At 42.7% G+C, this 288,358-nt stretch overlaps 2 long non-coding RNA genes across 8 annotated transcripts; both read right to left on the reverse strand.

The window, feature by feature from the left end:
• Positions 1-27,096: 27,096 nt before the first annotated feature.
• On the reverse strand, positions 27,097-221,945 carry LOC111557348. Of its 2 annotated transcripts, XR_006587642.1 has the most exons (11): positions 112,818-113,376; positions 112,095-112,149; positions 108,065-108,294; positions 95,918-96,001; positions 94,260-94,286; positions 90,569-90,599; positions 88,149-88,366; positions 59,108-59,304; positions 58,449-58,584; positions 36,323-36,477; positions 27,097-35,030 (listed from the first exon to the last, which is right to left on the reverse strand). It is a non-coding gene; the product is annotated as an uncharacterized LOC111557348 (long non-coding RNA). The 2 variants fall into 2 exon arrangements; XR_002737398.2 differs by lacking the exons at positions 90,569-90,599; positions 94,260-94,286; positions 95,918-96,001; ... (1 more) ...; positions 112,095-112,149; positions 112,818-113,376 and adding exons at positions 216,751-216,872; positions 221,187-221,945.
• Positions 128,462-172,394, reverse strand: LOC111557349. Of its 6 annotated transcripts, XR_006587646.1 has the most exons (5): positions 151,871-172,394; positions 139,741-141,025; positions 130,199-136,978; positions 129,646-129,752; positions 128,462-128,589 (listed from the first exon to the last, which is right to left on the reverse strand). It is a non-coding gene; the product is annotated as an uncharacterized LOC111557349 (long non-coding RNA). The 6 variants fall into 6 exon arrangements; XR_006587647.1 differs by having other exon boundaries at positions 128,462-136,978; positions 139,741-139,797; positions 140,845-141,025; XR_006587648.1 differs by having other exon boundaries at positions 128,462-129,752; positions 134,123-136,978.
• Positions 221,946-288,358: the final 66,413 nt, after the last annotated feature.

Here is a 288,358-nt window from a genome sequence, read left to right on the forward strand (position 1 = left end):
TCTACCTCATTGTCTACAAAAATCGTTTTGTGTCTTTGTGAATATCCCTCACTAATTTTACCTGGCTGATTTAAGGTAAAACTTAGTGAAGTATCAACTACGTCAGTTCTTATTGACATGAGCAATCTTACTGGCTCAAAAACAACCACGAAACCACACATGATGAGATGTCTCTGCTTCATTCGGCGCCGTCCTCCTGTAACACGGAGAGAGAAACCTGAATACTTTCCCCGTCGCTGGGCCTTCCGCAGAGAGCTCGTGTATCATCTCTTAGCAGCAACATTTGATCATTCATGCCTGTTAGGATCACTGCTAAGTTTTGAATAATTCTACATCTGGTCTCAATGAGGCATGTACTAGGGAAACGTTCGATAAAATCACATACATATTTGTGGAAGTCTTGCACCATGAATCAAATTCAAAGATGGAAAAAATACAACCAAAGCTTCCTATTTCCGATAATCACCTAGCATTTGTGACAGCCTTGTTCATTTTTCTCATGACTTATTTTCCCGTCTCTCGCCCCCACGGGCCAGATGTCAAGTTGCTGCGATCTCGGATAAGTCAGGTTTCCTTTGCTCCTTTGTGCTCGATGGAGTCTCCCTTTGCTCACATTGTGTTCATTTTACAGATGGAAGGACGTTAGTGCAGACAGGCTAGGAGAGGCCAGTGCCTCTCTGGCAGGGATTTAGTCAGTGCAAATGGACCTCAGAAAGCGTACATAAATCTGATAAATTAATAGTGTGACACTTGCGTGGGATACTCAAACACCAAGGAAACAAACCACATCACAGTAATACCGAAAGCAGTAGAGCTTTAACTCATTTCTCATAAATCACTAATTGTCAATACGACTCCGTGAATAAAAATGTCCAGTGTTAATGAAAAATGCCAATGGCGTTCACACTTCGGTCCAGCTTTACTCCTCCCAAATCCAGTCTCTAGAAATTAGTGGACTCTCCGTCACGGAACAGGTTCTCAGCGTCAACCTGACTCTACAAGCTGACTGGTGCGGGAAGCGTTGCACTCTCTCTTTTGCGAACGGATTCTTGTCTTACCCAGAGGACCCCATCACTGGCTGTGGGGTGGATTCAAATGTTAAGGTTATTCTAGTATCTTCCGGTTTCAATGTCTTGCACACATTACAGTCATTTCTGAAATGATAGTCAAGTTCAATGTTCAAGATTCACCACCAGGGCTGTTTCTCTTCTCAAATAAGCTCCCATCCTTCTCTGCCCGCCTGGCCCCAACAGCAGTACCTCCTTGCAAGGCCAAGTTTACATGCTCTTGGCGAAGTGGGGCAGAGGAAGTAGTCTGCGGGGGAGTCTTGTACTGCACTCTGGGTCTTTCCTCACCTGCACACCCACCTGTACACCCTGTCCCTCGCTCTGGTTATCTGTTTGTGTCGCAAACCACCTTAAACTTAGTGTTATAAAACAGCTATTATATTATGCCCCTGGTATCTGTGGGCCAGAAGCTTAGTGAAGTGTGTCTTTACCCCACAGTGTCTGAGCCTTCCCGAGGCTCATGATTTCAGGATTACTCAGGCAAAAGTCGACTGACTATTGTTTGGCCTCACCAGGGAAGGTTCTGTCTCCTGTTTCCCCAGCTGGGCAAGGCAAGGGCAGGACTCAGCTGGGACTCTCCAGCAGACGGCCTCCTGTGGCCTCCTGTGGCAGCTGGACCCTGAACCAGGGACTGCAGGGTCGTGTGTCCCAGAAGAACCCAGTGGAAAGTGCAGAGTCTTTCGCGACCCAGCTGGGGAGTTCACAGAGTGTCACCTCTGCTATGTCCCACTGGTACAAGCATTGCTTCCTCTGGCTGGGGCTCTCGGACAGAGGGATCAGACCCCACCTCTTGGTGTGGAGGAGGTGAAGTCACACTGTGTGAGAGCAGGACAGGCGCACACCTGCCTCTCGGGTCCCCTGTGGACGCGTATCCATCTCTGGAGTCCTCGGCTGACCACCGTCGTGGTCTGTTTCCTAGGTCTAATTAAAGCCACAGTTCTGCCTAATGGCAGCTACGTGATCCTTATTGGTTAGATCAGAAACTAGAAGTCAATATTGAGATTTTTAATGTTGATTTGAGACATGTAACTTTCTTGGTGATTTTTTATAAGTGTATATCCGATTCGTTATTCTTTACTTTTTGTTCTATGCATGCCTCCACCTGGGGTGATTTTACTCCAGAAGGCACTCACTTAGAAGGCAAGAACAGGAAAGTGTAGTGGGAGGACCATGAAGGAGACGCGTCTACTGGAACAAATGAGTGGGGTCAGACACGCCTTCTCTGGTTCCTGGCAGACACATCCGAGGGCAGCCTCTGCTGTGGGCCGGTTCAATCTCCAGCTGCCAAAGTGACCCTACTGTGGGCCCATGGACTCAGCCCAGCTGATGTTCACCGTCCCTCCTGGGAGCATGTGGAAACTTCTAGATCACTGCCTGCCCCTGATAGTTGCCTGGTAGCACCTGAGAGCTGGGGCTTCTGACTCCACCCTCTCTCAAATCACTCTTCTCAGACATTTCCGAAATACCAGCTTTATAAAAGCAAAGTCTTTTCAAGCACGTTTGACTGCTACATATGTTTTTTTTAATATTACACACGTATACAGAATATTATAATACAGAAATATTATACAGAAATCATTGTTATATACAGAATACGAATCATTTTTATAGGATAGATTCCAGAAGCCTCACTTTAGTCATCCTTGGGCACCCAGCAGCTAAGATGTTTGGCACGTACCCCTCAGACTCTCCATGGCTCCTTTGCTCCCCAAATGCATCCCTGTTTCTAGATGCAGCCCTCATCTTCTCAGGACATACCACAAATTGAGCTGGTTTTTGCCAATCGCCTAGGAATCTTCCCAGCTCCTGCTGGAATCCATGAGACAGGAAGGACACTTGGATCTGTTAAGGGAACTCAAAACAGATTTCACTGAATCTATCATGAATATGCAGGAACATCTGGAAAATTGAATGTTTTCCTCTACATCTTAATGACTTGTCATTACACACAAGCACAGTGCTTTTCGAAAGATTTAATAACAAACCCACTCGTTCTAGTTCAAGAGTGATAGTGCACAGGCTAGAAAAATCTAAGCTAACCTCCTTTCCCTCCTTGTAACTGTAGTTAATAGACTGCTGTGGGAGAAGAGGATTAGTTTTGCAGTACTTAATTAGGGTTCCCACTAAGTGCTTATATTGAGCCCTTGGAGTTTTGTGAACCAAGACGTCAGAATACTTTTTAGAAATCTCTCCATCTATTGAGGTAAAATGGAATTTCTCAAGGGTATTCGTTTAATAATAACAAATACACACAGGTAAGAGCAAGGTTGCAAGCGAATTTATGGAATCAGTGTCATGGAAAAATTAACAGGATGGGTTATTCCACAGGAACTTTTTGAACGTACCAATGATCCATCTGTTGTAGTTGAATCGCTTTTTAGCACTTGGCTTACGAACTGTGCGACACGAGGGAACATGCAGAAAAGATGTTGATTCTTTCATGGGGGAAAGTATTGCAGGTGAATAAGCCTGTGACTCACCTTGGAAATATTGCCAAAGAAGACTTCCTTTTTCCTCTTTTAAACATCTTCATTGACTTGCACTTCATTTTCTTTTAAGTTCATTTATTTATTTTGAGAAAGAGACAGTGCAAGTGGAGGAGGGGCAGGAGAAAGGAGACAGAGAATCCTAAACAGGGGATTTGGGGGCTCGAACCCACGAAACCACGAGATGGTGACCTGAGCCAAAACCAGAGCCGGATGCTTAACTGACTGAGTCACGCAGGCATCCCCAGCTTGCAGTTCATTTTTACAAAACGTGTAAAAACCTCTGAATTACGTGCTCCTATGAAGTAGAATTTGAAATACAGGCCAGTTAACTGCAAATGTCCACTGAAATTTGAAATTGCCAGGTTAGGAGGAAAAGGAGGTTAGAGAATGGTTTGTTGGAATTAGGATATTCTACAGAAATGTTCTCTCTCCTTTTTCCTAAAGAGAGAAGGGCATTGCTTTCATAAATACTTGTTACGATACGTTGTTCTTAAGAGTTAGTGTTTATATGAAGAGAAAAGGAAGATAAAAAGTTGGTTAGTACCTGAAATCCACTAACTCTCTATTAAAAAGGCTCGTAATTTTTCCCCGAGCACTTTGCAGTCAGTGATGGTGTGAGCATTCTTTGTTATTAGCGGTCCTGCATCATTATTAGCATCATCATTACTTCTTTTTATTAGACAGCAAATCAATGTTATGACACAGAATTTAAAACCCTAAAACTCTGAAAATGTGCTTAATTATTTTTATCGTATTGAATTCATTCCCCCAAGGAGATACAGCGTGTTCCTAAAACAGCAATTGTGAGCGCGCGCGCACACACACACACACACACACACACACACACAGGGTACCAGAGAAAATGCGTTTGGCAACAGCACGCATTCATAGCCTTGTTTATACTCCTGACTGGGAGAAGATGAAATTTTCGTGCTGTGCCTTCTGACCCTTAGGCCTCTGGGATGGGGAGACAATGCCTGGCAGGGTGCACAAGAGAGTTTCTGCAGTGTCCAGAGTTTAGTCCCGCCGAGGGAGGAAGGCTCCAGGCAGTCGTTTGTCACAAAATCGGGGGTTGTGAGAAGGAGAGATTACCACGGCACTTGATAACGTAAGTGAATGCTGATACAAGGAAATCTAGATGGCCACTGAGTCCTAAAATTCAATCTAGAAGAGCTTCATTAGTTCTTAATAAGACGTGATGGAACTGATCGCTATCCATATGTATTAATAAAGTTTGAGAGTTGAACATAAAGTGGCCAAATGTGTGTGGATGTTGGAAACAGCTGGGAAGAAAGCTTTACACTTAGAAACTCAAAGGTAAAGGATTATCAAAGAGGGGGTGACTGAGTGGCTCAGTCAGTTAAGCATCCGACTTCAGCTCAGGTCACGATCTCGCAGTTCAGAGTTCGAGCCCCCGCGCTGGGCTCTGTGCTGATAGCTCAAAGCCTGGAGCCTGCCTCCAATTCTGTGTTTCCCTCTCCCTCTGCCCTCTCCCTGCTTGTGTGCTTTCTCTCTCTCTCAAAAATAAATAAAAATATTTTAAAAAGGATTATCAAAGAGGATTCTGAGAAATTGGGGGTAACATGAATCAAGGTTGATAAATTTAGAGACTAAAGGTATTCTCTAAATAAAGAACAATTTAAAAGCAGTTTAATAAGGGGCGCCTCGGTGGCTCGGTCAGTTAATTGTGTGACTTCAGCTCAGGTCATGATCTCGCGGTTCATGAGTTTGAGCCCTGCCTTGGGCTCTGTACTGACAGCTCAGAGCCTGGAGCCTGCTTTGGAGTCTATGTCTCCTTCTCTCTGTGTCCCTCCCCTGCTCATGCTCTGTCTCTGTCTCAAAAATAAGTAAACATCAAAAAAATTTTTTAAACCGTTTAATAAGTCAATCAGTGAAAGACAAACACCATATGATTTCACTCGTATATGGAATTTAAGAGGCAAAACAGATGAACGTAGGGAAAGGGGAAAAAAACAGAGAAGGGGGGAAACCACAAGAGACTCAACGTAGAGAACAAACTGAGGGTTGATGGAGGGAAGTGGGTGGAGGATGGGCTAGATGATGATGGGCACCAAGGAGGGCACTTGTTGGGATGAGCACTGGGTGTTATACGTAAGTGATGAATCACTAAATTCAACTCCTGAAAATAAGCCTACAGTATATGTTACTTAACTATATTTAAATACAAATTTGAAAACAAACAAAAAATGGTTTAAATTCCTCGTTCATCAAGTTTGCAAAGATATGGAATTTTCTACCTATAATATATGGCGTATGGAACTTTCTAAAGCCAAGTGCTTGCATTTTAACTGACAAGTACCTATGTACTACTATTTGCTAAATATGAGACATGAGTCATAGGTTTCACACTGATACAGCGATTGCCACACCTTTTATATTTTTTGTGCTGTTTTCCATGCGCTTCGCGTCTGGTTTTCCTGGTAAACTGACCTCAAAGCAAGAGCCCACATGTATTATCCCTTTTACCTCTACCCCTCTTTCTCTTGTTTGCATGTGATAGGCGTTGGTGAAGGTTTATTAAACAAAAGACTGAGAAAGATACGAGTAAACGATCCGTTGTCACTGTTACTGTTACAGATGCTGCTCGTGCACTATTTCGACTTGCGTGAGCGGGCTGCAGACTCTCCCGACAGGTGTTTGGAGGGCGCGTGGCAGACCCCGCCCTCTCGCGGACTCCTGTCGCCCCCCCCCACCCCCCACCACGCGGCCTGCCACCCATCTCTCGCCAGCCTCGGTTACAGCTCCCCGTGGTGGTGGTGGGCTTTTACCCAGGACTCGTGGCCTCTTTCTAGGTGGAGGCTGTCCCCTGTTAAAGCTATCACTCTTTGTTCATGTGGCGGAGAACTCCATCTCCTTGACTTTACGCTTAGGGCTTACCTTCCTGGGAAAGCCACCTGTGTGCAGCGTGCTGCCGGAACCGGGCCAAGTGCCCTTCCTAAGTGTTTTTGCGGCTCCCCGGGTCTCTACTGATGGTCTCATTTATCACCTGAATGCAGTTTCTTGCTTACTGATGCGTCTCTTCCCCCAGCCCATAAGCTCTTTGGCTGCATATTACATTCTGTTCTCAAATACATTTCCAGAAAGAAACACAGGGCCTGACACTCACAGGACAGACCCCCTTCGTCCCTCATGCCCCTCCGCCTCTCCTCTGGTGCCTGTCTCCAACCTCAGAGACCAAATATGCCAGATGGCCTTCCTTCCAGCCTCTTTTCTAACAACAGCGTGTGTGTGTGTGGCCCAGTCCTACCTGAAAGGTTTTAAGCTGGCTGGAGGGGAAATCCTTCCTTATTCATGGCATCAAATTGAAAAAAACGCCCTCCCTTTCTCATGGTGTTGTCCCGTCTGCATGCGACACCTGGCATTCTGCGTCCGTCTTGTAACTAGTAGAGACTGATGGCGTTAAGGTAGCAGAAACAGAAGCTCCCTGTCCCCCTGCAAAAGCCACTTGAGCCCTTAGCATGGCACAGCTGCTGCCCCGACTCTGAGACCAGCCGATTTCAGGACCATAGACAATGTGAGATAGTAATGTGGGTATTATGGGTTCAGTCCCTAACTGATCCACCGCAACCCCTTTGACGCTGACCACAGAGACCAGAGCACAGCTCGGTGCACGCGGCGGGCTGTGGAACAGAGTCGGTGTTGGTTACGCCATTCCCAACCCAATGGGCTGAGGCCCGTACCGCCCGCCCCCAGCCCTGGCGTGAAGCCCGTACACTGTGCAAGTCTCCATCAGAGCCTCTCCTGAGGCCCCAAGCACCTGCTGAACACCCATGCATTGTCAAAGCCTCCTGAACTCCGATGGTTTACTACACCCGCAACGTGGCGGCCCGTCACGGAGCTGGGGTGAGCGTAAGGCCTAGGGAAAAGTTGAATATATGAAATTCAGGAGGTATATCACTTAATACATATGCTACAGCTTTGCTTCTAAAATCCCACAGTGTTAAGTTATAGGGATCGATATTTTTGTGTTTTTTAAGTTTGACGTCAATATACTAAATCCCATGGGGCTCTAGAGATGACCAGGATGGAAAATAATAGTGACACTTATTTCTATATGTAGGCGATGTTCTAAGCTCATCAGGCTTATTAGTACCTCTGAAGTAGATATTGTTATTGTGATTTGACCCCCTTTATAGACGCAAAAACTGAGTTACAGAGAGATTGAGGAAGTTGGCCAAGCTCAGGAGCTAGTAAGAGGCCAGGTGACGGTTCAAATCCAGGTTATCTTGGATCTAGAGTACAGATGGTCCACTGCTGTGCCATCTGCCCTGGACATCGTAAAGATACAACAAAGGTACAAGAACATATAATTGAACAGCAGAAAGAACATTCCTGAAAACGACTGACATAAACTCTCCATCCCTGGGCGTGTTCACGCAAAGACCAGAAAATGCCACTGACAGAGACGACAGACACATTTTCCACCTTGTAAGAACAGCTAAGTGAAGGATCATCTAAAATACCATTCGAACATAATGTTCTTTGGGTTCATGACAAACCCAGATGGGGATATCAGTGGAGAATGGAATTTTGCCAATGATGAGGGTACAGCAGGACTGGACTTCAACGGGTTTATGTGGCTTTAAGTGTAACCTGGTTTCTATGCCCATCGTTCTATAAGCACTCAAGTAGACTTGACTGGTCCACCAGTACAGGTAGGTGTCCCCTCCCCTCACCAGCCCCTGTCTCTTCCTCTAAATAAATGTGCGGTCACAGAAGACAACATTCCCAGGTAAAGAAGATCAATTGGTGATCAAGAGTCAAGCCTCTACGGGTGCCTGGGTGGCTCAGTGGGTGAAGCGCTCGACTTTTGAGTTTGGCTCATGAGATGGCGGCCGTGTGAGACTCCATGCTGTCAGCGTGGAGCCTGCTTGGGATTCTCTCTCCCTCTCTCTCTGCCTCTCCCGTGCTCACACACTTTATCTCTCTCTCAAAATAAGTAAGTACATAAATAAATAAATCATCATCATCATATCAAAAGCCTTAAAAGAGGCCCTTAAGGTACAGTTTAAAAACACAGGGCTCTTCCTGATGAAGTGCGTTAGGAAGTATCAGCAGCTGCAATGGAACAATAATCAGCATGTTAGCCACAGATCGATGTTGAACAATCGGATTTTTGCCAGGACAACCAGGGCAGGGTTCTAAGGCACTTGATGAGTTCAGTAGTACAACAATCTGGTCAACGGAGAGATGGAGCGTGTTCCACTGGGGCTTGGCATGCTTGAAAAGAGCATCTGAACACATTAAACCATTTTTGTCCCACCTGGATTGCCCTGTGGCCTGACACCTTTGGGCAGCAGTTACGTTACGTACTCGCCCACTGCTGCAGGAACACAAGGAGGCAATACATTTCAGATGTCTGTGAATGGCCAAGTGCCACATGGTAATAGGACGCTCATCGTAGAAGTCGGAAATAGGCCTGAGTGTAATTATGACTTGAGATACAACGGGCTGTACTAAAGGGAATTGCTAATGTCCATGAAAAGTGTCAATGTATTATTAAAGCGTCTCCTGCTGACGTTATTGCACAAAGAAGAGGTTCCTGAGAAGTTGCTGGCCCAGTGCCTGCCGGGTTTAGAGTCTGATGTATTTTCTATCACACGGCCATTGCCTCAGTACCAGTTCCCAGTGTGCACTTTTGAATTTGGAGTTCCAGAAGAACACTGAGGCCACCGGTGGGTAAACTGTCCTTTTTAGAAAATGTGCTGAAGATGGCAGCTGGAAACGTCCATCTGGCCAAGCACAGGGCTGGCTCGGAGCACCACGCGGAGAGCGGCAGCCCAGGCTGTGGTTGACCCTGCTGCTGACCTACGGTCACACGGCAGAGGCTCTGCGGCTTGGAACATCAGGCCCTGAATCTGAATGACAATGTAATCTGACTTTTCTGACAACGTCAGATTAGGTAAAAAAGTAAACTACAAAAAATCGAGTCAAAATGCCATGCATCTGAATAATGCTGTAGCTTTAAATATGCATTCATTGTCACTGCTGGTTCATTATTTGAGACACATTTATTAGACGCCTTACAGCTTGGAAACTCAGCAGCACTGGCCAAGAGGGGACAAAATCCTCGCCAGCAAGGGCTTAGCTCCTAGAGGGTCAGCCAGAAGACAGGCACCTGAGGAACATGTGTGCGGTCCGTGCCCAGAAGGCCATGAGTCAGTGCCCTGGGGAGGGAGAAACCCCTTCAGAGGCTGTGTCTGCACCGAGGCCTGAAGGATGGGAAGCCAGGAGGAAAGCATCCGGGCAGAATGAAGAGCAAACACAAAGACCGGATGCACTGACAGGTCTCTGTAAGGATGCACTGGTGGAGGAAGGGACAGGGCCAGAAATCACAGGGGGTGGGGTGGGAAGGGCACCAGATCCTGCAGGTCGCTCAGAAAGGCAAGGGATTTTATTGCAAGTAAGATGACAAGACGTTGAAGAGTTAAGCAGGAAATGAATTCACTCAAAACTTGAAAGCATCACTTTAGCATCACATTTTCATGATCTGTATTTGCATCAGAACTGCGAGAAGAGATGCGTCCCTGCTTCTATTCCATACGTGAGGACGCCAAGGCTCAGAGAGGCCCGGTGCTGTCCTTGGAGGTTCAGCTGCTCAGAGAGAGAGCATGGAAGCCGAGATCTGCCCACCCGGGGCTCCTTGCCAGTTTCCGTCCGCCGCGCCCGCCTCCTTCATGTCTGCCAGTAACCCAGTTATGTACAGCAAAATCAAATGTCAACAGGAACATTTTTTTTAAATGCCCACGTACCTAAAATTGTTTCAGATCGGACTTGTGACGTCAGGGTGAGCTGATGAGAAATGAAAAGGCACTTAGAGATTTACTCTCAAATATGAATGATGAAATGGTTCGAAAGAAAAAGATTTAATCTGATTGACTAGGTTGCACGTGACCAGGCTAACAAGGCTATATTCAAACACTCCACTTGAAATCATTTCCTTCTGGAGGCAGGAAATCTGTCTGGAGCATCCCCACCTTGGCCGGCAGTCTCCTCAGTAGGCTAGCTTGCGCTCAAGGTCACCACCCTTCCTTCCAAGGTCACTCCAGACTTTATGCCCCTCTTGCTCCTTATATCCCCCAACATCTACCACAGTGCATGCCATGGAAAAAGAAAAACCCACAATAAATATTTTTGTAGTTAATGGCCTTGCTCTCAACACATCAAGAACACAAGGATGTAAGCACTCAACGTATTGAGACAGAGTTAGAAATTGCTAAAGTATTATCCAGAAAAAAAACAAAGAATTGAGAAAATAGAAATTAGAGGAGCATGTCCTAAAATGTCCTAAGCATTTAACAAATCTATAATGAAGAAAGAAAGAAGCCTTTATTTCCGGTGGCACAGATGTCCTGATACTTTGTCCATCCTCTGGCTAAAAACAACTAAAACTGTTTGGATCAAACAGAAAATCAGTTAAAAACCCTTAACTTTCTGTCAAGAAAAAAGGAATATAAGAACTCCAAAAAAAAGGGAATTTATGACTTCCTAGAGGTAGCCACAGCATGGAAGCCAGGCGTGGCCTTATGGTAATTCTCAACAAGAGCCACCCTGACCACCCCATGGATGATCCGGGGCACCCCACCCTTCAGTGCTGGTGTTCTCGACACCCCTTCCCTCTCTCTGCAGTGTTTCTATTCTTTCCCCTTGCGTCATTTATCTTTTAACATGTAACTGTGAGCAAAAACTCAAACTGTAGCATACATGAAATATAACTCCATTTATATACAATTCAATACAAATAAAAATACAAATGTATAGTCTCACTACATATATAGAGACATAAAAAAGAGACGTCTTGATAAAAACCACATTCAGGAAAATTGTCACTTTAGGTAAGAGGGAAGGAGATGGACCCCATATATTAAGAATACGGGAAAACATGGTTATTTTTCTTAATTAGGGGGTAGATATCTGGATGCTAGTTATATAATTATTTTTTATTGTCTTATATATAACCTAGTTTTTCAATTGTAAATGGATACCTGAAAAAGCCATAGCTTTAAATGGGTACATACTATAAAAAAATTAAAGAAAAAGAAGTTAGTGGCATGGATAAAGGAAAAGTGAATGGAGCCGAGCTAAAATAAAAGAGATTTGTGCCGGTTAACTACTAAATGGGTACAAACTATAAATCAAATTCTGGACCACAAGCATTTATATCTCCTATTTTATTTAATCCAGGTAACAAAGCCCTATGGACCACTGCTACTATTCCCATTTTTCCAGATTCTCCATCTGTGTCCCCAGTGACCAGGGCTGGGACAAGAAGCCTCATATCCATACCTTGCTTGCAGGCTGGTACTCAAGGGGAGCCCTCAGGATGGGAATGGACAAAATACACAGTTCACCTTGTATTTGAAAACTACAAGAACTGATACATAAATTCAGCAAATTTGCAGGATATCAAATCAACATACAGAAGGTGATTGCATTTCTATACACCAATAATGAAGCAGCAGAAAGAGAAATCAAGGAATCAATCCCACTTAAAATTGCACAGAAAACCATAAAATACCTGGGAATAAACCTAACCAAAGAAGTAAAATATTTGTATGCTGAAAACTATAGAAAGCTTATGAAAAAACCTTGAAGAAGACACAAAGAAATGGAAAAATATTCCATGTTCATGAGTTAGAAGAACAAATATTGTTAAAATGCCAATATAACCCAAAGCAATCTACACATTCAATGCAATCCGCATCAAGAAAACACCAGCATTCTTCACAGAGCTAGAACAAACAATTCTACAATTTGTATGGAACCAGAAAAGATGCCAAATAGCAAAAGTAATGTTGAAAAAGAAAACCAAAGCTGGAGGCATCACAATTCCAGACTTCAAGCGGTATTACAGTATGACAATATAGTACTGGCATAAAAACAGACACATATATCAATGGAACAGATTAGAGAACCGGAAATGGACCCACAAATGTATGGCCAACTAATCTTGGACAAAGCAAGAAAGAGTATCCAGTGGAGAAAAGATAGTCTTTTTAGCAAATGGTGCTAGGAAAACTGGACAGCGACAGGCAGAAAAATGAACCTGCACCACTTTTTTAGACCATACACAAAAATAAACTCAGAATGGGTGAAAGACCTTAGTGTAAGACAGGAAACCATCAAAATCCTGGAGGAAGAAACTGGCAACAACCTCTTTGATGTCGGCCACAGCAACTTCTTACTAGACATGTCTCTGGAGGCAAGAGAAACAAATGCAAAAATGAACTATTTGGATTTCATCGAGATAAAAATCTTCTGCACAGCAAAGGAAACAATCAACAAAACTAAAAGGCAGCTGAAAGAATGGGAGAAGGTATTTACAAATGACATATGGTAAAGAGTTAGTATCCAAAATATATAAAGAAATTATAAAACTCAACACCAGAAAAAACAAGTAATCCAGTGAAGAAATGGGCAAAATCATGAACAGACACTTTTTGGAAGAAGACATCCATGTGGCTCATGGACACATGAAAAGATGTTCAACATCACTCATCAGGGAATTGCAAATCAAAACCACAATGAGATACCACCTTACACCTGTCAGAATGACTACAATTAACAACTCAGGCAACAACAGATATTGGCGAGGATGCAGAGAAAGAGGTACCCTTTTGCACTGTTGGTGGGAATGCAAACTGGTACAGTCACTTGGGAAACAGTACGGAGATTCCTCAAAAAATTAAAAATAGAGCTACCGTATGACCCGGCAATTGTACAACTGAGTGTTTATCCAAAGGATACAAAAATACTGATTTAAAGGGGCACATGCACCCCAATGTTATAGCAGCACTATCAACAATAACCAAATTATGGCAAGATACTAAATGTCCATCAACAAATGGATAAAGAATATGTGGTGTGTGTGTGTGTGTGTGTGTGTGTGTATGAATATTATTCAGCAATCAAAAAGAATGAAATCTTGTCATTTGCAACAATGCGGGTAGAACTAGAGTGTATTGTGCTAAGCAAAATAAATCAGTCAGAGAAAGATAAATATAATATGACTTCACTCATATGTGGAATTTAAGAAACACAACAGATGAACACAGGGGAAGGGATGGAAAAACAAGATGAAAACAGAGAGGGAAGCAAGCTTTAAGAGATTCTTAAATACAGAGAATAAACTGAGGGTTGCTGGAGGGGTCCTGGATGGGGTGATGGACTAAATGGGTGATGGGCATTAAGGAGGGCACTTGCTGGGATGACCACTGGGTGTTATATGTACGCGATGAATGACTAAATTCTACTCCTAAAACCATTATTACACGATATGTTAACTAACTTGGATTTAAATAAAATTAAAAAAAAAAAACACAGCCGTGAAAACCCTCAGTACTGTGCTTCTTCAGACTTTTCACGATGCTCTAAGGTACTAGTAAGCCAGGGGAAACAGAAAGAAACTTCCAGTATCCTGAGTTTTTAAAAACACGCATCGATGGGCTGATTCAGTTCATCCACAGAGGGGAATACAATTGGACTTCCTTCTCTAGAGTGACACTCTCAGCACAGATGTGTCATTTGCCCGGGAAGAAAACACAAGTTCCTGCAACAAAGATGTAAAACGTTAAGAGACTGAACAAATGAAGAAAATCATCTTTCAATACTCAATATTCAAAGTAGTTAGCATAATTTGTTTTTCTTCATGTTACCTTTACGCGAATTTGCTTTCAAGGTACTTACTGCCCCGTTCTCCATCACAGAGTGACAGTCCTCATGTATTCATTCATGTGTTCATTTCTTCCGTGGAGCCGGATTTAGTCATCATTTGCTTGGGCTTGCAAGACATTCTTGTCTCATGACAGAGCAAGAGCATTTTGAGGACCAGTTACCCTATTTGTCAACAACTCCGGAAGTACGGTCTTAAAATATTATTTTCAGTAAACGTTTTTGAAAATCCATATGCCAAAAAGGAAGTAAAGCTTAAGAAAAACGTGTGCTTTCCAGCACAGTATTTTAACTGTCCTGGATTATGCTCTGTATAATGAAGGGCTTCCGTGGAATACAATGGAGGTCACCATGGGAGGCTCTGAGCACCTGCTCTCACCTACTCATGAAGGTCAAATGAGTCAGTCGGCCTGGCGGTCTTTGTTATACTCCAGCCATTGTGATTATCGTGGGAAGGACATTCAATTTAAAAATGAGGATACCTCGAATTCAAGTCATGATGTCTTGCCTCCTAGCTCAGAAAATTATCCAGAATTTCTGTTTCCATACCTGTATGTGAGGGATCAAAGTACCTACCTGACAAAGTTTACCACGACTTAAATTATACAAGTTACCTGAGTGCCCACTGAAATGTAAAAAGATACATAGGAAACATAAGGTTTTACCCGGGCAAGGTTGTAGCCAAAGTAGGTGGAAGAGAAAAATTGAAAATCATTACCTCTGACTTTTACTGTGGTCAAGAAACCGTCAACACAATGAAAACAAAAGCTAAAGTTTAAAACATAGGCATATCAAGAAATTATAGCCGTGCTAAATTACAGACAGGTAGGGTTTGCAAGGGCATTACAAAGAGTAATAAAATCCGGGTGCCAATTGCCAACTTCTCACAGGAGAGATGGCAGGCATACTCAGCATTATCCTGAGAAAAATAATGGTTTGCCAAGCCAAATTCAGCTGTTTTGCACAATGACTGCTATAGTGATTTAAGTTGTAGATTGTTTCAAACACAACCTCCAGAGAGAACAGTAACACTGTGCTGGTTTAAGTCCGGAATAAGAAAAAAAGCATGCAGTTTTTTACAATGATAAACACTGTTAAAATCTCTGGATTTCATAATAGCAGAGAGAATCGGCCCTATTCAATAGCTCCTTATAAGTGGAAAGACCATTTTCTGAACTCAGAGGGAGCAAAGGAAGGCAGCGGCTTCCACTGTGAGCGCTAACGTGTATGGTGATAATGCTCCAACTTTGATGGAAAACCAAGATGACCTCATTACATGTTCCAGCGATTAGAAGGAAATTAACTTTTTTTAATTGAAAATTTATTGAGATAATCATAAATTTACATGCAGTTTCTAAGAAACCACACAAAAGAGGTTCTTTGTACATTTTACTCGGTCTCCCCCAATGTCAACACATGTAAAAAACTAAAGTATGACATCATAACCAAGATACTTACATTGAGAAAATTTACTCATCTTATTCAGCTTTCTCATTTTACTTGTACTTGTGTGTGTGTGCATGTGTGTGTGCACGCGCGTGTTTAGTTCTATTGAACTTTAGCAACTGTGTCGGTTTCTACATCTTTTCTCCAGAAAAATTTAGAAATGCCAATTTTTAATAGGTGAAACTATTTTTTCTTCAAAAATAATCTCTATGTTCTTTTTCTGAAACTAATAGCCTCTGGTCTCTATCATCATTCCATGATTCCTCTACGCCAGATCACTATGATTTACAATCTTTCCTGACCTGACGTGGGGACTGAATTTTAAGAAAGTTGATTATAAATAACCACTTAAATTTTTTTTTGACAGAGGCATGAACACTGAAGACCTGTGGCAGGTAGAATTCTAAGACCCCCTGAACCCCTGCACACACCACTGATTGCTGACTTAATTATCCACGGGAATGCTGCTCTGAAGAGATTTTATGAATGTAGTTAAGGTCCCAGATCAATTTAGCTTACGGTACAGGTTGAAATTCCAAGCAGTCCTGACTGAATTGCAAATCGGTTGCTTTGTGAACAGAAGTTCTTCAACTAATTGGCTGTGTGGAAGTTGACGGAATAAGAAAAAGTAGAATAAGAAAAAAGAATAAGAAAAAAAACTTTTATACAGTAAAGCCTGATGAGATAACAGAATTCTCAAGATAACAGTCCTCAAGGATAGCCATTTTGTGAAGTTCTAGAATCTTCACGTGCCCAAAATAAACCGCAGAGAGAGAAAAGAGAATCAAGAATTTTTATGGCCTTCGATGCAGTGTATCTCTAGGAGGCATGAGAAAACCCAGAATCTAATTCTTGTTGCACGTAGAGCCAGTGCTCCTGATGATAACGACTTTAATCATTTCCAGTTATTTAGCACCAAGTATATGCCGAGACCAGAAACACAACTGAACCAACTCCCATGAAAGATCTGACCTTACTTGCTGTCTCTGATCCTCACTTTTCCCTTATTGGAATCTAGCTTTCACCCTTAAGGCATCGCTGTGACAACTCTGCGAGCAGTTAATGCTCATAGTCATCCTACACGATTCAAGGCCCATTTTCATCTTGCAATGCCCCTCTGCTGTATTTGATTTGATGTCTTTCTGAAATGTTCTTAATTCCTTGAGTCCCGCCCTCCTCCTACCCAGTGTCTACTTCTTGGTCCCCTTCGTAGGTTCTTTGAGGCTTCTTGCTCCTTTGTTGGAGGTGTTTCCAGGTGTCCTGCCCTTGTCCCATTGCCCTGCCCAATCACCAGACTCCAAGGTCGCCCTGATGTTAATCTCATGAGCTCGGTCTGTTTGCTGGTGTAGGCCTGTAATGTGACTGGCTCTGCCTCCCCCAGCTACTGTTAGTTCAGTGTGCATTCCCTCTCTGCTTCTAATCGTTTACCCATCTCTATGCTTAAACAGGAAAGCAATCCAATACCACCATAGGATTATTTGTCAAAGCTTTGTGACCATCACTGATCAGAGATCCTTTATTTTTCTTACTTCCAAGCTCCTGACCATGTTCTAGCCAGAGCTGGGCCTGCCAAGAAGTCTGACTTCTCTAAGAATGGGATTGACAGTAATGAAAAAATGAGCTGTTGAGAATCAGAAATACCTTGAATAGAAAATTACTTTGTTTCCCGATGTGGACAAAATAAGCTTAATGGTCTCTGAAAACACCAAATAAAGAGGGAAATAATTGCTTCATCTTGTTGAGGGTACTGATCTCTGAAATTGGATCAAATAAAACAGAGGAATCAGCTTGTTTTACTATCATCATCATGTGGAAAATTAACAGAAGAATACTGACAAAGAATGAAACACTCATAATCTATGGAAGCCAACCTGTTTACCTCAGACACAAATATTCTTTGTACTTACATTAATATTAATAATATTTTAAATGACGTTAACTCCAATAGATCTATGAACTACCTATCATGTCCCATTGAACTGTTGATCATAGCAGTGAAAATGAGGAAAAAAATGTTTTTTAGTAAATTTCGCTTTAAGACTGCAATTATATATCCTACTGCAATGAATAGGTTTAATTAATATGAACTTGAAATAAATCGTTTGCAACATTGCAATTCAACTGTGGGTCTGCTTGAAGGTAAGTCAACTTACCATTGACAATGACAAGGAAAAATGTTTTATTTATACCACTTGAAATAATATCTTTAATATCAGTAGTTAGTGCATTGGGAAATTTTAGAAAATACAAACTGGAAGGAATGGCAGGCAACTTCAAAAAAAAGCAAAATAACTTCAAAATCTCTATAGGTGAATAATAACAAGCAGACAACTCCATCATTTGGCTTAATATTTCATTGGCTAAACATAATATTCTTTTGCTAAGCAATAGAAGGTCACGTTGCATTATCTGCATTTGTTTTATACCCTCGTCTTCCAGACAAGCTTAAAAGCACTTTCTGGGAGGGAAGTATGTCTTCTCTTTATTTTTATGGTCCAACCATATTCACTACAATAATATTTAGTACAGCGCTTCAGGCATTGACTAGTTCACTCACTAGTAAAAACTGAAATTAGACTTTGCTTTGTATTTTCTGAGTTTTATACCCAGAAAGGCCTCCTGAGTGTAGCTCAAATAAACCCTTAAAATTTTTAATGAGAACAAATTAGTTTTACAAATGCACATGCAGATTGAACATAAAATCAACTGTCTTTGGGGACATCATTTCCACAGACACATAATTAATTATACCCATGAAATACAATATAAATAATGCACGTTCACATTTTTCACATTTTGAAATGAACGTGCAGACACGTTTGATTCATTCTACCTGACAACCCAGAACCATCCAATCAAATATAAGCTTTTTATTACAGAGAAATCAAGTCTCTAATTAAGGCTGGCATCCCACCCATCATCTTCCTATCATTACCATTGCAGCTTGTGCTTCTGACAGCCTGAAAAAAAAAAGAACCTGGATAGAAAAAAAATAATAAGGATTAAAATGACCATTTTTTGAAAAAGAAGAATTTCTGTGGTAAAAGGGTGATAAAAGAAAAACATTCTAAAAATTATATAAATTTCAACGAACATATATATGGTTATCCACAAACAACTTGAATTTTTTTAAAAATAAAATTTGTGCTTCTCCGAACCCAAACATAATGGGCAGAGTCAGTTATCTGATTTTCATTTTTATTTTATGAAACAACTTCCCAGCCTCTGTTTTCCCAAGTTAGGCCTCTCTCCTGAATTTCCAGTTATTGCCAGTGTTCTTCCAATTACCACCCCCCCAACTCCTTAATTTATATATTTTTTAAACCTACAATTCAGCAGGCCAAAATTGAAATCAGCAGGACACTCCTCAGTCAAGAAATGGCACCACCTTCTTCCCACCCCGCTACTCCTGAAACTCTAAAGTCCTCTGTAATCCATCCACTCAGTTCCCAACCTGAGGATATTCCACTTCTGCCATCTCGTTTTTGTTTGTTCTCCTCCATCTGTGCCCACTGACACTGCCCCCTTCTGTGTACCTGTCATCTTTTCTCTGTTCAGCTTCTTAACAACTGAAGATGGAGTTGAAGCTCCCCCACCTGACCTACTGTAATCTCAGTGTAAACAATACCAAGGTTATACCTTCACTTAATACTGTTGATTCCTCCCTTGCCCTGAGCAAGAGCTTCCCAAAACAGTCTTGTGTATGCAAAACCAAGCTAAGGGATATTTAATGAACAATGAGGGAGGGGTTGGGCTCTATGGTCATTCATTCTAGAAGACTGTCCTGACCAACTAGTCCTCTTGGTTACAGACCTTAGGAGCTTTAATGTGAAGATGAGCACCAGCAGTTTTCTAGAAGGAAGAAATGAGGCTCAGTGGTTCCTAAACTTTATTTGACCACCAAAGCCATTTTTTCAAGGAGACTTACTAGTGTTTAATGGAACACATTTTGTTGGTTGGCTTGCAAGATTTACTCTAAGCTCTTTAATTTTAAATTTTTCCCTTTAGTCAAGGATCAATAGAATTCTAGACCCATTCAAGATGAATCTAGAAGAAAGACAGAAAGATTTCAACAGATAAATTCAGGGAAGAAAGCATTGCAGAGATAAAAGTAAGGATTTAGACATAAAGAAGTATGCCTGTCTTAAGGAAGTAGTAATTAGGGGCGCCTGGGTGGCGCAGTCAGTTAAGCGTCCAACTTCAGCCAGGTCACGATCTCGCGGTCCGTGAGTTTGAGCCCCGCGTCAGGCTCTGGGCTGATGGCTCAGAGCCTGGAGCCTGTTTCTGATTCTGTGTCTCCCTCTCTCTCTGCCCCTCCCCCATTCATGCTCTGTCTCTCTCTGTCCCAAAAAATAAAAATAAACGTTGAAAAAAAAAATTAAAAAAAAAAAAAGGAAGTAGTAATTGTCAGCAAGGGTGTTCACTATATTTGTGCCTGATTTTTAGACTGTAGACTTTTTTAAAATAACAGAACATTGGAATAGGACGTTGGAGGAAAATAAGGACCTGGGTCAATTCTCAGCTGCATGGAATATCTGCCCCCTTGAGGCAGTTCTCCACCGCCAGTTCAAGTACAAACTTTGAGATAGTTCAGGTAAATATGGGATTTTACCTTTAGAAGGACTTGGAAACTTGTTTGAGGAGATGGACTAGGAGTAGATACTGCATTTTGACCATCAAAATATAGAATAAAACATTAATACATGCACTACTCGCATCCCTCACCCTGTACTTCTGATCTTCATCCATTTTGACCCATCCCAATCCCAATCCTAGGAGTGTACTTGGTGTCAGGGATCAGGCACGGCTGAGCCCGTTCCCACATTCCTTGGTACATGATGTATCTAAAATAGTCAAAGTCAGGGGCGCCTGGGTGGCTCAGTCGGTTGAGCGTCCGACTTCAGCTCAGGTCATGATCTCACAGTCCATGAGTTCGAGCCCTGCGTTGGGCTCTGTGCTGACAGCTCAGAGCCTAGAGCCTGTTTCGGATTCTCTGTCTCCCCCCCCACCCCGCCCCTCCCCTGTTCATGTTCTGTCTCTCTCTGTCTCCAAAATAAATAAAAACATTAAAAAATTTTTTTAAATAAAAAAATAGTCAAAGTCATAGAAACAGAATGGAATGGTGGTTACCAGGGTCTTGGGGAGGGCAAAATGGAGTTTTTCTGTTCTGCAAGGTAAGTTCTAGACATCTGCTATAGTTAATGCCATAGTTAATTAAATTTTAATTGTTAAAAATTTGTGAAGAGGATAGATCTCATATTAAGTATTCTTACCACAATAAAATCACATAAAACTAAAAAGCCGAAATAATTTATCGCATTTAAATTCAAAAGGACCTTCCATCCAAGTGACAGAGTCACTTACCTCAAATCACCTGTCAAAAAATAGTAGCTTCATAATATCAGTTGCTCTTAGTACTTCAATCTCTCATTTAGTCCTGGGAACAGTCATGATAGTAGTTAAGACTGAAAGCCTACCGTGTGTCAGGCACTATGGTTAACTCGGTGCATACATTATCCCATTCAGTATTCTCATGGACGTTCTTTCACAAAGAAGGACTGAAGCACAGAGTGGTTGCATAGTTTGCCTTGGGTCTCACACGTGGTGTGTGGTGGAGTTAAAACTGAACCAAACTGACTCTAGAGCTCGTGCCCTCCTTTCTGTCTGTGTCTTGAGTGATCATTCCACGTATCTGAGCCTGATCTTCCAACAGTAAAATAGGGTTTATTTTGCCTGCACAGAACATCACTTATAAATGCTTTCGGGGTGATGGAAAGGCAGAGTCTAGTAATAATGAAAGACGCAACCAGGCATAACTGCCAGCTCTGGTGACATGGCTTCACTTCAGATACCCGGTCCCAATTCGGGCCAGCGTATATGTGCGATGAGCTGAGGACAACGTCTGTAGCAAATGTCTGCAACCCTAATCCCACCTACTAATTCTTCTGCAATTTCCTGAGAGGTAGAAATGTCAGATTTGATTCCCACAGCAGCTGATTAGTTCTCCATCTGGAAAAACAGAAATAGAGTCAATACTTTTTCTCTAAGGTAGAGATTCATTTAAAGCAACCGTTCTGAGGGCCCTTTATCTCTGTGTTTCTGGCTGAACAGCTGCTGTAAGTCATGGTCTCAAACTTCTTAATTTTTATTTCATCAGAGCGGAAGAAACACTGGAAACAAAGAGGAATCAGGGAGGAATGCAGGGGGAGATTTCTCACTACATGAGACACACAAATTCTGTGAAATTCTTAAGGTCAAGTGCAGCCTTCAGAGTGACAGAAGACCCGTATTTCGACAAGCAACGGTTTGACTGTGTTGGGGGCAAGTTACATGAGGTCCCACCTCACCTCACTGTCTGGTTCTGGGATATTCCAGGAGACTACCATGAAAGTTTTTATTCCAGTTTTGGTTTTTTTGTTTTGTTTTGTTTTGTTTTTGTTTGTTTGTTTCATCCAAACCAAGATAGGTTAAACTAACACCCTGACAGAGGCAAATAACGTGTTTGCATACATAGCAGGTAAATATCTGCACATTTAGAATGTTCTTCACACATAAATGTTTAGAAAATTAAAGAATAAACCTTTAGGAAAAGTAGCTTGAAACCAGACAAACATTCGGGCAAGGTCAACACGTTAGCGTCTCTATAATGCCATTTGTTTAATAGACAAGAGATGGTTGACACAGCTCTGTGGTCATTCTGGAGTCCTCCACTTGTCTTTCTTATCTGCCAACGGGGACAGGTCTGCTTCGGTACATTGCTGCCATTTCCAGATGCCTGGTGGTGTTTGCATAAAGGCTAAGAGTCTTCTGTGAGGAAACCGTTGTGATGCCAACCCCTCAGCGCACCAGAGGGCCATTATTCAGTCAGTGCCCCGATAAGGACGTGGCCAATCAAGCGAGGCTGGCATGTATGGTTGTGGAGTACAATGATGCCTGAGTTTTTAACCTTCCTTATCCAAATGCCCAGATTTCTTTTTGATGAGGTGGTGAGGGAGTATCCTCGATTTCATTTAGCCGTGATTAAGGCCTTTGGCAAAATGCTAGACGTTAGCACATCGAGCACTTTATGAGAAAGACCGAATTACGATTTCCTCACTGCCGGCTGTAGTTTCAAATTCCCAGTGGCATCTATTTTTCTCCATCAGCCTTCATAAGCTTCATTACTTTAGACCCTTTATTATTGTCTGAGATAGAAGGCCAAATCTAGTTCCTCGGGCCACATTAACACTTATTTTAAACGCCTGTTGTTAGAAGGCACGTATCACCATTATACTGGCCCATTCACACCACCATCGTTAAGGTTGAGGCGCGGTTTCTATTTAAAACACAAAGCAAAACACTGTCCTAGTTCAGGCCACCATAGCAAACTACCATGGACTGCGTGGCTTATAAGCCACAGAAATTTATTTCCTCAAGTCCTGGAGCAGCAAGTCCAAGGTCAGGGCGCAGGGCAAAAACGCTTCCAGGTTGCAGACCGCCATGTTCTCCTCGTGTCCACCTGGCACAGAGGGAGGAAGCAAGCTCTCTGATGACCAGTCCTAAGTACCTCTAACACCTCCTAATCCCATCCCGGGGGTGGCGGGGGGGGGGGGGGGGGTGTGAGGCGCCAGCGTCTCAACATGTGAACTGGCGGTGGACACACGCATTCAGTTCATGACAATCATACAAGATGGTGTCCAACTGTAAATTGGTTGACATAGATTTTTGAAGTCCAGGATTACTGGATATAATTACAGCTGACATTAGGATACTAAGAGGGGGAGAGAGTATTGAATGTATAAATGTAGGATGAATAACCGAACTGACTAGAATCTGTCTGCTTTTTATCATCACCATGAACTAAACATTCTAAACAAGGGCACTGATAAAATATGCCTCCCCAGGGGAAGGAAATACTTTGTTGTCCCAAGTGCCAAATGGTTGCTGTGGTTACTAGTGAATTTTAATAATAAATATGTGAGCTACAAATTAACCCATTTTTATCACACTTCTTTAACAGACAATCATGGTCTACATGGAAGTCCCGTTTGAGGGATTCCCAATTATACAGTTTTCCCATGACATTGGTGCCGTTGGAGCTACAACTCTGAACTGTGTAGTTGCTTCGGACTCAGTTCATGTTTTCTCTGCTCTGCAGAAGCTGCATTGAAACGATATATATGGAAAGACAACACAGTGATGGTAAAGACTAAGAAAATGAATCGAGTTACTTCATTTTTGTCATTCTCTGTGACCATTTGGAATTTTTTCTTTATTTGGGTTTAAATTTTAATACTGTGAAGCAGTTTCAAGTGTGAGGGATAATATTTTTGTTTAGTAAGAGCAAATGTTGGTACAAGCAGAAAACATTCAGAGAAGACGTTACTGGATTTGAATGACTTTACGATGGATAGTGTGTCTTCCTTTATAATTGTTAATATTTGTCCTAAAACTAAAGAGTGAACCAAGGGATGCCCGGGTGGCTCGGTTGGCTAAGCGTACGACTTTGGCTCAGGTTATGAGTTCATGGCTTGTGAGTTCAAGCCCCGCATCGGGCTCTCTGCTGACAGCCGGGAGCCTGGAGCCTACTTCGGATTCTGTGGCTCCCTCTCCCTCTTTGCCCCTGCCCCCCTCACACTCTGTCTCCCAATCTCTCTCAAAAAATAGATAAAAATTAAAAAAGAAAACTGAAGAATGAACCTAGAAAATGAAATCCTTCCTCAGTGGTATGATGTGGTAGTTATCTAACCTGCTGTGTAGAGAGGCACCTGTTAGAAAGTGATCTGCTCAGAGGCGCCTGGGTGGCTCAGTCGGTCGGGCGTCCGACTTCAGCTCAGGTCATGATCTCGCGGTCCGTGAATTCGAGCCCTGCGTCGGGCTCTGTGCTGACAGCTCAGAGCCTGGAGCCTCTTCAGATTCTGTGTCTCCCTCTCTCTGACCCTCCCCCATTCATGCTCTGTCTCTCTCTGTCTCAAAAATAAATAAACGTTAAAAAAAAAAATTAAAAAAAAAAAAGTGATCTGCTCAGGGTGCCGAATTCAAATGTACTGGTCACGCCATTGTCTTCAGTGTTTTTCCAATTACTGAGTTTGACAAGGTGAATCTCTTTCACTGCAGGGAAAACCTGAAACTCCATTCTAGCTAATACCGCTTGTGGCGAATTAACCGAAAGGTAAGGGGAGTCTTTGTGCTAATGGAATTTGACACTGCATTTCCAAACTGATTTCTGCAAACATGACATGTCTCCGTAGCAGGAAGACCTCTTGGCAATGAAGCCATTTGGTGATCTGGGAAGTGGCATCTTGTCTCTTATCTTCTGTATAAAACACTGTTACAATCTGATGCAAGCTAGGCTCAATTAAGCACCGTCAGAGCTCACCAAGGGTGACTTTCTGGGCAATGTGCAAATTGCTTCATTCTCCGGAATGACCATCCAGATCTCTGTCTGTAAAATGGGAATGGTGATATTTCTCCTTTTCATGCTTACAACTGCAGCCAGGGACTCGCGAACAAATTTCTCTAAGCTAACTTTGAGCCCTTAAAACTAGACGCCTGTTTAAGTATCGAACTGCACAGCTTAGAAAAAATAGTTTCTTGGAATGGTGTGAATGTGAAAGAAATAGGATTCCCCGCTCCTTTGGTTATCCAAATGACTGGAATGACTCAAAATTAGTAAAGATCTTATTTCTGGAGAGATCAAGATTTAAAATGATTTTTAATCTGGTAAAGATTAAAACACATTAAAATATGTTTCACCCTTGGTTTTCTGTTAACCCAATGCCACACACTCTTTCTGGGAAATGCTCTCATAGTTTTTGTTATCAACTGTATGCCAGTGACTCTTAAATCGGTATCTCCAAACTTGACCCGTCCACTGAATCTTGGACATATTCATACACACACACACACACACACACACACACACACACACACCTGCAAAACATCTTCTCCTGGCTATCTGTGGGCACTCAAAGTCAGCCAGAACTATTTTATTATCTTTCCTCTGTATCCATTCTTCTAGAGTTTTCCTTTTTTTTTAAGTTTATTTATTTTGACATAGAAACAAGGGAGGAACAGAGAGAGAGGGGGAGAGGGGGAGAGAGAATCCCAAGCAGGCTTTGTGCTGTCAGCACAGAGCCTGATGCGGGGCTCGAACTCACAAACCATGAGATCATGACCTGAGCCGAAATCAATAATTGAACACTTAACCGACTGAGCCACCCAGGTGCCCCCCTTCTAGCGTTTTCTCAGTTTCCAAGACCAGCTGATCCATCTCTTAGGACAGAACTCTGGGACTCACACTGGGTGTGACGTGTGACTTCCAACTAGTCTGTGGCTGAGCCTTATAAATTTATTTCATCAAGATCAAGTTTCTCCAAATCCCTCTCTTCTTCCCTTCCTGCTGGCCTGCTACTGTCCTCTTTCCACATAATATCTTCCGTCCACATAATATCTCACCTGGATCACTGTGGTCGCCCAGTGACAGGCCCTCTTGCCTCCTATCTTGTTTTCCTCAAACTCAAGTCAAAACACTCTAGAATTATCCGTCTACACCCAGGTCTAATCAGAATGGTCTTCTAACACCATTTCTCAATAGAGACAGCACTTGCTTGTCTGGAAACGTGTGTGTGAATGTTTGGCTATCACAATGATGGGGACAGAAGCCAGAGGTTCCAGATGTTTTGTGACATGTGATATATCTTGCCCATAAACACAAAGTACTTGTACTGTTTTAGTATATGCTGATATTTCCCAGCAATGCATCTACTTTGCACTTTGCTTTATTCTGAAAGATAGCAAATGTTATTTAGCATTTTAAGAAATCACGTCACTGCAATGTTCTCGTGGCATTTGAGTCATTGGTATGATACACCTGTACCAGTCTGCGTTTGGAGCTGTCACACGTCCTATTATCCCATGTTTCATTTAAACCACTCAGTTTCATCGTGTTTCTTAATGATGTTATATTCAAAGACTTATATCCTTAAATACGTATTACTTTATTACAAGTTAATTTTCTTGTATTTTTTTTCACATCATGGTAAAAGCATTATATTGATTTTTTAAATTAAGGTTGCAGATAGCTTATAGGATCTGCAGATTTCAACACAGTAAATAGCGGTGTTTGTAAACATCCGTTGTAATTCACAGAGACTGTGTCTGGTAGGGATGAGACCCTCTGTTTTACTGGAGGAAACCCGAGCCACTTTTTGAAGACAATCAGTGCCCTCCACGACCAGCCACCTATTTCTTTTTTTTTTTTTAACATTTATTTATGTTTGAGAGACAGAGAGAGACAGAGCATGAGCAGGGGAGGAGGAGAGAGACACACAGACACACACACACAGTAACCGAAGCAGGCTCCAGGCTCTGAGCTGTTTGTTAGCACAGAGCCCAAAGCGGGGCTCATACCCATGAACTGCAAGACCATGACCTGAGCCGAAGTTGGACACTCAACCGACTGAGCCACCCAGGTAACCCGACCAGCCGCCTATTTCTCCAGATCCGTCTCTTATCAACAACCAGCCCCTCTTGCTATTTCATGATGAAGCTCCAGTAGTACCGACTGCTCATAATTCTCCAAGGCACAAGATTGTCTCTCGTCATCTGCCTTCACTTATGCTTTTATGGCCTAGAAGACCTTTTCTCCACATTTTATTTGGCTAATTCCCACTCCACCATGGAGACATGTTCTCATTAGGGCACCGGTACAGGCTGGACTGATTGCACATCATCCCATATAGCAGGCTGAAAGTGCTTCTCTCCCAGAACACTGTGAGCCCACTGAGAATGGTCTCTGTTACTTGCCTTGTGATCACCGGTGCCCACGCAGTGCCCCACAGCAGGCAGATGTGCATGTGCCGAACGTGCGTACTCATGTGTGTGTAGATGAATGAGTGCATCTGTGAACAAATGTGAACCACTATTACAGAAAACAAGATAACAATAAAGAATCTCTCATACAATAAGCAAGAGAGGCAGTGGTCTCCTCGATATAATCAAGTTGACAAGCCCCATCCTACCAGATCCAGACATGTCCTTCTAGAAGCTTGGCAAAAAATGGGCAGCAACACTGTGGCACAGATGCAGAGCAAGCTGAAAACATATGCAGTGCTCCTCATATCAAACTTCTATTTATCCTGCAGCCTGAACCTTCTAAAATAAAACATGTATGTTTTCAAATGATACCTCACCATTGCCTAAGCCGTACTTAATGTTGACCGGCCAAACACACTCAGGTTGGGTTTGTGAAATGCACGGACCACATTAGCAGAGAAGTGGTCATCTCATGGCACTTGAAAGATGGTTCTACTCAAACGATGAGTCACCATGGCTCCAAACTGTCTCGTGCAAAACAAAGAGCCAGTGGAAAAGCCAAGAAGGACATGGAATCAAGGAATGAGACTGGGAAGAACAACTTCATATGATGCCTCCAAATAGAAGCTGCGGGAGCCATCACCCAACGGGCAGTGGTAAGGAATCACTCTCTCACAGACAAAGCCTTGTGTGAATTGGGGGCCAATAACTGCCCACACGGCACTTGAAGTAGGTAAGTCCAAACATCTAATAAAAAAGAACCCTGTGTATCTTGTTTCTAACTGTTAATATCACTGAACTTGTTTAGAAGAACATCACTATAGGGCCAAAATCTAACTCTATAATGGCCAGCTACTTAAGAGCTCATCCACAAATGAGCAAACAACAAAAAATCAACCCCTGACTCAAAGAAGCCATGCATAAGTCTTAGGACAGACTAGAAAAAATAGAAATTTGCCAGTAACAGAAAAACACCTAAGAATAGGTTCCCGCTCCCCACCCCCTAAAAGTCTATAAATAATACTAGCTTCACCATAAGAAAATTTAATTGAGTGTTTTCTTGGAGTATCATGCAGTCAGACCATATCACTGATAGACAAAATTTTCTCATTTCAACCCAGCATTTCATTTTGACATTATGTAGACAGATACTGAGGAAAAGGAACTCTACATAATAACTGCTAATCAATTAGTTTTCCTGAGACTTATAAGGATTATACACCGTGCATTGAACCTCCTTTAACATAGTGTGAATACACGCATAGCCAGAGAAAGTTTGGGTGTAATGTGAACTTTCCTAAAAGACACAAGAGCAAACAGAGGACAAGAGATTTGACCCAGGACATAAAGAAGACCATGGCAACTGTAAGGGGGAAAGGTCAAATATTAACTCTTCAGTCTTTTATCAGCTGTATGGATTTGAGAACACAAGATACCCGCAAGAGTATTATTTAAATATGAGTCTTTGGTCTAAAACTAGTTTGATTATATGGCCATAGAAAAACAATTTTCGTATTTGAAGCAAGTTTGAGAATTAAAAGCAGAGTCCAAGTGATTTCTGAGATACTCAATCTTAAAATTAATGCAAAAAAATCAAAACCAAATCATCTTTCCAGTCCATGAAATTAAATGTAGAAAGTGTCGTTATACATTTTAAAATATCCCAAGCAAAAAAAAAAATTTTTTTTTAGAGAATTTCTTCGCTGAGCCATAGTCAGATTGGTAGGAAAACGTGTTTGCAAGGTAGACATTAATCAAAGAGAGAGATGTCTGGGGAAAGAGAACAAACCCCTCAGAATTCTAACGTGGTCAATAGAAAGGGATAGGTGACTTGTGTCGATGGTTTCACAGCTAAATGGCTAATGAAGGTGGATAGGTAAAGACAGAAGATATTCTCTCTTAAATGACATCATGAGCTAAACTGCACAGCCTCAAAATTCAGATGTTGAAGTGCTAACCCCCAATTCCTCACACTGTGATTGCATTTGGAGACAGGGCTTTTAATCAAGATAAAAGGAGGGCATTAAGGTGGGCCCAAGTCCAATATGACTGGTGTCCTCATCAGAAGAGAAATTAAGATGTAGATATACATTTGCACAGAAGAAAGACCACACGAGGACACAGCAAGACGTCAGAAATCTTCAACCTATGCGGAAAGGCCTCAAAAGAAACCAACCTTTTCTGGGCTTCCAACCCCCAGAACTCGGAGAAAATAAATTTCTGTTGTTTGAGCCACGATGTTTGTGGTGTTACTAAAGCACTATCTAGCTAATAGGCCTGTTTTGATAAAAGCTCAATCAAGATAAAATATTAGTGAAACTCATGATACAGTGCTCTAGACTCTGTACTCAGAAATGGCGATTGGTCAAGGTTAAAGTATTACTTGAATCAGTGAGACAGAATGTCTACAAATAATCTCTTTTTATTGTAAAATTATTTAATGTCAAAACTAGTATAATGCTTAGATTTTATTTTCAAGGAATGTGTGTAAATTGGCTAATGTGAAATATTATTATCTGTAATCCAAAATATTAATTGTATGACTTTCATGTTAAGATTTCTAGAAATGCCAGAGCCTCAAGAAGTCATGGATATTTTACATATGCATCTTTCTATTTATACATATTCAATCCCACATTCTCTCTGCTCTCTGAAATGTACTCCATAATGGCAAAATTCCGGCAGGCCCTTGCCCAGACCAGGGATAAATATACAAGGATCAGAGAGAAGCCTGGAACTTTGCTCAAAGGAAATATAAACAATAGCTGTCACCATGTTATCAGCAATAACAGCACTTAATAAGTGTTCTTAATATTAAATATTTATTATTTACAACAACCCCAACACACAATTGTTTAAGTGGTATTATTTTTTATAAATTGAGTTAAATAGAGTTTATTTCTAAAATTTACTGCACTTGTTTCTTTTAAATTTATGTACTGTGTTCGCCGGAATATTTTAAATATGTATATGTGGTTTGCACTGAATTGCTACAGGATAGTGCTGATCTACAAAATTGGGTTTCAGGCTCAGGTTGAAGGGAGATGAGATTTGACAGGAAAGGAGAAGAAAAGAGACAATTTTTGAAGAATGAAGGTTTTCCTTGAATCTAAATAAGAAACTGAAGTTTGAAATGAAAGAAGGAGGGAACTTATCAGAAGAGTACGGAAATCGATTCTGGGAAGGTTGCCCAAGAACGGGGAGGGCCGGCTGCCCTGGACTTGAGTGAGCAGACCTAGCAAAGCCCTGAGAAGGGCACCGTTTGGGAACCCAAGGACTGTGGGAGAGCTCAGAGGTCACCTGACACTCACTTGATCAAAGACCTTCTTTAAGTCACCTCGGATACATTGCCACCCTTATTTTCCATTGGCATCTGGTGGGGACTCATCTGCATCAAGCATATCAGCTATGTACTGCCCAGCAGAAGCGACACTTACTTGGGTTATAAAATTTGGCTCAGTCTTCCCTCACACCGGATTTCATGATCTTATGGAAAAGGTGACGGTACCTAGATGACTGGTTGATGGTGAGAAGTTACCCACTTGTGCCCCGGCAGCAGAGGAGAACTGAGAAAATCAGCAGTCCCTGATTAGTAAAAGACCTAATGACATCCCGGCTGTATAATCTCTCAGAGCTACACTCATTCACACCATGACTATGTCTACATGACTTCCAGCTTACTGAATGCAAAAGGAGTTCTTACGCCTCTAACCAGGTCCCTCCAAAGCCCAGCGACTTGGCTTTACTACTGTAAATCAGACCATTGAACCATTACTGAAATGGGAATGAACATAAACCCCCAAAGTCACAACTGCTTGGGAGGTGAAAATATTTCCCCTCCATGCTTCTCTCTGCCTCCTGGAGGGCCAGCCATTGCCCTTGTTGATGGTAGGGACAACGCCTGATATTTATATTCCTTAAATACTCACTCTAATGCCCATGGCCTATGTGATGCTCCACAAACATTTACAGAATTCAATGGTCACGTAGACAAACCCAATTTCAAACTGCTACTCTCGCTCAACAAATTCCCAAACCATGCTTCTACAGAGAATGCCAGAGTATTAACACAGACTGAGACCCAAAGAAAGCCTCACTCTTTAGACTAATCTAGGCAAAGTTTGCCTTGTACAAAACAACTCTAGTGCCTACACCTCGGTACCTTTTGCAGGGAACACTCCTGGCTCTTTACCTTAAAAAATAACTGCCAGTCTAGCTGAAACTTGCCTTGTCAGTAATCAAGTAGCTGAGCTACATACGAGCATTCCCATTTTCACCTTATTTAGGACAGCAGAAACTAACACTGCAGGTGGAATCTAAGCTACAGAATGGGGATTCTCCACCTTGGCACTATTGAAATGTGGGGCCAGAGAGTTCTTTGTTGGGGAAGTTTTTCAGGGCACTAGAAGATGTTGAGCAGCAGCCCTGTCCTCTATCCACTAAATGCCAGTAGCATCCCCAATTCTGACAATCAAAAATGCCTCCAGACATTGTCAAAGACCCCCTGGGGAATGAATTCACCCCTAATTGAAAACCACTGCAGTAGAGAAAGACAAGGTATAAAAGGAGGGTATTTTCTTGCACCACGATCTGAAAAAAAATGACACTAAATAGGTAAAAGGCAAATGGTCGCTAAGCAATAGGACGTTATCACATTGATACTCTGCTTTTTAAAATAATTCTATCAAAGCAAAGTATAAGATTGGCAATAAGAATGACACCATATAGGCGGATCAGTCAAGCAATGTGTTACGTTGGGCCATGTTGGAGTTAAGTAAAGAATGGAGTTAAATGTACGGTAACTTGATGACGCCTTTGCGATCACCAAGAATCCATAGGTTTCAAGAAAAACGAACTAAAACTCATTCACTTTGGATTCATAATAAAAGTTGGATTAGCACAGTTCAAACAGTCCTACCCACACTTTATGATTTAAATGCACTTAAAGTTTCAAAGACCTAAATGCACAGCCAATTTATTTATAGTACTTTATAGTACAGAAACCCAAACATTGCAAATTCTGCTTCTGGTTCATGATTTTAAATGAATTCCAAAGTTTCTAACTTTGGGCAAAAATCTCAGGTTACTACTGCCAGGGTTGAGAAAGCCTTTGCATACACTACAGCAACTTTTTATGGTACGCCTCATCTCCTTCCTTTTTAGGAACTATGTATACGAATTCACCCACCTTCTTACAAGTCCCTGGAGCCGCTACTTTCGGGGCTTGACCTGTCAACTGGAAAATGTTAAGTCATTTCTCCCCTCATTGTACTAGGTTCTTAATAATATTCAGCTGTGAGGTATAATTTGTAATTCCAGACTATGAAGTCCAAATGATGTGTGCAAAATACTCAAAACTTATGAAGAATGGAAGTGTGTGGCCCTCTGTTCAGAAATTATTAAGCATTTCAAGAAAATGGCTGCAGAACATTAAACCAAGCATGGGCCCCTAGCATGGGAGGAGGCTGTGCAGACCTGCATGGGTCTCAGGCCATGTGCATGGCATTGAGGCAGCTTTGCCAGTGATTTTCCGTGCAGCCGTGGGAAGGACCCTTACTGTCTGCACATTGTCCCCTACCCAATGAAAACACAACATGGAAAATGGTGCCTTTTTCATCCAAGTATGATGAGTCTTAATAAAATCTGCTACTTTCATCCTGGTCACATTTGGCATGCCATACTCCAAGGGCTGAGCTAGAATATTCATCAGCCTATACTCAAACCATTATCATTTCTGCCCGAATTCACTCCACCTGGGTTACATTAATTTACCTTCCAAATAAAGGAAGACTTAGACAGGGTGTCTACGCTATCAATGTATTAGACCTATAAAGTAATGAGAGTGGACTGCATAGGCCACGGAGGAAAAATCCAGTCTCATTGTTGTGCAGCAGGGCATAGACAGATATCATTTTTTGTAGTCAAGGATTTCTCTGCCAGTGAGGGTTTTTATCATAGAGAAAAATATGACTGAGAATTGAGAGGGGCCCCTATCATGTCCGTAAAAAGCCTACTTTGAAAAAGTATAGTTGCAGCCACTGGCTAAGGAGTATAATATTATGTGAGCTTATGGAATTGATAAGAAGAGTATCAGAATTCAGAAAGCTCGTATTTCTGAAAGCAGAGGGGAAATGCTACCCCAGGCTCTCTTCGGTGTTTTATATATACTCCTTTGCAGGGACCTACGAACTAGAATTTAGACCTGCTGTAAAGTCTCTTACATCCCTAAGCATGGATATTGTCTTAATCAGCTCTAGCTGCTGTAACAAAATACCATACACTAGGTGTTTATGCAATAGACATTTGTTTCTCATGGTTCTGGAGGCTGTGAGTCTGAGATCAGGGTTTCGGCAGTGCCAGGCTGGCAAGTGCCCTCTCCTGGCAGAGACAGGATGCTCAGCTCTCTTTCCTTCTCATACGGACACCAATCCCACCAAGGGGGCCTCACCCTCATGACCTCGTCTAACCTTAATCACTTCCCAAAGGCCCCACCTTCTAATGCCCACACTGTGGTAGGATTTCAAAATACAAATTTTAGGAGGACACAAGCATGCAGTCTATTACAGGGATTATCCAGAGGGAATCAGACTTCTTCCTGTAATGCTTTGGAAGGCATCTCTCAGAAAGGTCAGGGATGACGGGACCATTTGTAAATGGAAGTCTTAATAAGTGGACACAAGCTGCCCAAGGAAGAGGCATAGGTGTGGGCTGAACATTGGCAGGAAGGATGGCAGGAGGCCACTCCATTGCGTCGGTCAGTGCGTGGTACCCAATGCAACCCAGACAGTTTGAAGATACTCCTTTGCAAGCCAGCTTTGACTGAGTGGCCCAGGAATGGAACTCTTGATTTCATCGGTCCCTTTCATTTGGTTCTGAAGAGTATGTGGAGCTAGCTGTCCTCCAAGAGATGCATTTGATGTTCAAAGTGGAATATCCCAGGCACAGTCCCTGGGAAACACATACATGAGCCATAATTCAACACTAGCCCAGGGCAACCGGTCATCAAGAATCACTCTTAAGAAGGAATTTAGGTCCATCTACTCACATATTGGAAAGGGTCAAATTGTCTTTTGCTACCTCCTCATACACTAGGAAACTTGTGGGGCTGCAGACGTAGCTATCTAGGGGCGCAAACTGAACATCTGGGACCAGTTAGAACTCCGGGGCGGGGGCAGGGAAATGGATGTTTTTGCATTTATTGTTCCAACCATTTCATTTTGTGCTCATTTTTCTGTATTACTGCTTAGGCTTTAAAAAGATCTCTTCCATTTACTGTCAGAGATTAAAGATCATCATGATATTAAAAGTGTGATTTGACCAGATATGTGTCATAGGGACTGGTCTGAACAAGAACTGAGGTGTCTCAAAGCATCAATCCATCCCACATAGAGGTCGATGGACTGCCCATCCGTCAGCGTGCATGAAGGCTACAGATGACAGTAGACGTGCTTCTTTGTATCAGTGCTCTGGATTGTATTGATTCACAAGACATACCTCCCCTGATTAAACTCTTTCAGCAAACAGCACTTTGCCCTTTACTCTGTGAATAAAAAACATGTGAGGGAAAAACATAATCACAAAGTTAGAAAATATTAAAACTGACAGGTCCTCTCAAATTTCTACCTCTCGATATCTTTATTTTTATTTTAAAAAAATGGATGGGCACCCAATGGCCAGTAAAGAATCACACAGTGGGGAGCGCCTGGGTGGCTCAGTTGATTGAGCAACCGAATTCAGCTCAGATCATGATCTCATGGTCTGTGAGTTCGAGCCCCGCGTTGGGCTCTGTGCTAACAGCTCAGAGCCTGGAGCCTGCTTCGGATTCTGTGTCTCCCCCTCTCTCTGCCCCTCCCCTGCTCACTCTCTGTCTCTCTCACTCTCTCAAAAATAAATAAACATAAAATATTTTCTTTAAAAAATAAATAAAAAAATAAAGAATCACACAGGGGCGCCTGGGTGGCTCAGTCGGTTGAGCAGCTGACTCTTGATTTTGGCTCAGGTCATGCTCTCATGGTTCGAACTTGAGTTCAAGCCCTGTGTCAGACTACTCTGACAGTGTAGAGCCTGCTGGGGATTCTCCCTCTCCCTCTCTCTTTCTGTGTGTGTGTCTCTCTCTCAAAAAGTAAATAAATAAAATTAAGAGAATCACACAAATATTAAGTGGCAGACCAGAGACCAAATCCCAAATATCTCTTCAATCCAATATGCTTCCCACATACTAGAACTGAGAGCCCTAACATTGCTAGTAATCTTAATACAGAAGTATTGTTTTATGTTGCAAAAATAGTGCTTTCTCAAATTTCTTCAATATTCCATTAAAACTCACTAATAGATAAATAGGTAAGAAACAAGGGTTTTGACGCTCTTTTCCTCAATCATAGGGTCATGTCAATTGACCTTCTCTGCATTTTCCAAATTTCTCTCTCATGCCCACTACCACATCTTAGTAAAAATCCTCATCATTTCTATTCTCCACTGTTTCCCATCACCTTACCTCTTTGCCCCTCTCCATAGCCTCCAGAGTGAACAAAATCCCTTGTGTAAAAACACATCCATGGCTCCCCTCACGTCCAACCCTCATGTCCAAGATGGCTGCCTTTTTAGCCTCACCCACCACAACCCATTGTACATTCCAGTGTAAACACATGGTCCACTAGTCACAGGAAGGTTCTAGGCTTCGCTCATTGTGTCCTTCACCAACTCCCTTCTTGTCCTTTACCTCAACAACTGCTTTTCATTTCTTTAGAAAGCCTGTGCTGTCTATGAGCCTCCTCAGTGCATGGTGTTTTACCTATATGATCCCCAAACACCTCACCTGCCTGTGAACCTCACCTGGCCATCACTGATTTCTGAAGTATCCTTCCATCACAGGGTGTATTGCCGGCCCTCTGTCTCTCTCAAAGCTCTATTCCTCCATCCAATTTAACACTAGATGGATGTAAAGACTTTGTTTCTTTACTGTTGTATCCCAGCCTGTAGAAACATGCCTGGGGCAACGTACATTTTCAATTTTAAAAATCTGTTTCATGAATAAAAATTAGCGACAATATTTTTAAACTAAATACAAAAATTCCCATTTGTACTCTTGAAGAAATATTCTCAGCTTAATTTGTTTTAACAGTTTCAGGTCACAAAACTGTATGTTTTCTTTCTTTATTGCTTTTTTCCTAGTTTTTTTTTTAAGTATGATTGCCAAATAAAATTGTACACATTTAGGTACATGATGTTTTTGTTTTGTTTTCTTAAAGTCCATACATATACATTGGGAAATGATTGTTGCCTTCAAGCTAATTACATACCCATCACCTCACATAATTACCTTTTTTGTGTGGTGAGACCATTTATGATTTACTGTCTAGCAAATTTCAAGCATACCATACAGTATTGTTAACCGTAGTTACCATGCTATACGTTAGATCCCCAGAACTTATTCAACTTATAACTAAAAGTTTGTACCCTTTGACCAACATCTCCCCATTTCCCCCACCCCCAGCTCCTGGCAAACAATATTTTCCTCTCTGGTTCTATGAGTTCAACTTTTACAGATTCCACACATAAGTGAGATTATGCGGTATTCATCTTTCTTGTGTCACTTAGTATAATGTCCTCCAGATTCATCCATGTTGTCACAAATATCAGAATTTCCTTTGCTTTTTATTCCTGAATAATATATAATATTTCATTGTGTGTGTGTGTATGTATATATGTGTGCATATATATATATATATATATATATATATATATCACATTTTCTTTCTTTTTTAATGTTTATTTATTTTGAGAGAGAGAGAGAATGATCAGGTGAGGGGCAGAGAGAAGGAGACACAGAATCTAAAGCAGGCTCCAGGCTCTGAGCTGTCAGCACAGAGCCCGACATGGGGCTCGAACTCAGGAACTGTTAGATCATGACCTGAGCCAAAGTCGGAGGCTTAACTGACTGAGCCACCAGGCACCCCTGCATTTTCTTTATATATTCATCCATCACCAGACACAGCCTATTTCCATAGTTTGGCTATGGTGAGCAGTGCTTAGTAAACATGGGAGTGCAGATACCTCTTGAGATCCTGATTTCGTTTCCTTTGGATATATAACCAGCCGTAGGATTTCTGCATCCCCTGGTGGTTCTATTTTAATTGTTTGAGGAACTTTCATAGAGTTTTTCATAATAGCTGTGTCAATTTACATTCTCTTTAACAGTGGACAGGGTTCCCTTCTCTCCACATCCTCAAGAACACTTGTTATCTCTTGTCTTTTTTATAATATCCATTCTAATAGCTGTGAGGTGATCTCTCACTGCAGTTAGAACATAGTATTTTTCATCGAAATTAAAATTTTCTATACATATTAGTAAGCACATTCTGGGTTCCTTCTTTTGTTTCAATTCCATATTGTTTCAACTGAAACAAAATGAGGTTATGTTTGGACAGCTGCAAATACAGTAGTAAGCTTCCTGCTAAGACACTATCGAGAAACTGCGAAAGGAAACTATACCAGAAGAGCGATTTTATGCCATCAAAGAATTCACAGTCTACGCTATCTGCTCATTCTTCCAGTTCAAGTGGGCAAAAAAGCTCTTTTACCAAAGGATAATTATGAGATGAATTTCCTCTCATTGTCCCTATACTTTACCACTTTTGATAATCACACCCAAAAATATCTCCTGGTAATAAGAGAAGGATAAAAGTAACAAAAGATTTCGTGTAGAGGACAATTACTTTTCTAAGTTTTTCCTAGAAAAAAAAAATGCAGTGCTTCGATTTCTTCATCTTTTCTATTCAGGTGCTAGAATAAAAAGAAGTACAATGATCAAATAACTTTCCATTGCCTTTCAGTCTCCTTTTACATTTCTTCTGGCACTCTTCGTATAATGGCCGGATACACTCTAGAGATTATGGGTGATGACAAAGTAGAGAAAGTCGTTTAGAATAAAAGTAAAACAGGTACTATTCTCTGAAGCAGTAACATGAAAGCAAATGCAATTTAGATGGCAAAATTGTTCAGAATCTAAAAATGCTATTCTGAAAATTAAAGAAATTGTAAGGACTGTGCACTCATAAATGTTGGTTGAACGAATTCACTTTTAAAAACCATTTTAAAAATCTTTATAAGTTCTATTTAAATGGGTTGTAACTGTTACATTCTGGGCACAGAGAACCATTTATAAGTTCAGTTTCAAGAGTCAACTTCTAGAAAATTAAAAATGGGTTCAAGGAATGAATTTAAGTATCTGCTAGAAATTTAGAGACTCAAGCTTTAGAACAAGGGAAAACCAAAACAATTGACATAAATTTCCATAGGGAAAACTCTCTAAGAAATAAGGGTTTTAAGAGGCAGCCATGTCCTTTGCCATTTATTTCTCTCTTTTAAAATATTTATTTATTTGTTTTGAGAGAGAGAGAGAGAGAGAGAGAGAGAGAGCACAAATGCTAGTGGGGTAGGGACAGAGAAAGAGTGAGAGAGAGAATCTCAAGCAGGGATTCTGCCCTGTCAGCACAGAGCCCGACGTGGGGCTCAAACTCATGAACTGGGAGATCATGAGCTGAGCCAAAATCAAGAGTTGGAGGCTTAACTGACTGAGCCACTCAGGACCCTTGCTTTTTGTTTCTGTAGGAGGCAAAATATTCAGTGGTCCCAAGCAGGTGTGAGGCAAATTCGGCCTAAAGCTTATCTGAGGAGTAGCAGAAAACAATTCTAGGAAAAACATATTTCAGTGGCCAGAGTTTTAACAATGTAAAGAAGGGATCAATTGTGGAAGGAAGACATCAACCCAAAAAAATTCAGTTAAATCTTCTCTAACTCTATAAAAATTAGCTTTATTTTGGGAATACATGAGTTAAACACATCAATGTAGATTAATACTAAAGCCTATTTTGTTTGTGTAATTGTTATTTTTCCAAAGCTCATTCTAAACATCACTGTATTTTTATAGATAACAACACCAAGAAATCATATGGTTTTATATGTACCAAATTTTATTTTTGTCACTTTCTTTGGCTAAAGTTTTTTGTTATTGCTAATTATTGAGCTATATAAAGTAGGAATTCCTTTGCTTATTTGAAACTGATTTTTTTAGCATTATGGGAAACCCTCATGAAGGAAAGGTTTACCCTTCAAACTTACAGCAGACAGACATCTAGGGTAAGATAGAGACCTGTGACCCATGCCTAGGGTGGTGAGTGTGTGTGTGTGTGTGTGTGTGTGTGTGTGTTTCAATACTTTGTTTACACACAAAGATTCTCCTTTCCTGTTCCAGGGTGAGCTCTTTTGTAAGTAGTTGGTGACTATAAACAAACCAACAATGAGATACACTTACCTATTTAATATGACTCCCCATGTTTCCTGGGAACATATGGGACAAGCAGATGATTAAAGGATAAAGCCACATGGACAGGAGGTGTCATAGCAAAGGCTTCAGTAGTGTTCAGCCAGAGGGAGGTCTACAAAGGGCAGGTCCCTTGGGGGCATGTGCATCCCCGCCCCTGGGGGGGGGGACCCACCTGGCCCATAAAGCCCAAGATGTGGTTGGCACAGGAGTGGCCGGTACACTGAGCTAAAATTTAGGCTTCTTGTGCTGATGCTGTCAATTAAGACTCCTTTCCCAAAATAATTTGGCGAACAGAATGAATGCAAATCAGTCTTCTAACAGCTAACTATTAGACAGTTTTACCACCCACTCCTGCGTGCTGCTATTTCAGAGCTCGGAGGCAGAGGGAGGCCGTTGGAGGATTACATAACGCTAATTGTGTAGACAGGCTATAATTCCGGAGGTTTCTACCTTCATCCTTAGAGAACCATTTCTATAGTCAGCCCATAAGAAAGCAATAAAGTGGTCTATAAATAATGGGATGATAAGATTACTTCATAAAGGAAAAAGAGAGAGAGAGAGAGAGAGAGAGAGAGAGAGAGAGAGAGGCTTTCATGTATTCCTATACATCTACTTTCTTCATAGTTACACCTATAATTTAAGAAAATTCATATTGAATCTACCATTTTGTGATACCAGTATCAATTAGATTGTGGCCTGCACTTCCTGCACCCAAGCTCTGGTTTCTGTCTCATACCTCCCGCTCTAAGCCATCGTCTCAGTAGCTGAAGAACATGCTCACCCCTGCAAACAGCCAAGACGGTTGCCGGAATCCCTAACTACCTTCCAATCTGTATAAATGACTCCCAAGCTCATGGTACAGGGAATGCATCTCTGTATCCACTTTGAGGATTTAATATACTAGGTCCTAATAGTGAACAAATGCTCCTGTGAGATAATAGAACAAATTCAAATAGGAGTAAAAACCAGCCTATTCATAAAACTGTCAAGATGTTGATGAACATATTGACACCAGCCAAATTTATACAAGACAAAGCTTTCCTCCCAAAGTGGCCAAAAATTGAACACCTGCTTCAAAGTCAAATAAGGGGTTGGAATCCAGCCATACAGTTTTGAATTCATGCATTTGCCTATTTTTTTTTTAAGCACAAGGACACTGCAGTGAACAAGACAGAGAAGACCCTTCATGGATTATGTGTTCAACCATTAGTAAAAGGAAGAGAGAGAACAGAAAAAAGATCAAATCATTACCGAATAGAATGACCGATAGTGATAGCTATGATGAAGTCAGCAAAAACCAGAGCAGGAAGTAGATGGACCAGGAAGCAGGTGGGTGCCTGGTGAACTCCATTTGGAGAAGTTTGCCTCTGAGCTGAGATCTGGATATGGGGATCCAGCAAGACCTATGAGCATCTGTGGGAGCACTGAGAGCTGAGGATCCACAGAGCAAAGGCTCTGACAAAGAACATGGGCTGGGCTGTGTGCTCCAGGAGCACCCAGAGGTCCGGTGGGGCTGATCAGGCAGGTGAAGATGACAGTGGTCTGAGATGGAGTCAGAGGGCTGGGCCCACATGCCCATGTAGGGCCTTGCAAGCTCTAGCAAGGAATTCAGAATTTTTTCCAAGTGTGATGAAAAGCCATTGCAGGCTTCTGAGCAAGGGAGTAAGATTCAATGTAGGTTTCAAAAAGATCAATCCTTACTGGATGTCTGTGCCCTAATCTTCTCCCCTTATAAGACAATTACATTGGATTAAAGCCCACCCTAATGACCTCATTTTACCTTAATTACTTTTTTAAAGGTCTTTTCCTCAAATACAGTCACATCCTGAGGGTCTGGGGGTTAGGACTTGCACGTAGACATTCTGAGGGGACACAAATCAGCCTATAGTAGGGTATCCGCAGAGTTCTAATGAGAGATGATCATGCCTTGAACTAAAGTGTTGCCATGGAGGTGGTGAAGCCTCATTTAGAACATATTTGAAGGTAATCCCAACAGCCTTTGCTGGTTCTTGGATACCTTGTGTGAGGGGAGCAGATGGCTTCAAAATTGGGGCTGTGGAAATGCTGTTAATGGCAGTGCAGCTTTCTAAAGCAGAGAAATGTGGAGAAGGATCAGGTCACGGAGCAGGGATTGATGAAGAATAAATCTCATGTTCTGATCTGGCCATGTCGACTTTGAGATGCTAAGGCAGCTGTCCAAAGTCTGGAGGTGGGTGGAGGGGTGGGAAGCGGATGGGCCAGAGATATAAATTTGTGATCCCTGGGGTAATGGATCACGTCTCAAGCCATGGGACCACATGAGGTCATTCAGATAGTGAATGTAGCTGGAGAAGAGGCCTAGGCACTGCTGCCTTTGAAGATTCAGCTATTTGGAGAGTGGGAAGAGGAACGGGACCATCCAAGAAGCATGAGAAGTGAGGAATATCCATTCGAGAGGAAGAAAGAAATCAAGGCAGCGCCTTGGGAGCTGAGCAAAGAAAAGGTCCCAAGAATGAAGGAAGAGTGATCTGCGTCCAATGCTGTGGAGACTGAGTAAAAGAAAATGTGGTTTGTCAGCATGGACCCTGTGGTTTGAGTAGGGAAAGATGAAAGCTATCTAAGTACTTTTACACATTGTGTGCACGGAAAAACTCTCAGCACCAGGATCCTTTATACATTCTATCCCCACCTCACCCCTTCCATCCACCCTGAGAAGAGAGTTCAGAGACAACATTCACCGACAGTCCAAGTACTAGCAGGGATCACTGTGGGCCAGTGTCTCTACATAAGCAGGAGTCATCTGAATCCCACACAAAACCCAGAGCTCGATTGTGGTAGTGGTTATACAGGGTGATGCTAGACGAAGCTCAGGCTCTTAAAAGGGACAGGGTGAACAAAGAAAAAACTAGTTATTGTCAGGCTATACATTTCAAAGATTCGGACTAAAGGGGAGTAGAGGCAAGCTTGATCATAAGTCAGTCACGCACCAGAGTGTGCAAGTGGCCTCCAGGTTTTATGTCTGCATACAGTACCCACTGTACTTAATAAAGGTCCTTGATGACCAAATCCTGATGATAAAACAGTTAAAGTAGCATAAAGCTCTTTGATTGCACTCATGTAAGTACTGCAACATTTTCTAGGACTTCCTTAAAGGAACCCATGCAAAGGCAAAGCCATTAATTTTTAGAAGCCATGTTTTAACATTTTATTGAGATTTGTTTCTTATGGAAATCACAGGGGATTGCAAAACAAAAAAAAGTTCACGGAGGTCCTTCCTCCAGCCTCCCCACTGAGAACACCTTGCATATCTAAAGTGCAATACTTAAGTCAAGAACTTGGCATTGGTACAATCCATAGAGTTTATTCAGGTTTTATCATGTACACATGCACCCCTGTTTGTATGTGTGTGTATAAGTCCATGCATGTTTATGACATGTATCACCCTGTATAACCACTACCACAATCGAGGTACTTTCTCTTGTCACCAGAAGACATCTTCTCATTACCCCTGTACAGGCACACCCATACCCTTCCCCCCACCATCCCTGACCCCTGGAAACCGCCAATTTGTTCTTTATGTCTAAAATTATGTCATGAGTGTTACATCAGTGAAATCATGCGGCATGTATCCTTTTGATACTGACTTTCTCCATTCAGCACAATTTTCTTGCATTTCATCAGAGCACCAATCAACTGTTAATTCCTTTTCATTACTGAGTAGTATTCCATGGTTTGCATAACCATTTACCCATTGGACATTTGGGGTGTTGACCATTATGAATAAAGCTGATAAAAACATTTGTGTACAGTTTCCTGCATGAAAATAAGTCTCCATTTCCCCCTGATAAATGTGCCCAAAAAGCAACTGCTAGGTCACATGCTAACTCGATGATTCATTTTGAAGGGAAGGGAACTGCTGATGCAGAAACCACTTTTAATATTATCTCACTAAATAGAAACTGATTTTGTGGTGCTACCATTTTCTTTTTTCCACCTGCTAAATATTTCTTTACAACCTCTACAATCCTAAATAAGTTACCCTTCTTCAACTTGTGCCTTGACTATTGCGAGGGCCTGCTGATTATCTCCCTGCCCCTAGTCTGTCTTTGTTCCAACGGTATGGAACAATATCTGGAAATGGACTTAAAATGAGGAAGGGGTGATAAGAATCTGCCACTCCCTAATGTGGCTTTAAGAGCCACAGTTCATCTCTCCAATTTCAATTTCACCATTCTACCCCAAACTCCTGCCCTTGCTCTCTAAATCACTCAGACCTTTTGATTCTTTGACAGAAGATATACTCTCTCACCACTGTAGACTATGCCTTCTTCCTGGAACATCCTTCTTTGCCCACTTGCACTCTCTACCAACTCATTTGATAACTCTCATTAATGTCCCAGCTGACAGCTTCCTCTGGGAAGCCATCTCTGACCCCTAAACCTATGTGAAATGACTCTTTTGTGCCTCACTGAACCTTAGACTGTGGTCCTTATTAGAGTTTATTTATTTATTTAGAGCAAAAGAGAGAACAGAGGAGGGTCAGAGAGGGAGGGAGAAAGAAAAATTCCAACCAGGCTCCACACTGTCAGCACAGAACCCAATGCAGGGCTTGAACTGACAAACTGTGAGATCATGACCTGAGCTGAAACCAAGAGTCAGATGCTTAACGGACAAGTCACCCAGGCGCCCCCTTGTTAGGGTTTACCTTAGTGCCTGCTTATTCATCAATATCTTCCACTAGACCTTCACTCCCCAAAGAGGCAGCCACTACCCACAGGTGACTACTGGACACTTGACATATGGCTAATCCAAATCAAGATGGCAGTGTAAAATATACACCAAGTGACATCAGCAAGATGGCTGACTAAGATACCCCTCATCATATCCCCTTGTCAACAACAGGCAAAATTGCCTTTGTAAAAAATGTGGGAGCCAGTACCAGAGGCCAAGGGACCCAGGTAAAGCCTTGCCCACCATGTTTCTGGTAATCTTGGTCCCAGCTGTGCACTCTGCAGTGGTCTGTGAACTTGCCTCAGACCCTCTCAGATGTGGTCCAAAAGCCCCTGGAGAACAATGACTTTGACAATCACCCACAGACAAGAGAGTCTTTGTGTAAATCCACTGCAGTGGAAAAGTTCTAGCACAAGTTTATAGCAAAAAAACTTCTGAGTTTGGATGCATTGCGGAGAGAAGATAAATAGTTTGACTTTACCCATGTCACCCCTCTTCCAAAGAGGTGGAGTTCAGTGCCAAGAGAGCCCTTATCGGTCCATGATTTCTCCTATGGAGGAAAATAAGCATGTAAGTTAGTGACCGGCTTTCCCAGCTGTGAGAGACGCTGACAAAGAGCATGTTTCTCTTTCTTCCCCATCCAGAGTACTGAGTCATGAGCTGCACAATTCAGGGAGGGCAGGAGTGAGTAGCTGGGAGAAAAGCCAAAAAACAATTAATAAGATGGTATTAGTAAGTCTGTATCTATTAATAATTACTCTAAATATAATGGATTATATTCTCCAATATAAAAGAATAGAGTAGCTGGATGAACAAAAAAATAAGGCCCAACTATATGTTGCCTGCAAGAAATTCACTTCACTGTAGGGATACATAGACACTCAAAGTGAAGAGACAGAAAAAGATATACCACACAAGTGGAAGCCAAAAGGTACCTATTTATATCAGACAAAATAGACTAATTCAAAAGCTGTAACAAGAGACCAAAATGGTCATTATATGATGATGAAAGGGTAAGTTCATGAAGAGGATATAAAAATCATGAATGCATATATAACCAACATCAGAGCACCTAAATATATTAAGCAAATACCAACAGATCTGAAGGGGAAAATAGTCAATGATACAATAATCATACGGGACTTCAATACCCACTTTCAATGACTGATAGATCATCCAGACAGAAAATCAATGAGGAAACATTGGACCTGAACTACACTTTAGACCAAATGGACCTAACAGACAACTACAGAACACTCCATCCAACAGCAAGAGAATACACATTCTTCTCAAACGCACAAGGAACATTCTCAAGGATATATCATACATATTAGGTCACAAAACAAGAAGATTGGAATTGCACCAAGTATTTTTTTCAAAAAACAGTGCTATGAAACTAAAATCAGTAATAGGAAGAAAACTGGGAAAGTAACAAATATGTGGAAATTAAACAACATATTAATGATCTATTAACACTTAATGGATCCAAGAGGAACTCAAAATGTAAATCAAAAAAAAAAAAAAAGATCTGGAAACAAATGAAAATGAAAACATACCAAAACTAATGGTATGTAGCAAAAGCAGTTCTAAGAAGGACGTTTATAGCAGTAAACACCTACATTAAGAAAAAAATAAAGATCTCAAACAAACAACCTAACATTATATTTCAAGGAGTTAGAAAAATAAAAACAAACTCAGACTAAAGTTACCAAAAGGGAGGAAATAACAAAGATCGGCGCAAAAATAAATAAAATAGAGACCAGAAAAACAATTTAAAAAATCAACAAAATTAAGAGCTGTTTTTTTTTTAAAAAAGGTGAAACAAAACTTTAGCTAGACTAAAAAAAAAGGTTAAGACTTAAATAAAATCAGAAATGAAAGAGGAAACATTACAACTTATACCACAGAAATATAAAAGTTAATAAGGGACTATTATTGACAATTATAAGACAACAAATAGGACAACCTAGGGAAAAAAATAATGAAGGTCGAGAAACATAAAACCTGCCAAAACTAAATCATGAAAAATTAATGAAGGCCGACAAACATACAACCTACCAAAACTAAATCATGAAAAAAAAAAAAAATAGAAAGTCGAAACAAACCAATAAGAAGTAAGGAGATTTAATCAGTAATCAAAAACTTTCCAAAAACAACAATAAAATCCCAGGACAAGACAGCTTCATGGGTAAATTCTATCAAACATTTAAAGAAGAATTCATCACAATTATTCTCAAACTACTCCAAAAAAATGTAATAGGAGGCAACACTTCCAAAATCATTTTATGGGGCAAGCTATACCCTAATATCAAAGCCTGACAAGAACACTACATTAAAAGAAAACTACAGGCTAAAATCCCGTATGAATACAGATATAAAAATATAACAAAATATTTAAAAAATAAATAATACATTAAAAGGATCATACACCATGACCAGGTGGGATTATCCTGGGGATGTAAGGATGTTTCAACATACGCAAATCAATAAATGTGATATACCACATTAAAAAAAAATAAAAATAATATAACCAGCTGAATAAATGAATAAAAAGCATTTGATAAATTCAACACCACTTCAAGATAAACACTCTCAATAAATTAGGTAGAGAAGAACATACCTCAACATAATAAAGACCATATATGAAAAGACCACAGCTAACTTCAGACTCAATAGTGAAAGTTTGAAATTTTTTCTTCTAAGACCAGGAACAAAACACGGATGCACACTGTCCATTTTTATTCAACACAATATTGGAAGTCCTAGCCAGCTCAATTAGGCAAGAAAAATAAATAAAAGGCATCCAAATCAGAAAAGAAAAAAATAAAAATGTCTTTGTATATGATTTTACATTTAGAATATAGTAAGTACTCCACACACACACACACACACACACACACACACACAAACCTGTTAGAACTTATTAATGAATACAATGGGGCTCCTGGGTGGCTAAGTAGGTTAAGTGTCCAACTTTGCTTAGGTCATGGTCTTGCAGTTCATGGGTTTGAGCCCCATGTCCAGGTCCGTGCTGACGGCTCAGATCCTAGAGACTGCTTCGGATTCTGTGTCTCCCTCTGCTTCTCCCATGCTCACACTCTGTCTGTCTGTATCTCTCTCTTTCTCTTAAAAATAAACCTAAAAAATTTTTTATAAAGTTTACAAAAAGAACTTATCAATGAATTAATCAAAATTTCAGGATAGAAAATCAACATATGGAAATTAGTTATTTCTATACACTAACAATAAAATATCTGAAAAGGAAATAAAGAAAACAACCCCACTTATAATAGCACCAAAAACAATGAAATATTTAGGAATAAATTTAACCAAGGATGTGAAAGATCTGTACACTGAAAACTCTAAGGCTTTGATGGAAGAAATTGAAAAAAAACACAAATAAATGGAAATACAAATAAGTCTCCTTACTTATTAGTTCGTTTAGTTTTTCTATTTTTTCATGATTTAGTTTTGGTAGGTTGTATGTTTCTTGGACTTTACTCACTTTTTTCTAGGTTGTCCAATTTGTTGTCTTATAATTGTCTAATCCATTCTGAGCATAGATCAGAAAAGTTAATATTCTTAAAATGTCAATACTACCTAAAGCCATCTATAGACTCAAATCACTTTGTACCAAAATTCTAGTGGCATTTTTCACAGAAATAGAAAAAAAAATCTCAAATTTGTGTAGAGCCACAAAAGACCCCAAATAGCCAAAGCAATCCTGAGAAAGAAAAGAGTTGGAGACATCATACTCATGGTTTCCAATTATATTACAAAGCTATAGTAATCAAAACAGTATGGTACTGACATAGACCATGAAACAGAATTGAAGGCCTAGAACTAAACCCATATATATAATCAACTAATATTTGATAAGGGAGCTTACTCATTAAGTGAAGAAAACTGATAAATGGGAAAACTGAAATCACAGGTGGAATAATGAAACTGAACTCCAATCTTATACCACCCCAAAAATCAGTTTGAAATGGGTTAGAAATAAACATAAGACCTGAAACCACATAGCTACTAGAAAAAAACAAATGACAAATATTCCTTGACATTTTTTGGATATGACACAAAAGTACAAGCAACAAAAGAAAAACAAATGCTATTGCCAACTGGTAAAAGAGCAAACTAAAAAGCTTACGCACAAACAAGAAACCATCTAAAATGGAAAGGCAGCCTTTCCATGGAACAAAATATTGGCAAATCGTCTACATGATAAGAGGTTAATATCCAAAATATATAAGGACCTCATTCAACTCAGTAGCAAAATAACAAATAATCTGATTTTAAAATGGCAGAGGACCTGAACAGACATTTTTCCAAAGAAGACATAAATGACCAACAGGCTTATGAAAAGATGCTCAACATGACTAATATCAAGGAAATGCAAACCAAATCCACAATGAGACATCACCTTACACCTGGTAGAATAGCTATTAGCAAAAGGACAAGAAATAACAAGTGTTAGGGAAGATAAGGAGAAAAAGGAATCTTTGTGCACTATTGGTGGGAATGTAAATTAGAATGGCCATTATGGAAAACGATATGGAGTTTCCTGAAAAAAATAAAAATAAAACAACTACACGATGCAGCAATCCCATTTCTGGTTATAGGTCCAAATGAAGTGAAACAATCTCAAAAAAAAATCTGATATTTACACTCTGTGTTTGTCACAGCTTTATTCACCATGGTGAAGATATGGAAACAATCTAAGTGTGTGTGTGTGTGTGTGTGTGTGTGTGTGTATAATGGAATTTATTATATATTATTCAGCCATGAGAAAGAAGAAAATCCTGTCATTTTTGAGAATGTGGATGGCATTATTCTGAGTGGAATAAGTCAGACAAAGACAAACACTGTAAGATTTCACTTATATGTGAAATCTGAAAAAGCCAAACTCAGAGAAACAGAGAGTAGAGTAGTGGTTACTAGGGTTTGGGAGGTGGGGAAACCTTCAGTTAGAGGATGAATAATCTCTGAGGATCGAATTTATAGTATGGTGATTATAGTTAAAAATACTGTAGTATATACTTGAAATTTGCTGAGATAGTTGATGTTAAATTTTATACACACGCACACACACACACACAGATAATTATGTGAGGTGATGGAGGTTAATCAACCCTATTTGGTAATCATTTTGCAACACATAAGTGTATCAAATCATTGTGTTGTATACTTTAAACTTCTACAATGTTATCTGTCACTTATATCTCAATATATAATCTGGGGGTAGGTTCAGAATTCTTCATTCAAAGTGGCCTGCAATAAGAACAAAGATTAGAAGAAAAACTTAAGACAGAAATAAAATTAGAAAGATTTAGAAAAAAAATCTGGTATATATACACCAGATTTTGAGGGTTTAATGCCAAATAAAGAGACTATGTCAGTGATAACATTTTAGGATGTATATGGTTTAATAAAATATACAATTTAATTTATTTTACCTCTTTTGTTTAAGTTCTTTTTTAATGTGGCTACTGCAGAATTTAAGTGTACTTAGGTGGCTCATAATATGCTTCTATTGAACACCCCCACTCGACTAGTACCTCTTTAGGAATATTTTTTTTTCTTCACCAATTTTTACCCTGCACCGAGAAAAGCCCCTGGATATTTAACAAATGAAAGAAAGGGAGGAAGGGAGGAAGAGAGGAAGGGAGGAAAGGAGGAAAGGAGGAAGGAAGGAAGGGAGGGAGGAAAGGAGGAAGGAAGGAAGGAAGGAAGGAAGGAAAGAAGGAAGGAAGGAAGGAAGGAGAGAGAAAGGAAGGAAGGAGGGAGGGAGGGAGGGAGGGAGGGAAAGGGGAAGGGAGGAAGATAAAGAATCAATTCTACATTGATGAGATTTACAAGACTAGGAATGATCCCATGTATATAAATTAATTCTTCAAGGGCAGAATAAGTGATTCTTCCCTTTCATTTACCCCTCTGCCAGAAATAAATTGACAAGCAGCTGATTTATTCAGGAAATGGAACCTAAAAGATGCTGATAATTTTGCATTGTATCTCCAGGAAAATTAAGAAACTATTCCTTTCTTGAAAAGATTTGGCAAAGTGCATCGCAGAGCTGGATTGTGAAAATCTGCCAAAGGTTTTTGTCAATGTGGGCAGAAGCCTCCCTCCCATGCAGCTGGGTCTCTATTTGAAGATGGCACACCGCTCCTGGAGTGCCAGGGTCCACGCCTCAGCCCGTGGGAGCCAGACGCCAATGGGTTTCTTAAATGCCAGAGGTGACTTTCTTCCCATTGTTCCACCTCTCCTGAGTTATTTTTAAAGAATAATGAACTGAGATGACTCACCCACAGCCCTGCCGGAGAGGAACAAACTGAAGTGGCATTAATGTCTGGTTTGCGGAATCAACTTTCGAGAAGAAGCAACCCTCCTTGTTTCTCTGCCCCTTTAGCAGACTTTCCTTCCACCTCTGTCTTCAACTCTAGTGAAGGACTCAGCCATCAGCAGGGAGAGTCAAGATGAAGGAGACACACAGACTTTCTCTCCTACTTTTCTTTGGGTTTGAGAAAATCCTAGGGACCGTTTCCCATTCCTGTTTCTCTATCCCTTACCTGGCAGATACTTCAATGTGTTCATGAAACCACTTTCCTTCGGCTGAGCACACAACTGGCCGGCATGCCCCTGTCTGTCTTACAGACAGGAATAGTCATGTGATAGCCCTGGGCAGAGAATGTGGGCAGAAGTGATGGTTCCTCCTTTGAAGATTGACGCATGAGGCCCTCCCACAACAATCCTGCACTCTCCCTCTTTTTCTCACCTGCCAGCCAATGCAGAGATTCAGGACACTGGGGCTCCTGAAGCCACAAAGCAGAAGTGACCGGGTCCCTGATATACTACGTGGAAGACTGCTTGTTGAATGTCCACATTGTCCTGTTACACGAGCAAGAAATAAACTACTACTACTGAGATTTGGAGATAGTTTATTATGACACTAAGCCTACCCTATAAAAACCTCTTTACCAAATTTAACAGAGGTAGTGGGAAGCAGTATTAGGTCATTGGATCCTACCATAAAATTCTGATAATTACGCGACAGCTAGGTGTTTTCGGGAATCTGGAAACCAAAAGAAGTATAATTTGGTCCCCTGGAAATTTTCTAAAAAAAAGGACCATAATTTGTGAAAGACTGACCAAGCCCTGGTTCCATAAAAGAAGTCTTCTAGTGGCCACAAAATATAACAGCAAGAGATGTTCCCTGGCCCCAAGGTGCTGATAACCTAGTAGGAGCCATCTTATAGCCATTTATACAAGTACATTTATTACCTAGGTGTTTTCACTTCCAAAGTCCCTATCATATGACAAGTAAGAACAAAATTATAAGCAAAGTGCTTTCCAAAAACATGAGCAGGTTGCAAACTGAATTCACTTACATTTCAAGCCTGCTGCTACCCTCTCCACGCCATCTTGCAAGTGGAGAATAAATGCCAAAGAATCGACACCAGGAAGAAGAGAGGGAGACTCAACAGGAGAAAATCCTCAGTTCAGTAACTGGCTTTGATTCCTCGGCCAGCTAACCCTTCCCAGAACGTTAGTAATTGTATACTTCTGTGCTTCCCTAACTTGAGAACTCCAATGGGTTTTTAAGAATGCTACAAAAGGGGTTAAATGGCTAGATCATGTATGCCCAGCCCAAAATAACAGAGTTTAAAATCCAGGCTAACTCCAAAATTTGCATTTCCATTCCAGGGGGGTAGTGATGCCTCTTTACTCTCAACTATTAGCAATTTCCGTACATTTTCAGCCATTATCCTCAAGGAAACCTACTGTTACTTGGCATTCTTCTTTAAGGAAAGTGTGGGTCCAGCACCCCCTCGTGCATTCAGGGCAGCCCAATCTTTTCATTACTGTTCCTCACACTAGAGTAAGTAATTTTAAGTGATGCTGCCCAAGGCTACATTTTAGTCAACCTAAAGGGTTCCCCATTCGCTGATTACAAATACTGAACTTGAGCTCACTACACAGTTGAACTTTCTATTGCGTCTTATCTTCTATTGTAGGCTCTGTTTCATGATTTTAAAATCTTTTCCCCAGTATCTTCAAATAGCAAATAGCAAAGAAATGTTTCAGGCAGCAGGAATAAATTCGTGACCACTAACAACTGCTAGCAAAATTGCTGAAGGCAGAGGGAATGTGGGGATATTATTGAACTCTCATTGAAAATAACCAAAGGCAGAGGGGGAGAAAGCCAAGCAGGAATCAGAGAGAAGTCGTTTACATGTCGGTTTTTCACTCGAAGGTGAAATGCTTTACCTTGTTATTCATCAAAGGAACACAGAATTACTTTACACTGGGAAGTAAAGGTAGAACAAAGGCAGAGGTTGCTGTGGATCTAAAGCCACATTAAGCATGGCTCTCTGAATTTGTAGGGCATAAATGCACAGAGAAATAACGTTGAGTTGTTAGTGCCTTTGATTAACCTGAAAAGTTATTATTATAAATGAGTAAGACAAGACCAGCCCACAGTCTGTTTCACCCTTTCGTGCACCGAGCCCCGGGAAGTGCCTGGGCAGGGCCCAGAGCCTGTAGGACGCTGGCTGAGTGTGCTGTCCAGGCAAACACAGAACTAGGGGAGTTAAGCTTGCATCCAACCCTGGGTCTTGGCTTCATTATAACACGAGAGACCTGGAATTGATGTTTGTTGTTAGGGTTCACTGCAGTGTTAACATCCCATGACTCACTATCAATTCATTTGTTTCCAAATCCAGGAAGACTCTTTTTTTTTAATATATGAAATTTATTGTCAAATTGGTTTCCATACAACACCCAGTGCTCATCCCAAAAGATGCCCTCTTCAATACCCATCACCCACCCTCCCCTCCCTCCCATCCCCCATCAGCCCTCAGTTTGTTCTCAGTTTTTAAGAGTCTCTTATGCTTTGGCTCTCTCCCAATCTAACCTCTTTTGTTTTTTCCTTCCCCTCCCCCATGGGTTTCTGTTAAGTTTCTCAGGATCCACATAAGAGTGAAAATATATGGTATCTGTCTTTCTCTGTATGGCTTATTTCACTTAGCATCACACTCTCCAGTTCCATCCATGTTGCTACAAAGGGCCATATTTCATTCTTTCTCATTGCCACATAGTACTCCATTGTGTATATAAACCACAATTTCTTTATCCATTCATCAGTTGATGGACATTTAGGCTCTTTCCATAATTTGGCTATTGTTGAGAGTGCTGCTATAAACATTGGAGTACAAGTGCCCCTATGCATCAGCACTCCTGTATCAGGAAGACTCTTGCTAATGCTCATGAATTACATGTTTTCATTCACCTCTCATGGATTTTCTGGAACACACCTTCAATGGCTATGCTAAACTGCTTTGCTTTCCCTTGTTTTAACCACACACTTCTTTGCCCTAGGATCTAACCCTGTGTTGCTTGCTAATTCATTGGGCTTCTCGTTAATTATAGAGGAGAAACTGCTTTGGTTGAGACCTTGGAATTTGGGGTCTAGTTGGGTCTGTAGAGTCAGCAGACATCTCACGTCTAACATCTTTCCCACGCGGCCACCCCTCACTCACATCTCTTTTCAATACAAGTTCTCTCCAAGCTCCCAAATTCATCACCTAAGAAAGGGACCCAAAGGATTCCTTACTTTTCATGACGGTTCTACCACTGTCACTCTAAAGACCACTCTATTGGAAGTCAACACCACCTGCTCCAACAACCCCATGTGCACCCCCACTCCGTCAACCTCCCATCTCTCAGAACCCTCTGCGGCCGACGTCTCTACTTACTTACTAGAGACCCACAAGGGGCATTTGGCAAAAGTACTAAACAGGGCTCTCCGGTGAAATGTCCTGATCGTTCAGTATTTTTAACAAGTACTGATACAATTCTTATGACCAGGTAGGAAATGCTGTTGCTGCTGCTGTTGCCTTAATAGTCTTAAGGACATGTGGGTTAGCTTGCTCCATACCAGCTGGTCAACCTGCTGCGAGTTCTGTAACAAGCCTAACGCATACATATTCAAAATGAGGATAGTAGCAGCTTCCTTCTCATCACTCTCCTGTGAGAACTAATGATAGAAATTGCTGACCACAGCATCTCGTGTCTAATCACACACACCCACCCTCCGCTCCCACCTGCTTAGGAAGTTCCAACAAGGATCTCAGGCCCCAGTCATGTGCCTCCCACATCCCAGGCTGGTAGTCTCTGTGATTCTGAAGAGCTCCAGTCTCTCTCAGGTTCTATAGGTAAGTCTACACCTCAGCCTTTGAAAAGCAGGCACCGAAGGCTCAAGAGAGAGAACTGCAGAAATAGAATGTAGTGCTGAAAAGCACAAGTTTGTGGTCAGCAGGGATTTCAAACTGTGGTTTTGCCAGTTAAAGCTAACGGGCTTTAGACAAACTACTTAATGTGTTTTTTTAATGTCCCAGTTTCTTCAACTGTAAAGCGGTGTTTTATGAAAACCTGCTTCAATAAATTGTAAAAATTAAGTCAGGTATTAATATAAGTAGCATTTATCGGGCATAAAGTAGATGCCTGCTAGGAGGTTGCTGATAGGCTCAATGGCATACATGTCGGGGAAATATAATTAAAAATAAAACCTTTCAACAAGCTCGGAACCTCTCCACAAAGGAAGAAGAGAAAGAAAACAATTTTATTATTGAGTGAGTATTAAGGCAGAACATTATATGCATCACAGACAATCTCCCTGGAAATTGCAAAGACGAAAGAAATCCCACCTTTGTATATCCAAGCAGATACAGCCCATTGCATATATGTTCTCGAGAGAAACACTGACTAGTCCTCCAGGAAGAGGATGCGACACACCGTGGTCACAAACAGCTCATCCTAGATTCACCTGGTAATGGGGGTGATTATCCGCGTTGGCTAACTGGCTTTGTGCAGAGGAAAAATAAACTTCTCCTCTCTTCCTATCTTCATAACAGGAGGTCGGTTGGCAACTTGGAGCAAGAAGCCCACCAAAGTTAGGCTCCTACCCTCCCACAGACACCGGGAGATGGCTGCATTTCAGAAGGGTGATTTCCAGGTCTTTGAGAAAGACAGTCCTGGGTCGTGAAGCTGGCTGGAGTCTTACTTAGTTGTTTGTTGTTTGTTTGTTTGTTTGTTTGTTTGTTTCCATAATACCATTTATCTCCTATGGTTGGGTTTTTTTTTTAAGTGTATTTATTTATTTTGAAAGAGAGAGAGCAAGGGAGGGGCAGAGAGAATCCCAAGCAGGTTCCACACCAGCAGCACAGAGCCGGATGCAGGGCTCAGACTCACAAACCATGAGATCATGTCTTGAGCTGAAACCAAGAGTCACACACTTAACCGACTAAACCACCCATTTTTTAAAAAGATCTCCATACATTGTAAAGAGACAGGAAAACTGCTTACGAGTTTTCTGCGGTAAAAGCTCTAAAAACGGGAAGCAGTAAATCTCTCCTCATATTTTCAGCAGAGTATTAGCCTCTTAGTTAAAAGTCTGCATTTGCTCCGACAACGGGTTAGCTCTAAAGAGGAGGGGAGGCCTCTAAGAGGAAAGAAGGGAAAGAAACTGAGGTCACAAGCGGCGAACGGATGTATCACTAGTGTGATGGCCTGACCGGGACGGTGTAACAGATGCTAAGAGTTGTCTGCCGGAAATTAAGAAAAGGAGAATTCACGCAAACCAGCATTGTTGGGAGTAAAGACAATAGAGAAAGTGGCATGGATAATGTTCAGTAACAGTTATAACTGCTTCCTGTGCCAAGCATTAGATTCCGTGCTGCTGAAACCATGGTGCACAAGGTCAGCATGGCCGCCTCCTCGTGCTGAGTGGAAAGACACCACAAATGCAACAATGGCAATGGATTTATTCGCTGCAGGACCATTTTGCCGAGTTGTCTCGGCTGCTTGAAAGCAGGGTGAAGACCTTAGTGGTGGGTGTAGGGAAGACTGAGGTTGGATCAGACCTCGAAAATCTCCAGGACCAAGAAGCAACCAAGATTCTTGTATTTTCAGAGATTTCCTTTTTCCTCTAGCAGATCTGACGTCAACAAAAAGCCACTCTGACTGCAGACTGAGCTCAATGTACTTTTCTGTTACCACGTGAAACTCAGTTTTTGGTCTACCTGTGAATGATTTAGTAACATGCTGCTTAAGTAGCACAAATTAGACAGAATTTAGCATGTATATTTCTTTTTTTTTTAACATTTATTTATTACTGAGAAACAGAAAGACACAGAGCATGAGCATAGAAGGGGCAGAGAGAAGGGGAGACCCAGACTCCGAAGCAGGCTCCAGGCCCTGAGCTGCCAGCACAGAACCCAACGCAGGGCTCGAACCCACAAACTGTGAGATCGTGACCTGAGCTGAAGTCAGACACTTAACCGACTGAGCCACCCAGGTGCCCCTAGCATGGATATTTCTAATAAAAAGTTTTAAGCTTGGAATTGTAATTCTTAGACATGTTTGGCTGTATACCCGGTCTATATTTTTTTGTTTTTGTTTTTTTAATTAATGTCAATATATTAAGCTAGCCTCACTATTCAAGGCAATCAAAATGAATTGCAGTATCATAGGCCCACGGGCACCTGTATCCTTGGATAACTGGGTATTTGATGTTGTTCCCCTAATCAATTGTTCTTACAAGAGTTTCCAAAATGCCGCCAAGTTGTGCTACTTTCTAGATGCCTTATTATTATACCCTCAATCATGGCAACATTGAATCACTGACTTGGTTTACTTTCTGTTCCTTACTGGGATCTGGCACGACATCAAAGGGCAATCAATAAAACAAGCTTACGACGCTTAAGACACTTTCCTAAGATCCCAGACTCTAAGAGCTGACCCCAGCTTTCAAGTCCAGAATGTGAGTTCTAACTATCACATGAAGGGCAAGACACGCAGAGGGGTCACTGTGGTCCCGAACTGCACACTAGCCCCCTGGTTAATGCTGCAGTCATGTTGTTCCCCATTAAAGGTCTCTGGTCAGTACTCAGTCTCCTTCTTTCTGACCAGAGGCAAAGACAGCTTTTCACTGTTACATCTTTGTTTTTGCCTTGACTCATGAAGGTTCATTGACAAAAGGGTTTTGTTTTTGTTTTTGTTTTTTACTTCCCCCCCCTAAAATAACTAAGTGGCATTGAAAACATATTTAGTCTTTGTCAAAAGTATATTCTTCAAAACATACATTTTATATTTTTAAAAAACATGGTATTAACACTAGGCTATCTTAGTGAGAGTACTCAATCAAGAGTCAATGTTTTAACCTAAGTTACAATATTCACTGCCTGCTTAAGTCTGCAAGATTTTATTTAGTGTCTCTGTTAAACGTTTTTGATTTCTAAGATTTGTGTCTGTCGTATACTAGTGTTGTGAATTTTGACCATGAAGCTGAACATCTGGTGGAGGCTGAGACTATGTCTCTTTTTATATTTATGTCACTTATCCCATCAAGTAACTCACCTGCCGCATGACAAACGCACAGCCTATGTTTGCTGAATGAATGTTAAAATAAGGCATGCTAGCCGCAAAGACCAAAGGAGTGAATGGATTTGAGTACACCCTGACTATCACAAACTGACACGTACCTGCCAGGTATTATTTTGAAAAGCATTATTGTGACCTGTCAGGAGAGGACACGCCAGTGGACCAGAACACCAAAATGTCTCAAACATACGCCGCTACAAAAGGGGGTCCATTTCTTCGCGGTGATTTGATTTACATATGAGTTTATAAAGACAGTTGGAACGAAAGACGTGTAAAATGGCTTTCTGTGGTTCAAGTTGTCCCAACTCTCCATTCTCAGAGATGAACTGAATCAGGATGCTGTCGCACCGGCGCTTTCTCACTGGCCTGCGCTGGAGCCTCAGAGCTATCAGTGGCACCCGGGCCCAGAATGCTCACTGATTCCTCTCTCCACAAGCCACCTGCTAGGAGCGCGGTTCTCTGCTTCGGTATGTTGCCTCTTACCTGCGTGGGAGCTGCCCTTCACCCAGCATCTTATGAATGATTCTTTTACGTGCTTGCTTCCCAAATTAGATCCCAATAATCCTACTTCTCTTTCCATACTGTGTTGGTGTTTATTCGTCTAGATTTAAAAATTCACCTAAGTAAAAGAAAAAAGAAAAAAAAAAGAAATCACATACATAAGATAATTGCCAAAAGAACCCAAATTGTTGATATTATAAAACTGAGACAGGGGCGCCTGGGTGGCTCCGTCGGGTGAGCATCTGACTTCAGCTCAGGTCATGATCTCACAGTCCATGAGTTCAGGCCCCACATAGGGCTCCATGTGGACAGCTCAGAGCCTGGAGCCTGTTTCGAATTCTCTCTCTCTCTCTCTCTCTCTCTCTCTGTTCCTCCCCTGCTCATGTTCTGTCTCTTCCTCTCAAAAATAATAAATGGTATTAAAAATTTTTAAAGCATAAAATAAAACTGAAACAGAATCATTAGTTAGTACCAGAGTGAGAAATGTAACCTGACTTCACGTTGGAGGTGTTCGTCCTTTGCATTTAAAAGGGATCTCACAATTGGGCCTCAGTCCTGTAGACTAACTCATAATTATGCTAAACCTTTCATCAGCGCATCCATCACAGAAGGTGAGAAAGCATCCCTTTCACTTCGTTTACCAGCATTCAAGGACTCCGGTATAATTCCACGGGCAGAGTGGGTACTCAAGAAGCGTATGGATGGATGAGGATGCTTACTGCCTCTGCCGTAGGCGCATCGCAGGACCGGCCACAAAATTGTCACATGACTTCTCGAAAGCTATAGCCAGCCTTGTCTTCAGACACATTCTTACAGAGTATGAAATGTGCCATGATCTCTACACAGAAAGAGAAATGGGAATGCGATATATAAGATAGGGAGGAAAACTTCTTTCTTTTTGAATTACCTCCCATCTCTAGTGAGGAGGAAAAGGAAATGAAGGGTAACACCTCTTAATACGTCTCTTGGTATCATCCTTGCTCTTAGATGGGACAGACAGAATGTTCTACTCATGCTGTAACAAATTTAAAGGTAATATAATTCCATAGTCAACAAGTGCATAGCAAATCATACTACAACTGTACTGAAATATATATGAAAACAGAAAACAAAGTACAAATACACCAGCCCACACAGAGCTGACATGTTATAGGAATAAAAATCTGATCTTTTGACTTTTAAGGACCAAGACTTTTAAAATGATGCTATGTTTTGATAACCATATGACAAGGTATGGAAATCAATCTCATATTTCAGGAATAGACATTTTAATATCCAAATCATTCTACAGTATCCCAAGTGAGTGTGTTGATAAAGGTGTTGTGCTTCCAGCCCCAGGAACTTCTGGTTTCACAAGCTTGCAACTTTTTATAAATATTTGCCCGGATCCAATGGAAATGCCTACTTTAAAATGAGCTAATTAAAGTCTTTATGCCAGCAGACCCATGGATTTGCTCCCACTGGGGGATGACTAGAATTGTAATAAGTTAAATTTCAGGGGTTCACGGTTTATAATCTTTTTCTTATGCTTCTCTACCCTAAAAGCATTTCTTTCCATGTGACAACATAAAAGATACGTTAGGTGTATTAGCCAGCTTTTGAGGCAATAACAAATATCTCCCAAATCTCCATGGTTTACAACAATAAACATTTATTTCTCACTTGTGGCTTTGTGGTTCGACTGGAGGCCACGCTCCAGGGTACGAGCAGAGTTCAGGCCTGTTTTCTGTCTGCCCCATTCCACAATCCAGGGTGAGGGAGAGGAAGATACCTAGGACATGATCTTTGCATGCAGAAAACAGGAGGAAAAAAACACCAAACAAAACTACACAAGTACATTTAAAGCCTCTGCTCCATCCATCATTTTTCATAGTCATGCACGTTCCAGAACAAGTTCCATGACCAGGCCAACATCCCTGTGGCAGAGAAGCATAGTCCTCCCCCTTGAGGGAAGAGAACTGGGCATCTTCAAAAAATAATATAATCAAGCACAATTTGCTCCTAAAGGGTTTATTTAATTATTCATTATTTAAAAAAATTTTTTTTAATGTTTATTATTTATTTTTGAAAGAGAGAGACAGAGCGTGAGCAGGGGAGGGGCAGAGAGAGGGAGACACAGAATCTGAAGCAGGCTCCAGGCTCTGAGCTGTCAGCACAGAGCTTGATGCGGGGCCCAAACCCACAAACTGTGAGATCATGACCTGAGCCAAAGTCGGATGCCCAACCAACTGAGCCACCCAGGCGCCCCTATTTAATTATTCTTTATATCTTCTTGTTTGCTAATCAACCAGAAATATGTTATACACTTCATTTCAGACTGCTTCCCGCCAAGGCAAAGAGATAAACTCATCTCTCCTACAATCTCACTTAACGCTTACGGCATCTTAACAACGCATCCACTTACAAGGTAATCTCTGAGTCGTGCTCGCTGATTAGATGTGTTTTTGGTAAGTGGCTGGGTCAGAAGCCCCAACCAGGGCTGTCTGACTCTGGCTCCTGTGCTGTGTCTCTCCCCTGTATTGTGTCACACTCTCACCGTATCACACCGTCCTCGCAATTTACCCCAAGCCAGAGCCGACGTACCTGGACCATCACCCCTTGGATTTGTTACAATGCAATAAAAGACATTCTCTTGTACTCACCACAGATTTGTCACATCTGCTCAGAGACATACAACATTGATTTAAATATTTAGTGATAAACAGAGCAGTTAAACCCAACACTACTTGCCAGAAAACTAAATATGCCTCTACGTAAATTCCAAAATACGTTTTTACTACTTCTGTCTTTATCTGCACCGCATTTTTTCTGCCTGAAATATAAGACTAGCAGAGAGTCTCAAGACCAAATTTAGCTTGATTGCACTTTCTGAGATTGTGACAGTTGCAGAGAATTCAAACTGCTGCTCTAAACCCTGAGTTATAGAATTCTTAGTCCATGTGTCAGGACAGATTCTTATTTAGTCTTTCCCTCTCTCTTCAATATTGGAAGAAATGATAACCAGATCATAGAGAAAGTCCTTTTTATTCACTCCATCCAAGTCTGGAAAGTACCGAGTTCCCCTAAATCAGTGGTTTTATTAGCAGTGGAATCCTTTCTTCAAATGATATGTTACAGTGTGAGACATTTTCCGAATCTTTTTATGTGGACCAGAAAACCCAGGCTGCTGTTTCCTTTGCCTGCCATGACTCTTGTGTCCTGGCTCCCTCTATACAAACTTAGAAGCTCAAGTCAGATGTTTTGGCCCCAGAAAAAGAAAATAGCCCCTTCTTCATATTTGCTTATATTCAGCAAGTTTGGGACATTTCACAATATGCTACGCCCAATTCTATCTTGCTCATTTCCAGTAGCAAACTTTCTCTTTCTTCAAGGTAAGAATAGTTTCCCATTCACCAACATAAACTCAACAATCCCCATAGTATCTAGTGTGGAGTAGGCTAGATGTCATCAAAGTCATTTGAATGGAGTATTCCCATATATGCTGAAATGTGGCTGACATTCTGGGCTGGCCCATGACACCTTTGGTGGATTACTGGAAGTACAACCTGTGACCCCATTTTTCCACCAGGGAAACACTGATCGGTGCCCTGTTGCCCTTTAATTTGCAGCAAAAATTGATAGAATCCTCCTAACATTAAGGATTACAGAAACACTAGGAAAATGTCGTCAGCACTTGGAGCATTTGGTATCAGAATATGTCTCTGCCTACTTGGCATCTAATTTGTCATTCTGTCTGTCTCCATGTTAAAAAGGAGCAGGCATTCGCTAAACTCATACAGGATTTACGAGGACTTTTGTTCAATGTGTTCCTTTGCCATTCAGTGGTTTAGCGTCTTATTTTAGGAACAAGCTCCTTGTAATCAACAGACTGTGCAAAGCATCAGCAGGAAAACAGAAAGGACCATGAGGAGAAAGCAGCTATTTAAATTTCCTGCTATAGGAGTCATGTAAAACTGAATTTATGGTGATAAGTGCACTTTCTCCAGAAAACGCCTTCACAAACAGCACATCGCTTCCCGAGGTGACCAAGGGTCCAGAGGAACCTGGTAGCAGACCCGCCAGACTTCAGGGGCAAAGCACGGAAAGACCGCCCCCGCTCATTTTAGGGGCGTACCCATGCGTTGGGAATGAATGAACCGCAGAAGAAAATTCTGGAAACTTCCAAGCTACTTTTAGTGCCATACATTTTGGAAACGATAGAAACAATGTCTGCCGTTTCCAGAGTTAGCGTTCCCACATTGGTGCAGATGTTGGAACACTGTTAGTCAAAGGAGAAGATAATCGCGTCTCATACAATGTAATTAATCGAATTAAAACCGTGTTTTACGTTTCCAAATAGATTTTCCTCTAAGGTGTGTCAGATCTAACTCAGCAGAAGATTGGCTCTGGCACCTACGTTTGTTACAACCAGAAATGACCTAAGCGCTTCTATCTGCTTCAAGCCCACCATAGTGGTAACAAGTGCAGACTGAGCAGCTTGGGGCCAGGTGAAGGACCGTGTCTGCAAGGAAAACCTAAAATTAATCTCTCTGCCGTACGAATTAACCTGGTAATCTGGTGGGTTCAAGTGGGGGATAGTGGATAGAATCTCCACTCCCATATCCTTTATATGTCATGCCACTCCTTGCCTTATTTAAAAAAAAAAAAAGATTTTAATGTTTATTTTTGAGAGGGAGAGAGAGAAAGAGACAGCATGAGCAAGGGAGGGGCAGAGAGAGAGGGAGACACAGAATCCGAAGCAGGGTCCAGGCTCCGATTTGTCAGCACAGAGCCCGACATAGGGCTCGAACCCACGAACCCTGAAATCATGACCTGAGCTGAAGTCAGACACTCGCTCAACCCAACTGAACCACCCAGGCTCTCTGCCACTCCCTGCTTTAAACCCTCCATACCTGCCTACTAATTTCCCATAGGATGAAACAGAAAATCAAACTATAATCCCTAGGGAGCCAAAATATGAATACCAGGTTTTAGTTTTTCCAAGACATTTTAATAACAAGTATTAGGGAAGGTCCTGATCGTAGAATAAAGCACATTCTTTTAAATTAGCTTTATTAAATGTTAATAAGTTATGTTCATTTTTCTTATTTTTCAGCTGACCAGTGAATGAAACCTTTGACATAGAACCAAAACTCCCTCATCAAGGGCTCTTTGCACATAGATGCTGGTGACTCACACACACGTCTGTCGTCAGCCAGGCTTTGTCCTGAAGCTTCCAGACACCCGCCCAAGAAGAGAAGTACTTTTCCACCGGGATGTCTCATGGTATCTTTAAATCAAGAGTCAAAAACTCAAATATTTCCCCCCCCAAGTTTTCTCCTCCCACGTTTCGTGGCTTAGCAGGTGGTCCCGCCATCAACCCGGGTTGCAGAAGCACTTGTGGTAGGAGGGAGAACTCACTTCCTCTCCTCCAGGAACAAACCGAGCTGGTTGCTCCCTAACAACCCCTCCTCCCGGCTGCTACCACCCAGGTTCAGGCCACCAACATCTGCGACCTGGATCACAGCAGCCCCCTCTCCACCAGCATCACCGTCCACAGAGCCGCTCCCCTAAAATCGACTTTTGACAACACCCTTGTATCTTTTCAATATTAACTCTTACGATAGGTTTGTAGGTCATGTTGGGAATTAATACTCTCGCTAAAGTAAACAAGAAGAATCCCTCCGGGGTCTTACCTACTCCTGCGCACAAGCTTCACCAGCAACACCCTGGAGCAATGGCCTAGGAGGAAGTGTTACTCTCGGAAGAAGGTTCCACAAGGAATACAGCTAGCGTGATTTTTCGCTTCAGAGCCAGGAAGACTGTAAACTCCGTTGAACAATAATTCAATGCTTGCTTATTAAACATTCACTATGTTAAAGCATATGAAGAAAATTAGGACACAGTCCCCAACTTCTGTGGGTTCAGGATTTAGAGGCACACACACCCCCCTAAGAGAAGACACGTGGTTAGTGCCAACATATAAATGAAAGCCTCCCGGGGGATCTAGATCTGACGGGTGGGACCACAGCAATACCATCTCCATCAGGAGGCAAGATTCCAGCTGGCTTTAGAAGAGCCACAGAAATCACCATCTTGCACAAGACATCAGAAAACTTTTCTTTCTTGAAGCACCAGCAAGGACCCCCTTCTTGGGCTCTAAAGGTGACTCTTCAGGGAGTGATACAGGGGCATCTGGGGTCCTCAATACCACAAGAAAGGGGTGCACCCAGGGCATCTACTTGTAATACACGGGGGACAACAGAAGTGAGCAGGGAGCCCTGGGAAACCACAATTGCCCCATGTGGAAGGTGAGTCCCACACCCAGGCTTCCAGGCTGCAGGAAGTGGGGGGGGGGGAACTCTGCTGTAAGGAGGAGAGGGGGGCCAGGGCCACCCCGGGGGGGGGGTGTGATTCACACACACACCAGGGCTGTGCTCCCACCAACCGGGCCTCCGGCCCAAGGAAATCCCGACAGACATTGGAGCCTCTTCTCGGTCTTCGGGAGCCTGCCTTCCTCAGAACAGGAACAGGCTCCGTGCAATCAGGGGGTTCCCTCATGGCCGCCCAGGTCCCCTGTCCCCAGGCCACCACACCAGCCTAACTGCACAGACCCTCCAGATGAGGGCACAGCAGAGCTGGCTCACTTCCCCTTAAGGAGCGGCTGCCTTTGTGTGACTGGAGGGATCCTGGGTCGCACAACAGAAAGTGGCTTTGGGAAAAAGGAGACTCTTGTCAACTGCAAACCTCCTTCCCGACTGATATCACATCACACTCTCTGTGTATTAACAGCCTGTCAGATTGTATTACAGATGAGGTCTGTTTATTCTCAGGAAGATGTTTGAGATGGTCTGGAAAAAACAGATAAGGGGGAAGTCCTTCTTAATTACAACTGACCTACTAAGCTCCATGGATTTCCTGTCACCTCCCTTCCAGGTTGCGTTTCTTCTAACAGCCCGGGCACCACGGTCCCCCCCCGCACCTGCAGAAGCTACCTGGGGAAATCCGCGTGCCCCAGCTCGCCCGACACGCATCTGGGAGGAGACCCAGAGGTCAGGGCTTCTGGAAGAGCCGTGGAGCTGGAGCTCTGTGCAGGTGACACGCACAGCACAGAAGGCACAGCACAGGGCGAGCTGGCAGCGCCTTCCCCATGAGGCCGCTCACCCCTCAGTGGCCCCAGGAATAGCCCTGACGGACAGCCACTGAGCCAACACTAGGTTTGGGCTCTGAAGCGTCTCCTCGTGTCCCAGCTCTCCTGTCTTCAGCCCAAAGGGCCACCCGAGGCTTTGTTACCTGACACCCGGAACACAAAGTGCCCAGGGGCAGTGCCACAGAGAGAAACATCCCACAGATCTACAAGCCGGGTGGCTGTTGTGGCTCGCGGGGAAAACACACATGCACTCACGCACATGCACACACATACCCCAAAGTGGGGAATTCGCCATCATCTCTCAGCCCTTTCATTTGTTGGTTCCCTGTTGACCAAGGTGGCCTTGCTGTTCCCCTCAGCTTGACCAGCCTTCACACAGGCTCCTTCCAAGCTCTAGGCCCTGCCCTGCCCTCCTCTTCCCTCTTGAGTATTATCTTTACTTATTTATTTTTTAGAGAGAGGAAGAGAACACAAGCAGGGGAGAAGGGTAGAGGGAAGAGAGATAGAATCTTTTTTTTTTAAGTTTATTTATATTTATTTTGAGAGACAGAGAGAGAACTGTGCGAATGGAGGAAGGCAGAGGGAGAGAGGGAAAGAGACAATCCCAAGCAGGCTCCTCACTGTCAAGGCAGAGTCCTACCTGGGTCCCACTATCATGATGGTGAGGTCATGACCTGAGCCAATATCAAGACTTGGACGCTCGGGTGCCCGGGTGGCTCAATCGGTTAAGCGGGGGACCTCGGCTCAGGTCATGATCTTGTGGTTCGTGAGTTCAAGCCCCATGTTGGGCTCTGTGCTGACAGCTCAGAGCCTGGGACCTGCTTCAGATTCTGTGTCTCCCTCTCTCTCTGACCCTCCCCCCACCTCTCTCTCTCTCTTTCAAAAATAAACATTAAAAAGAATTTTTAAAAAATAATCATGTTCTACATCAAGTAATAACTACTTTAAGCATTATATTATATGCCCTGTTAAAGGCAAAATAAAAATAAGGTTTTTAGGGGTGCCTGGGTGGCTCAGTCGGTTAAGCACCTGACTTTGCCTCAGGTCATGATCTTAACGGTTCCTGAGTCCAAGCCCTGTGTCGGGCTCTGTGCTGACAGCTCAGAGCCTAGAGCCTGCTTCAGATTCTGTGTCTCCCTCTCTCTCTGTTCCTCCCCTGCTCATGCTCTGTCTCTGTCTCTCAAAAATAAATAAATGTAAAAAAAAGAAAAGAGTCGGATGCTTAACCAACTGAGCCACCCAGGCACCCTGAAAGAAAGAGAATCCCAAGCAGGCTCCACGCTCATGACTTGAGCCAAAATCAAGAGTCAGAAGCTCAACTGACTGAGCCACCCAGGTACCCGTTCAGTATTTACGTTTTAAAAAAAACTTATAATTGCAAATGCCCCTTTGAGACATAAATCTTTTTAAAAGCCTCGTGTCTGTTTTACAACCTAGGGCTGCCTTTCTCAGGGACTTGGGTCCCTTTGAAATGTCATCATCAAGGAACATAGCTCCCCCATCCCCCAGGCTCTGTGGGAAGACAAGAGCCAAAGTCAGAGGCACCTGACTGAGCTGTAAAACTACCTTCTGATTTGAGCACGTTCATTTTCCCTTGGGGAAAGCCCAGCTGACGAACACGTGTGGCCAAGGAACCCCCACCCTAGCTCTTAAATCTGTCCAGCCTTTGTTTCAGGGGAGTTCAACTCAGAACGAGTCCTGGTCCCCTTTCTGTTGCAGGAGTCTTGAACGACGTCTTCCTTCCATGTCGAACTGTGGCCAGTGCAATTTTTGCATTGATGCTATGCAAGATTTTAGAAGTTGAGATATCGTATCCTCTACAATTTCTTGGAAGAACAAAGAAACATTTGCATTACAAAACCAATTGTGTTGGTTTATATGAAACAAGAAGAAAAGGGAGACTCTTTAAATGAAAGCAGACTTTTTTTTTTCTAAATAAGAGAGAACTATTTTAAAATGTCTACATACTTTCAGGATGGCTCCCAGCTTGTGAAATGAATACACAGGATTGTGAGCAGATTCCTTGGCTAAACTTGGATTCCGAAGGGCATAGATCTGCCAGGTTCTGCGAGGAATCAGGTACACTTTGGACAGTCTGGGGCCTGGGGCTTAACTGATAACCCCGCGGCAGCCCCGGACACAGCTCTTGCAGTCACCGCCAAAGTACCCGTGAAAATGCGTAGAAGGATGAAAACTAAAAGAACATTCGCAAAACAACCAACAGGACCAGCAGTTAACCTGAGTGAATCTGTTCTCAGTATCGGAGGAATGGCCACTAACTCCAAAGGGAATCAACATAGATGAAGAAAAGAATAAAGTCAGTGGAAAACCCTGGCTTTTCGGCTGGCAATGCTGGCTTTGCCTGCCGAGGACAGAGGAAGACGGTGTCCGCCCTTGGCGTCAGCCTCCAGCTCCGAAGCAGAGTCCACAGCACCCCGAGGCCAGGAAAGCCTTCGTTCCGGAGGTCCTGCTGCTAAGTCCTCTCCAGCATTGTGCTCATGGCCATCACTGCCTTTTGACTCCAACTCAGATCAGAGGCCACGCATCTTCCTGGAAAAGGCTGGGACAAGGCAGGACACGGGGCCCTGCATTCTGGTAGTGTGGTCTCTCACAAAGACACAGGAGGGCAGGGGCAGGAGTAGGAGGGGCGGTGTGGGCATCACTCGAAAGTGATAGTTGTGAAGAAGAGAGAGTTAGGAGGGGCAGGATGATTTCGTCTCCTGAGCTGGTTTTCACAGGACCTAGCAGGGCTCCTAGCTGAGGACTATCAAACAGGCTAGAGAGAACATGACCCAACCACACGCATGTTGGGTACGTACGGGCCCTGAGAAACCCCTCTGGCCAAGCTCCTAAAGAATGTATTGCAGGATATTTGAGTATCAAACGTGTGAAGTTCAGGAGACAGACAAGAGGAGACTATGCGGGCGGACAGGTGCCTTGACACACGTGCACGCATATACCGTGTGTATCCGGGGTAGAACTCAAACAAGTTGCTGTTTCTGATGAAAAAGAGAATTAAAGTCCATGATGCAGTGGTGCCTCTGGGTTTCTTGGCCTCCGTCCCGCCCCGCCTCCTTTTCAAAGACACGTGCTGTCAACCTGCTCCTCCGGCTGGTCTGCTTCTCTCTCCCACCCCTCCTCTGGCTTCCACCACCTGTTGGTGCTTTCTTGCCTGGTGCTAACTCCATGTGGCTTTGCAGATCAAACCTCAACCACAGAATAACCATCTTCTTTACATCTCTTACTTCAAGTTACTCAGAAAGACGGCTTAATTAGTCACTGACCAGCCGGTGGACTGGACTGTGTGTTTCACAGCTTGGCAGCTCCAGACCACAGGGTTGGGATTACACTTCCCTTGTCAAGATGAGCCACACCACGTAGATGATGAGGTTGGAGAGAAACTCTGGCCCATGCCATGCCCTCTGCCTCGCTGTCATTCATGACAGGAGACGATCAAAAGACATTCTCAAGGACGCACACGTTGAGAAAATACTACCCACAAACTATTCCTGAGATGCTTTGGGGAATAGACCCTATCAAAAGCAAGTGCACAAAAGTTCAGTAGGCACATCAGGAAGACGTCTCTGGAGAAACGACATTCAGGCTGACACCCAGGGAATGGGAGGAATGGGAGGGAAAGCATTTCAGGCTGAGAAAAAGGCATATGCGAAAGTTGGATGAAGGTTGGCATATCTGAGAAACTAAAATATGGCATTTACAAAGGGACCAGACATGGAGTGGCCCGAGGGCCATGGGAAGGAGTTTAAGGAAATTTGTGGTGCCCTGTGAAGATGAGACTTTAGGGCTGGAGGGGGGCGGCGGGGAGAGGGAGCCACTTAGAGGGTTGGCATCACCCAGATGACATTCACGGTCAACCACACCAAGGGTGCGACAGTGGGGACGGACAGAAATAAGCAGATATGAGAACTACACACTATAAATTACTTGAGATAGAATTGAAAGCACTTGCTCACTAACAGTTTGGATGTGGAGGGTGAGGAAGAGAGAAATCAGACAGCATGGTTCGTTCATACTAAGACATGATCTTTCTCCAATTTTACCACCTCTGGAGTCACCATGCATCTGAAATGACTGTGTCTGGCACAGGCACAGAGCGGCTGCTGTTGCCGGGGCTGCACAGCCTACTCGCAGAAGGCCTCCAGGAGCTGGGGAAACGCCCGGAGACAATGGTGGGCTATGACTCACCTGCACACCGTTGATTGGATGATGGTGTTGTGTGGACCACAACCACATGGGGTCTGGAGACCCAGAAGATTGTGGCTCCAGGATGTGAAAGAAATGAGGAAATCCTTACATTTATTTTACATACATTCTTATTTGTTACATACACTAACATCGGATTCTTTCAACCTGTGTTTCTAAGAGATCTAAACAAGTTTTTAATCACTATGCAAGAAAAATGCTAAGTGACAAGATGCCTTTGGGTCACAGTACGACAGGCTTCATTTTCCTCCTTTCTGACTGGCACACAGACTAAAGATCTAGTTTAAGAGTCATGGTATTTTATATTTGATGGACCAAGGTAACTCCTAAGTTGCTTGAATAACTGGGTATATGATCGTGTCATTGACTGAAGTGCAGGAGACAGAGAGACCTCAGGACACCAGAGGCGGTCACAAAGTCTCTCCGTTCACCTTTTGAAGTTAACATCACTCTAACATGAAAACCTAAAACAGATAGAAAGACCTAGGCCCTTTTACTTATATGAGAGAGGCCAACACTCTAAACAAAATACTTACAAACCCAAATCAATATAACATTAAAAATACATTACCCTGTGACCAAGTAAAAATTTAAGGACAATAGATTATTCCAAAATACATACATATAATGAATGTATCAAAAGATCCAGAAAGACACTTAGAAAAAAATATGATAAAATTAAAAATATACTCCTGAAAAAAAATTCTTTTGGGAAACCAGGAATTGTAAGATGCTTCTTTAAACTGACTATTATTAATAGCCCCTGCTATTTAAAACTCTTTTTGAAGTTCTAGCAAATTAGCAACATGTGAAACAAAATAAGAACCATAACTACCAAAAGCAGGGGGAAAAAATGCCTGCACACCATTTACAAACAGATTCGTGTCATGACAAGGACGAAGAGAGGGAGGACAGGGAGAGGAAGAAAAATAAATGCTTACTGAAGACTTATTATTCATAAAACAATATGGTAACCATTTCATATATACCAGTGTTCTTCAACCTTCCCCAAATCCTACAGAGTATATTAAAAATAATCTCTTCGAATTGATAAAAATGTTCAGCTATGCAGGGGCACCTGGGTGGCGCAGTCGGTTAAGCGTCCGACTTCAGCCAGGTCACCATCTCGCGGTCCGTGAGTTCGAGCCCCGCGTCGGGCTCTGGGCTGATGGCTCGGAGCCTGGAGCCTGTTTCCGATTCTGTGTCTCCCTCTCTTTCTGCCCCTCCCCCGTTCATGCTCTGTCTCTCTCTGTCCCAAAAATAAATAAAAAACGTTGAAAAAAAAATTTTTTTTTAAAAATGTTCAGCTATGCAGCTGAACCAAAGGAGAAAGACCAAAATCTCTTCCTATATATTGGCAATCAACTAGTAGAAAACATAATAGCAGGGCACCTGGGTGGCTCAGTTAGTTAAGCGTCCTACTCTTGATTTCCGCTTAGGTCACAATCTCGTGGTCATGAGACAGAGCCCTGTGTGGGGCTACAAGCTCAGTGTGCAGCCTGCTTGAGATTCTCTCTCTCTCCCTGCCCCTCCCCCACTTGTTCTCTCTCTCTCTCTCTCTCTCTCTCTCTCTCTCTCTCAAAACAAATAAATCAACGTAAAAGAAAAAGAAAATGTAATAACAACAACAACAAAATCAGTTTACAGCAGCAACATTGAAAAGAAAATACCACTGAGTAAGCCTAGTAAAAAATTAGGATTCAAAACCTTTATTTAAAAATACTTGAATAAAAAGAGAAGCATACTGTGACTAGTAATGAGAAGGCAGCACCGTGGAAGAATAAGGATTCCTCCCCAAATTAATTCACATATTGACTTTACTACCAATCAAAATCTCAATATGATTTTTAGAGAACATAATAGAATGATTATCAAGCTGATAAGAAAAAAGCCTGCACGTTAAGAATAGCAAGGCAAATTTTAGAAATTAGATGAGGGGGTAGTTTCCTACCTTATATTAAATATTTTTAACATTACAAGAGTTATGCCCAGAGTCACAGATAGGTAAATATCATAAAATCAGTAGCTCAGAAAGAAAATTACTGTGAAGTTAATTTAAATTCCTTTTGTTTCTTTTGAAACCGTCAAATACTTGTGCGCACCTATGGAGCAGGTGCCGTGTCAGCTCTGGGTACACATCAGAAAACAAGAGATGCGGTTCCCAACTTCGTGAGTCTCTCTGTCTAGTGGCAAAGATAGATAGATAGCAAACAAGGGAATAATAATATATAACTTAGAATTTTTAATGCATGCTGTGAAGGAAAGAACAGGATAGAGGAGACCAAAGTAACGGGCAGGAGAAAGAACATGTTGTACGTCAGGTGGTTGGAGGCCGCTGGTGCTGGTGACCTTGAGGCAGAGCCATGAAGGACAAGGAAGGGGCTGAGATGGGTGGAGGGGAGGAAGAGCTTTCCAGGCAGAGGGGCCAGAGCAGGCCAGCACTTTGGGATGGAGCCAGCGTGGTGCACTTGAGGAGGGAAAGAAGCCATGTGTGGAATACACTGAATGTGTCAGGGGACATCTCCATAAAAGCTACCACTGAGCGGTGTGAATCAACACACACTTATTACTCTCAGTTCGGTTAAAACTGCTCTCATTCAGGTCTTCCCGGGCTAAAACCAAGGCATCAGCAGGGCTGTTCTCCTTTCTGGGGCAAAGGGAAAGCACTGGTTTCCCTGCCTTTCCCAGCTTCTGGGGGTCACCTGCACCCCTTGGCTTGTGGCCCCTTCTTCCATATTGACAACCAGCAAATGGGGTTGTCTTTCTGGTGTCCTGTCGCTCACTCTTTGCCTCTCTTCCACTTAGAAGAGCACCGTGGTCACATGACCCTGGGAATCCGGGAGAACTTCCCTCGCTTAAGGTCAGCTGATGAGCACCTCTCATTCCCCTTTCCACGTCAACTAATGCAGTCATGGGTCGCAAGGATTAGGACGTGAGCATCTGTTGGCGGCATTATTTTGCCAATGACAGCATTCAATGCCCTCATATCAACTCAAGGAAAATTTCTCTGTCTCTCTGTCTCTCTCTTTCTCTCTCTCTCTCTGTTTTTCTCCTTCGTCCAGAGGATAAAGGTATTATCTTATTTTCTTTACTTTTTCCTTTTAAATATTAAACATTACACATGTCTTACATTGTAGAGGAAGGTGAGTTACCAGACGCAGGTAATTCTGTTTGCAAGGAAGGAAGGGGAATGAATTTTGGATGTGCAAACAGAGGTAAGCTGCATGCTGTGCTTACAGAGTCGGTAAGAATACTCTCTCCTGGTTATCAGCAGCTTTCTTTTCAGAGACTTGATGATCGGCTTCACTACACCAGGAATTCTTCTTGATGCTAAAGGAAAGTTTGAGGGCTGATTTGTCTTTTTTTGTTTGTTCTTTTTTTTCTAAACAGGACAAGGCATATACACAGAAACACTTGTTTCTTCCCAACCTAATTCCTCTTTCTGAAGTGGCTTCAATCCCAGATTGTTGACTTCTAAACAAAAACTAATCAGTCTCTGGCAGGAAGAATTCTGCATCCCATCAGGGTGTGACAACACTCCCGGGCAACAGTGGGGAGCTGGAAAACAGTCAAGAAACAAGAGGTAAATGGGAAAGCTACCTGAATGCTACCAACAGACCCCTCCAGACACCTGCACAGACAGCTGTAGGGTCACCTCAAGACCAGTTCGCTTGTCCCAGCCCGGATAAAGCATGGCAGGCGAGGAAGCCCAGCCTGGGATGGCATTGGCTGCACATGCTGGGAATTGGCCTGCTCTGCGGAGCCACGATGGAACCCAAGAAAGCTCACTCAGGAAAAATCAGCATTGAGCAGTAGTCGCCCACAGACAACACCTGGACAGGATACCCAGGCAGAAACAATAGCAACGCTAACTTCATTTTCTTCAAATTTCCGTAAAGGCTCTCTCTGATTTGTCCATTCCCACACTTAGACTCAACTCCTAGACAGAAGAGGCAGGAATGAATATGGGCTCTTTCCAGTTTTCTAATCTCTTATTATAACCACCTAGCACCTGACCTGTTGGTGTCTGCTTTCTCTCTTTTGTGCTTTTTGGTTTAGTCTGTTTAGCTCTTTCTCTCTGGCTGTACTATTCAGAGAGAGGACTTAGCAGCAGTAAGCCATAATAGCTACCAGATATTAGCTACGACTGTGTGCCTGCCTTTTATACACAACATATTTAATTCTTCCCAATAATCCCTAAAATTAAGTCAGAACCAGAACAATGGTGTTGGAGATGGGGGAAATGAAGCGTTCTTAGAATGGTTTAGACTTCGTCCCCACCGCAACGTGATGCACCTGTATCTATTACAGCATGAATCGCCAAAGTTCCTTGCTGATTAAAACAGCCTTACTCTGGAACCAAACTTCATACCCACCCTTTTGTGCCTTCTGATCATGTCTTTTGTATGGGGGTATCCTTTCTGTTGGAACAGAAGGCAAAGAATTATTATGTGGAACAACTCTGGCAGAAACTACAAAAGGGAAAATGTGACAATATAATTTTGGCTTAATAAAATTTATTTTAAGAAGGTATATTTATTATGTATTTTATATATGGTTTAACATAAAACTTCTATCTATTAAGTGGATATATTTTCTGAAAGTTTAACAACCAGGCAATTCAACGGTAATAAATGAATTAAAATGGAAAATAGATTCTGACCATGGTCATTCCAAGCAAAATATATGTTTTCCATCTCATAACTAACTTGAAACTGACAAACCAGTAGGATGTCTGACTTGGTTGGTGAGTTACCAGGATTGACTTTACAAAAAAAGGAAGTTTTTAGTTTGTGGTATTTTAGTATTTAGTTTGTGGTATTTTAGTATTTAGTTTGTGGTATTTTCTGTGGATGGAAGTGATGCCTATACGAATATGTCCCTTGAAGCTACACTGTGCATAAATATGGATAGGTTCATGAGCTTAAGGTCAGTCACAGGAGGAGGGTGGGTGTGAAGAGAAGTTAGCTATCCATTACAATCCAGTGTGAGAAGTGCCATCAGGGGACCACACCACTTGTAATTCTCAAGAAATCACAGAGGACAAAAGAAATCATAGAGGAAATCATGGAGATGACAGATGGGTCATTCCAGATAGGAAGAAATAATCCAACCCCAAAACTAAGTAAAGGGAGATTGATGCAGATACCTGGCAAAGTTTCAGGAGTACTTTTAGCAGATGGTTATAAAGGTAAAAAGATGCTTACTAGGAACCAGAATGGGTTCTTCAGTAAAACCATTTTCAAATGGCTTACTCTGCTATAAGATGCAGAGAATATAAAAGAAATCGTGTGAATTGATTTCACCAAGACATTTGGCCAAGTTCTTTATAATATTTTAGAATCTTATAAGGAGATGTGGTTTGAAAATACTTGAGTGGATTTATATCTGGCTGAATAAACTGAGGTAGAAAATACGATTCTTATCAACCAGAAGAGGAAGCTCCAGAGAGCAGCTGTTAGTTGGATAAAGATGTAGGAATCATCTTTATTAAATTTGCAGCTGACACAGGCTAAGACGGATGGCCAATGCCTCAAACGACACAGCCAAGATTCAAAACAATCCTGATAGACATGAATGATGGACTGACACCATTAGCATGACATTTAACAGGGGTATGTGAAATCATACTCAGACAAGACAGGAGAGACAACTAAACATCAGTGTCACTTAGGAAAAGGTGTCGATTTTGTTTTAGTTTACTATACGCTCAAAACGGATAAACAGTATGCCATAAAAATTTTGCTCTTCTCTAATAAAAGAATAATATCCAAGCAAAAGATGTAACAAAATCCTACTATGCTATATACAGGTTTTTTTCTGCTTGGGATTCCCTCTTGTAAGAGGAACATAGAGAAATTTGCTCAGAAGAAGGTGATCATGAAGAGATCACGAAGGGATCATGACCATCCCACATGAAGAATGAAAGAAACAGGGATGGAGCAGGTCTCCAAATATTAGAAGGATTGCAGAGAGAGGGTAAAAGAATGAGCTGTTGAAATTCAGTTCTAATTGTGTTACTCTCCTTCAAATCCCTCAAGAGTTACCGACTTTCATTCAGTGTACATTTCTCTCTTCATCCTATAAAAGCCCTTCATTGGCCTCCACATTCTGTCTTCTTCCTGCTTCCATCCCTCTGCCATGGCCCCCCACGCTGCCATATTCCAGGCTCCAGCAATTCTGAAATTCACTCCGTTCCTCAAAAACGTATTCTGCCCTGTCTTCAGGTTTCTAGGCTTGCTGTTCCTTCTGTTTCAGATTCTCTTCCTCAGTGGCTCTGCTGCACCAGAGTGCGCCTCCAAGGTCTCAGTTTGATAACTTCCTCCAAGAAGCTGAAATTGGCCTGTGGTCTCCTACATAAACATAGGCTTGGTGGGGATCTCTGCTCTCAGAACTAGGCCCCCAATCTTTGAACTAGACTCCCCACCCCCAGGGGGACTGTTTGCACTGCATCCTATCATCTAAAACATCCCCCCATACATGCACACGGGGCCCTGTAAGGTCGTGAAAACAGAGGCCCAAATCTCTTGCACCACTGTATCCCCATCACCCAGGGCAGCAAAAGGACTAAACAGATAGACGTTCGCTTTTCAAGAGAGGGCAAATTAAGAACCCTGTGGGAAAGCCGTGGGAAAGAAAATCTTTGCTCAAATCTGGAACACACTTCCTTTCCTCTCTGCCCTGATTTCCAGGATTGAGGCAACTGCTTCCCCCCAGACCTTCCAGCTCAGCTAGTTTGTTGTCTTGTACTGACTCACCCTAGGAAGGAAAATTTGCTTGACTCTCTAGGCCCAGCACCAGACAGGCTTCTGTTCTCCTATTACTCTCTGCACTGTGGAAAACTTATAAATTAATGAAATAATTTTTATTTGATTCTTGAGGCAATTCCTTAAAAAAATATGTGTTCTTTCTGAACAATTGACAGCCCACATTCTGAATCTAAATTCCTCTCCAGGTATTGAAGTTTAGAAGGAGTAGCAAACCCATTTACAATATGCTATATTTAGCCTGGCAAAAAATAAAAGACTTATTTGTTGAGAACTAATAGCTTCTCCAAAAATATACACTTCTACTTTGTAAAAACCTTGAGGGTTAACAAAGTATACTAATTAAGTGTGTGGGTCTGAAAACCTTTTATTCAGATCCTTATTTTTCCCTGTGAAGTAAGAAACCAACAGAAATAATTTACATGAATCAATAGCTTACTAGTAATCTCTAAGTCTGTACTAACATAATGACGAGCATGAGTTCTATTCATAGTTTATGTCCCTAAGCATGTGTGATGTAGGACACGACAAAAGTCCCTCATGTGATGTGAGTGTTTTTCTTCCATAACTAACCTGTAGGGAAATGTCTGTTCATGTACATGCACAGTTTATTTATATCAGTATCCATTACAAATCTCACATTTCAAAAACACATCTGGAAAGTAGTAGAAATACTCTTTGTCTTTTTGTCTTTCCATCTGCTTAAAGCACAGAGTATTAATTTGGAATTGGGCCCCAAAAGCAACTGAGGGAAACACATCGAAGAGATTCTGTTTTGGGTGAGCCTGTAGGACACACACTCCTCCCAGATCTATTCCTCTATGTTCTGACTCTAATGCCCACTCGGTGGCACCAAGCCAAATTCCCTGCAAAGGTCACTGTGGGGTAAGGATTGGGAAGCAGGAAAGAGCTTAAAAGGAGGAGAATATAATTACCAAATATCCAGTCCATTTTATAAAAGCCTTCTAAAGCCTAATAATAAAATGTCCAGATTATAAATTGTGGGATTATCTTTTACAGCAAACTGTATTCCAAACAACACTGGGAAAATGAATTGCTTTATCTGCATTTAATCACTACACAGTATAAACTTTTCAATTCTCCTGAAAGTGTACAGGACTGAGGTTTTTAGTTTTTTGTGTTTTTTTTTCTGAAAAGAGCATTTTCACAATGGAGTCTGTTCATAAATTTCTGTGCTATGTTTAGTCGAAAAAAGTTACGACAAAATTTGCCGAGTCTTCACCTACTAATGCCAGAGACCCTGCAGTACCCCTATCCCCTGACACTATAACATAGAAACTGTGACATTTTAATGAGCTGTAGTGTCCTCAGAGCCAGAGCTCACTTGATAATGACCTGCATTTGATTTGAGCTCAAATTGTGTGGGCATCCCTGCCGTGCCCCCACTTATTTTATTAAAGACAATCACATTTCTAAAGGAGTTTTGGAAGTTATTTTTAATGTTTCTTCTCATCCTGAGAGCTTTTATTTCTTGCACATCCAAAAGGCACTCAAAAGGTTAGAAAAGACAGTCCAAGGTGCTTGCAAAGGGACTCAGCAGAGTTCAGTGAAAACTGCAACCAACATGAAAATAACCAAAGACAGAAGGGCTTTCAAGTGAATCACATACAGCCTTTCTCAATTCTGCCAGTCTTGTTTCACTCTCCCAGCACATAGTATGATACCACGTGAAATATTTTTTCTAAGTGCACTATGTGTCTGGAAAGGTATTATCTTTTAGAATGCTCATGTGAAAGCTAAACAGTTTTTCAAATGAGGCTGCTAGTGTCCCAAATAGATGTAAAAATTCACTTAGAAGAATTGATTTGTGGCACAATGCATAAACAACATAATGAAAACATGAATTTTATTATTTTTACTTGCCCAGTTTTACTAATCAGAAAGTATGCTCTTTGGCTTAATCAGTACAGTTGGTTTTATTGGTATATTGGCTTTATTTTATGGAATCTGGCCAGATCTGAAATTCACCCTCTGATGGTAACTCTTACTGTCTCTATGAATACTGGAAGGAATGTGCTAATCCTTCTGAGGATCATCCCAGAAGATCTACATGTCACATTCTGAACTCAAACATCTCCAGAGGAAAGTGTAGGCTCCTGGATTGCTGTTGAAGGGGCATTGCTTAATTTGAGATGCAATTGTGGGAGATACAGAATTCATTTTCCTAAATATATAAAGGTAAATAAGTTGAAATACCGAGTGACATTGGGTGGAATTTCTGGAATTGTTTTTAAGTTAGTCAACATAGCTTATACTATATCCCTTAATGGGTTTATCTCACAATACCATGGAGAGTAGATTCCCAACCACATGGTAATATTTAATTCTTTTGGAGACCAATGTCTAAGATACAGTAGTAGGCAGAAAATTATAGTTTAAAATTTTTATCTAACATAATGTTACATTGTTGTACTTCAAACAAGAGTTGTGAGTAAAAGCAAACCAACAAAGAATACATTCCAAAGGGAAGAATAGAGCCTCATCAAAGCTTTCTTTTTTCACAGACTAATCAGTCAGATAGTACAGAGTTGTGAAATCCCTTTTTCACTTTCTTGAGCCCCCTTATCTAGGAAATTTTTCATTGTTCTTAAATTACCAATACTTTTCTTCTGATTTGAAGTAAAGAAAAACTAGATTGATGGTTAAAGAGGAACTTAAAAAAAGATGTCGGAAGAACCAAGTAGGGAGAAACGTTGTTTTCCCATATTGGAAAGAGGAAAGAAACAACTTCCATAATTGACATGATTGAGAGGTATAGGGGCGGTGAGGGTGATAATGCACATCTCACCTCTCGGCTCCTTGCTGTCTGGCTTCACATCCTGTGCCATTTGATTCAGAGCCTTCGGGTTGCTCTGCTTGCTCCTGGCAACCAAGCCAATCCTGCAGTGCTAAGTTAGGAAATGTTCCTACACAGCAATTCATTCCGCTTCCGGTCCCAGCTGCTGCTGTGTTGCTGGGTTGGCTCCTATTACTAGCTTTGGCAGTCATATCCCAAAACTATTTTTATATACCATACCATTTTTTGTGAACTTGTTTTTGAGGAAAACTGCATACCTAGTGCTGAAGTTTGATCTGGCCAATAAATCATTCCAAATATATATGGGAACTGGCTGATGGGCCCTTGGAAGGGTACTAACAATATGAAAAACTAACTAAAGAAGTGTTTAGTTACGATCCAAGGAACTCTCCAGGCACAAAATCAATCTTCTCATAATCTGGAGAAAAATGAGCTGAGAATGACCACAAAAAGAAAAGGAGATGAAGAAGAACAGAAGGAGGAAGAGAGTGAGAATTTTATGGAGGAAGAGTAAAAGCAAATGTGATTCTTCTTCAAAGTTCTCAACAGGCTTATCTGCTGTGTAAAGGTGCTGGGTATAAAAATCATCTGCCCATGGTGGTGAGGTCAAGGTCACAGTCCAAGTTTCATTTGAGAAACTCAGTTTTTTGCACAAATCCTTTCCAAAAAACCTGAGATCACACTTCAGTAAGTCACTACTAATATATACATGTGTGCATGTGTGTGTGTGCATGAGCATGTGACATTAGGAAATACGTCATCTACTGTTCTATAGCTAATGAGACTATAAGGAAGAATGAAGGAAAAGTAAACCTATATTCATGTATATAAAAACAGAAACTTCAGCCCAGCAGGCCAGGGTAGACAAGCTGAAAATCAATGAGCTAATGAGAAGGCATGCAAGGGAGTCACATAAAGGACAGAAAAGTACACTCAAAGAAAGTAGAAGAAAGAAAATAATAGAAGAAGAAAAAATATATAAATTATAAACAAATATACAAGACAAAGGAACAACACAATCTAACTTGGCCTCCTTGAAAAAAACTAATAAAACTAATGGACTTTTGAGGCACCTGGGTGGCTCAGTCAGTTAAGTGTCTGCCTTTGGCTCAGGTCACGATCTTGCGGTTCATGAGTTGGAGCCCCACATCAGGTTCTGTGCTGACAGCTCAAAGTTCGAAGCCTGCTTTGGATTCTGTGTCTCCCTCTCTCTCTGCCCCTCCCCCACTCATACTCTATCTCCCTCTCTTTCTCAAAAATAAATGAACATTTAAAAAAACTTATGAACTTTTCATGGTAATGATCAAGAGGTAAAACAACAGAAGGTCCAAATGATCAGTATTGTAAATGAAAAGAGGAACATCCTAATAGAAACTGAACGTATTGAAAATATTTTAAAAGGATATTTTGAGCACATTTATGCCAATGAATATTTAAATTTAGGTGAAATTGGCCAACTTCTAGCAAAATAAAATTTATGAAAGCCAATTAGAAAGACAAAATCGGGTGGGAGGGAGGGGAGGGTGGGTGATGGGCATCGAGGAGGGCACCTGTTGGGAGCAGCACTGGGTGTTGTATGGAAACCAATTTGACAATAAATTTCATATTAAAAAAAAGATAAAGCCAAAATAGTTGTAAGATGTGCAACATCCTTACAAAGAAAAGTGTAAGACATGATGGAAAGAAATTAATGAAGATGTAAATAAATTAATGACAAAATTAAAGACTCAATATTCTAAACCTAACATAACAATTTTCCCCAAATTGATCTATACGTTTAATACTATCCCCATTAAAATTCCAATGGGTATTTGTGCATGCATGTGTGCCTGTGTGTGTGTGCATGTGTGTGTGTGTGTGTGTATAAACTGATAAACTAGTTCTGAAATTTATCTGGAAATACAGTGTCATAATACCCAAAACAATATTTAAAAAGAAGTACAAACCTAAAATGCATATTTCTAAGTGAATGTAGCCTATCTGAAAAGGCTACATGTTCTCTGATTCCGACTCTGTGACATCCTGGAAAAGTCAAAAGGTTAGAGACAGTACAAAGATCAGGAGTCACCTGGAGGTGGGGATGGGGTGCGCTGAACAGGCAGAGCACAGAGCAGTGAAAATACTCTGTATGGTAACATAATGATAGATATATGACATCCATTTGTCCAAACCCATAGAATGTACAATAGAAAGAGTGAACCTTGAGGTAAACTTTGGACATTGAGTGATTATAATGCATGAATACAGGTTGATCAACTGTATCAAATTACTAATCTGGTGAGTGAAGCTGATAATGGGAGAGGTTATGCATGCTGGGACAGAGTGTATACCGGGAATCCCTGTACCTTGTACTCCTTTTTGCTATGAATCTAAAACTGCTCTAAAAAATAAAGCCTATTAAAAAAAAGTACAAAGTTAGAAAGTTTACCTTACTGGCTACCCAATGATTATAATGAAATCGTAACTAAGACAGTGTACTATTAACGCAAGAGTAGAACTAAAGGCCAGTGGAATGTAACAGAGTTTTTAAAAACCAGCAGGGAAAGCTAGTACATGGAATTAGGATAGAGTTTGCCTACAGGAGGAGAAATGGGTAGTGGTCAGAAGGCAAATCTTACAATTTGCCCAGAAATTAACTCCAGACTGAGCGTAGATCTTATACGAAAAGCAAAACATTGAACTTTTAGAAGATAATACATGCAGATCTTGTCATGACCTCTACCTTGGGAAAGATTTCTTAGACACTACCTAAAACAACACTGAGTATAAAGGAGAAACGTGACCCACTTTGCCACATAAAAATTAAGAACTTCTGTCTCTCGAAAAAAATCACAAATAGGCAAAAGGTGAACTGTTCATAGATGGTGAAATTGAATTCCAATAAGTTAAACGACTTCCCTAAGATCACACAACTAGTGAAAGCTGAGACGCAGACACAAAATGGGCCCTCAGGCCCCGTGCTCTCTCCCTGGACATCCGCCCCGGGACGGACCTCCCTTTGGACCAAGGGTTGTAACACGAGGTTCGTTCTATTTTACCGTGTTTCTTCAGCAACTGCTACACGCCCAGAGCATCATGTTCAGACATCTGTTTCCCCAGTCCCCCAGGAACTGGCCCGACACAATGTCCTTAAAATCCCAGGATAGGCTTGAGCCACGGGTTCACAATGACAAACATAACATGTTTCTAAACTCTCCTGGAAACAATTTTCTTCCTTTTCAGTCGGGAAGCACAAAGATTGAAATTCATTTAAATTCTATAAAGCAAAGCAATTTTTTTTCACCCTAGACTGTATCTTACAACATCCACTATATGGAACACTATCTCCTGTGTTAACCTTCAGTAAATGCTGCCCTCAGATCCTGGGGAAGTCAACGTCCAGTGCAAGAAATTATATTCATTACAAATGCATTTACATGCTAAAGTTGATCTTTAAAAGCCAGTAATTCTACATACATATTTAAATGGGAGAGGGGAAAAACTGAAGCTATGAGTTACATTTTAATGGAGTAGGGCTTTTATTCCTTGTGCATATTTTTAAATCATATAGCAACACCAAACATGTTAAAATAGAGATAATCAGTTTTATTCACAGAAGTAACCCATTAATCCGTTACAATATTTTTGGAGGACCCAGTGAGAGAATGCCTTGGGCATCAATGCCTGACTACCTGAATTTAGCAATAATATTGGAAGACTCTTTGTGCATATGCAGGAAATGAGTATCTTGATTATTAATCAGTGCATGCCCTACCCTGAGAATGTTCCACATTAGACTTAACAAAAAAGTAATACCAAAATAAGATGTAATTCATGATGAAGAGCAGAGAAGTAGTTAAGTAAAAGGGACTTTTTGTAAAGCAGCAGAAACAACCCATTAGACTTTTAGAAAAATTTTTAAAGTCCGAATTTAGGAAGAAACGGCTACTTTCTCCACAGCTTTGTAAACTATCAACTGTTACATACATGTTGACGTTTCAAGGTGATAATTTTATTCTGTTAAGAGTTGGCACCAGAATTACTTTTGGAACTCCCGCTTCCTGACAAGATGGAACCAGAATTACCCTCCTCCTTTTCCTTGAAAGGGGTTAAACACCATACCTTTCTCTGAAAACCATCTGCTGCGGGATTCAGATGTTTCCAGCAGTGGAGTTGAGTCGTGACCCTTAGCATATAGGTCTCTCTGATTTTGAGCTGAACACTCAGGTTGTGGGAGCCTGTCTATCACTGGGTCTTGGGGATAGAGGCGTGACTGTCAGACATCAGAACGTGGAAATCAGCGAAGCCGGATTGTGGAGGCATATTTGGGCCCGTCGACACAGGATTTACTGCGTGCTGAAAGGACTCAAGCACATAGAGTAAGAGTTCATCCTGGGCACAGTGAGACCAAACTTGCCCAAAGCCATTCATTCCAGCAAGCATTTCTAGGCTCGCAGGAGGAAGGTGACTGCATGGACCTAAGAGATGTCGCTATGGGACATGCCTTGCTTAAGTGTGATACAGAAAGAAGAACTCTTCTCCCACCAGGGAAGTAGCACAGCTTGGGAGGATCAGTGGAGAGGCTACATCAAGGCAGGCACAGCTGAGGTGGCAGCAGGGGCAGGGAGGGCAGCTGAAATGCTTGGTTAAACCAAAGCAGCAGCATGCACTTGACCCATTGGGTAGCCTGGACCCCAAGCGCCCTGTGTTCCTGTGAAGCCATAGGCTCCCATGGCACCACTGATATCAGAACCACCTGCAACAACCCAAACCATCGATACGGGTAGCTTGACCAAAATAGGACTGTGGGATGTTACACACTTGAACTTGGCTAGCCACCAACAGAACAATGTGAGAGAGCTACATCATGAATGCTCAATACCTGGGGCTCAAGCCAAACCGCCCTCTACCCACTCAGATGATCATAATGCAAACAGAAATCTTCTGCTTCGCAAGAACAATGAACCCGCAGGTGACAAGGGGTGACCGGGGGGATGGCGTCTAGAGCTGAGGACGGGTTTCTTTTAGACACAAATAAGCACCTGTGGGGATGCTCAGAGCCATACCAAGACAGGACTTCTCACTTTCAGGCTGAGGACGGGTTGGGTCTCAGGACATCAACTTTTGAATCCTGGTGTTCCCAGCCGGTGAACTGAGAACTTCAGGCTAAACAGAATAGGGAAACGGTACCATTTAAATTTGGTCTTTGATAGGACTGCCAATAGTCTCCTAGAGCTCAACAAAGACAGCAGGGCGGCTTGAACTTTTGTCACAGAAATCCAAATGTGTGTGTCCCAGCGGCTGCCCTGACCCCGAGCTTTCTGTCTGTGACCTGCCACAGACATCTACAATCACTGGCATATAACCCGCTCCTTCCCTGCAAACCTAGACCCCTGGACAAACACTTAACAGCCCTCACATAGCAGCAGGATGGGCCGCAGAAGGCTTTTTATTTCAATTATAAAAGAAGTGGGTTTTTATTTTAGAACTTTGACACTCTCCGAAAATGAAGACTGCTTTTCCAGTATTAGAGACAGAGATAGAGACAGAGACAGAATGAACTCCCCTGTTCTCAGTAAATCTCGAAATAGAACAACCACCTTGCCCAAGTGTACCATCTGCTGGCTGGTGACCTGTGCATGAACAGATGGCATGATTGTTCTTGTGTCTGGTATCCAGTAGATATTCGCATGACAAGACTGCCAGGTAGAGGGGATAAATATAGGCTGTCTGTCGGTCCCCTCCTGTTTAGAGCTATCGCCTTCCAGTGATCACTTGATGGGGAAGAGAAAAAATACTTAGCCATGTACGTTCTGCACATGTTTTATAGGGGAAATTAAAGATTCTAATTTGAAGTGGTAAAGATCCAACCCTTTCTGAAAGGCCTAAATTCAACAAGGGATAAAAGAGAAGTGTATTCTTGCTTTAAAAAAATTAGTTTAATGAGCAGTAACAGCTGTGCCACAGAAATAGGTATACAGATTGTACTTAGATTATTCTTTAATTAAAAAGTATAGGGGCAGCTGGGTGGCTCAGTCAGTTGAGCGTCCGACTTAGACTCAGGTCACGATCTCACTGTTTTGAGTTCGAGCCCCACGTCAGGCTCTGTGCTGACAGCTCGGAGCCTGGAGCCTGCTTCGGATTCTGTGTCTCCCTCTCTCTCTGCCCCTCCCCTGCTCGCACTCTGTCTCTCTGTCTCTTTCTCTGTCAGTCTCTCTCTCTCTCAAAAATAAATAAACATTAAAAAATGTTGAGAATAATTTGCTGTAAACTATGGATTCTTTCATATAATTCAGCAGTCATTTCAAATCTGAATCCAGGAGCCTTTCCATTATTTACACCTGCCATTTTCCCTAATCTCTGCATTTCACTGAAGCCCAAAGCACAGTGCTCACGCCGGGCCCTGGGTGACAGGTTGAGGGGCTGATAATCCTCGTGAACATTTCCTCGGGCCGCACACTCACCTTGTGCCTCACAACAAAAGTGATTTCCCCTTCAGGCCCACCCAGTGGCTGAAACCCAACCGATAAGCGAGTCACAATAAAGTATTCCTGATGTGTAGCAGTGACAGGAGATAATCTTTCAGGATTTGTTTGTTTGCATTTTTATTGAACATTTTGCTGTTCAATAGGGTCCAGTGCAAGCAGATCTCTCCGACTGATTTCAGATTCCACAGCGGGATGTGACTTCCAGGTTCTGACCAAGTAATTGCTCATGAGGCTGGTTCTGTTGTGTCTTGAGGTCTTAGAAATGCTGGGCTGTGTTTTTTTAACTTTATTTTTTTATTAATGTTTGTTTCATTTCAAGTTGAGTTAAAGTAATTTTATTTGCAAATAGTGTTGAACATTAAGGAGTTCCAAGAAGTGTTATCACAAAACCAAAACTACATTCTTTGTCTCCTCATCTTCTACCTCGTTCTTCTCCCCAGAGGAAAGCACGTTCAACTTTGCCGCTATCTCCCCCCTCCCTGATATTTCCAAAAGATATATATAGCAATGCAAAAATGCTTTTCCGATGACTCAGTGTTACGCAATAGCAATCCAAAATTCTCAGAACTGAGAATTTTAGCACACTGGTATGCTCTTTTTCCGTCTTCAACCTTTCAATATAGTTTTATTTTTAATTAACCCCAAAGGAGTATCTATATAGCTGTACACACATAGCCGTTTATTTCTAATCGATATATATGTTGTGATTCTGTTTTCATTTTTACGCCACCTTGGATTGAAACTACAGTCGCTATGTGTGTCCTTTCGTCATTTTCGCTCATTTTCTGGGAATGTTTACTCAGTCTTTTTACACCCTTTGACAGTTGTGCAAAACCCGCTCAACATTATTTTCCCAAACATGCAGACACATCAGGAAATACATCAGTTCCATCCACTTCTCCCCCCGTCTCTATTTGCAACTCTCTGGACTGGTCACCTCTCGGCTTGCTGACCGGCTACTGGCCTGAACCGGGCTCTGCTGTCGCTGCTGAACTTACCCCCCATCCTGTGTTATAGTTTCTGTCCCCCCACCAGTCCGTCTTTCTCTTTCTCATCCCCCAATCCCTTTCATTTTGTGGAAATAACGTCTCTCCTGAGAAAACATGCAGAAGAAGTTAATCCCTAACACTTTTCACATAGCCACATTTTTGTATTCTGCCCTCAACTCTGGAAAGGCAATCTGTTTAACTATAGAAGTTGAGTGGCACCTGGGTGGCTCAGTTAAGCGTCCGACTTGATTTCGGCTCAGGTCATGAGCTCACGGTTGTGGGTTGGAGCCCCGCATTGCGCGCTACGCTGACAGCGTGGAGCCTACTTGGGATTCTCTCTCTCCCTCCCCCTCTCCCTGCCCCTCCCCTGCACAGGCTCATGTGCACACACTCTCTGCCTCTCTCAAAATAAATACATAAATATAGAAGTTTAGGTTGAAAATACGAATTTCAGAAGAGCTTTTCCTTCATCTTCCAGATTCCAGTGTCATCACCGAGAAGCCTGATGTCTTCCATGTGTTCCAGATTCTTTGATCATCCTCCTCTGGGGTTTTCTCAGAATTTTTCCTTATTATTGTTCTGAAATGTATGAGATGTAACCTGGGACAGGTCTTTTATTTTATTCATTGTGCTGGGCATTCAGTGGACTATCTCCCTCTGAAACGGGTCTTCATCGGCTCTAGGAATGCCCCCTGTGCTACTCTGTGGCTTATCCATACAGTTTCCTGCTTACTCTTCTTGGGGCTCCTCCGGCCAGATGCCAGACCACCTACATCAGTCTTCCGATTCTCCTTCCTTCGTCTCCAGTGTTCATTTCCATGTCTTTTTGTACCCAAACCTTAAGGCTTTCTTAAATATCATACTTAGGCTTTTATATATTTTGTATTTAGAAGAGCTCTTCTTTGCTATTTGATTATTTAAAGAACATCCACTTCTCTATTCATGAAGAGATTATCTTTCAACTTCTTGAGAATTTAACTATGGCCTCTCTGAAATAGTTCCCCGCTCCCTGTTTCCTTTGCACCCCCTTTTCTACTTATTTGTTCTTTCTTTTTTTTTAAAGAGAGAGGATGAGAGAGAGTGTGAGCAGGGGAAGGGGAGAGGGGCAGAGAGGGAGAGAGTGAGAATCTCAAGCAGGATCCACACTCAGCACAGAGCCTGAAGCAGGGCTCAATCCCACAACCCAGACACCATGACCTGAGCCGAAATCAAGAGTCGACGCTTAGTCAGGTACCCCCTTATTTGCTATTTCCTCTTGATTTAGCCTTTTCCTTCTAGCACTCCTTACCTTCTGACGATCCTTGTGTGTCTCTCTCTATTGGAGGGTGAAGCACCCAAATGCTGATTGGAAGTTCTCAGGGCAGGCAGAGCTGTAGACTGGTGGAAGGACAATGGAGAAGTTGGACCTATTTTTGTTGGGGATCCCCAGTTGGTGTTTCAGTTTCTCCAGAGAAAGATCTTCCTGTCCCTTATCTGGAGAGGCATCATCCAGGCTATAATCTGACACTGGGGGAGAGAGGAAGTGGAAAGGCTTTCATCCAAACTGCAGACCATACTTAACAACCTCGTGCCATTCAGCTCCTGTCACCTGCCCTTCTCTGTGCCTGACACTTGTGTCTGAAACTCTGCCCCCCCTACAATCCTGGTGCCATCATGTCCAACACTTGCCATTCTTGTCTTTCCAAAGTTGTGTGGCAAACCAGCTTTGTCTTACTCTTGCTTTTCATATCACCCCTCCACCCACTCAATTCCTTTTCATTTTCACTGATGGTGGACTTTGTGTTTTCTGGGGTTCTTTTCTTCTTGTATTTTGGGATGATTGTTAAGAAAGAGGAGAGAGATATCTCTACTGTCCCATATTGAAAGCTAAGGCAATGGAATTTTTATTTAGTTTTGCCTTTTTAAGCCAGCATAAAACTCATTATTAATCATATTCTACTATTTCTTTCTTCTCCTAAAGCAGCAAATACGTGGCATTCTTGATGTAAATATTGATTACATCAAAGCAGGTCCAACGTTGGGCTATGAATCACTTTGCTAATTGGAGCTACAGGAAAAATTCTTGACACTTGGTCTCTTAGGGAAGCTTGTTACCGTCAGAATAAAAAAGAGAATATGATATTTTTCTAGTGGATTTTTCCATAATGAGCATCCAGGAAATATCATTTCCTACTGACCACTAAACCTGTGTGAATAATTTGGGACCTGAATGTACTAGAATGTCAATTTAAAATAACCCGTTTCTGTAACAATATTTTCATACTTCTACTGGTGTCACATCAGATATACTGCTCTTTATATCTTATGATGTCTGAGAATCATGATTTCTGCTGAATCCAGGCAAAAGCTCCCATAACATGGCATGGGGTAGCATGGAACCAAGTGGATGATAATGTCCAGAGTTGACAGGGACCTGTTGAGATTTTTAGATTAACAACAAATAGTTTTTAATCATGTGTTTAATTTGAAAATCTGAGATGTAATCAGAGATTTATATTTCCGATTATAATTAGCACATTTCTTAGGGGAGACATATTTTTTAAATCTTGAATGGCCCATGTACCTCTAAGTCCTGTAACAGCAATGCTGTGCTATCTGGTCAGGAAAAAAATCAAACATAATTTATGTTGAGAGAGAAAGAAAAGGAGAGAGAGGAAAATTCATTGCAGCAAGTGAAATGGAGCTTCTTAAGCTTTGCTGCAAGAATCTTGACAAAATAATTCATATTTTAGCATTTCATAGGAAACATAAAGTTTTCTAACTTTTCTCCTTTCAGCCAGAAATCTGTGCAACTCCAAACACAGGAAAGATTTTAACTGAGAAGCATTTGCTACTTTTTACTTGTTTTCATACAAATTAAAATACTGTGATCACTGCAATTATTCTTGAGGTTTTCCTTTGTTATTAGGGAAAACAGGCTTTAATTGGAATGATGTAAAGATAATAAACAGTATATTGCGGGTATGGTTTCGTTAGTATTGTTACCTTTCCAATGTGCCCACCAACTTACTAAGATGTGAAAAGCTACGTCATGAGATAAAGGAATAACAGTTATGTCAAGGAGGCATAAAATAGCTAATTATATTTCAAAATGATAATTTCAATGTGTATTTTGACCTATAGCCTAAAAGTTTCTACCAAGCTTATCCCTTCAATATATACGGTTGATCCTTGAACAACATGGGGGTTGTGACGCCAACTTCCCCAAGCCGTCGAAAATCCATGTATAATTTTTTTACTTCCCAAAACTTCACTAATAGCCTACTGCTGACCAGAAGCCTTACCAATAAATAGTCAGTTAACATCGATTTTGTATGTTATGCGTATTATATACTATATTCTTACAATAAAGTAAGCCAGAGAAAAAATATTTCATTAAGAAAATTGTAAGGAAGAGGGAATACATTTACAGTGCTGTACTGTATTTACTGAAAAACATCCACATATAAGTGGGCCCGTGCAATTCAATCCATGCAGTTTGAGGGTCAACTGTAGCTTTTATTTTCTTTCCCTTCTACCTGCAACTACCACTGGAGAACTTGAACAAGAAATCAGGAAAACTGCAGTTCTCTAGATGGGGACATGTTGACTTGATCCCACACACGGGCAGGATCAGCTTCCCCTCCAGGTGGCATAAGAGGCCCCTCACGCTCCCCAACACCCACCTCTCAAAACTTGACACCATACCTACCCCCCTGGGTTACCAACCTGCAGAAACAATGCGGTGAGCTACTGTCACCTGCAAATAAAATATTTCCATGAATAAATGATACACAGGTGGGTAAATGTGAGCTGGTGACACCAAGATGTTCAAAGACAGATATCTGCATTTTTAACAAGCTCCCAAAAAGATTTTAGTGTGGATGGTCTGGAGAGCACTTCTGAGAAGCACTGGTCAGAGCACAGGAAATGGGGATGTGACAAAGGGGCGAGAAGAGTCAAAAGATGGGTGAGATGGCCAGGCACACGCGGAAAGAGGAGGAAAGCGATGGAGGAAGAGGGAAGGGTGGAAGTTTGACACAGGAGCAAAATACAATAGATGGGAATGGAGATGTCATAATAAAAATAAACAAAGTTAAATAATCCACAATGTTTTCTGGCTCAGCCTATCTGCAATTGTTCCTATAATATGCAATATTTTGACCTTAGAATTACATTACTGACCTCAAAGATATTAAACTGTATTTACTAACTAATCATACCAATGTGTGACCCATAAACCAGTCTTGAGCCAGTTTTCTCTTGTGGAATAATCTTCTCTCCTGAAGATACTTTTTTTAATCTTGTAGAATTAATGGCAAGTGGATGAAGTGAGTATCAAATTAAACAAAATTTCTAATGTCTCTCAATGTGTAAGTCAAAAAGAACTCAAACTTGGTCTTGATAGTTGCTCTTTTTTAAAAGTTTTTTTTGTTTATTTGTTTGAGAGAGAGAGAGAGAAAGAGAGAGAGAGAGCACGAGTTGGGGAGGGGGAGAGAGAGAGAGAGAGAAGGAGACACAGAATCGTAAGCAGGCTCCAGGCTCTGAGCTATCAGCAAAGAGCTCGACGCGGGGCTCGAACTCACAAACCATGAGATCATGACCTGAACCAAAGTCGGGCGCTTAATGGACTGAGCCACCCAGGCACCCCTTGATAGTTACTGTTTTTAAATCAGTCTTAATACACAAATTTCTACCTATTCCTAGGCTCATGGGATGTCAGTGTTGAAGATGAACCTGGGCCAGCTGCCATGACAGCAGCACTGCTGAGAAGAGGCTGAGGTGAGTGTTCCACATCCACACATCCTGTAGGTCCCCTGGGCCCCCTGAGCACTCATCCAGACCTAGCTAACTGGTCCGGATACTGCCTGACAATCACACAAAGATTCTGATTTCCCAGTAAGGAGCGGTGTGATGGTCAATGGTAGGTGTCACCTCGGCTAAGCCACGGCACCAGATATGTTGTCAAATACCAGTCCAGATGCTGCTGCTGTGAAACTGTTTCTTGGAAGAGATCAACATTTAATTCAGTGGATTTTGAATACAACAAATCTTTCTCCATAATGTGGGTGGGCCTCATCCCATCAGTGGAAGACCTTAAAAGGAAAGGACTGATCTCCCCCAAGGAAGATGGAATTCTGCCAGCAAATGGCTTTCAGACTCAAGTTGTGCCATCAAATCTTCCCTGGGTCCCCAGCCTGCCTGCCATCCTGCAGATCTTGAGTTCTACACATGTGGCAGTCTTCCTTCAAAGAGACACAAGTGATATCTGTTAGCAGCTCAAGTATGGCAGAAGCTGATGTCCACCAAGGTGCAAAAGACATCTGGTGCCAGGGTATAAACGGGAACCCTTGTTGAGTTGGCTGCCCCTTGACAAGTGGGTCAGAGCAGATTTACACAGTGTCTGGAAAAAGATAGAGAGCCTCCTCCCCAAGCCCTGACTGGCCTAGTGGGAGGTACTGACACCTACACCAAGGATGTGTCCATCAGAGAGAATTATCGCTATGAAGTAATGGAAACAGGAGAGTCAGAAAGATGGACCTCGGGGCTCCCCCTGACTCATTGAAAAGTTCCTGAGCATCACTTGATGACTGGCGCCGATGGGATCTGCAGACTCTCCCTCTGTCCTCACCGGGAAGCCTGTGGATTCTAACGTGGCCTCTGATAGGTCTGTCCAAGGAGAGAAGATGTGTAAGTCCACCCAAAAGACTGCCAGTTGTCTCTACGGGAATATTTATCATCAAGAATAAGTAAACTGGCATCTCCCATTTTAGCCATTATTCTGTGTACGTGTTATCATTATGAGTCAGCCCCTGAGAAATGGCCATCCCCTTTGCCTGGTGACACTGAACTCAGCACCCGGGTTTCCTTGAATCTGCACTGGCAACGTAACGCTGGGCTGTGCACCAATCTCTCTCTTTCCACAGAGACTAGTCAGATCATTCTAAAGTTTTTCTTGGGATTTGGACTGTTATAACCTTTTCTGAAGTTCAGGAACAATTAGACTGGTACAAGAGTTGGGGAACAAAATGGCAGCCTTATTTGTGGCATTGATGGATTGGAGGATGAAGCTCTAAGACCAAAACAGCTATGGGTATGGCCCTGGAGGGAAGCTCCCCATCTGAGGCACAGGAGGTGTCTCTGTGCTGCGTGGTGGGTCCTCCTTGCAAGAGGCCGCTGGAAGACAGGACAACACCTGCCGTGGGTGGGTGGGCTGCCATAGTGAACCAGGTCAGGCAGTTAAGTCAGTCCTTGTCTCATGGGGAAAAGACAGGGATGGGATGAAGACATGAAACACTGAAGATGTCTCCTCAGTGCTTCCCAGAGAAGCATAAAAAGCTCCTTTTTATGGTTCAAGGTAAAATAGGGGAGAAAGAAAAAGAAATTGTCCCCAGTACATGATAATTATCATTCTAGCCAATTTCCCATACATGTCAATCTCCAAAAAAAAAAAAAATCCACAATATTATTTTTAGATTAGTGAGTTACTTTTCTTTGAATGATTCGGAAGGTAGTTTGTATCTGCGATATCTCTTAAAGGCTTCATAATCATCCATAGCCATGTCTAAGTTCTATATTTCTATACCTTTATCTCACTTTTATAGCTTTTAAAGATTTTAGAAGCTTATAGTTCCAAATCTTTATCTAAATCCTTGTAAGTGCTATAAATTTTAAATATTTATCATTAACAGGCAATCCTCTGGATATAACTTAAGGGAGGGGGAAAAAGCTCTAACTTTCAAAAGAAAAAGAAAAAGTTAACTGAAAAATCCTAATAGGGCATGCGTTTGGTTCTTTATAATTAGATATATAGACGTTGAAAGCCCTACCTCTGTATTCCAGTTGAGGAAAATTGGGCCTCCATTTAGTTCCAGTTACAAGCGATAGTCCAGAAATAAAGCTAGATGCTCTGCTGTAGTGTAGCACTTTTGCCTTGCGTGGCTCATACACCCAGTATTGTAAAAAAGGAAATTAAGACGTCTATAAGAGCCACAAGTAAGCAAAAGAAGCCAAAAATATAGCTTACAGTAAGAAGAAGAGTCTGGATGGAACTAGAGGGTATTATGCTAAGTGATATAAGTCAGTCAAAGAATGACAGACATTGTATGTTTTCACTCATATGTGGATCCTGAGAAATTTAACAGAAGATCATGGGGGAGGGGAAGGGGGAAAAAAAAGTTACAGAGAGGGAGGGAGGCAAACCATAAGAGACTCTTAAGTACTGAGAACAAACTGAGGGTTGATGAGGGGTGGGGGAGAGGAGAAAGTGAGTGATGGGCTTTGAGGAGGGCACTTGTTGGGATGGGCACTGGGTGTTGTATGGAAACCGATTTGACAATAAGTTATATTTTCTAAAAAAGAGAGAGAGAATAGCAAGCACCAATAAATAAATAAATAAAATAAAATAAATGTTACATACCTTCATTGTCATATTCACAGTCAAGTGCTAAAAAGTAAAAGAATAAATATTAAACTAACAAAAATAAAAACCTAACAAAAAAAGAAGAAGAGTCTGCTATTTATAATAGGTTACTGCCATAGGTACTGCCATCGGTGGGAATAAAACCAGACTATAAAAAATAGAGGGAGAGAAAAGAAGGCTCAGCCCAAGCTTGAGCTTTGGGAACGTTTCCCATAACATCCCATCTCTGTCTTTCTTGACTTGTTATGACTGGTTGAGGGAGGGGTTCACTGTAAGAAAAGCTTTCTTTCATGCCAAGAAAAAAAAAGAAGAAATGTTCTCAGGGTCATCTTTAGCTTCACTAATTGGTATCTGTGAAGGCGTTTTATTCATTCATTCATAACATTCCATAAATTTAGTTTTAAAAGAAAGGACAAATTACAGGGGAAAGCAAAACATTTATTTTCAAAGCAAGATGAATCTCGAGAAAAATAATCAAATACATGAGGTTTGTCTTCAGCCCTATCTCCCCTGCTTCGTCTTTCAAGAGAGAGAAGCTCCCTGACCCACTGGTCAATGCCCTGTGCGTTTCCGCCTCGCCCCTATACAAAGTGCTTTAAGAGATGATATGAATGACGAATTCGGTCACCTAACGCCATGCGCAGTAAGACTAGGTGGCAGTAGAGTTACGTGCATTAACATAGTTGCGAGTGTTCACATCTAACCGGGGAAAAAGCCTCAATCAAAGAAGGAGGTGATGGCGGCACTTCCAGAAGCCAGTAGAGCGAGAACGATTTTGCAAGACAGACTCTCAGAAAACCTCAAAACACGGTGTATAGACACATGCTCCGTCTTGAGGATATAGGTAATATTTATTAATGAAACCATTGTTTATTTCAACTGTAGAGCATAATACAGTTTCCTCTAATTAAAGGCTAAAAGCCAACAAATAACTCGGGTCCATAAGGGTCTGCTATTCCCAATGAAGAACCTTTCATCTGAAAAAAGCATAGAAAACAGAAAACAATTTTTCCCCTAGTAGCCATTGTAATTGATTCCTGGCATGAGAACATCTGCTATAGATTATGTGCAGACATTTTTGTGATGTTAATGTGGTCAGAAATAACCAAAAGGCATTTAAGCAGATGAAGACATGTTATTTCCATTTCAAATAGGGATTTAATTCTAGGCGAACCACTGAACAACAACAACAACAACAAAGGCTTATATTTATGTTGACCAATTATAGATTCATTTGTAGAAACTGGGAAATGAAAAAGAGGAGCCAGCAGATGAATTAGCTACCATAATTGTAATGCCTTGTGGGGAGATTGAGGAGAGAAGGTTAAATGGCATTTGGTTTCAACCCTAAAATAACTATAACCTTTCCCTTTAAAAAGCCTTAAACTCAATGACATAACAGCCTATTGAAATTCCACCTCTCCAGGCCAGGTTTTGAGTGCCGTCCCTTTTAACCTTCGTGAGATTGATAGATCAACGCAATGATCTATGGGGAGAAACGTTGGGAAGTGGTGAGAAATCACTTCACCTTGCATACAGTGGCAATCCCGAGAGACCCACCTGGGTGCTGTGCAGTTAATCACAGCACCCCACCCCAGCTGGCTGGATTTATAATGGCAGTTCTCATCCCCTAGCTGAGCCCCCCCATCTCTCACCTTTTTTATTACTTGGGAGAATTGTATCAGAAGGACGTCAAGATTCACATTTTCATTTGATTTAAGAGTATGTGGAATAAGTCACTAGAAAGAAAAAGATGATTGAAGATTGATGCAATATTTTTGATAAGTTGCTGCTGTAAAACGTCACTCTGACCCAAACAACACTAGGGGAACAGGGAAATGTGAAGGATTGAAATTCCAATCCATGTCAGAATTTTTGAGACATCAGTTTTCCCATACTCTATTCCCATCCTTTAATAACAAGAATTAATGAATGCAAAAATTGCCCTATTACTAGAGAATGTTTAACCCAGCCCATATGCTATTTGTATTTTCTATTTGAATTATTACACTATTCAGGATTGGATGAGAAAAATCCTATCTCTGTTGATATGCTGATCCCCTCTCCTTTCCAATTCAATAAATAGGATCTCAGTGTCTTAAACAAAAGTGTAAACCTCATGTTTAAAAGGGGTAAAGGCCATTCATTAATAAAGGACATTCTAAGATTCTTCCCCTCTGAGCAAAAGGCACAGGCACCCATGCGTAACATTCTACACATAATATTTCACTTTCAACAATTTTTAACATCAACGTTGATCAGCAAATTCTCTTCTCCATATTGCCTACCTTTAGTTCTACATATGTGACCCATCTTTCCCTAAATGGCTCCTGTTTCTCCTTGTGGAGTTCACCTCAAACATCCATCCTTGACTGGCTTTAAGTCTCTTCTAATGCACTTAATCCACCTGACATAACAACAAACACCTCATTATATGCATACTGGCTTCTAATGCAGCTGTAACGAATTAGCACACAACCTAAAACAATGTGAATTTATTATCTTGCAACTTCTGTAGGTCAGAAGTTTGCACAGACTTGGCTGGGTCCTGTGCCCAAAGGTCTCACAAGGCTGAGACCTTCTACAAACAGCATACAGTTGGATCTTGTTTTGTTTTATTTACCCAGTGTGATCGGACTGTTTAGTTCATTCATATTTAATGTTATTATTAATACAGTTGGGTTTATGGGGGAACCTGGGTGGCTCAGTTGGTTAGGCAACTGACTTCAGCTCAGGTCATGATCTCACTATTTGTGGGTTTGAGCCCGCGTCGGGCTCTGTGCTGACAGCTCGGAGCCTGGAGCCTGCTTCAGATTCTGTGTCTCCCCTTCTCTCTACCCCTCCCCTGCTCACGCTGTGTCTCTCTGTCTCTCAATAATAAATAAACATTAAAACAATTTTTTTAAAAAATATATAGTTGGGTTTATGTATGCCATTTTACTTTTTGTTTTCTACATGTCTCATGAAATGAGTCTTTGTGTTCCAGATGGCGGATTATTGTAGCCAGAATGACCCTCCAAAAATGTCCAGATTCTAATTCTAGAGACCTGTGAGTACATTTTGCCCCATGGCAAAAGGGACTTTGCAGATGTAATTACAGTCATGAAAATAAGAAGATTATCCTGGATTATCCAGGTGGACCTACTCTAATCACACAGGCCCTGGAGTCAGAGGTATACTGTAGAAGGGGAAGTCAGAGAGACTTGAAGTGTGAAGGACTGAGCCCACCTTTGCTGGAGGGGCTATATGGAAAGCATGAGTAGGAATGTGGGTAGCACCTAGAAGCAAACACCAGCCCCTGGATGACAGTCAGTTAAGGAACTGGGACCCCAGTCCTACATATGCAAGAAACTGAATTTAACCAACAACATGAATGAACTCTGATTCTTTTCCAGAGCCTCAACAGAAGCTGTAAGATAATAAATTCACAGAAGACACACAGTAGATTCAAAGATACAAATAGGCTGAAAGTAAAAGGATGGAAAAGAGATATACCATGTGAACAGCAGCTTTAAGTAATCTGGAACGGCTATACTAATATCAAACAAAATAGACTTTAAGTAAAAATGTTACTAGAGATAATGAGATAAATTATATAATGATAGAGGAGCAATCCATAAAAAGTTATAAGAATATAAACATAAATGCATCTAATAAGAGTGTCCCAAAATTCATGAAGCAAAAGCTAATAGAATTGAAGGTAGCAATAAACAATTTTACAATAATAGTTGGGGACTTCAATACTCTATTTTCACTAATGTATAGGATGAGCCAGGAGGTAATCAGCAAGGACACAAAAGACTTAAACAACACTACTTACAAACTGGACCCAACAGACATCTGTTAACATTCCAACTTACAAGATACGAACACACATTCTTTTAAAGAGTGCATGGAATATTCTCCAGGGTAAATTGTAATTTAGGCCATAGACTAAGCCTCAATAAATTTAAAAGAATTGAAATTGGACAAAGTATATTCTCTGATTACACTTGTGTAAAATTAGGAATTAACAACAGAAAAAATAGAAAATTTATAAATATGTGGAAATTAAGCAACATATCACTAAGTAACCAATGGATCAAGAAGAAATCATATGGGAAACTTAAAAAATACTTTGAGGAGTGCCTGGGTGGTTCAGTCAGTTAAGCATCCGACTTTGGCTCAGGTCACAATCTCATGGTTTGTGGATTTGAGCCCCGCATCAGGCTCTGTGCTGACAGCTTGAAGCCTGGAGCCTGCTTTGGATTCTGTCTCCCTCTCTCTCTGCCCCTCCCCTGCTCGTACTCTGTCTCTCTCTCTCTCTCTCTCTCTCTCTCTCTCTCTCTCTCTCAAGAATAAATAAACATTAAAAATTTTTTAAATACTTTGATGAATTAAAATTAAGACACAGCATACTAAAATGTAGAGGATGTAGCTAAAGCATTGCCTAGAGGGCAATTTATAGCAGTAAAAAATATACTAAATGTCAAAAAAGATCTCAAGTCTACAACCTAACATTCCACCTTGAGACATGGGGAAAAAAATGAGCAAATCAAATCCAAAATAAGAAAAAGGAAAGGGGGGAAAATGGGATTAGAGTGAAATCAGTGAAAGAGAATAGAAAAACAATTGAGATGGACAAAACCAAAAGTTGGTTCTCCAAAAGCATCGACAAAATTGACATCTTTCACTAGACTAACCAGGAAAAATAGAGAAAACTTAATTTACTAAAATTAAATGAAGGAGGCACTATGACTGTCAACTCAAAAAAGAATTATAAAGAAAGTCTATGAATGACTGTATAATGACCTATTTATATAATTTAGGTAAAATGGATGAATTCCCCAAAAAAGCACAAACTACTGAAACTTACTCAAGAAGACATAGAAAATCTGAATACCTCTAAAATCATAAAGGAAAATATGGGTGAGCATGGGTTTGGTGGTATCTTAGTCTATTTTGGTTGCTGTGACAAAATATCACAGACTGGGTAGTTTGTAAACAAAAATTTATTGCTTATAGTTCTGGAGGCTGGAAGTTTTTGGATCAGGGTGCCTGCATGGCCAGGAGAAGTTCCTCTTCCAAGCTGTAAGTTGGAACTTCTCTAATAAGGGCACTAATCCCCTTCATGAGGGCTCCACGCTTATGACTTACTAAGCACCTACCAAAGCCCTCACCTCCTAATACCATAATTTGGGGGGTTAGGAACTCAACATATGAATTTGGGGGTGGGGGGAGATAGATTCAAACAATAGCAAGTGATGAGTTTTTAGACATGACATCAAAAGCCCAATCCAAAAAAAATATATTGGTAAGTTGGAATTTATTAAAATTTAAAACTCCTCCTCCTGTTAAAACATAAGCCATAGTTTGGGATACAATGTTCTCAAAACACATATATAATAAAGGACTTGGATCCAAAATACACAAAAATTCTTTAAAATCCAACAATAAGAAAACAACAGCCAAATTAAAAAGTGGGCAAAAGATCTGAACAGACAGTTGACACTGGCAAATGTACAGAGGGACTCTCATCCATGCTGTTGGAAGTTCAAAATGGTGCAGGCACTTTGGAAAGCAGTTTGTCAGTTTCTTACAAAACTACACATACTCCTACCATACAATCAACAGTCTCACTCCTAGATACTCGCCCAACTGATTTGAAAACCTGTGTCCACACAAAACCTGCCTGTGAATATTTATAGCAGCTTTATTCATAATAATCAAAAACTGCAAACAACCCAAATGTCCACCAGGTGATTAAAGGATACACAAAATGTGTTTACCCATACAATCAAATGCTACTCAACAACAAAAAGGCATTAAGTACTGATATATACTAAGCATTTATCTTGAGTAAAGAAACTGGATACCAAAGAAGTACATGATTTCATTTAAAGGAAGTTCTAGAAGAGGCAAAACTGATCTCCAGTGTTATGAATTATATCACCAATGGCCTGGAGAGGGGGTTAAAGGATTCTTGTAAAGGATCCCAAAGAACTCTTTGGAGGGCCAGAGTTGTTCTACGTCCTGACTGGGGTGGTGGTACATGACTGCCCATATTCTCAAACCTCATCCAGTTGTACACTTAAAAATGAAAACATTTTATTTTGTGGAAGTTGAAGAGAAAAACTTTATAAAAAAATAAGAACCCCACGTTGATGAAGAATCAATAATCCTCATTTTAAATTCTCTTTCAGTATCTGAAAATCTGTGCTCTTAATTGTTAATTTGCCCCCTATGTGGCCATTTGTTGTGGGGGATATGATCACCCCATATCTCCTTGGAATAGTAAAAATACATGGAAAATTTCAGTCTTAACTAAATATCTCAATGGGCCAGACAGATAACCCCATTCTCCTCTTCACAAATTAATCCTGGTAGGTACTAGGAAGATCCTTTATTGCTTCTTTGAAGTAATTTATACTTCTTTACTTTTTTGATTGCAGCCTTCATTTTTGCATAACTTTCCACTCCATATAACTCATGATTCCTTTGATACTGGTAGTGGCTACAATTTTCCCAGTGTTAGCTTTGTTTGACTATCTAAGCAATAAAATCTGAAAATAATTCACTAAAAACCTATTTGCATTGTCAGCTACATAATCCTCCCTTATTGGCTGTGTGGCTCTAGATATTTGGAAGAATCCATACCTTTATGATTATTTCTTTACCCTCCAAATTAAGTCATCACGTAAATCCAGCCATCATTGTCTGTTACCTAGAATGTAACAGATGGTCTCCTGCTTTTCTGTCTGTGCCCCCGTAAACTCTCAGGCAACTTTCTCCCTGGCATGTGACCTCACTGTCACCTAATCAGAAACAGATAGTCAATACTGAATCCCTTTGAAAGTCATTTTTTTCAGGGTAATTTTTTTTTAGTTCTTGCTTCTATAAGATAATCATTTAAGAACATTTTGTCACTCCCCTAAAGACATTTAATGTATTTTTGCAAACACAAAACAAAACCAAAAAAAAAAACAACCTAAATGGGCAGTAAAAACAAACTGTCACAGAAGGGTATTTAATGGCATGGAAAGACATTCACAACATACTCTTAAAAATAGAAGTTGCCAAATAAATGTCCTGTATGATAAAAAAAAAAGACATTTAATGTATAGTCAGTACACATATATAGTCCATACACACGTGATGCAAGCCAGATATGTAATAGTAACTTTTCTAGTAGCGACAGTATAAAAGTAAAAAATAAACAAGTAAAATTAATTTCAGTAACACATTTTCTTTACCCTCATGTATTCAAAGTATTCTCATTCAACATGCAACCAATTAAAAATTATCAGTAAGATATTTTACACTCTTTTTTTCACCATAAGTCTTAGAAATCCAATGTCTACTTTATGCCTGAAGCACATCTCAGTTCAGGCTAGCCATATTCCAGGTGCCCCTAACACCATGGGGCTGTTCTCACAAACAGCAGTGCTGTGGTGATGGGTTTCTTCGGATAGATAAAAATGTGGCTTCAGAAGCAATTGAGTCTGTAGTGCCCAGCCAGGTCAGGTAGAGTCTGCACGGTGAAAATCAGCACATTTCCCTTTGCTTAGATCCAATTCTTTTAGTTATGGAAAACTGGAAACTTTTTCGTAAACACCGTCTTAGAAGTAGGTAAAGATCTAGGATTTTTTAAAACCCAAATTTTAGATGCACACATCTGCTTATGTTTCTAGGGCAGAGGTCTGAAAAATGGAAGGAAATGTTCTGACACAAGTCAGGGGGAGAAGAAGAAGACAGGATGGAAAGTAGGAGGCGGAGCCTGGCTGCTTACATATGTCATGACAATGTGTGGTCTTTTTCACCTTCTGGTCTAATGTATACCTTTGAGTTGCATTAACTCTAGCGCTCTGGGCCATGCAAGGGGTGAATGATAATCTTACAAAGAGACAGTCTGCATGATGTATGTCTTATAAAAATGCAAATAAGCAGGGTGACCTCAAAGCTTTGATGAACTGTCGCTCTTGATGTCTGTGTATAGACATTTATTTTGGACCGAAGGATTCTGAAATCCTCCTGCTGATCAAGGGCCTCCTTCCTACTGCTTTTAGGACAGCTGTTAGGAGCCCTAGTATTCACTGATGAGGACCAAAACCAAAAGGTCACTGCCAGGAGACCCAGCTGGTCTAGAAAGCCACCTGGCACAAACAGTGGATGTCAGGACTCTGCTCACAAGAGAGCTTAGGGTGAAAAGTAGGCAGAGGAAGGCCAGAATACTTGGCTACACTGACTGAACTCAGATAAAGCCCAACTCTGATAGAAAATTCTGGAAATTCTGTTATCTCAAGGTCAGTATTACCATTAACATTCCTTTTTTTCCCTTACTTTCTTACCGGTTTCTCAGTTTCTAGAGCATGATTTACCAGGACCATTTTATAGCCAGACCTTTTGGTTAAATACTTTTGATAAGCGCCTACCTATAATAGTCTAGAACATTGGTAAGTCCATGCCAATATTGCAATCTATAATTTTATATCAATTAAACATTCTATAAACATGCGTTTATACCACAGTCACAAAAATGGTCAAGATAGGAGATCTCATTCAGGCAGATACATAAAGTTCTCATATATCTACTGGACTTGGTCAATAGGACTAACCTTCCTAGCTGCTGTGATATTGGTGAGCTTTCTTAAACCTTACCTGGCCCCGTCTTCTCAACACAGTTACTGAGTTAGCAATAAACTAATTTCACCTACATTTGTCCTAGACACATTTTCAATTGACACTCTCAGCTGCCAATTCTATGTACCTCCTTCCTGGACTCAAAAATGGTCGGCCCATCTAAAATACTATTTTCCCAAGTTATACATATGCCTTCCAATAAAGTTCAACTCATTATAGAACTAGACTACCTTCTGTATTCCCTGATTAATGAAATGGAGGGGTGGTGGTGAAGAAGGAGGAAGGCGTTAGGAAGGAGTATCTTCACCTCCCTGACAGCAGTGGGGACTTGCCGGCTACAAAGGCAGACCTAAGAATTTGGGAATTCACTTCAAGTAAATTGCCTCAAGGTCTCGGATTCTAGACGATGTAGAAAAGATGAAATGACCACTTTGCCAATCACCTCTTCTGTATCTCCACTTGAAATGTTAATGATGCAAGAGCTGAATCCCCGCATTCAACAAGGAAAATGCACCCCATCGTGAACACCTGCCAAACATTTCTCCTTCCCACACACACTACTCAGGTAAAAGGAAGAGCCTTCATTTTTCCTTCAGGAAATGCGACCAGATCCAGGAGCTTCTTACCCTCAGTTTCAACCACCAGGTCCGAACACCCTTCCCCTATTATGACCACAGCTATGGTTTGCCATTTTAGTGAAGCTCTCCTTTTAGGTCACTGAAGGGATGGCATTCTGAAGCCAATCTTGCCTTCGTGCAGTGGAGCCAGGTGGCTCACATCACCGCATGTTCTCCTGAGCACCGTTAAGCAAGCGCAGCACAACCCTCCCACTGAGCACCGTTAAGCAAGCGCAGCACAACCCTCTCACTCAGCACCGTTAAGCAAGCGCAGCACAACCTTCCCACTGAGGTTACCTTTGTAGCGTGTTAAAGGTCACCCCGTCATTTCCACAGGAAGAGCAAAACAGCTCAGAGCCTTGTCCCCTGGCATTGCCTTTGCTTCCAAGAAGAAATTAGATGTGCAGGAAAAATTCAATGGCGATAGCAGAGAGGGAAAGGAACCCCAGACACGCTCCAGAGGACATGAGAGCTGCTCACTGACATCTATCCAGCCAGACCCGTGCTATCCCAAACCAGCAGGATTTGTGGATAGTAGGATAGATAAACACATTATTAGAGCCATAAACATAAGGTAGTTCAGTCCTTGAACTGGTCAAAGCATTGGAAGATGTATGACCGTGCCTTGCTTGTTTTGTGAGCATACAGTTGTTTTCATCTCTTTCTGGGGGCGTGCCTGCTGTCTGCTAATCAGCGGCCCTTCCAGTAGATGAAGACAAGACAGTACACATGCCCAGAGTGCAGTAAGATGGGTAAATCTTTCACAAGTGACAGTGAATCCTCAGAAAAACCAACTTCTTATTTTTCCCCTTTTGCAGACTAGGAAACAGAACCTTGGAGAGGCCAGCCTACTACTCAGAAGCACCCACTTGGGCTCAGATTTGCATCCAAGCAGTCTGGCTCTGGAGTTTAGATATACATGAAGTGACTTTACTATCAGTTTTTCCCTGGGACCTCACCACGGAGAGAAGATCTGGAAACAGACAGAACTACACTTAGTGAGCAGCTGGGACCTGGGCCCTGCAGCAGGGTGGTCTGTTCCCACAGATGGCAATTGTAGGATGGGAGGGGTCCCTGCCCCACAAAGGTCCCGGAGAGATACTCCCTCATCCATGTCCTCTCTCCACAAAGCAGCACAAACTCCTCTGTGAATTTTGAAACTGTTCACACCAGCACATGCTTCTAATCCCTCTCTCTCTCCCGTCTGCCTATAGGAGATAGTCCTGAAACCCACATATTTATTCCATATTACCCTTTAGCAACTTGAACTTTGCTCTGCTGTTTAGCTAACTTTCCTTGTAACTAATTCTGAAAAGTGGAGGCAATAAATAGATGCTTGTTTACTTTGTAACATTCCAAGGTGTATTCATAATCAATTATTCACCCAATACTTAAAGAGCTTTGAGAGATGCTGGAGAAAATTCTGATTACACAAAACCTGGTGTTAATAGCAAATTATTTATTTACACGCTGTTTTGTAATACTTTTTTAGACCATGATTGCTTCCCACTAAAGTTTTTCTGAAATTTTTTTTTTTTGTATCCTAGGCAAATATTAACAGTAACTTCAAATCAACCTCTCCCCCTCTCTTTCTCTACACACACACACACACACACACACACACACACACACACGTGCGCATACATTTTCAAGCTACTCTTCAGCTGTGCAGAAGTAACATGACTATTTTTTCAATTTTTTTAATGTTTATGTATTCTTGAGAGAGACAGAGTGTGAGCTGGGGAGGGGCAGAGAGAGAGGGGGACACGGAATCCCAAGCAGTCTCCAGGCTCTGAGCTGTCAGCACAGAGCCTGACGTGGGGCTCGAACTCATGAACCACGAGATCATGACCTGAGCTGAAGTCAGACACTCAACTGACTAAGCCACCCAGGTGCCCCTAACATGACTATTTTTGTTTGCTGCACAAGTAAAGGTAAAACATCCTCACCATTCCTACAAATATTGGTAATATGCTAATGTGCATAAAATCAGAGTTAAGCTCTTTCCCCAGAATCCTACTCTTTAGGGAGGGCAGGGAGAAAGGGGCACAGGAGAGATCAGAATGTGTCTGTCCCTAAGAATACACACACCCCCTTGGTGCAGTGGGAGGCACACAGAGTGAGGATGCCCCTTACCAAGCTCTGTGTGCCAGGACCTGTGCACAAACTGAGGACGCCTGTACTGAGCCTAGCTCCAGGAACTGGGCATCTGACACAGCCTGAACAATTAAACTGAGTTTTGGGGTGCTTGGGTGGCTCAGTCGGTTGAGTGCCCGACTCTTGATTTTGGCTCAGGCCATGATCCCAGGGTGGTAGGATTGAGTCCCACTTTAGTCTCCACGCTGAGTGTGGAGACTGCTTGAAGTTCTCTCTCTCTGTCCCTCTGCCCCTTTCCCCCATTCACATTCTCTCTCTCTAAAAGAAATAATAATAAAAACTTAAACTGAGTTTCATGATCCTGCACATGACCAGGTCTCTACTCTTTGCCCTTTATTAAGGGAAAAATGATATGCAATGATCATTTGATCATGTCAACTTCAGTATTTGAAGTACTTATGTAGACAAAGTTTGTCTTATATATTCACATTCTAAATGTATGCTATTTGTGGATTCAAAAATATAATCACATTATCGCAATTTTTGCCAAGTTTTTGCAGACTGGTGACCTGTTGGTCTTTCTCTGTTTTTCGTACGTGTTTGTTTAGCCAGCACCTCAGGTGGTTGTTTTTAAATTAATTTAATTTGCATGCTCTTAGGCAAATTATGCATTTGGTAGTCTGTGGCTGTCCTCACTGGGCCCTGTGGCCCGATAGGGAATGTTGATGGCCAAGAATTTAGGTTCCAATTTATGTCCTTACCAAACCCCTACAGATACAGGAAACTGTGGCCCCATCTAGTTATAAGAACATCTCTTCAACAAATCATAGATCCTGAGGAATGTTTCATTTATGCCATTGTAATCCATTTTTCACCATTTACACCTTCAAAACTCTAATGCAATTTCTAAGTCTATAAATCTTACTTAGCAAAAATTATACTTTTAAGGATTCTAGGATTTAATTCCAGGACTTAAATTTAAAAACCGGTAGAAGTAGATTATTATTTAGAAATGTATAATGAAGCTTAATGTTCATATTAAAATCTTCTTTAATAGAAATGAGTCATTAGGTATTTTAGGAATTATAACAAAAAATACATTAACCAATTTAGAATTTTCTTCATTGTTTTGCCCATTTTGGATGTTTAGACTTATAACTGTTCTATTTTCTTTGCCTCTGTTTAAAGTCACCAATTCAACCAATGTTCATCTACAGAGAATGCAAATTATAAGAGAATATTAAACACTTATTAATAAGATCGTAACACTCCTGAAATTATACCATTTTATATTATAATTATTTAAAGTAGGCAGACTTTGCTTCCCTTTTCACCTGAGAGTGAAAAATGTCTGCCTCCCATATGTATTTTAATCCCAAAAGGGAAGGTTGGGTCCCCAACAGCAAGACTGAACGTCCAGCTGGATTCTGGCTGAGCACTCTGGTTTACATCAAATTAACTAATTAACGTCAACAAAATCTAATTCGGTTGTGAGCTCCCAGAAGACGGTGGCAGTAGATTGCAGCCACTGAAGCCAGAGTCAGAAAAGTAAGACAGGCCAGGGGATGGAGAAGAGAAGAAACACCGGTGTGAGGGGTGTTGGGCAGAGATTAGTAAAAACCAGAGCCTGGAGTGCTGAACAGGCCGAGCCACGTGCAAGGGAAGGGAGGCCACAATCAACCTGGCCAGTAACAAGCACTTCCGGAACAATACCATGCGTCTTTTAGGTGCCAGAGACTCAGCAGTGCTTTTAAGCCTTTTCCAGTTAAAACCAATCAGCTCTTAAATAAAAGGGGGACACGTGATCCGGCAGCAGTGAAAAGCCAGCCCTCCAGAGATGAGGTGTCACAAGATCTAAAGGTAAAGCACAGTGAGTGACCAAATTCCTGCCCAACGATCCAAGTGCAAGTTAGGCTCAAGACCCAGGAAGACGTGATTTAATCAGAACACGTGCCCACACGAAATCAGGGGTCACTTATCCCGGAAAGGGGCAGAGAGGGTTGCTAAAGCGTCTTCTCTGGGGTCCAGGGACTTCACAGGTCCACGTTGCTGCTGGCTGGGAGAGGCATCTCCACCCACAGGGTCTAGTTGACCTCAGAACAAGGCTAGCGTGGGGCAGGAAGACCTTGGTAGCAGCTCTCACAAAGTAGGGGTAAGAAGAAAAGAGAAGAAAAGAAAGACACAACCAAACTATATACACAGGAAATTTGTCAACAGGGTAAAGGGAAAGGTGTCCCATTTACCTGAAAGGTCAAGACTTATTGTTAGAAGTGATCCATGGTGCCAAAGCTTTCCTCTGAGGACAGCTGTCTTGGAAAGCATCCCAAACAACCAAGCTTGAACTGTGAGCCAGTGAGGTGCAGGGGTTTAAATAAGGTTGAGTCTTTACTTATTCTGCAATCAAGAAGTCAAGGAAGCCTCGTGGGAAAGGATGCTAAACAGAGTTTAGAAGAACAAATGACTCCTCACCTATGTCAGAAGGTATTAGCGCTCATGCTGGCTCTCCCTGTTTCATTTCCTGGCGTAGAATGTTCCGGAGAGATGCTTGGAGCCCAGACACAGAGTGAGGCTTCCCTGCAGTGCAGTTCACATGGTGCACCTGTACACATTGGTGGCGGGGCAGCCAAAGACCCGCCAACCTCAGGAACTCAGGACACACTTCATGTTGGCAGGTGGAGAAACTCCGAGATCTGCTTAGCCTGTAAGGATCATACCACCATTTACAATCTGCCGGGCAGGGGAAACGCAGCCTCTGAAGGGCACACTTGGGGCTCACTTAGACAAGGGACTCACTAAGTGAATTGTCTCACAAACACCTAAACATTCTTCCCATGGCTTTTAAGGGACTAAAACTCTGAAGGACCTTCGACCTGTGTGATTTAGATACCACAGACCTCCTCTATTTTGTTGGAACTGTGGATAAAATAGAATTCGGGGCGCAGACATTTCTAGCATCTTCAAAAATTCAAGTTAATACGGAAAACGCACTTGTGGGGGCAGCCAGTGGCATTCATCTGACAACGGCACACGTTTTTCTACATAAATATCTTTATCAAAACAACTTGCCAAGAAACTTTTTTCCCCTTTCCTTTCTCATAAGTTTTGATGTCCAACCTGTCTTTTCATGTTTTCATCTGAAACAAAACAAAACAAAACAAAACAAAACAAAACAAAACAAAACACTGCAGTATACTAAAGATGTGGGCATACACACTGTCTGCTTTTGACCATGCGACACAGCCAGCAAATCAGACTTGCTCCAACTCATCATTTCACAGTGTTGGTCTCCCGGCACCATGCCTGCAACATGACACAGCAGTGGCTGTGCCTTAACCTACTGGAGCCATTCTCGAAAGACGCCTCGGATGCCTTCCCTGATTTCAACCTCACCGTGCTTTTTTGATGATACGCTCACTGCCATATGGCGTAAACTAGTCAGTGTTTTCCAACAAATGAACAATAATATTCCACTGGGTTGGGTCTTAGGAGGGACTTGAGTTTTTACTTTTTCAAATTGCACCCCAAATCTTCAAAGAAACAGTATATTTCATTCATCGAACGCATATTTACCGATCACCTGCTCTAAGCAGCAATGATACAGCTCTGAAGAAACAGAGGTTTGTGGGTTATTGAACCTAAATCCTGGGGGGGAGAAGCATACCATAAACATGTAAACAATAAGACAGGTGTTCCGAAACAGTACATGACAGCGTGTACCATTGGTGGGGATGGGAGGATTCAGCGAGGATACCAGGAATGCCTCTGTCTGTGGGCAGCATTGGAGCCAAGACCAGAACTAAAGGAAACAACCGTGGGAAATCATGCAGAGCATGACTGTGAACAGAGCAGCCAGGAGGAAAGGGGAAGTGTGAAAAGGTTTGGAAAAGTCAGGGAACAGGGTGAAGAAGGTGTGGCTTGAACACACTGAGCACAGGGAATCATAAAATGAGGTAAAACTAGAGACCAAAGGTTGTAAAACCATAAAGACTTTGGGTTATTTTTGCTTGGGGTTATTGGAGAATTTGAAAAAGAGAGATTTCCTTATTACAATATCAAATGCTCACATAGATGCTGTTCTAAGGACCTTCATATGGTTTTATCTTTCTTCAGAATAATTATCACTCTTTGGAATTACAGCAGATCTTTATTTATTTCCTTGATCATTTCCTGCATCAGTAAGCAAACGCCATTAAAGCCAATGTTTTGTCTATCTAGACCACGGCTTCATCAACAATGTCCATATCAGTGCTTGCCACATAGTTAGACGTTCAGTAAACATTTCAGGAAAGCAATAAATAAAGGGATAAAGACCTGAGAAGGGACAGTTAGGAGGTGAAACTCCTGTCTGTTGTGAGTCCATCGAGCATGAGGTATTTTCTCAAAGAGGTACGTGAGATGTCAGGTGAACAGCTTGCTGTACAAGGTCCTGAGAAATCGGGACCAGAGAAATAAATTTGGAGTGATTCACATACAGACAGCCATAGGACTTACTGAGATAGTTCAAACAATGGAAAAAAATAATTCTGGTAATAATAACAATAATAGTATTATTTATCAAGTGCTTGTGACATGTCAGACACTTGGCTAGCAAGGCAAAACTCTTCTCTTGGCTTGGACCGGAGCTCACTTCTCATTTTGCTTTTTATTCCTTAAACCACACCTTGCAAGCACTAAAGGATCAACCTTTTAAAAATAATTGGCATGGAAAACTTCCAAAACAATTAGCTCCATCCTAAAGGAAATGAAAGCTTTGACTCCTTCAGAGCATAGAAAGAACTCTACCTTTTAATGTCATAGTAAGTAAAATAATGAGCCTGAGTGTGCCTTCGAGCAAAAATGGACACCAGCAGAATGCATTCAACACTGTCCCATTCTGGTTCGGAGGCCACCATGATGCATTACATGAAAATTCGGCTTCACGAAGATTTATCATGCCCTTTGTCCCCCCTCAATGCTCTTCCGTTCATATATGAAGACCTAGGTGAAAGTCTTCTCCTGTGAGTTATATATTTTTGTCTTTCCCTTCTGAGTACAAAACAATTTTACTGCTATTTCCCACAATTCTGAGAAGGAGGAACACGGAAACAATTCTGATAAACTTGGGGAAGTACTTGATCAATGCCCAAGGCTGTTCAATAAATGAAGGGAATTAAGAAATTAAAAACTCTCTCTATATGCTCTTTACAACTGTACTGCTGGTTTTTACAAGAATCCAGTAAGCTATATAAACTTTATACTCGTTTATTACTACTCAATACTGTTTCACAGACACCCACACTCAAGTGAGTCATCTACAGAAAGAGAAATCACCAGAGAGGGAACCAGAAATATTGCATCCTGTTTATGTAATTCTTCTCCTTCGGTTAGTTGTACAGTAGACCAAAGAGTATCCCTATGCCCATCCCTGGTTCTGGAAGGCTCTGGTATCTGGGACTCTTCTGGACAGAATCCAGGTATTTAAGAGTTAATGGCATTTTGCCCAGTATTAGCTACACTGGATTTCTTTTTCTTTCTTTCTTTAAATTTTTTTTTAGTGTTTATTTATTTTTGAGAGAGATGGAGTGTGAGCAGGGGAGGGACAGAGAGAGAGGGAAACACAGAATCCAAAGCAGGCTCCAGGCTCTGAGCTGTCAGCACAGAGCCGGACGTGGGGCTCAAACTCAAAACTGTGAGATCATGGGGCGCCTGGGTGGCTCAGTCGGTTAAGCGGCCGACTTCGGCTCAGGTCATGATCTCTCGGTCTGTGAGTTCGAGCCCGGCGTCGGGCTCTGTGCTGACAGCTCAGAGCCTGGAGCCCGCTTCTGTTTCTGTGTCTCCCTCTCTCTCTGCCCCTCCCCCGTTCACACTCTGTCTCTCTCTGCCTTTCAAAAATGAATACATGTTTAAAAAAAATTAAAAAAGAAAAGAAAAAAAAAAAAACTGTGAGATCATGACCAGAGATGAAGTCAGACACTACTTAACCAACTAAACCACCCAAGTGCCCCTAGATTTCTTTTTTAACATATAGAGCCCCTCTGGTTTGCCTGCACTGTCCCAGTTTATAACACCTGTACCAGAACAAGTATGATTAGTGTCCTTTATGCTCAAAATTGACCCTAAGTAGGCAATAAATTATATGACTGTATAACCGTGTGGGGTTCATTCACGGTCCTTCCAGAGGGAGCACATTTTATCCCCATGCTCACTAAGCAGACCTCCTCGGTCCCTGCAAGGGAACTCCCTTCCCTCCCAGACTCCAAACACTTGAATGTCTGTCATGGGCTTTTCTTTAGGGATGGAAACAATTTTATTTCTCTAATAATGTGAAAAGTACATATTTCCCTTGGTTCAAAAGAACCTTTCACTTAACTGCATTTCTTGAAAGGTCACATTCCCCGCATATCCCCTTGAACATCTCTGTTAGGAGCAACTCGTTTACGTAATCTTAGCGGATTTGGAGCTTATAGATGGGATCTCTGTTGCCCTTCATTGCTTCTTCCTTCAATAAACGCACACATACCCGGTTCTTCATAAGGTAGGTTTTGTTTTCCAGACCAGTGGTTAGGATCCACAGCCTAAGAATTGAATTGAAACATATCTGGATGCTTATTAGATCTCAACCAGAGGGTCAAGACAATATCAAGCCAGCATTATGTCCTTCCTTGGAGGATGCTGTTGACAATCAGCTGTGACATGCCTGTTTTTAATGAGGTTCTCTGTCTGCAAGACCACAGAAAGAAGGAAACTTCTCTCCACACTGCGCTCAGGATGTGCTGTCCCACTTAGCAGTGGTTAGAATGACAACTGAGTTTTTTTTATAATGCCTTTAATTTTTCTTTAAGTTATTCATCATAGCTCTCTTAGATATAGTAGAAAAGCAATAGCAATAACTAGTATTTATATAATGTTCCTATGTGCCAGGCACTGCTCTGGGCGTTATAAACATTCTAGCATGCATACTCACTAACTCCCTGGGTGGTTGGTACCATTATTAACACCAGCTTAGAGACCAGATAGCAGAAGCTGAGGCTGTCACATGAGTTGTGTGCACGCACACAGCGAATCGGTGGCAGAACTGGGACACAAACCCAGGTCACCTACTCCAGGGTGCCATTCAGCCTCCCGGATTCTAGTCCTTGCTTACTTTACTTTGATCTCCCTCCCCGAATATACTTTCATTTTACAGAATAACAATAATAATGACAAGAACAAGAACAACAAAACGTGAAAAGGAGTGCCTTACTTATGCCATTGTCCTCTGGCACAAGACAACATCAGGGCTCCAGGCTGTCACCATCCAGTGGGTTAGAGAAGCCTCTTGTCAGTGTTCAGCATGGGAGCTCTTTTCTTTCAGCTTGAAATTATATGTCTATGAAACTTGCAAACAATCCATGAGCAGTATTTGAGCATCTGCTAGAAAATACCATTATATTGGCTGTAAAAGCTGAAAAAACTGCATCCTTCTGATATCGTTGTGTACTTATCTGACTTTAGAAGAGAGAATCAATGAAACGAAAGGCAGGAAATGGAGTAGGGAAGATCCTCTTGTGGCATTTTCCAAAGACTCTGAAGGGCAAATACTATAAAGGGAGAGGAGAAGTGATATTATTGGATATATCTAATAATAATTGGATATAATTAAATTTTGGAAGTGCTTTGGGTTAGGTCTTCAAGATCTATGGAGGAAAATGGTTTTAATGAAGTTGCTATGAGAAGACCTTGTTATATAAAGTTTTAGGCTAAAGATTGGTTAATTGATTCAAAATCCTTTCATTTAATTATGCTGTAATTAGTATCATGTATAGTGTAAATACATAGATATGTATGAATATAATATATATGAGTATGCATTATATATGGTACATTATATATTCATATATATGAGTATATATTATAGTATTATATATTACATATAATGATATGCAAATATGTTTATGGTATACATATATATACTTATACTGTATACTTATTAAAAGGTGTCTGATCACCAATTTCTAATGTAGGGAGGGGGGTCCTCCACACCGATAATTCTTTGTGACACCAGCTGGATGTCCTACAATTTAACTCAATTCTGACACTATCTACCCCAAGATAGCATCCAATCCCACAGGTTAAGGTCTCAGACCTACCAGACTGCCCTCCCAACCCGATTCAGATGCCAGTTGTAAGTTCAGCTATAAAACTAGCTATAAAATTAGAAGTTCCCATGGTCCCCTCCTCTGGTTTGATTAATTTGCTAGAGTGGCTCATGGAACTCAGAGAAATATTCTACTTACTAAATTACCAGTTTACTATAAAAAGATACAACTCAGTGACAGCCAGATGGAGGACATGGGAACTTTCATGCCCTCTTTGGGTGCACCTCTCTTCCAGCACCTTCATGTGCTCACCAAGCCAGGATCTCTCCAAACCGCATTCTTGGAGGCTTCATTAAATGGGCATGATTGATTAAATAATTGGCCTTTGGTGATCAATTCAACTTGCAGTCCCTCTCCCCTCCTTGGGGATCAAGGAGTAGAATTGAAATTTCCAGCCCTCCATTCATGGTTGGTTCCCTTGGTAACCAGCCCCCATCCTTAGGTGCTTTCCAGAACTCACCTCATTAACATAAACCCAGTTGTGGAGGAGAGGAGCTTGTTATAAATAACAAGACACCCATTCACCTTTATGATTCTGGAGAAATTTCTGGAACTGAGGACAAGAGACCAAATACTGTGTCAAAAGATGTTCCCATTGCTCTTGGTCTTTTGGCTTATTTTGGTCATCTGAATGTCCAAATATATATCTTATAAGTCACAATATTACACACACTAATAAAAGTGTATATATTATATATATGTATATATGTGTTTGTGTGTATACTTTTTTTAAATTTTTTAATGTTTTGATTTATTTTTGAGACAGAGAGAGACAGAGCATGAGCAAGGGAGGGGCAGAGAGAGAGGGAAACACAGAATCCAAAGCAGGCTCCAGGCTCTGAGCTGTCAGCACAGAGCCCAACACGGGGCTCGAACTCACAAACCATGAGATCATGACATGAGCCGAAGTCGGTCGCTCAACCGACTGAGCCACCCAGGTACCCCATTTGTATGTATACTTTTATAAATATTAGTGTAAGTGTATAGTTTGTAATAGTATATAAGCCTTTTCTCAAACTTAAAAGATTCATGTCTGTAGAAATGTACAAACCTTTGAAAGGAAGAAAAACAAGCTTCCCTAAAATATATCTCTGGCATATTGATTATTTTAGGCTGATTCTTTTTGAAAGGCTACAGACACAATAGAAGTTGCCTGTTTGTGAGGAAAACTTACATTTATAAGGGAAATCTCTATTTGTAAGGGGGTCTCCTTTTTGTACCAAGAAGAGGAGGATGATTAAATCTCTAGAAACTTTTACCAGTGGGAAGGCAAGGACTTGAATCTGCATAACACCTTGCCCTCCTTTACTGTGTTTTTCTTCCATCACTGGCTGCCCACCCCCCCCCCACCACCACCACCTCCCTGCATCCCTCCACATCTTTCCTTTGTCTTCAGCTGGAGGTGGTATTTAAATTGGTGGCTTGGAGCATTGGGGAAGTTACTCAGTTTTCCTGGGGCTCTCCCATGTATATAGGAGGCATGCATGTTATTAAACTTCTGCCTGTTTTTCTCTTTTTAATCTATCTTTTATTACAGGGGAGGGAGGGTCTCAGCCAAGAAAACTAGAAAAGTAGAGAAAAACTTATTTTTCCTCCTCTATAAATATGAGTGTGTGACTTGGCTTGGTGGAGTGCCTCACTCTGTATCTTTGCCATGCTGTTGTTGGGGGAAAAAATTTCCTCTGCCTTTTAACATCCTTCTAGCTAGACTAAGAATCAAATTGACATGACACAGATTAGCAGGAGAAAATCAAATTTAATGTTCTCCCTACTGGGAATCCACACAGACAAGAAATTCCAAAGGCAACATAAGGCTTGTATGACATCCTGAGCTCAGGAGAGGGTTAGGGGAAACAAAGGGGAGGAAGACCACTAGGAGGAAAGTGAGAGATGTTTGGAAAACTAAGGTTGCCTTGTTATGCAGATAAGTTTCTTAGGTCAAGAGGAATCTCTGTTAATAACTCTATTCCAGGTCCTACTGGCAGTTGAGGGGTAGGTAAAGAACTTTTCCTGAATGTGCTGAATTTTGATTGCCTTTAACTCAAAATAATCTTCATACCAAAATGGCCCATCTTGGGGATGGACTGTCCTTGGACCCTAGGCTGCAAGTACAGCATGGTTCTACCTTCCTTTCACTACTACTTGGTACCACCTCATGACTTCAATAAAACACATTTGTTACAGATGTAACACCACACAGATTCATTCTCGTATTGAAATGAAGATGCCTTTTTCACCCTGATGATGAATAGAAAGTTCCACCAGAAACAACAGAAAATTCATAGGACTGTATGTAAACTTTCAGAGTGAACAGCTCCTTATTTTCATCTTGATCATGGATGTACTATATAATGACAATGACTTGAAAACAGCCATTTAAGACATGGCAAATTCAATTTGCAATAACGTGGATGAAACTAGAGTGTATTATGCTAAGTGAAATAAGTCATTCAGAGAAAGACAAGTATCATATGATTTCACTGATATGTGGCATTTAAGATACAAAACAGATGAACATAAGGGAAGGGAAGCAAAAATAATATAAAAACAGGGAGGGAGACAAGCCATAAGAGACTCTTAAATACAGAGAACAAACTGAGGGTTGCCAGTGGGGTGGTAGGTGGGGGAAGGGCTAAAGGGGTGATGGGCATTAAGGACGACACTTGGGATGAGCACTGGGTGTTATATGTAAGTGATGAATCACTAAATTCTATTCCTGAAATTATTATTATGCCCTATGTTAATTAAATTGGGCTGAATTTTTTAAAAAATGTAATAAGAAAAAAATTAAAAATGGCAAATTATTAATGCCTAAATTTATACTCCTGGTGCTATAAAAACAGTGTATATGATATATATATATGTAAATATATGTATGTATATATATACATATGTATATGTATGTATGTATATATATACATATATGTGTGTATATATATATACATATAGATGTGTGTATATATATGTATATGTGTGTATATGTACATATATGTATATATACACACATATACATATATATACGTATATATACACATATATATGTGGACATATATATGCGTGTATATGTATGTGTGTGTATGTGTATATATATATATATATATATATATATATATATATATATAGTATCACAATAATGACATTAAGGTTGCACTAGTGGAGGCTATATTGAAAATCCACATCATAAACCTTGGTATTTTAATTTACTCAACAGATAGAGGTGTCTTTTTAAAGGATTAATGACAGAATTGCTTGCGCTTCAAAAATATGACATTTTAGGTACTTAATCTTATTAGTAAATAAAAGTCAATATTTTTCCTCATTTAAGCATACATGCAAATTCCTTAGGAATATACCCTGTAAATGTGCTCAAACCCCACCACTATTACCTGAAAACCAGATCCGGTTCATCCTCAAAGCGGTTGGGACCCCCCTGGGAGCAGAACATAACTGAAGGTGCTATTCCATTGAGCCTCCTGAATCACAGATCACAGGACAAGACTAGCCAAGGAATACTGTGCCCTAAAGATAGCCTTGCATTTTCTTTTTTCTTTTAATGTTTACTATTTATTTTTAAGAGAGAGAGAATGCGAGGAGGGGAGGGGCAGAGAGAGAAGGAGACACAGAACCCAAAGCAGGCTCCAGGCACTGAGCTGTCAGCACATAGCCTGATGCAGGGCTTGAATTCACAAACCATGAAATCATGACCTGAGCTGAGGTTGAACGCTTACCGGACTGAGCCACTCAGGCGCGCCTACCCTTGGCATTTTCATGTTTAAAACCGGGATATGGGACATTCACTCGTTATTGGTAAACTGATGTCACGCACACTGCACTTTGGGAGGCCATTTTTTCATCACATGAAAAAGGGCTAAAAATTTAGTAATTTAGTACTTATCTGTTTCAGGCTTTTGGTAAGATTGAAATAGAATAATATAGGTACCCAAAGTGGTCTTTAAATTTATAAAATGACAAATGCTAATCACTTCTATTAGAAGCAACACCAGCTGGGAAAAAAAATGTGGATCTTTAATCTTTCCACCCCTTTAGTGAATGTTTTTAATGAGGTTAATTTTAGAACAGGATTCTATAATAAACTAAAAACAATGATAATGGAAACATTAATAATGTAGACTTGACAAGTACTTCTGTAAGCAGAAAGAGTTAGGGGTTCCCTAAAAAAAAAAAAAAAGATGAGATACAGCTTTGTTGACTTAACAGAAGTTGTTTTAGGCCCACAGCTATTTTCACAATCTATAGCAACTGGCTCTATTTGCCAAAAGCACTTCCTGCAGAACTTCCTAGGAGGTGTTGGAATTACAAAGGAAGACCAAAACCTCAGGAGTTAAGAATTTTAAGGGACCAAAGGAATGCCAAAACTAACAGTCTCTACCAGGCCAGGAAATAACCTAACCACATCAGAGACAATAAATCAGTGGTAAAACTCCCAGTACTGTTTAAGAACTACAAGTTGACCCAACACACATTCTTGAGTCATTTTTGCAGGATTTAAACCCCTTTGAGCACTCAAACGCCGGCCTAACTGAAGCCAGAGAATTAATGATGCTGCCCCTTGCTGGCCCTCCTGATTTCAGTCATCCTTGACCTACTCTGTCAAGTAGGATGAATTTTGCCCCAATTCGATAACGAACTCTCCTTTGCAGCCCCTTCGTGAATATGCACGCACCCCAATTTTGTCGTTCTGGGAGACACCACTTTGGGAAATATCCCTGGTGTTCTTCTTACTTGTTCCAAGTCAAATTCTTCCTTTTCTGATCTTTGGTTGTGTCTTTTGGCTTGACGCCCACCAAGAGGGGAACCCAGATGCGGATCACGCTTTCATATACATTTATTTTCTTTCATCCTTTCCATAACCAGAACCCATGGAGAAGTCAGGCATCATCATGATCAGCATTCGGTTTTACAGTTGAGAGTATTGAGATGCAATTAGGTTTTCAAAATTGCCTATGAAGGCTCATCAAGAAGTGGCCCCAAATCATGCCTTTCATCATCACACTGCCCAAATTTGATAGTGCCATATACAGTTATAGTTCATGGGTGCAGTGTGTAGGAAGGAGCCTTGCTTAGCCATATTTGGAAGTGTCTGAACGCACTGAACACAGTAGCAGAGAGGATCATCGATCCTCATCATTTGTGATGCTCAGCCATACGACGGGCAGGGCTGCCGGGCACACGGTAAGCTGGCCTGATGCCCCCTGGGGGGTCACCTCGCCCTCTTGCACCACGATCCCTCTGAGGTGGTATACAAGTGGTCTCCACTCAGAACAGAGGATTTCAACAAATGTTTGTTGAATAAATCTAGCATTTGGAGGATAGGGGTAATTTCAAGTATTTTTCTCTATGATTTTGTTATACTTGAGAAGAAAGAGAAATCACTTAAAGGAAAACTGATGTATGAGGCTCATTTGTGCCTTTGAGACTAATTTTTTCATCAACAAAGTAGGGATGATAACACCTGCCAGCAGGAGGGTGAAGGAGGAGCCACACATTATCTCTATTGTTTTCCTCTGTCTTTTGTCTTATTATTTCAGAGTCCTTAGGTGGGTTTTTCCTTAGGAAAAAAAAAAAAGAAAAAACAAGGAAGAAGTCTAAAAATTGCCAAGGCAGAATCCATTCCTTTAAGCCTTGTGATTACAGAGTGTAATTTTGATTCACATTATTGGGAGCAAACAGCACAAACTGAAAAGGTTTTCTTTAATCACTCAATTCTTCACAACGTTCCCTCAAAGGAAAAAATAAAACAGTCAATAATAATGTTCAAATGTAGCAATTGCACAGAAGTAAAATACAAAAGTTCTTTTGCTCCTTGTTCATTTAAGTATTCAGCTTTTCTTCTGAAAAACAACCTTTCTTTCAAAGCTTCACTTTGACAAGCATCCTCAAGATTGATGGCAAGAAGTAATCAGCTAGAACCCTGTTTTCAAATCTCTTCACACCTTTATTTTAAGGCTGTGGCTCGAACATGGAAATAGAAGACAGAGCATTTGAATGCATTCAAAGGTTTAAGGATGCAGAAATTTTATTAGAGACATATGGAAAAGAGAAGGGGGTGATTTTTTTTTAACAGAACAGAAAACACCAAGAGAAAATTTGTCAAAGGTCCCCGAGTCAGAGTGGTCAGATGTACATGGTTAACATGAAAATATATGAGACTACAGCCTTAAAGTGAGTGCCAAGTCTTCTTAGAGAAGTTAAGCAAAAGTACTTGTGTTCAGTTTTATTTAGTGTAAATCACCAGTAGGAATTATATATATTTAAGGTATACAACTTGATGTTTTGAAATACCTACTCGGTGAAATGATTACTGCACTCGCGAGCTAATGAATAAACCCATTGCCTCGCAGTTCCCATTCTCCTTCCTTTTCGCTTCTGTGTTTTGTGTGTGTGTGTGTGTGTGTGTGTGTGTGTGTGTGTGTGTGTGTGGTGAAAACACTTATTACCCTCAGCAGATTTCAAGTGTTCTCAACTATCGTCATCATGCAGTATAGTCTATCTCCAGAACTTACTCATCCTGCAAAACTGAAACCTTGTACCCTTTGACTGACGTCTCCACATCGTCCCTGCCCCCACTCCCACCCCCACCCCCAGTGTCTGGCATTCCACCATTCCACCCTCTGCTTCTGTGCGTTTGACATTTTCCAATTCCGCATATAAGTGACCTTATGCGGTATTGGTCTTTCCATTCCTGGCTTATGTCAATCAGCACAATGTCCTTCAGGCTCATCCATGTTGTCACACATGGCAGGATTTCCTTTTTAAAGGCTGAATAATATTCCCTTGTGTTATCCATTCATCCATCCATCCAGACTTGTCTTTGTTGACCTTTGTTGACCTCCATCCCTGCCTGTGCTACATAGACATTCAACTTCTAAAAGGCAAAAAAAAAAAAAAAAAAAAAAAAAAAAAAAAAAAGTCTATTCACAATATAAAACCTGGGTCCCAGTTTTACTTTTACCAATTACTGGGTCAACTTGGCCATAAGTGACTCCACCATTAAAATCAGGTCGGGACCTTCCTAAGAAGTTATAGGAAAAATGCAAATAAAGTTCTTAGCACAGGACCCTGCACGTAGTAAGTGCTGAACGAGGTGGGAACTAGGGTGAGGCAAGTGAATATTCTTTATCTTGGTTGCTGAAATTTGGGCACCCCCTCAAGCTTTGCACCTGAGGCGACTACCTCCTGCCTTCCCTCTAACGCCAGCCACGGTGCTTAGAAATGTTAGATTAATGGGGTCCCTGGGTGGCTCAGTCGGTTAAGCGTCCGACTTCGGCTCAGATCATGATGTCACAGTTCGTGAGTTCGAGCCCCGCTTGGGGCTCTGTGCTGATAGCTCGGAGCCTGGAGTCTGCTTCGGTTTCTGTGTCTCCCTCTCTCTCTGCCCCTCCCCTGCTTGTGCTCTGTCTCTCTCTCTCTCTCTCTCTCAAAAATAAATAAAAATTTTTTAAAAAATTTAAAAAGGAAATGTTAGATTACTATTATTACCTTGCGCCTTTCTGTGTCCTGGCATCTAAGACAGGCCTTACAGCAGGTGCTGAAGACATGCCTAGTAGTTTGAGAAAGGACGATGAGGATAGTAGCACCCAGCATTTCTACTTTAAAAGATTAATGCAAATATATGATATTTACTTTTTTTTAAACATTTATTGATTTTTGGGAGAGTGCCAGCAGTGGGGGCAGGGGGACACAGCGAGGGGGCAGAGGGTCCGAAGTGGACTCTGCATTGACAGGCTGACAGCAGAGAGCCCAATGTGGGCTCAGACTCACAAACCATGAGATCGTGACCTGAGCCAAAGTCAGATGCTTAAATGACTGAGCCACCCAAGTGCCCCAGGTATATGACATTTAAAGACTGGTTTAACTATGCCCAATTCTGTCTGATAAGTGATCTCGAGAGAATAACATTTTATGTCATTCATACATTCACTTCTATATTTTATAGGCTTTAAGATAAAGGTGTGTTTTTAAATTTCAAATTATACAACAACTAAATAATATTCAGATTTGGAATTCCTATGGTTTTGTAATATATGAAACAGTAGATTATTCTCAGAAGATTATGTAAACTCTATTTTATTTGGGAATATAGGTTCAGAATGGCAGATGGTAAAAAGAAAACATTCTACAAAAAAATATTTTATAAATACTATAATTTGTGTGTTAATGTTAAAGCTCACATTTCTTGCCATTATTTCTCAAATGCATTATGAACATCAGAATAGTAGCAAAAAGAGTAAGTTTTTGATATTTGTAAATTTTAGGAATGTGAATTTTTCCAAAAGATTACATTATGTATTTTTTTTAGCATTTCACGTTTTGCAAAGAAAGTAATTTGGACATAGAAGGAGCACAGAAAACAATCCGCCTAGCAGTTACTGAGAGTAACTGTGAGTTACTGCAGACATAAACTATTTAAGAGAAAAAGTGTGTTTTTTGTGCCTATTTTGGTCCCTTTGCCATATGAACTGACTTTCTTCAACAAAGACTCTTGATGCCTATTTAAATTTTAAATAAAATGAAGTTTCCTTTTGCTATTCATTTCACTTCTCCTGTGCCAGTAAACACCCCAAGTAATAATCAAAACTATCTCCTAATTGGAAGGATCTAATTTGTAATAAAATTTGTGGGAAAGTCTGTGCAAAGATAGTACAAAAAAAAAAAAAAACTAATAAACCTTCCTAGAGAGATAATAAATCTAAAGATTTAAACAAACTTCATACAAAATGGGCCACAAAAATGCCATTAAACTTGCACTCTGACTGGTAAATTGGCATATGTCTAGTGAAAATGAGGACAGCAATTCTCATTACAAGTACAAATAAGACAAATATGGGCCAGCATTTCCTGTTGTAACACTGGATGGTTTTTATTGTTCATTATTTATTCACAGTAAGCAAGGGATGGAGAGTAAACTTACTTCACCTTAGACCTCAGATGGCTTAAAGTGTCAGGAAAGTGTTACGGTTCTCATTACAGGGAATAAAGAATTACAGATTATTTCCACTCCTAACACGGAGAAAGCTGAGGATCAGTAGTGAAGTGTATAAGGATAAAATTAAAAGTAGTTAAAACCCCATAATTTCTTTTGATGATGTTTAAGGTCAAGCCATTTAAATTAAAAAAAAAAAAAAACACCCCCACCTCTTGATTATTTCCAATCTATTTCACAGAAATCATTTTCCCTCCATGTCCCCTCTGAGTGTTTGAGGTGGGCTCCTGGTGCTGGACCTTACTTAGAAGAAATGACCCTAGGCCAAAAACAGAGGAATTTCTCAAAATAAATACACCCATATCTTTTGCCAGGGCACCAATCATTCTGGCTCTTTCTCAGTCTGGTCATGTTTATAGAACTTTATAGAACATTTGATTTCAGACATGAGAAAATTTTAACAATCCATTTCTTAAATATCACAATTTTTTGATAGACCGTTATATTTAACAGAACTTTCTAAAGATTTTACATTGAAAAACTTACAGACAATCAAATCACTTCCTTAATTGTTAAAACTATATTTAGGCAAGGCTGATGCCTCATCCAAAATGTGTTCCAATTTTGCCATCATTAACCGTGAGGGGCAGTGCACTATGGAGGATAGTACATGCACTCCTCACCTGTAGCATTTGCAACCCAGGACCAGAGATGACATAATAGAAAACACTAAGATCCATCAAAGGTACAGAGATTTTCCCATACACCCTCCGCTCCCACGTGATCAACAGCCCCACTGGAGGGGTACACTTCTCGCAGCTGGTGAACTTGCGCTGATACATCACAATCACCCAAAGCTTATGGTCTATAGTCTACCTTAGGGTTCACTCTTGATGGTGTACATTCTACAGGTCTGGACAAATGTACAATGACATGAGCCCATCATGATGGTGTCAAGACAGAGCAGTTTCACGTCACTAGAAATCCCCCCATGCTCCACCTATTCATCCTAGCAACCTTCATTTTTTTATTGTCTCCATAGTTTGGCTTTTCCCATAATGTCCCACAGTTGGACCATACCGTACGCAGCTGTCTCAGGTTGGCTTCCTTCACTAAGTGACATGCACTTAAGTTTCCTCCATGACTTTTCCTGGGTTGATAGTTCATTTCTTTTTAGTGCTAAATAATATTCCAATATCTGTAGGTACAGTTTATTTGTCCAGTCACCTACTGAAGGATATCTCGGCTGCTTCCAAGTTTTGGCAATTATAAATAAAGCTGCTGTAAACATCCATATGCAGGCTTTTATCTGGACATAACTCTCTTCAACTCCTTTGGAGAAATACCAAGGGGTGCCATTGCTGGATGGTATGGCAAGGGTAGGCTTAGTTTTATAATAATCATCAGACTGTCTTCCATTTTGCATTCCCATTGGCAATAAATAAGAGTTCCTGCTTCTCCACAACCTCAGCAGAATGTCTTGTTGCCACTGCTCTGGATTTGGTGCATTCTGATTGGTGTGTTGTGATAGCTCATTGTTGTTGTAATTTTCATTTCCCTGACGACAATTGTTGTGAAGCATCTTTTCATATGTTTATTCGCCATTCGTGTATCTTCTTTGGTGAGGTGTTTGCTAAGGTCTCTGGTGGGTTTTTTAATCAGATTGTTTGTTTTCTCATTGTTGAGTTTTAAGAGTCCTTTCTATACTTTGGGTAACAGCCCTTCATCAGACATGCTCACTCTAATAAATTGCCTTCATTGCTGATCCAGTAGTTCTGTGGATGAAACTTGGCAGGCCAATGTGTTGGCTTCCAACAAGGATAAAACCTCAGACCTCAGGGTTCTTGACAACAGTTATGTAAAATTTGCAGTACCTCTATCCGGCCAAATCTTTAGATATAAATACAGATAGATATAGATATAGATATAAATATAGATATAGATATAGATATGTAGATATAGATATACATTACACATAGATAAATATATAGATATATGTAGATATAGATATAGATTATATATAAAGAGATAGAGATAGAGATAAAGATAGAGAGTTTATACTCATCAACATAAACACTACTGTGCACCAAAAGACATACACAAAAATGTTGATGGCAGCTATATTCTAAATATTCCAAACTGTAAACAATCAAAATATCCACCAACATAGAATAAATAAGCTGTGGTATATTCGTACAATGAAATACCACACAACAAGGAAAATAAATAAACTACTGATACCTATAAGAATATGGATGTATCTAGGGGCACCTGGGTGGCTCGGTCAGTTAAGCATCAAACATCGGATCAGGTCATGATCTCATGGTTCATGAGTTCAAACCCTGCATCGAGCCCCGCGTCGGGCTCCACACTGGCCGTGCGGAGCCTGCTTGGGATTCTCTCCCTCTCCCCATTTCTCTGCACCTCCCCTGCTCGCTCGCTCTCTCTCTCTCTCTCTCTCTCTCTCTCAAAATAAATAAACTTTTAAAAAAATAATAAGGATGTATCTCACAAACATAAGATGAGGAAAAGAAATCTTACACAGAAGAGAATATATTCTATGATTCCAATGACATAAAATTCAAAATAAGGGGAAATTAATGTGATAATAACAATCTGAATAGTGATTGCTATCGGTGGGGTGCAATGACTGGGACAGAGTAAAAGAACCTTCTAGAGAAGTGGAAAATACCTGTATTTTACCTGAGTGGAGGGTGCATGAGTAAAATGTAAAATGTCATATAACTGTAGAGTTTAGATTTGTGTACTTAATGTTCATTATAACTCGAGGTTGAAAAAATCTAAAATGGACAATGAAAGGAGGAAAATGTCAAGAATCTCCTTGATTCCCTTTCTTTTCTGTCAACAGTTTACAAGTCTGATGACCTCCTGTTGATGAGCTGTGAGGAAAGAGATGCTGTCACATATTCTGCCAGCAGACAGAGGAACCCAGTGGCTACGAAGGCTGATTGGCGACGTCTATCACAATTACAGATGCACGTGCGGGCACCCTTTCACCCAGACATCCCACTTCAGGGAATTTACCACATGTGAAAGGATGTATGTATAATGTCATTCGCTGCTGCTCAGTCGGCAATAACTAGAAAAGGTCTGGGGATGTCCCAATGTCCATCCATAGATCACTGGTGAAACACACTCTGAGAGCTCCACACAACAGAACCCTACTCAGATGGAAGAGAGATAAAACCCTCCCTGCTCACTCACATGGAAGGGGCTCTAGGAAAAATGGCTAACTGAGAAAAGCGAGGTTTAGGTTGATATGGAAACATGTCATTCGTATTTAAGAAAGGGAAAATAAGAATATCTTTTCCTATTTGTTTTATTTGCATGGAGAAACCAAGAACAATGCAGGATGGGGAGGAGAAGATGCGTGGGGTAAAGTTAGGAAAAAAATCACTCAGTATGTGTTTTGTAACACTATTCTGGTCTTCAAACCAAAAGAATGTGTTACCTATTCAGAAAAGTAAGTTAAATTATTTAAATGGTGCTGGCTCACATGGCTACATGTGTTAAAAATCAAAAGAAATTATGGGGTGCCTGGGTGGCTCAGCTGGTTAAGCGTCTGACTTTGGCTCAGGTCATGATCTCATGGTTCGTGAGTTCAAGCCCTGCATCAGGCTCTGTGCTAACAGCTCAGAGCCTGGCCCCTGCTTTGGATTCTGTGTCTCCCTCTCTCTCTGCCCCTTCCCTGCTCTCTCTCTCTCTCTCTCTCAAAAATAAACATTTTTAAAAAACATTTAAAAAAATAATAAAAACAAAAATAAATTAGATCCCTATCTCATACCATACTGAAAAGATAAGAAAAGAAAGCAGGGGCGCCTGGGTGGCGCAGTCGGTTAAGCATCCGACTTCAGCCAGGTCACGATCTCGCGGTCCGTGAGTTCGAGCCCCGCGTCAGGCTCTGGGCTGATGGCTCGGAGCCTGGAGCCTGTTTCCGATTCTATGTCTCCCTCTCTCTCTGCCCCTCCCCCGTTCATGCTCTGTCTCTCTCTGTCCCAAAAATAAATAAAAACATTGAAAAAAAATTTTAAAAAAAAGAAAAGAAAGCAAACTTTAGAGTTTAGAAGAAAATATAGGAGAACATTTTTATAATGTAAGAGCTAGGAAGGATTTCTTTAAAATATATAGAGACAAGTCAAACATGAAGGACAATACTGCATTAAATTTGAGACACATACAGAAAAAAAGACACTATAAATAAATTGAAAAGAAACCCACAGATTGTGAGATGATATTTGCAATGCGAATAAACCACCAAGTATTTTTATAGAGCATTCATAAACAGCCCCTTCAAGCCAATAAGGGACAAACAACCCAAGAGCAAAACAGGCACAAATATGAACAAGGAACCTAGAAGGGAAGAAACTTGAATGACCAATAAGCATATGGGGAGGAGAAAGACACAAGTGTAATAATGTGGGAAATGCAAGATGAAAATGAGATACATAAGACACCTGTCAGATATGTAAAATTTTTAAATATGATAACTAGAAATGTTGATTAGGATGTGGGAAATGGAATTATACTTTATACAATGATACCAACAGTTTTGGCCACTTGATAGATCCAGCAACGTTGCAGTTGCCCTTAACCTCTGGTCCAATGGTTCTACTTCATGGGTCTTATCTAGAGGAACTCTCACCCATGTGCATGAGAGACCCCTCCCTCCAAAATAAACACAACTTAACTATAACTCAGTAGGGGGATGGATAAATAAACCATTTATTCATTCAGTGGAACACTACACAACAGTTATGTACTAAACCTACAAGGGTCAACATGGATTAATCCTAAAGACATTTTGGGATCAGAAAAGAAAAGTCAAGTTGCAAAGCAATATGTACAATATGATGTCATTTGTGTGAAAATTTTGCACTCAGGTTTACACGAAATCTACATGGGTACATAAATATGTGATAAATATAGCAATGTGGAAGTAGGCTTAAAACAAATCAACTTGGGGCACCTGGGTGGCGCAGTCGGTTAAGCATCCGACTTCAGCCAGGTCACGATCTCGCAGTCCGGGAGTTCGAGCCCCGCGTCAGGCTCTGGGCTGATGGCTCGGAGCCTGGAGCCTGTTCCCGATTCTGTGTCTCCCTCTCTCTCTGCCCCTCCCCCATTCATGCTCTGTTTCTCTCTGTCCCAAAAATAAATAAAAAACGTTGAAAAAAAATTTAAAAAAAACAAAAAAACAAAAAAACAAATCAACTTAAAAATAGTAGCCACTTTTGGAGGAAAGCAAGCTAATGAGATCTGGTCACCCATTCAATAAGTGCGTATTAAGGATTTACTATGTGCCAGACACATAGGTATGAGGGATGCTGTGAAGAACAAGACAAATTTACGAAGTTTATATTCCGAGTCCAGGGATGTGAGAGAGACAAACCAATGAATATGTAATGATCTCAGTTGTTTATAAACCCAGTGGGAAAAATGGAGCAGGAGGAGAGAATGCAGTGTACCGATGCAGGGAATCTGTGTGGGAATATCTCCCAGAGGACATGCCCTTGAGTGGGGATCTGAGGGAAGGAAGGGAAGGAGCCAGTGAAGATCTGGGGAACAAGCTCTCCAGAAAGAAGAGCCCAGAGCAGGGATGAGCTTGACGTGCTCAAGGAGCAGCAGACAGGCCAGAGCCGGAGGGAGGCAAGAGGCCAGACAGACCAATAGCCCAGATGGTGTTGGCCCCTGGTAGCCACCATGACAAATGTGGATCATTTCTGAATACGATGTGAGGAGTGTCTCAGTCCGTTCAGGCTACTATAATAGGATACCACAGACTCGGCGTCTTATAAACAACAGACATTTATTTCTCACAGTTCTGGAGGCCGGAAGTCCAAGATCAAGGTGCCAGCAGATTCAGGGTCTGGTGAGAACCCACTTTCCAGATGGCCGTCTTCTCGATGTGTCCTCACCTGGGGGAAGGAGCTAGGGAGCTCTGTGGGTTCTCTCATTAGGGCCCTAATCCCATTCGTGAAGGCTCTGCCCTCGTGCCTTCGAGCCTGGGCTCGAAGCCTGGCCTCGAGCCTGGCCTCGTGCCTGGGCTCTGCCCAGGCCTTTCCCAAAGGCCCCGCCTCCTACTACCTCACTCTGGGGATTAGGTTTTAACAGGAATCTTAGGGACACAAATGTTCAGTCCACAGCTGGCAGTGACTGGATATAATTTGCTCTTTAGGAATCACTGGGTTGTGGTGTGACAGACTGACTGTAGAAGATGGGGGGAAACAGGGGGACCATCTGGGAGATGATCACCAAAGCCTGGGAGGGAGATGATGATACAGGGAGATTGTGTATTTGGGAGAAATCGTGGATCACTTGATGCACTGCAGGGGTGCGGCATGAAGGAAAGGCGGGAGTCAGGGAAAGATCCTTCATGCTAAGCAGGTGGGGGAATGTGAACACCTTTTACGGACAGGGAGGAGTCTGAGGCATGAACATATTTGGTGGGAAATCAGAAGTTTTGTTTTGTGAAGTTGATCTGGGGTGGATGGTATACTCTCAACCTAACCTGAAACATCTCATTTCTTAATTTAAAAGTTGTAGGGCAAATACTGCAGAATATTCACATGTGTTAAAAATCTCAGCACTGGGTACATGGGCATCAATAACCTAGAGTATGTTCAAAATGTTTCATTTGTAACAAAAGGAATAGTCGGGCTCACGGTGGAGCAGTGCTTTCTGGGTAGGGCCAGCTGATTTATCTGCACTACAGAAAGGTGCATGAACCATAATGCCATTTCCATCCAAAAACTAAGTAGAGGAGAAGGAAGTGGGAAGAGTAGAGAGGAGAGGAAGTAGAGAATGTGGCTGCTTTATCTGGTTCAGTTAGAAGTTACAAGGAAAGCGCGTGAAAGCTGGCAGGCAAGGCTTCATCACGGAGTCTCCCTGAGCCCAGGGTCTAAAATCACACCATCCAGCCCCACGCTCATGATCCCTGAAGACCCGTCTGTAAAACCACATTTCATACTCACAGAAGGCTGCGTAACGCACGTGGTGTTTCATGTGCCTCACATGCCTGGGTTTCCAGCTCAGTCCTTGGGCAAGATGTCTGACCCTCTGCATGGCTCTGTCTTCTCATCTGGAGACAGACCCGAGGGGCTACCGTGAGCAGGTGTGTGGCCAAAGTCCCTCACAGAGGAAGCAGTCAGAGAATGTTGGCTGTAGGAACTGTTACCATGGGTGCTGCTGCACTCACTGTGTTCCTCCTGAAGCCAACGTGAGATCAACAAAATAGGACAACTATGAGACGATCGGACCTAAGCGTGCCACAGAGGACCCTTGAGAAAACAGGTCATGTGGGATTACATCATGACATTTTTTACACAGACAGGGTCCTGAACTTGATTCTTGCTCTGTCCCTGTCTACTCTGTGACCTTGAACAATCACTAAAATGTTCCCAGTACCAGCTGCTCAATCCAAACATGAAGATAGGATCTGCCATATCTCTTCTCGGGGCTTTGGGGACCAGGAGGTAAGGGATATTAAAGCATTTAAAGAGCAAGCCAGAAAGCATGACTGCCTACCTGGTCAGAGTGTGCATTTTTGCAAAGGAACGTGGACAGATGTGCCCAGAAGTGCCCCGAGCACATTGACAGCCAGGTCCAATTCTTGCCTTTCCCACACAAAGCCCAACATGGCTTCGAAATGCCCTGAACTTCTCCTCTCTCCACATGCAGCATTTTATTCTCTCTCTGCGATAGAAACAGGCAATTCCCCATGTCAGTGCCAATGTGAGAAGGAACCTGCAGTCATCTGTATGATATGCCGTGAGCCAACCCTTCATAAATATGAGATTTGGGGTAAATTATTAAATATTTCCAAAGTCTGTTTTTTTTAATCCATAAAGGGGGAAAACTGAAGCTTCATGTATAGAACAGTTGGAAGCAGTAAATGTAATCATTTGGGTGGAATGTCTCATGTTGTGTTTAACACGTAGCAAGTTCACAAAAAATGTGTCCTCCTGTCTCCTGAAAGTCCACGATGCTATAGTCTCTCAACATATCCTGTAACGAGGGATTACTCTTTTCTTTAGGTCAGGGAACACACCTCTGAGAATGCCTTCTTAAAACCAAAATGAAATACCAACACAGACCTACCAGAATTGCTGAAACTGAAGAGAATGGTAACGCCAAGTACTGACAAGGACACAAAGCAATTGTAACGTTGGTAAGGGTAAATGGAATGGAACTGTGGAGAGATGATGCTCGAGAGATGTAGAAGCCAATCAACCTCGCCGTCTTAGCTTTCAACCTGTTCATCACATTACTATCTAGCACTTTCAGTGGCCGGGAGCCAAACCTGAAGGGAATGAGGTTTGATGCTTTTGCAGGAGGGGAAACATGTTCCTTTGGATTGAGCAAGAAAGGTTCAGATGAGTGAAGGGTAGAAAACCTTCAAGGTATTCTGGGTACCAAAGACAAGATCCAGCAGGTGGGAGAAATATGAAGACAGGCACAGGCATCAAAAGGGAGGGGATGAAAGTCAAGCAGGAAGGTATCCCACACGAACCTGACAGTCCAAGATGATCTATGAAGCATCCCTCAATCATGAGGATAAGAAAATCATGAAGTACACATTCTTATGTTAAAAGCATTTTTTGTGCACAACATAGAAAATAAATGGCAACCTGAGGAGTTTAACTTCCATATGCACAGTGCCTTACAGCTTAAAAAGTGAACGTGTTGTGTACATGAATTTCTGAATGCTCTGAATAGTGGTTATTATTTCAGTTTTATAGATGAGGAAACTGGAGCCTCCATGGCCTCGGTTACCCAGGATCAGGGAGCTAGTGAGTGGCAGAAATAAACTTAAGAAGCCCTCCCATTCTAAGCCAGAGTTTCTTTCTTCTGTGCCAGTGGTTCTCAACCAGAGGATGACATTGCATAGCAGGGGCCACTGGGAATGTCTGAAGACATCTGTGATTGTCAACTCGGAGGGGGTAGTGAGTGATGCTATCGTCATCTGGTGGGTAAAGACCAGGGATGCTGTTAAACACTGACGGTGTATAACAACAGCCTCTATAACAAAGAATTACCCATCCCAAATATCAAGGTTTGAGAAACCTGGCTTTATGCCACATCTAGCTTCCCAAGTCTATATTGCAAAACTAGTATTTTAAACAGCTTTTTCTCCAATTTAAAGATGAAAGAACAGAAGCATAACAAAAATATATGAATTTTGCCTCTTCTTTCCTTTCTTATTGGTTTTACCACCACTCAGGACAAATGCTAATCTCTGTTTTCTTCTACTTTCAAGTCACAGCTAGTAGCTGCAGTGTGGTTGGACACACTACCATGAACTGTGAGTCTGTCCATTGATCAAGATAACATTAGGTCACTCCGTGGAAACAAAAGAAATAAACCAAGACTAAAGAGGAAAACAAAGATGAATTTCTCATTAACATTACATGTCCAAAAAGTGTGGGTGGGATCACTGCTCCACAAATACTCAGGGACACAGGACACCAGTGGCTTCACCATCTGGGAACTACACCACCTCTAGCACATGGACCCCTCAACTGCATGACAGGAGAGAGCTTGAAGGCTGCATGCCAGTAATTAAAGACTTCACTGCCCACCATCTAGAACGAAGCACATACCAAGAGAGTATGGGGAGGCTGGAAGTAAATGTAGGAGGTGCTCTGAATAAAAGGTGCCCCTCTCTTCCATGGAGGATACCCTGCACTCACTCTGTAGAAAGGGATGGGCTTAATTGAGAGCCAAGTGTGACACAACAAAAGAAGTTCTCTCTGGGCAGGGGTGAGATAACTCGGTTCTCGGAGACATAGGATGAACTGTTGTCCCTTGTATGTTTATGGCTTGGCCATATGACCATTTAGCAATGCCTTGCACTTCACAAAAGTTGAGTCAATAATTATGCAGTCAATTCAATGTCATTGCACGCCCTATCTGTACAAGGTAGTATATGCTTCATAGGATTGTACAAGGAATATGGGGTTTCCAGAAAGTACATGAAGGAACTGGAAGTTTGCAACTGCACACAAGTGTGATGATGTGGTTTTAGAATATGTGAATAATTGCAGTGGGTAATTCAATAGGAGGTGGGCATTTCTAGAAGGACTTTAAGCACAGGAATGCTAGAAGAGGACAAGGACTGCAAACAGATTCTCAAATGCAATTCAAATGATGTAATGGCTTCCCAGAGCCTTGTGTTAAGCAGGACTCTGAGGCTGTGAGACCAGCACGTACCTGGAATGAAAGTCCAGGCTAAGAGCATTGTGCTCCAGGCTGCCAGGTCTGTCCAAGACTTCTGACACCAGCCACCGGTACTCAGATGTCCATGGACACCCTCCCTTCAGATAACCTAGCTACAAATTCACGGATGCCCATGGACTCTCTCAGATTTGAAAATTTGCTAGAATGACTCACAGAACTCAGGAAAAACACCATGCTACAATCACAGGGGCTTTCTATAGCAAAGGGATAACAATCAGTGCCTGCCAAAGGAAGAGACACTACTACAGACTGAATGTCTGTGTCTCCCAAATTCGTATAACACTCAACCCCTAGTGAGACAATATTAGGAGGAGGGCTTTGGGGAGGTGATAAGATCATGAGGGTGGCACTCTCATGAATGGGATTAGTGCTCTTATAAAGAGGCCCCAGAGAGTTCCCTTACCCTTTCCACCATGTAAGGACATGTGGAACATCCATGGTCCGGAAGCTCTCCCTACATACCATATCTGCCAGTGTCATGATCTTGGATTTCCCAGCCTCCAGAACTGTGAGAAATGAATTTATGTTGTTACGAGCCACCCAGTTTGTGGTAGTTTTGTCACAGCAGCCCAAATGGACTAAGACACATAGGGTGGAATCAGGGAATAGGAAGGTTCCATGCCCTCTGGGACACCTTCTCTGTGTCTATCTACGGAAATATGCAGACAGAGCATTAACACCTCGGGGCCCCTGAGCTCGGTGTCCATAGTCTGTGTTGGGGTTTCATTACACAGGCATGACTGATTGAACCATGTCCCATGTGGCTGTCCAAAGTGCCACCCCTCACATCACATGGTTGATCTTTCTGGTTTGGCCAGCTCCTTACCCTGAGTCATCTTAGCATGAGCTATCAGATCTGGTCAAGCAGCCCACCACAAATCACAAAGAGGTGCCAATCCCTGGGATAATTCCACGGATTTAGAGGCTACCTCCCAGGAGCCAGGGACAAAGGCCAGACATCCCTTTGGGTAAAGCCAATTCTTCACTCAGCAGTAGGAAATACGAAGAATGTTAGTAATGATTTTATTATTAATGACTTCACACATAATTTCATAAATATTTCATTGTCAGGGATTCTGTTTATTAAGAGCAAATAATGGGCCAGGTCCTGTGCTAAATATTTTATACAATTACTTCATTCACTCTTCCTAAAAACTTTTGAGATGGGTAATATTTGCAGATGAGGACTCTTCGTTTTATGAGGTAACTTACCCATGTATTGTTAGAGGAGAAGCTGTTGAAGACACAGGCCTAACTCCAGAACACGTGCCCTTAACCACTCTGCTGTGCTGCTGTGACCAATGAGCACTGTCCACCTAGGGCAGAGGAGCGGCACAAAGGGTGCGCAGCTACTGTTACTAGGGCAGGTTTCTAGAAGGCAAGAAGTGGATGTGTGAAGCTCAGCTCCTGGGTCCACACCAGCTCCTCTACAGGTCATGTTTACCATCAACTCTGCACAGTCTCTCCCCAACCCCACAGCATCTCAGGGGACAGCACAAGCCCTGTACCCACCAGCCAGCAGACTTTGGACCTGACCACAGCTGAGAACAATGGCTCTGCATCCCTGAACTGTGTCGTACATGGAAGTCACTTGGGGGCCCCTTTGTCCTCCATGCACATGGTCTGTTTATGTGTCTCTGAAACCCTAGTCAGTAGGCTGGAGTCTGATTTTCGGACTCATTCCCACGTCTTCATCTTGTGAGTTCCATTTATTCTTTTCCCTTAATTCAAGGAATGCCCTGACTGGACCCACTGTAACAAGGGACTTCCACACTTCAGGAAGATTTTCCTCTACCCCAGAAGCGTTGCTCTGACCCTACTGCCAGGCTCAGCCACCACACTGCTCACTGCCTCCCACTAAGCCGAATCTCCTCTGATGCCACTTGGACTTGATTTCTGTCCCTCCCCATGGCTACAGTCTGCAGCCCTGTTGGCTGTGCACTCCTGACTGGCTTTCTCCTGCAGCTTCCCCTTCCCTTGCTTGGTCTCTGCCCCATATCTGCAGCCCTAGCCTTCAGCTTGCTCTTAGTCTCTGACCATGCCAGCAGTTTTACCCTTTGGGGACAGGAGGTGGGCAAGAAGAAATTAAAAGATGGAAATGCTTCAAAATTAGCTCCCAGTTTGTGCAAGATGCTGGAAAATCACTCCAACTATAATTTGATTGATGCTGGCCAAAGAACAAAAAGGTTTCCTTAGACTTTCTAACATGCCTGAAGTCTCCTAGGTCTGTGGGAGATTATGCACATCAGCTGGGCTCTCACCCTGTACAACTCCTCCTTCCTCACCTACTTACCTACCTTTGAACATGTGAGAGCCTTCTAGGAGAGCAGGCTTTCCAAAGACACACTCAGAACTGAAGGTTTAATTCAGCAAAGAGATAAAAGATCGTATCACAGAACATGGGAAAGAAAAAGAATGTTACTATTCTGGCATTTTGCTCTAATGAAATAATCTCCATCTGTACAGGGAGGCATGTTGGAGCAGGGAAGCTAAGGGTGGGCTCTATAAGGCCAAGGATTTCTTCTGTGTTCCCACACTTGTTCCAGATGGCTACCCACGTAGTCAGGGAAGAGTTTGAGAAACCAGCTCAGGCCACATTTGCCATCAGCTTTGGCCCTCAGAATTTTCTAGAGGTTGTCATTAAACACTCTAAGCATTCTGCCTAAAGGTTGAAGCACTTCTAAGAATCCCTCCTGGTTCAAGCAGCTATTTCAAATCTCCTAAAAGCAGCAAATTTGGCAACACTGGGAAGTAGCTTCAAGGTTAATTTTTTACTTTCGACAGATGCATCAAAAATTAATCCAGAATGGCACTTATCTGTTGTTCCTTGGACACTAGTGGTCAAATGTGCCTAAGTTGGGGTTGGGACCCCACCAAAGGGAAGAGGTCCCGATGACCACCAGCCACAGTGATCCTTGAAAGAAAGCTATTTGTAGTCCAGAATCAAAAGCCTATCTTTCCCATCCTATTTTCAAATTATGAGAAGTGTTTTGAAAGTTGTACTTTCCTCAAACTCAGGCACAGCCACTTAGCAAATTGTGTTTTTGCTGCATCCTGTCCATGGGCTTCCACGTTCCTCAGGATTCCTGATTATGCAAAACTCTGACTCAGTCATTCTTTCTCAGGATGTTGTCAGAGTTTCTTGGAAACAGTCATTTCCTGACTAACTAATGTAAGAATAAAACTTGGCGAAGGTAAAACATGGCAGGGAAGCCACTGGAAATGTGTCTGCAATAAATTCACAGCCCTGTTCCGATCTGGGCAAGACCTATTCCAGTGAGGGTTCTCAGCATTTTCTGTATCCAAGATAATGTATATAATGAGATTGCTTTACCTTCGCAGCTATTGGAAGAGTGACAAATGTCATGATAGGGGTCTGGTCTGCAATGTCCCCTTGGGTTAGAGGAAAGATTTCCATGAATGCCACTTTTAGTAGAAAGCTGCAAAGAACAGTAAAGGGAGCTTTGGATTCAAAACTAGGGTTCTGAGCACCAGAATTAGGCCTCTGAACTAGAGGGGGAGGGTGGCCTGGCAAAGACAGTGGGGAAGGGCGAGACAGAAGACACAGCCCCACTTGTGGACGGCAGTTCCTCGTTAGGAAGGCATGGGTCTGAGTCTGTCTCACACACACACACCCCTTGCACACCTCACACACCTGCTTTGCACACAGCTCTGGGGAACTCGCCCCAGGCTCCCAGTCGGGGCAGGGGATGCCGTATACCTGACGGTGCCAGGCTCCTTTGTAGGAACAGGAAAACTAACTCAGTGAACAGCTGGGGGGAATCAGAAGGAAGAGCTGGGCCATTCAAAACTTGCCCCTTTATTCACAGTAGATCCTGGGGAGAAGCAATTGCCTGCATGTCAGCTTCAGAGATTGGCGGGTTGGAAGTCAGACAAGAGCTGGAACAGTCATGGTGCCAGATGTGTAGTTCAAGCCCTTCCAGGGACAAGCTGGAGGCACAGGGTTTTTCCCTGGAGTGAGCCGGAGGAGGAGGAGCCATGTGGAGTGTTGACATCATCGGGGGTATCTGAGGTCCTTCTTCTTGCGGGAAGATTTCTCTCCAATGGCTGAGGCAGCAGCAATGGTAAGAAGAGGACAAACTAAATGGTCACAAAGCATGGCCACGAAGGAAGAGCGCAGCCACGAAGGAAGAGCACGGCCACGAAGGAAGAGCACTACCATGGTAGTGGGAAAGCCTCCGGGACCGAAGCAGAACTCACCTGCTGGGACACACGTGCTGGGAGAAGAGGGGACAGGAGGGTCCAGGAATCCCACTGAATGACTGCCACTGTCCTTGCAAGGTACTTCATTTCCCCATCACAGGCCTTACCTTGGGGGTAGCGGTCATCAAGGACACAGAGAGCAAAACTAGGATCCGACAGACTCCACAGAAGAGCTTTCTTTTGGTAGGACTCATGGTACCTCTTTTGTTTCTTTTTCCATGGGAGGACAGGGATACATTTAAAAACTGCTATTTTGGGGTGCCTGGGTGGCTCAGTCAGTTAGGCGTCTGACTTTGGTTCAGGTCATGATCTCATGGTTCGTGGGTTCAAGCCCCACTTTGGGCTCTGTGCCAACAGTTCAGAGCCTGGATCGTTCTTCAGATTCTGTGTCTTCCCCTGTCTCTCTGCCCCTGCTCTGTTGGCACTCTGTCTCTCTCCCTCTCTCCCTCTCTCTACAATATAAATTAAGAAAATTTTTTTTAAATATTTAAAAACTGCTATTTTAATTTATTATTTTATTTCCAATTGACACTTTTCTTCATAAGCATCTATGGTGGATTGAATTCTGCCTCCAAAAATGATATGTCCAAGTTCAAACCCAGGGAACCTGTGAATGTGATTTTGTTTGAAAAAGGATCTTGATAGATATGATCAAGTTACAATGCAGTCCTAGTAGGTGAGGGTGGGCCCCGATGCAATGACTATTTCCTCCTTCAGGGAGCAGCTCAGCACAGAGACACAGAGAGAGAAGGCCATGTGAAGACAGAGACAGATTGGGTGGAGTGTCTATGAGACAGAGAAGGCCAAGGGTGGCCGGCAACCCCAGAAGCTAAGAGAGGCCTGAAACAGGTTCTCCAGAAGGAAGCAAACCGGCTGGCACTTTAATTTCCGTCCGCAGCCCCCAGAGCTGTGAGAGAATACATTTCTGTTGTCTTAAGCCACTCAGTTTGCGTTTGTCACGGCAGCCCCAGCAAACTAATAAACAGCTTTTAAATTTTTCTCAAAACTCATAAATTAAGTCAATCAGGTGAATTTAGTGCACACACTTGTTACCCACCATTTTATCAATTATTTTACTTCTGTCCTCTGTAATTCCTGTCTCTGACCCAGCTGTCACTATAGCCTTGGACATGGTGCTTCTGGGGACAAGGGCAGCTGAGCCCCAGAGCAGCAAGGACGAGGACAGATGAGGCAGGAGGAGGAACAGGGATGGTTTCATGCAGACCTTCTACATGATGCTCCCAGCAATGGTGTCCCTTTCTGCCCTTCCCTTCTCTTTCTCTTCTCTTCTATTCTTTTGTCCTCTTTTCTCTTCTCTTCTTTCTCCCTCCCTGTCTCCTTGTCTCTCTCTCTCTCTCTGTCTCTCTGTTTCTCTATCTCTCCCTCCCTTGTCTCTCTCTCTCCCCCCTTTCTGTGTCTGTCTCTATCTCTCTGCCCCCCTCTGTCCCTCTGTCTCTGTCTGTCTCTCCTGGCACCATGCTGCGGGGGCATGAACATAGTAGGATCAACCCCAGCCCTGAAGCAGCTTATCCTAAGCAATACTTTTGTCTGCCAGACTGGAAGTGGAGCATTAAAAAAGAGTCATTCTGGGGTTCCTGGGTGACTCAGTCAGTTAAGAGTCTGACTCTTGGTTTCAGCTCAGGTCATAATCTCACGGTTCCATGAGTTCAAGCCCCATGTTGGGCTCTGTATTGACAGAGTGGAGCCTGCTTGGGATTCTCTCTCTCTCTCTCTCTCTCTCTCTCTCTCTGCCCCTCCCTTTCTCATGCTGTCTCTGTCTCTCTCAAAATAAATAAATAAACTTAAAAAAGGATAAAAGTCATTCTGTCTTTGTTTCCAAAACAGAAGAGAAAGCAGCTACAGTAAAGTCCTTTTATCAACATGAAATAGATGCCAATTGCTTTTTTATTTAAAAACATTTATTTATTTTTGAGAGACAGAGAGAGACAGAGTGCAAGTGGGAGAGGAACAGAGAGAGAGGAAGGCACAGAATCCGAAGCAGGCTCCAGGCTCTGAGCTGTCAGCACAAAGCCTGGCACAGGGCTTGAACCCATGAACTGTGAGATCATGACCCGAGCCAAAGTCTGAAGCTCAACCAACTGAGCCATCCAGGTGCCCCATGCTGTCTTTTTCTTAAGATACCTTCTTTTTAAAAGAAGGCAGGTTAGGAAATATTCAGATCAGTAATAGGAGAAACATGGATCAATAAACAAGTTCTTGAAGCGTGGATCAATAAACAAGTTCGTGAAGTGGTAAGCGTGGCTGCTGTGGCACTGTGGGCCACTGGTGCCTATCAAGTGTTTACTTGGAGTAGTTTACTGGGCACAGGGCCCAGAGGGATGAGAGATTCCAAACAGATCAGGAAATAGTTGACGCTTACAAGAAAGTCATCACTAATAGAGAAGGAATATTTCCATCAAATTAAGCTTTTCTGAACTTGAGATGTCCTTGGGGACACAATAGACAAATGAAAAAGGTAACACGTGAGAATACTCACAGGAGAAAACCAAAAATAAGTGCAAATCAATACGTACGAACCCTTGCTGATTTGGGTTAACTGAAAGGCCAATATTAATTAGTGAAAGGTCTGAAATATAGAACCTTACCTAAAAATATCTGTTCATTACTTGAAAGTTCCCTTGGAAGCAAACACCAGCCTGCACCTGCCAATAACAGAGATTGGAAACCGGTCTACGGAGTGATTCGCACGATCTAGAAGTTTCGCCGAATCTGGGTTCTAGAACAGTCAAACAGTGCATGGACAGAGTGTGGTGCATCCACAGCAAGAACTCAGAGCCCAGAACTGGAGCTGTAGAATTCCACCAGCAGGGCTCGGGGACCACACACACCTCACAGAGCGAACCAACACCAGAAGGCAGTCGAGAGTCCCGGCCGGGAGGCCGATGCTGGATTCCAATCCAGTCTCTCCAGGTGTGTCAATAAACATGGGCAAGTTACCTAACGACTCTCTGCCTCCACATCCTCCTCAGTAAATGGGCATAACAGGAGCACTTGATCCCACGGACGGTTGGGAGGCACACAGGGTGCTGAGTAAAGTGAGTCACTTCTGCCACTACGTCTGCTACCACCACCGCCTGTCAGGTCTTTGTAGCGGAGGCTGGACAAAGAGATCCAGTCGGAGCAGTGGCTCCCACGGGCCTACTGTCCATAGCCCCCCCTTGACCCAACTGCAATCCTAAAGGCTCTGCCACAGAACTGGACTTTGCCCCACCTCCGGGACACCCTTCCATTCTCCTGGCAGGGTAAGCGTGATTATCCCACCTGGGGCAAAGCTGGTCCACTGAGCAGCACCTGCCCCCAAGTGGCTGGCCCCACACAAGCCACCATGTCACTTCGCTGATGACAAGTTGGGCAGCAATGGTGGTGTTATCTAAATCTGCCATGGTGTGGGAGACATGCCGACAGCTTGTACTTGGCCTTCACGCCCAACACCTTAACCAACTCTCTTCACGGCCCGTCCTAAGGCACTGGGGCTAAGGACAGAGGCTGGCTGACACCCACAGAGCAGTCACCTTTGTGGCCGGTGCCATTACTTAGCATTCCACAAGGTGCTCACGTATGTTCCCACTGCCATGAGACCACTGACGCCCTCTTCCTAAATTTACGTGCATCCTGTCATCTTCCTTTGGGTCCCTGAGCAACAGCCAAGCCATCTGACACAGGCCAGAAGTCTGCAAACATACCAGTACCTGGAACGCGTCCACTCCATCCAAAGTGGCTGATTGAGCTCCCATGCTGCTCCTAAGTGAGGCCACAGTGTGGCTGAACTCCATTCTCTTCTAGCACCACGATATGGAGCCCACTGTCCAGGAACAAGACCCGGGTCTTTCTTCTCCTGTTAGTGGTCACAGCAAACCTCCAAGGCCACAGCTGTAAGCCAAGGTGTTAGTGTGACACAGGTGCACAGGTGCACAGGCCTGTTCATGTAGCTGACAGGACCTCTAGACCTGCTCGAGAGTGATCTCCAAAGAAACAGTTTCAGTGTAAGATCTGATGCTACACCTTCCTGGCCCACTGGCTGGGTGAGTCTGATAAGACCCAGCTCCCCACAGACACCTCCAGCCATGCCTTCAGGCCAGCAACACAGTGCCTTTCAAGTGGGGAGTAGCTCCTTGCTGCAGAAGGTATGTTCTTGCTCCGGATCTCAAGGGGTCTATACCGACTCTTGTGTGTGGGGGTTACTACACCTCTAATGAGCACCGTTGTCCACCACGGATACTTCTCTACCCATCCGACTTGCTGAGTCATACGCTCTGATCAACAGAGCTGTTTGCTCTGCAGCTAGACCTGCTGCAAAGCTCAATTTTGTTCTGGGAATCTTTCAAAACTGAAAGCGTTTGAGTCACCTGATAAATGGGTTGAACTACACTCTGCTTCCAAACGCCAGAGAGTCTTACCCAGCAATATGCCTCCTTCTTACGGGTAGGGAAGGTGAATGCAATCACTTGCCATTTATCTGAAAGAGGATAAGACAGTGTGCTCCAAACAACTGGCACCTGAAACCTCATCGAGGTGGCTGGGCCACTGACTCTGCATGGAACCCATCTCCCACCGCAGGGCGTTAGTGTCTCCTTGTGGTAGTCCAGGATTCATTTTCTTTTTTAAGTTTATTTATTTATTTTGAGAGAGAGAGAAGGCAAGTGGGGAGGGGCAGAGAGGGAGAAAAGAGAGAGAGAGAATCCCAAGCAGACTCTGCACCATCAGTGCAGAGCCTGATGCAGGACTCAAGCTCATGAACCATGAGATCATGCCCTGGGCCAAAGTCAGACGTTTAACCAACTGAGCCACCCAGGTGTGCCAATGGTATTCCAGGATTCTTAAAGGCACTGGTGTTTGTCCCTCTCACCAGGGTTCCCATACTGCTTTATTAAAGGGTGTGTCCTCTGAGCCTCTCCAAGGAACATAATTCTGGTGACAGGTTTTCTGCTCTCACATAATAAATACATCCCCACATCTCTTCCACCTTGAGCCTTCCTTCTGATCCCTCCTCGATACCATGCCAAGGCATTTGGGGATCTCTAGCTCATTTCTGTAGTGCGTTATGTGTCTCAGCTTCAAGGGTGCACTCCAGCATCACCATGGGACCTGCCCTCACGTCCCTGGAAGGATGCTGAATCACAAGCAAGAAAGCTCTCACGACCATAATTCTCTCTTAGCTGAAACTTATCCCAAATCACTGCTGGTGCAGCGTGAATCGCTGGGACACATCTACACACCCAGGGCTCTCACACCCTGGTTATTCAGTCCCCCTAGGGCATGGTCCAGTTCTAGAACACCATCCCCCAAACTACCATCCCCCCGTCTTTTCCTGAAAGCAGAGCCAGAGACATACCCCAGTACAGGTACTCTTTGGAGCCACGTGATCTCAGAAACAGAAGTGGGGGCTGAGAAGAACAAAACAGGGAAAGAAAACTAACACACAGGTATGTTTTTCAGCTGTTCACCATTGTGGACATGAGCCGGATTCTGCTGGGCCCCCCTGAGGAATGATGTATAAAGTGCCTCAGTGTATAAAGAACTGTTCAGAAAAGAGGAAGGTTTATCCATCAGAGCTCCTTTGTCAATGGTGACCCAATAGGTGTGAACCCTTTATCCTGTTGGGCTTGCACCCGAGTCCAGGTGTGAACCCCTCACACTGCCAGCTTTACACCTGAGCCCCACACTTCAGCCTCAGAGAAGCTCTGGAACAGAAAGAGGAGGTCACGAAACCATGGGAAATTTCGTGAGGTCACATCGTGCGAAGCGGTTCCCAGCAATATGAATGGAGTAGAAGATAAACAGAGAGGATGTGAGACACAAGCCGTGTCTGATCTAGAAGTATAGAGGCTTAGAAATAAGAAAGCCACAAAGAAAAAAAGTGAGTAATCGATTCTCAGTACCAGTTCTGGCACTCCAGTTCGCATAGCGGAAGGCATCTATTTGCAGACCTGGACGCAGCAGCAGACGACCCTCACGTGCCATGAATACTTGAGTCATGTGACAGGCTCTCCTTGCTCTCAGTTCCATGCTCACCACGCTCACGGTCCGAATATAATCTGGCCTCCACATGACTCAGCTTCGGCAGGAGAATGCGCTAGAGAGAATGTGATTTTCTTGTCCTTACAGCAATTACAGTCTTCATTATAAATTAATTAGGGCAATAGGATTTGATACATCAGGCTCTAGTGTACTATGAGACTGAGTCAGCAGTCCCAGGGCCAATAACCACACATAAGATTGACTTTGGAGACTGAAATGCTTTTGCTGTGAGCAGGGAGAGAAACATTTTCAGGGGTCCAAGTTACCTTGGTTCAAGTGAGCCTGGAGGAGAGGGGCCAGTACAATTATTAGTCAGCATTATTCGACTTTATGTGTACCAACAGACTGTCAAATCTTAGGAAAACCTCAAATTATAACATCCATATATAGCGACTCGGTTTGTCATTAGCTAAAAGGCTCCTTTTGCACTCTGGAGGTAAGGTCCAAGAGGAGGTCATTTACAGTATAAAATTGAATCGCTGGGTTCTACTCCTGAAGCCAAGAATACACTGGATGTTAACTAACTTGAATTTAAATTTTTAAAAAAGGAAGAAGATTGGGAGTTAAAAAAAAAAAAAAGACTCGAGGTAAGAAGTCTGTGTGTGTGTGTGTGTGTGTGTGTGTGTGTGTGTGTGTGTGTGAGACACTTAACGTAAGCTCCACTCTCTTGACAAATTCAGTGCACTCTCCAGCCCTGTTAACCCTGGGTGGAATCGTACAACAGACCTGTAGAGCTCATTCACCTTGTGTGACGGAAACTCTGTACCCACTGGATGGCAGTTCCCTCATCTCCTGTGCCCTCGCCCCTGGTAACCACCAGCCTCCCCTCTGTTTCTGGGAGTTCGACTATTTTAGACACCTCACGTAAGTGGAACTGGGCAGTACCTGTCCTTCTGCGACTGGTTTACGTCACTCGGCATAATGTCCTCAAGATTCAGCCACGTTGTTGCAGAAGGCAGGATTCCCTTGTTTAATGCTGAGTAATATCCCATTGTATGCATGTACCACATTCTCTCTATCTACTCCTCTGTCCACGGATATTCAGGCTGTTTCCACGTCTTAGCGATAGCGAACATTGCTGCAATGGACAGGGGAGCGCTAATATCTCTTTGAGATCCTGATTTCAATTCTTTTGAATATCTGCATGTGGGACTCTGAACGGTAGGGTAGCGCTAGCATAATTTTTTGAGAAATTCCACATTGTTTTCCTTAGTGACTTCACTATTTTTCAACACTAGCTTACACTGCTTAAAACCCAACAGTGTACAAGGATTTAAACATTACATTCTAACACTTGTTATCTTTTATTGTTTGTTAACGTAGCCATCCTCATTTGTGTGAGACCATCTCTCCTTGTGATGTTGATTTGCATTTCCTCACAATTCTGATGATTCCTGCCGATATGGGACCATCCTTTCATGCACGTGCCGGCCACTTGTGTGTCTTCTTTGAAGAAATGTCTATTCAAGTCCCTTGCCCATTTTTAAATCAGGTTATTTGGGGGTTCTTTCTACTATTGAATTGTTGGATATTCACCTATTATCAGATACATACAGCTTGTAAAAAAAAAACTCCCTTTCTTTTGATCGCTTTTTTTACTCTGCTCTTCCCTTTTCCAAGTAGCAACTGTTTAGTTTGATGTAGCCCCACTGGCCTATTTAAACCTAGTTTTGCTTTTGTTGCCTGTGGTTTTGGTGATAGATTCAAGAACCTTAATCATTGCCTAGACCAATGTCGTGAAGCTTTGCCCCTATGTTTACCTCAGGAGTTTTATAGATTCAGGTCTTACATTTAAATATTTAATCCATAGTGAGTTGAGTTTTGTGAACAGTGTACGAAAAGGGGGAGAAGAATTTCATTCTTTTGCATAGGGACATCCAGTTTTCCCAGTACCATTTGTCAAAGACTGATGAGAATTCTTGACGGCTAATTAGCTGGCCTCTCCTGGTCTTCAAGAGAGTCTTTTAATTAGTGTTTTTATCACCTGAGAATATGCAAAAAAAAAAAAAAAGCCAGGAAGTGCTCAGAACTTACTATATGCAAAACACTACACATAAAAGAAGGGAAACTCAAGAGCAAAGGGGAAGAAAAACAAAACACAAACCACACCCTATTAAGTGGAAAAGTGAGTATAAGCAGAATAATATTGGGGTGTCGGACGTTCCACTTTTATGTTCAGAGTCCCAGGCCCACAGTGCCTCTGCCTTCAGAGTATGATTTGCAATTCATATAAAAGCCATGGTAGCTTCAGACCCCGCCCACCACCCTCCCTTGTTTTCAAGTTTCCTCCCGTTTCCACTACAAAAGAGTAGCCACCTTGGGCGTTGGGGGGAATCTTACTTCCCAAGCCCTGAGAAGAGGATTGAGGTTCTTTGGTAAATACAGATGTTCTGTCACTATTCCAGAAAAGGTTCCATTTGCCGGGAAAATAACCATGCCCCTTTGCCATCTACAAGCATCCTACACTTCTGAGTGTTTTGGCATAAAGGGCTATTTAAGCAAGCACTTCTATTGCTTTTAGAATGCGAAGCAATAAACAACAGCTGTGATTATTTAAATGCTGAAGCGGGCTGAATCCATTTAATTCATCACAAAAGACATTCACTGCAAATGAGCTGCAGAGGCAAAGAGATGCCTGTTATTATACCAAATCGGGCAACCTGAGAACGTTGCTCTTAACTTCCATAGTGGTTTCAAAACACAAATGCACCCGCCCTTCTCGTTTGCTCTCATAATTTAGTGTACATTTTTCAGGAATATATTTAATGCAGTCACCAACGTCAACTGGATAGGAATGTGTGCAAATCACAAGAATTTCAACAAGGGAGAGGGCTTCTTTATAATTCAAAATGAAGAGTAGAGATGAGCCTTCTTGGGGATGTTCTTGACGCGGAGAGAAAAGGGAATCCTCACTGTCAAGGTATTCTTAGAGAAGAATTCTCAGACAGAGTGTGTTTGGGTAGTAGCTGTAGAGGTAGGATTGCCAGATAAACTTAAATTTCAAGGGGAAAATCATGCTATTTGTTGTTTATCTGAAATTCAAATTTAACTGGGCGTTCTGTAATTTTCGATGCGATCCCCAACTTAGAGGTCACTGGGTCTAACTGAATGACTCTCCCGATGAAAAGTAACATCTACTGAAAAGAGTTGGCACAGAGTTTAGATATTTCAGCCAGTTCTAAAAGTAACACGTATCACAAACCAACAAGAGGGGAAATATCCCATATCCAGGGTAAAGGAAGTGCATCCTGTGGAACAGTAAATGAAGGGACCCGGTGGAGTCACCTAATGTCCTCGTGTCTCTCTTAGCAGGAGGATCTTCTAGTCAGGGGAAGAGGGTCACCCCTGATGGAGGCAGCAAGGAAGGTGTTTACCTCTGATTCCCGGTCTCCATACTCGAACTCCGTAAAACACAACCTAATTGCAAAAAGTTAGACTCGGACATTCTACCCACGTGCCCCTATGGGAGACAAGCAGAGAAATGGTGGAAGAGAACTTAAGGTCACTCATCATCAGCCGAGAAAGAGAAAGGCAGCTGAGTCCAACAAGGACATCAGATCACCCCCCATGACATTTCAAGAAAAGAACAGGACCGACAGAGCGGATGAGAAAATGCCCTCCGCTGAGGCAAAATGAGAAGCTTGCAGAAGAATGCGCAGAGAACATCAAGGCCCCTCTTCCTCTGGTCTCCTGAGAAACGGGAACTTGAGGATTGTGATTGGTCTCTTGATTCCCTCACAGCTTTACAAGGGAGCCCCGGGAATCTCCACCTGAAGGTTACAATCCTAGAGCTGCAGGGATAAGGAGACAAACTGATGTGACGTTAGGAGAAGTCACGTGAGGAAACGCAGGGGCCCCCACCCAAGCCCTCGCTCCCCCTGTGATCAGGAACACAGTAGAGCTATTTGGAGACAGGCAGCCAGCAAAGCCAGTGAAAGCCAGTGAAGGCTGATGTTTCGGTTTGTTTTATTCAACCAACTTCTACTTCAGGGAATTGCTAAACAAACATTTGAAATAGTCAGCCGCCCCACCATAAAATCCCAGAGTTGTTAAGGAATCCTGCAGTTACTGAACTCCAACTAGTCCCGCCCTGACACTCTACAAGCGATAGTCTCCCTCTGGCACATTCTCCACAGCTCATTTAATCCGAATATTGCCAAACATCGAGGACACCGTGGAGATTGGCCTGGCCCAGCCCCCCTGCGGCCCTGTACCCCTTCCTCACCCCCTGGGAGAGCCGGGTGCCAGCCAGTGTAGGTTGGCTAAAACAGCTAGTCTTAATAGAGTCACAGCAGGGTGGGGGGAAAGTGAAAATACATTACCTAAAGATAGGTAGCTTGGCTTTATTTATTTAATGAAGGAAAAACAAAGAAACGTGCCTCCAAGAGAAAGTATGCTGAATGGCCGATCCTATGCATCTCACGTGGAAAGATACAGTCAAGGTTGTAGCGGACTCGTTAGCCTTGACGTGTAATTTGTTAAAGGACCAATCCTTGACAAGGCTGGGATCTTGGTTCTGTCCACTCCATAAAAAGGCATCACTGTAGCCCCGGCCGTTAAGTGACACGCGGTCCCCACTCCCCCACAGATCTGGTGAACAGCCCTCTCGGGAAGGGCAGGATCCTGTACCACACCAACCGGAAGCTAGCCCGCGACAGCCTGGGCCGGTCAAGGCAACGGACCAGCCGACCCGGCCCCCCGGAGCGGCACCAGCTCGAACCTGCTCGCTGCAAATTGCTCACATGGCCAGCAGCACCTCTGACAGGCACCGCATCCAAGCTGCAGGTCTGAAAAAAATGAGGGCAGCAGTAATTCGAAAAAATGCTTGCAGCAATTGCTGTAGAGTTAGAACGCTGTGTGGGTTCCACCCCCTCCCTTCTTTCTTAATGCGGTCATTATGGAGCTAATGGTCTAATTAGAACATTCGTGTCGCCCAGCGCTGTGCCCTCCTGGCATTAAGAGCTCTGCATTTGCAAAGCCATAACTTTCCAGAGTCTAACTCAGCGTTAAATGTAAAGAAGGAAGAGCACAAACTTGAGGCGTAAAGTCGGAAGGCGGCTCAGAGCATCACATGCATTTCAGTGACAATCCCCGTAACCTTGGAAGAGTCAGCAAATCCCCGCGTCCCTCACACCATATTGCAGCAGGGCCTTGAGTCAATAAGCAATGAAGTTAGCGATGCGTCCTCCCGGGGAGGTGGCGGTCGAGGCATCCATCATGTCGCTCTCTCAGCCTGTTCCAAGAAGCGAGCCTCAGAGAGCTGGAAAGCTACTTCCCGGGCCCATTAGGCTTCTGTCCTGTGGCGACCTAGCAGCTGTCACCCTGCACGGAGGCCAAGTGGGGGCAGAGGGAAAGGCCGGTGCACAAGCCCGAACCTGGAGGCGAAGCAGGGCCTCGGCCCCAGAGCACAGAGAGCCAAGGCCTCCCCCTGCTCCTCGGTGTTAGCCGGCTCAGAGTCCACCCTGAGGCCCCAGCCAGGTCCGGGGACGCAGGGGTCACCGACACCCCCGAACCACCCGACGATGCCCCAGATGCCGATGCTTCATTTAGGGAGTGAACCCACTTTGTTTCACATAATGTACTTTGCAGGATACACACAGAAGACGAACAATATAGAGAAACAACATGTCCCCCCTTCCCCTTGGCTCCCTTTCCTGACGATAACAGCTGTCACTTTCTTGCTCATTTTTCCAGATTTTTCTATGCCATCTAAGCATCCACACAAACCTGTAGCTACATAATTAATGGCTCCTTACTTTTTAAATTTTTTTTAACACTAATTTATTGTTGAGAGACAGCAGAGATATAGCACGAGTGGGGGAGGGGCAGAGAGAGAGGGAGATACAGACTCCAAAGCAGCCTCCCGCTCCACGCTGTGAGCACAGAGCCCGATGCAGGGCTCGAACCCGCAAACCGTGAGATCATGACCTGGGCCACAGTCGGATGCTTAACTGACTGAGCCACCCAGGTGTCCCTATGGTTCCTTACTTTTTATACAAATGGTAACATGTCACAAATGCCATTCTGCATTTTTTTCGCTTAATTGTTCCTGGATGTTGTTTGAAGAGATGTCAATATATGGGTGACATTTCAGTAAGTCAGTGTAATTCATCTGTCTGAATAACTACACTGCATTCCCTTGTATGGGCATACCCTCATTCATTCAATCAATCCCTTAGTGGTAGATGTTTAGGTTGTTTCCAGACTTTTGTTCTACGAACAAGGCTGCAATAAAAAAATCTTCACACGTGCCTTTGACTTTTGGTGCAAGCATGCAGGTCGGTTGTATCCCAAGCCCTGGAATGGCTGGGTCAAAGGATACGTGCCCTTTAAATGCCACTGTATGTTCCGCGTTACTCTCCAGAGAGGTCATAACTATTCACATCTACCCATAATAGTGGTTGAGCTCACTAGGGAAGGAGCGCCTCTCCTCTAGCTAATAAAAGAGTCTGCATCAGTAAAATGTAAAATCAAAGTTCACAAACATATTCTAATACCAATAGCAATTGGCTAAATACCTGAATCAAAGCTTAGATTGGATAAGCTCTAAGCAGAACTAATCCCAAACAAAATGAAACATTTTTGTAGGTAAGAGTGGGGCATGAGAGCAGGGCACATGGAGAGTGGTCCATGGTTTAATCTCAGGGTGTGTTTGTTCTACGTGGCTCCAGAGAGCCCGTGTGTTGTCTTTCAATAAAGATGTTTGTTAAATGGGAGAACAATGCTGTGCATTGAATATGTATTGAGCCTCACATATGCCCAAGCTGTTCATCGCTTCCATTACCAGGGAGGTAATATCTTGCCTGAGAAGGCTTAAAGCCAAACAGGATAGAGACCTCACGGGGAAGGCTGCATTCATACATACAAATGAAGACAACAGAGGATTATTCTTCCATTTTCTTTCCCCTGTTTTTTGCCTTCAGAAAAGTAGGAACTGCTGTAAATAAAAAATCAATAAAATGAGGTAAAACAAATGAAATAAAATAAGATGCATGCCTAAATTTGAATCAAAAGTCTATTTTCTCTTAATGTGCTTAACTGGAAACGTAATTAATTTTGTGCCGGATAGATAAGAAGCTGTCAAGCTGATATTTTATTCCAGAGATCTCTACCACCGTTGTCAAAAAAGGCAAACAGTCATCGCTTTATCCACAGACCCATCAAGAGTCTCATTATTTATTTCTTCCATCATTTCAAACGCTGAATGCAAAAACTTTCTCCAGCGGCTCCACCTAGCGGATCACACAGGCTATTGCAGCTCTGGTTGCTCCCTTGAGGCAAAGACCCAATACGGCCGGAGAGAAATCTTTATCCATGTAAGAATGGCATCATTTGTTTAATTCTGATAAGTATTTCCTAACAAAAGTTACAAAACTCAGGTGGAAATAATACCCACCATGAAGATGCGCTCATACTCTCCTTGGAGAGAAGAGAAATGTTGTTGTCAAGATAGCAAGAAGAAAGACAGCCTTAAGCTCGTGTGGTACCCAGAGTTCCCTAAAGAATCAATCAAGAATGTCATCAGAAAGTGAATAGAAGATAGTTGGCATGGTAACTGGGACACTGAGGCAGTTCTTTGTTGTCTGTGCTCACATTCACTTAGAACTCACGAACCGTCATCCCAGGCAAGCAGGGGAAAATGCTAATTAATAAAATGCCATCCAAGTATTATGTATTCCATAACCCGCAGGGCTCGTGCTACCTCTACAAAGCGTGATGACTGGACAATTGTCCTGGTTTCTAATCTAATGACATGACCACCACTGCTGTGATTCCACAGCCAACGTGTTCACCATTGTCTCCGAGCATAACAAAATGGGGCAGTTCAAGAAACTCAAGCTGCATGGAAGAAGCAACAGGCTGCGTTCCACTCAAAACTCCTGACACAGTGAATCACAAATGAGATGCGGGCTTTAAGCACACAAGCAATCAAGCGTGCACAGCAGGAAACTAATGATTCCGTAAATGGCAGTTTAATCAAATGCTTTATTCCTGCCTGGAGTGAACTTGTCCACAAGCCACAAATCAAATTTCACTCAGTTGCATTTTCTATCTGGTGCAGCAAGATCGTCACTCTCTTGCCCACTCGAGGCAGGGTCCCTGCCATCCACCTGGGCGCACGCCCTGGGGAGCTGTTGTAAACAGGTGTCTGGAATCGGCCCCAAAACCGACACACTGAGGATGAACCAAAAGTAAATTCCAGGTAAAATCACATGTAAACTATCTTCCATAGCTCAGTTCCTAACACGGAAGAATCGTGGCATCAAAAACACACTCAAACTCGGAATAGATTTCCTGTCTCAAAAGCACACAGACTACAAGCAAAAGGGCGCTAAGAAAAGAACCTGTTTCAGTAGTCTCTGGTATTATCATGAGAGGCACCCGTGGGCCCATACGGGACAGGATGGAGGGAGAGCTCTCCTCGGCTGCTAAAACGTTTGTGTACCCGCCTTGATGAAACAGAAGAGAGGGCGTCGGGAGACTTTTTCGATCAATACGTGTAGGAAACGACCGCATTGATGTTTTTTGTGTTATTACAGCCGAAGTTTCTGAGGCCTCCTGTGACTCCCTGTCCATGTCGGGAAAACAGTAAGATGACCAGGGGGCACATGCGGAAAGGCTCCTGGGTCACAGTATCAGTTTGCTAGCACTGCGGTAACAAAATGCCACAGACCGAGCAGCTTAAACCACACCCACCTGTTTTGCCACACTTCTGGAGAAGACTGGAAGCCCAGCATCAAGCAAGGCATCTGTCTTCTTGTGAGGCCTCTCTTGTGGGCTCACAGACGGTTCATGTTCTTTCTGTGTCTTCACGGGACCTTCCCCTGGTGTGTGTCCTTCTCCCCTGACAAGGACACCAGTCACGTTGGATTAGGGCTGAAGGGGTTCAGAAGGTGCCACTTTGAGTTAAAGTGATGGGAAACCAGCAGACACAGAAAAAGTTCTTAACCTCCCCTCTAACCGCTTAAAATACGTATCCCCCCTTTGTAAAGGAAAGTTCCATTAGTCAAAGTATAGTTCCAGAAAGAGGACTACTCCCAGAGATAATTTTGTTACCTGAGAGACTGTCATCTGCATAACAAAGTAAACTCTACCGTAATCTTCTCCCTCCCTTTCCCATAATTTGTCTCCCGCCACCCCACCCGCTCCCCACTGAAACTCCAAACCTCTGTCCTTTCTGTAGCTCGGGGTGGCATAGATCTCAATCATCTGGCTGCCCGCTTCACTGAGTCTCATATTTTGGTGAAATTCCCATGCATACGTATGTAATTAAACTGATTGGTTTTTTCCTCCTGCTTATCAATTTTAGGTCAGCTTCGTTCTTAGACCGGCCGCACATCCAAGAAGGGTAGAAGGAAGATTTTTTCCTCCCCTGCACGACCTCATTTTACTTCAGTTACCACTTTAAAGACCTCTCTCCAAACAGGCACATTATCAGGTCCTCGGGGTTAGGATTTCAACGTAGGAATTTGAGGGGGGACAATTCACTTGATAGCCATTCACTCACAGGCCCTTGGAGCCTGGAAAATGGGGGAGATAGCTGAAGAAAGCATAGGGAGAGGATTCCTCCCCAGGAAATGTGGGGTGTAGGCACGGGCCATCTGTCTCAGAGAGGGTCCCAGAAAGAAGGTTCAGGGGGTGAGTGGAGGGTGATTGCACTTTGTCCCCCGATGACTCAGGGTGATAAGGCAGGAGGGTGAAGCGTGGTGCACTGACCCTGTACCAGATACGGGCAGGGAAGAGAGGTGTCCACAGACCCCTTTTAAGACTCCACAGGAGTCCGGCTTCTCTCTGCCAGTAAGACAAGGACTCTCCCAGATGCTCCCCTATCCCTTGTTGGGGGAACCGTAAATAAAAGCAAAATCTCCTCCCAACCCAGAAGCCCTCTCCGCAAAGGTAGAAAGGAAAGAAAACACTTTTATTACTGAGTAAGCTCTAAACCAGAATGTGGCACGCATCGCAGTCAGTCTGCTAAGAGATTGGAAAGACAGAAGGAAATCTCACCCCGAACATAGCCAAGCAGATACAAGACATCACATACACGTTATCAAGGTGAAGCGATAACTAGTCCTCCAGGAGAGGCCTTGATGGCACCATTTGTCAATGTAGAGTTCATCCTAGAGTCCCCTGGTCCTGGGGGTGCCCATCTGTGTGAGCTGCATAGCTCTATTCAGAGGAAAAACAAACTTCTCATATCTTTAGGACACGAGGTTGCTTTGCAACTTGGAGCAAGCTCCCACAGGAGTCAGACTTCTAGCCCCCCACGGGAACTGGGAGATGGGGGTGCTTCTTCCCAGATGATTGTGTTTCAGAGGTGGCTTCCTGGCCCTTGAGAAAGGCCCTTGGGTCCTAAAGCTCACCAGAGACCCATCTACTCTGCGAAAGGATTTATATACACTTTAGAGAGGGGAAAGAATTTACAATAGCACGTTTTCTCAGGTAACTGATCTAAAACAAAAAGGAGGGGGACAGAAGTTTTTTCCCTTATTTTCAACTGGGAGATTTAAGCCTCTTCTTTCTAATTTGTATTTGTCCTTTGCCCTCAAAGAAGGCTCTGCCAAGTCCCCCCTGGAGGCAGCAGTGGCCATGGATGGTATGCCCCAGGTGTGGGAGGCAAGTGAGATATGGGCAGGATCCCAGCGGGGGGTCAGCCGCGCCCCATGGAAAGCTCTCAGTGGGCAGAGGTAGTGACATGTCACTGCCTGCAGAAGCTTGGGTGGGAATGAAAAACGTGAATTGGCCAATGATTATTGTGGTGCTCAGAGAAATGCCTGGAGTCATTAAAGAACCAAGCCTTATGCTGATCGACTTAGCAATGCTGAATAAATAAAAGGAAACACCCGGTAGAGCCAGGAATGCTGGGAGCCAGCCTCTCTCTGGTCTGCTCTGGGCTCTCCCAGGTGTCTGTGGGGCTCTCCATCCATGCAAGGGTCTATACAGCTTCTTCTTCCCCCAGACAGACAAGAGAGAGAGAGAGAGAGAGAGAGAGAGAGAGAGAGAGGAGACAGTCGATAACCAGGAATCAGCTACAGCTTCTTCAAGGGCATGAGACTGACAAATGGGTTGTGTTACATCGAAGACATTTGGTGAAAATTACATATTCTTGTAAGATTGAAGAGGGAGCTTCTGAGGATCACAAACATAGCTTTCGATGTAAGTGTGTTGAATATATACATACACTGGTGCTTAATGTATGCCTTCTTCTCCAAACAAAAGCCCAGACCCCAAACACTTCTTTTAAAATGGTCATTGACACTTCTCGGGGATGTTTTAAATAGGAATCATAACTTCCAATTTATTTTGTGAAATGCGTGAAAAATGTCTTTTTTTAAAAAATCAGACTGTAAGTTTCTAAGACTACAAATAGAAAATATTTGCTTGTTCTTTCCCCAGCAAATCTCCACATATTCATCTTAGAACCCACTTAACATATTCAGGCAAAGTGTTTGCAGAAGACCTCCCACCACAACGGGGAGTGAGCTGGGGTGCGTCCCCACTAGCTGGACATGGGCCCCCGCTCTCTGCTCACGACTGCATCACGCGGCCAAGTCTCAATGGCCCTACCCATTCTCAGTCTCCGGGACCCCAAATGTGAGTCAGGATGACAATTTACAAAGTCCTCAGAAGGACCGAGTTGAAATGGTATCTATTATATATGAATTATAGAAAAGAGTTCCTGGCAAATATGTGGTCAACGCCTAACTGGTAAATGGTGGATATTATTGAAATTGTTAATATCCTACCATGTGATAAAATGTCTAGTGTGGTTACAGTAAACACATGCATGAACATTTTTTGAAAATGTGTTTGTTTATCCAAATCCTACCACATTGTGGTCTGCTCAATTCCTATAAGAATCCTGACTGAAATACCTTGATGATGGGGTTTGTTTTCCTCTTTTCAGAAAGTGCTTTTTCCCCCTGCATTTCTACACTTATTAATCAAATCTCATGGTTTCCCTCTATCTTTCCCTCTGACCCTCACATGTACCTTCATGTTCACTCACTCAAATAGCCACCATTTATATGCTTCTTTCTTTGAATAATCTCACAAGTTCATGAATATCAAAATAACCTCATCTTCAAAGCACTGCATGTTAAAATTGAATTTGTATAAACACGGATACCTAAAATATAGGTTAGAAGGAAAAGGGAAATGATAAAAGGAAAATCCCATTTATTCTGAAACCATAACGTGGATTCTCTGCACCTCATCGGAAGCACTCAGCCCTGGGGACGTATGAGGCTATGGAGGAGTCTAAGAAATGTGCGGAAAGGACTCACCCCACCCCTCCCCTGGCCTCCCAGGAACTGGGATGTGAGCAGGAGCCTTAGGAGGGACCACTGGTTAAAACATTTACAGGCTGGGGCGCCTGGGTGGCTCAGTCGGTTAAACATCCGACTTCGGCTCAGGTCATGATCTCACAGTTCATGAGTTCGTGCCCCGTGTTGGGTTCTGTGCTGGCAGCTCAGAGCCTGGAGCCTGTTTTGGATTCTGTGTCTCCCTCTCTCTGTGCCCCTCCCCCACTCATACTCTGTCTCAATCTCTCTCAAAAATAAACACCAAAAAAAAGTTAAAAAAAAAACAAACACATTTACAGGCTGAGGCACTCAGAAGGCAGAGAGCCTCTCCCCATCTCCTGCCGAGACTCCCTTTGTGAGGAAACAGACGTCACAATGCACGGCCAGAGAAACAGCTTCTCTATCTTCTCTGGCACAGACACCACACAAACAGCTTTTCTCATCCCCATTAGCCAAAGGCAAATAAATAAGATGTCCCCTTTCAAGTAACCTTCCAGTGGCTTCTGTTCACACAGCCATCAGGATTTAGGCTCCACCTTGTTCCCTTGAAATAAAGGGGTATTGGTTTGCCCCACATTATAGGACATTTAAATAAAATATTATCACTTTCTAAATGAACTGTACACTTTGACAAAATATACTCGGTATTTTTTAAGGCTGGCATTACGTAGAAGGCATAATGGGAACAATCAACAGTGACCCCCCACCTGAAAGACTATACTCTAGAAGAGAAATAAGACAAAAATACAAAAACTATGTCACAAAGATTTAAACATGACTAAGGGTTTTGAAACTGAGAGACTGGGGAAATTGGTCTTTCATTAATAACTACAGACAAATCAAAAGCAAAGCCTATATTTTTGGATAAGAGAGATATAACAGATTTGGTGCTGGCGATGTTGAGTAGTTTGGTCCACCAGGGACATTTGCATGAGTCTCGAGTAGAGCTACCTGGGACCCAGCAAGAGGGACCAGAGCAGCAACTTGAAGAACACCACATTTTAGGACAAAGATTATGGATGGAGAAAGAGTTGACATAGAGTTAGAAGAATTGGTGAAATCTGGTGGCCAGCAAGTCAGTGGAGGAGACAGCTTTAGAAAGACAGAGTAACCAACTGTGTGGGGGTGGTGACTCTGGAGAAAAAGCCCCCGTATTTAGTGATTAGGGCTCACCCTCTGTGTAAGATCTAGTTCATCGCTTCTATCTTCTTAGTGACTTTGGCAGCCAGGTCCCTTGGTAAGTCCTGGTGAGTACTGAAGGCTCAACACAACAGAAATCCAGAGAAGGAGTAGGGCAGATACCCAGCCAGAAACAACCAGTTTGACAGTCAACAGACTGGGAGGAAAGCTTGGTTTATAGCCAGCCAATTTCAGGATGAAAATGCAACACTTAGCACAGAGTTGGGAGAGAATGCAGTGGTAAACCATTACTCAGCATTTCCACAATCCAGACGTAAGAGGTGTGAATAACCTCACAAGCACAGATAAAAGTAAAAGGTATTAAATAAACGAGCGTAGAGTTTGGGGTATTTATCACTTGTGCTTGTTTTAAATACAAGTTTACATTATTTAATGTGTGATAATTGCTATGTTTAAAAACCAGCTCACAAAATTCCCGAGAAGGTAACAATCCGTTGGTGTAAGCTGCTCCCGGTACTCCACTGGGTATGATGGAATTGATTGTCAAATACCACTGTTTCAGGGGGGCCCAGGTGGGTAATCTAACTCTTGATTTTGGCTCAGGTCATGATCTCATGGTTGGTGAGTTCGAGCCCTGCATCAGGATCTGTGCCGACAGTACAGAGCCTGCTTAGGATTCTCTCTCTCCCTCTCTCTCTGCCCCTCCCCCGCTTGTTCTCTCTCTCTCTCTCTCTCTCTCTCTCTCAAAATAAATAAATAAACTTAAAATTAAAAAGTTTCCTTTTTCATTAGTAAATAGCCACCACCCCCACCCCTGGGTGCTCCAGCCCCTCTTTAGAACCTGCTGGACCTCCCCATGATTCCCAGACTAAAGAAACAATTCCTGGGTGAGGAAGGGTATGGAGAGCTCCAGGCCCCCTCTCCAAGAGCACCGCCTGTAACGGTCCACTCTGAGTGCCCAGTGCCTCTGTCACACTCATCACTACCTATCCTGAATGTCACCTTACATGGGCACACGTGGGGAGTCTCTATGTTTATGGTGAGAGAAACTCCGAGCACCAGCTGCATGCATAAAAACATCATATATTTTCATCTCCCATCACTCACCTCCCACTGTTTCCTTTAAGGTCAGGTGCAGAAGACCCTTGGAAGCACCTGTCATCATCCAGAGCATTCCTTTCCAAAGGCTACTGAGTTGTCAATGGAGTCTGTCACCTTACTGCTGAGACCAGCTCTTGAAAGCCACAAAGGGAGGAAATCATTTTCAATGGTTTGCTCAGAAGTTCTAAAATTGCTACAAATTCTACATAAGGTACTATCCAAGAAAACCATCTTAAGCTACAACATCCGTGGGCCACCATCAGCTCTGGCTGAGAAGAGTGTGAACGGCAGAGCTTGCCTCCTCCTTCTCAAGGTTCCAGTTTCATGGCCAACCACCCAAGAAAACAGAACAAATCAGGCCAAAGAACGGTTGAAGAGCCAGTGACGAAAATCATTAAAGTTCTTGGTATAGAAGAACTCAGTTATCAAGAGACATGAGTCAGGGGTAAGCTGAAGCCAAAAAGGAAGACAAAAAAAAGTCTGCCTTGGGGCATTACTGGAATTCTTGCTTACTTCAGGAAAGTTCTCTTTTCAAAGAACATCTTGAATCTGTAAAAATCTTGAGCAACGAGGAAATGCAGTGAAGAGATGGTGTTGCAAAGATTTCTACTTTGGAAGCATCAGCAAGTATAGCTCAAGAAGGAAGTTGGTAGGGGAGGAAGAAGGGGTCAGTGGAGGAATATAAGATAGGGCTCTTTGTTCTGGCTAAAATTCTTAGCTAGCTGAGTAACCTCCTGACAATCACTTCTCAACTCCAGGCCTCGTTTTCTCAACTATCAAGAAGAAACGGTGAGGATCCATAACACGGTGCAGAGTTTGTCCTCAATAGAAAACAGTTTCAGTATCTTTAGGATCTGTCCCCTACCGGCTGAAATAAATGGCTTTGCAGCTCCCCTGAGACCAAACAGGTGGATGAAACAGGGCGAGTCCAGCAGGTGAACATCTGTATGTGTTTTTCCTCTGATAACCAGTTCCAGCTTAGCCACTTGAGATCCACCAATCTTTGAATTACTCCACTGTGAGGTATTTTATAAATAAACTTGCGATATAGGATATGAACGGGAAGGGAGGGGAAGCAAAGATCCAGTTGTGAAATCAGAAGCTGCTCTTCATCATTTCCGGAGCCCGGAACCCCAGAACCAGTGCAGACCCTCGTGGAGTCCGGGGGGCCTTGCTTGGAAAGGCCTTCACCATAATACATCCCAGACTCGTACAACCCATGTTGTTTTCCCCTGATGCAAACTGTGTCAACCAGGCCATGCTTTTGAATATCATGATTTGAAGGCATTTTTCCCCGCTTTGCAAAGATTAAATATGGCACAAAAGACTTAGTCCTCCTTGGTTTTTGTTTTTGCTGTTTTTAATCTGGTCATAATCTCAGTGAGTCAGCATCTTGAGGCCATGGAATGATGATCCTGTTAAGATTCTTCTACAGTTTAGGGCAAGCCAAGTTTCACCAAATAAACTTTTAAGAGTCCCTTTAGGTCAACCGAAATGTTTAAAATAGGAATTAAATTAGAACAAATGGTCTGTGTATCTAAAACCCCTTCTGCACACCCGGTCCCGACAGTAGGTCCAAGGGCATGAACCGGAATGCCAGTTACCGTGTCTTGGGAGCTGTCTCCTTCAATGCCCCCGCCACACCGGCTCAAGGCCAGGCGGTACCCTGCTGTCCCCTCCCTGGCCCTGTGCTCTGTGTTCCTGTAAAGACTTGCTCCCACCTCGGGCGAGTCCGGGAGAACTGGTTGCAGCTGCACAAGAGTCAGGCACGTGACCTTGACAACACACTGGCTGGGAAAGAAGTGCTCCTGAAACAGCGCTGGGGAAGGGCTTTGGGGAAAGTTGTCTTCATAAAGTGACCCTGAAACAGGTCATGCCGAAAATCCCTCCTTGCAACAATTTCTTCAAAGAGGCAGGATGGAGGTAAAGGGAGAGGAAAATTAGTCTCTGTGCGCGAGAGCCAACTGAACAGAGGTTTAAAGGTCTTCCATTTTGCAGCATACAGCTTCTGATGTGAAATCCGTGCCGATAACTCATAGAGAATCGTTACAGGCCGAGAGGCTGTGCAAATTAGTTGTTTTCAAAGGAAATTTTTTTGAAGTTTGAGTGACTGCAAACTGATTAATATGATCCCTTACACGCCTTTTTTTTTTTACCATTAATTCTCCTTAGATCTTCCCTCTGAAACTAACTTTTGAAAGGCGAAGTCTGCAGATCACAGGCACCCTCCTCTCTGAACAGATGGTCAGCCAGAAACCGTGTGTTAGAACACGCCGCTTTCTCCCGCATGTTGATTAGAGGTCACACGCCTCAACCTTAGGAAATGCTTCCAGCTTTCCAGAGCTTCAAGCAAGCAAATGACACTGGTTCTCTAATAGCACATAAAGGGGAGGGTCATGAGCACTACCAGACATTCGATTGGCTGACATCAGTGCACCAGACCAAGTGCAGAAATGGACACAGCATGCTTGCACGCAGCACCTGGGGCTCTTCAAGAGTGCATGGATCCAGGTCGTATAGTAAGTTCTTGAGCATGAACTTCCCAGGTATCTTTTAAAATGAAAAAAAAAAAAAGCCACTTTTAAGAAAAGCACATTGGGCTTTAAAAGTTTCAGAGAGGATAATATTAATCAGAAATTAAATGCCAGCAGAGGTCTCCCGGGGAAATTTGGAGGCAACTCAAGCAGGTTGACATTTAATTTCATATACAAAGGCCTCATCCGAAATGTCTCAAAGCTCTTCACAATGTCAGTGCAGGGTGGGCGTAGGGAAGATGCCAAAAGATGCTGAAGAAGAAAGGGAAAAATCTCCAAGAGGCTCGCGGGGGAATGTCTATAACAACCCAGGTACTTAGATGGCAAGTCACTGATTCTAGTACAAAGTTTTAGTACAAACTTTCCGCTGGTACTGCTTTCTTAAAATGTATACTTTTAGAGGAGATTAGTAGCATGTCTGACAAATCTGAGGAAACTGAGGTTCGTAAAGACTGAAGAGCTAGCTACCCCAAAACATGGAACCAGGTGGCACCCATCGGCGTGCAGGTTCCTCCCTCTGTCCTGGGCCATCACAACACTTGTCAGTGTCTCAGCACTAAGCCATCTCTTACATGTGGACGACTGGTGGTGGCGCAAGGGGTAGGATATTGGATCTGGAATTCTAGCGCCAGGATTTGGACCCCAGGGCTGCTGCAAACCAGCTCTGACATTCCCCAAAGGACTAGCCTTCTGTGAGCTGAGATTTTCCCATTTAGAGAGTAGGGATGTCAAACGATAGGTGTAAGATATGAAGAAGAAACATAATCTGGTGCAAGGTAGACACACTCAATGTGCTTAAGGTTAATAGAATACCCACATTCTTCTAGGAAGGCAGCTTTGGGCACGAGGCATAGGAATGGGTGAGATGTCATTGACAAAGACCCTTTCTCGAAAGTATCTCCCAAGCAAATATCATCGGAGAAGTCCACAGATGAGGAAATTGAGACAGAGAGAAGATAAATAACTTGTCGAATGTCTCACAAGTAGTAAGTGCAAAACCCAAGATTCAAATCTGGGCAGCCTGACCCCTCTTGAGTCCATTCTCTTGACCATAATATATAGCAAATATTATCAAGAAAATTAAGATAACCATTCACACCCTAGTATGTATGACTAATTCTTGCCGTAATGGTTTATTTTTAGATCAACTAAATTATAAATGGGAATTTGGGGGGAACTGGGAATTCTGACTGGAAGCAAATGTGACAAGCAAGGCATGGTGCATTTTTTGAGTCTTTGTATAACTAAATAGTCTTAAGACTGCTATTGGGGTCAGAGGGGGAGGGGCAGTTGTGGACAACGGGCCAGCAAAGTTGACTTGTCATCAGCAGAGCACCCCTCTACTACGGTGTGATGTTAATTTGGGGTCAACTGACTGGATCATAGTGTGCCAGATATTTGGTTAAACATGACTTCTGGATGTGTCTGTGAGGGTGTTTCCCGACGAGACTGACATTTGAATTCATAATCCAAGTAAAGAAGATTGCCCTCCACAGTGAAGGTGGGTATCCTCCAATATGCAGAGGGCCTGACTAGAACAAGAACAGAGGAAGGAAGAATTTGCTCTCTCTGCCTGACTTCTTGAGCTGGACATTGTTCTTCTCCTGTCCTTAGACTAGGACTTATAGCACCAGCTTCCCCAGTTCTCTGGCTTGCAGATGACATATTGTGGAACTTCTCAGCCTCCATAATCACACGAGCCGTTCCTTGTAATAAATCAGTGGAAGCCTCCCCTGAGAGCTGGAAGCAGGCTTCCCAGGTGACCCTCCATCAGCCAACAATCCCCCAGGAGTCTGCTATTTCTCAACACACCCCAGGCCCCGTATGACTCTCTCTCAAAAACCCAGTCCTGCCTGGTAACTATTTCATAGCCAGGAGCAGAGCTCACCAATGCCAGACTGAAAGAAAGAGCTAATTTCTATCCACATGCCTAAAAACAAAAAAATTATTCATTTCGAGTATTGTTATCTCAAACCTCTGTTGAAAAAATCCAAAGCCATTTATATAGAAGAACTTTGCAGAAATGTCAGGTGGAAATGTGATTTGGTAAAAATGTAGCCCTTAATTCCTGCACATTCCTCTTCCCTCAATCCCCAGTTCATCTTGCACTGCACCCAGAGCCTTTTCCTCAAAGCGGCCTTGGGGACAGCCCCACTAACGCTCATTGGACAAGACACCCAGAGTCTAATCACCTCTCCCGAGTTGGCTTGCTGCCTCTAATTATTTTAGCTTCTCCCTCTTCATGGGTTAGGGTTTCAGACTGAAAATCTACAAGGGAAAAAAATCCGTGCATAAAGAATCCCTTCTCATGGGTGCGATCTTAGTATTTTCTCTTTTGACAGAGACATCAGCCCGGCACCCTAAAGATGCTGTCTAGGGAGGCATTCGGCCCTCTGGCCTCCCGTGTAAGACATGTGCTAACAACTCTAGCAGCAGACAGAATGCCCTGCCCCATCTGCCTTGCCAGGGAATAATCCCCAGGCCTAAATATGAAATTGGTATTGATCTGATACCATTGAACTTCTGTCTGCCATTTATGAGAGAACACTTGTTCCACAAGGCAGTGATCTGTTTCACTCTAATGAGAGAGAAAAACCTAGCAGGTATAGCGAAAGATCTTATTTTCTATTTCAAAATAGAAATAGCATGGGGCTCTGCATTCTTTCTAGAACCATCTCTACCAAAGGGGCGGGGCGGGGGAGAAAAAAGAGAGATGGATCTTCTAGATATGCCTACTGGTAACTAACTGGGGTGAAGCCCAGGTGGTCATCTGGACTGGGATCAGTATTACAGGCTGATTTGAATAACAGAAGCCCAAGGAACAGGCCACATCAGCAGAAAGCTGTCACAGACTGTGGTAAGACCCCACCCCATATCCCAAGTTAGGTCTGTTTTGTTTACCCTATGAATAGAGATGAGGATAATGTTATTGAACCTTTTATCAATCTTCTTTAGTCTTTCCCTATCTTGTCAATTTTGGGGGGGGGGGCGATTTACCAATGACATACTTAATATCCATTGCCAGGACTCACAAAATTATAGAAAACAAAATAAAAATAACAAGAAAACATGATGCTTGTTATAGGTTGAATTGCTCCCCCACTGGAAAAAGGTATATTGGATCTTAACCCCCAGTACCTCATCATGTGACCTTATTTGGCTATAGGATCTTTGCAGATGTAATCAAGTTAAAAGGAAATCATCAGGGTAGGTTCTACTCCAATACAACTGATGTCCTGATAAGTAGGGGACTCTGAAAAAAAAGAGGAAAAAAGAATGGGAATCTGGACATAGACACACATAGAGGGAGAAATCTCCCATGAAGATGAAGACAGAGAAGATATGAGTGATGCTTCTAACAGAAAGGAATGCCAGTAAACCACCAGAAAGAAAGTTAGGAGAGAGGCATGGAACGTGTTCTTCTTCACAGCTTTAGAAGGAATCATCCCTACTGACACCTTAATCTTGGACTTGTCACCTCCAGAACTGAGACAATAAATTTCAGTTGTCTGAGCCACTGGTTTGTGGAACTTTGTTATGGTAACACTAGCAAATTAATACAGTGTAGCATGTCTATCATAAAATAAAAGGGTAATCTCTAGGCAAGCACATTCTCAATAGAAGGGATATAGCAAAGCGGAATGTAGCTCATTCATTCATTCATTCATTCATCCATCAAGGATTGATTTTTTGTGCTAGGTTGTGGAAGACAGCGATGAACAGGACATCACAGGTGTACCTTCATGGAGCTTTCAGTCAATCGTGGACATACGTACATACAACCCCTGCCTATGTCTGTAAGAGTTGGCTTCAAGTCATCCCAGGAAACACTGCGAGTTTATGACTAATGGTGCCAAATTCCCTGCGTCCATCTTGAATACGAAAAACCAGAGATGATTATCGCGGGGTTTGGAGTATGATTTTCCTCAGAAACATGTGCCAGTAACTCTATAGCCCTATAATTTCAAGCAATCAAAAGTTATAATTAAGTGTCTGCACTTCCAATTCCAAGGGAGAAAAGTACACAGAGTTCTTGATTTAGTGGTGGAAGCCACTTAAATGAGCCTTTGGTTTGCATTAAGAAGCTGAAGGGTGTAGCAGTGACAGCACAGACCTAGGAGACCTTCTGTGTGTATTTGCACAGCTCCTGGGCCATGAGCAGGGCAGCTCACCTTCCTCTTAGTTTTCTTATGAATAAAAAAGGATTCTTTTGAGGATTAAAATAAAAAAGGGCTGGTAATTTTTTTTTTTTTTGTAAAAATGTGAGCACTTTAATACAGGCTTTATTTTTAAATGATAAAGTAACACTTTACAAAGTATTTTCCAAGACGTTAACTCATCCAGTCTTATCAGCAGCTGTATGAGGACTGCCCCGTTAACTATATTTTACACAAGAAAACTAAAGCCCCAGTAAATCTCATCATCCACCCAAAGTCACACAGCAAATGGAAGAGGAGAAATCAAACCTAAATGCCTCTACTTTACTTTTCCAGTGTTTCACCCCCACCATGCCGCTTCTCATCCAATCAGGTCTCATTCATTCGTTCATTCATTCATTCATTCATTCATGCGTGCATCCGTTTATTATGTTTTTGTTCGTATTGCTAATCTACAGGGGCTAATCTCTGGTGCACTAGGAGCTGCTGGCCACAAACAGCGTCTGTCCCCAAAGTGAGACAACATGAGCTTGCCATCATTCTTATGATAACCCACTGGAAAAAAACCAAAATCTGGGTATATTGCTAATGACTGGAGCCTGACAGCTCATTGGGAAAATGCCAATCTAACAAGAGATGGGTGTGAGATAAGCACTAATCTTGGGAACAGAGCACAGTGATGCAATAATGGCACAGGCCCTGGAGGCAGGAATTATCCAGAAAGGAGGCTGCTGTCAACAGCTGGAAGGGTTTTGCCTGACTGCATCAGTTCTTTGGACAGAACATCCCACGACTGACAACAGAGACACAAACCCTCCAGCCAGCCTCCTTGGTTGGGGACGTTTCTTCACATCATCTTCTCCTTTGCTCTAATTTTCTACTCATCAAGCAATCTTCAGATCTGTAATTTGGTCTCTTGAGTGAATTCTGGAAGGGGGCCTTGCAAATGTCTGATTATTTTATCCCTGATTAAAACCCTTCAACGTATCCACATCACCCTACAAAATAACACTCTTGTCTCACTTTCAAAAGCCGCGATAAGATCCTTCCTCTCTCTCCAGGCCTGTACCTCACCAACCCCCACCATGTGAAATCTATGCTCAGACAAACACACTGAATGCTAACAATTCAGCCTGATTCAGGATGCTCTCTTCCTCCCCACTCCCCACCCCTGCCCGCCGCCCCAGGCTGGCAAACACACTATTTGCTCTGTCAGGGCTCCCTCCCCACTCTCCTCTCCCCAGCGGCTCTCACACCCAACTAACCTCAGCCCCAAATCTCCTCTGAGGACGCAGTCCCCGTTAGGCTGGCAAAGGACCCACAGCACCTGAACTTAACTCCACCATCACTTTTGAATTATCTGTCCCTCTGGCTCACCAGAATGGAAGCACCTTGAGGGAAGGAAGAAGGTCGTATTTATCATCGTATCCCTCATAGAGTTTGTCACCCAGTGTGTAACAGACAAGGCACAAGTATTGGATGAGTGAACAATGAAGTCTCAGGCCTTGAACCAGATCCCTCTCCCACTGTGATTCAACAACCCATCCCAGTCCCCCAGCCTGCTACCTCCAATACAATCAGGCTTCTGACATTGCATAGCTCGAGAGCACTTTGGTAGCCTGGCGAAGATACGGACACACAAAATGTGAAGCCTGTTCCCAAACACCCATGGCTGAGCTTCAGAATTAACCTATTGCAACAAGAGGAAATCACAAAAGCTGAACACACAGCAGTCTCAAGCCTCTGAGACCGCAGCAGCAGGATCGTATGCCATGTGAAAATACCTCCCCAATGTGGCCCTGGTGTAGAGCCACATAACTAGAGTGAGCAATGAGGGTTCCCTCAGGTCTACAGCTGGCACTGGCCGCTATTTCGTGCTGGCGGGAATTATGGCTCTCGACAGCATTTCATCTCCATGGGAGACACAAGGGGCCTCTGCGCAGATGGGTCCAGCGAATGAGCGTCTCCGGGAGAACTCTGGGTCCACCTCACAAAGCCCCTTCCCCTTCAGAATACAACTGAAGGTGGCACAGGCTACCGACATAACTCAATTTTCTGACTTGCGATACACTTGGATTTATTTGCAGGGTTTTCTGCGAAAAGATTTTTAGGGATGTAGCCAGTGGAATGATTGAGTCTTTGCGCTGTAAGTTGCCTTTTTGGACTGATGTGTTGGGTGCAAGTTGCAAGTTAAACATCTACAGGCATGTCTGTGTTCAAGTGGACCAAAAAAGAAAACTGAAAACAAACAGTTGAAGAACTTTCTACATGTTAAAAACATCCTGTGGCCCTGGGAAAGGTCAGAAACAATATTATTGGACATGAGAAAATCTCGGATCGCCATCACTTATTAGCAATAGCTAACATTTTTCCCACGTTGAGGTTGTACGTGGCATTTGACAAGGCACTCTTCAGGCACTGTCTCACTGTTTTAGCCTCCTCAAAACACAGCAATGGAAGCACTCTGGTCACTCCATTCTACAGATGAGGAAATGAGGTGTACAGAGGTTAACTGCTTCCCAAAGTCATGCAGCTGGTAGGTGGTCCTCACACCCACCACTCCAAGAGCTCCAGAGCTCCAGAGTACTGGCTCTCTTGGCTCTTGGCTGCCATATTGCAGTGGGAACCTGCTGAGTGTTTGGCACTCTGCACAGGGCATCTCTCAGTCTTGCAGCCACGCTCTAGTGTCCCAATTCTACCAGGGAGGGACATGGCAGTCAGCAGTTAAGTGACTTGTGGGACGTCCCAGGGTGAATCTGGGGTTGAGTCTGAACCAGACGCTGCATCTTCTGCAAAACCTTTGTCTTTGCTTTGGGCTCTCCTACCCCTCACTGACCCTTTCCAAGTTCCTCCTTCCCCCCTGCCCCTTCCATTCTCCACCTCCCTCACTGCTCATAGTTACCCAGGGCCACAAGGTTGAGCTCTAAGCAGCACCACATGGCCCAGCAAGGTCAGTAGCTCAGATCAGTAGCTCAGTAGCTTTTCCACTCTCCTTACCCAGAGCAAAATGTCTCAGTCCCCCTTCTCACCAAACCCTGGCCTACTGCCAAATATATGCACATGCACACAAATGCATATCACACACACACACACACACACACACACACACACACACACGCATATGTGTAGTGGAATGTGTCTTACTTTAGTCTTGACTCTTACTATTATTATTTTATATTTATTATAAGTATCTAATATATTCAATTTAATGCATAATGTTTAATACATAATATGCTAAATATTGGGTATAATTTAATCTAGTAAGTTATAAGCTTAGTTGTATTTATTATCGTGCCTCATATTTTACATTACGCTGTCTTTATAAACCACAGGCTAGATCCATACACCAAGTCTACAGACAAGTGTAAAGTTGAGTTCCTGGAATCAAAATTCATCTGGATGCAGAAGATTTGACTAAAAAGCCATATCTATGCAAAGACTCTGCAGTTCTAGTCATCTTTGTGCTCAAGATGAGTCAACACACAAACTTACATCAGAGCTCCATGGCCAGGATGTAACGGGGTCCAGTCTGGCCTCAGTTGGCCAGCCGCACCCTGCGCCACCACCCAGTTGTGGAAGCCACAGCACATGAGGCAAGTAAGAGGTACCTACAAACTGGGGCAGGGCTAGCCATCAGGAGTGTGACATGTCTGGAACCATGACATGTCTAAGAAGTGACTGACAATAAAAATAACTCAATGAAGAGGATAGTAAGTCATTGTAGACCTTGTTAAAATATAGAACTGTGAAGACATAAATGTATGAGTTTGTGGGAATCCAAATGTGTTCATGGAAGTTTACCAAAATACAAAAAAAAAAAAAAAACTTAGCCAGCTAAAATAATTTCAGCTGAACTCCCTGTTTTGAAGGCTCCCCTTCCAGGAAGGACTGATGTCAAGCCTTTTAAGAACAGGAACTTGAAAAGACATTCTGTACCCAAAGTTCTTTGAGACTAGGACAGCAAAACCACTGATGTAAACAGCAGACCTACAAAATTATTCACCCTAAAAAAGTGCCAATGCCACATAGAGCATCTCCACACTCGAGGAAGTGTGTGGGCATCCCAGATGGTGTATGGAAAATCCATGAAAAAAACGACTTTTCTCAAGGGCATGTCATTGAAAGTATAACTGAATCTGATTCTTCTTCCTAAGCAAGAGCGTGTGTGCATGTGTGTGTATCCTCACACACCTGTGCATACATGAGAGAGAAGACAGAGGAAACTTATGTTTATATAGGCTCAAAGGTAAGAATTATGTTCCAACGGTGATCTTTCATATACTGAATTTCTACTATTTGTTATACAATCCCTTCTGAGATGTCACACCAGAGAGAGAACGGAAGAGATGGAGAGCGGTCTCTGGTTCTCATCTTTTCCTCAGAGTCCACCTCCTTTACATTTTCCTTCTTTTGATGAGAAGTGTCAACGATCTTCTCAAATTCCCCAGTCAGAATCCTGATGGTCACTCCAGACGCTCCACCTCCCACATCTGACTGATTATAGGTCTCTTCCAGTTCACTCTCCTGAATACGCCCTTGGACCCACACTGCTAGCACCTTATCTTAGGCTTCCCACACCTCTCACCGGGGGCCTGTCGTGGCTGTCTAACTGGTCCTCTGGCTTCCAATATGACCCTTTTCAAGCCATTCTCCTCTCTGCCACCAAAGCGATGCTTCTAAAAGGCAAAACTGAACACATCATAGCTGTCATTAGAATCCCTCAATAACTCCTGGTAAGCTTCATAACAAAACCCCAGTTCCTTACAATGGCAACCAGGGCCCTTTCTGAGTTCATGCCTACCTACCTCGACCTGTGCACCCTCCCACCCCCACCCCGTGCTCTAGGCATACCTCTCCACGTGCAGCATGCCAGTCTGGGGCCTCCAGGTCTTCAGATGTCTGTCCCTCCCACACCTCCTTGCTTTACCAACTCCTTGCTATACTCCAGATGCAGCATCTCTGTGCTGAGTACTTTCTCTGGAGTCTTAGGCCCTCAACGAGTACATGTTAATGAGCGATTGAAGATGTGATCAAATCTTAGCATGGCGGTCAGAACTACAAGTGCAGCTCTCTGGAGAGTTATGGAGACATAAAGTTGAAAGAAAAGGTTTTCACAGAACATCAATCACCAAGGAGAATGAGGAGACATCAGTGGTAGAACATTGGCAGATGCCTGCACTTGATAGGCAGTAATTCCCAACACTTCTCAAGCTGGGCAGAATGTGGACCGAAAAGGGGCTTTGGAATCAGCAGCTAAGAGTTTGTGAGCAGCTTCTCAGAAATGAATTTCATCAGTAGTGGAGGTAGTGGTTTTTAACATTTTACTTCTCTTCCTTTAAATATATCATTATGAATGTCCTTTGTGTCTCTGAGCTGTTCACTATTTCCTAACACTATTGCAACCTACTACCAAAGATGTCCCCAAACAGCCATGCAATTTCTCGTAAACTCATCAGAAATAGAGAATTATCTACTTGGGCTCTGTAAGTCATGATTTGGGATAATTTACTCAAAGATAGTGTTCCTAATCACCAAGATTATATCTGATTCGCTTTTTATTGCAGACAATGCCATTTACTCTCCATCACTGAAATACTTCTTGGTTATCAATCACATTCAGATGACTTCTTGAGCTTTTTTTTTTCTCACTATTGCCTATATTAGTTGCAATCTTGTCCTCTAAATAAAATGCTACTGACAGTTGCTAACCACATCTTCCCTTGTCATGATTTAAATTGGCATTTCGGTTCCAAAACTCCCAACTTTTCAATTACTTTTGAAGACTGTTGTTTCTTTCCTTTCTGCAATCAGGGCACAGTATCTCCTAGGGTCACCACTTGCATTCGAAGGTAATGAATAATGCTTAGGTTTGTTGTTGTTGTTGTTGTTGTTCCAACTAGGTGGAATCACCATTGGGTTCTCCTGGCAGGGCTGATCTCTTCTCCAACTAGTTCTTGAGAAGTAACCTAAAGCATAGCACAAATGTCTTACTTTTGTAAAGTTGAATTGCCAAAAATATGTCTTACATTTATACCATTGACTTGTTGAGAGTCCCTAGCGCATATGGTCTTGCTGGACAGCTCCTCGTGTGTCCCAGGATATTGGAAAGGGTCATCCTTTAGTTGAGAGCCTTCACTATTACATCAGTACAAAGTATTTTTTTTTTCCTTTTGTTGCCTTCTCTCCTGCCTTGACTCCATCATTCTAGTTCTACTCATGGGCTTCTCTGCACAGTCTACATTCCAGGGGCTGTGTCTTAGAGTCCCAGGTACCGCTGCGCCTCCGTGTCTGTCTGGTTTCTGCTTTCCCCTAGGTTCTTCATTGCCTCTTCCCACCCACACTTTCCAGGCTGCCCCTCATACTCTCCCAGATGTCTGCATTGCGTCTAGGGTCTTTAGACAAGACTGAGTGCCTGTGTCGCTGGAGAGATTTCAGTCACGCCACAGGATGGCTATTATTCCATGCTTACATCTCCTCCCTCAAGATCATCTTTCCCCACTGGCTGAATTCAGGAACTTGAAACCCAGTACACTTTTGTAAATTTTAAATTGAGCTCTTGGGGGTTCTTCGAAGATGCTGGAAAACTTGCCTGTGGAAAGTAGTCTCTTTAAAACCTGCTTTAAATTCAAAGTTTTCTCCATATTGTTGTTTATTGCCTCGAACTATCTTTAAGCAAAGGCATTTTTCTTACATGAATAAAAATTTCAAACACTTTAATGGGAACATTAAATTTGGCTTCACTTGATTCTCCCAACTGCCGCAGGTCTTTTGTCGAAAGCACTGACAGGACCACAACTCTTTTCCACCTTTTTATAAGCAGCTTGTTTATAGGAGTCTACGAAATAAAAGCCCTTCCTGCCCCCGTCGCCTGGGTCCTGTGGCCGAGGGTCATCTGCATTTAAGCATTTGGATTCAGCTTGCAAGACTATGAGATTTGGGAACCGTTCAAGTTCCACTGCTGTCAACGTGAACAGCAGCTTTGAACGCTACGATGAACGGGTACAGGGGTGCGTGAGGGGACGAGGTTTCTCAGAATATCATACGGGGTTTGTACTCCTTCGGGTTATGCTGGTAGAAAATAAACACTGTCCTCACTTTATTTTGGAGTAAGTAGTTTGTCATTTTTCTGTTAGAATTTATACTTAATGACCATTAAAATGTCCTATAATTCCAAAATATTCCTAATGTGAGTTCTAACCCAATATTAAGTGGAAAGTCACAGTTGCTGGAAGAAGAAAATCAAATGTCCTGGACTTCTCTTGATGCTAGTGATGGTAGAAGAACTTCCATGAGGAACATTCCAGAAAACGAGTAGACGTCCTTAGCTCCTCGCACAGCCCCGGCACTAGAAGACCCCGGAGCCTCCTATGGTACTTCCATATGCCACATGCAGGGATCCACTTCAACCCTTCAGTGGCCCACCAGACAGGGATGCAGCACTTGACTTTCCTGCCCATACAGTAGCCACATGCTTTTTCTAATAGACGATGACACCAAAGGAGGCCACAAAGTCACAGAGAACCAGTGTTCTGGCCAGGGAAATGTGTTGTCACGTGTCCTTCACTCAAAATCACTCATTGTAGAATGGGTGGAGACCCTAACTCTTGAAGGAAATAACACCTTTAGTAGACTTTTTAGGTTCTCCTTCAGCTTCTTCAGAATTTCCGTTTGGATTTGATCCTTTTCTCTTTCTTCTCTATCTACATCTGCCTACCCTTGTATTCTATTCCGTTCCTACTCCCTTTTGCTAAGGCCCTGAGTGTATCCACTCTGGAGTTAAATTCCCTGGTGGGAGAGCCCACTGTGGGGTGACTGACAATCCTGCCAGTGTACAAATACCTTAAGTGCATGTCCCCCAAGGCCTGTAGCTCCTGGAACAATGGTCTCAGGATGCCTCAGCAGTGCCTGTGGGTAAATCTACAGCCACAAGATGAAAAGAGCCTTCATAGAATCACCATGACAACATTAGTATAACTTGAGGCACTGTTTTTTCCATGAACGATGCAAAAAAAAAAAAAGTAAGTGCACACATTTTTTAAGCCATTAACTTTAGAGCTGTAAAAGTAGTGAGCATGTTTTTCTTTTCCCCCCTCTCTTACTTTATCAGCTCAACATGATGCTTGAAGTAAACCTGTCCACTAAATCTTGATGTGAAGCAAGAATAAATGTGTGTGACTTTTACAGCTGTCAGAATTTAATGCTGTTCAGAAAATGTAGTCTGGTTTTTCAGGTGCAGTGGTGATTACAGATAGCCTTGGAAGAATGTTCCTCTTATTTCCTTTAAGAATCGCTACCTCCATCAGATCTGATCTTTCACTGCAGCCTATCTTCTTCATGTCAGCTATGCAAATGCCCATAAATAGATGAAACTTTCTATGGTCTCCTATCAAAGACAGCAATGCAGAGAAGCTACCCACCCAAGCATTAGAATAAGGCAGCCTTACTTAGAGGGCATGCTGTAACTGCTAATAACACCAAAGATAAACCAGAATGCACCATAGTGGCTAAACTGTGGTTATGCTGAAAGCAGACAGATAGCAATCACACATTTTAAGGAAGTTTTTGGGGATTCATTAATTGCCTGGAAAAGGACACAGAAAGATCATGTCATAACTGGACTGCAATTTTGTTGGAAATAGAGTTGAGAGTACATCTAAATCAGATCCATCAATGCCATCGTGTTATGTACGTGGTTGATGTTGGTGAATTCTATTCAGTTGATTCTTTACATGCAGTAGGTCAGCTCAGCAGCTGCCAGTATATTGTTTGAACATCCCTGCTATTTACTGACAGAAGCTAAACACATTATCCCAGGAAAAAAGGCAGTCTTGGTGCTATTTGATGTCAAAATCCACTCCTGAGTCTAAAAGCTGCCCTTTACATCAGGAAAAGCTGGACCATAAACCTTGCTCACCCCAGGGAACATGGCTTCTACTCCCTTTGTAACTCTCCACTGGATAAAGGACAGTCCTCTGTCTGCAGGCTCACTTGACAATGCCCCTGACTCATTCACTGGTTGGCAAATGACAAGGGTTAGTGGTGAAAAAAGAGGGTAGGGAAGAGGAGAATGCACGGGGTGGGGCATGAAGGGATGAGACGTCAGACTTCCACCCCCGACTCCCTGGAAATGTCACCGTGGCACCACCGGCAGAGGTAGAATGAACTGTCCCACACTGTCCCTGACTTGCTCACTTTTCTATTTTTTTTTAACGACCCCTCTCGTCCAACACTGAGGCACATTTGGGTAGCTGAATGGAGAGCTAACCACTTAACACCCAGTGTGACCACTTTGGAACACTATCATTTTTCTACTAGAGGAAAGCATTTGAAGCCCAGACTCTCACTGGTTACGTGACATGGAATGGTAGGTAATTCTTGAGAAACTCATTGGGTGCAACCGATAGGTCTTTCATGACAGGCAACACTAGATTTAGAGCCAGGGGCACCTAGGTGGCTCAGTTGGTTGAGCCTCTGACTCTTGATTTTGATTCAGGTCATGATCCCAGGGTCGTGGGATCAAGCCCTGAGTTGGGCTCCATGCTAAGCATGGAATCTACTTAATATTCTTTCTCTCTCTCTTTCTCCCTCTGCCCTTTTCCCCAGCTTGCTCACTCTCTCTCTCTCTCCCTCTCTCTCAAAAATAAAATAAAATAATAGAGTTAAGAACAGGAGACATGACTTCTAGCCCCAGCTTTCCCACTTAGAAGCTATGTGGCCTTGGGCAAATCATAATCTCACTCACTCCACACTCTTTTGTATAAAGGGGTGGTCATTCTCCCAGCCCATAGGGCCAACGTGTAACATTCTAACTATAAATGCCCTGCAGGTCACAAAGGGCTATGAAACTGTTCATAAGCATACTGTTCAGCTTGCTACACACACACACACACACACACACACACACACACACACACAGGCACACTTACCCTGCAGAGATAGCCATAAGAGCATAGCTTCAACAGATAAGGAAAGTAGCATCTAGTGGCTGAGAGGCAGGATGCAACCACACATCCTGGCCACCAGAGGGCTTCCCCATCCCCAGGGTGTGCCACCCACAGGACAAATCCAACCCTCGGCAGCTACTCTTACTCTACGAAGCCCAGGAGAAGTGTGGAGAACACTCGTTGACACTCATGACGATGACCCCTCCACCTGTTCCAGAACTTAAACCTTTCCTTTCTGCAAAGCGTGTGTGTGTGTGTTTGTGTGTGTGTGGTGTCACATTTAGCTAATTAGGTGAATTAAGCACCATTCTGTAGTCTACAAGACCTCTGCAAGGTACTCCCTGCTAGGTAACAACTAGGTAGTCTCCTGGGGCTCCTGGGGGGGCTCAGTCAGTTAAGGGTCCAACTTGAGCTCAGGTCATGATCTCATGGTTTGTGGGTTCGAGTCCCTCATCAGGCTCTGTGCTGACAGCTCAGAGCCTGGAACCTGCTTCAGATTCTGTGTCTCCCTCTCTCTCTCTCTCTGCCCTCCCCTGCTCACCCTCTGTCTGTGTCTCTGTCTCTCAAAAATAAATACACATTGAAAACAACAACAACAACTAGATGGTCTCCTCACAAGGAACACTCAAACCAAATTTCATAAGACACAAAGTTAGTCAAAGGGGTCCCTTGACAGCCACCACACCCATGTGATCCAGGAGCTCACACCCTGACTGGTTCTTCTGAGGTGAACACCATGGGGCAGACCTCTAGAGACCCTCTCCCAAAGGTATATTTCAATAATGAGGAAGGCTCAGCCTCGGGATATCCAACCTCTTGCTCTGAAAACACGTGCTGGGCACTACAGGCAAGTCACTGAGAATGCAGACTTGTAACATATTCCATCTCAAGGTGTTTGCCATCTAGTGCATGCACAACAAACACGTTGATGCTGAATCAGATGGGGAAGGTCTGAACAGAGTCCTGGCAGGGTGTCTGGAGAGACACCAACAGACCTAAGAACAAATACTCCAAGAGTGGCTGATGAAATACCTCTAGGAGATGGGGAAGGAGAGGGGTCCCCTCAGGTTTTGGTCTTTGGGAGCAGGGTTTGGAAAAGAAGAAACACAGCTCAGCTTGGGCGTGTGTAGCTGGAGGTGCCAGCAAGTGGTCCCCAGAGATGTGCAGGAAGTTGGTGGGTAGTCCGGTCGGGAGCTCGGGAGATAACCCTGGGCAGTAGCTAGAAGTCCAGTAGGGAAAAGTCAAGCTGTGTGAGCAGATGAGCTTGGCCACTGGGGCCACTAAAGCTACAGCAGGAAACGCATGAAATGCATCCACGGAGGAGGATGAATTACTCTTAGAATTTTAGCTATTTTTGGTACTTGCAAAACAGAGGCTGAGAGAAGGGAAAACAGGTGGATGAAAGAAGAAAATGTTGGGATACAGAAGAAACAGACAATGGTCTGCGGTGGGGAAAAAGCAACAGGAAGACGAAGAGATGCTAGAGAAGGAAAAGGGGCAAATGTAAATTCAGAGATCCCAAGAGCAAAGGTTTAGAGGCAGGAATTTGCAGTAGATCAAAGCTACGGATGCATCAAAATGGTCTTAAGAGGCCAGCACAGGGATTTCCCAAAGACTGAAGGAAGTAAGCTAAAACTCAGTCCCAAAAGCATTCAAAAGGCACAGAACATGGAAAGTAAAGCAAATGGGAACAAATACTTTTATGTTTGCATTGTTCTTTTCATATTTCAAAATGATGCCCAATGTCAGGACGCCTGGATGGCTCAGTCGGTGAAGCGTCTGACTCTGGTTTTGGCTCCCATCATGATCTCACTGTTCGTGAGTTAAAGCCATCAGTGTGGAGCTTACTTGAGATTCTCTCTCTCCCTCTCTCTGCCCCACTCCCGCTTGCTCTCTCTGTCTCTCAAAATAAATTTAAAAACTTCAAAAAAAATGTTTTTTAATGGTGAGCTATCTCTGGTGGGTAACATTACATATATAACCATCTATTGGATAATATTAGAATAATGGTATTGTATCATTGTCCTGACTTCACAAATTGGGACTCCCATAGAGGCTGAGTGACTGACCCAAGGTCACACGTGTGCACACGGCAGTTTCACGTGGTGAGCCCTCATTCCCTGGAGCTGATAGTGCATCGTGCCACCTGCCAACAGTGCATGGAAACCAGCCTGAAACAAAAGGAAAACAACACCAGGGAGATAAAATGCTTTCCCTTTATCTTCCCCATTTTTAAAGACACACTTGAGTAAAACTTCTAACACTAAAGGAAAATATATAGTAAGTAAAACTTCTAACACTAAAGGAAAATATATATTCTTTCTGTCACTGAATAAAACTGACCCCAGGAGACCAAACAAATACCAAAGGAAAAGGGAAAGGAAAAGTTAGAAATGTTTTTGTGCTCAAAATCTTTGATCAGAATGTCAACTGTTGGCGAAGCACATTAACTATGCTAAGTACTCGCCTATGCAGAATAGCTCCAAGTGATCTGCCAGGGCTCAAATGAGATGTTGAATAATGATGGCACATCATGCCATGTTCCGTTGCTGAAAATAAATCACCATGCACAGTCCTAATCAGAGGGATGTCATACAAGGCTTTGACAAAACAGGATTAACTCTCATAATTTGGACTCCATAAATAAACTTGCAACATGTCAAAGATAGGTACTCATTGACTACAATGAGTAGGGAAATATTGTGCCCTTCTTAGGGTTCCTGAAATACATCCACCATATGCCCAACTCTGATTGTAAACCCATGTCATGGTGTTTCCATAAAGGACGAGGTCACAGACAGTGTGCCTCAAATAAGTGGCAAGCAATTGTGTGTTGTTTCAAGAGACCAAAACTCTTTACATTAAGTGAAAATCAACAGTCAAATGTGGGCGTGCTGGTTTTGTTTTTGTGTCCGACCTGAAAACTATTCAGGGTTCCTTGATGAGAACCACGGGAACATGAGACTCAGTCGGCATGTCCTAGATCAAGGAGAAAGGCTCAGTGAATTAATCTCCACATGCTAAGGGCTGGAATCAAAGAAAGCGTTCTTCACTCAAAAGTCAGTCTTGCTATTATAAGACCAAGCGGAAGTACAATCTTTGGACTTATGGGTGTGGTTTCCAAATAAAAGCAGGAACTATTGATTGTACTTTCTATGTGCAAAGCACTACGGAGCAAACAAGAAGTGACCTGAAGAAGCAAAAGATTCCATCTCTATCCTCAAAAAGTTCATAAGCAGAAAACAGATGGGTGGTCTCAGAGGCAAGGATGGATAGAAGTGGGGAGGTGAAATGGGTGAAGATGGTCAAAAAGAACAAACCTTCCGTTATAAAATAAGTAAGTGCTGGGATATAACTTAGCGTAAGTGACTACAGCCAACAGTGTTCTATTGCATATTTGAAAGTTGCTGGAAGAGTGGTTCTTGAAAGTTCTCACTGTAAGAAAAAAATTTTGGTAACCCTGTGTGGTGACAGACAGCAACTAGAATTATTGTGACGATCATTTCACAGTATATTCGAATATTGAATCCTTATGTTTAGCTGCTTTGGTACAGAAAATTACCCCGGTGCAGCCGGAGGAGCTGGAACAAATCCCCGGCTCTTCTCTGCATGACCTGTGTGGCATGGAGCAAAGGTGCTTCATCCCAAACATCTTCCATTTCCTCATCTATAAATTGGGCCAATGATACAGTTTTAAGGATTAAATAGCAAAATGTTTGCAAAGCATCTACCATAAAGTCTAGCATAAAGTAAGTTCTCTCTTATATTTTTTCTATTTCTCTTACAGGCCCAGGGGTTTTGCTCCCTGACTTTCTGATTGTCAAAATTTAGCTTTTCAGGCTACAGAGTAGGGACCACTTTCATTTCAAGATGCTCCTCAGCTCCCCACCCCCCACACCTGCTTCCTTGACACCTCCAAAATAAATGCAAAGCACTTTTTTTTTAAGTGTTAAGGAACCTAACTGATCTCTACCCGGACACATATAGGAGGCATCAAAATTAGCAAACCCCTAACCTGCTCCTCCAGGACTCCACCCCCTACAGCTATACGATAGAAACTTTAGGATAGTTATCATCTTCTCTAACTTTGGTTCTTTTTAAACTCGGAGATAAGAACTTCTGTGTTCTGCCTCTCCACTGGGCTTCAGACAGCTTCACCACATGGGAGTTAGAATCCTTTATCCTTCTGCTGTCTGCTGTATAGGCAGAACTTTCTTATTCACCTCACCTGCCCTGTGAATACTAGATTCTGAGAACACATATGCATGTTTGAGTGCTACGCTTGATGCTAAGGTATCAGGGATGCCCATGACAATCTAGACACCTCTACAGAGTTCACTGAATGTGTGTTTCACAAAATGCCAAGATCACAAAGGAAGAGAGTGAAAGCTTCAGATGGGACCTTGAAGGAAACCACGAAAAGGACCCCCTTTATGGAATGTATGCTGGCATAGTGCAGGGCAGGGGTGGATACAATTAAAAGGAGTCTTTAAAAGATATGGGGCGCCTAGGTGGCTCAGTCAGTTAAGTGTTGGACTTCAGCTCAGGTCATGATGTAACGGTCCATGAGTTTGAGCCCCATGTTAGGCTTTGTGCTGACAGCTCAGAGCCTGGAGCCTGCTTCAGATTCTGTGTTTCCCTCTCTCTCTCTCTGCCCCTCCCCAACTCATGCGCTCGCTCGCTCTCTCTCTCTCTCTCTCTCTCTCAAATAAACATTAAAAATAAATAAATAAATAAATAAATAAATAAATAAATAAATAAATAAATAAATAAAGCTGTGATATGGAAAAGTATACCCATCTCTATAAATGTCAAAAACATTCGACCTGCTGAGCAGAACACAGACATAGTAGCTCTTCCTTCCATGCTAGAGTGCATCACGAGGTTAGAAATCATCCCCAAGACTATGAAACGCATCCTGATCTCCACCTACCCCAGGGTACCCCACCGTATGGGGTAGTCAGGGCCCTGAAGGATGCTGGGGGAAACTGGAAATTGATCACTGTTGTGTGAACAATCTGTGTCCTGGAGGAAAAGGCAGCCAATTATTCAATCTGTCGCTTTAACAGACATTGTTCTTAGGTCTACTGATGCTAATTCTGAAACTTTCAGGATTTTGAAGGGTAATCAAAGACACTGGGGAAGATCTGGCACCATTCCTAATTTCTATTTCCCAGATGCAGAATCTGGTCTCAGTCTAATTTGGAAACTTCATTCCTAATTACACACTAAATCAACTCTTCCACCAGAATGTCCAAGTGGTTCCTGAAAAAAATATATATGCCTTGGAAACATTGCATATATTATAGGTACACTTTTTATGGACAAGTGTAAATTGTGATTATGTAATTATAGAATCCCAAAATCAAAGTCTGACTCTGGGAACAATTTAGTGGAGGTATGAAAATTCCAGTCAGTGTCTAATTTTGTACTTTGTAATCACGCGTCACCCATATCTCTCTGCGTAATTACTACTTTGTTTGTCTCTTACCATCACCAGCAAAAGTCCCTATTCTTTAATTGGATATTAAACATGTAGTCACAGTCCATAGAATGCATAAATGCTTTTCATAACGCTGGTCATCTGGAGCTCTAGCATACTAATTTCTGGCACAGTGTTTGAGGTTTGATTGAAACTGTGGAAGTGATATTTGTATTGGGTTAACTTGAGAGGTTTGCAGGAGCTAGGACATTTGAAGTTTGTCTACAGCAATGAGCACTCATTTGCCTTTCTCAGAAGGCGGGGGGGTGGGGGGTGCTGTGGGGTGGTCCAAGCCTGTCTTAACAACTCCCAGCCATAATGTGGCTTTTTGTGCAAACTAACAGGATTGGGATAAAGGAATGAGCTAGAAGCAAAACTAATTTGAAAACAGAAAAATAATAAACCAAGATATTCCACTGAATGGTGATAGGAAACTTATTTCTAAAACCTGGTTTGGATGTGGTCACGTACTCGAATGAAGATGTGGATTTGTGTCTAGTGAAGTGGTAACAGGAAATAAATACAGAGCTTGCATCCTATGAACAGAAAGGAAATTCTCTAATTACCAGGAGCTCAGTGGACAGTGAAGTTCAGTGAAGCCAAACCAGACCCATAGAAGTAAGGGGACAAAAGGGACCATTTCAGAACACTGAGGCCTACTCACCACCTAGCTGTTGGTGGAGGTCCAATGTGGGAGTTGGACTAATGGAAATCTGCCTAAGGATCCTAGAAGACCAACAGGGACCATGACCTGAAGTTGCCCTGGGGCCAAGTGTGAGGCCCTCACAAGCTGATGTCCCTGTGGCACAAAAAGGAGCTGATATCTGCACTGTAAAGGAAACAATCAACAAAACTAAAAGGCAGCCGACGGAATGGGAAAAGATATTTGCAAATGACATATCGGACAAAGTAGTATCCAAAATCTATAAAGAACTATAAAGAACTCACCAAACTCCACACCCAAAAAACAAATAAGCCAGTGAAGAAATGGGCAGAAAACATGAATAGACACTTCTCTAAAGAAGACATCCAGATGGCCAACAGGCACATGAAAAGATGCTCAACGTTGCTCCTCATCAGGGAGATACAAATCAAAACCACACTGAGATATCACCTCACGCCAGTCAGAGTGGCTAACATGAACAAATCAGGAGACTATAGATGTTGGAGAGAATGTGGAGAAACAGGAACCCTCTTGCACCGTTGGTGGGAATGCAAATTGGTGCAGCTGCTCTGGAAAACAGTGTGGTGGTTCCTCAAAAAATTAAAAATAGATCTACCCTATGACCCAGCAATAGCACTGCTAGGAATTGACCCAAGGGATACAGGAGTGCTCATGCATAGGGGCACAACCAAAGCAGTTTCTCCTCTATAATTAACGAGAAGCCCAATGAATTAGCAAGCAACACAGGGTTAGATCCTAGGGCAAAGAAGTGTGTGGTTAAAACAAGGGAAAGCAAAGCAGTTTAGCATAGCCATTGAAGGTGTGTTCCAGAAAATCCATGAGAGGTGAATGAAAACATGTAATTCATGAGCATTAGCAAGAGTCTTCCTGATACAGGAGTGCTGATGCATAGGGGCACTTGTACTCCAATGTTTATAGCAGCACTCTCAACAATAGCCAAATTATGGAAAGAGCCTAAATGTCCATCAACTGATGAATGGATAAAGAAATTGTGGTTTATATACACAATGGAGTACTATGTGGCAATGAGAAAGAATGAAATATGGCCCTTTGTAGCAACATGGATGGAACTGGAGAGTGTGATGCTAAGTGAAATAAGCCATACAGAGAAAGACAGATACCATATGTTTTCACTCTTAAGTGGATCCTGAGAAAGTTAACAGAAGACCATGGGAGAGGGGAAGGAAAGAAAAAATAGTTCGAGAGGGAGGGAGCCAAACAATAAAAGACTCTTAAAAATTGAGAATAAACTGAGAGTTGATGGGGGGGTGGGAGGGAGGGGAAATTGGGTGATGGGCATTGAGAAGGGCACCTGTTGGGATGAGCCCTGGGTGTTGTATGGAAACCAATTTGACAATAAATTTTATATTTTAAAGAAAAGGAGCTGATAAACCACATCTTATTTATCCATTCATCAGAAGATGTGGTTTATATATAAAATGGAATACTACTTGGCAATGAGAAAGAATGAAATTCTTCCATTTGCAACAACGTGGATGGAACTGGAGGGTATTATGCTAAGTGAAATAAGTCAGTCAGAGAAAGCAGCATATGTTTTCACTCATATGTAGAACTTGAGAAACTTAACAGAAGACCATGGGGAAAGGGAAGGAGAAAAAATAGTTTCAAATGGAGAGGGAGGCAAACCCATAAGAGACTCTTAAATACAGAGAACAAACAGGGTTGATGTGGGGGCAGCGGTGGGGAAAATGAGTGATGGGCATTGAGGAGGGCACTTGTTGGGAGGAGCCCTGGGTGTTGTATGTAAGTGATGAATCACAGGAATCTACTCCTGAAACCAAGAGCATACTGTATACACTGTATGTTAGCCAACTTGACATTAAATTATATTAAATTAAAAAAAAGGAGCTGACAAAGTGAGAGGCAGGTATCATGTTTTATACTTTTCCAGCCATTCTCACATCATTCACTATCTAGAAGATTCCTATTCTAATTTTGTGCATCTCAGACTATGGCTGGAAGCATTCTAATTGGAAAATGCACACTTTTCTTGGGAGCTCATCAACATAAAGTTGTGTTTCCCAAAATATGTGGCATAGAGCATGCGTCCTATGAACTGCTATCACTTGGAGGAAAATTTTGGTTAAAAATAAAGGTTCCACAACATAAGCGTATGAAAGCAAAGACCTTATCACGGCTGTACCCCTAGGTCCAGAAGAATTGACAGGCCCTCAAATAGGTGTCTGTTGTATTAATAAATAAAAGTACTTGTGATCAAAAATAGGAAAAATACTAGAATATCATTATATACCGTTAAATGGGTTTCTCTCTGTAAGTTTTCTCAGAGCCTGTTAATTACTAAGATATACCAGAGTCTTTGGGAGCTAATCTAGTTGGCATGCTTCCCAGATATAATTTACCACAGAAACCTTTTGTCTCAGATCATCTGAGACCAGTGTTAAATGGAGTACACGAAATTAACAGCATTTAAACTCTGAGGACCATTCTTCCCTAGGCAAAATACACCGTTTTTAATAGGACTTTGCAGTGGTGATGATTATCTCTAATGCTACCTGTTTCTGAAATAATATTCTAAAATTATTTTACAATGTACATAAGCAGTCCTTTCCAGTACTATGTGATCTATCGATTGATTGATTAATCAATTAACAGAAAGTGAAAGCACTGTGATATATTACAAGTGTGTGCATCACATATGCCACTTCCTCTCCGGGGCTTCTCTTTCTGGTAATTATCCTGTTTCCTGGCAAACAGTTTTGACCTATATAAGTTCATGGGAGGTATACAAGTGAAAACACACCTGTCACCAGAAAACAAAAGAAAGGTGTCACGCTAGCTGCTCAAAAGCCTGCCATTAGCAGGGCTCAAGGATTCTTTAAGGTCATCGTCAATGGGGAGAAATCTGTGATGGCCAGCCAGCAGCCAGGAACTGGTGAAAGGCCTCCGGCCAAGCTGACTGAGGCCTGATGGTGGCTGGTGGACGTCCACCGTTGACAGGGTCACCCGCTGAGAGGGACTGAGCCCTACAGGGATGGAACTGCCCCAAGCTCCCACCATATGCCGACTCATAGACCCTTCCAGGGGTAGAGTTACTGGAGTGGTTCCACCAAATCAATGCACTGAGCAGACCCTCCATACCCCAGACCCAAATCAAATAGCTGGACAGTGGAGGGTTGTTGCCGTGAACTGTTTCCAGTTTCCTCTCTCAAACTTCTGTTCTAGTTCTCAGAACATCTGAGGAGGCCCCCATGTAGTTCCAACTCTCTCCCGCTCTGCCACCAGCGGAAATGGGGACACTGCAGAGACTCACATTTCTTGTGGTTTTCCACGGTATTTTCCAGGCCATGTGATTGTGTGAGCAAATAAAAGACAACATCAAATGTTAGATCAGAACATATCTTAAGAATACAAACACAGGAAAGTTCATCTGTTGTTATGAATTTAACTGGGAGAAAAACTCTCCTGAAGGTTTTTTTTTTTTTTTTTTTTCTGAATAAAGACATTACCCTGAAAGGCAAAGATGCTTTTGGCTCCTAGGATGAGTTACATGTAGCCCGAACACGGTGTCCAGCCACATAGACTCTGAAGGTGGGACAGAGGCATGAGCATGAGACAGAGGCCCAGGCTGAGCTGAGGGTCGACAGTGACTCAACAAACAGGCGCCAAGACAGAAAGCAGAGTCACCAACTCCCCTTGCCTCCGTTTCCCTACTACTGATAAAAATGAGGGGTGTCTGGGTGGCTCAGTCGATTAAGGATCCAACTTCAGCTAAGGTCATGATCTCACAGTTCATGAGTTCAAGCCCCGTGTCAGGCTCTGCATTGACAGCAAAGATCCTGCTTGGGATTCTCTCTCTCCCTATTTCTCTGCCCCACTCCTGCTTGCACTCTCTCTGTCTCTTAAAAATAAACAAACACTTAAAAATAAATAAATAAAAATGAAAGAACTAGCTCTAACCCTCTTTTCCTGAAGGAAATGAGCAAGAACAGTGTGCAAAACTGTTTCCTCTTGGGCAGGGTGTCTTTTCTCTTAAAATGTCCTATATAAATATTAAATAGTATGTAAGTAAGGTCTCTTGTTAGAGGAGTATTTAAAAGTCAGTAGTAGATATCATGTCAGTTTAAAGGGCAGTTGGACCCCCTCACGCTTAATGAAGAAATAAAGGAATTGAATTGGCAATTGGACATGTATTAAAGTCTAGAGAATGGTTAAGAAATGGAAACAGAGCCTAAAGGAAGGGCACACTGACAGGCAGCAGGGTCGGGGGACTCCACACCCACATGGGTGGGTGGTGTGGAAGGGCACACTGACAGGCAGCAAGAGGAAGGGGACGGAGCCTTGCAGAAAGACCCACTGAGAAGCCGGGGTGGCCCTTGAGGCCGACTGTCAATACACTCTTGTGACAAGCACCATGCCTACCCATTCAGCCCACTCCCCTTTTCCGGAGCAACCTGACCATGTGGCAGTGGGATCACCATTCCCCAGCATGGCTCTGGAAGGCTGAACCCCAGTCCACGGCTCCTCGTGGCCCCTATGTGTGTGACCTCAGAGAAGGACCAGCCAGAGTCATGGCGAGGTGTTAACATGGTCTTCCCCATGGGGGAGTCACATTTCTGCCATGTGATTTGCCTTCACGTAAAGGTCTCCGGACTAAAACAATGAGATACACAGAGTCATCCATCGCTACAGTTGTTCTATATGTTATATGAAATTCAGACGATGTGGAGAAATCCAGATCCCTGGTTGCCATTCACATCTCTTACAAAACCTTCCTGGAAATTATGAACCTTAATGTTATCCCTCTGTCACCTATTTTTATTCATATTTAAAAGATCATTTTGGGCTCTCACCTTCATAATGCTTTTATTGTCATTTCCTGGTGTAGCTGTAGATGCAGAAGTAGAGAAATTTAATTACTTTGCATAAGAAGAGAGTGGACGTAAGCTTATATTAAATACTTTGCAAAGAGGGGAAAAGAATGTTCTTCTCTACTCCCTCCCCAGTACACACAAGTAAAATCTTCATTTTGTGCTGAGTGACCTGGGTTCAGAGTCGAAATAAACGTGTGGGCTTTGTGGTTGCTCCTCACTGGGTGCAAATCGGCTCAGACGTGGCACCTGCTGACATTACACACCGAGAGTGAGTGAGAATTACCACGCACAGGTTGAGGCCATCTGGGGCGGCCAGGCAGGCCCTCACACCCTCCAAAGTGCCCAGAGGGGCCTGGTTTTCCCTGTGGCCGGGGTGTGGTCGGGGTGAGGGTCCCCCCATCACCAAGAGCCCAGATAGCTTGTTCCCAGAACCAGGACAGTCATCCAGAAGCCCAGATGTCATCCGACAGTGTACTGACATTGAACCGAGTCTGAACACAAAGATAGCTTACAATTAAAAGTGGGGCAGGGGGCCTCCAGGGGAACTGCCGAAAGGTCCATGTCACCCCAGAAGGCTCTGCGGTGCTCACCAGCTCAAATGCCCACTCGTCCCTGAAATAAAATCATCAGACTCCCGTCCCTCAAGCAAGATGCTTGACACGCTGGTGCACCGACTCAGCACGAAATCGGATCCTTCCACTTTATGACCCTGACCCTGTCAGGCGCTGATCACACGCAGGCAGGTCGAGGACGCCCTGCTGGAACTAACTGCTTCCACCCCCGGCGCTGCCGAGGCAATGCACATCTAGAGAACGGGCCACGGGGGTTCCCATCGCGGGAAATGCCACCCGGGCCTGTCGCACCAGGAGGGCAGCAGCCGGTGGGCAGGTGAACCAGAGAGGGTGTAGAGTCCAAGGAAAACCATCCCCCCATTTGTGCAAAAAGGAGCTGCTGTAGCTCAGACTCCAAGTGAACATCCAGGACTATGAACAAGCATGGCCGCAAAGCATGTTAAAGAAATTAGCACCACTGTTTCAGCACTGCTGTTGCTGTGCATCTGCTCCCTTTTAACACGACGAATTAGTAGTGAGGCCCACAATATTTGCTGATAGCCCAGCCGTGCCTGGCAGCAAGTAGTGCACAATTTAAGAGGTGAACCAAAATCCCAGGCGCCTGGGTGGCTCCGTCGGTTAAGCGTCCGACTTTGGCTCAGGTCATGAGCTCACGGTCCTTGAGTTCGAGCCCCACGTCAGATTCTCTGCTTGGGATTCTCTCTCTCCCTCTCTCTCTCTCTGCCCCTCCCCCACTTGTGCATTCTTCTCTCTTTCAAAATAAATGAATAAACTTTAAAAAGAGAGAGAGAGAGAGAGGGATGAACCAAAATCCCTACAAGTCTACCTGTAAAGACAACCAGGCAAACATCACAGACAACATTAGCATGGCCACGCTTGTGCCGGGTAGGTGAGAAGGTCTACAGGGACTCAGACGATGCCCGAGTCATCTGTGTGTCCCCAGACATACGCGTGTGGTCACATGGTAGGCATCCAGTAAGTACTTGCTGAATCAACAGGTAGACCAATGTCTTAGTAGTTCACAGTGTTTTGCATAAAAACAAAATACAGTTTCATCTACACTTAAAAAAAAAATTTAGTACCAATATCCTAAACACGGACATAGTGATGTAATCAATTGTTCTGTTTCACTCCATCGTCCCTTATGAGCCATCAAATAAATAAATAAATACACAGTGTCTATTCGTGAGTAGTGACCAGAGCTTTAGAAATGTCTTCTTCTAAGATACGGACCAAAGGGCAGGATCTATGGGGGCATTGGATCATATGGGGAAAAGGACTGGGCTGGAAGACACCGGATTCCAACCCAGTTCTGATTAAGCCAGCCGTGTAGCCTGGGGAAAGTCGTGCACGGAGTTTTACTCTCTTGGCTATGAAAGAAAGCAGTTAAACTGAATAGCACTGCAGTCTACTTGACCTCCACTACCCTGCTCTTCTGAGCCGCCCCCTCCTTGAATTCAGCACCTGCTGAAAGGCGCATCCCCTTACCCATGTGAAACCCTGCTCTCAGGCACACCAAGAATATGGCTAGTGATTTTTCTTCGCTAGAGTGCCTGCCTGGGGAAAAAAAGTTTTGTCACATTTGCAAATGTATGTGTGACTTCCTTTAGAATTATCTATCTGAAGAAAATAGAGAAATATATTTTTTTTGATAGAGAATTTTTTAAGTGAGCATATCTCCGGAGGATCTTCCTTAGAAATAAGGCGGTAACAGTATTCTTCTCCTGCCAAATTCAAATGCCATTTTTGATTAGAGCAGCAAGATTATCATCTGAGTTCTGAAATTCATTTTTTACGTATGAAAAGCCACTTAAGAGAACTTCAGAACTATCTTCAGGTCATTCAAAGTTATAGGATCTGTACATTTCGAATTTAAAAATCTAAATAAGTAACCCCCAAGGGGAAGAATACTCATTGTTCATGACGATGACACATGATCATTTCATGGATTTATAAGTATGTCACGAGAAGCAGTGTGAGTCAGGCAGCAGATTGAGAGGTGGGACACAGCATAGCAGCATCATCCCTGAGGGCAGAGGACACTCCCCCGCCCCAGCTCTGGTGGGCCTTGGGCTTCCAGGCCACTGGCAAACTCCCCCCAGGACTCTGTCTGCTGCTACCCCACTCCCCCAGCTCGCCTTGCCTGTCCCTCTCTTGCTCTGTTTGTGACCTGGGCATCCCACCCCTCCAGCGGAGCCTGCTGCCCAGTCAGGGCCCAGCTGGGCTGGGCACAGTTAACCCTTAGAGCTCAGAGATCTGTTTTCTTTTCTGATTGCCCTGTTACCAACCAGGCTTGGGGGGACACTCACCTTTAGCAAGTCATAATCTCTGGGGGCTACAACTTTACCATCTGCGAGCGGGAACAACAATACACAAACTGACACAAACTGACCCCAAAGACCGCAATGGCTCCTTGACAAGGTGACTTACCATGTGCAAAGTCACGCCACAAATGTGAATTGCTGTTTTTCCTTCGCTCTTTAAATAAGCCTTAAGGTAGCCCTCTAATTCCAGGAACTCTATAGAACCGGGGAACATGGACTTTTCTCCTGTTATCAGAGTGTCCTGCCTCTCTCCTCCTGCAAGTCCAGGTATGGAGGACAGTCAATGTCATGTGCAACTTGGAACGCCAGTCCCCAAAGCCTTTGGAAACTGGGGTAGCGTTGAGGTCACTCAAGGGCCTTGCAGACAGCCCTCTAGCAAGTAGGGAGTTGGTGATGGATACGTTCCCTCCCAGGTCACGTTGCTGGAAGCCAGACACGGAGACCACGTATTGCAAGGGGCCCTTCTTCTCAGCGGAAACTCTGCCAAGTGCTGAGACCCACGGGGTTGGGAATTGTGAGCTACAGCAGTACCAGAAAAGGCTGCAGCTAGCGGGAGTGCTGCCCTTGCCTGGGGCCCGTCCTGACTGATTAAGAGATCAGCTGTTTACTCTGCATAATGTTTTTCAGACCAGGGCAGAATTCCCTGAGGGTCCACCACTTCCCAGCTTCTGCCACGCTGAGGGCACTTGGAAGTCCCTGCCACTTTCGTACACACTTACCGTTGCTGGCTACCGCTATCAGAGGAGGTGAATAAACCCGTCTACTGAGTTCCACAGAAAGACAAACTGTGGTTAGTTAAGTGAAAGAGCTGGGGCCACGGCCATTTAGGAACCTGTGTGCTGCAGCCCTGAGTCTCCACCTGCACATTCGTCCTCTGGGACACATCTCCCACGTGCTGTGCCCAGGTTGAAGAGAACATGTACTGCGGAGGCTCCACAGCCTTTAAGTCGCTCACAGCTCAGGCCGCTGTACTAATGTCAAGAGAGATGGGACTTGGAGCCCTGGAAACATTCCAGCCTCAGTCCCTGAAGGTCGGCCCTACCTCTGATCCCGAAAAAACAGCAACTAAAGGTTTGCCAATTGTTTGCTGAAATTGAAATGTGCACACTTCTTTTGAAAGGAAATTCTGGGGTCAAACTTTATATATAATTATAACATTATTCTCCTTCAAGCTTCTCCCACATAATTAAAATAAAGCCAACATGTCTCAGAACATATTCTATAAAACCAGCTGCTTTCACTGCATGGAATTATGTGTAGGACCACAGTGTCCACATTGCTTTACATGTTCATCATTGGCCACGGATTATAAGTTGCTTAAGGTTGTCTTCATTCTCTCCTCCTTTCAAACCCACAGGTAAGACTGCACTTAATTTTGCATTTCAATCCAGAGTCTGGTGTTTTGTTTTGTTCTGTTTTTGTGCATCATTCCCTTGCGAAGTATGGGAAGATACGGTAAAATACAAAATAACTAGATGTTTATAAATGACTGTAGTATGGTGTCTGATCCTTGAAATGGTGGGTGATGATATGATGATGATTGTAGCTTGCGGGTTACAAAAGTCCATGGGGGTAAATGCTTCCATAGTAAAAATGCAATCGGAGAAAAGTGTAGAGTTTCAGTAGAGAGATGCTAATATATTCAAGTGAACCATCATCTATTGCATTGATTGCAACTAATTAAAACCACTCTGTTAAGTATGTTGCCATCTATAGAAAATATGGAAATTTTGAGTTTTGGTAGCAAAGAGCCATAAGTGAGGTCATAAGTGTTTGCTCTGCTCATTCACATTGTAAGTCACTACAAAAACATTGTAAGCCATGTCATTGGTACTCCCAGTAATAAGAGCCCAGATTTACGGAACAGCTCCCAGTTGTAAGGCTCAGTGTTATGCTCGCTGAGGAGTGTGATGATGAACAAGACATAAGCTTTGCCCTTGACACCATTCTAGACTGAAAGATGAAAGAACAGGCAGGAGGAAAGAGAGCTCTGATGAGAGGAACAGCCACCGTATTTAGGATGACAGGGAGGGATAAATGAAATCTGACTCTGCTGCGGTCAGGTGATGTTTCAGATGAGGAGAGGACCTCCTGCCATGGAAGAAGGGAGAGAGAGGCAGCTCACACAAAGCATGGGGTGAAAGCAGGGAAACAGAAAGTTGACTTTGCTGGAGTTGAGATCAGACACAAGCTAGAAGGGAGACTATAAAGCTTCAGTTACAGAAGATGAATAACCTCTTGAGATGTGGTGCACAAGACAGCACCTACTGTTAACAATACTGCACTGTGAACTTAAACTTTTAATAGAGTAGGGGCACCTGGGGGCTCGGCTGGCTGAGCATCTGACTCAATTCCAGCTCAGGCCACGATCTTGCGATTTCGTGAGTTCAAGCCCCACATCGGGCTCTGTGCGGACAGTGCGGAGCTTGCTTGGAATTTTCTCTCTCTCCTTCTCTCTGCCCCTCCCTTGCTTACACTGTCTCTGTCTCTCTCAAAATAAATAAGTAAACTTTAAAAAAATAAAAATTTAAAAATAATTTAACAGAGTAAATCTCATATCAAGAGTTCTTAGCACACTGCAGCATTATTTACAATCGCCAAATTACGGCAACAGCTCAGGTGTCCATGGATAGATGAATGGATAAAGAAGGTGTGGTGTATATATACAATGGAATATCACTCAGCCGTAAAAACGAATGAAATCTTGCCATTTGCAACAACCTGGGTGGAGCTAGAGTGTACTATGCTAAGCAAAATACGTGAGTCAGAGAAAGACAAATACCATATGATATCATTCATACTTGGAATTTAAGAAACGAAACGAATGAGCAAAGAGGAAAAAAAGAGAGACAAACCAAGAAACAGACTCCTAACTATAGAGAACAAACTGATGGTCACCAGAGGGGAGGTGGGTGGGGGCAGGGGGGAGGTAGGTTAAGGGGATTAAGGGGGCACTTGTGGTGATGAGCACCGGGTGACATATGGAATTGTTGAATCCCTATAGTATACACCTGAAACTAATGTAACACTCTGTTAACTATACTGGAATTAAAATAAAAAACTAAATAAGAAAACAGAGTCTTCGCACAAAAAAGAAAGGGACGTAAGGAAACTTTTGGAGGTGAAGGACATGTCTGTTACCTTGATTGTGGCAATGGTCTCATGGTTCGTGCACATGTACAAACGCATCAAACAGCATATGCTAAATATGCACACTTTTTTGTATATCAACTATATCCCTTTGCCTTAAAAAAGGTGAAGAAAAAAACCCACGACAGTTGCATTGGTCAGTTTTTCTCCAGACACAAGGCCTGATTCGCTTGGTCACTGCATCTACCTAAGGTGCCTCTAGTTTTAATACATGTGAAAGACCAGCATGATGCAGTGATAAGTGACAGGAAATATATAAATTAAGGGTAATTTTAATGAGATTAAAACTTTATGTTCTGCTACATAAAGGAATCTCTTCTTTTAACTATGAAAAGAGAAACACAAATGTGCTCACAGGAAAGTGGATAGCTGTCCCTTACTGAGCAAATACTTAAAGAATGCCCATTTACAGGGGCCCATCTGGGACGCCTGCTTGTACACACAGCTCCACGCCCCAGGCCGAGGGAGCCCCAGATGCAGTGCTGTCTGCCTCTCTGATCTGTCCTCATGTGCAAACCTTCCGTGTGAATTCAGGCAGTTCTCCTCGTCAGGAAAGAATGCCTCCATGTTGGGGTGAGCCCAAATCAGTAGGGAATTGATCAGAGAAAACCCTCTGCCCGCATGACGTTCTACCAGGTCTGGTCTCGCTCCTCCCACCCACCACCCCACGGCCCGTACAGTGGCAAAAAAAAAAAAGAGAAAACAAAGCAGACAATAAAGCAAGAGCTCCTGTAGAGCGGGAACAGGCCCCAGCCTGCCCTTGCGAGTGGCTTCGTTGCTGGGGATGGGCCAGGATCAGCATTACAGTCGCCTGGCCCACCCCGCCTTCTCTGAAGGGCATCTGTGTGTTAGGCTTGGTGCGTCTTAGCAACAGGGCACGAAGGGTCATGGTTCAAGCCTCAATGTGTTCTTTGCCTGTTTTGCTTTTCCTTTAGTCCTTTCCGTCTTTTCTAGGAGGAGGGTTTGAATGCCTACTCTCGGGGTCCTTTTTTTCCAGAACACACTGTGATTCTGACCAGCCCTGTGTCTCAGGGTCTGTCGTGGTCAGCCCCTGTCCTGAGGACCGGCCAGTGGAGAAGGTTTACATCGGACAGGTGGCTGGCTTCCAGGGCTCTAGAAAACATGCCTTCCAAGACCTGCATCTTGTTCATGAGCTGTCCCTCATATGCCAGGTGACACCCAAGAGACACACACTGGGTCGGTTTCATAACAGGGGAGGTGGTTTTGCATGAAGTCGCCCCCATTCACATCCCAAGAACAGAGCGGCAGCTGAATGACAACAGAGGAAGCCTCCCAGGGGCCCCTCTCCCACTCCCCCCACATTGCTGTTCACCTAAAAGTCAATGTTTAATGCTGGGGTGGAGAGACAGAACACATTATAGGCACTGTTAGAACAAAGAAACAATAGAAAAGAATCCTATAATTTTAAACCAGGATAAAAGAAGAGAAACTCAATGCTTACTTGCAGACATTCCAAGTTTCTACTGTATTTAGGAGGTAGGGGTAAAGATTTATGGTGATTTCTTCAAAACTGCGGATACAACAGTCGACAACTGCACACCAGAATTTCCCTCCACAACTTTTTTTTACAAATGTTTATTTTTGAGAGAGATAGTGAGACACAAGCGGGAGAGGGGCAGAGAGAGAGGGAGACACAGAATCCGAAGCAGGCTCCAGGCTCGGAGCTGTCAGCACAGAGCCGGACGCAGGGCTTGAACTCACAAACAAGGAGATCATGACCTGAGCCGAAGTCAGACGCTCAACCGACTGAGCCACCCAAGTGCCCCTACCCTTCACAACTTTCTGAAGAATAACACCCCTCAAGCTCCATGGGCTCAATTTGTCACACCAGCATGAAAGCCCCTCAGCACACAGGGTTTTTAGAGGAGGAGGCTGCAGTGAACACGGCATACCTCACCGAACACAATCAGGAGGAGGATTTCTTACTCCTCCAATTCTTGGTCCCTCAATGCCATTTGTTCCGTGGCTGAAGACACCAGAGACTGGACAGAAGGACACCTGATCAGACCATCTCAGTGAAGTTCATCTCCAGCTTTGCAAACACGCAGGAGAAGAAACAAAAAGAGAAGCAGATGAGGTGGGGTCTCCGGAATGAATAGCAAGTAGGTGTAGGTTCAGTAAGATCGGTGATGGAGTAGATGATGTGTCCAACCGCAGGTCAGGGGAAAGGGGTCGATTCTAATTAATTTATCTGACATTAGTCCAAGAGACAAATTGGCTGCAGTTCAGGCCCATAGAACCATTTTGTGGGGAGGAAGATGATGGCATTCAGGGACACGAGGGACACGCCCAAGGGGCTTTCTCCACCTGGCCACACAGCACTCCCACGGATGGCCTTCCACATTTTGACTTCACAGAGCAGATTCTCTGAGAAGTATTGTGTTTCAATCTTGTCCTTTGGGGGATGGAGATGAGTGTAATTGTGATGAAAGGACTAAAATTGTGATCACCACCCCCTACCACCAGCAGAGCCTTCTGGAACAGGAGCTACGGGGCCTCCTCCCCATGGGCACTGGCAGACACCAAGACAAGCCACAGCCACAGGGTTGGACACTGGGAGAGCCCAGGGGGCTGGAACCCGGGCCCATCAGCCTCTGGCATCATTATTTTGTGAAACTTGGCTAACTGACGGGACTAGTGTTAAAATGCTGTTTAGGAGCACCTGGGTGGCTCCTTCGGTTAAGTGTCCAACTCTTGACTTTGGCTCAGGTCATGATCTCACAGTTTATGAGTCCGAGCCCTGCATTGCGCTCTGTGCTGACAGTGTGAACCCGCTTGGGATTCTCTCTCTCAATCTCTCTCTCCCTTTCCCTCTCTCTCTGCTCCTACCCTGCTCATGTGCACACTCTCTGTGTCTCTAAAATAAAAATTTTAAAAAATACTGTTTAACTTTTTCTTAAATACTGTTAAAATACTGTCCAACTTCCTTAAAGTATAAGGTAAATACATACAGAAATATCATTCAGCCTTAACGAAGAAGGGGATCCTGCTACATCCATGGCATGGGTGACCTTAGAGGACATTTTGCTCAGGGACATAAGCACAGAAGGACAAGTACTGCACATGTCCACTCATGTGAGGCCAGAAGACAGTCAGACACTGAGCATTACAGAGTGCACTGGTGGTCACCAGGGACTGGGGGACGGAAACCGGAGGTTGCTAACCGAGAGGCATAAAGCCTCATGAGACAAGATGAAGGTGAATACGTTCCAGAGGTGGGCTGTAGGACGCGATGCCTGATGCTTAACAATGCTTGCTCATACACTTTGAACTTTATGAAGAGTAGGTCTCATGTTGTATTCTTATCATAATAAAAAAAAAACGAAATAAAAATGTGAGGGGTTACCATACTAGTGAATGAACTGACAGACACTCTGAGGCAAGTTATCTCCTCCACGATTCTTAGGTGGGGGTCCCGCAGCCTTCGACCCCTGAGCTTTGCTGGGGCCATTCAGCCGTCTGGGTCTACCCATGCTTTCGGCATCAACCATCTATAGGTGGAGGGCCCTCTCACAAATGAAGGGGCACTCTTTAGAGCCGGCTTCATAACAAGCCAGGGCAAAGATGACTTGGCAGGCACCATCCACAGAACGAAAACAGCCCCTGCTCCTGCCCTGCCCACCCTAAGCCAATCCCTTCTTTTCAAGGCATAGAACACACTGGGTCTTGGCCGCTGTGACTTGCCCAAAGCCACCAGACATTAGGTTACAACTCTCTCCGGTAATGACTGTTCTTTTGTCCTTTGTTTTCCTCTCTACTGGGAATTAGTGCTCCCACAAGAGACGCGTCTCTCTTTCAACCTTGCAGAGATGTTCTAACTAATCTTCCTGACGGTAAGTCACTCAGACTTCTCGCATCTTGCAAGTCCTCGAGCCCTTTCCCTTCCTCCTACCACAACACGGCCAAGCGCAGAATCCGTGAGCGGCTCCTCAGCACGGAGGGCCGATGACGGCATCCAGGAGACAGTCTCCAGAGCACATTAGGTTAGTGGGTTTTCATGTGTGCATTCTGCCTGCATGAGCAGGACAGTCGGGGAGGAGGGAGACTGGATGGCCCAGAGCCATGCTAGGACCGGAGGGACTCAGCCTGCAATATGTAGTTTTTCTAACAGACCTTTTGAGTATCAATTACATGAAAGAAATACTTGTGTGAAAGATGGTGTCACAGAGTAAGTACACGTTAAATGTTGGCTGTTGTCGTCTTTATCAGGTCCGGAAGACAAAAATAGGAAGAAGACAGGGGGTCTCTACATTCATAGGGATGAATGTAGAAATCTGGCTGCAAAGTCACCCAGAAGGGGAGCCCAGGACACTGCTACTCACGGCTCATCAAAGCGCACCTGCAGCCACACACCCTTCCAGTCTACTAAGTTGCAAAGTTAGGAAAATTAAATGTGATCTATGGATTTGGCTGGAAAAAATTCTATGTCACGAAAGTGGGGTTTACATTGTGGTCTTCAGAGACAGACTATGACTCTTACTGGCTTGCTTTCTGAGGAAACACAGGCCCCACTCTCTCTCCATCCCCGGGAGCCCAAGATCCTGGTCCCACCCCAGACCCTCCTGTTCAAAAATGATTCCACGCAGTTTGCAGTAAAAAATTCAAATAGTAGGAGCAAAAACAGAACAACAGCAACAAAATGAGCCAAGTTAAAAAAGTAGGTGAAAGAAAATTATGCTGGAAATCACAAATTGAGAGACATCATTGTATAGTGGAATATAAACTTTAATTCTGAAATTGGCAGATGGTCAGAACCAAAAGGGAAACATTGTTTGCGTGCAAATTATTGTCTGGTAAGAGAAAGCAAGCAATTCATGGAAAGACATACATTTTACGTCTTTTTCATTATTTTGTTTAGCACATATTTAGTGAATGCCTACCGTGTGATAGGCAGTGTTCTAGAAGCTACCTGCCTAAAACGTAGTAGGTCCCTATGTTCACAAAACTAGCTGGAGGGTGTGTGTGGCGGCGGGGGCGGGGGGGTCGGAGGTAAAATTCCAACCAGATGTGCCAGTGAGCAGAGCTGTGTGACCCCAGGCAGGTTACCCAATCTCTCGGAGCCCCCACTGCCTGTTCCTAAAACAGGCATAGTAAGATCTACTCTCTAGCACATCTTAAGAAATGAAGTAGAATGAAATGAGGATTTGAAGAAATGAAATAAAAAGGCACCTAGTACAATGCTTAGAACACAGTAAGCACCCCTATTTACTTATTTATTTGTTTGTTTGTTTATTAATTTATTTTTAATTTAACTTATTGTCAAGTTGGCTAACATACAGCGCATACAGTGTGCTCTCGGTTTTGGGGTTAGATTCCCGTGGTTCATCACCTACATACAGCACCCAGTTCTCATCCCAACAGGTGCCCTCCTCACTGCCCATCACCCATTTTCCCCTCTCCCCCCCAACATTAACCCTCAGTTTGTTCTCTGTATTTAAGAGTCTCTTACAGTTTGCCTCCCTACCTCTCTGTTTGTAACTATCTTTGTCCCCTTCCCCTCCCCCCTGGTCTTCTGTTAAGTTTCTCAAGCTCCACGTTTGAAACATATGCTGTCTTTCTCTGACTGACTTATTTCACTTAGTGTAATACCCTCCAGTTCTATCCACATTGCTATAAATGGCAGGATTTCACTCTTTCTCATTGCCAAGTAGTATTCCATTGTGTATATAAACCACCTCTTCTTTATCCATTCATCAGTTGATGGACATTTAGGCTCTTGCCATAATTTGGCTATTGTTGAAAGCACTTTTATCAACACTGGGGTACAGGGACCTAATACAGTGCTTAGAACACATGCTTTAATTAGTTGCCTTTTTGGGGGGGGGGGGGACTTCCACTGTTGTTGCCATTAGCAGCCATTCACCATTTTAACAGGAAAGAATATTCTAGAAGATACCTGGGAGCAAGTTTTGACAAGGGAAGAAAACAGAAAATAGTCCAGAATAGCAACAAATTTATCTCCTCACACTTTTGACTAAAGCCACTTCCCTGTTTACTAAACAGCCCCGGGCTTCTCTTCCTGGTTCTAGTAAACACTGGAAACCAAACAGGGACTCCCTGTTTCTGGGGCCTAAAATTCCTGCTACATGCAAGCAACAGTTTGATCTCTGACCTCTCAGAACTCTCTTGCTGAAGCCCCACATGCAATGCTGACGCACTGATGAGTACATGAGACTGCAAGTTCCTTGGTGGGTGGTAACAGGGAAAAGTAAGCCCCTCTTCTCCATCATTTATGGACTGGATGACCACCAGTTAGCCACACAGCAGCCATCCCTGTGCGTAAGAGCAGCTTCCCATCCCCATTTGCAGACTCCCCTTTCTCAACACACAGACAAGAGGAAGATTCTCCAACCAGACAGAGTATCTTTGGCTTCCCATAATGCACACTGTCGTTTTGGTTTTGAAGTGGAAAACAGTGCCCTCAGTCATAGTACTTGGATAGCACCCCTATAACAGTGAAGCCAGAACACCCCCAACAGTATCACTGTTAGAAGGAAGCTGGACTTTGAACAGGGTGAATGGGTGCAGTGAATTTAGATAACTTTGTGTTCCTTTCTTATTTTAGTCCTCTGTCAAGGTCACATCAACCACAGCCTCCTCAGGGAGTAGGGACCAGAACCACCTCGAGCTATGAGCAAGCCATCTCAGCAGCTGGGCCAGCAACCAGCTGGACCCAGATCCTCCCCGCAAAATATGCAGAGTTAGGGGATGGTTGGTTCATTCATTCGCTCTTCAACTCTGCAGATAAATCTGGGAGGGCCAGGGTAAACCAAAACAGCTGTCATTGCCATAAGAAAGGTCCTTAAAACCTCTCAGAGCTTCAAGAATGGAGATGGACAACAGGATGTCACCCGGACATCATTATCTCTTGCTCTCTGAAGCCCTTCCCGACGTCACCCACTCCCCCCACTGCTTCAGTACTTGTTCTGCTAAGTGCTTGTGACATCACACTGTAATTCTTTACCATGTTCTTATGCCCATAAACCACTTCAGAGGGAAACAGAAGATGAATCCTAATGTACCGAGTGCTCCACACAAAGCTCATCATGTAACAGGTCCTAACTCATTCTCAGAGTAAGTGACTGGACGTCTATGAATGGTTCCAAATCCAGCTCCTGGACCTACTCCCTATCAGCCTCAAAATTTAACTTATGACAGGGTCACTTTAAACACCTATTCTTTAAAATCATATGCAATAGGGGCACCTGGGTGGCTCAGTCAGTGTAGCGTCTTGATTTCAGCTCAGGTCATGATGTCACGGTGTGAGATTGAGCCCCGAGTCAGGCTCTGCACTGACAGAAGTGCAGCCTGCTTAGGATTCTCTCCCTCTCCCTGTCTCTCTCTCTCTGTCTCTCAAAATAAATAAACTTTAAAAATAAAATAATAAAATAAAATAAAATAATAAAATAAAATTCTTAAAAAATCATACCCTATAAAATCATTTGAGCGACTTCCAAAAATTAGTTGGAATTTATAATTATGATTGGCATTATACCTAAAGAGTAATTTACCCTCGACAGTTTTTTTTAAGCAATTAACTTCAACTTTTCATTTTCCCATTTTCCTTTTCCTAAACTTTTGCTAATTTCATTGGCTGCCACGTGTTGTTCCTAAATCAACAGTATTCTGAGAACCAATGACTACAAGTCCATCGTACTGGACAGCTCCTGTGTCCCACCTCGCAGGCACACAGCCCACCCTTGCAGCCATGGCTTCTGTACAGTGAGAGCACCTCCCTGCAGCTGCCCCTGCACACATCGCACTTTCTGAAAGTGTAAGGTTTGCTGGGAACCCGCTCTTGACCAATGGCAAAGGGAAGCTGGCAAATACACGACCCTGTGTCCAGATTTCAGGCAGATTCATTCTGAGACACATCCTACATGACTCCTGGAATGAGTCTAGCTCTAGTTGTTCATAGCAGTGACCAACCTGGGAAAAGACACTTGGGTTGGCTTCCCTACCTGCCCCATTCGACTTCGAGATCCCTGCTTCTGCTCCCAGGAACCACTTCCCACAGGATGTCACCTATATGCCCACCCAGCTCTACTTCCTATGGAGAACCAGGGCCAAGAATTTCAGGAAGTGATGACTGAATCCCACCAGTGCTCACGCAGGTGGGACACAACTTTTCCATGCATTCCTTTCTTTTACTTAACATCTTCAGAGCAATTTTTCAGTAAAAGCCTACTATAAATATCCTTCAGGAAATTTCTCAAGCCTTTTTTCCCCTACACTTCCTCAAATATCTGAAGTCCCAAAGGAAATTATTTATGAGAAAAGGAAAAAAAAGACTATACCACCATAAATATGTAAGAACATTGAGGGCTGAGAAGAGATAAAGTATGTTTAGTAGATGATAGAGCACAGATCTTGCGATTTAGTGTTGGAAAAATAAAGGAAGTTGAGAATCAAAAAAAAAAAAGTCCAGTGGCCTTTCAATGAGCCTCTCATCTGATTTCTGTCTAGCAGGGGGAGGGAGAAGGGAGCACTTTCTTTCTGCATTTTCAGCACTTTCCTGCTACATTTCTCATGGCTCAGCATAGAATAAATGCTCTGCTGTTCTGTCTGCTGCACAGGCACTTGGAAGAGCCCCGTGAGCTTGCATAAACTCTTCCTACTGACGATGACCTAAGCCACTTAATATCGCCCAGAGCATTTTCTAACAAAAACACTGACGTCGCTCTGTGTCTCCAAAACCATGTCTCCCAGAGAGAAGGAACTAAGGCACAGAAACAAAGAGAAAGCTGAGACAGGGTCAAATGGAGACATGAATGTTGGACGAAAGAGCCAACATTGTGAATCAAGTCTGAATCCCAGGACAGAGTGAGAAATAAAAAGCAACATAGGCTCTCACCTCAAAATCCTCTCCAGACACTCCCTTGGGCATCTCAGGAGCCGAGCAGGCATCCAGTCAAATGTCTGAAGGAGAAACAGCAGGCAGAGTCACAAAGCCCAAGCAGTGAATTGGCCCTGTGGGCAGCAGGGCCAGGGGCATGCTCAGCCGTGGATATCCCATCCCAGGATGCATCTGGGCATACAGCAGCCAGGACTTTGTGAGGTCGCCATGTCCTGACCCAAGAGGATCGCTAGTTATTACCATCCAGTGTGGGAACAAGTTCCCGAAGCTTTCAGTTCAAGACTAACCACTTCCTGGAAAGGCAACTATACATACAGTAAATTTCTGTGTTTAAAGGGCTCATGTGCCAAAGAAACATTTATAATAAGGCAGTTTTATAGAAACCTGAGCATTCTTTTATTATTATTATTATTCTTTTCAGTAAATGTGTTGTTTTCTCCATCTTTTTTCAGAATGCTGTCTTGAAACAGGATCAATAGATGTGGATTTACTGCTCACAGAAACAATTATATACTTTGAGTACAAGGGATGTCATGGCAATAAAAAAATGACAGGCTCATCTAATCATCTCCCTACTCTTTATTCCACCATTTGGTGAAAGAAAAGAAAAGAAAAGAAAAGAAAAGAAAAGGAAAGGAAAGGAAAGGAAAGGAAGAAAGAAAGAAAGAAAGAAAGAAAGAAAGAAAGAAAGAGAAAGAAAGAAAGAGAAAGAAAGAAGAAAGAGAAAGAAAGAAAGAAAGAAAGAGGAAGAAAGAAAAGAAAAGAAAAGAAAAGAAAAGAAAAGAAAAGAAAAGAAAAAAGGAAAGGAAAGGAAAGGAAAGGAAAGGAAAGGAAAGGAAAGGAAGAAAGAAAGAAAGAAAGAAAGAAAGAAAGAAAGAAAGAAAGAAAGAAAGAAAGAGAAAGAAAGAAAGAAGAGAAAGAAAGAAGAAAGAGAAAGAAAGAAAGAAAGAAAGAGAAAGAAAGAGAAAGAAAGAAAGAAAGAAAGAAAGAAAGAAAGAAGAGAGAAAGAAAGAAAGAAAGAAAGAAAGAAAGAAAGAAAGAAAGAAAGAAAAAAGAGAAAGAAAGAAAGAAAGAAAGAAAGAAAGAAAGAAAGAAAAGAAAAGAAAAAAAAGAAAAGAAAAAAAAAAACAAAAGAAAAGAAAAGAAAAGAAATAGGTACAATCCAGTTGTTTCCCCATGAATATAAGGAAAACAGGTCTACTTCATAAAGCAAGACAGTGGTGTAAAGGCTACTAGGTGTTTTCTTTCCTTTCTGGTACTCAGACTCCGTAAGTGGTATTGTGCTATAAAGAATCCAGAAGAATAAGTGATGACCTTCCTGTTTATCACCAATTTTCATAACTGAGTTAGGAATCAGAAAACAAGAAAACATTCCTATGCCTTTGCGTTTTACCTGCCGCCATGTTTGCTGCACAGGTTTGATGATGATAAAAAAAAATTATACATAATCTTCCAAGTTCTTTCCAAAATAATGATATTACAAATGTACAGAGTGGCAGTTTTCAGTTTTCAAAGTGTTTTCCATCTACTCACTCTGTTCTTAAAACCACATACATTTTTCAAAACTATTTTTAATCTGGGACTCAGTCACCGATACAGAAATCCAAATTTTCTTAATGACAAACAGTCTTTGATCTCAACACTCAGAATATGCTGTTTTAATTAATGAAAAGGGAATATAAGTAAGCTTGCTAAAGTGATTTATTTCATTCAAGTAAATGATGACAAAATCCACCAGCAAGAGACACCCAGAAACTAAAATGTACTGCATTGCAACATGGACCAAGACTGCACTAAGACAGAAGAACAACCCAGGATTTTACAGTCTTACACTCAAGCAAGGAAAAGAGCAGGAGGAGGAGGGGAAGGTGGGGAAGGTTGGGGGGGGGAGGAGGAGGAGGAGGAGGAGGGGAGGAGGAGGGGAGGAGGAGGACGAGAGGAGGAGGAGGACGGGAGGAGGAGGAGGAGGGGAGGAGGAGGAGGAGGGGAGGAGGAGGAGGAGGACGAGAGGAGGAGGAGGACGGGAGGAGGGGAGGAGGAGGAGGACGGGAGGAGGAGGAGGAGGGGAGGAGGAGGAGGAGGAGGGGAGGAGAAGGAGGAGGAGGAGGAGGAGGGGAGGAGGAGGAGGACGGGAGGAGGAGGAGGAGGAGGAGGAGGAGGAGCAGAAGGAGAAGAAGAAGAAGAAGAAGAAGAAGAAGAAGAAGAAGAAGAAGAAGAAGAAGAAGAAGAAGACGACGACGACGACGACAATCAGGTATAATGAAAATGTGATGACTATTATATAATGGAAATTCACTTCATTTTTTAATGCTATGTCTCTCTAGCCTAATTGACTTAAAATGCTTAGGCACAAATCCCGGTTGCCAATGGCCAACAGTGGCATTTAATACTGGTGCCCAAAGTATCAAGAGGGGTGCCTGGGGTGGCTCAGTCCATTAAGCATCCAACTCGTGATCTCAGCTCAGGTCATAATCTCATGGTTTGTGGGTTTGAGCCCCCTGTTGGGCTCTGTGCTGGCAGTGTGGAGCCTGCTTGGGATTCTGTCTCTCCCTCTCTCTGCTCCTTCCCCACTTGCTCTCTCTCTCTCAAAATATATAAATAAACTTAAAAAGAAAGAGATTTGGTAACTTCTGTTTCTGTAATAGAAAACCCTTCCCAGTGTCACACCAGCTTTTGGCAAAAGCCAGAGTAGACGCCTGAGCTCCTGCACCCCAAGGCTGAGGAAGGACCCTCAGTTCAGGGACAGACACCCTCCTGTACAGATGGAGAGTCATTCTTGTGGAATAAACAATCATAGACCAACTGGTATTCAACGCCCTGATGCAAGTAAGTAATTATTCAGGAGTATAATTGCTGTGAACAAAGGGAAGATTAATAGAGAACACAGAGCCAAGATGATGAAGAAAAATCAACCAGCACTGAACGAAAATGGATGGTTTTCCCTAGTTTCAGAGCTGGAAGAAACAGAAAATTAGCATCACAGTTCAAGCCTCTTCAGACTACTTATTACACACTGGTGTTTTCAGTAAGAGATGAGGTGATTTTTGTAAAAGATGAGGCCACCCGTCCTTAGATATGTACATACACACACACTCATACATGTGCACTTAGCTACTTATGCCTGGGTTAACCAAGTAATATCTGGATGTCTCTGACTCTACAGTACGGTTCGGTCCACCTCCATCATCTTTATGATATCCCAAGTGAAAGAATCTCCTTCAGTTCATTTTTATGAACTCCAAAAACACAGATTAACATTAGTAAAAAAAAAAAAAAAAAAAGGTCCTAATAAATAGCACCCTCTTAACAAATTTCAATGTAAAGACATTTTTTGTCCCTGAAGGTCCCACCATACATGTGGGAAACAAGAAAAATCTAAATTAGCATGTGGTTAAAAAGATTTGATTTGAAAAATTCAGGCTGTGGGCACATCCCTGTTTAAAGTCAGGAAGTAGAAACTGAGGGTCCCCTAAATTCCTTTCAAGTTCCATCAGTCTTACAGCTGTGGATGGCTCCTTGTCCAGATCCTTCACCAAATTTTTATTCTCTGCAAGCCTCCCTTCAAAACCTGGAGAGCAACCACTTATACCCAGGTCAGGAAGCATCTGACCAAAAGTCACTCCCCATACTAATAATCTAAAATTGTGGAACATTACACAATTGCTGTCATATTTTTAAAGCAGAGAAAGCGTATGATATACCATTTTCTTCCTGAGGGTTATTGGTTTTCTGAAGGGCAGCTGGTGCCTTTCAACACCCACAAAATAAATGACAGAGTACCTCTGATGGCATTCCGGCGATTTGTCCCTTTGTCCTGTGATGCATGTATTCACAAGATAGGAGCCCCGGGAAACCCACAAGGCCCTGACTGGGGAGTAGAGGCTGCTGCCATCAGCAAGGAGAGAATAAAAGATACAAATATGAATGTCAAAATCCTAAGAAACAGGGCAATACCAGATTCATTATGCTGCCTGACCAAGGGTTTCTGTCTAAAAATGAATCCAATATTGATGACAGTGTTCAAACAGGAGAGCATTTTCAGAAGCGACAGGTTAATTTTTTTTTTAACCAGCGCCAGTCTCGTACAAATCTCAGAATACCAGAGGTCTCAGGGCTTAAATGCCCACAACCATGCCCAGAAGGATGTGGATTCTTTCTGTTTTGTTTGTTTGTTTGTTTGTTTGTTTGTTTGTTTGTTTTAACAAAAAAGCTTCTTGCTGGATATATAAATTAAACAGGATCATGATAACATTTTTTTAGCAAATACATAAAAGTGTAAATTACCACTCTCCCGAAAGAACCAGCATGGATACTTGGTGAACATATTTCACACATCTTTCTATAAACACACACACACACACACACACATGCACACAAATGCAATTATATCATATATGATGACTGTATTTATATTATTCCTTCCCACCACATTCAGGCGTTTATATTTTGAAGAAAAGATAGAACATGCTTTGCACGTTGTTTTTCTAAGCCACCGTCTGTTTATGTCACTTATGTGGGATCTTTATTTTATAGCTTCTGGATTTCTTATCTTCCTTAGAAAGGTATCCTCAATTCTTAGTCATCTCAACCATCTTTTTAAGATTTAAGTGGTTTTTTTTTTCATTTACTTTTTGAATTCACATGAAATTTTGTGTTTTTTGTGTGTATGAGGTAAGGGTCCAATTTTATTTTCTTCTAGATAAATTTCCATCTGTGCTAGCAACATTTATATATATATATATATATATATATATATATATATATATATATATATATAATATGTATAACAATTGAATTGAAATACTAAGTTTTTCACATATTAAATTCCCATATATCTGAGATCTATGATTCTCTTTTATTTTATAAATAGCTTTTATTAAGCTTTATTAATTTATTTACCTTTTATAAAGGTAAGACTATGTATTCCCTTTTGATATCTGACATTATTTTCTTGCTCATTCTCAGACATTTATCTTCTATAGCGAGCTTTTATCTAAATTGTCATTCTAATTAGGATTTAATTGTCTATAATGTATAAATTTTAGAAAAATGTATTAATGATTTTCAGTAATTAAACATTTCCATCCATGGTCAGGTATATCTTCATGCTAGTTGAAAAAAAACTTTTTTTATCCCCCCCAAAACTTCTATAATAATTCTTAATATAGATTCCCTATTAAAGTCATTCCTGAATAGTTCATAGCTTTTGTGGTTATTGTGAATTACATTTTTCACATTTCTGTGTTCAGCTGGTAATTGATAACAATTAAGAAGCTACTGATTTTTCTGTTATTTTTATACTTATCTTTTAAAGTCAAGCCTTCTGGGTTTCTTTTTATAAAATCATATTTCCAGGCAAAGGAAATAGTTTGCTTTTTCTCTCCATTATTCAAGAAGCAGAAGTGACCCTGATACTCATTCTAGGGTGTCCCATTTTGCCAGCAAGCCAAGCTGTACTCAAACTCAGCTGAGACCTTCTTCCTCTGGCCGAAGGTCATTGTGATGCCTCATGGCCATCAAGGTCCATGCTTTCACCAAGATCTGCAGGTGCAGGGCAACTGGCTCTCCCAGAAACTACTGGAAATACCTATCATTGCACACCCAGACTGCTTGGTTTCAGTCTTTGTGACCTTCCACAGAAGAAGCTCCTTCCTTGCGTTCATCCTGCAGGAAGAGAGATTGACGAGAATAGCAGCATCCTTGGGGGATGGAACACGGGCCATGTTCAGAGATGCCCAGGCCCATCTAGGCTTTCCAGGATGACAAACTGGGTCTCCACACATCCCGCTGTTCTCTTATAAACTCTGGTCTTTGAGTTTTCCCTTTTATCAGTAAAACCTATTCCTTAACCAGTACCCTGTGACATTGTAGAATTCACCCTGACCTCCTCCCTGACAGGAGGTAGCCCAGAAAGGATCCTTCTGCGAGGATGCTTTATTTTCCAAACTGCACAGCAATTATTTCATGTTTTTCTGCCGTGAAATTTAGTAGAATCTGCAAAACAATTTGAGTGATTTTGTTTTCACTGATTCATTAATTTCACCTATTCATTAAAAAGTGAATAATTTTGTCTGTGTTTAGAAATCAGTCTGTGATTTTACATTTTAATCATTGACAATTTTTGAGAAGAAATTTCAATAGATGATGGGGATTTAGGAGTGCACTTGTGATGAGCACCAGGTGATGCATGGAAGTGTTGAATCACTAGTCATATTGCACACCTGAAACTAATATAACACTGCATGTTAACTATACCAGAGTTAAAATAAAATTTAAAAAGAAAGGAAAAAAATTCAATACATTGAAGTAGTTTCCATTTATTTGTATCTTAGTTTTTACTTTATCAATACAACAAAAATGAACAAATATTTTTACTGTTAATTATTAATATCAAATATTTTCGATGACCCCTGACAATACCATATTGGTTTTCTCCTCCACTTTTTGATGTATTATGTTGATATGTTTCTTAATATTGAACCTTCCTTGCTCTCCTTGAATTAACGCGACTTGGTCAGTGTAGTATTCTTTTTATTCTATTTGTTAACACTGTATCTAAAATGTTTATACCCCTATTCATAAGTGACATTGATCTACATTATTCTTTTTGTACCACCTGTATATGTTCGGTATTTAATTTTTACATGCTTCAGAAAGTGAGTTGGGACCTTCCCATCTTGATATATAATCTGGGTTAATGTAAATGACTTGGGAATTTTCTTTAAGCATTATATAGAACTTATATATGAAACTATCAAAACTCTTAGTGTTTTTGTAACAATAGGTTTTCATCCCATATCTAGTATCTTCTAACGTCTATTTGAATTTCCTATTTCATTCCAAATTGACAATTTATTGTTTACTGTAAAATCATCAATGTCCTCTAGGTTTCCAAATTTGACGCCAGCGAGTGCACATAGTAATCTCTTATAATTATTTTCATTTCTTCTGTTTCTCCTTCCTGTTTCTAAGTCTTGTTTAATTTGTATCTTTTTCCTTAGAGGGCTTATGTATTTATAGGGCTTTTCAAAAAATAAGATATTTTTCACTTATCTTTAGTACACATTTTCACATATATTTCAACTTCTATTTTTGCTAATTCTGTTTTCCTACTTTCTTTTCTTAACTTTGTTCTATTATAATTTCTCAAATGAGTATAAACTCCTATATTCTTGGCCTATACTCTTATTAATCAAGGCAGCAAGGACCAACTGTCATTTATCCCATATATTTTGTGTTATGTAATCCTTTTCATTCTTTCTTAGATTTCTCCATTGTTCTCATATTATTTAAAACTATGTTTCATATTCTTGTTGTCAATTTATAATTTCACTTATTATTACCAGAGAGTATGTCCTGTGAAGTATCTTGGTTATTTTGCTAAGGTTTCCCTTGTGGCCAGTACACGACCAGTTTTTATTATTTCCCTAAACATAAAGAAGAGAAAAATAACTATATTCTTAATCCAAAGATATAAATTATATATTTAAATTTATCATTATTCAATTTCTTTCTGCCTTTACTGATTTTTGACCTACTGAACCTGATTTCGAAAGAAGTACATTAGAATTTTCTACTTTTTTTTTTTTTTTTAGAGAGAGAGAGAGAGCAAGAGTGGGGGAGAGGGACAGAGGGAGAGAGAGAATCCCAAGCAGGCTCCACCCTGAGCCCAATATGGGTCTCAAACCCATGACCCTGGGATCATGACCTGAGCCAAAATCAAAAGTCAGATGCTCAACCAACTGAGCCACCCAGGCACCCCAAAATTTACTACTATTTTAATCAGATTATTTCATTTCTAAATGTTTTTAGGTTTACTTATTTAGTTTGAGAGAGACAGAGAGAGAATGAGCAGGGGAGGGCAGATAGAAAGGGAGAGAGTCCCAACCAGGCTCCGCATTGTCAGTGCAGAGCCAGATGTGGGGCTTAAATTAAAAAATCATGAGCTCATGACCTGAGCTGAAACCAAGAGTGGAACGCTTAACCCACTAAGCCATCCAGGTGCCCCTCATGATATTTCTTTTTAATGAGTGGGTATCTTGTGACTCTAAGATGTCACTCTGTTACACTGAGTATTTTTGATTTTCATCCTTAGGTTTCACCTTGCCTGATACTGTTGCCATCCTTGCTCTCCTCCTGTTTCCATTGTTTTCCAAGAACTATTTTCCCACCATTTTATTTCTAATTTTGGCTTTTTCCATTCCATCTTGTATTTCACTTTCTGGCTTTCCCTTTTTCTTCTGTCACGGGTTTGGTCAAGTAAACACTCATGTCCCTATCTTTTTTTAATTTCTTTTTAATGTTTATCTTTTATTTTTGAGAGACAGAGAGAGACAGAGTGTGAGCGGGGGAGGGGCAGAGAGAGAGGGAGACACAGAATCCGAAGCAGACTCCAGGCTCCAAGCTGTCAGCACAGAGCCCGACACGGGGCTCGAACCCACAAATTGTGAGATCATGACCTGAGCAAAGTCAGATGCCCAACCAACTGAGCCACCCAGGCACCCCAACACTCATATCCCTATAGATTATTGTTTATGTAGAAGGTCCTCCTGTCCTCTGACACTTTCCTAGTAGTGATCTCTCCTCAGACTCATTATCAAACACATATTTATTTGTTTTGTCAGCCATCGGGGATTCCTAACATTATATTCTCCCTTCTTCTTCTCCTGCCCCTTCCCCTGTTATGGGAAATCTTTGGGATATTTTTGCATTCTCTTCCCCTAAATGAGAAATTTCACTTATTCTTTCCCTTTCTGTACCATCACTCACAACACTGACTCCTAGGTTCTAGTGATGTAATTTAACACTTTTAATGCTTTTGCTTCTGGATGATTAGATTTTTTTAAAACTTGAATGTAATTATTTATTTTTAATTCTATTTTATTTTATTTTAAATTCCAGTTAACATGCGGTGTTATATTAGTTTCAGGTGTACAATGTGGTGATTCAGCACTTCCATACATCACCTGGTGGTCATCACAACTGCACTCCCCAGTGCCCATCACTATTTAACCCATCTGCCCCTCCTCTGGCAACCCTCAGCATTTTCTCTATAGTTGAGAATCTGTTTCTTGGTTTGTCTCTCTTTTTATTTCCTTTGCTTGTAGATTTTTAGTAACTACCACAGGATTATTCTTGCTAACTTCTGCTTCCTCCTCCTTTTAATCCTCTCCCACATAAAGTGTCTGTGGTGGTACATTTATTGTTTAGTTAGAGTCTATTTCTGTGTATTGTCTACAGATGGGGTTTATGGATGATACCACCTCTGAATCCTGGATATGTGTAAATATCACTCACCCTGGCAGGTGATGATATCTTTGCTGCATATAGGTATCCTGGAATAAGAATTCTTCTTGGAAATCTATGCATATTATCTGATGAGCTTCCAAAGCTGCAAATGAGCCATTTCTAATCTTCTGTCTGTCCCTCATAAGTAACCTATTCATTCTTTCTAAGAATGTTAAGGTTTTTCTCTTTATTCTCAGCAACAGAAAGTTAGCCAGAATATGTCCGTGTGTGTCCTTTATATCAGTCTTCGACGAACTTCAGGGACACATTTAACTCTACAGACTTAAGTCCTACTTCAACTCAGAGAAATATTATTCCATTATTTGCTTAATTATGAAACTTTCAGAAGTTTTTTTCACGGCTGATGTTTTCTGTGTGTTACATTGCTGGGATGTGTCCCTTTCATCCCTCTTTATATTTTTATCCTATGTTTTGAGACAGTCCTTCCTTAGTCTTCCCAGCACTAATTTCATCCTCACCAGTTAAAGAAAAAATGTCACATTTTCAGTTCTGAAAGTCTTGTGTGCTATATGTAATAAATCTTATACATTCTAATTATTTTTGTAATTTCACATGTCATTCTGTCCTTCCTTTCTCCTCATTTGTCATTTTGTCTGTTTTTATCCACTCACTGGGGCTCAGATAGAGCTGTTGAGAGGCTTCAAGTGAGAGCAATCCCTACTATAACAGAGAGTGTGAGAGTGTGTGTGTGCATGCATGTGTGTGCATGTGCATGTGAGTGTGTGCATGTGCATGCATGTGTGTATGCATTCGTGTGCATGTATGTACGTGTGTTTATGCATGTGAATATATGTGCATTCACATGCATGCGTGTGTGCACAGAAATCCAGGCCTTCCCCAGTCAGGGGGCGGTGTTCCAGCAGGTAAGCAGTAGTCCCTGTCCATGGTACCAGGAGGAAGCATCTCCCTTCTCTGGTCTTAGTCTCCAGCCTAGAGAAGGGTAAATGGGATAGACTCGGCCCATATACTCAGCAATTTTTCTTTCTAGAAGTGTAGCAGGTCTCCTTAGGGATTCTTGCACATGGGTAAGTTCTAGCCATCTTCTGAGAAATTCACAGATCCTCAAGAGCTCAGACTTCCTCATAATCCCACCAAATTCCAACTCCAGTGATCTCTGCTTTTTAATCCCCAGACCCCATACGGGGACTGTCCAGGCTGTGGCAGAGCCTGAGCCTCACTCTTGGCCCACATTTGGGCCACTCTTTCTGATAAATCCTACTGCTATTTGGCTTGGGAAAGGTGGGGGAATAGTGAACAGTTAATAAAGGGGAGCATTGGGATACATTCAAACTTCCATCTCCCCAGAATCCTCATGGTGTACGTACTGAGAGACAGGGAATTAGAGCAAAAGCACAAAAGGTTTCAGAAGGGTAGTACATACATGCTTAACTATAGGTAGTATATCATAAAAGGAGAGCAAAAATATTAAAATCTTTATGATTTATCCAGAGCAATTGGGGAAGAAGTGTTTAAAAGTACATAAATAAATTTTAAAAAAAAACTCTGTAGACTTTGCATTGTCACATATGTTTAGGCTCCAGTAAGCCATCTTGAATATCTGAAATATGGCATAGCTATTTCATACATATGTCAAGCCTCAAATCTGTGGCATATTTTATTCAGTGCTTTTTACATTATAGGTGGTTTTTAATTTAGACCCACCAGGTCATTTAATATGCTGATAGGTTAAAACTTGGCTAATAATTGCTATCAGAATACTTCTAAGTTAACTAATTTGCAAGAAGAAAGAAAAATCAGCAATCTTGTCAGAATGTTTGTTTTTGCTAAGAGACCCCATTTCACCCTTTAATTCTATCCATCAAGTCTAAGTGCTTTTTTATGAGACAGAAGAGTCAACATTTACCTGGAACTGATGAACACCCTTTGATTTTCATCTGGAATTGAAAGACAAGTCATTTGTCATCAAGAATAATTGCAAAATTAATCAATTCAGGATTCCTCACATTTTTTTAAGATTTGAGCTGACATTTTCCCTTCACATCTATGGAATACAACCCTAGATATACTGGCTGCAAATGACATTTTATGACTTTTAATCAAATATTCAGCTCTAGAAGACAACAGCTTATAAAAGTGACCTGTCTCAGTTTCCATTATCATTTTGATGAGAGCTGCCTTTCATCCCATAGAAATTAAATAGCCAGAAAGCTTTTTTCAGATGTTCATTTAAATTTGAAAAAAAAAAAAAACAAAAACAAAACCAAAACCTGAGAGCATGTTCATTGCTCTCAATAAAACAGAGTTATTTTTTGACTAGAAAAGAAATCCAAGGGCATTCAGCAGAAACCAGAGCAGAACAATGTGGCAATAGATTCAGGCAGAGTGGAGAAAGTGTGGTCAGTTGAGTAAGGAGCTGATGAGGTCAAGATTAAAATCCAACCAAAAATATCAGTGGCTTGACCAATATGATAAGGGTCCTGATCAAGAATGAAGGCAGAATGGCTTGCAGCTAGGTTGAGCAACAAAGCCCCGGAAAAAGGTGACAAGGCACTCAATGGGGTAAGTAACACGGACAGCTCCAACTGAGCCCTCCTTTCAACCTGCTGCCTTAGCCTGACCACCAACCAGCAAAGCAGGAGAATTCTTTCTGAGGCCTCCCAGGAGCAAGTACTGGTCCACAGTTAAGGACCTAGGCCTCATCCGCAAAGAGCCCTCAGTTGGCAAGTTGGGGGGTTGATTTCTGGCCCAAGAGTTGATGCCAGGATTCTGCCCCTGTCTAAGGCCATACCATGGGTCTCTGTGTGAGGTTCCTGCTCTCTTTCCTTTAAACAACAAAGGGGATCACCCAAATAATGAATGCCCAGAAAATTCTGATAAATTACAGAAAGTAGAGGAAATTGAAGGAATCACAACTGAAAGCAACAGACAAAAAATTCAGGAGGAAAAAATATATCGAAGTACTTTTCCTCCATTAAAATAAGGTCTCTAGGACAAAGGGTGCTCTCTTTTTACTCATCATAGCCCTTTTTAATATCAAGCCTTTGTGTAAGGAAATAACAGAATGCAATGTGTGGGAGGGACAAGAGCCTTAAGAAACCCATGTGGCTGCCCTGGGAGGTGTCAGACACTGTTATCACCCCCAGACCCTAATCTGCTGAAACCCCAAGGCCTTGCCTGCTTCATTTCATCTATCTCAAGAGCAGGAGCCAGCCATGGCTAAGCCTGGCAATATTCACAGTCCGGTGCCACTGGGGTTCTTCCCCAAGTCCTTTATTCCATATGGTGTGGTAAGCATTCCTCACTTCCCAGCTGGCACCATACTACAGGTGTTTGTACATACTGTTGCCTCTGTATGAAAAACCCCCTTCCTCAGTCTCCTCCCTACTGTCCCTGACTGACTCTTATCAGTGTAGAAGCCACTTCCTCCAGAAAGTCTATCTTGGCAGGTGCCCCCTCTTATGTGTTCTTCATTTGAATATAGTGTAGCATTTATTATATATAGTATGCCATTGCTCTTTTAATGGTCAACCTTCCCCACTAGACTATAAACTCCTTGAAAATAAGACTTATACCTTGTTCACTGCTCTCTTATGAGTGCTTTCCATTATACCTGGCTAATGTGTATTTACATTTATTGAAGGAATGAACCTCTCTGTCTACCTAGAATAGTCTTCCCTCCTAAAATAATCACAATTTGCTTACTTTTCATATTCTGTATATAGTCCACAGACAGAAAATGGTAATGAACTTGGCTTCAAGTTAGAGTTGAAGTGGGATTTTGCGGGGGTGGGGGGGTGACTATAGTAGATAAAGCAGTTGTTTATCTACTATAAACAGTTGTGCTGTGGTAGTTGGATGGTTTCTGTACCTATAGCATATGCTATTGCTATAAAAGTTCCTGTCCCAAATTTGTTCCTTCATATCACCATGGCCCCTCTGAGTGTTCTCACAATGGTCTTGGAAATATTATGTACCTTAAGCAAAGCCAAGAAAGCTCTGAAAACTAATGGATCTTTGAGGAAGCATTGACTTTTGATGTTTTGTGTACCTAAAGTTTTTTTAATTAAAAAAAAAAACATTGCATTTCAGATTTATTGTGACATAAATTATTGTCCTCAGTTGCAGGGTATTTGTTATATCTCAAATACGCTAGTAGGTTACATGGGGTTCAGCAAGGTCCTCCATGATGTACACAAATTTTCACGCAACTATTGACCTCCCAAACACTTAACTACTAACAGCTTACCGGAAGCCTTACCAATAACATATACAGTCCATTAACACCTATTTTGTATGTTATATGTATTACATGCTGTATTCTGACAATAAAGTAAGCTAAAGAAATGAAATGTTAAGAAAATAACATGACACTATACCATATTTACAGAAAGCAATCCCCATATAAGTGGGCCCACACAGTTCAAACTTGTGTTGCTCAAGGATCAACTGTACGACAGTATCTCATTCATCCAGGGACTTATTTAAACTTTTAGCCCTCTTTTAAGTGCAGATAGTGTTGCTAAGAGACTCTGTGATACACACATCACAAATCCCTAGACCATTGCTATTTGCCTCTTCAGCCTCAAAGCCATCCTCAGAGCCTCGTAAGCCCTCTGGGATTTGTCAACCCACAAGTATTAAACAGAGAAAACCAAAGGACACATTGGAGATGCTGAATTCCGCTACAGAGGCTGCAGATGGGGACAACCAGGGGAGCTAAGAATTGAGATGAGAGAAAAGAGAATACATATCTACTGATTTTATTTTTATTAAGTGGCCTAAGTGGAGATAGTTGTAGTCATTATAGGCTTCACTTAGACCTTCACTTTACCATAAACACAAGTCCAAAAAATCAGATAAAACTACCTGAATAATAAGTTGAAAACGATGCCTGTATCCTTGATACTAAAGTTTCTACAAGCATGAATCAAAGGTCTTTTTTTCTCAGATTATATTTGTTAAACCAACAACCAGACTTTGTGAGATTTCTGTAATAGTCTTATTAAGCAATAACACCTAGACTTGTCTGACTTCCCTATTTTTTGGTACTTCTCATAAAAAGACAATGTATGATAACAGGAGAACTTGAAGCCCCAGTGCACCTATAGTTGACCTATGCTTCAAAGGGTATCGCAGAGGAACATCAGGCCCAAAATGCCGTGCACGATAACCTGAAAAGGGTCCATGCAAATCCAACCCTGCTCTCCATCCAAGTCTGCCTTTCCTGGAGGTGGAGTGCTCTCTTCAAGATGCAAATCTGGGGGGCGCCTGGGTGGCGCAGTCGGTTGAGCGTCCGACTTCAGCCAGGTCACGATCTAGCGGTCCGTGAGTTTGAGCCCCGCGTCAGGCTCTGGGCTGATGGCTCGGAGCCTGGAGCCTGTTTCCGATTCTGTGTCTCCCTCTCTCTCTGCCCCTCCCCCGTTCATGCTCTGTCTCTCTCTGTCCCAAAAATAAATAAACGTTGAAAAAAAATTTTTTTTAAAAAAAAAAGATGCAAATCTGGCTGTACCACCCCATGCCTCTGACCTATGACTCGTCAGACAAAGACACACCTTGAATGTGGCCCACTACGCCCTCCATTCTTTGTCTTTGCCCCCTACCTTTCAGATTCACCTCCTACCAGTTCCGTTTGCTCTCTGCACCTCCCCAAACAGAGCTCTCTCGGTCTGATGCTGTCACAGACTCGGTGGCCAGGCTGCCACAGGAGTTGCTCTCCTGGGCTGCTTCTTCATGCACCTGTCTGTCCAGTTCCAATCCACCCTCTGTTCCTTAGCTTAATCATTGTCTCATCAGACAACCCTGCCCTGCTCTCCCTGTCTAGGTCGAAGAGCCCTGCCGTGGTCTCACAAAATCATGTGCTCTCTCTGGGGCTCTTCTCCCAGTTGTGATTTTACTTATGTATCTATGTGGCTATTTGGTGGCCTCACCCATTAAATGATAAACTTCATGGGGTTCAGAGACCATATCTATTGCTGTTCATCAGTGAATACCCAGCACCTAACATTGCCTGCAATATAGTACGTGCTCAGTGAATATTCCTTCAATAAAAGTGCAAGGGAAAACAGAAAAGAAAGAGGAAAGGGAGGTGGGGGAAGGAAAGAAAAGGGGGGAGGGAAGAAAAGGGAAAGAAGACACCAGACTTACAAAAAGTAAACCAACACATGCTAGTATTTCAATGAATTTAGGGTGAAATTGATAAGTATTGGAGAGAAGCCTCAAATTCTAAGTCTGCTGTTATCTGTTAACTGACCACACGATCAACCCTCTTGGGAGTCCGGTTGCTGCCTCCTTGGAGGTTCTTTTACAAAGGAAGAAGGAGTTAAATTTCCCCTTCAATGGCTTTATCAATCAAAAATGTGCAATGGGGTTTCCAACGAACCTTTAAAGTTGGCCCTCAAGACATTTCTGAGCAAGGAGGTGGGTGCCTTTCACATCCCAGAAGCTCTGTGCTAAGGAAAAGATCACTTCCAAGTAGGTCATCATACTAAATTGATGAGTTTTTAGCAACACACTCTTCCAGGTTCCTCCAGTTCCTCTTCCACCTTCAGTGTTGACACGTAATGCTTTATTACCTCCTGATCAATATTATTGACCACGCTCACCAAGTATCTAGCCACCTCTGGAAACCACAGAGGCAGTATGCCGTATTGACTTCAATTATAGAATCCATTGTCTCATCAATAAACCATGGGAAAGAACAGTATGCTCTATGCTATGTTACAGCATATTGGGTTACTGTAATGAAAATTAATTATTTGCACATAAAACTCTTTAGAATAGTGCCTTGCACACACAGTAAGTGCTCATTACGTGTTAGCTGTTTATTTATTTACAAGAACTTCAGAAATTCTGTCTCTGAGAAAGTTGCGGCAAGAAGGCTTTTGAATTCCTTTCTCAGCTCAGGCAGAACACTGCCCACAACTTGCTACGTTAATTAAACCATGCCTTCTGTGTTCTAGTTTTGCCATTGTTTCCCTGGTGTCCCACAGGATGAAAGTGTCTGCCCCTTACATACCCATGCCTTCTTCCAACATGCTCAATGGGCCATAAATTCCAGCAAAGCCAACAACTTTGGCTCTTTCTGAGTCTCTGCCTGAGGTTGGAGACAGTATGTGCTCAGTTTCTTGGGTGCTCCCGATGTGTCTGCTGGGATGGGGAGACTTCCTTTCACCCCCAAGTACTCACCCATTCTCGGTGGGCCTCCTTTCAGTCTGATGGCATGTGCCCAGCCCCAGGGAGCAGATGTCCTGTCCTCACTCCATGCCAGCACTTCCAGGCGTTTGACGCAGGATAGTGAATTACTGTATCTATGAATAAAAATATTAAAAGGTTTCTGTTTCCCAGATATCTTCACTCCATGCGCATGTTTTAAAAATGTCTTCTTTCCGGCACCAACTTCCTCAAGGCACTCTGTTACAATGGCTTTTTGATAGACTGACCCACTTAACTCCCAAGATCAAACAAACTCCAGGTTACATCAATTTGAGCCAAAAAAAAAAAAATGCATGCCCCCGGCTTCTGTGGCTCCTTCACAAATAAGGCCCACTCATCTCAGTATTTTGGCCCATTCTCTTATCTCTGGACTCAAGCTGAAGATGTGTGAGGCTGACTGATTCATTAATGCTGGTGAAGAGTTTATTTCATTTGCCTGTAAGTGTGGAGGGAGGGTATAGATACAAAGCAAAGAATCAAGGGCGTTTTATTCTTAAGTAACTATAAAGAAATTTATAAATTTTAAGATACTTTCAAAATAGCTCTCTCATTCCTAGCACCAAGTCTCTATAATCAACAGGAGAAATTACATATTTAAATAGGTGTAGGTGAGTCAATAAATGAGAAATTTAATTCCTAAATAATATCTCTCCACAAACAGAAATAAGATATGAAGGGGGTACCTGGGTGGCTCAGTTGGTTAAGTGTCCGGCTCTTGATTTTGCTTCAGGTCAAGATCTCATGGTTCATGATTTGAGCCCTGCATTAGGCTCTGCACTGACAGCATGGAGCCTGCTTGGGATTCTCTCCCTCCCAATCTCTCTGTGCCTCTCCCACCCACGTGTACATGCTCTCTCTCTTGTTCACTCTCTCTCTCTCCCTCAAAATAAATAAACTTTAAAAAAAAGAAATAAGATATGAAGGGTCAAATATTACATGGTGTTAAAGTATTACAAGTTCCACACGTTCATTTTGTGTAAAATAAAAATCTATCATAAGAAGAGAGGAAGGTTCCTTGAGAATGTGTGTATACTTTAGGTCAGAAAATGTAACTCTCTCTCCCTCTCTCTCGGCCCCTCCCCTATTTACACTATCTCTGTCTCAAAATAAATAAGTAAACTTAAAAAATTAAAAAGTGTAAGAGTAGTCCTATTTAAGAAATGTCTATAGGGGGTGCCTGGGTGGCTCAGTCGGTTGAGCGTCCGACTTCGGCTCAGGTCATGATCTCACGCTCTGTGGGTTCGAGCCCCACGTCGGGCTCTGTGCTGACAGCTCAGAGCCTGGAGCCTGCTTCCGATCCTGTGTCTCCCTCTCTCTCTGCCCCTCCCCCGCTCTCACTTTGTCTCACTCTGTCTCTCAAAAATAAATAAATGTAAAAAAAAAAAAAAAAAGAAATGTCTATAGCAACTTACATTTTATTTTATTTTTATTTTTTAAGTTTATTTATGAGATAGAAAGCATGAGTGGGAGAAGAGAAGAGACGGGGGGGACAGAGGTTCCAAAGCGGGCTTCCAATATAGAGCTTAAACTCACCAACCATGAGATCATGACCTGAGCCAAAGTCGGACACTCAACCGTCGGAGCCACCCGGGCGCTGCAAAAGCAACTTACATTTTAATGCGCCGTTATAATCTGTTTGCAAAACAAAACAAAAACAGAGCAAGCTCCTACCTGAACACAGACAATAATGCACAGGCCAGGGAAAGGATACTTACAATTACTTGCATTATGTAAAGCCAAGGGCTAATTATTCAGAGGGTAAACTGAGGTAACAGTGTGCATTGACAGAAACCATAATTTTCAGAGATCCTTTCTGTTACTAACTAGCGATAGAGTCATTATTATACATCCACAAAAGACTTGACTTAGACACAAAAACTGGCGGGGAGAGGGATGGCAGACAAGATTTATTTAGGAAGCATTCTCAAAACAGCAAATAATTGCCAGAAAGTAAGACCCAAAAAAAGTCTGAGTCTCATCACAGGTAACAGCAATGAACAGATCACCCGAGCAACGGTTGGGGTCGGTGCCCGGGGGAGATGAACTTCGTGCTTAAAACTTAAAAGATTGGATCAGGATTATAAAACCAAGTTTGTATAAAATGTTCTCTAGATGGGGCGCCTGGGTGGCGCAGTCGGTTAAGCGTCGGACTTCAGCCAGGTCACGATCTCGCGGTCCGTGAGTTCGAGCCCCGCGTCAGGCTCTGGGATGATGGCTCGGAGCCTGGAGCCTGTTTCCGATTCTGTGTCTCTCTCTCTCTCTGCCCCTCCCCCGTTCATGCTCTGTCTCTCTCTGTCCCAAAAATAAATAAATGTTGAAAAAAAAATTAAAAAAAAATGTTCTCTAGAACCATATATTCTTACCAATATAGTTTATATACAAATGTGTCTGAGTAATTAGATAATAATGCTAAGGATGCCATTTTGGTAGATGAGAAGTTAACACAGTGTAAAATGCATTTGAAACAGTGTCACTACAGAAAGGAGAAATATTTATTCTAATGTCACCCCCCAGCCAAAAAGTTAATATACATATAATCAATTATCAGAATTATCTGGGTGGGAGGGTCTCTATCACCAAGTGGGTGAGAAATTCCACATCCGCTCCACAGATGGAAACCCTTCTCTTGAGGAGAGCTGCCAAGACCACAGGGCTCCCTCTCCCCAGCTCCCAGTCTGGGACCCAGGATATCTGACAGGGAGCCCGAAATACATGAAATGAAACAGACACAACTGAGGGAAGAAATAGACAATTCACAATACCCACTGGAGACTTTAACACCTCAACATTAGACAGAGTAAAGGACAGTGGATAGAATAACTAAGCAGATGACAAAGAAACCAAAGATTTGAACAACACCATAAGACATAACACATCTATACAGCACTGCACGCAGCATCCACAGATGCACTTTCTCCTCAAGTGTACCTGGAACTTTTTCCAGGATAGACCACATATGAGGCCATAAAACAATCCTCCCAAAATCTAGAGGGTTGAAAAGATATAAATGGTATCCTCTGACCATAATGGAAAGTCATTACGAATGGATAAAACATTTGGGGGAAATTCGCAAATACATGGAAATTAAATACTCTCTCTATTTACATGCTGATTATGTAATTATTGCATCACTCTGTGATTATACTGAAAACCACCGAATTGTATACTTTAAATGGATGAACTGCAAGGCATGTGAATTACGGCTCTAAAAATCTGTTTATTAAAAAAGAATACATACTTCAACACACACACGCGCTCACACACACATGCCTACCGTAATTTAAGTACATACGTGAAAGGGAAATTTTATAAAATAAAAAAAATTTGAAAAATTGATTTGCTTCAAAATATTATTTTAGTTTGTAGGCTCCTTTGTACATTCAAAATAATTTATTTGCATATTATTTCATAACATTTTGTGACTGATATGCATGTCTTGAATGTTCCAAGGCATTTTGTTGAGATTAAGGAAACCTTAAATAAAAGTCATCCCCATCTGAGTTCATTTCCTTTATCCTTTCCCTTGTCCAATATCAGGATAACAAAAAAGCCTCTAAATATAGCTGTGTTTCACATGAGGAGCCCCAGTAACTTGAAAAAAAAATGAAGAAACTGTTTTTAAGCACACAGTGAAGACTTTTTCTATGTCTCAGAAACTCTTCATCTGTGAGCCAGTTATTATTTAGTTATGGTAGTAATAACACAGCAAATTAAAGCATCATTTTTGCATTTTCTCCTATCAGTGTTTTTAAGATTATCATAAAATTTAAGCAGAAATCTATGCACAAATAAAATCTAAACAGCAATGTCTAATCTCTTCCAGAGAAGGGCTCAATACATACCAAGCTGTTTCCATTTAAAATCCTTTAAAATACCAGTCACAACAGGCAGAAAGCACATAACCATAACAATATAACAGCTGCCATTTATTGAACACTCTCTGCTAGCCAGGCACTAAGCTAGCATTCTTCACTCATTATCTCATTTAACCTTCAGGGCAACTTTATAAAAAACGTATCGCTAACATCCCTACTTTCCACATGAAAGAACTGGAAGTTAGAGAGGTAAAACAATTTGTCCAAGGCCAACACTTCAGCCAAGATCAAAAGCAGGTCTTTCCACAAGGCAGACAGCCCATACTGATAGAGCTGCAACGGTTAGTGAAATACTGAAACAGTGTTGTACTGGTTGGTAAATGGCCACTTCCCAGCTCTCCCCAGTCCTACCTTCCCACTGCTCTAGCTACCTGGGCACCTCTCCAGGACCCTCCCACCTCCCCACAACCCAAAGCCGATGACTTGGCCCCTGCTCCGTCTCTACCTTCTGACTGGCTGTGCCCATGCCCGTGCCTTAATAGTTGTTAAATATTTAACATAACCCCCTCCTGTCAGCCTCCAAAATCCATGCACCTGTATACGACTCTGTCCAGAAATCCTGGGAGAGTACAGTTGATGACCGAGCCAACATTGATTTCAGTCCAAGTCAGCTTCCTGGGGGTGTGGCCTTCGTACAGGTCAACATTGCTGATTGCTATCGCAGCAGGATCCCAGCTCTTACTACTGCACGACACAAACCCAATACGCCGTTAAGCAGAGACTGACGTGCATCCTTCCCTTCGGACCTGCCCAAGTTGAGAGAGGAAATGAGAATGAAGGTATCGGCAAAACCGCTTCCCACTAAGGTGTCTCCAATATAATTATTATCAAAATTGTCATCATCACCAGGCATTTACAAAGTCTCCTCACTTTAACTGAGCAATGGAGCTGTTTTTCATTTTCTCACAAAAATCATGTGAAATAGGTTAACTTTGCTCATTGTAAGGGGGAAAGGCCTGGATATTGCACAGGGTGAGTAGCATTCCCAAGGCACCTGGCAAACGAGAAGAAACTACTCTTGAGTGCTCTGTTTCATCAAGTACTGCTGCCTTTTTTATTTGGTCTGCAACAGGAAAGTGAAGGCGCGGTTGTTTTAAATATTTCGGTTCAAAAAATGTTTTGGCTTGAAGTAAACTACTGAGAAAAAAAGGAAGTTTTATGTGGCCAACTTAGTTATAATTAGTCTATAGTCTCCCTTACTTTCCTCCTAGTTACACATTTAGCATCATAAGAAGGATGATGTACATGCACACACACACACACACACACACAAACACATTAGAATAAACAAATCCAGTAAAGTTGCAGGATGCAAAATCAACATATAAGAATTCGCTGCACATTTTTCACACAAATAACGTGTCTGAAAATGAAATCAAGAAAATCATCCCATTTCAAATCACATCAAAAAGAATAAAATACTTAGGAATAAGTTTAAGCAAGGAGGTGAAATATCTACACACTCAAAACTATAAGACATTGCTGAAAGAAATTGAAGATATTAAAAAATGGAAAGATTCTGTGTTCACAGATTGAAAGAATTAATGTTGTTAAAATTGTTCATACTACCCAAAACAACCCACAGATTCAGTGCAATGCTTATAAAAACGCCAATAGCATTTTTCACAGAAATAGAAAAAATAATTACAAAATTCCTATGGAACTACAAAAGACCCCAAACAGTCACAACAACCTGCAAAAAGAAGAACAGAGTTGAAAGCATCACAGACCTCATTTCAAATTACTTTGCAAAGCTATAGTAATCACAACAGTGTGGTAGGGGCATAAAAACAGGCACACAGACCAATGGAACATAACGGAGAGCCCCCAAATAAACCCCTGCATACACAGTCAACAGATATTTGACAAGAGATCCAAAAATACTCAATGGAGGAAAGATAATCTCTCCCATAGATGGTGTTGGAAAAACTGGATATTCATATGGAAAAGAATGAAATTGGACCTTTATCTTACACCATACACAAAAATAAACTCAAAATAGATTAAAGACTAAAAACCATAACTTCTAGAAGAAAACAGACGGAAAAATCTTTTCGAATTTGGCCTTGGCAATGATTTTTTGTATATGGCACCCAAAACTCAGCCAACAAAAGCAAAAATAAGCAAGGGTTGGGGTGCCTAGGTGACTCAGGCAGTTAAGCCTCTAATTCTTGATCTCGGCTCGGGTCATGATCTGATAGTCACGAGATTGAGCCCCGCTTGGGATTCTCTCTGTCTGTTTCTGTTTCTGTCTCTGTCTCTGTCTCTCTTTCTCTCCAATGCACATGCACTCACCCTTGCTCTCTCTCTCTCCCAAAATAAATAAATAAACATTAAACAAAATAAGCAAGTGGGACTCATCAAACTAAAAAGCTTCCACAAAGTCAAAGTAACAAATTGAAAGGACAATCTATGGATTGGGAGAAAATACTTGTAGATCATACATCCGATAAGGGGTTTTAATATCCAAAATATATAATAAAGTCATACAACCATATAACAATAGAAAAAAGATTAATAAGAGGTCAAAGAAGTTTAATAGACATTTTTCCAAAGAAGACATACAAATGGCCAACAGGTATATGAAAGAGTGCTCAACAGGGAAATGCAAATCCAAACCACAATGAAATATCACCTCACATCTGTTAGGTTGTCTGCTATCAAATAAATGAAACATCAATGTTGGCAACGGTGTGGAAACTGCTGTACTATGTTGACGGGAATGTAAATTGGCATAGCCATGGTAGAAGACAGTATGAAGGTTCCTCAAAAAATTAAAAATAAAAATACCATATGGCCCAGAAATCCCTCTTTTGGGTATATAACCATATGATATTAGTACCTGGAAGAGATAATCCGTGCTCTCATGTTCACTTCAGCATAATTCACAGTAGCCAAGATATGTAAACAACCTACGTATCTGTCAATGAATGAACAGATGAAGAAAACGTGGTAGATACATACAATGGAATATTTTTCAGTCTTAAAAAAGAAGATTCTGCCATTTGCAACAACATGGATGAACTTGGAGGTCTTTTGCTGAGTGAAATAAGCCAGGCACAGAAAGAAAGAAAAAAACCCTGTGTGATCTTACTTATATGCAGAATCTTAAAAAGGTAAATACATAGATGGAGAGAGTAAAAGAGCAATGGCCAAGAGTGGGAAGAGTGGGAAGTTGGGAAAATGGGAAGATGTTGGCCCAAGTGTAAAAAGTTACAGTTATGTAGGATTAATAAGTCTAGAGAGCTAATGTACAGCATGATAATTATAGTTATGTTAATAATATAGTTACGAATAATAATAATAATAATAGTTAATATTGAATCCTTGAAATTTGCTAGAAGAGTACATTTCAGCTGTTCTCACTACACACACACACACACACACACACACACAAAATAGTAGCTATGTGAAAAGATATGTTAAGTAGCTTGTCAGTAGTAACATTTTCATTATGCATATGTATATCAAATCATCACGTTGTACACCTTAAATATATGCAATCTTTATTTAAAAAATAAAATGATCTATTTTTAATTTTTTTTACCCTATGACCCAGCAATAGCACTGCTAGGAATTCACCCAAGGGATACAGGAGTGCTGATGCATAGGGGCACTTGTACCCCAATGTTTATAGCAGCACTCTCAACAATAGCCAAATTATGGAAAGAGCCCAAATGTCCATCAACTGATGAATGGATAAAGAAGACATGGTTTATATATACGATGGAATACTACTTGGCAATGAGAAAGAACGAAATCTGGCCATTTGTAGCAACATGGATGGAACTGGAGAGTGTTCTGCTAAGTGAAATAAGTCAGGCAGGGAAAGATAGATACCATCTGTTTTCACTCATATGTGGATCCTGAGAAACTCAACAGAAGACCACGGGGGAGGAGAAGGGGGGGAACCCAAAAGTTACAGAGAGGGAAGGAGGCAAACCATAAGAGACTCTTAAATACTGAGAATAAACTGAGGATTGATGGGTATTAGGGGGGAAGGGGAAAGTGGGTGATGGGCATTGAGGAGGGCACCTGTTGGGATGAGCACTGGGTGTTGTATGGAAACCAATTTGACAATAAATTTCACATAAAAGTAATAAACAAATAAGAAATAAAATGAAATAAAAAGGAGGAGGTACAGTAAACATAGCAGAGAATCAAGGTTAAAAGTAAGCAAATACAGGGGACTGGAAAATCTTACACACACACACACACACACACACACACACACACACACACACTCCTAAAATGTGTTTCATGGTCATTAAGAGTGTGCTACTTACTCTACTGGGTTTAACATGATGCTACAGCAACATTGTATTGCACGAAGCACGTGGGGTTACTTCCATTGTAGAGCAGAGGGTTCTGAGGCTAAAAAGGGCAGTGACTTTTCAAGAACACTCCCATCAGCAGTGGTGAAGCCACAACCAGTGTCCCCATGGGGGCTGTTGGAAGGGCAAGAGGGAAGCTAAAGCCACGATCTCCAAGAGTCCCCTATCCTTTCCGACCTCCTGTCACTTATCACTGTCCTATGAAGGTCTTCACTAGGATGGGCCAGCTTTCCAGACCTCTCTGTCCAAAGTGCTTCCCCCTGCACTTCAGGAGCCTCCAGGATGCTCTCCCTTTCTTATCTGGAGTTTAAATTCTAAACTGAGAGAGTGACTATTTCAGACTCCATCCTAACTGTACCAAGAAACCGAGAGTTATTTCAGTGTTGGCTTTGAGCATTTCTTACTCACTGTCCATATTCACAATTTCTCGCCGCATGTTATTCCATTCACCAGAGCTTTGTCTCCCCTCCCTGAGATGGAAACAGAGCCTGTCTGGGATGTCACCGCCCTACACTGACTCACCTGGGAAGCAACAATCCAGCGGCTATGTAAACTGGGGGCTGGGGATGGGATCACAAAGGCTGTGTGCGTATTTTGATTGTAGTCAGCAGAGGGCCAAGGTGGATGAGTCCTGCACCTTTGTCTTTGATCTCCAAAAAGCATTTGAAGATTAATTTAAACATCAAAGGTAGATCACGTGACTAAAATGCTTCCCAATTTCTGCCAACTATTATGATTTTTTAAACCCTGAATCAGTATTTCAGACAAATTCACATCTAGGATTAACTGGCCTGCCCTTCCTCAAATTCTTTAAATCTCCGTTAGAAAACGGTAAGCTGTTTAAACCTTTAAATCAAAACAGCGTTGACTCTTAAATACCTGAAGCTAAAAAAGGGTCTGAAGAGTTTAGAAAAACCTCTGCCAGCATAGAGCTTAGGCTTAGTTTCATTGGATCTTCCAAATTTTTCATTAAATTATCAACTTGCTTTTTCTCCAGAGTCTTTGTAATATATTTCCTGGATAAAAGCCTACACCTTAAATTCAGACTTATTGAAGCTTATGTACAGCTATCCCAATAAACACACACACACACACACACACACACACACACACACACACACAGAAGTCCACAGGCATGTTCAAATTCTTAGCCAAGGTATTAATGAAGATATTTGGCCTTGATTCTACTGTATTTACGTGCACACTTAATATTCTTAAACATGTTATATAATGGGCACAGGTTCAAGTATGGGCAATAAACTCTGCTTTACTTTTACGTTTAGCCCTCTTCGTCAGAATAAGATTATGCAATAATTTCTAAGAATTTAATGTCTCTTTCCCCAGATAATCTCTTCAGAATAACTAGATTATTTAATCTTGTCTTTTAATCTTCTTTTCTTCCTAGACATCTGGATCAAACTATTTCTTAGATAACACAGAAATTATTCCATTGTTCTGTTCTCAAAAGCAGGACTGCATTAAACATCTCTCTGTATCCAAATGCCTAAAACAATGCCTGGCTTGGAGTACACGTTCAATAAACGAATGTTTGTAATAAACAATTTTAAAGGACTTGTGTTTTTCTGGAGAAAATAAAAGTCTCTCTCAACCAAAACCATATAACAAAAGAGCTTCAAATCACTTATCTGATGTATATGTAAGAAACCACATCTATAATAGCAAACATTTAGATATAAAACATATGCCAACTTACATAGCTTATGTACATGGCACATACCAATGATAAGAAAACATTTTCTGAGTAGTGGACATGTTGCCTCAAGCTTCAAATTTTTCAAACTTCAAACAAGCAAAAGCTGGTAAGTGGAGATTGAAACTCTGGGAGTATGTAAAAGCACTAAGTTGGCAGGGTGAGCTTGAGGTGGTTGAAAAGAGATTGCATTTTCTGAAATAAAAATATAATGTCCAGCACTGATGTTATTGCAGGAGTATTTTCAAGAGCAGCGATTTATTATCAATTATGGCATGAAATTGCTGGTGATCAATGAAGGTCTGATTTATTCATTTGATGTGTAGTTGGTCAATTATCACCCTCCAATTTCAAAATATTGAGCTCAGATCCTGAAGGGAGATAAGGGCTGCTTCATTTCACTCTTGAATGATTTCTTTGGTCATCCAAAAGAAAGATGGCAGGCTCTAGAAAGAGACAGCAGCTGGGCCTCTCAAGGAGGCAGGCTGAGAGTCTGAACATTGATGTCCCCACACTCCACGTTCTTCAAAACGCCCAACCCGGTCTCCTCCCTCCATCCCATCCCTCCCCACCTATGGGAGACAAGAAACAGTGAAAGCTGTCACCTAAACCCTCTGGATTCCTACGGCGGCCACAGAGCCACGTAGCCCGTAGCAGCCAATCAGGCCCAGACTGCAGAAGTCAGCCACCACCTGCTTTCTCCTCAATGGAGACTGTTATTCAGAAACTGTATCATAATCTCCAGGGCACCGGGCAGGAACGAACCTCTTAGCACAGCGAGTGGCACGTGGCACGAAACACATGCTCAGTGAGTCACATTTCTTATTTAACCGCATGTCCTGTAAGTGAAACAACGTATCCGTGTTTGAGAAAGAAGAGAGAGAAAGAACACGCACGCCCCTTAGGAGAAGGATGTATCCTTCATTTCCCTGAAGTCTCTGAGGGAAGTGTTCGAGGCCATGAGGAGGAAACAGGGCCTGAAATGCAGACTGGACACAGGCAGGGTGTCCGTGGGCAGCTTGGCCCCTCTCTCCTCAAGCATCTAAAGTCACTCCTGAGGGGCACACTTGACAGATCCAGGCTCCGAGGTCACCAGATGCGGGCAGGGCACCGCATCCTTGGAAAGGCACGATTGCCGGTGTTCCGGACAACCTCCCCTCCCATAGGAGGAAGCCATTCCTTCGTGTCCTTGGGGGGGCTGGGGTGTACTGCATCAGGAACCCGATCTGCTCCCTTGCTTACAAGAGGACTTCCTCAAGCGCATTCCGGCCTCAGGATGTCCTCCTCTGAAGAGTTACTCGGTGCAATGGTTTGAAAACAGCCCCCCGGAGATTTTGCATGGATCTGAAGGATCTTAAAAGCTCTGCAATAAAGGAACTTGTTTCACTTGGTTCGACGGACCATGTTCCGAGTGTCTCTAACCACAGAGCTGTTTTACATCCTAATGCCTGTTAACACTCTACCAAACTCCATTTCGTAAGTATGTAAAGAGGCTGAAGAGACAACATATCGGGGCCTTCAGAAGGGAAAAAATCACGTCTTTATTGCACTCACCGCTACGGAAACTGTAGCATTGCCTTCGATTATTAGTGGAGGCAGCCCACCCAGGTGAACAGGGCCCGGGCCTCGGGTCTCTAGCACTGTTTCATTTCACATACAATTGTTGCAGATGTCATTCAGCACCGCTTCTAAATTATCTTAGTCATTGATGCACCTCAGACGTCATTTCATTCATTAATAAAGCACCTATGTTAGCATATCGCAAATTTATGCTTTAAAAGTCGATAACTGCATTTTTAGACAATTTGTTTCCTTTATAAATTTAGCATTTTATGCATTTAGAAACCTTGATCTAAGAATGGGTCCGTGGACTTCACCAGATGGCCAAAGATCCAGGGACAGAAAAGGTGAGGAACCCCTGTTTAGTTTGCCTTTGAGAGGCTGACCAGGCAGGCCAGGTTGATCAGATGCACTGTTTTCTTAAGAGTCTAAGGTTATATCAAAAGCGGCCCGTGGAAACATGAGACCAGCATGTGACTAGACCACAGGGACAGTGGGGCCCTAAAGATCTGGAAGAGCCCCGTGAGGTGAGGGAAGGGCAAACCATCAGGAAAGAGCTCAGAGGCCACACAGCTCCCTCCACCCTCATTGCCAAGAGCACCCTGTGGGTCTCAAGGTCCAGAGCTGGGGCACCATCAGCTACGGGCTACCCCATCCTGCATATTAAAGAAAATGTGCAGAATGTGGAAGGGACAGGAGGAGACTTGTTAGATGGCATTTTTTCTAGGACTCATTCCAAGTTAAAAAGAGCAGTAAGACACTCAAGGGTCATCTGAGAGCAAATGCTGGAAATGCATGATCACAGCACTCACACCAGGAAACATGTGAGACAGCTTGGGGCCACTCGCTGACAGACTTCCTTCTGCAGTTGGCGGGGCAAAGGCAGAGTTAGATTCAAGTTCTCCTACGGCCCTGACAGCGGTAAACCTCACAGCGACTTTATTACTGAAGATGAAATTGTCGTGAAGACGACTGAAAACAGGATGGGGACGTCCAGATGGCTCAGTCGGTTAAGCATCCAACTCTTGGTTTGGGCTCAGGTCATGATCTCGCAGCTCATGAGTTCAAGACCCACGTCGAGCTCTGTGCTGACAGCACAGAGTCTGCTTGGGATTCTCATTCTCCCTCTTTCTCTGCCCCTTCCCTGCTCACTCTTTATCTCTCTTTCTCTCTCAAAAATAAAATAAATGAACATTAAAAAAAAAAAACTTAGGGGTGCCTGAGTGGCTCAGTCGGCTGAGCGTCCGACTTCGGCTCAGGTCATGATCTCGCGGTCTGTGAGTTCAAGCCCCGCATCGGGATCTGTGCTGGCAGCTCAGAGCCTGGAGCCTGCTTCGGATTCTGTGTCTCCCTCTCTCTCTGCCCCTCCCCTGCTCATGCTCTGTCTCTCCCTCTCTCTCAAAAATAAATAAACATTAAAAAATTTTTTTTAAAATTTAAAAAGAAGGATGGAAAGTCACCAAAACATCATGTTATCACATCACAAGTAATTGTAGGACAAACAATTGTTGCGAACTATTACACAAATCTAGCATAGGAGGGAGGAGACAGCTGGCAATAAACACAGTTATTACGCAGAGTATATCCACTGGAAGAAGAAGGAAAGAAAATTCCTCATCCGAAGCAATGGTTTTCCTTTTGAAAACAAGTATTTTTAAATCACCAATGTCTGGTCCACCAACACAGAGCAATTGAATCAGAAAGGTTCAGGATTCCCAGATTTCTCAAAGTTCCCAGGAGATTTTAATGTAGCCAGGAAATCACACGCTAGACTTACTGTTAGCTCAACCCACCGACTGTGGGCAAGATTCTCAGCTCGGGGCACCATGAGGGCCAGGACTCCAAACAAGTTAACCAGCCTGTATTTAAGGAGTTTGCATTTAGTCCAGCAGCTATGATGTCTTTACCAGTAGGAATATCCAAAGCAACGAACTTTGCCCTTCTTAACCAACCTGCTCATACGTGATTCCAAGAGCTCTACTCCTGATTGTGCTGTGCCCCAACCCGGTGAGCCTTGGGCACAGCACTTCCATCCTGCGTGACATGTGCTGATCAAAGAACAATCATCCTGCAGGGCCCTTGCAAGACAAGTCCAGAGTCCAGAGTCCAGAGAACCAGGATCCAAAGTGTGGATTTCCACTTGGACTGTAGACCTTGGGACATCCCTTTACCTCACTTCTCAGAGTGTGTTTCTCCACTTATAAAATAGAAATGATGAAAACAACAGTGTCGGATGGTAAGGATTAAATGGAAGAATGTGGATAGACTACTGCCATATATTAAATAAGCCAATCGTGAGAGAATTTTTTAGGTTTATTCATTTATTTTGAGAGAGAGAGAGAGAGAGAGAGAGAGCGCGCGCATGAATAGGGGAGGGGCAGAGAGAGAGGGAGAAAGAGAATCCCAAGCAGGCTGCATCTGTTCTGTTGGCTCTGCAGGGCTTGAATGCAAGAACCATGAGATCATGACCTGAGCCAAAATCAAGACTCTGTTGCTCAACTGACTGAGTCACGCAGGTGCCCAGAAGTTTTTTTTTCCTAGTAAGAAACTCTTTCTCATCTATTTATTGTCACTATAATCGGAGCCAATTTCAATGTAGATTATATGTACTGAAAATTGGGAATATCTCAACCTAAAAGCTTACAGTTATATGCATCAGGGACTGAGTACGCTGCTCTCCAGGAAAAGGAACTGAGATTCAGAGGTGTCTGAACTCCCACAGCCAGGAAATTTTCCTTTACTCAATACCACTTCCAAGGCAGCCCTAAAGGGACTTGTATCTTGATGCACATATCAGTTATTTTGCTAGGTCATCACAGGTGCCTAAAGTGTAGTGTGATGTGGTTTCACAACATAATTACTCAAGTTAGGAGGAAAATGTTTTCTTAAAAAGTTGCATTTGAAAAACAATTTCATGCTTACCGTCATTTGGTACATTTCATTTTTCCCTAATTAAATTCACTTAGTGACTTAGAGCAAAATAATTCCCTTAGCAAATAGTCCTTTTTCACTAACAATATCTGTATGTAATGAGGATAGAATAACATAAAAGTTCTCTTCTAATTTATTCTATTATTATCAAATGCTAATTGAGATAGATCAATTTGCATATTTTAGAAGGCTATTAAATGAATTAGCTAATGATAAAGTACTTTTGAATTTCAAAACTAAATAATATTAATGGGGAGAAGAAAGCACATTAACAATTCTTCATTTCATACTGTCAACCCGATAGAAGGAAGATAAGGGACAGAATATCATGAGGATTGCCTGGCAGAAACAGAAGTAATGGTAGTGTCACCACAGACCCCTAATGTTCCTCTGCACTTGGCTTGTAGAAACTATGCTGATGACCTAAATCAGTGATTTATGTAGGGTAAATAATCAATTATTGAACTGCTTTCTCCTCAAAAAAAAAAAAAATTAATTCCAGTTATCCATCACTGTGTTCAAATTATCCCCAAACTTAGGGACTTAAAACAATCATTTTATTTTGCTCATCATTTTGTGGGTGGGGAATTCAGGAAGGGCTCATTTAGCAGTTCATCTCTGACCCACTGGGTCTGGGGCAGCTGGGACTGGAAGATCCTTTTCCAAGACAGCACCTGAGTGTTCTCAGTGTATGTATGTCTCTCTCTCTCTCTCCATCTCCCTCTCCCTCTCTTTCTCACTCTCACACATACATACACACACACACACACACACACACACACACACACACACACACCTCCCAGAGCCTCTCCACCTCTCCACATGCATGCCTTGGGCTCTCATAGCATGGCAGCCTCCGGGCAAACAGATTTCTTACATGGTGACCAAGAACTCCAAGATCAAACTGTTCCCTCAGGCCTTGGCTCAGAAGCCGGCCTAGCATCACATCTGCAGTATAATTTTGGTTAAAGTGATCACAGAACCCACCCAGGTTTGAGGGAACACAGACCCTCTAATGTCTCAAAAAGTAGAGAGTCAAAGATTTGTGGCCATATTTAATCTGCCACAAATCTTTAAGGCAGTGGTTCTCAATGAAAGCAAATTTATACCCTAGAGGCCAGTTAGTGATGTCTGGAGACATTTTGGTTATCACAAACCGGGAGGTGGGTGCTACTGGCATCTAGTGGACAGAGGCTGAGAATGTTATTAAACACCCTACCACTCAGAGGACAGTTCTGCAACAGTAAGAATAATCTGGCCCAAGGTGTCCACAGTACCAAAACTGAAAGAACCACTCTACGGTGTTTCTGTAGAGTAAAAGTGACAAGTTATTGTTCTGCATCCCTCTCTCCCAAGATGCCCCTTGGGATTCTTCTAATCCCTACAGTTGGGATGAGAACAGAAACAGCATCCATAGGAAAGGCAGCATTATTCTATGATTTATATACAGTGGAATCATTGAATCTCTGATGTGTGCCAGATGCAATGGGGAAACCAGAGATCAGTAAGACCTGGATGTCTGACCTCAGGAAAAATATAATCCAGTGATGAGGTGGGTGGAATAGCAGGAGGACAGGTGCGAAAGTCATTATCTGCAAAACAGAGAAGAGCAAAGGAAATACTCGACAGTATGCAAGCTCCACAAATTCAGGAACTTTGGCTTATTTTCTATTTCCAACACTTAGATCAGTTCCAGACACACTGCAGTGGATCGATAATTATTTGTTGAATGGATAAATGGGACTGAGTCCCTATAAGGGGTACAATTTGAGAAAATGCCCAGCAGAGCTCCTTGTCAGGAAGGTCAAGTGCACTGTCACCCAATCCAAGGTGCCACTTGCCTTCCCAGCCAAAGAAACATGACACTTCTGTCTTGGTGTGCCCTAAAAGTGGAATCAGAATAGTTTAGGGCATGGTGGATAGTAGAAGTACAAACAAGAGTGTGGGTCTCAGTGGGAAACTAGAAACTAGGGTCAGGGTCCACTGCTTTGAGGACCTCATAGCTTCTCTTTGTCTACTGTCTGTAGAAGTTCTTGGCTGTTTCCCCATAGTGGTAAGCAGTTTAACTCACATAAAAGGGCAGCCAGGAAGGGGAGGTGCACCAAAACCCACTCTTGAGCAGCCCAGTGATGAGGCAGAGAAGAAAAGAGGAAAGAACGCAGGAGCATCCAAACTGGGATTACCCCAATTACACTAGGAAGTAGCTTCAAATCAGGAGGCTGAGATCCTGAGGCCTGAAACAAGGGGACAAAGGGCCCACTTGGAGCCATTTGCTCCCAAATCAAAAAAAGGATCTGCAGTGTCCTTGAAGGAAGACACAGCTTTCTTTTGGATTAGAGCAGACACCACACGCTGCTTGCATGGCTGACTCGGTAAAGGAAGCATGGACAGAACTTTCAATAAATAGGGTCAACTCTGGGTCAACTTTGATTCTTTTTTTTCCTCAGGTCGGTTAAATTTTTCATCCTAAGTATTAAAATCCTATAATTAGTTGGGGCGCCTGGGTGGCGCAGTCGGTTGAGCGTCCGACTTCAGCCAGGTCACGATCTCGCGGTCCGTGAGTTCGAGCCCCGCGTCAGGCTCTGGGCTGATGGCTCGGAGCCTGGAGCCTGTTTCCGATTCTGTGTCTCCCTCTCTCTCTGCCCCTCCCCCGTTCATGCTCTCTCTCTGTCCCAAAAAAAATAAATAAAAACGCTAAAAAAAAAAAAATCCTATAATTAGTAGAAAGGAATATAGAGGAATATTCCCATACCTTTGTGGGGAACTACTTTTAAATTCTGATAAAAACATAGAACCTGTAGAGAAGAAGACAGACAGTCTGAATTGCTAAACCATACTCAACACATACAAGGACGGCCCCTGTGCACCAAGTCCACACAGCTGAACACCAGAAGGCAAATTGGAAAAAGCCTACAGAAGATATGCTATACAAATAGTCAATATGCTTAACATATGTTTTAAAACTCTGAGAAATAAATAACACTGTAGATGACCACCTGATGAAAACATAGGTAAAGAACATGAATAGACTAATTATAGAATTTCCAGTGAGTATATGTAAATATGTTCTTCACAGTATAAACAGTACAAACCAAAACCAACAAAATGCAATAATTATCCACCAAATTGGCAAATGGCAAAAGAAATAAACAGAATATACATACAGAATACAAATTGCCAGATATTTTTGAGAGCAGTTTGGCAAAGGCCTTCATAATGTACAACCTTTGAAACCCAAAATTTCACATATAGAAATTCATCTTAAGCAAATTACTGCATAATAAACAATGAACTTGAACAGAAGATGTGCATTTGCTGTTTATAAAAAGAAAAAATTATATACACCTGGCAATTAGTTGAGTAAATTATAGACAACCTAAGTCATAACAAAATTTCCATTTATAATAACAAATATGTATATTTGTTGATATTGAAATATGTTTATGATATATTAATTGAGAGGACACAGAAAAGTCTTTATAATATGATCCTGCTTTGTTTCTGAATTGATAGTTGGAGAAAGAACTATAAAGTCCAAAATGTCCAGAAATTTAATCACTGTTTTCTCTGATAGGTGAGTGACATTATGACTGAATTTTGTTGATTTGTCTGAATCTTCTGCAAAGAACATTACTTATGTAATTACTTAAGTGCTTAAAAGAAAAACAATCCTGATTACAGTTTAAAAGTACAGAAGATGCATCTTAAGATTGTTAACCTTAAAAATAGACACTGCAGGTAATTTCACCAGCAAAGGATGGGTTTATTCAGGAATAAAAGAGAATTGCAATCCGGGACAAACAAGTTGCTGCAAAACCCTAGGCAAGTGGGGGGGCTGGGTGGGGAGGACAAAGGAGAGGCATGCTTTTGTAAGTAGGAAAGGGGTAAATTGGAAGAGTTGCTATGAACTAAAGGTCCATTGGAGGAAATTCTGAACACCAGTGGAGGTGTTGCCGGGGGAAGGGAGTGGAGGAGGAAAGCGCCCTCCTTCTGCAGGAGCAGTGGAGTAGCATCCATGTGCGAGTTCAAATCCCTAAGTCCGGCTCTTCCTGTTAGTTCTGCCACTTCCTACCAAAACCTCCCAACTGCCTCTCAGGGAGGTTTCCGATGTCTAATTTTCACAAGATTCTGAAGGAAAGGGGACAGCAGATAAGAACGTGTGGCTATTGTGAGAACTACGTCCACCAACCCAATCAAAGGAGGGACCCAGAGACTCAGAGCACAGTGAAGTGAGGCTTGAATCCACATTCTTGCAAGAGCAGGTGTCTGATGGACAGGCACATCCGGGGCAGTTAGAGCGGACAATTTATTTCCCAGCCTGCAAATCCCTTCCTTGGTTCCTCTTTGGCTGAGTAGTAAAGATGTTACAGACTTACCCAGACATCGCCTATGTAAGGCAAAAAGTAGTCTGGAACAAATGTACGATCCCCGAGGTGACACAGAGACTTTCAGTCCCTCCGCCCTTTGTTATTTGGCACATGCTCATTGCAAATCCCACAAAAATAAGCCCGTGAAACAGAGAGGGGAAGAAGAACCAGGAAGTGAAGTATCTAAATGTTTGGGACTCCCTTGGGGGGTGGGTGTGTTTGTACATATTTCCAATAGGTTGTAAACCTGCTGTTAACTAGACAGCACAGTTTTTATTTGGTATTTCTGAAAATGAGTCATCTCCTTTACTTATGATAGGCATTTCCTTTAGGGGAGAAAGAAAATCTTTTCCTTCTATCCTTCTAGGTTCTCAGTGGGGATCCCTGTTACAAGAGACAAATGAGAAAAAACTCGAACTGAAGTTTATTAAGCTGTGTACTGATGTGGAATGTTGGGGTCCAGGAACATGATCAAGAGAGGACAGCTATTGTGTCTTCCGCTAAGTGAAGCAAGTCGGTCAGAGAAAGACAAGCCATCTGATTTCACTCATATGTGGAATTTAAGAAACAAAACAGATGAACTTGGGGAAAGAAAAAGAAGAGAGAGGGCACAAAACATAAAATAGACTCTTCACAATAGAGAATAAACTAGGGGTTGCTGGAGGGAGCTGGACAGGGGATGGGTTAAACGGGTGATGGGCGTTAAGGGGGGCACTTGTTGTGATGAGTCCTGGGTGTTGTATGTAAGTGATGACTCACTAAATTCTACTCCTGAAACCAGTATTATTACACTATACTTTAAGTAACTAGAATTTAAATAAAACTTGAACCGTTAAAAAAAAAAAGAATTCTTGAGATGTCTTCGGTGCAAAAAAGATGGTTTTATTAAAGCAGAGAAACAGGACCAGTGGGCAGAAAGAGCTTCACTGGGGTTGTGAAGAGTGGCTGATTATATACTTTTGAGTTGGGAGGAGTTAGGGATAATGTAAGTCTCTAAGCCGGGACCTTGAGGGGCTAGCTGTTGTTAGGACAAGGTCATGTACTACTGTCTAGTCAAACCTTTGTCTTGAGACCTTCAGATGTCTATCGGTGGGCTATATGCCTGGAGGATGATTGCTAACCTGTATCTTAAGCGTGGGGGTAGAGATAAAGGAAGTTTCCAAAGGGATTTTCACATGTTAAAGAAGACTTACAGGGGCGCCTGTGTGGCTCAATCAGTTAAGTGTCTGACTTCAACTCAGGTCATGATCTCATGGTCTGTGAGTTCAAGCCCTGCGTCCAGTTCTGTGCTGACAGCTCAGAGCCTGGAGCCTGTTTCTGATTCTGTGTCTCCCTCTCTCTCTGGCCCTCGCCCACTAACACTCTGTCTCTCTCTCTCAAAAGTAAACAATAAAACATTAAAAAAAAGACGAAGACTTACAGGATCCTGGAGGTCAGGCTAATGTCAAGCTAAGGTTGTATTTTGCCTCTAGCAAAGCATTAACATCGAGTGGTTGAATTCTTGGAGGAAGGTCACTCTGCCTGCCTCAAGGACTTTTCAAAGGGCTATGGTTGTAAGGAAGTTTAATTTTTTTTTCTATATTTCTTTTGCCTTTGTTCTCCACATCGTGTATCTCCCATAAACATGGGAGAAGTAACTCCAAGAGGTGGCCAGAACTAGGGCTACAGTACCACCCCTAGCTAAATCAAAGGATGGAGGGTGTGGGAGTGGTGAGTTGTGGGAAGGTGAGGAGGAAAAGTATGGTAAACAAGGGTAAAGTTTGTCATGCCGATTTAAGTCTTTGCCTTCTCCCCTAACTGGCCTTTTGTGATTAGAGACATCTTTCTCTTCCTGGTACACACTGGAGAGACACCCTTACAAATGGAGAGATTTCCTTTATAAATGTAAATTTCCCTTACAAAGGGGCAATTTCTACTCTGTGCTCAGAGCTCCTCCAGTGTCTGTTCTCAAAATAATCAGTTCAAAATAATCCTTAAGCCCAAAAGGCCCATTGGGGGTAACATCGTCTGGTCTCCTATATACACTTGGTTTTCCTTTAATAAACCATGATTAGGATTCAGCATTACATGTCCACATCCCGTTGGGCTCCAACCACAGGAATACTTTATTACAGATGAGTGTTAACATTTACAAATTTTAATATTAATTGAGCTAAAAACATTTTTCTCAGGATACACATTGGTTTTTGATAATCTAAGGCATTAATTGATCTTAAGTTTTATCTGCACAAAGAAGTTGTCCGTAATCATTCCCAAGGACAGTCTATAATAGCAGGTCCTATAATTTGTCTTCAGAGAATGTTTGGTTGTGGTTTGTGGGTTTTTTTTTTAATTTGAAAACTTCTACAATTTATTTGCCATCGTTTATGGCACCATCTTAAAACTTCAACAGGGATCGGGCTGACCTCTTTTCCATTGCAAGGAATCTAATAAAAACTAAGTAAAATTCACATTTTAACAGCAGCAATGTCTCAGCATCAGAAAATGACTGTCTTTCTAAATTTGCAAACAATCCTCCTGGGTAATTTTTGGCCTTTATTTTTAATTAGACTCAATATTTGAGAACTCATTTATCTACTGCCTCAAAAAATTTTAAATTTTTGTTAAATAACTGAAATGAGTCATGTTTTATATAATCATCTTCTCCTCTTTGAAGATGATGCTGCCTGATAGGTGGCTGAAGTGGGAAGTTGAGAAACCTAAAAGCTCCCTCATGGGATCCCTGTGAAACCTCCCTGAGACTTGTACCTCCTTCCCAGCTTCATGTCTATCCAATTTGAAACACGGGGGGGAAGTTTCCACTTCTTTTCCACCATATAAGGATTAACTGAATAATCGGTCAACAGCAAAATTAATACTGACCTTTGTAGACTCAGCGCTCCATACATATTAAATGGGCAAGTTCAGTTAACAGTACAACTTTGTGTTTAGAGAAGACTCGAGCCCTTCAGAGTGCAGAAGTCACTTGCTGCCGCTCACCGTGGAGTGGACAAGGCACACTCCTTAAGGGCCCGTTTTAACCTAAAGCCATGTCTAATAATGTACCATGTTTTATTTTTTTAAATACTGTTTACCCATTGCACGTGACCTTATGAGTGCCTGGGACACCAACTGCACTGAAAGACAGTGATCATTACAACGATGGACCAAACCCAGAGAACACAGGAGAAAGGTAACTTCCTGCAACATGAAGTGAAAATATCTATTAAACTCCCCCTAACACTAGTTTAAGGCATAGCTCCTGCCTTTAGAAAGCTTGAGTTTTGTCAAATGCATGTAGCTTCGGGGCACCTGGGTGGCTCGATGGGTTAAGCATCCAACTCTTGATTTTGGCTCAGGTCCTGATCTCATGGGTTCATGAGTTCAAGCCCCATTTTTGGCTCCGTGCTGACAGCATGGAGTCTGCTTGGGATTCTCTCTCTCCCTCTTCTCTGACCCTCCCCTGCTCACACAGGCCTTCTCTCTGTCTCAAAATAAATAAATAAACTTAAAAAAAAAAAACACATCATTTCAACAAAGAAACACAGAATGGTCCCACATCTATGCAGACAAGAGGGTATGTCCCTCCCACCATCTTCCCTTTCCTAGGTCTACCAAAAGAGACAGAAACAAGATTAAAGGTTGTAACTCCTAAATTGAAGAACTGCCTTCCTATATATTTTGCCTTTTCCTTCAAGGAACAATTTTCCACAGATATCCTTTGTCCAATCATGCAGAAGAGTAAGTGTATTTGAAATGTGTGTGTGCACCTGCACACACGTGCACACACACATTCTGTAGGAACTGTGCAAAAGGCCAAAAGAGAAGCAATTTATCTGGGTTTACATTCACTGTTTCTTTGGTTCCTTAAATATTTTATTAATGCCCCGTGACTCACTAAATGCAAATATATGAAAGGAAGGCACGCATATGAGAGGAAATGTTTGGTTCAAATAAACTATGACTTCAATCTATCATTTATTGCATTTGAATAAACAGAAAAGGCCTCTAAACCTTTTGAATTTTAATTCATTTTTATGGCCTCCTTATATTCTTCCAAAGTGCCTTCATACTTATATGTAATATAATGAACTACACACCTGATTCAAATTCCTTCATTGCCCAGTTAGAGGTGGAATTTGAGTTAGCCGACCAGCCGGATAGAGTACTAGCAGCTGTTGTAAATTCAAATGCATTTTCACAGGAAAAGATAGACTTCATACTGGAGAGTTTATTATGCTGTTTATTGCACACATGGGGACTGAGTTTCATTACCTGCCCACCCTGGTCAAAAATAGAAGAAAATGTCCATGAATCAATCTGGGTGAAAGAGGCATTTGGCTTGTATCTTGATTGGGGAGGGCCAGCTATTTATAAAATTAGTTTGATCAAAACAATGAGCTAAAAGGCTAGCCGAAATAGAGCCACCTTTTAACTGGGTACCACCTACTCCCCAGGGCAAAAGCCTTTTCTTTTCCCAGGTTGGCTGGGCAAGTAAGTGCTCTGAAACAGAGGGGCCCGGCAGCATGGGACTCACTGACATTGTCAGTGCCAAATCTAATGGCCAAGTGGGAGGCTGCGTCTGGATCTAATAATAGAAAGAACTTTGGAGAATCTCTCAAAGAGATCGCAATAGCATTTCCTGAAAGAAAAACACAAGAGCAATGTGTCCTACACTTTGAGAGATTATTTTAAGAGTATGTTGAAAGCTGAAGGCTGGGCCTTTCAAGGGCACCCTGCAGAGTGCCCTGACCCAGGCTAAGCTGCATGAAAGGCAAACTGTCACTTCTGATGGGCCCGTGAAGCCCCTCTGCCCTCATTTTAGGTACGGCACAGAAACTCTTAATGAAAATAGCACTAATGGCCCCTGATGAGGGAGCATAAGGCCAGCGGAGGGCAAAGCACAAGGTAACAACACCCCTCCCCCCACCAGGTGGGACATGTGTGATAGTCCTCAGGCGCTCCTGGCTGCCCAAGGACAAAGGAAAGGACAGAAACCAAATGACTGAACTGATTGAGTCTCCATCAGTTTACAAATATCTTAGTAAATTACAAAAAGGAAATTTTATCAATAGCCTAATCTCCAAGAACTTCCCACTGATAAGCACGATCACACTTTCCTAGAGGGTAAAACAACCTTAGCTTGACAATAGCTAGGCCTCCAGTAATCTGTGAGTCTTCTCTGGCATATGGAAATCCCACTAAGAAACTTCCCCTTGACTTTGTCTCTCCCAACTGCACAGTGTATAACCAGTCACTCTTCAGAACCCCAGTGCAGCACTTTCTGCCCACGGGTCCTGTCCCTGTGCTTTAATAAAATCACATTTTATGCACCAAAGCTGTCTTCAAGAATTCTTTCTTGGCCATCGGCTCCATGCAATGAGTATTATTACCCGCAAGCAGGCTGAGAGAGAATGATTCTGTATTGATTCTGGAGGCACAGCTGGCAAATGATGGAAAACCTACCCCAGAGGCCAGGGTGGGGCGGCACCCTCCTCCTCCTGGGTGGAATTAGAGGGTGGTTCTCACTCTGGCTTACAGGATGGAGGAACACGATTTCAATGAATCCAGTTAACAAAATAATAGCCCTCAGCACACAGGAGGCCTAGGCCTCTGACCTGAGTCTGTGAGTCTCAAAATGGCTCCAGAATAGCGTAGGCAGGACCCTGTGCAGCCCGGGACATGTAGCACTGGGCACCAAATCCCTCCCAGTCAAGTCTTTGCCGCATGATTTAATACCTGCCCTCAACCCCTTGGCCATAAATTTAAAAGGCAGTGGGAAGATACAGTTTTCAAAAGCATTTGGGAACAAAGAAATATTTGGTTATCAGTTATTTTGAACAAATAGCCAAAATCCATTATTCATATTCTATTGACATATGGTCCAGAAATAAGTGAAGGCAACTGTCCAGATTTACTAATTCAACCCCTGGAAAGATTTTTGTTAGCTTTGTTTTTATTAACCAGTTTGGCACTCTCTACAGCCTTAAATTTATAGCATGATTTTTATGCTTCCTCATTCAGTTTGGATTTGTGTAAGCCTACAACCTGAAAATGAAACTGGTATATAAGTAATTTATGGGAGCAAAGAGAAGTAGCCAAGAGATCATGTGAGTCACGGGTGAGGTGTTGGGCAGAAATCCCGTGGCCAGGCTTGCTAATGACCACCCTGGCAAGGGGCAAGCTCAGGCATACGCGCATGTGTGAGTCAGGGATATGTTTGAAGTAGGGTTCCTGAGTCTGCAGGGACAAGAGGCAGAGAATATACTGGAGAAATACGTAGGGAAATTAGGCCCCACCAGCAATCCTCCACAGGCAGATGAGGAGGTCCCAGAAGAAATGGGATCCAGTTCAGGACACACAGAGTTCTCCCGGCATCCATGCTCCATTTCCCTTTGTGACTGTACCCCCTCTGGTACCTCTGTAATCTCCAGCTGTCTGCAATACTCTGAACTGGTTAAAGGGCTCATCAGTCTATCCTGTAGAGCCCTCCTTTGGAAACTATGGACCAGGTATAGGCCAGACTATGCTGTTAGGGAGACCCTGAGCTGCCAACCCACCGCTGGGACCACTACGTTCCCTACCTACCCCCTTCTCCGTAGGTTCCAGGACTGGGTGGAGGTTAGAACAGACACCTCGAAGCACTAACCACAGAGTTACCGTGTGACCCAGCAACCCCCTTCCCAGGGATGCACCTTAGAGAACTGCCAACAGGTACCCAACAAATAACCTGTCGGCCAGTGGTAGTTACAGAATTGTTCTCAGTAGCCAAACAGTGGAAACAATCCAAGGGTCCCAGATGTGTGAACGGATAAAAAAAAAAAAAAAAAAACGTGGTCTATCATACAATGGAGTGTTCACTCACAAGAAGGAGGTACTGATACAAAATGGATGAACTTTAAACAGTGTGCTAAGTCAAAAAGCCAGACACAAAAGGTCACATCATGTAGGATTCCACAAAAATCTAGAATTGGGAAATTCATAGGAACAGAGGTTGATTGGAGGTGGCCAGGGGCAGAGGGAGGGGGAAGAGGGTCGCTGCCTCATGGTTAGTTTCTGTTTGGGGTGAAATCAGAGGTTTGGGGAGATGTGCAGACTGTACAACAGCATGTGAATGTAGTTAACGCTACTGAGTTCTGCCCTAAAAATAGTTAAAATGGCAAAATGCGCATTTATTTCACCACAAGGAGAACTCATATGGGATAGGCCAATGGGTGGCAGGCAGAAATCACTGCTGTGGGGACTCCCCTGTCCTTTGCAGGGGCCTCACAGGCCACTGTCAGCACAGAGTCCAGAAGTTTCCCCAAACCCCTGCGGAGGCTCCAGCGCTGCAGCTGCCCACACAGCCTCCTGCAGCAGCCCAGAGGCCTGTCCTGTCTGCCTGCGAGCCCCGGAGGCGACCGGTTCTCCGACCCTTCCTTACCAGCCCCTTCCCAGGCAGGGTAAGCTCCAGCGCCCATATTTGATTCCCGGTTCCCAGAACACCCGGAGGGGGGCTTTCCTGGCCTATAGAAGGACCCACTTCCTGGTCCCATTCAAAGCCTTCATCCGTGGGGAATGGCCTGATTCTTCCTCTCTGGGGAGGGAGCTGCTCGTGGAGTACCTTCAACCACCCTGGGAGGAGTGCTTCAGCATAGGAAGTATTCTCCACATCTCATCTCATCTCCACTACCGACTGCGAAGCATGTTATTACTCGGGGAAGACGAAACAATTACTAAGTGGTGGTGGCGGGGCCGGGCCTGCCTTTTTCCCTGGGGCGTCTGATCGTTGCTCTCCAGCGACCAGGCTCAGAAGTGCTTCTCGGTGACCCTCACAGGTGGCCCTGTTCACTCCCACCCGAATTTCCATGCTCAGCCTTCCTTGGCATTCAGAATATGCGCCAACCCCCTCCCCCCCCCAGGAAGCCTGCAAAGTTCGGACGTGTTTTACAAGTGGTTATTATTGAGCTCATTAGCGTTACCCTATCTGTCTTTCACTGTTGTTATTGATTTTTGGACTCACCCATCACAGAGCATCTGGGCACAAGCCCAAGACAGATGCTTAATTAAACTCTGAACATCCCCACTCTTGCTCACACACACATTGGTCCCTCAATAACAAATCAGACGAATGCCAGTGTAGTCAGATGGCCCTGGGATCATGGGCAGTAAAAGTGGCCAAACCCCGAGAGGCACCTCCAACTTTGAAAGTTCACCACTGCTCAGACACGTACTCTCAATGAGCCTTCGACGTTCTGGTACCACAATGAGATCAGGGCGCGGAGCGGCTGGCATCGCCTCTCCTTGGACCCTGCAGAGACACACGGGCGCACCAGGGAGGGAAGGAATGGAGTTATTGGCGTTATTGGTCAGACTGGCTGGTGCATTAGCCCCAGTTCCATGGTCTCCTGACCACAAAAGTCACTGTTCCAACTGAGAGGCCACTGTGCAAGACTGACACTGAGCTGGCACAGTTCCAGGTGTCTCCAAGAAGGCTTGTATTCAGACACAGTGTTCTTGAGGGCAGCTGCCTGAAAGCGGCCAGTTTCTGTGCACACGTGGCGACAGATCTCCCACTGCCCTCCGTGGAACTAATACAAGATATCCGTCCAACTTTCCCCAAGGGTGCAAACTTCCCTCATGGTCTGAAAGTTATGACTAGAGTACCGTTCTTAACCAGGGGCCACTTTGCCCCCCCACCCTGGGGGGGCACATTTGACAATGACCAGATACATTTTGGGAAGTCATAACGGGAAGGGGCTGCTTCTGGCCTCTAGGGGGCAGAGGCCTGGGATGCTACCACCCTGCAGCCCCATGACGAGGAGTCATCCGACCAAAATGTCAACAGAGCCCAGGGGGAGAAACCAGCCCTTGAGAACGCCTACCCCACACTTACTGTTCTAAAGACTTTCAAAGGGTTAAAATAATTACGTTGACAGGTCTTTGTCCACTTGGGCTGCTATAACAGAGTAGGAAAGACTGGATGGCCTCTAAACAACAGACATTTATTTCTCCCAGCTCTGGAGGCCGGCAATCTAAGATCCAGGTAACGGCCGACGTGGCACATGGCAAAGACCTGCTTCCTGGTTCGCAGCTGGTGCCTTTGCTGCGTCCTCACAGGCCAGAAGGGACAAGGGAGCTCTCTGGGTCTCTTCTGTAAGGTACTCATCCCATCCATGCGGGCTCCACCCTCACGACCGAATCGCCTCCCTAAGGCCCCAATTCCAAATACCATCACACTGCGGGTTATTTCAACATAGGAATCGAGGTGCAGGCAAATAGGCTGTATTACGGGTGGATCGAGGCCTCTTCTACCTTTAAACCAGTCTGCTTATCGGCACAAACACAATCTCCAATATATTTAAGATGTTGAACCTGTATTTGTCATGCATCTTTTTAATTTACATGAGGCTTTCAAGTATTGTCTTCCTTGTTTGAACACTGGGAATCTATTTGCTGTTTGTGCAGAAGGGCATTCCCAGAAGGGCACCTGGTAGACAGGATACACTTTTTCTCCCAAAGAGGACAAAGTCCCCTCCCTCCAGGAGCGTGGAAGCTCACAGGCACGTGGCAATGACACGTCAATGGGAGGACATCTACGCTCCCACGAGGTAGACAGCAAGAACCATCAGCACACAGAAATCACGATGGACTAAAGTAAGACCTCGCTAAGATGCTGTGACTTCGTCTGGACCCTCAGGGAAAAGTCAGGGCTGGGAGAGTGAGGGGGGGATAGGAGGATGCAGGGCACAGGCATTTTGCTAAAGCAAACTTAACTTGGATCAAGAGAACAGCGGGGCACACGATTCGTACCGGGAGCACTGGGGCTAAATTTGGAAAGTGAGCTGGGAAGCAGCTTACAACTTGCCGTGAATACCAGACTTAGGCTACCACGAAAGGTTTTTGACCAACAGATCTATTACAAAATGAAAGAAGTGTTTTCATAAACCTAATTGGTCACTTTGATAAAGCTAGAGCAGAAATCAGGTGGACAATCGAGATACTGTAGGACACGGGAGTCGTGAAAAAGGCCTTGATTAGGGTAAGATTTTGCATCCGAGTGGTGACCGAACAGGAGTTGTTCTTGCTGTTATTATGAATGAGAGGTCACCAAAGGTGGAAAAGGGAACAAGGAGGCAGTGGAGGGATTGTGAAAAGCTGTTTGGGGGAAGAAGCAGCGGAGAAGGACTTTAAACTTCCAGAAATTCCTCATCTCTATACAGCCTGATTCTTTTTCCATCGCTTTATTGAGACTGTTTTTATTTTTTTTTTAATTTTTTTAATCCTTATTTTTTTATTTTTTATTTTTTTTTTAACATTTATTTATTTTTGAGACAGAGAGAGACAGAGCATGAACAGGGGAGGGGCAGAGAGAGAGGGAGACACAGAACCGGAAACAGGCTCCAGGCTCTGAGCCATCAGCCCAGAGCCCGACGCAGGGCTCGAACTCATGGTCCCTAAGATCGTGACCTGAGCTGAAGTCGGACGCTTAACCAACTGAGCCACCCAGGCGCCCCTAATCTTTATTTATTTTTGAGAGAGAGACAGAGTGTGAGCAGGGGAGGAGCAGAGAAAGGAGACCCAGAATCTGAAGCAGGCTCCAGGATCTGAGCTGTCAGCACAGAGCACGATGCGGGGCTCGAACTCATGAACCGTGAGATCATGACCTGAGCCGAAGTTGATGCTCAACCAACTGAGCCACCCAGGCGCCCCGAAACTGTTTTTAATATAGAAGTCACAGTGACCTCATAACTGGCCAGTCAAGTTGCTTATTTTTCAACCATCATCCTACTAGATTTACCCGTAGATTTTCAGCTACTTGAATGTTTTCATTTTTTAAGGCACATTCAGTGTGCGCTGTCTTTGTTTTAATGCAAATAGTTTTAAGCACATTCAGGCAGTATGTTAAGCTTCAGGGGTAAAATGAACATGATTCCTTCTCTCCATAAACTTATAACCCAGTGGGAAACAGCTATTAAACAAGTAATTATGCATATATCCCTGTATAAATATAATTGTGGTAAGTGCTATAAAAAAAATAGATGCTCTGAGAGTTCATCATAGGGAACCTCCCTTGTCCTGGAACAAAGAAAAAACTCCCTGAAGAAATACTCTGGCTGGGACGTGATGGGTACGGGGGAGTTCACTAGATGGATGGCCAAGTATGATACCCAAAGGGCGCCGTGTGCAAATGCCACGGCCCAGGGAGAGCTAGGGGCCGGCATGGCCCCTTTCAAAGGGGGTGACCAAGGGAGAGTGACAGGGCAGAAGGCTGGCCACATTAGACCATGCCACCCCCACAGTCAAGATTTTGAATCCAAGGTCACAGCAGGCCACGGACAACATAATAAGGTCTGCGTTTTCACAACACTACCTTCAGTGCCTCCCGGATGGCGGGCTAGCGGTGGGCAAGGGTGCGTGGCGGGGAGGCCGATTCAGAAGTTGCTGCGGGGGCTCCTCCTTGAGTCAGAGCGATGGCAAGGGGATGGGGGGGGGGGGTGTATCGGAGAAAGAGAGGGAGAGGCTTTGGTTAGTGACTGAATGTGAAGAGGTCCCGGAAAGGTGCCCTGGGAAGGGGAAGAAGATTCAGTTTGGACACAGGAAGCTGAGCTGTCCTGCAGATAAGCTCAGAGTCAGCCTGGGGCAGGAAACATTATTGCCCTGCTGTCTAAAAGCTCTCTCCCTCCTCCCTCTCGGAACATCCCTCCCCAGCCTCCTCCCGCCATCCTTCCAGCTCGGGTGGGTCTCCTCCTACGGCGGTGGCGGCAGCAGGCGCACACTTCACTCCCGAGGCCCCTCTCCTGCTGGTCTTCCCCCCCCCCCCAACGGAGGGAACCACCCTCACGCCTCCTGCAGTTCTGTCCAAATGCCCAGGCCCCTACGTCTCGTCTCCGTCCCATTCACCTGCAGTGCACACCCCACAGCACAACCGGGTACCCGCTGCCTTCTCTCCGGGGTCCTGCTGGCATCTTAAGCTTAACTAACACAAATCTGAGCTTATTCTCTCCCCTGAGAAAAGAACAAGAGAAAGGGAAAAGGGCTTCCAACCTCTACTAATGGCAGTAGCCTCTGCTCGATGCCCAGCCCCCACATATGGGATCCGTCCTCCTTGGCTCCTGAAAACCAGTCAGTCGTCAAAAGGTGCCGATCCCCTTTTGAGACCAGCCTGCTGGGTCCTCTGTCCTCCCCTGTCCAGGCCCTCGTCACCTCGCTGGCCCCAGGGTTTCTCACCGCGGCACCTCCCGTATGTCACACTGGGGGGGTTATTCGAGCACACGGAGCCGAGCTCACGGCCTGGCTGCAAAACCCCTGCAGGCCCCTGATGGGAGGACACACACTTGGGCCTGCAACCTGTCCTGCTGCCAGCGGCTCTTCCCGTCCATCCAGCACCTGTCTCTCGGCTGCCCTCCCACTGGCCTCCACCTGCCACCTGCGAACTCCCCGCCCAGCACACCCCTCTCCCGCAGCTTCCCTGCCTTCTCCAGGTGACCGTGTGTTCCTTCCTCGGGCTTCCACAAGCAGCGCTCACAGACTGCGGGTCACATTTATCACCGTGTTTCGCAACTTATCTGCTTGGCTGTCCACATTTACAAAAGTCCCCGATCCCTCCTTTGCATCCTTAGGACAAGGAGAAGCCACGGGCTCAGCCGCCAATCGGTTCACCTGTCCTGAGTCCTGTGGAGTGAACCTGTGGAGCCACCCGGCACACGTCTTAGACACGGCCCTGCCCGGGCACCGTCCGCAGAGACTCTGGCTCGACCGCGGGAGCAGGCCTCAACTGCGAGAGGGCCTCCAGGTGAAGACAACGGGCAGCTCGAGCTGAGAGGCCGAGTGGGAAGCGGACAGGGCTTGCTCCACGGAAGAGGAATTCTGAAACCGTGAGAGAGGGGAAGAAGCACTCCCACACGCGACAGAAGGCCCGTTCGGTCCCCGGGGCTGGCGGGGCGGCCCGGCGAGCTAGCTGGAGACCCCGCGGCGTGTCTCAGGGGCTGGAGTTGGCCTCCATGGGCTCAAACCAGATGGAGAAGTTGGAGGTAGAAGGACTCTGTGCTGTGGGCAAGGACAGCAGTTTGAAGGGTGGCATGAATTCACCCTCCGCCCGGGATCTACATGCAGGAGGGTATGGCTGGCGTTAAGAATGGCCCACACCTGAAACACAAGAGGTGTTCACAGCCCCGTCTTCCAGGTGCTTGGAGGAGTCTCGAAGTACCTGTGGGGTAAGCCCACCATGAACAGAGCGAAGGGACGCACCAGCTGGACTGGCCGCTCACGTCAAGGGGTCCCCGGACAGCAGCTAAGCGGCTCGCATTTTGTCTTCCTGTCCTGGGGAGGGATTCGCGTGGATTCTCTCCGCCCGAGCAAACTGATGCGTTTGTGGGTAAACAGTGGTCTCTGCCTTCCTGTGCTGGCAAGAGCGCCAGGCTCGGCCCCCACGTGGAGGACGGCCACCCCGCGGTCCGCGGAGACACGGGCCCTGGAGACGCCTGCGATCCTCACCCGCGGGAAACGTGCGCGCGGGGAGACGGTGACATTTGGGAGAGAACAAAATAGCACAACATGTAGGAAGTTGCGAGAGAAGGATTATTTAATCCTCTTCTGAAATGCTGGCTGGGCTCCAAGAGCAGTAGGCAGAAGACCAGTTTAGGAAAGCGAAAACCAATCTGAATAATGATGAGAGAGCCGGTGTCAGGAGCCGGCCCAGCAAACTCATTTATAGCCTTGAAAATGAGGGAATAATTGAATCTTCCTGTGGAAATGAACATGCTGCAGAAAAAAAAAAAAAAAAAAAAGAGATCAAATTGGATTTTTCTCCCCAGGTCCTAGAACTCCTGTTTCTGCCCTACGCGGTAGGGGAACAATTACATAATCAGAGGAAACCCTCTCTCTACCGTCCAGCCTTACAAAGACGCTCCATTCCATTCCGCAGAGCAGAATCCATTCAAACTCGTTCCAGGTTGTGTCTGCACCCAATGCTTTTAAGTCCTAGAATCACGCGGCCTCTGCAGCTCACGTTCCAGAAGATCTATGGTTTCATCCAAAGCAGAAAGGATTAGTGGCGCTCCTTAAAATGGTCTCTCGGGCAATGAGACACTGAAGGAAGGAGCCTGAGTACCTGGGCCCGGGTGGGCTCGCCTCCTCCAGAAGCACAGGGCTGCCCTTCCTGCCTCGTCTGGAAATGGCCCAGCCGGAGGAAGGCAGTGACTTGGGTCTGGCCACTTTGCTGGGATACTTACATCCAGGAGAACACAATGCCCCCAGGGCTGGAGAAGTGAGGGGTCTGGGCTCCTGTGTCCCGCGTGTCAGGCACGGCAGCAGGGACCCGCATAATCTGGCCGGTTTCCCTGTCAGAGTAGGTCTGTCCTCCCCTTCTCTACCGCGTTAGCCCCAAAATACTGTTTGGCAACCAAAATAGCTCACTGTTTCAGCACCCCCATAATAAACTGACAGGCGCTATGTCAATAAAACACACAGAAATTATTTGTGACCAGAAAAAAAAATAATAAATAACCTCAAATATCATCAAAACTGAAAGCAGGGAAAGCACAGGTCAGGGTTTCTAGATCTGGACGCTGGGCCTCACATCGATTTTCTATGGAGCTGAATTCTGCTCCCAGGGTTGACAGCATGGAAATAATAATCCTAGGGCCGCGTGCCAAGTGCTGCTCGTTTATTTCTCTAACACCCTGACAGGGTAGGAACGATCACTACTGGCCTGTGTGGGAAACAGCGGAGGCAGAGAGAGGTCACTTGTTTCAGTCAGGATCGCACAGCTAGTAAGCGTCAGCACTAGGACAGGAAGAAGCCAGGCAGCCCGAGGCCACAGGCCGTGCACTTAGCTGCCACACCGTGTTGCCATGAGCCAGAAACTGCACTGGACATTTTATAGACATCATCCCATTTGGTGTGTGGATCTTTGTAACCCCAACTTACAGACGAGGCATATCGGCACCACCAGGGTTTAGGGCAACACTCCAACATGCAGGCATTTAACCGCGTGCCCTGGGGCGCACCAAGGTGAACCACCTGTTATAAAAGTTCTTTGTAAAGCTCTCACAGCCCGGCGTGTGCACCAGACACGGTCGCTGCTGCCACGTGTGAATCAGCTGAGGTTTCCCCGGTCCTTGACGTGGCGGCCATCCCCCGACACACGTAATACTGCCACTCCACGATCCTTCTAAAAACTCTGAAAACCCACGTCCACTGGGAAATGTGGCCCATGTACCCTTTCTCCAGGACATCGGTTGTACACACACGTCGTACGTGCCTACGCACGCACGTGTGCACACCCACACGGGTGCAGCCACACAGATACACACAACCATGCTGGACGCACCCAGACCGATCCTTGGCCCACCTTAGTAAGTTAACTTCTGGAAGAACAGAAAATAAAAATTGGTCTTTAGAATCATGGTCACAAGTATCTAACAGGTGCTAGACATTCAACGCATCTTTCCGTTAATAAAGGTACTGCCGGGTGAACTGCCCGAACCTGGAAGGGAGCCCACCCGCAGACAGACCCCCCGCGTGACGGCTGTGGGGCCCAGGAGCAGCAGGGGAAGCACTGGGACTCAGAGCCCTGTGGGGCGGCAGCATCTCGGTCTCCTCTCTAACCGGACGAGCTGATGCTACTGGCTACCTGACCTCCCGCCCTCGGTCCTTCATCCGGAGTCGCTCTGCTTATCCCACTGAGAGACAAAGCTGGTTTTGCCTTCAAACCTTTGTGGACCCCTCGCCGGGGAGTGAAGATCCAAGTTTACAAACTCTCCCGTCCAGGCCCCAGTCTACTGCCCACCGCACCTCCTGCTACTAGATCCTACTCCCCAAAGAGCCCTCCCTGAGCCCCTCCCCACAGCCCTGATCACTTCCCACTTTACCCTGCAATCCTCACTTCCTTTAATGCTCTTCTCTCCTTATTTACCTGCCAAATTAATATTTGTCCTTCCAGATCCAGATGTTAGCTGCTCCATCAAGTTTTTCCCATCCACACCTTTTCAGACACAATAATTTAACAACTTCTGGTAGCTGGCCATAATAATTTGTTAAAACTTCTATTTAAACTCCTAACCACTGGTCTGAATGCATGGGTATGTGCAGAAAGATAGATTAATAGGTACATATTGAAACACACACACACACACACACCATACACCTAGACAGGACTAATATTTCTCAACGTTGTGTCCCAGTACGAACCATGGCATCTGGTATGGATTAGGTGTTTGAAAATGTTTAGTGACAAAATGGATGGACGGACAATGGATACATGGAAAGACAGATGGAAGAAAGAGGGAAGGATGTATTGATGGGTAAATGGATAGGTGGACAGGTAGGAAGATGCCATTCAGGTTTAACAGCCCAAGTAAATATGGCTGCACTCATGCAGAAAATCAACGAGGTTAAATCTAAGTTTCTTGCCTTGAAGGGCAACTGAGCACCACGATTAAATACACAGGTTGTGAAAAGGGACTGAATGGGTTTAACCACTCTTCCACATTTACCAGCTATGTATCTTTTCTATGTTTCAACTTCCTCATCTTAACTATATAGGTTATAATAGTACCTCTCTCTTAGGGATTAAACGAGCTAATGCACACCAGTTGATGAGCCCATACTCTACCGCATACTCCACACTGGGGGATGGGCATGTACTCAACAGCATATGCCACACGGGGGATGGGCACCTCCTCTAACCACACTGTGTAGGAGGTCATGAGCACAGACCTAGTGACACTCCCCACCTAGTGACAAGCCCATACTCTACAGGGTACACACTGTGCCAGGTAACGGGTTAAATGTGGAGAGGCAAAGAAGACGGCACCCGAACCCTGCAGAGCCTGGTCTAGTGAGGAAGAAAGATGTTGACATGAGTACATGGTTGTATTGAATACGACAAAGAAAGGCTCGCAGCACTTTGAGCTCTATAGCAGGGTGCCCACACTAGCCTGGACAACAGGATTTCCTGTTGAGGAGGTGACACAGGGGCAGAGACCCGACAGTTGAGCAGGCGTTAACTAGGATAAAAAATGAAAGAGCTGTCCCGGGGTGGCACCAGCACGGGTCCTAGAAGCCAGGGGGCACTGCAGATGGCACTCTGGGACATTAGGGTGACCACTCACTGAACTGGGGGAGATAGGCAAGCCACACAAGCCAGGTTGAGGATTTTCTTCCTTATCTACGAACAATGGGAAGTGGTTCCAGTTTTAAGCAAGTTGTAACCGTTTCCCCGCACAGAATGGAAGAGGTGAAGGAAAACAATGATCTGCACAGCCCAGTGAAAGATGAGACTAAATTGGAGAGAGACGCGACATAATTGTTGTCACCAAAACCCACGGAATTTTGAGTGCAGCATGTATTTAGTTTAAAACCACCTAATGACAAGAAAAACATTAAGGGGGTTCCTGTCCCATTCATCCATCTCTCTGGTGCTTCAGACTTGAATTTCGGGTCTACCTGAAGGTCAATGTAACATATAAAGCCCGCCAATCACGGCAGCTCCAGGTGTCGCTGCAAGGAGCTGTATCGTGTCTAATTTGGTTTCACAGCTATGAAGTGTTCATTTTTCTCCTTGGAGTCTCTCGTTCCGGTTACTCCGATCAAATAGATCATCTCTGGCTTACTTTGGAGGTTACCTCCGCCTATCAGAATGCCATTAGTTACTGCTTACAGGCTACACATGCTGGCCACGCTTGCCATTTCTGTACTCAGACACATCTCGTTGACACCCCCAGGTCTCTCCACATCTGCCCCACTTCCCATCACTGCTGTCGGCTCTGCTGTGGAAGAAAGCCACCCCTTTACTTGTGTTCTCCATTAGCCACCTGGACCCAGGCCGACGGGTAGATGCCGGCAAGAAAAAGTAACACCTTCCACACCACTGTGGCTTCCATCTTCCATTTCCTTGTCCTCCCTTCATCAATCACTTATTCTGCCTTTCCAAACACCCATGTTTGTGGACTCCAACAGAGAAATGACTTCATAAACTTTAATATACTTTCTAAAGCTTCCCCTCCCCACACGCCTCCCCTGAAATCATTTCCCACATTGGTTCCCCATCACACAACCTCCTCCACAGACATTTTCAGAACAAATGAATACACACAGCCTTTTTTCTTTTTCTTCTTCTTCTTTTTTTTTTAGATGAGACAGAACACAGATTCCTAAAATAGAAGAAACTATATTCACTAAAGAACATCAAATCCAAGATATATAGCTTATAATGTAAGGCTGGACACTAAATTGAGAAGTCATTTTGCCATAAGCAGAAATGATGAATATCTTTCCCAAATGGAAAGGCCCTGACAGCGAGGCTATAAAAATCACATTACTATTGTTACATATTCATGTGACTAAAAATGCATCAATAAATAGACAGTGAGAGGCCATGGATGCTGTACATATGGAGACCATATGTCTCAGGTTTTCTGGGAAAGAAATATTATGTCCTGTGTACCCATATGTACAGTCATCCTGGCTGGCCGTGTGTCCCAAATTTTGGCTGAGAGAATATGGCCACCATAGCTTACATACATACACAGTTCCTGCAAAACACGAGCAATGGAACGAGTGATGTGTATGGCCACATTTGGCTGTGGCGGGGTGGTGTTGACAGAAAGCGAAGCATCAGAACCAACTCTAGGGTAGAAGGTGAAAGGACAGAGTCTCTCATAATTATTGCAGGATGTGGAAGAGCCAACGGTATATTTTATAAACTCTTCAATGATAGCAGTACAGAAAAGAAACAATTAGAAGCAGCTACAGGCATTTTGCAGAAAAATGTTTTGTAACAAGCGTTTTCAAATGCATATGCATTGGAAGGAAGTCTCACCCTGGCACTGTGGAATTAGCAATTAAAGAAGAGAGACAGCTACAGCATTTGAAGCGAATGAAGACTCTCAAGGCTCAACACTGAGCAGGTGCAGCCACAGGCAGCATGAAGTCACAGACAGGCAATCCTGATGATCCCTGGGAGTGGCCTGGAATGACACTGGCCAAATGGACAAGAACAAGGAGGGACATTTCCCTAGTTACTCTGGATATAAAAGACTGCTTAGTAAGACCAGGATTATGCATTTGGCTTATCTAACTATGATTCATTTGATATGATGTACAGTTACACCTAAATTAACCATTTTGTCAAGTATGGATGATTCTTTTTGGACAGTACCTTCATAAGAAATTGTAGGCAAGATTTAGCCTCTGGGGGCACCTGGGTGACTCAGTCGGTTAAATGTCCAACTCTTGATTCTAGCTCAGGTCATGATCTCACAGTCATGAGATCGAGCCCCACGTTGTCTCTGCACTAGCCTGCTTGGGATTCTCTCCCTCCCTCCCTCTCTCTCTCTCCCCCTCCCCTGCTCATGGTTTCTCTCTCTCTCAAAACAAATAAATAAAAACAAAAATAAAATAAAACAGAACAAAACAAAAGATTGAGCCTCTGGAGTTATAATCTGTGGCTTCGAGACCCAGTTTCCTCAGTTACAAAGTGTTACTTAACTCTTTTAAGTTTAGTTTTCCCATCTATAAAATGAAATATAATTATAGTAGCTGCCTATGTTGTAAAGAATTTATCCTGGACCAAAGAGAAGTCTGGCCTCTGCCATCAGCTCCTGGGGACAATCTCTCAGCCCTTTCGATCTATTGCCTGATAAAAGTGTCTTTGTTTGGGGGGCTGGGAGGGGGTGGGATGCAGGTTCTTGGGTCACACAAGGCAGTCTGACAGTGTGATTTAAGGATGGGGCTTCGTCTCACAGGTATCAGCTCAACCTTGGGGGGGTGGAGACTCAGATCAGCAACATGGGCTGTTAGGACTATGACCCAGTAAAAACTCTGAACACCAGAGCTTAGATGAGCTTTCCTGGTCGGCAATATTCTGTACACACTGCTGTCCATCACTGATGGGAGAGGACAACTGCAAGTTTCAATTCAGGACTTGCCTGGACTCACCCTATATATCTCCTCTTTTTTGCCAGACTAAACCATAACCATGAGGATAATACCTTTCAGCGAGTCTGTGAACGTGGAGGGGATCTCGACCACACCCAAAGCTGCCATCAGGGTTAGAAGGGACTGCTTCCCAATTTCAAACCATCCTTTTCATTTGTTGTGAGATTGAGACAATCCATAAGAGGTCCTAAGGATGGTGCCCACCAGCTAGTAGAGCTTAACCAATATTGGGTATTTGTTGTTCTTGTTAAAATCCTGGACTGGGCAATATGCACGCATTGCTAAAGAAATCTGATTTTGATCCCTATTCTCTTCAACCAGACCAATGCTGTTCCAGGCAGAAGCCCCCCAGAGCACCACAAAGAGGAAAGTCTTCAAGTTCCCCTACACTTTCAACCATGACCTTCCTTGATTTGTAGGCATTGGCATTCCTCATACGACTTCCTGTGAAGAAAGCATTCCACTGGTAAAAATGACCAATAAGAACCATTCCTCTAAGCTACAGATCCCGTCCAGAGTGAGCCAACTTGGTTTTGCACAACCAAATTCCGTAATCTAGTGTTGATGTGCATACCTGAGAAGACCTTACACGTACGGGTGCATTTCATAAACGACCAGTTAGGCTCTTAGCTTCCATAGCTTAATCTACTTTGGACGGAAGTAAGCCAATGCCAGCAGGCAAATCTGACTCCTGATCTAAAACCCCTTGCTGCGATTTGAATGATGGCCCAGGGATAGGAGGACAGTCTAAACTGACCTGATCATTTGGGCAGCCTCGCTCTCCTGCTAATTCCCTAAGGAGAGTACAACGGAATTTTAATGTGAAAGTAGCAAAAGGAAATGTAGCCATTAAATCTGCTGAATCACCAAACCCAGGACATTACAGACCAAATAAAAAATTACTTTATTATCTAGCACTGATTCCTTCCCAAGTACTGGAGGATAAAGAATCGCGCACACACACCACCACCACCACCACCACCACCACCACCACCACCCGTGATGTCTACAATAAAATAAAAACACAACCCGAGGTGCCATTTGGCACAGGTGTTTCAGCATCATTGGCTTGATGGTGGATGTCAGGAAACTTAAGGTGGGGGGTAATCCACACATCGATCTAGGCAGAGAACTTCTTGCTGCAAAACCAGGATGCTCTGTAACAATCCCTCCAGCCTGAGCTGACCCAGCTGACCTGAGAGAGCCGTCTGGCTCTCATGGGCAGCTCACCAGATACAGCATTTTGCAGGTGCCTTTAGGCAAGGCACAGCTGTATGAGGTTTTAGCTAGATCAAAAGAAATGTTGGTAACGAAATCTCTGCATTTAGGGGGGGGAAGTGTTCCATAAAGACTATACTTTGAACAATCGCAGGTAGAAACACTGCTATTTCAGTAACCAGAGTGCCAGCCACAAGGAATGGACAGTAAGGAATGTCATGGTTAATGATGTTTAAGAAATGCCCCATCATATAGAATCCTCTCAGAATTCTACAAATCGCATCCTCTCGGAAGGCCACTATGCACGTAGAGTCTGGCTTCTGGCTAAAATCCTATTGTGTGGGCTTTCAGGCCTGGCCATGGGCAGTTACAAAGGTTTTACCTGGCAGACCTCACAGGGCAAGAGGTGCCAGTCTACTGTAGTCTCTGGCGGGAGTTACCTGTCAAGGACTCAGCCCCCCCCCCACCCCCCCCACCCCAAGCCAGCCAGGCTCATGCGTTCCTGGTCCAGGTGCCTCCTCTCAGAGCCTCTTTACTGGGACCTTCAACAGAAGCCATCAACCTCTGGGAGGCCTTCTTCTAGGCATCGGGAGAGGAAGCCTCAAAGACGCTCTACACCCGACTCGGTCGTCCCGACCCTTCCCTTCCCAGTCCTACCCCCACCACTCCCCCCACCAGCCCCACATCTTCCAAACTGCCAGAGCCTTTGTTTGGGGCTTCCTTAACAATGAGATCTCATTGACTGAACCCCACATCTGTGCTGATCTACCTGCCCCTCGGCCAGTGTGCTGTTCCATGGGGGAAAACGGAAAGGAAGGAGTCGCACTGCCTCGGGTTTGCTCCCTTGCGTGCGCCGTCCCAGTAAGTGAGTAAAGGCTTGACTGTTAACTCGCTTTTTGGCTTGTTGTCTTAATCAGCTACCACAACACCTGGCAGTCGGCTGAGCCCCTGGCACTGCATTTACAGTATTAGAGGCTCTAAGAAATCCTGTAGTAAAGAAATATATCTAACTAGGCGTTTTACAAACCCATTTGTACGGAGGACTTTCATTATATGATACCTATCAGTAATATTCTTTGTGAAATATGTAATTTTAACATAAACTCTAAGATAAGGACATGGCTATCCCGTAAATTGCTGCAGACCAGCATAGGCTATATAGAGACACTCAGAACAACAAACAAAAGTACATATCAAAGTAGAAACTGCCTAAACATCCCTGGCTATGCAGTTTATAAGTAATTTAATTTGAGAGGATGAGTTTCAACACTAGGACACATTAAAGTTAACTATCCTTGTATATTACTATAATCGGCTCTATCCTTGAGTGTGCCATTAAAAAACTATATAGTTAATTACAAAGTATGGATTAATGCTTGTTGACAAACAGTTGAGTGGTCTGTATAAAGTTCTGAGCCAAAACATCCCTTCAGATTGTAGAGGGGACCTAAAACGTTCCAGAGTAACTAGAAGGGTAGCTGGCGATCGGATTAGATGACCAGGTCAGCTGCCCCTTCCTGAACGCAAAGTCAGTGGGAACTCTTTCTGGTGGAGACGCTTCTCCTTCTAATTATACAGGGAAGCCCTGGGAACCACAATAAGCAACAAGATGCACGGACAGGCCAGTGTCTACCGACCGAACCCCAAGCACTCAATGCTGCCAGAAGTGTTTTCACTGCAAGTGGGAGACCCCCTCAAGACGGAATGTGAAGTCCTGGCAGGCATACAGGGTATTCGTATGTGAGGTGCCAAAACACGTGAATGGGGAGACTGTCAAGTGCCAAGTGAAAGGCCCAGACACTAGTTTAGGGTCAAAGAGAGGTCATCACGCACTGGAACATGTTTCTAAAACAGAGTTTTATGCCTTCAAGTCTTTGGAGGATGGCAACTCCACACGATGACAGCAGGAAGGACATCTGTGTATTCAGCCCCGAAATCCCTTCTCAAAGCAGACATCCCAGCATGGCATAACAGGAAATGGTGCTGGGGAGAATCGCCATCTTTCAGAAAAGACCCAGTTGCCGGGTCCCCACGCCACCGAGCTGAGAGCAACTGGAATAGGGTGTAAAAGTGCATCATTAAAATGACAGTATAAGAGATTTAGTAGCAACCACATAAAATTCAAGATAAAAGTTTATTGAGACCATTAAACTTCATGGCGAGAAGGGAAAAGGAGCTAGAATGAGAGTTTATAAGAAGGAGAGGGAAGGCAGGCACACGTGCTCACTGGCTGAGACCGGGGTGAAGGAGGATGCTGACAGAGGCTCTCTCTTCCATGCTGGAACAGGAAGGAGCCAGTGATTACTAAGGAATCACGTGGTGTAATGAGGCAGCGTGGTCTTAAATTAGCAAAAATTTGCGTTGGACGACCTGCTAACTTGGGCATCACGTACCCACGGAGGGTCCACTACGGACAAGGTGGGTCGTGGGTGCTGACACAGGACAGGGGACATGTGCACAAAAACATTTTTACAAAACACTCCTGCTATAATCTTAGCCGAATCGGTATTTCTTCTTAGTTTATAAAACTCCTCAGGACACAGGCTTCCGCTGGTCACAGGCCTTAGCGTGTTCTCCAGAGCATTCTCTACAATTGAGTTCTGGTGCAAATGCAGAGTCCTGGGAGATCAGAGAATTAAATGTGCTTGGGCCACAAACTTGGTAATGTCAGTGCCAGCTTTGGTCCTCGAGATGCCGAGGACAGTTGGTACTTCTCCCACCTGCTCCTTTCTCATTGGAGTCAGTGCCCTCCCCCACCTCCTCCCCAGGAATTTGGGGGACACTGTTAGAACAGTAGCTACGAAGGGTTTGAGTTCCTCAGAGGAATTTTATATAGTCAAGGGAAACACAAAAATGTTCCTCAATATCCTGTCGGCATGATGAACGCCCTGAGCAGCAGTGAATTGATTTGCGAGTGAGTTTGCATATTTGTGCGCCCCAGCAAGGGCATCTGGGCCTCAGCAGGCACTTCCCACAGCCTGAGATGGCAGGGCAGTGCTACCCCCTTGTGGAGACCCTGCACCCACAGCTGCCCAGAAAGGTCAGCGTAGACACCGAGCAGCCACGGCCAACAAGACTCCCCCACATGGATCAGACAGTTGCCTCTTCCCAATGTAGAGCTGCACCAGGACACAGCATGATGGGCTGCAGAGGAGGCGGAATTGGATTTGAACCCAATTATCCAAACTCAGGAAGTCGACCTCAGACTCCCTAATAGAGCAGACACAAAACATGTTCTTCAGAGTTGTTCTCAAAATTAAATGAGATGATGCATTCACTCATTATTCCTTCAACCCTTTTTGAGTGCCTCCCACATGACAGGAGCGGTTTTAGGCACTGGAGATGCAGAGGGGCTCACGGTTGCAGTGAATCTGGAACTCCTGCTCCCTTGGACCTCTGTCTCCTCATTGGGGGGTCTCCTGCAGGAGGACACTCTGGGCCTGTCCCTGATCCATCACTTGTTTTCCTCCAAGGGGGACCAGGCAGTTTACCTGGTGGGTGAGCTGGAAAGCAGGAGCCGCCATGGGCTCAGCACTTTCTCTGCGGGCTCCTGGGGGAAACTCAGCTCCTGCCGGTGAGCTGCAGGGACGAGCCTACAGAGAGGCGCAAATGAAATGGGAGGGGTGCCACATTCCCCACTTCCACTGGGTCTCTTAAATGCTGATATGTGACCCGTCCATTTTCGAGGAGCCTGATCGATTATCACCTCCAAAACGCTAACCTAGGTCAGACTTCTGTTCTCAGTGTGCACTCCGGGAAAGTGAGGAAGAAAATAAACAAGAAATGAGATGAACACGAAAGTTTCAGGAGGTGGTAAGTCCCATGATGAAAATAAAACAGGGGCAGAGAGTGATGGGAATGAAGGCTACCATTGTAGACAAGGACAAAGGACCTGCCCCACGGAGGCACTGGTCCGACATGGGTCTCGCTGGATGAAATCCAAGTGTCTACAAGTCCTCATTCCTTTCTGGATTCTCTTGCAGAGAATCTACACCCCTGCCTTTTCCAGCCTCCAGAGACGGCCCGCACTCCTCGGCTCACGGCACCGTCCTCCGTCTTCAAAAAGCTACCAACGGCACGTTGAGCCCCTCTCACACGACATCATTCCGACCTCTTCTGGTCCACCTTTCCATTTTCATTTTTTTAATTTTTATTTAAAACAAATTTCTAATGTTTTTATTTATTTTTGAGAAAGAGAGAAACAGAGTGCAAATGGGGAGGGGCAGAGAGAGAGGGAGACACAGAATCCCAAGCAGGCTCCAGGCTCTGAGTTGTCAGCACAAAGCCTGACACAGGGCTCAAACCCACAAGTCATGAGATCATGACCCAAGTGAAACTCAGATGCTTAACCGACTGAGCCACCCTGATCCGTGCTCCCCCCCAACCCCGCACCTTTCCACTTTTAAGGACCCTCTGTGATTCCACTGGTCCCACCCAGATAATGCTGGATAATGTCATCTCAAAATCCTCTAATCATATCAGCAAAATCCCTTTTGCCATGTAAAGTAACATATCCACAGGTTCCTGGGACATTTTGAGGGGACAATTCTGCCTCTTACAGTCGGCCCCGCGGACCATGTTCATGGGGAATCTGCTGCCCAGCATCCCTGGGCCAACACGGCCGATGTTCCTTTAATCTGGTACCACTGGAGGAAAGGTACTAGCATGCCTCCACCAGAGGAGGGCAGGCACGTGTTTCCTCTTAGGAACAGCAGGCACAGGGGAGGTGCTTGTTTAACTCTTAGGGGCGTTCTCACATTTTTGGTAGGAAGACACCACAGTAAATTAAAACACAAGTGCTGCATCATTACCTTCTATCGACTTCATTTGTTAGCATAAACTGCTCAACACACAGGAGTTTAATCTCAGGATTTTCATTAACAGTCATGGCTGAAACTGGCACAGTTAATTCATTACATAAAATATTTACTCCTTAAGGTTCTCTTGTTACTTTGTCATTATGCATAAAGTATACTATTGCAGATTTATTAGTAAATCACTCAGAGTTCTCTAGGTTGAGCCAGAGTACTTAGCATCAACCCACTCGGTGGCCCTGGTGGTAACCACTGGAGTGCTTACTTTTTGCAATCGTGGCAGCCCTGCCATCTCATACTTTATAATCAACAAAGGAAGTTCCCAAAGTGAAAGGAATCATTATTTGGTCCCAAAAGTCAGTGATGGAACTAACAACGCATAAATAAATAAAGTCCACATTTTGACCAAGACTCTGAAATGATGGGGGAAATACCCAGATGCTCTTAGTTAAGGCGGAAGTCTCCACTGGACCAGGAAAGCTAGAGGTCTTGTTCCTCCAGAGTCTGTGATGTACCAGTCACACCCGCGATCCCGTGAAGAAGCCAACATGCCAAAGCCTAGACGCCTTGCTCAGAAATCAAAGGGGTCTAGACTGGAAAGGTGCCCTGACCACGGGCCATGCCGTCCCCATGTCTGTCCTTCCCTGACCATAACCACACAGTTGGCCCACGTCTTTCCATCTGCAGAAGGAAAGCGTTAGGTGGAAAACTTGAGCAGTCCTCTGCAGCTACCGCTCTGGGTGCATCGGTCTAATAAGTTGATGAGGGGCTGTGCTTCTTGGTCTGGGCGTTCACAGATGGCCACTCGGCCCTCAGATGCACCTGAAGGGGTATGTGTTGCTTCCACTCCTCCGCTCTGCCCTTTCCTCTCCTCTTTCATACGCCCCTTGATCCAGTTTACTGAGCATCTAATGAGAGTCTGAGGGGAACCAAGGGTCCCAAACATACCCTAACAAATGGAACCACGGAGGTCTCCACAGGTTTGCTGTGCACTTTTGCATTTACCCTTCTCTTGCTTCTCCCTCCCTTAGTATATGTGCTCTGAAATGTGTGGATTCCATTCATCCCCCTCTTCCTACCCCAGTTATTGGCCTCTGAATCTAAGAGTCTGAATTCTCTTCCTTTCCTTATTCAGGAAGCTTTCCGGGCAGAACTGCTGAATCCTTCCTGCTTCTCTAAGTCTATTCCTCTTTCATTTATAAACAACTCTATTTCTGGACTATCTCCTTTTCCTAGAACACATTTCTAGCATCTTCTAGGAATATGTGGCCTAGTAGTAGACTTCATGTCAACCTTAGGACTGTGTCCCTGGAGGAGCACAGCAGGATTCATGGCGCGTCACTCGGGAAAACATTCATGAATGGCTTCTAGATTAGTAAGAACTGGCTGGACTCAGCACCAGTAACATGTAGACCCAAATCTCAGTGATCAACAGCTTACTGAAGAAGCGTATGTGCAACCCACACAACACTGAGGGACTCCAGGTCATCTCTCCACGTGCCATTCAGTATCTAGGTTGCATTTCTGCCAACATGAGGCCACGTGTGCTGCTCCCATAGGGAAAAGAACAACCTACAATGCTTGGACAAGCTCTTAGGCACCTCACACTGGGAGATCCCTGTGTCACTGCCCTGGTGCTCCATTGTCTAGAACCAGCCGCAGGCCTGGGAGGTAGAGTCTTCTCTGTGCCAAGTCAGTAGAAAAAGCGGAGCCTTGACGAGCACAAGCCATGTGCTACCTTCTGGTAAAGAAGACAAGTCATGCTGGCAGGTCTGGCAAGGGCACCTTGACCTTTCCCCCAGCGTACCTGAATGTGGCCAGCAGAGTGAGCCAAGAGACCCAGCACAGAGCTGAGAAGGTAAAGAGGCATTCAGAGCCCTTGGGCAGCAGGACTGTGAGCGAGCTGGGAAGCGAGCCCAGAGCAAGGTGAGGTCAGTGGACAGAGGACACGAGGCAGAACCAGGCATCCCGCTTCCTCTGACGCTGAGTAGTGGACGTGACATTCAGACTGGGGGCTGCAAGGGGAAGGGCCACCCAGGTGGTGTTTTCATAAATGAGAGTCTGCTCTGCTCTAGACCTTTGAAAAAGAGCCATTCCAGCAAGTGACACGCCACAGGGGGCAGGGAGGCCTCACCTGGGCAGCAGCCCCCCGCACGGTCAGACCAATGACCAAGCTGCGAATTACACCAGGGCCCTGGGGGAGGCCGCACTTCCCACTGCTTCCTGAAAGCATGAGTGCACTTGCCAGCCACTGCGGGTCTGGCCACCCAGCTCACCACGCCCCTTTACGTGGAACAGGCCTGTGCAGAGCACATCTCTGTTCTCCTACACCTCCTGCTGCAGAGGTGTCTGGTCCGCGGACAACCAGGAGGTTCTGAGAACAGCCTCCAGTCCACCAGAGAACAGAACAGGGTATTGAGAAAGAATATCCAGTGAACACACCTGGGGTCTTCTTTCGAACATACGGGTACAACTCAAGTGTGTCAAAAGCTAGACATTCCCCACCCGTCCATGTGTCTGCAGTAAAACAGGAATTCTCCCTATCAGCCTGAACACCTTCTACTTTTGCTTCAGCAAGAACTGAGGTCGGCTACACTGGACTGCAGTGGGTGGGTGCCGACCGGATCAGACCACCTCTAAGGCAAGGTTTGAGAAACCACCACAGGGTGGCTGGTGCCATCAGACCAGCCCACGGATGGTTCTTTCTGGCCCATGCAGCCACTCCGAGTCAGTCAACTGTGGCCACACAGTAGCAGCCAGGGTTGCCTATATAGCAAAGCAATAGTTACAAAAATAGAAAACAATAAATAAAAAATAATAACTTAAGAAATTGGCCACTACTAAAAAGTTGTGTGGCGTGTTCTGAAACCCGATGCACTCAACCTTGGCCCACCCGACAGATCGAGGTAATACGCCAGATGCCCAGGAATAAGATTAACTGCCACACAGACAGCATGATCTCTGCCTTCAGGGCCTTCCACACCCCCCAACTCACCAACTGAATTAATTTTCTATTCATTATTGAAAGGAAATGGCTATAAATTCACATTCATCCACATTCGACTGGTAAATCTACCAACAGCATGCTTATTAAAATTATCTGTCTCCATTTGTGTCAGGATGCATTAAAATTGTAATTAATCTCCCCAGTATTATTTCTCAGAATCTGCCCTAAGAAAGGACATATCATTTCTACCAAGACACAGACCATTTCTTGCCCCCTAAACACCGCCCCCTATTCTTCTACGTGGACCTGTTCTCTGAGGCTCAGAGCAGATCTCCCCGTTCTCTGAAGCCTTCTCAGACCAGCCAGATGGTCTTTTCTCTGAACTCTGATAACATGAACTTGTGGAGTATTTATTAGCCTTATTTTCATGTAATTATATCTTACATGCCTGTTGGAGTATAAAATTCTCAGTGGCAAAAAAAAAAAAAGGATACACACACACACACACACACACACACACACACACACACACACATCCACCCATAGTACCTGCCATAATATTTTACCAAGAGCAGTTGCTGTGAACTGAATGTTTGTCCCGCCCCCCACCAAATCCATATGTTGAAGCCCTAACCCCCAATGTGATGATATTAGGAGACCGTACCTCTGACCGATGGTGGGATTTGTGCCCTTATAAGAAGAAACCAAACTGTTTCTCTCCCGCTCACCCCCTCTATGCACCACCCCTGCACCTGGCCATGTGAGGACACAGCAAGAAGACAATCATATGCAGGCCAGGAAGAGGACCCTCCCCAGAGCCCAACCTCACTGGTACCTCCTCTCAACTTCCAGCCTCTCAAAAAGTGAGTAAATCCTGCTGCTTAAGCCACACAGCCAATGGCATTTTGTCATAGCAGCCCAATTAGACTAAGACAGTAGTCCTCGAAGTATAGTTGTTAGTTGATTGAATTAGTGAAGTTGCCATTAGCAACTGTATATGATTACTAGCGATACAAGCATGAGGTGGAGAGACTAGAATTCAGTCTTAGGTCTTCAATTCACCAGTGTGACCTGGGGCAAGTGAACCCCTTTACTCTACCTCTACAGAAAGCAAATAATAACAGCTATGTAAAGGGTAGATTCGAAGGTCACATAGATACTAACATTTTTGATGCTACTATTTACCTCATCAGTATTCTCTCCTTTATTACTGGCAAAATCCAAATTTTGTTCAATGTAACAAGACAGTTAAAATATCTTCACAGACTCAGTTCTAGCTAGTGAGACATAGGCAGAGATTTGGTAGATATTTCTGGCATTTCTGAATTTTTTTATGTGTCTGAAATAGATACTTCTCATTTCTTCTTCCTCTGTCCTTCCCCCCTCTCCTCCTCCTCCTCCTCCTCCTCCTCCTCCTCCTCCTCCTCCTCCTCCTCCTCCTGCTAAGTGAAGTAAGAAGCAAAGTCATTAGCTAAGAGTGAGAGGTGGGACTGCGAACTCTAGACTTTTCATTCATGTGAGAAAGGAATGGACCTCTTATTTAACACTTAACTTCCCACTGAACATAGCCCAGTGAAATACCTAACATACACGACCATAAAGTTTTCAGTACAGCGTTTCTATGTGCCACCCCTGGAACAGTAAGTGCTTTATAAACATTTGGTTGTGGTGGTCGTTAATATGGTCAACACTGACTGCTACAGAACAGCAGCATTATCATGGTTCTAAGCAAAGGTAAATCACTTAATACAAATTTTAAGGGTCTGGGATTTTACTCTAGTTAGAGGCCATAAGCTAATGAGTTACTATTTAATGAAAGCTGTCAAGAGACACAAGATTCCTGGACAGAGACAAAGGACTTTATTGCTTGTTGCTATAGCAGCAGCCAGACCTTCCTGGTCTCATTGGTTCCTCCTGCCCCACCTGCCCCATACAGGTGGTAGCCAGTCTGGAAGAATCCTGCACAGAGAGTGTTGCTGTATAGGAAGGAAACCCAAGTCCCAGTACTTTTTGAACAAACAGCAAACACTGCAACAAGAAGCAAACCAGCCAGTTCCCCATCCTCCAGGGGGCAAGCAATGGCCTTCACCTCCTTAGGCGACTAGCTCTAGAAATGGAGGCAGGTAAGTCTTGCAGCCCGGCACACTCAGCCAGTATGTGCAGAACACTCAGGGTTCTCGGCCACCTGCCTCCCCCAATACTCTCTCAAATGTAAATTGTTTTAATATTAGCACATTAGATATCCCAGAAACCTCTAGGTACTGAGGCACACCCAGCCAGACTGCAATTATGAGATTTATTTAGTGAACCAAGCTCAGAAGTGCAGCAATGTTAGGATATTGACAAAAGATTCACACTTTTCCAAGACTCTGTCAGAGTTATCACCAATTATCTTGCTGCTCACTGATGCCTAGAACCAGCTCTACCCTTGACATTGAATTATCTGCACCGTTCACTAAGTTGTATGACAGCCAAATGCTTGCCTTTCTGAAAAAACTAAAGCACTTTTGCTGAGTCAGGACATACTAAATGTGTCATTCAATGCTCATGAGGTACAACTTGTTCCTGGTTGTTCATTAATATTTCTAAGAAAAGTACACAATGCTAAATGATACTAGAGGCAAGATAAAATATCAATAAGGCTTAGAAATAAAACATACCGTCAGTTTCTAAGCCCAACAGATTTCAGAGTGCAAAATCCTAAGAGAAATCCTATAGTTTCTTCCTAATATTTGGCCCCTTCAACACATACAGTATTTAAGAGTATTTCCCACACCCTACAGAAAAGACTGAGTAGTTCTCATAGGTAGAGATAAATAAGCTGTGATGAAGCACTGTCTTCCGTTCTTGAACATACTTTGTACATGAAAAATAAATTATCCTGTTTATTACCAGCATAACAATGTAAAAATCTAGGGTAACACAGAAAACAAAAAGGAAATAGCATTCTGAACAAGATTTAAAGGAATAATATCACAGAAATACAGCAGTGGGTGGCTGAGTCAGGGTTCAACCAGGAAGCAAGAGCAGGAGGATGTATGTAACAAAGAACTGACTTACACACTTACGGGCACTGGCTAAGAAACCTGAGGCTCACAGGACAGGCAGCCGGGAAGGGAGAACACAAGAGGCTGGACCTCAGGAGCATGAGCTGAAGTTTTCAGTCCATAGGCAGGCAGGTGGCAAGGAAAAACTGGGGCAGGCTGGAAACCCACAAGCACCACCTGACCTTGGAATCACTGACTCCAGGAAGAGCTGAGCTCCTCTTTAAAGGGTTTCCATCCAATCAGGTCGGCCCCACCCAGAATAATCTCCCTTTTGATTAACTCGGAGGTAACTAATGAAAAACTCTAACTACATCTGTGAAATCCTTTCACAGCAGCACCAAATAGCACTTGATTGAGTAACTGGAGGAAGGTATGAGTGGGCTACAAAATACACTAACAGCCCACACTAATTGGAAATGCACTAGATGGGCAATTCTGGGGAGTGGGGCTCAACTCAGCCGAGGTGACATGACTCAACCACATCACAGTGTGGAAGGCACATACTCAGATCCCAGCTTTGCACTACCTGTGTGAATTTGGAAGGTACTTGGGTAGTCACTTTGTCCATAAACCAGGATAATGACACAAGTCTTTCAGAGTTGTTTACGAGGATTATTCTAGGAGTGTCTTTATCTCAGTGTATGGTAACCATAAAAAGTGCTCCAGAAGGCATCACTAATATTGTGTGTGTATGTGCACATGCGCACAACAACATCTGTTTCTGAAAAAGTATCTCCCTTTTTTAATTTCCAGCTAGGTTGCTTGTTCATCTTCTGGGATAACTCGTTGACATCCAAGTATTAGTGTGCCCATAAAACTTTATAAATATACTTAAACTTCAACATGAAAAGCCCTTCCTGATAGATTTCCCCAACACTAATTACACCTGTGTTCTATTACCCATCCACAACCTGGTCCACTGCATAAAGTTACTTCCACTTAGGTTTTGCTGACACTTTTATCTCTACTGACCTCTCCGAAGAGAAACATGGCTCTGTGTATCCTTTCAGGTACACAGTTCAAACAGAAAACTCCAGGCAAATCATGAGTTCTTCTAACATGCACCTTCTAATCATAATATTTACCTGAGTAAACAACTTAGTAAAACGAGATAACTTTCATCACTACCTCCCTTGTAACTTTTCTAATGAATGATTCTTAACATGCAATTGGCACATTCTACCATTTGTATGCCATATAGTAATGCTGACTGGTTTCTGAACAAAAATCTATATTCATAATTGGAGAATAATTTTGGTTTTATTTATGTACTTATGTTAAAATTTGTTAAATGTATAATATTAAATCCTAGTAATTTAAAAATACAAAAGAATGACACAAATTACTTCAAACTTCAGTATTTCACAAACTGCTTTAAATGGAACACTTAACAACATATTTATGCAGGAGGTGTCTTATAGCTTGAACATACAATTTGCATGAAATTCGGCAAAGAAGCAAAGTCAACAACATACATTTGTAATAATCTAATGCACGATAAGAGAACTACAGAACACAGGTACCTGGCTGACTCAGTCAGTAGAGCATGTGATGCTTGATCTCAGGGTTGTAAGCTTGAGCCCTACATTGAGTGTACAAGTTACTTTAAAAAATGAAATCTTTATTTAAAAAAGAAAAGAAAAAAGAGAACTATAGAATATAATCTTTGACCTCAAGGAACTTAAAAAGACATATATACAAATGAAATAGCCAAATGAAGAGAAAAACAATGTTTAAAAAGGGAAAGGATAGAAAAGTGTTAGGTCTATGTAATAAACCTAATCTGTAAAGTCACTAAGGAATTGATCATAATATCAGCTGGGTCCCCCAGTGACAGAAATTCTTCTTAATGCTACACAGAGATACTTTTTCATGGAAACTTTATAAGGATACCAAAAGGCCAGTGAAGAAAAAAAGTCACACTATTGAATTAACCACTCACTATTTACTCACGGTTAACATTAGTCCCAATTATTCAGTGAATCACAACAAATACATAGACATGAATACGCAAGGCTTGGGAGTCAGAGAGACTTGGGTTTAAAAAAGGCCCTGCATAGAGGTGAACTGGGGGAGAGAGAAGCCGTGGAGGGCAAGCCGCTTTTGCGTGTGGAGAGAGGATGGAGACGCGGTGGGGGACAATACAGGAAAGCACCCTGCCAAAGCAGGGGGAGAAAGAGTAGAAAAGTGGAAACAGCCACAGGGCCTGAACTAAAAAGGGAGAAAGGAGAAAGAAGAGGGTTTAAGTTCCATTAAGACTATAAACAGGGGGAGAGCAGAGTCTGAAACTCTGCAGCTCGATACCTGGCGGTGCTCTGGTGGGAAGGGCGAATCCCCAGGAGCAGAGTGGGGACTGGGGTTCTTCGGGCCACATGGGGAGAGGCGGTTCCCCTGCTGGAAGGACACCTGGTAGAGGCTGTGTGGGTCCCCAAAGGCAAGGCCCCAGAGGACCAGGGAAAACAACCACATTCACTGGTGCTGGGACAAAGTCGTTAAGGGCGGAGCCTGGTGCCAGATGTGTGTTTGACTTTCCATGATCCCTGAAACGCTGCTGCTACACTGTCTTGCCAACTTTTTCTGGGGCGGGCTGACACCCGGCCACAGTCCTTGGGTGTCGGCAGCAGCACAGTCCCGTGAACGTTCCTGGGTGCGGCCAGCATTTGGCCATTGCTCGGTGAGACCCTCCACAAAGGGGCGGAACGGGTCAAAGCCACAGTCCCTCAGAAGTAAGGGGTCAGGAAAAACAGCCGCATCTGAGACAAAACTCAGGAGGGAGGTGCTGCCTGAGCTTGGTCACAGACTATGTAAAAGCAGGGAGTGGACAGAAGCTGAAGACAAAGGACGGGTACGTGATTGCTGATCGGGGATAACAGAGTTCTGATACCAGAGACTGGATAGCTGGGTGACGCCATTCTCAATGCTCCCACCCATGCACATACACACCTACAAGCACCACAGCAATCCATCCCAGTAGGCTAGCAGTGCCACCTAATGGAGAATGGAGCCATTACACTAAGCCCTGCCCAAGTGGGCCAACCCTGGTCTTCAGGAGCACAAGTCTCTCTGGCTACGTAGTTTATGGACTATAAAGTGCTACACAGTTTGACTTCTAGGGGAAAACGAAGTAATTTCAGTAGTAGTTCTATCTGTTTGCCGGTCCATCTATTCAATTTTCTTTCTTTTCTTTTTTGCTTTATTTTTCTCTTTTTCATTTCTTTTCCTTTTCTTGAATACAGAAGGATAAAAAACTCATTTTTATTTTCAATTTTTATTAAAAATATTTTTCTTCTACATTTTTTACTTTTGTGTAATTTTTTTCAAATTATATTTTACTTCCATCATTTCATTTTAGTCTACTTCAGTGTATTCACTTTTTTCAAATTTTCAAACGATTTCATTTTTTTTCTTTCCCCTTTTTTCTCTAATCTATCAAGCCCATTTCAACACCCAGACCAAAACACACCTAGGATCTAGCATCATTTATTCGATTATGTGTGTGTGTGTCTCTCTTTTTAATTTTTTAATTTTAATTTTAATTTCTTTTTAATTTTAATTTTTGTTACTTCATGAATTCCTTTTCTCCCTTCAAAAGGACAAAATGAAGGAATTCACCCCCAATAGAAAGAGCAGAAAGAAACGACAGCCAGGGACTTAACCAACACAGATACTAGCAAGATGTCTGAACCAGAATATAGAATCATGATAATAAGAATACTAGCTGGAGTTGAAAATAGATTAGAATACCTTTCTGCAGAGATAAATGAAGTAAACACTAGTAAGGATGAAATTAAAAATGCTATAACTGAGCTGCAATCTCGAATGGAGGCCACGGCAGCAAGGATGGATGAGGCAGAACAGAGAATCAGTGATGTAAAGGACAAACTTATGGAGTATAATGAAGCAGAAAAGAAGAGGGAGATTAAGGCAAAAGAGCACAATTTAAGAATTAGAGAAATCAGTGACTCATTAAAAAGGAACAACATTAGAATCATAGGGGTCCCAGAAGAGGAAGAGAGAGAGAAATAGGAGTAGAAGGGTTATGTGAGAAAATCATAATGGAAAACTTTCCTAACCTGGGGAAAGACACAGACATCAAAATCCAGGAAGCACACAGGACCCCCATTAGATTCTACAAAAACCGACCATCAACAAGGCATATCATAGTCAAATTCACAAAATACTCAGGCAAGGAGAGAATCATGAAAGCATCAAGGGAAAAAAGGTCCTTAACCTACAAGGGAAGACAGATCAGGTTTGCAGCAGACCTATCCACAGAAACCTGGCAGGCCAGAAAGGAGTGGTAGGATATATTCAATGTGCTTAATCAGAAAAATATGCAGCCAAGAATTCTTTATCCAGCAAGGCTGTCATTCAAACTAGAAGAAGAGATAAAAAGATTCCCAGACAAACAAAAATTAGAGGAGTTTGTGACCACTAAACCAGCCCTGCAAGAAATTTTAAGGGGGACTCTCTGAGGGGAGAAAAAATGAAACAAACAAACAAAGACCAAAATCAACAAAGATTAGAAAGGACCAGAGAACACCACCAGAAACTCCAACTCTACAAGCAACATAATGGCAATAAATTCATATCTCACTCTAAAAGTCAATGGACTCAATGCTCCAATCAAAAGACAGGGTAACAGAATGGATAAGAAAACAAGATCCATCTATATGCTGTTTACAAGAGACCCACTTTAGACCTAAAGACACCTTCAGATTGAAAGTAAGGGGATGGAGAACCATCTATCATACTAATGGTCAACAAAAGAAAGCCAGAATAGCCATACTTATATCAGACAATCTAGACTTTAAAATAAACACTGTATCAAGAGATGAGGAAGGGATTTATATCATAATTAAGGATTCTATCCACCAAGAAGACCTAACAATTGTAAACATTTATGTCCCAAATGTGAAAGCACACAAATATAGAAATCAATTAATCGCAAACATAAAGAAACTCATCAATAGTAATACCATAATAGTAGGAGACTTCAACACCCCACTCACAGCAATGGACAGATCATCTACTCAAAATATCAACAAGGAAACCATGGCTTTGAATGACACACTGGACCGGATGGACTTAACAGATATATTCAGAACATTTCATCCTAAACCAGCAGAATATACATTCTTCTCCAGTGTACATGGAACATTCTCCAGAATAGAACACATACTGGGACACAAATCAGCCCTCAACAAGTACAAAAAGACTGAGATCGTACCGTGCATATTTTCAGACAACAACATGATGAAACTCAAACCACAAGAAAAAATTTGGAAAGATAACGTATACTTGGAGACTAAAGAACAGCCTCCTAAAGAATGAATGCGCTAACCAAGAAGTTAAATAGGAAATAAAAAGTTCATGGAAGCCAATAAAATTGATAACACCACAAATCAAAACCTCTGGGATTTAGGAAAGGCAGTCATAAGAGGAGAGTATATAGCAATCCAGGCCTTCCTAAAGAAGGAAGAAAGATCTCAGATACACAACCTAACCTTATGTCTTAAAGACCTAGAAAAAGAACATCAAATGAAACCCAAAACCAGAAGACAGGAAATAATAAAGATCAGAGCAGAAATTAATGCTATTGAAACCAAAAAACAAAACAAAACAAAGAACAGTAGAAAAGATCAATGAAACCAGAAGGTGGTTCTTTGAAAGAATTAACAAAATTGATAAACCACTAGCCACTTTGATCAGAAAAAAAAAGGAAAAGACCCAAATAAATAAAATCATGAATGAAAGAGGAGAGATCACAACCAACACAGCAGAAATAAAAACAATAATAAGAGAATATTATGAGCAATTATATGCCAATAAAATGGACAATCTGGAAGAAATGGACAAATTCCTAGAAACATATACACTACCAAAACTGAAACAGGAAGAAATAGAAAATTTTAACAGACACATAACCAGTGAGGAAATTGAAATAGTAATCAAAAATCTCCCAAAAAACAAGAGTCCAGGGCCAGATGGTTTTCCAGAGGAATTCTACCAAACACTGAAGGAAGAGTTAACATCTATTCTCTTGAAGGTGTTCCAAAAAGTAGAAATGGAAGGAAAACTTCCAAACTCTTTCTATGAAGCTAGCATTACCTTGATTCCAAAACCAGACACAGACCCCACTAAAAAGGAGAACTATAGACCAATTTCCCTGGTGAACATGGATGCAAAAATTCTCAACGAAAAATTAGCCAACCGGATCCAACAATACATTCAAAAAATTATTCACCATTACCAAGTGGTATTTATACCTGGGATGCAGGGCTCATGCAGTATCCACAAACCAATCAATGTGATTCATCACATCAATAAAAGAAAGTACAAGAACCATATGATCCTCTCAATAGATGCAGAGAAAGCATTTGACAAAATACAACATCTTTTTTTTGATAAAAACCCTCAAGAAAGTAGGGATAAAAGGATCATACCTCAAGATCATAAAAGGCATATACGAAAGACCCAACACTATCATCCTCAATGGGGAAAAACTGAGAGTTTTCCCCCTAAGGTCACAAACAAGACAGGGATGTCAATTCTCGACACTGTTATTCAACATAGCATTGGAAGTCTTAGCCTCTGCAATCAGACAACACAAAGAAATAAAAGGCATTCAAATTGGCCAGAAGGAGGTCAAACTTCCACTCTTTGCAGATGACATGATACTCTATATGGAAAACCCAAAAGATTCCACCAAAAAACTGCTAGAACTGATTCATGAATTCAACAAAGTTGCAGGATATAAAATCAATGCACAGAAATCGGTTGCATTCCTATACACCAACAAAGAAGCCACAGAAAGAGAAATCAAGGAATTGATCCCATTTACAATTGCACCAAAATCACAACATACCTAGGAATAAATCTAACCAAAGAGATGAAAAATCTATATGCTGAAAACTATAGAAAGCTTATGAAAGAAATTGAAGAAGACACAAGAAAATGGAAAAAGATTCCATGCTCCTGGATAGGAAGAACAAATATTGTTAAAATGTTGATACTACCCAAAGCAATCTATATATTCAATGCAATCCCTATCAAAATACCACCAGCATTCTTCACAGACCTAGAACAAATAATCCTAAAATTTTTATGCAACCAGAAAAGACCCAAAATAGCCAAAGCAATCTTGAAAAAGAACACCATAGCAGCAGGCATCACAATCCTGGACTTCAAGCTATACTACAAAGCTTTAATCATCAAGACACTATGGTACTGGTATAAAAACAGACACTCAGATCAAGGGAACAGAATAGAGAACCCAGAAACAGACCCACAAATGTATGGCCAACTAATCTTTGACAAAACAGGAAAGAATATCCAATGGAATAAAGACAGTTTCTTCAGCAAGTGGTGCTGGGAAAACTGGTCAGCGACATGCAGAAGAATGAACCTGGACCACTTTGTTACACCATACACAAAAATAAACTCAAAATGAATGAAAGACCTCAATGTAAGACAGGAAGCCATCAAAATCCTCGAGGAGAAAGCAGGCAAAAACCTCTTTGATCTTGGCCGCAACAACTTCTTACTCACCACGTCTCTGGAGGCAAGGAAAACAAAAGCCAAAATGAACTACTGGGACCTCATCAAAATAAAAACCTTTTGCATAGTGAAGAAAACAATCAGCAAAACTAAAAGGCAACTGACAGAATGGGAGAAGATATTTTCAAACAATATATCAGATAAAGAGTTAGTATCCAAAATCTATAAAGAACTTATCAAACTCAACACCCAAAAAACAAATAATCCAGTGAAGAAATGGGCAAAAGACATGAATAGACACTTCTCCAAAGAAGACATCCAGATGGCCAACCGACACATGAAAAAATGCTCAACATCACTCATCATCAGGGAAATACAAATCAAAATCAAATGAGATATCACCTGACACCTGTCAGAATGGCTAACATTAACAACTCAGGCAACAACAGATATTGGCGAGGATGCAGAGAAAGAGGATCTCCTTTGCATTGCTGGTGGGAATGCAAGCTGGTGTAGCCACTCTGGAAAACAGTATGGAGGTTCCTCAAAAAATAAAAATAGAACTATCCTACGACCCAGCAATTGCACTAGTAGGTATTTATCCAAGGGATATAGGTATGCTGTTTTGAGGGGACACATGTACCCCAATGTTTATAGCAGCACTGTCAACGATAGCCAAAGTATGGAAAAAGCCCACATGTCCATCGATGGATGAATAGATAAAGAAGGTGTGGTATATATATTCAATGGAGTATTACTCGGCAATCTAAAAGAATGAAATCTTGCCATTTGCAACTACGTGAATGGAATTAGAGGGTATTATGCTAAGTAAAATTAGTCAGATAAAGACAAACATCATATGACTTCACTCATATGAGGACTTTAAGACACAGAGCAGATGAACATAAGGGAAGGGAAGCAAAAATAATATAAAAACATGGAGGGGAACAAAACAGAAGAGACTCTTAAATAGAGAGAACAAACATAGGATTACTGGAGGGGCTGTGGGAGGGAGTAGGGCTAAATTGGTAAGGGGCATTAAGAAATCTACTCCTGAAATCATTGTTGCACTATATGCTAATTTGGATTTAAATTTAAAAATAAAATAAAAATAAAAATAAATAGAACATATCATAAAAAATAAGTAAATAAAAGTATTACATCAAAAAAAGAAGTAATGGGGATATAATGTAGAGCCTAATGACTATAGTCAATAATATTTTATTGCAAATTTAAAAGTTGCTTAGAAGTTAAATCTTAAATGTTCTCAACACAAGAAAAAATGTTCTGTACCTTTGTATGGGAGCAGATGGTGTCAAGGCTTATTGTGTGATCATTTTGCAATATATACAAATATCAAATCATTATGTTGTATACCTGAAACTAATATAGTGTTGTATATCAATTATACCTCAAAAGACCCTAAATATTATTTACCTTCATTAATTAAAAAAATAAATAAAGGAAGGAAGAAACAATGGAAAAACAAAAAAATAATAAAATGAATAAAAATAAAATAAAATAAAATTAGCCCTGCCTTTGGCTTATGACTTTGCCTATTTCCATCTCAGAAAAATATATTTAATAAATGTGCCTCTATCACATGGATTGCATGAAAATACAGCATATTTAAAGTATCTTATGCTTAGTGGGTGTGCTGTCCCTCCATGTGGCAGAGGAGAAGCCAAGAGCCATGTTTCTCTGTAGAAGGTTCCTGAGAATAAGCAGAGAGTGATAGTGAGGCAGACCAGTGTTCCTGGGGCTCCTGGCGGCCACAGCCATGGACAACTACAGGTGGATTAAGGCTTCTTGGGCTTCCTTTAGCCCACCAGGCCACTGCAGTGAGTTTCAGTTGGTGGCAACTCTCCCAGAAACTTCCTGGCAAAGTTATGAAAAGCAGCCATGTTGGTGCTTCTGGCTGAGGTCTTCACTGACTATTTCCCAACCTTCTGGCCCTACCCTTACTGCCCTTAAGTCCTGGATTCTTCCCACATTTGTATAAACAGAAATCCTATACTAAATGCACATGTATTAAGTGGCTTTATTTTCCTGTCCAAACCCAGGCTGCGCTGTAAGCATTTGGCAAATAGGTGCCTTGCCTCCATTCTGTCTCTCCATGAAGCACTGGCCAAGCTCTTAGTCAGGAATTGTTAATAATATCTTTTACCTTTGCCTTCCTCCAGATCTTCTTCTTTACTATTTTATCATGAACGGACTTGTTCCCTTGGCTTCCTCAAGCTCCTCCATGCTAATCCATTCCAGGTTTGTTGCTCAAAATGATGTGCTCGTTCTAGAGAGCTTTCCACTATGAACAGTTCAGAGTTTATCACTTTAATTAAAGACCTCCAACATAAACCAACCATAATTATTCACCTGTAGTTCTCCTGCTTTCTGCCATTTCAATATTTTAGTAGTTCCTAGTATCAATCCATGCGATCCAGGAAGTGCAGGAGAAACCTCAGGAAACTGGCATTTGTCAAGTGTGGTTCATGTGCATCTTCCATAGGTCATCTCAGGACCAACCTATGAAACAGGTACTACTCCCACTTCACAGTTGAGAAAATTCAAACTTAATGAGGGGGAGGATGGTGAAGGAGGATCCTAGGCTCACCTCATCCCACTGACACACCTATAAAGCACCCATATCAGTGTAAATAACACAGAACATGACCCAAAGACTGACAGAGCACACTCTCCACAACTAAATGTAGAGAAAAGGCCACATCAGATAGAATAGGAAGGGTGAAGATACACGCAGGAGCCAAATGGACATGTGGAACTGTCCTCAGGAGGGAGGGATCCTATGGGTGTGGAGAGGAGAGAGGAACAGAACCCCATGCCAGACACCCCAGGCACCCCAGGTATGGAGAAACCACATTGGGGTGACAAATCCCTATAACATTTGGCTTTGAAAACCAGAGATGTCTAACTTCAAGTGTTCTTACAATCAGTGGAGCTTAACACCCAGAACTTTAAAATCAGTGGGCTTTGCTCTGGGAGAGCTGAGAGGACAATAGGAAACTGAGCCCCCATTATTAAATAAATAGCACAACAAACAGCCCCACAGAGCACAGAAGAAGCAGTTGGAAAAACTCCTGGAGTATATGGGAGGGATATTTGTTTACCAATCTCAGAGCCTGTGCTGGAGGGGCAGAGATCTTTGGGAGACTTTTCCAAGAACAAAAGAGCCAGCAGGCACCATTTCCCTCCCCTGCTCCCCAGCCTAGATATATGGACACCTGCAGAAACAAGCAAAACACGAACATTCTCCACCTTGCTTGCCAACAGCACGCCCTACCCCTGTGTTCTCCTGCAGACCCATCCCCAGCAGGAATCCATCCAAATTGGCACCACAAGTGTGACAGTGTGCAAGCAGCCCCAGCACAGGCCAGAGCCACTTCAAAGTTGCTCCTGCTTGGGGGAGAAGGTAAGATAACCACATACACCAATCCAACTACAGTCCCAACAGTGGGTTGGGGACAGACAGCTGGTCTGACTATAGGCCTCACTAACCAATGACATCTTAGGGCACAACACATGAAAAGCTCCCTGTTGTTTGGTGCTACTGCATCTCTGGCAATCACCTGGTCTGACTCAACTCAAACCTGAAGAAGCTCCAGAGTGGCCTACTAACAACACAGGAATAAGCCCTGCCCACAACACACAGAGCCACTGCAGACAACTAGACTGAAGGCAACTCAGAGACAACAGCAGAGCAAATGCAACACACAGGAGACGCCTCTGAAGTGCCAGGTTCTGGAGAACAGGGGACACTGCCCTGCAGGGCACCACAAGACCTCTTCTTCATTAGGCCACTACTTTCAAGAGTCAGAGGTACAGCTGACTATCCTAACACATAGAAAAGGACACAAAGAGTTAGGCAAAATGAGTAGACAGAGGAATATGTCCCAAATGAAAGAACAGGACAAAATCACAGCAAAAGAGCTAAACGAAACAGAGATAAGCAATCTTTCTGATAGAGAATTTAAGACAATGGTCATAAAGATAGTGGCCTTGAGAAAAGAGTGGAGGACCTCAATGAGACCCTCAACAAAATAAACAGAGAGCATAAAAAAGAACCAATCAGAGATGAAAAACTCAATAACTAAAATGAAAAATATACCAGATGGGATAAATAGTAGACTAGAGGAAGCATAATGGATCAGTGATGTGGAGGACAGAGAAACAGGAAGCAATCAAAGTGAACAGGAGAAAGAAAAAAAATACTAATAAAAAATAAAAATATATTAAGATAACTCAGTGATATTAATTATAATAACATTCATATTATAAGGATCCCAAAAGGAGAAGAGAGAGAAAAGGGAGCAGAAAATTTATTTGAAGAAATAATAGCTGGAAACTTCCCAAATCTGGGGAAGGAAACAGACATCCAGATCCAGGAGGCACAGAGAGCCCCCAACAAAATCAACCCAAGGAGGCCCACACTAAGACACATAGTAATTAAAATGGCAAAAAGTAATGATAAAGAAATAATTTTAAATTTTTAACGTTTATTTATTATTGAGAGAGAGAGCATGAGCATGGGAGGGGCAGACACAGAATCTGAAGCAAGCTCCAGGCTCTGAGCTGTCAGCACAAAGCCCGAAATGGGGCTCGAACTCACAAACTGCAAGATCATGACCTGAGCCGAAGTCAGATGCTTAACCTACTGAGCCACCCAGGCACCCCAATAAAGAAGTAATTTTAAAAGCAGCAAGAGAAAAGAAAACCATTAGATATGAGAGAAACTTCATAAAGGCTATCAGCTGATTTTTCAGCAGAAACATTGCAGGCCAGAAGGGAATGGCATGATATATTCAAAGTGATGAAAGAAAAAAGTCTACAACCAAGAATACTATATCCACCAAGGCGATCATTCAGAATAGATATAAATATAGAGTTTCCCAGACAAATAAAAATTAAAGGAATTCATTACCACTAAACCAGCCCTAAAAAAAAATGTTAAAGGGACTCTTTCAGTGGACATCACTCAAGGGGCTCACAAAACAAAATGATGTAAATTATGATACCATGTACCTAAAATGTGGGGGGAGGGGGAAGAGGAGTAAAACTTTAGTGTTTTTAGAAATGGTTCAAACTTAAGTGACCATTAACTTTATATAGCCTGCTATATGCATAAGATGTTATATATAAACCTAACGGTAATCATAAATCAAAACCCAGTAAGAAATATGCAGAAATTAAAGATAAAGAAATCCAAGTATATCACTAAAGATAGCCAGAAAGTTGTGGGAGAAGAAAGCAAGAGAAGAAATGAACAGAGAGAACTACAAAAACAACCATAAGGAACAAAATAACAAGACATAAGGTGACAGAATAGATTTAAAAAAGCAAGACCCATCTATATGTTGCCTACAAGATTCTCATTTCAGATCTAAAGACACATGCATATTGAAAGTGAAGGGATAGTAAAGCATTTATCACGCAAATGGAACTGAAAAGAAAGCTGGAGTAGTGATGCTTATATCAGAAAAAATAGACTTTAAAACAAAGACTGTAACAAGAGGCAAAGAAGGACATTACATGATAATAATGGGAATAATCCAACAAGAAGATAAGACAATTGTAAATACTTATGCACCCAACATGGAGAAACCCAAATACATAAAGCAGGTAATAACAAACATAAAGTAAGTAATCAATAGTAATACAATAATAGTAAGGGATATTAACAGAAGAACACACATTCTTCTCAAGTGCACATGGGACATTCTCCATAATGAATCACGTATTAAGCCACAAAAAAAGTCTTGACAAATTCAAAAACATTGAGGTCATACTATGTATTTTTCCATCCACAATGCTGTGAAATTAGAAATCAACCACAGGAAAAAAATCTGGAAAGAACATAAATATATGAGGTTAAATAACAGGCTACTAAACAATGAATAAGGCAATGAAGAAATCAAAGAGGAAATCAAAAAATCATGGAGACAAATAAATAAAAACACAATAGTCCAAAATTCTGGGATATAGCAAAAGTTGTTCTAAGAGGGAAGTTCATAACAATACAGGCTTACATCAAGAAGCAAGAAAAAAATCTCACATAAACAACCTAACTCTATACCTAATGGAGCTAGAAAAAGAACAACAAACAAAACCTAAAGCCGGCAGAAGGAAGGAAATAATAAAGAGCAGAGTAGAAATAAAGGATAAAGAAACTTAAAAAACAACAGAACATACCAATGAAACCAGGAGCTGGCTCTTTGAAAAGGTCAACAAAATGGGTAAACCTTTAGCCAGTCTCATCGAAAAAAAAAGAGACAGACAGACAGACAGACAGAGAGGGAGGGTTGGGAGACTCAAAATCAGAGGAGAAATAACAATCAATACTACAGAAATGCAAAGGATTATATTATGAGATTATGCAACATTACATGCCAACAAATTGGACAACCTGGAAGAAATGGATACATTCCTAGAAACATATAACCTTCCAAAACTGAATCAAGATGAAATAGAAAATTTGAACAGTCCAATCACCCGCAATAAAATTGAATCGGTAATCAAAAATTTCCCATCCAACTAACTCCAGGACCAGGCAGCTTCACAGATGAATTCTACCAAACACTTACAGAAGAGTTAATATCTATTCTTTTCAAACTATCCAAAGAATAGAAGAGGAAGAAAACCTTCCAAATTCATTCTATAAGGCCAGCAGATAAAGACAGATAGACACTACAAAAAAAAGAGGAACTATAGGCCAATATCTCTAATGAACATAGATGAAATAATCCTCAACAAAATATTAGCAAGCCAAATCAAACAATACATTAAAAAAAATCATTCACCACACTCAAGTGGGATTTATTCCTGGGATACAAGAGTGGCCCAATAGTCAATTCAATCAAAATCAATCAACATGCTACACCATATCAACAAGAGAAAGGATAAAAAACACACGGTCATTTCAATAGATGCAGAAAAAATACTGGACAAAGTACAGTATCCACTCATGACAAAAACCATCACGTAGGTTTAGAGGGTACATACCTTAACATAATAAAGTCCATATATGAAAAACCCACAGCTAACATCATACTCAGTGGTGGAAAACTAAGAGCTTTTCCCCTAAAATCAAGAACAAGACAAGGTTGTCTACCCTCACTACTTTCACCCCTCACTGCTTTCATCCAACATAGTACTGGAAGTCCTAACACAGCAAGCCGTTGGAAGGAAGGAAGGAAGGAAGGAAGGAAGGAAGGAAGGAAGGAAGGAAGGAAAGAAGGAAGGGAAGAAGGAAGGAAAAAAGGAAGGGCAGAAGGGAGGAAGGAGAGAGAAAGGAAAGGAAAGGAAAGGAAAGGAAAGGAAAGGAAAGGAAAGGAAAGGAAAGGAAAGGAAAGGAAAGGAAAGGAAAGGAAAGGAAAGGAAAGGAAAGGAGGAAGGAAGGAAAGAAGGAAGGAAAGAAGGGAGGAAAGAAGGGAGGAAGGAAAGAGAAAGGAAAGGAAAGGAAAGGAAAGGAAAGGAAAGGAAAGGAAAGGAAAGGAAAGGAAAGGAAAGAAAGGGCATCCAAATTGGTAAGGAAGAAATGAAACTCTCACTATTTGCAGGCCACCAAAAAAAAACTACTAGAGCCAATAAAAGATTTCAGTAAGGTCTCAGGATACAAAGTCAACACATAGAAATTTGTTGCATTTCTATATACTAATAATGAAGTAGTATAACGAGAAATTAAGAAAACAATGCCATTTACAACTGCACCAGAAATAATAAAATACCTAAAAATAAACTTAACCAAGGAGGTGAAAGACCTGTACTCTGAAAACTATAAAATGCTGATGAAAGAAATTGAAGATGACATAAACAAATGGAAAGATATTCCATGCTCATGGATTGGGAGAACAAATATTGTTACATGTCTATATTACCCAAAGTAATCTACAGATTTAATGCAATTCCAATTAAAATACCAACAGCATTTTTAACAGAACTAGAACAAACAATCCTAAAATTTGCATGGAACCACAAAAGACCCCAAAGAGCCAAAGTAATCTTGAAAAAGAAAAACAAAGCTGAAGGCATCACGATTCCAGATTTCAAGTTATACTACAAAGCTGTAGTAACCAAAGAAGTATAGTACTGGCACAAAAACAGACACATTGATCTGTTCTTATCAATAGGATGGAAAAGAAAGCCCAGACATAAACTAATGATTATATGCTCAATTAACCTTTGACAAAGGAGGCAAGAATATGCAGTAAAAAAAAGGACAGTCTCTTCAACAAATGGCATTGGCAAACCTGGACAACTACATGCAAAAGAATGAGACTGGACCATTTTTTTATATCATGCACAAAAATAAACTCAAAATGGATGAAAGACCTAACTGTGAGACCTGAAACCATAAAAATTCCAGACGAGAGCACAGGCAGTAATTTCTCTGACATCAGAGGCAGGAACATTTTTCTAGATACATCTCCTAAGGCAAGGCAAACAAAAGAAAAATAAACTATTGGGACTACATAAAAATAAAAAGCTTCTGAAGAGCAAAGGAAACAACCAACAAAACTAAAAGACAACCTACCGAATGGGAGAAGATATTTGCAAATGGCATACCCAAAAAAGGGTTAGTATCTAAAATATATAAAGAACTTGATACAACTCAACACCAAAAAAAAAAAAAAAAAAAAAACACCACAAAGAATCCAATTAAAAATGGACAGAAGATGGGGTGCCTCAATCAGTTAAGCATCCTACTCTTGACTTCAGTTCAGGCCATGATCGCACAGTTTCATGAGTTCAAGCCCCACGTCTGGCTCTGCACTGACCCTGCAGAGTCTGTTTGGGATTTTCTCTTCTCTCTTCTCTCTCTCTCTCTCTCTCTCTTTCTCGCTCTCTCTCTCGCTCTCGCTCTCGCTCTCGCTCTCTCTCTAGCTCTCCCCACTCCCCTGCTCACACTTTCTGTCTCTCTCAAAATAAATAAATATACTTTAAAAATATATTAAAAAATGGGTAGAGGACATGAGCAGACATTTCTCCAAAGAAGACATACAGATGGCAACAGACACTGAATGTTCAACATCACTCATCATAAGGGAAATGCAAATCAAAACCATTATGAGGTATCACCTCATATCTTTCAGAATGGCTAAGATCAAAAGCACAAGAGACAAGTGTTGGTGAGGACGCAGAGAAAAAGGAACACTCATAAACTGTTGGTGGGAATGAAAACTTGTGCAGCCACCTTGAAAGACAGTATGGAGTTTCCTCAAAATATTAAAAATTGAATTACCATATGATCTAGTAATTCCATTACGGGGTATTCTTTGGGTAAATACCAATACTAATCTGAAATTAGTAAATTAGGTAATAAAAATTACCTAATAAAATTAGGTAAATACTAATTTGAAAAGATATATGCATGCTTATGTATATTGCAGCATTATTTACAATAGCCAAAGTATGGAAGCAACTCATATGCCCATCTATTGATGAATGGATAAAGATGTGGCGCATACACACACACACACACACACACACACACACACACACACACACACACACAATGGAAAATTACTCAGCCATAAAAAGAATGAAATCTTGTCACTTGCAACAACATGGTTGGATCTAGAGGGTATAATGGTAAGTTAAATAAGTCAGAGAGAGAAAAATACTCATATGTGGAATTTAAGAAACAAAACAAGCAAACAAAGGGGGGGAAAGAGACAAATCAAAAAATAGACTCTTAATTATGGAGAACAAACTGATGGTTACCAGAGGGGTGGTCGGTGGGGAATGGGTGAAATAGGTGATGGGGATTAAGATTACACTTATCATGGGGCACCTGGGTAGCTCTTGATTTCAGCTCAGGTCATGATCTCATGGTTCATGGGATCAAGCCCCAGGTTGGGCTCTGTGCTGACAGCTCAGAGTCTGCTTGGGGTTTCTCTCTCTCTCTCTCTCTCTCTCTCTCTCTCTCTCTCTCTCACAAAATAAATAAATAAACTTTTAAAAAAAGTACACTTATCATGAGGAGCACTGAGTAATATGCGGAATTGTTGGATCACTACATGGTACCCCTGAAAGTAATAGAATACTGTATGTTAACTATACTGGAATTAAAACGTTTCAAAAATTTAACTGAGTTTCAGTAACTAATAAATGGCAGTGCCACAATCTGAGCCCAGCCTCTGACTTCCATTCTTTTAAGACTGTAGTAGGTTTTCACCCTCAGGATGACGCACACTACAATGACCAAAATTTAAAAGGCTGCCATTACCTCCTGCTGCCAAGGACGTGGAGCAGCCCAACTGTCGTGCACCTGCCGATGGGAGCAGACGGTGGGCTCCACCACTGTGGAAAACTATTTGGCAATTTCTTATGAAGTTCAATTCACACTTACTATCCAGTCTCAACAATTCCATTTCTTGGCATTTACTCAAAAAGAGGGAAAACGTGTCCACAAAAAGGCTTGTACCTGAATGTTTATAGTAGTTTTATTCATCATAGCCCCAAACTGAGAAAAACCCAAATGTCCATCAACATGTGAATGGATAAACAAAGTGTATTTTCCCACAACGGCACACCGCTCACTGAGTTTTTGAAGAAAGAATATATTGCTGATACAGGCCAACTGAGATGAATCTGACAGACACTGCTGGGCAAAGCCACGCACAAAAGAGTACATACTCTCTGTCCCATTTGTGTGAAGCTGTACGATTACACAAACTGAGCTATTGTGATAAAAATGTATGTGGTTGCTTCAAGTGGGGTGTCAACTGTCTGGAAAGAAACATGAGGGAACTTTCTGGGGTTGTGAAATTATTTTATATGTTGGTAGAGTAGTCTCAAAATTCCTCAAGCTTATACTTTAAAATCTCTATAATTTACTATGGACAGATTATACTTTTAATTAAAAATAAAACTTGCGGTAGCATTTTTGCATTTTGAAACTTGCCCACATCTTGACTTAAAATTTAAAAAATCACAGACAGAAAACATTTATAAGCCCCGAATAAGTGACCTTATTGGTATTTATAGATTCCTTTCTCATTCTCCTAGCTGCATTTTTCTTGTTCTGGCCGCTAGTCATGGGAGTAGGAAAATTTATTAATGTCAAATTTATGGGGAGGCTGAGTCTATATTAATATGATACATCAATTATTTATAGGTGACATATGATATACAATACGGCTATATAAAATTTCTTCTTATGAAATGATGATGCCATTAATTCACTGTCAGTAAGACATGTCATTTCAATAACAGTACACATTATTTCCTTTAATTTATATAAAGTTGTGAGTCGACCAGCATTGGCAAGTAAGAGTGTAATCAACAAAGCATGGAACAAAGGTGATAACTCGCATTCTGACTCTTCTTTCTGCCTCGGGGTTAACTAGGCACAAATGATAGTTCACTTTTATGTCCAGTTACATTTTTTCCTTACACTTTTAGTTTCTCAGGATGTAGATTCTGTATCAATAGAAACGATCTTCCCTGACAACCCATACCTCTCAATCACTACATACAAAGACAGAGACGAATTTGTCGCTCACACATGCTGGATGACTTTGAATCCTGGTCTCACACCCAGGTTGTACTCCCTTGACTTGTTAAATACCAGCAGGTATCAGTAGGTGTTAAAATGTATTATTTTTGCAAGTACAGGAAAACCTTAGATCACAAGTAACCTGTTATGCAAATGTTCTGCAAGACAAGCAAACATTTCTAATACATTTTAACTTGATAAATGAGCAATGTCTTGTAATGAGTAGAACGTGATGCTGAATGTCACATGATCACAACTGAGCCAATGGTTCTTGAAATTCACTTTGATATATGAGTGCTTTGGATTACAAATGTTTCTGGAATGAATTATACTCACAAACCAAGGTTTTACTGTATTAGTATTAATGTGATACATTAGCTCTGTGTACTTGGGACAGCATATTACTCTTCCAATGTGGATTATACATGTTAAGGTTTTATGGAGAATTGTTGTATCTGTTTGGATGTATATTTGGACTAGGATTTTTCTTTGGTACAAGTACATTTTATGAGCATGATTTAGGGTCTGAAATACAAAACATCTGAATTTTACCAAACCTCCTCAGGCTATGAGCATGATAAGGTCACATTATCATTTATCTCCAGAATTATCAAACCCTTGGCCCCTATCAGTATAATCCCCTCCATCAAAGTCAATTTCAATTATTTCTGGGAATCCTCAGAAAGTACCCATACGTTCTGGAGGGCAAGTCTCTGAGGTCCTCACTCACATCTGCTTACAGAACAGCCACACCAGGATGACCCCCACTAGGAGCACTGCTTCCAGCATCTTCTGTGAGAATTCTGCCTGCCTGATGCTTGTCCTCCAGCCCTCCCCAAGCTTCACAGTTGTCCATGGTGCTCCTTACAGAACTGGGGAGAATGTCCTTTCCCCAGTAAGCTGATGCCCTTAGTTCCCAAAGCCAGGCCACCCACCTCATGCAGCCTCATGTGATGGCAGCCCTTTTAGCTTCTGTGGGCAGCCCCCTCTTTCCATGGGGGTCCGGCTTTGAGGCAGGGAGTCTCCATAAGACAAACTGGGCAGATTTCTGGATCTGACTTTCATACTGTGGCTTACAATCACTAAAACACAGAGAGATTTATTCTTTATCAAGGCTCCAGCACACAAGACAGAGGAGTTTCAAACTTGAGAGGGACGGGGAGAGAATCTTGGCAGAAAGCACTTTCACCAAGTGATCCGAGGGAACACCATCAGAAATGGGGCAATTTGAAATTGCATGCCACCCCATTGGACATGGTGAGGACACAGCACCACTTTGGGGGTGTCCCTGCCAAAGACAGATAACCTGAATGTAATCATGATGAAACAGCAGTCAATCCCAAACCGAGGAATACTCTCTAAGACAACTGCCCTGTGATCCTCAAAAGTGTCAGGGGAGTAAAAAGCAAAGAAAGTATGAAAACCATTCCGGTTTTCGAAGGAGCCTCAAGACAGGGGACACATACATGCACCCTGTGATTCTCATGGGGACTGTTTTCCCACAAAGGGCATTACTAGGACAACCGGTGATGTTTGAACGGAGCAGCAATCACGTATTGATGATAATTTCCTGACTGTGATGACTGTGTCGTGTATGAAACACACCTGAAATATTCCAGAGTGATGGGGCATCAGGTTGGCAACGGACTCTCATATAGATCAGGAAAATAAAAGGTCTTCCTCATGCTGGGTTTCCAACTTCTTTATAAATTTAAGATTGTTCCAAATTTTTTTTAAATTGAAACAAAAAATACAACAAGAATAAACTGTACTGCTTTTCAAAATGGGCTAGACATTTTTGGAACACACTTTTTTTCCTGGCTTTTATTACCTACCCCTTTTTGTCTGCCATCTTCCCAGAAT

This window comes from Felis catus, chromosome D3, assembly GCF_018350175.1.
Source record: "Felis catus isolate Fca126 chromosome D3, F.catus_Fca126_mat1.0, whole genome shotgun sequence".
NCBI lineage: Eukaryota > Metazoa > Chordata > Mammalia > Carnivora > Felidae > Felis > Felis catus.